Consider the following 257,642-nt stretch of genomic DNA (forward strand, 5'->3'; position numbering starts at 1 on the left):
CAATCCACTTATAAGCCCATTTAAGAAAAACAATTCTGATTCCTAGATGTCACATTTATGAGCTCAGGTATAGATATATATTGAATATACATTTATGTATATACATATACATATTCTCCAGTGGTAATAAACTGGAGAATAGGTTGGGGGGGCTGGCATCATCAGCACAGATAGAAATGCAGTCTGTTCAGGAATGGAGACCTCCCACCAGGATTCCAATGACAGTAAAACGATGGAGTTGGAATAAGGTTCAAGTCACCCCAGCTGGGGGAGAAGTCAGTGACAGAGATTCACGCACACACACACACACAACACCCTAACAAACTGTCCACAGGATGGAACTTAGGAGGAGAAGGTGAGGGCAGCCTTGGAAGAAGCCTTTATAAAGACCACCCACGGCAATTGGGGCAAGTTTCCGATTTGCACTCTCTCATGCAAAAGTTAAATACGCATTTAATGCAGCTCCACTATTAAGTATGTGGTTGCAGCTAATCTGTAATCCTTTATCAAGTGAATGTCTGCAGCCCTTGACTTTAAGTATCTGTGAACTGCAGGGAGAGATGAGAGACCTGAGCTGCACCAGTGAGAACTACCAGGACCTATCTGGAGAAGGCACTAACAGACACAGACCACAGCTGGCAAAACCTTTAGGAAGAAGAACCCTCAAGGGCAGAAACATCATCAGAATTGTGAGCCGACTATAGAAGAGATCAATTTAACCATTCCCGCTCTTTCCCCTTAAGAGGTGGGAGGTGCCTCTATGAAAGAGGACTTCCTCCTAAACCAGTAGCGATATTAGGACTACAATGGGCCATTGGTCCCTTATTCCCATTGACTAGTATTACCTTTCTTCCCTTCTAAGAGACAGAAGGAAGATGAGACATTGTGGCCAACGTACTTTTAACTGGAAAATTTCTACCAGACACATTAAATTGAAACATCTAAACCTCTACATGGAAGACTACTTCTTCCATTTTTCATGACTGGTGTTTCTAACAAAAAAACCTGTGTATATGCAGCAAACGTCAAAATCGTGAGAAGTTTCTTCCGTGATAAAACATTTTGCAATGTGTGGGATGATGTATATTACTGGAGATAATTTTAGGTGTGGCTCAGATAGGCATTAAAATTTTTAATTAAGTTAAAATTTAATTTAACTTAATTAAATTAAGTTATTCCTTTCAAAATTCTCCTCATTCCTTCTGATCACTTCCAGGGTAAACTCTCAGCTTGCTGCTGGCCTTTTAGCAGCTCTCTAAATAAGGGGCAAGCCTCGGGCTTAGAGAACAGGAAAGACAGGTTTATTTAGAATTTTTTCTAATGTTTTGTTTTCATTAGATTTAATTTTATAGTTACATTCAATTTTTAGCAAGTGATGCCTGTCTCCAATTTTATGGTAACAATATGAAGTCCCCTTTCCAAAAAAAATTTAATTTTAAGTGAGTTGATTTAAAAATCAAATCAATACACATACAGGTAGAAAGGTATAGCAAATGTGAATTTAGTCATCCTGCAGTGCAGAATGACTAAACTTTGGGAATCAATCACTGACCTACTATATTTAAAGTATTATAAGGCATAAAGAATTCCCAGAATGATGTCTCCAATTAGTTCATCTTAATTCTAAATCGTGACCGAAATATCTAAGAAGTGTAGGGAGGGGTGAAAGCTGAGCCTATTTGCTCCCTCCTGTGACTCGACTTTTTCTCTCCCTCCACATTCAACTTTCCAATATGAATGCTTCATCTTCAACTGCTCTTAATGCCAAAATTTCACCATAAGAAGACTGGAGAGTCCTGTTTTATGGGTAATGAAAATAAAGTCAATGTAACCATTTTTAATTAAAAAGTAATAGTTTCATCAAACCCAGAGATGTATTCAATTTACACTTCCGAAAACATCTTCAGGTTCAAAAGACTATAATAATAAGTTAATTAGCTCTGCAGTTACATGAAATTAAGTATAAAATCAACTATTGCATAAAGAAATAATGGGATGGTCTTCAACTCAGACCAAAGTGCAAACTAAAGAATGTCGCTCGCCATCTGGTTCTAAAAGAATGAAGCCACTAGCCACTGCGGTTGCTGACCCTTAACGCACCCTGAAAGGAGTTCAGGGCAGAGATCAGGAATGAGGCCCTCTGTGCTTTGGGAAAGACGGACAGAACAGGTCTTCAGAGAGTTAGATATTTTCAGGAGAAAATTTCATGAATCCAATTTCTTGCATCTTCTCATTCCTAGAAAGGCACTAAAATCATTAATGGAGACGTCTGCTCCTCGTGACTAGCAGCAACCTTCTACCAAGATGTATGCTTGACTGCATAGACCCACTTCACCGAAGTCATCTATACACACTGACCTCCCCCTCTCCACACCTCTTTGTGCAGCAGTTCTCAGAGCTATCTGAGAGGCTGTCCCTCGGGCTATAGTCCTCAGTAAGCCCCAAATAAAACTGAACTCACAGCTCTCGTTGTGCACTTTTTTTTCAGTTGACAAAGGTCAATGTAATTTTAAATGACCTGAGCTTTGGCAAAGATTAGATAGATAGGCAGATAGACAGACAGACAGACATGGGCGCATAACATATACATATATATATTCATTTCATTCAATAACATAAGACACCTGCTACAGATAAGGCACTGTGCTAGCAGATATGTAAGGCATGGCCCCTGGCCTCACAGACCTCAGTCGAGTCTAGGTTCCCCAAAAGACAACATATATAAACTTCCTGGCATAGAGCAAGTGCTAAATAAATGCTAGTTCTCTTACCCACTCTCCCCTTTCCACATTCTCATCCTTAATGCAAAGTGAAGGGGCCCCATGAATTCCTCTTAAGTAAAATTAAAAGAAATGCACTGCTGAGAGAGTGGCATGGACTTATATACACTACCAAACGTAAAATAGATAGCTAGTGGGAAGCAGCCGCATAGCACAGGGAGATCAGCTCGGTGCTTTGTGACCACCTAGAGGGGTGGGATAGGGAGGGTGGGAGGGAGATGCATGAGGGAGGGGATATGGGGATATATGTATATGTATAGCTGATTCACTTTGTTGTAAAGCAGAAACTAACACACCACTGTAAAGCAATTATACTCCAATAAAGATGTTAAAAAATAAAAACTGTTCTAAAAAAAAACAAACAGAAATGCACTGCTAGAGTCCCTTGGCTCTCCTAATAACGCAAATCATTTAACATGTACTAAAGATTTAACTGGAAGAGAGTCAGAATTTTCAGAGTAAATAATTTGTAGCCTCATTATCCCAGCTTTAGACTAGCTGGAGGAAAGTTTTGGGAAAGTAGGACAGAGGCCACCTCATGGGAGGCCAACAGGGCAAATTCCAGGAACTGTGTGTCCTGTCCCCACACACCAAGCCCCAACATGATGTCCCCACACACTGCCAGTGTGGGCAGCTCTGGCTGCAGCAGGGCTGATACAGATGCAGATTTAGGAAGAGCTGGCATTGGGCAATCCCAATACAATCCCCACGTGACCGATTCTTGCTAAATGACAGAGTTCTTTGCAAGTGAGCCACAGAGCATGGTCACATTCCCAGGATTCCCACTCTAGTTACAGGGAATTCCTAGTCACAAAGGTTGAGAAAACAGGAAGGGTCAGCTTTTCTTTTTTAAGGAAATGGAAAATGGGCATTTTCTAGTTGCCCAGGGCCTATCATAGTACCTGACATATCTAGCAGAAGCAAAGGTTCCGTTTATACTGTACCCTTCTTACAAAGAGACACTTGAACATATGTATGGCCATGTGTGTTTCAGTAAACACACACCCACATCCTGTGAAGGTGGCACAGTCTGAAATCCTGAACTCTCTTCAATCCAGTGAGGGTTGCAGAACTTACAAATATATAGTCTCTTTCAACTGGATTAGGAAGAAAAACCTCACAGTCCAAACTAAGTAATAGTTTGCAAACACACACCTTTACATACTAACCACACATAGAAATTCACGACCCAGACTTTGGTTTGAGATCCTACTGTGAAGAATAATCATATATTTAACTTAGAGAAGACCCCAGACTGCCTTCCTGAGTGCAGTCGTTAGCTCCAAACAGGTCAGGGCTGATACAGAGCCATATAGAAAGAAGTCCAGGTTACTACAATACATCGTGAAGCTCCCGAAAGTATAAAAAAGTAAAGAAATGCAAACACATGGTTACTTGATGTGTAGGTTTTCTTATTTATAAGTTAATAAGTTAACAAGTTAATTTTTAAACAGAACATAATATGGAGTACAAATTGTGCTATTTAAAAGGTAGTTAGGGGACTTCCCTGGTGGTCCAGTGATTAAGAAGCCGCCTTACAATGCAGGGGACTCGGGTTCGATCCATGGTCGGGGAACTAGGATCCCACATGCCGCAGGGCGACTAAGCCCACGTACCACAACTACTGAGCCCACATGCTCTGGAGCCCGAGCACCACAGCTAGAGAAAGCCCGCACGCCACACCTAGAGAAGCCCGCATGCTGCAACAAAGAAGAAAACGAAGATCCAGTAGAGCCAAAAAAAAAAAAGGTGGGCTTCCCTGGTGGCGCAGTGGTTGAGAATCTGCCTGCCAATGCAGGGGACACGGGTTCGAGCCCTGGTCTGGGAAGATCCCCATGCCACGGAGCAACTAGGCCCATGAGCCACAACTACTGAGTCTGCGCGTCTGGAGCCTGTGCTCTGCAACAAGAGAGGCCGCGATAGTGAGAGGCCCGCGCACCGCAATGAAGAGTGGTCCCCACTTGCCGCAACTGGAGAAAGCCCTCGCACAGAAACAAAGACCCAACACAGCCAAAAAATAAATTAATTAATTAATAATTTTTTTTTAATAAAAGGGCTTCCCTGGCAGCGCAGTGGTTGAGAGTCCGCCTGCCGATGCAGGGGACGTGGGTTCGTGCCCCGGTTTGTGCCCCGGTCCGCGGAGCGGCTGGGCCCGTAGCCATGGCCGCTGAGCCTGTGCGTCCGGAGCCTGAGCTCCGTGGCGGGAGAGGCCACAGCAGTGGGGAGCCCGCGTACCGCAAAAAAAAAAAAAGGTAGTTGCAATTTATAAAAACATTAATTCGAAATATACTACAGAAGATGTGACTTGGTAATGAGGCACAGTTTAAAGTTGCTAGTAAATGCAGACTTTGTGAATGGGCATAAAATCTCATTTGGAGGTAGAATTTTGAGACTCTTTTTGAGTGTCATGCCCTGAGCCAAATGGCCTTCCTAGTACGGCGTAGTAGACCCTGCTGGAATCTACGCATGGCTCTTTCTTCCTGCCTTCTATTCATTTAACATTTCAAAGAGACTATATATCATTATGTGTTCACCGGAACAAAAAATCTAAAAGCCTAAAAATAATTACAGTCAAAATTCTCTCTCCCACCTCTGCCCCCCTCATCCAGTCAGCTCCCACCTTCCCCCAATAAATACCACTCTCACTAGTCCCTTGAATAACATTCCAGAGATTGTTTTTCTATATATACAAGTGAATACCAATATATATCTCCCCTCCTTTATACCTAAATTCACAACATACTATAGACATCCCTCTATACCTTGCGTTCTTCACTTAATATGTCTTTGAGTTTCCTCCGTATCAGTACATAAAAAGCTTCCTCATTGAACAGTGGGAAAGTATTCCATTGTATACTTGTTGGAAAATATATTTGGCCAGTGCCCTATTGATGAATATTTGTCTATCCGATAATTTTCTTATTTCCTACAATGTTACGTACAAACATACAAACGTACAAACGTACAAACATGCCAATCATCATTTTACTTGTGTAAGGAAACCTTACGGAAGAATATTAGTGGCTAATAAACAAAGACCTCCATGCAAAGAAAGAATTACATTTGATAACGTATAGGAAACATACTGAAAGAACTTTGTGATCAGGGACCCATCTAGAATGGCCTTATCTTTACCTTCCTTTCTGTTCAACTCTCCCCAAGGCTGAGGGTCTACTGCCATCTGTTTCTTAAAATGTGCTCTGTGGCTTACCCATATCAGAATCCCATGGGGGTAAGGATAAGAAAATGTGGCTTGCTGGAGCCCATTCCAGGCCTGATGAATCAAAATATGCAGGAATGGGGCCTTGGAACCTGCATTCTAGACAAGTGCCTCCCACTCAAGTCATAATTCATATGCACACAAAGTGCCCACCGTTGCTAGTCCCGCCTGTATACTTGAAGCCCCTTTGAGGGCATGAGCTCCCTCCTCTGAATCCCTGAATGGTATTTATCTTCCATAGATTCACTTAGAGCACTGCTTACCTCTCACTGTTTTGCTGTGACTTAGAAGTCAAATACATATCTGAACTCTGAGCCGTATTCCATAAGTCTTAGGACATGGCATTTATTTAAGGTTTTAATTTCACATTAACTGATTTACAATTTGCCCAGTTTGCAAGTTCCAAGTTAATGTATGAGGACTAGCTCACAAATGATCATTAGATAAATAAACAACCAACTTACCTTCAAAATGTTACTGGTTTTGTTTTCCTCAATTTAGCATTGGTTTCAATTTAGGTTCTATATTCTTATCCACCTCTTGTGGTTCTGAGAGCAACATTTGTTGCTCTATGCCTTTGACTAAATAAAGTTCATAACGATTAACCCTGGTTCTTAAAAAACATCAATATCAATCAATGACAATCACCACTGATTAGGATGCATAATATTTTGCCACAAGCATTTCTATTAATATTGGTTTCTGAGGCCCTTTATACCGTTAAAAAAAGAAGAGCCAATTTTTGTTGAGTGTCTATTATTGCAAGGTGTTTATTATGAGAGGTGGTGTAACATAGTTAAGGGTATAGACCAGAGATAGACTACCTGAGTTCAATTCCTGGATCTGCCACTTTGGAGCCCTGTAAGCATAGCAAGTTATTTAAATTCTCCGAGCTTCAGTTTTCCCTTCTATAAAATGGAGGTAATAAAACCATCTTGCAGATTGTAAAGATGGCCATGAATTCTTCCCCTTCCTCCATCTATGTATGCCTTTACACAGATGTGGAACCTGTTTCTCCACCCCTCAAGTCTGGGTTGGCTATGTGACTTACTTTGGCCAATGCAACAAAGGCAAATGTGACACAACATCAAGTGACAGATGCTTGTAAAGCACTTGGAGAATCAGCGCGGCTGCCTGCAGCTGACTGCAGGTGCAATAAGCCCAGGCGAGGCCAGCAAAAGCACCGCCCCACAGAACCCAGCCCAAATGGCTGACTCTGATTCATTTACTTCCTAACCATGTCTGTTTCCTTGCTGGATTCCTTCCACTCTTCACTTGAAATACTGGTCTTCCACAGGGTTTTATTTTCTTTTACTACTATTGTTTCTCTTTAGGAAGTCCCAACTACTTTCATATCTCAACTACTACCCACGTGATTATAGCTCTGAATTTACATCTTCAGCTCCTACCTCTTTACTGAGCATCGCATATCCAACCATCTAAAGGACATCCCAAACCCAGCATGTCTAAGTACAAAGCTACTACTTTCTCCTTTCCTCCTGTATTCCTATTTCAGTTACCAGTTTCATTTGATAGCCCAGGCTGTAAAACTAGAGTCATTCAAACAGATGCCAAATACTTTATTCTGCATCCTATCAGCTCTCAAATCCACCCCTCTCCTCTTCACTTCTATGTTTTTGCCTTAGTTCAGTCTCTGCTCATCTTTCACCTGACTTTCGACCTTCTAACTGGCCTCCAACTCCAGAATAGGTGTTACAAACTGAAATGCCTACAGGTGCCAGGCACATAACTAAATGAAATAGGTCAGGTGTAGATATTTCAGTGTGGTGGCAAACTGGGGAACACACGCCTCATCTAAAGAACTTCCAGATCTTTAAGACAGACGCAGGAGCTTGGGTTGCCAGATTCAGCAAATAAAAATTCAGGACATCATGCAATATTTAGGAAATACACTACAAATTTATAGTTTATCTGAAATTCAAATTTAAACACGTGTCCTATATTTTATCCGACAATCCTATCCAGACATTTCTTCCAAGATAAGAAGGAGGAAGGTAGAGGTGACTGACGATACATAACAGACAGTGGAGTTATGAAAAGTTAGGCTGCTGACTCACGAAGGTCTCCGGTGAATCTCAGGAGGTAGAAAAGTCAAAGAAGGAAGAGAACTAGTAAAATTGTTAGAAGTTTGTGTAGTGGATACTGATTGGTTGTGGGTTGAATTGTGTCCTACCCACCTCCCCACCCCCCGCAAAAGATATGTTCAAGTCCTAAGCCTCAGAACCTGTGAGTGTGACCTTATTGGGAAATAGGGCTTTTGCAGATGTAACCAAGTTAAGATTAAGTGATACTGGATGAGGGTGAGCCCTAATCCAATGACTGTTATCCTTATAAGGAGAAGGAAATTTGAACACAGAGACACAGAGGAGAAGGCCATGTAAAGTTGTAGGCAAAGATTAGAGTGCTGCAGCTACAAGGCAAAGAACGCCAGGATTGCTGACCACCAGCAGAAGCTAGGAAAAGGTAATGAAGGATTCTTCTCTAGAACATTCAGAGGGAGCATAGCCCTGCGGACACCTTGATCTTGGATTTCTAGCCTCCAGAACTGTGAAAGAATAACTTTCTGCTTGTGATCATTTGTTACAGCAGCCCTAGGAAATTACACCATAGTAAACTAATTGGCCTAACTCTTTCCCTCCACGACCTCCATGGTTACAGAGGATGCTTTCTGGAGAGATGCTGGTATATGATTGCTCTGAGGCAGGAGTAAAACTAGCGATGGCAGCTGAGCCAATGTCCCTTCCCCCAGTTTGTTTTGGTCATTCGCAAGTAACTGGACCTCAACTATGTAAACTTGGGAACCTATCTGTCTGTCCTACTATAAGGTCTGGAGACTCAAAGCCAATCCATCTGCAGAGATATGACCAGCTCTGATAATAAATGGGTCTCTGGTTCCAATTTGTCCCTGGTTGAGGCCCAGCCCATACCTTTGCCCTTGGGTTTCTAAGATGACCATCTGCCATTACAACAGACTCCCACTTTTTACCTAAGTTCTATTACCTGCTATCAGTAGACCCCTCCCATACAGTCTATCATTGCCTCTGTGGGGAATGGGAAAGAGTCCGTCTAGGTAGGTATACTAGTTTGTTAGGGCTGCTGTAACAAAGTACCACAAACCGGGTGAGGATAGCAGTCCAAAATCAAAATGTTGGCAGGGACGGTCCTTCTGAGGGCTGTGAGGGAAGATCTGTTCCAGGTCTCTCTCCTTGGCCTGCAGACGGCCATTTGCATGTGCACTTGGTGTTCTCTCTGTATACATGTCTGTCTCCAAATCTGCAAACTTTATACAAGGACATCAGTCATATTGGATTAGAGTCCACCCTAATGACCTCACTTTGACATGATCCCCTCTGTAAAGACGCTATCTCTATATGAGGTCACATTCTGAGACACTGAGGATTAGAACTTCAACATATTTAACATGTACGTTTTTAGGGGGACACAATTCAACCTGTAAAAGTAGGAGGCCCATCTGAGACGAGAAGTCCTGTGACTTCTAAAATGTATTAAGTTACCTTATATGCAACGGTCAAACAAAGGGCAGGTTATTTTTGGCAATGGCCCCCACCTTGTTTTCAGAATACAGCTGGGACTCAGGGCCAAAGAAAACTGTGCCAACTCTAATTTCACTAAAGAGCTAAGCACAGAAACTTGGTTTAAACCTCCCTGCTTCTCTCACCACCCACTGAAACATCAGTGTTCTTCAAATACCCCCTCAGGCCTCCGAGGCTCCATTTCTAAACTCACAAAGTTTCACTTTGCTTAGGTCACCATCTTCGATTTTACAACTATTTTAGATATCAATTATTTTAAAACTATTGAATATTATCAATGAAGGAGAGGCTGCTTGTTGTTTAGGCAGGACTTTGGAAGTTACTTTAGGGCCAGGGGTAGAAGTGGGTCCTTAGTCTAGGATCTGCTTTGCAGGGGTTGAAATAACAAAACTTGCAACCTCAGATTTTTGCATATTCATTTAAAATTTTCTCTGCAGATTAACTACATTTCTAAGAAATTTCTATGGCTCAGGAAATGTCAAATTTATGGAGAGATAGTTGAACGGAGAGCTTTTCCAAGGGCTTCTAAATACCTTGGCAGGCTCTCTAAGATTCCAGTCTTGTCCTCCATTAATTTTAGGTTCAGAAATCTACCTAGACAAAACTCATGCTCACCAAGCTAATGAAAACTGATGTATAAACCAGAATGTCGAGCTCTTTACCCATGTTGGTGTACAGACCTTTCAGGACAGACTGTACTCACATTTGCTACTCAGGAGAACCCCTTTATACGAAGCAGGTGAATCCACATGCAAAGCAGCCAGGTGTGGACGATGATAGACAGAGCACGCCCCAGTCAATCTCAGGACTGAAGCACGTGTTCCCTCAGCTGTGGAGGCCAGGATGCCCAAGAGCTCACACTGTCCTCAGCTGAAAAGAGCCTCTTCATCAAAGATCACGCCCCCTTCTCAGGGGCAGCCTGCGTGTTTTGACTGATTGATACTGTGGTGAAAAGGCTTGGTCCTTTGCTCCAATTCAAGACAACTCAGAACCACTCTGCAGGGCCATTCTTCTTCCAAAGGGATTAGCTTAGGCCTTCGTTGTGGCACCCTTGTAGCCCAACTTTTTCCTCTGCCGCATCTTGCTTCATTCAGTACTCTAGAGGTGTTGACCCTGACAGACCTCCCCAGTAAATTGCTTACACACAAAACTCCATCTCAGAGCCTGCTTCCCAGGGAACTCAATCTACAAATATGCGTAGTCGGAGGTGCTTCTACTATCATTTTTGACCAAAGATAAGAGGGGTAATAAAAACCAAAATCATAACAGCTACTATTTGTTAGACTGGACTAGATCCTGGGGGATAAAAGATGAATAAGACCATTCCTCCCCTTCAAGGAGCCTAACATACTCACACAGTCACAAGGCAGGGACGTCTTATGGAAGCTCAAGGAAGGTTTCCTGGAGATGATGTCCCATCTGACTTTATAGGGATTGGTAAGAGCTCACCAAGAAAAGGAGGATAAGAAAACATTCCAGGTAAAGGAAAGCATGTTCAGGGCAGTCATAATTATTACTAAATGTACCAGAACATGGCACTGGCTAGAAGTTTTATGCCACTGAATTCAGCTCATTCAGTAAACCAGTCACAGTTACAGAAGTGGCAGGCAGGTGGGTGGTGTGGCACCCTAGCATTCTCAGCGCTTAGGTCTTAAACCTTTAAGAAGGGAGATGAGTGGAGAGGGAGGGGGTTAGTATGACCACCCACCTCTTCACCGGGTTCTTCACTTGGGGTACTGTCCACCGAGCAGGCACAGAGGTTTTCCCTCGAGCCATCTATTAGTCCACACCGCATCCTCGTGAACTGGGATCAGGGAATCCCTTCCTTCTGGATGTCTTCTCTCCTCCTCCTCCCAAAGTCTCATCAATCTTTTTGTCCCTCTGTTCTACTTCAAGGTCTCACTTTCTAGACTACGAGTGAGGCGATGAGTAAACTGGAGCCATCCAGTTTCCCTCGGGCAGAGCCAGGGGCAGTCTTGGTGTGAGGAAGGAAAGGAGCTTCAAGACCTCTGCTTAGGTGATAGGGAGGAAGGAAACATCCCCAGCCTCAGAGAGAAACGTTCACGAGCAAATCGATTGCCTGCTCGTATTGGCCTACTCAGATGCCCTGGTATGCAAATGGTCTGAATTTTTTCTCCTCTTCTTAACAACAGCTTGCTTGCTCGCTCTCTCTGTCCCTCCTCCCTCTTCTAAATCCTACAGGTAGGAGCCAGAACCCTAAAAGAAGTGTGGATGGGCACCCTACCCCAGGAAAGGACATCCTCATACATAAAATGAGGCTTGGAGATGCTCCAGCAAATAAGTGATAAGCCACTGTCTGACTCCAAAGCCTGTGGAAGTTTCTTATCACTGTCGTGAGGAACGAGGGCGGTGACTCTAACATGCATGGAGCATTTTCTAAGTGCTAAGTGTTAGGCATCTCACACGGGTCACCTCATCTAATTCTCTCAACAACTCGAAGAAGGAGATATACATTGAAGAGCGATTCTTCTCAAGCAATTCCACCAAAATGCCCTTAACGTGCAGAGGAGAGCCAGCTCTCAACACTGTGTGATAGGGGCTGTAGGCGTGAGCAGATGCTGCAAACAAGAAATATTCGTGCGGCCTCATGTTTCCTCTATGATTTCGTTAAAAATGCTTCAACTTCACAAAATGTTTAAGGTTTGTTTTCATTTTAAAAAGTGATGTTCTTTCCCCTTTAAATTCTCAAGTGAAATTGACCTTCTGATGCATCACCAAGTGGAAGTCTTAGAGTCATCAGCAATAGGTTTATAAACGTTTTTTATGGTGGTTTACGTCAGCGAACAGCAGGATATAAGTTGCATGGGAAGACAAACCCTGCCTGTCTTGTTTTTTTTTTTATTCTTTTGGCCACGTGGCGTGGCATGTGGGATCTTAGTTCCCCGACCAGAGATCAAACCCATGCCCCCTGCAGTGGAAGTGCTGAGACTTAACCATGGGACCGCCAGGGAAGTCCTGTCTTGTTTACCATAGTACCCTTAGCACAGAAAACAGTGCCTTGAACACAGTAGGAGCTCAAACAATACTTGTTGAATGATAGTAAGAGGTAATACCTGGAGTAGGCCTTTTATAAAGAGTTGGATCTGTCTCTTAATCCCCATCTCCATCTGAGAAATTGAGAAACAATGTATACAACTGCATACTATGCAAATATTATATTGTATCTATTGTTATAGAAAGATGGTCTGGGTTAGTCTAAGGCTTGCCCAAATTAGGGATATAGCCCCTCTCTTGGCAGGATTTTATTCTGATTCTTGTTTTCTTTAATAAGAAAGGTATTGAGGATACACGAGATAGTAGGTGGACCACTAGGCACCATTCTACCTTGGTTCCCTACAAAATGCTTCACTACTATACAGATGTAACCTGTACTGCTTCTATCTCTCAGCCAGGGGTGAGATTCCTCAACCATCTAAACAGTAGCCTGGTTGCCTGTTCAATTCAATTATTTTTTCCAACAAGATGGATCATGGAAGGTAGCGGTATTTTGCCCCCCCCCCCTTTTTTTTTTTGCGGTATGCGGGCCTCTCACTGTTGTGGCCTCTCCCGTTGCGGAGCACAGGCTCCGGACGCGCAGGCTCAGCAGCCATGGCTCACGGGCCCAGCCGCTCCGCGGCATGTGGGATCTTCCCAGACCGGGGCACAAACCTGTGTCCTCTGCATCGGCAGGCGGACTCTCAACCACTGCACCACCAGGGAAGCCCTTTTGCCCCCTTTTATTATCTTTTCTAGGGCAGATGTTATGGGCCTGTAACAATATTTGTTATGGTCTGAATGTTTCTACCCTCCCTCCATTATTCACATGTTGAAGGTGGGCCTTGGGAGGTAATTAAGTTTAGATGAGGTCATGAGGGTAGAGCCTCATAATATGATTAATGTCCTTATAAGTAGAATAGACCAGAGCTCACTCTCTCTCCACCATGTAGGGACACAGCTGTAAGACAGCCAGCCATCTGCAAGCCAGGAATGGCGTTCTCACCAGGAACCAAATCTGCTGGTACCCTGAACTCAGACCTCCATCCTCCAGAACTGTGAGAAACTAAGTGTCTGTTGTTTAAGTCTCCCAGTCCATGGTATTTTCTTATAGCAGCTCAATCTAAGACAATATCCAATCACAAATCTCTTTTTGCCTTATTTTGAATACAAAGGGATAAGCTTCTTTCTAGTTTTTATAAAACTGTTAAAAGAAAACAAACATGGGGCTTCCCTGGTGGTGCAGTGGTTGGGAGTCCGCCTGCCGATGCAGGGGACACGGGTTCGTGCCCCGGTCCGGGAAGATGCCACATGCCGTGGAGCAGCTGGGCCCATGAGCCATGGCCGCTGAGCCTGCGTGTCCGGAGTCTGTGCTCCACAACGGGAGAGGCCACGACAGTGAGAGGGCCGCGTAACGCAAAAAAAAAAAAAAAAAAGAAAACAAACATGATTTCTAAACCAAGGAGCTTCAAAAATGGTATCTGTAAATGTCATTTGCTTTTCCTTCGTTATAGCAGCTATCTGGCCTTTCTCTGGGAAAAAGCCACTGAAGTTTTGGTATAACTTATTTAATAACAATAGACAATTGTAATAGGGTGTTAATCTCAACTTCTTCCCATGACAAGGAAGAGTTGTTGCCTGGCTTGTCAGGAAAGAGATTTTTCCCAAGGGTTCCTATAAATAAGATCTATTGTCTTTTTGAAAAGCAGGTTATAAAATAATATGTATCGTATAATTATATTTTAATAATAAAAGTATTTATAAAAAATGTTCTGGAAGGATACCTCCAAGGGTTTTAACAGGAGCTATAACTACATATTGGAATTATGTGTAATCTTTTTAGTTTTTTCTTTTTGCTTACCTAAATATTCTAATTCTTGTGCTACAAAAATATATTGCTTTTGTGGGACTTCCCTGGTGGCACAGTGGTTAAGAATCCACCTGCCAATGCAGGGGACACAGGTTCGAGCCCTGATCCGGGAAGATCCCACATGCCAGGCAGCAACTAAGCCTGTACGCCACAACTACTGAGCCTGTGCTCTAGAGCCCATGAGCCACAACTACTGAAGCCCGCATGCCACAACTACTGAAGCCTGCGCGCCTACAGCCCATGCTCCACAACAAGAGAAGCCACCTCAATGAGAAGCCCGTGCACTGCAACAAAGAGTAGCCCCCACTCGCCACAACTACAGAAAGCCCACACACAGCAAGGAAGACCCGGTGCAGCCAAAAATAAATAAATAAATAAATTTATAAAATAATATATTGCTTTTGTAATAAGACAAAATGTTTCAACTACTAAAATAATGCAAGATTCAGAAAAGCTACATAAACAGTGTCTAAGAATACCAGAATTGCACTTGGATGCTACGCTTTCAGAATAGGGTAAGAAAATGAACACATATTATGTACTTGCTACGTTTCAGCAACCCTGCAGGTGAGTGGTATTATTCCCATTTTATAGATGAGGACACCTGAGGATCAGAGGTTGCATAAATAGTCTAAGTCATACACCAGTACAAAGCAGAGCCACGATTAAATCAGATTCATCTGATCCCAATGGCCTCACTCCTTCCACCTGACTGGACAGCTTCCAGCACTGCGTACTAGAAAGCACCAGAGATGCTTTGTGACCGCCTAGAGGGGTGGGGCAGGGAGGGTGGGAGGGGGACTCAAGATGGAGGGGATATGGGGATATACGTATATGTATAGCCGATTCACTTTGTTATACAGCAGAAACTAACACAACATTGTAAAGCAATTATACTCCAATAAAGATGTTTAAAAAAATAAAAAAAAAGAAAGCACCAGAGAAATGGTTTAACTCATCACCACTCGGGGTGCCTTGTATACAACATTCTGTCAGTAAGGGCTGCACCTAAGTTGCATCTGAGTCAAGGTCTTTTCTTACAGCTCAGGGAAGGAGTGCACGTCCGGCTCCCAGGCATGCCATTCACTCCCTTAACTCACCCTGAGTAAAGACGAATGGCTCTGAAATTCTTGTTACAACTGCAGTGCCAAGTGCACTAAATGTGGCTTACGTTCCCTCTGCCTGTGCTAAAAACCCATTATTAGGGTGACAGAGCCTTTTGATAATTCTGAGATACATATGCTCTTAAGGGAAGTATCTCTACATCATGGTTGATGGACAATTGGCCTTTTATTTTAACAACTGGCAAAGCTGCACAGCGTTGCCTCAACTGCCCTTTGTTTTCCTGTCCTATTGGATGTTTTGTTAAGTGTTAATATGACCTTGATTCCCCGTCACACCAAGGAGCTTCGGGCAATTTATTTACAGTCTCTCCTTGCTGTCACATCACAAGGAGATGAAGATCATAATTGCTAAACACTGTTTTCCCATCATTAAAATCAAGGCAGTGAGGCACTGCGTGCTGCACCTCTTGGAATAAATTTGGCCAAGTGGCAAGTGATTGGCAAGAAGCCAGCGTGGTAGGTGGAGGAGAAGCAAACTATGAACAAAACATGGACAAGTGCTGACACTTAGAGAGTGGAGGAAAATGATGTGGGACCTGTGGTGAGGGAGGGAAATTACCTGCATTACAACAGGGACTATTTATGAAGCTCTTACAATGGGCCAGACGCTGGGCTAAGCGTTTTGCATGTGTTATGATTCATTCCCGCAAGCAGGAGCTGATTCGAGTTGTCTGAGTCTCTGAAGATTATATACTTTGTGGTGGGGGTGAGGGGTGAAGTTTAGATTATAAGATTAGAAATGAAACATGCCTAAGCCCCCCTCCCCGGCCATGAGGGGCTCATACAAGTGAGGTGCCTTAACGCTTAAATTTCCTTAGCTTCTGGTTAAACCCAGAAGTTAAACTCAAGTAGGTATTATTCAGTCTACATGTAAGGAAGCTCAGTGAGGTTAGGTAACTTGCCCAGTGACAGAGCTACCAAGTGACACAGCAAAGATTCCAACCAGGCTTCCAAAATCCTTCCAGAATTGCCCAAAGTCCCCAGAGAGGCAATTCATGAGGACAAACTCCCTTGAAACAGCAGCGTGACACCTTGATGTGGTTCTGAGAGCTTCTGGGCAGGGCCCAGCCCCTGGCAGGACCTGCAGGACTTGGGGGTGTGTAATCCTGCCAAAGACCTCTACAGGAATTTGCATCTTTCAGATTCATAGACTCTGTAAAGAAAACCTCTGTGGAGGGAGACAGAAAGACAGGTTTTAATGACTGATTGTTGTGTCCACAATCTAAAAAGCAGGGGAGAAAAAAAAATTCTTTTTAAGACACACATACTTAATTTAGCCACAGTCCTGGATAAGAAGCTACCAGTGATCAAAGCTGGAAGTAGTGATGGGCTGGTAAACCAGCTCCGGCGGTAGAGGGAGCCCCAATTTCAGCGTTTTCCAATTTCTATGTTGTCAGTACTCTTCCCAAGGCTGGTTTCAAGCTACCAATGGTTGTTTGGCTTGCAAAATTCCTGAATATTTAGCAATCAGCTCGCACAAGCAGGCACACCACTGGCTGTCATGTCATGGCTTCAAGTTCTTCAGTTTTATGAAGATCTTTCTTAAAAGTTAAAGGCAAATCTTCTTGGCCCTAAAATCTTGTCTAGTTGGTACTGTGGATACATTTCCTGATAATACCTTTAAATGATACCATATCTTCCAGATTAATTTTGTAGCAACATCAGGAAAGTGATAATTTGGCTATTTGGGGCCCTGACTCATTTCCCCTGCCTCTGCGTTTTTTAGTTTTCTAGAGCTGGAAACACTCATCCCTGCACAGGGAAGCTCAGAGCTTCCCAATTCAAAGACCAACAGAAAGCAGAGCTTGAGACAGGGGCTTGCGTGGAAGTAGGTAGGGAAAGGCAATCCTGGTGTGGTATTAAGCTCTGGGCATCTGGGACTTGACCCCCACTGGAACCTCATGAGAAGTCTTGTAGAATGCCTTTCAGAATTTAGGGGGTTCCTGCAATGTGGGACTCTCGGCATAAAGACCAGGAAAGTCCCAGGAAAACCAGGATGGGTTGGTCACCCTACCAGAATCATCTACCCAAGAGCTGGAAAAAAGGAACTTTTATCCACTAACTCCTGTCCTTCACTGGTTCAGCTGCCCCACAAGATGCCAACTCCTTGCACTCTCGTGTTTGCATATGTGAAAGTCAAAACACATTTCTGCAGGTGCCCAAAGAAGTGGAGTGAGAGCAGCCCCAGGGCAGAATGAGACGCGGGCCCCTGAGGTGAGGGACCGTAGGCTCACACCTCTGGCAGCCAGAGGCAAGCTAGGCTGAGAGGATGTGAGGCGGTGCACAAGGGCAGCCAATGCAGGGTGTGAAGGGCACGCAAACAGCCTTGGCCCCTGAGCTGGGAGGAGCTCAGACCCCCTGGGAGCTGGGGTATGGCGATGACTGAAGCCACTATGAAGTTTACCAAGTGGCCCTTTCATGAATCTACCCATGACAAGATGTTGACCCTTACATGGTTTTCCTTCCTTCCTCCCTCCTTCCTTTCTTCCCTTCCTTCTTTCCTCCATAGATTTTTTTTTTTTTTAATGACATGCAGAACTTCCCCGACCAGGGAGCGAACCCATGCCCCCTGCGTTGGAAGCGCGGAGTCTTAACCACTGGACCACCAGGGAAGTCCCCTTCTTTCCTCCATAACTTCCCTTTTTCCTCCTTCAATAAATATTTAGTGAACATCTATCATATCCCAGGGACTATGCTAGGTACTTGAGATACAAAAATAATTAAACCCACTCCTTGCCCTCAAGTAGCATGTAGAGGAGGGACCAATCCTACAACAGTTATAATACAATATAACTCTGGGAGAGAAATGGGCAGGAGGGGAAAGGGAGAACTGAGGCTTTACATAGGAAGTAATACTTAAGCTGAGTCTCTAAGGATGATGATGATGATGTAATGATAATAACAACAACAGCAGATAACTGACGGTTATGGATGGAGGCTGATTATGTGCCAGGCCATGTTCTAAGGCTGATTTATAGTACAGTCCATTTAATCTTTATAACAGCCCTAAGGAGGTGCTATTATTATCCTTAATTTAGAAGCGACAAAGCTAAACTGTTGAATAATTAAGTTTTCCAAGGTTTAAGGCACATCGGCACAGACTGATATTCACCAAAACCCATTTTTTTCCTTCCTCCTGGGCACATAGCTAGACTACATTTCCCAACCTCCTTTGCAGTTAGATGTAGCCATGTGACTGAATTCTAGCTAATGGAATGGGAGCAGAAAAGACATTTCTAGGCCTGCCCCATAAAAACACTCTATGTATATCCCCCATATGCTTTTCCCCTCCTGGATGTCTGGAAAGGTGAGCTTGGAAAGCACACATTGAAAACGGTTGGGTCTCCATCAATCTGGGTACCTAAAAAGAGGAGATCTTGCCCCATTGATTATTCACCTGTCCAGCACTGTTCTTTGAGCAAGAAATAAACTTTGATTGTGTTTGAGCCACCATAGATTTTCGGGTTTTTTGTTACAGCAACATTTCCACCTTTTTTATTTATCAAGGAAGTTAGTTTACTGTAATTAGTACAGGAATATATGAGGAAGTAGCAGAAAATTAGGTTGAAAAGGTAAATAAAAGGTGTCATGTACCACATAAAAAAAGTCTTATCTTCTTTTTTTTTCTAAAAGTACAGAAGAATTCTTTTAAGATGGAGCAGAAGGAAACAAAAAGGGCAGCTATAGCTCCAGTTGGGTAGAGAGGATAGCTGAGGGAGGTCATACCCAACGTATTCTTTTTTCTGAGCAATAAGAAGCAGAATCGTCTTCCTAGGGGCATGCTGGGTGTGTGGGCATGTGGGTGGGCTGTTGGGGAGCAGGCTGGGAGCATAAGAAAAGCGGTGAAGGTTAATAATGTGAGAGACAGCAGTTAAGAGAGAAGATTTTGAAGTGTGTATCAGTCAGATTCCTATAGGGAAAACAGATATCACTCTAGGTATTTCAAGTAGAAGGGTATTTAATACAGGAAATTAGGTGCTCACAGAACTGGTAGAAAGACCTGAGAAGCAAAATTCAGGGGGACCCCCACTAGATTTCAGCTTCATTGCCTCTGAGCCAGAGATCTGCTGCCGTCCGACTCAGCAGTGTGCAGGAAACCATTGCCAACTTCAGAGGCCTCCACAGTCCAAGGCAGGTGAAACGCAGCGGCTACCGAAAAAAACTCCTGTTTGGGAAGCCCAGTCCATTTTCAAGAATGTAACTACAAATTCTTTGAAATTCTTTCCACCAAGGCATGTGATCCCTTCCCTTGAGTCTAGGTAAGCCTCTGACTACTTCAACCAAAGGAGCATGGCGAAATGAAGCTATGTGACTTCTAAGGTTAGCTCATAAGTGGCCTTGAAGATTCTGTCTTGCTTGTTGAGAACACTCATCTAGGAGCTCGGAGCTGCCATGTAAGAACTCTGTCTACTCCAGGCTACCATGCTGTATGGAAGCACAAGCCACATGGAGAGGTCTGAAGGGGAGGCAGGAGGTTCAGAGAAGGCAATGAGACAATGGAAGCAGAGGGACAGAAGGAGATGTGATGATAGAAGCAGAGGGTGGAGTGGTGCGGGCCACGAGCCAAGGAATGCTGGAAGCCTCAAGAAACTGGAAAAGGCAAGGTAACAGATTGTCCCTAGAGCCTCCAGAAAGAATGCAGCCTGGAGGTCCTTGTGACCTCCAGGACTGAATTGCTTTACCATACTGCTTTAAGGCACTAGTCTGTGGTAATATGTTGCAGCAATAGCAAACGAATACAATGCCTGCCTCTGAGTGCACCCTCAGGAAATGTTCGTTAGTAAATAGGCAGATGAACTAGGCTACAAGCATCTCTTCTTATAAGAAAATGTGGAATTGTAATCTAGTATAATTTTAAAAGATTAATTTACTCCCTGATATCTAAGTATTAGGAGTTGTGTTACGTTCAGTTCCCCTAAACTCCTAAACCCAGACTAAATGTAGACAGGAGTAAGCCAAACAGAAAAATGCTGTGTTTTAAGAAACAATGACAGGCAAAATTTATTGAACACTTACTATGTGCTTTATTTACCTTCTCTCATTGAACCCTCACAACAACCCTATGTGATAAGTGCTACTGTCATCATCCAGAGAGGGGTTAAATAATTTGTCCAAAGTCTCATAGCTCATAAGTGATAAGGCCTGGACTAGAACCCAGGCTGACTGACTCCAAAGTTCAAGCGTGTACTGCCTTGGCGTGGGAAGGGAACAGCACAAGATGATGGAAAGCCTGCTGTCACCAGGTAAGGGTCCAGATCCACGTCTGCATGGCCCTGGGAAAGTTCCCTAACTTTGGGGTCTGGTCTCTTGTTCTGAAAAATGTGGCGGTTGGGCCAGATGACCTTCAAAGTCTCTTTTTGGAACAGAGTTTCTATAACTCTTTCCAACTTAAAGAAAAATCACACATGTCAAATGGGTGAAATAAGGACAGGTAAGCATCATATCCTGCACTGAAGGAACGTGCTACCTTTGGTAAGCAACTGGTAATTTCCAGTATCCATTTGCTTATTTTATCTCTTTACCACCACTGTTTTATAAATGTAACAAGGAGGAGTGTGGTGGACTGATTACAAAAATGGTTCTAATTCTCCACTCCTCCCTTTAGTTATGCCCTTTGCAATGAGAACTTGCAGCTCTTCTCATCAAGAGATGGAGACCATTTCCCCACCCACTGAATATGGGCTATTCTTGTAACTTGCTTTGCCAAATAGAATAAGGTCAAAGTGGTGTGTGACCGTCCTGAGCCTAGGTCTTGCACTCTTCCAGGCTGTCTCAGGCCTCTACCTGTCCATGAGAAAAGCTCAGGCTAGCCTGCTGGATGATGAGAGACCACACAAAGCAGAGCTACGTAGCCAAGTAATCCAAGCCAAGGCCACGCGAGATTAGCCAGCCCCCAACCACTTGGTCAGCAAACCACAGACGCCAGCAAGCCCAGCAAGATCAACCAAGACAAACCCAGAACATCAGAACCAGCCAGCCACAGACTTGTTGCACGTCACTGTGGTTGTTTTTTATGCAGTTTTATTGTGGTGATAACTGATACAGTTCACTTTCAGGCAAAGCAGAAAGTCTGGCGTATGAATTATACCTGTATTAATCAGAACAATTAATTAAGCAATCAGGAAAATTAGGTTGCAAGCAACAGAAATCTGACTCAGATTTGCTTAAACACACAAGGGAATGTATTGGTTCATATTATTGAAAAGTCCAAGGGTAGACACAGCTAGATTTAGATGCTCCAAATTTATCATTAGGAACCTGATTCTATCTCTTCATTCTATTTTTATCTGTCTTAGCTTCATTCTAATGCAAATATTCCCTCACAGGTCAAGATAGCCACCCGTAGCCTCCAGTTTATGCCCATTAAATAGAAAGAGGGTTTCTGTTTCCCAACAGTTCAAGTAAAAGTCCTAGGGAGGGGCTTCCCTGGTGGCGCAGTGGTTGAGAGTCCGCCTGCCGATGCAGGGGACACGGGTTCGTGCCCCGGTCCGGGAAGATCCCACATGCCGCGGAGCGGCTGGGCCCGTGAGCCATGACCGCTAAGCCTGCGGCTGGGCCCGTGAGCCATGACCGCTAAGCCTGCGCGTCCGGAGCCTGTGCTCCGCAACGGGAGAGGCCACAACAGTGAGAGGCCCGCGTAGCGCAAAAAAAAAAAAGTCCTAGTGACGACATTCACTGGACTGACTAGGATCACAGACCTATCCCCAAACCAATCACTTTGTTTTTTCAGGGAGATACACTGGGCCTGGGTCTGGATCATGCATCCAACCCTGGAGGTAGGAGATGGGTTGGAATTAAAACCACATGCACTGAGAATAAATAAAGAGGGGATTCCCTAAAAGAAAATAAAAGTAGTGCTACCAAAAGAATATATGGAAACTACGCATGTCTTCTATACTCCTCCATATTACTAATGAATTAAAGAAAAAGAGAGTGAAGCAATGACTTCTCAGCATTGATTCTTCTGCAGAACAGTAGGCTGTTCACTGTTACCTGTAAAAACTTTTCAACATTCATGCCAAAGTAACTATTGTTATGCACAATTTTCTTCCACCCCACCAGATGAATGTCTAAAAGTCAAATCTTGATCGCATCTCTCTATCATGTAAGTAGATAATATCAAGTGCCCATACGCATTAAGGAAGGTCTTAGGATAGTCATTAGAATCATGAGGCATCTGAACTTGATCTCAAAGACTCTTGATGTGTGCCCATGAATCGTAAAATTGCTTGCAAGTCCTAACTGGAGAGGTAGCATAGTGCAGTGGCCAAAAGCACAGGTTCTGGATACAGTCTATGGATATCTGGGTTCCAGCTCTGACTGCTTAATGAAACTATGTGACTTTGGGTAACTCAGTCTCAGTTTTCCCATCAGTAAATGGGGATAATAACAGAATTTACCTTCTAGAAAGAGTAAATGAGTCATAATATGCAAAGCACTTAGAACAGTATCCGGTACATAGTAAGAGCTATGAAGTGTCAGCTATTAATCATCTGGGCAGACACGTGTGGCAACAAGTCTTTTGAACGTGGAGTAAGAAAGTCTGGCACCATCAATCAAAGGTGCGTGACCCCAGCGGAGTCACGTCTTGCCTCTGGGATTACTTTATCTATAATGTGACGGAAATTATATCTACCCTGCTTACCTTGCAGGGATGCCATAAAGGATCAGAGGAGTTGACGGGTGCTAAATCCTTTAGAAACCTCCAAGTCCTTTATAAATAAAAGGCCTTATTAACACTAATTACCTCCATCTAGATTATCTGACTGTGTGCAATCAATGCAGTTTTTCATCCCACACTGCTTTGCGCAAAGAATCATTAGGGAAAAAAACCTGCTGCTGACAAATAATGGATACCCCAACCAAACCCGGTGCAAATGTCCTTACGGATTGTTTTGTGACTTAATATTCACCATCACCTTTTATACGTAGCCTGAAGTAAAGTTCATTGTAATGGAAAGGGTATTAAATTTGTGGTCAGGACACCTGGATTCTAGTTCCCAATTCTGCTGTTAATTTATTGTGCTATCTCAAGTGAGTCAATTGATTTCTCTGGGTTTCCCTAGTCTGTAAAATGGGGAATGCTTATAATGTTGTGACTGCATAGCTCTTGTGACAGAGATGTTCCTGGGCATTGGGATGTGGTCATTCTTGGAGGAGGATTACTCATAACTTAGGTTAAATCCCCACTGAAATTCTGGAAAACACATCTGCCCAGACAGTATTTTATTACAAATACAGTATTTGCTTAAGAGAATACATCCAAGAGTATATGTTGAAATGACAATGTCTTTGTCTCTAGAATTTCCCATGAATATAAGCAAAAATCATCTTACAGATGACCAAGAAGAGGATCGCAATCTTCCTTTCTCTAGTCCCACAAGGCATCTGGTGATGTCCTCTTCCATGGACCTTCTTCCACTGTCCTTGCCTTGGGACCACAGCAGCTCTAAGAGCTGCTAAGAGGCTGTTTCAGCAATTTCCTAGTATGGTCTATTAAGCCCTATGTGATCTGCTCCCCAGCCCTCTGACTTCCCCTCCTACTTGCTGTGTTCCTGATACGCTGGGCTCCTGGCTATTCCTGGACCAGACTGAAGCTCAATCCTGCCTCAGGACCTTTGCACTTGCTGTTCTGCCTGGAATTATCTTCATCTCCAGAGGTCCCTCCCTCCCTTCCTTCATGTTTCCGCTTCCCTGATTACCTTATGTAACATAGCAAACCCTTCTCACTTTGCTCTGGTGCTCCCTGAATTAAGTACCAGCTAAGCTGCAATAATAAAGAAGTCCAAACCCAAAGTGGCTTATACTAGATAGACGTTTATTTCCCTCTTGTGTAACTGTCAAGAATTGAGCAGTCCAAAGCTGGGGGCTCTGTCATCTTCCACACTTGGCTTCCAAGGATGCTCCAGTCAATGCCATCTCTTAGCCAGTTGGAAGGAGAAAGGGTACAAAGCAAGTGGCTCTATCCTTCAGCTAATGACCTGACTGAAAGTTACACAATACATTTCCACTCATATCCCCTTGGACTGAACTTGGTCACAACACTATATCCAGGTGCAAAATGGAGGGAGGGGGGGAAATGTAGTCTCTAATGCATGGTCATGTTACCAGCTAAAAGTTGAGATAGGGGTTCTTTTTAAAAAAATTTTTTACACAATTTTTAAAGGTTACGCTCCATTTACAGTTATTACAAAATATTGGCTATATTCCCTGTGTTGTACAATACACCCTTGTAATCTATATCACACCCAATTGTTTGTACCTACCACTCCCCCTCCAATGTTACCTCTCCCTGCCTCTCCTCACTTGTAACCACCAGTCTGTTCTCTATATTTGTGATTCTGCTTCTTTTTTGTTATATTTGCTAGTTTGTTGCATTTTTTATTAAGTGATATGATACATTATTTGTCTTTCTGCGTCTGACTTATTTCACTTAGCATAATGCCCTCCAAGTCCAACCATATTGCTGCAGATGGCAAAATTTCATTCTTTTTTATGGCTGAGTAGTATTCCACTGTGTGTGTGTGTGTGTGTGTGTGTGGTTTATTTTTTTGATGTTGACTTGTATAAGCAGTTGAGATAGGGGTTCTTTTTCTAAAAAATGAAAAGGGGAATGAATTCTGTGGAATTAAGCTTCTGTCACTCTATCTACCTGCTGTATTTCTCTCCATAGCACTTATTGCCATCTGATGGTCTACTAGAGATTTACATATTTATTTTTTGTTTCCCACACTGGAATATGAGCCCCATGAAGGCAGGGAATTCATTTGTTTACTGTTGTCTCTTAAGCCTTTAGATCAGTGCCTGACACACAGTAGGCACTCAATAAAAATTCACTGAGTATGTAAATACATCTTTTTTTTTCCTAGCTGCTGTGCTGAGTCACTCACTTCTCTTTCTGATTCACTCTGAATCACACAGGTCCAAATTTTCTTGGTTTCTAGTGTTAATGAGATTCTGGTCCTACTTCCTCTTGGAGCTCCCAGGATTCAAGAGCAGGGTGTTGTCTTTCTAGATCCCATCTCAAGTAGCCATGATCTTCTCCAAAGAACTTTTGGGTTTACAAGGAGAAGGAGTTAGGAGGAGATGTAATTTTAAAAAATTAATAGGCTTTATTTTTGGAGCAGTTTTAAGTTTACAGAAGAATTGAACAGAAAGTATAGTGAATTCCTGTATACCCCCTTCCCCTTCCCATATAATTTCCCCCATTATTAATATCTTGCATTACTGTGGTATACTTGTTACAATGGATGGACCAATGTTGATACATTATTACTAACTAAGGTCTGTGTTTAAATTAGGGTTTACTCTTTGTGCTGTACTGTTTTCTTTCTTTCTTTTTTTTTTTTGCGGTACGTGGGCCTCTCACTGTTGCAGCCTCTCCCGTTGCGGAGCACAGGCTCCAGACGCGCAAGCCCAGCGGCCATGGCCCACGTGCCCAGCCGCCCCATGGCATGTGGGATCCTCCCGGACCGGGGCACGAACCCGTGTCCCCTGCATCGGCAGGCAGACTCTCAACCACTGCGCCACCAGAGAAGCCCCTGTTTTATAAGTACTGACAAATGCATAAAATCACATATCCACCATTACACAAACTATCACACAGAATAGTTTCACTGCCCTAAAAACCCCCTGTGCTTCACCTATTTGTCCCCTCCTCCCAGCCCCTGGCAACCACTGATCTTTTTGTTGTCTCCATAGTTTTGCCTTTTCCAAAATGTCATAAAGTTGGAGTCTACGGTATGTAGCTTTTTCAGATGGGCTTCTTTCACTTAGTGATATGCATTTAAGCTTCTTCTATGTTTTTCTGAAACTTGATAGCGCATTTCACTTTTTTTAATTTAATTTTTATTTTATATTGGGGTATAGTTGATTTACAACATTGTGTTAGTTTCAGGTGTACAGCAAAGTGGTTCAGTTATACATATACATACATCCATTCTTTTTCAGATTAATTTCATGTTATCAATGAATAATATTCTATTGTATGGATGTACCATAGTTTACCCATTCACCTACTGAAGGACATCCTGGTTGCTTCCAAGTTTTGGCAATTATGAGTAAAGCTGTTATAAACATCCATGTGCAGGTTTTTGTGTGGACATAAGTTTTCAATTCATTTAGATAAATACCTAGGAGAGTGACAGGTGGCTCATATGATAAGCCAATGTTTCGCTTTATGAGAAATAGGTAACTGTCTTCCAAAGTGGCTGTACCATTTTGCATTCCCACCAGCAATGAATGAGAGTTCCTGTTGTTCCACATCCTCTCCAGCATTTAGTGTTGTCAGTATTTTAGAGCTTAGCCGTTCTAACATGTATGTAGTGGTATCTTCATGTTTTTCAATTTGCAACTCTCTAATGACATACAATGTTGAGCATCTTTCATATGCTCATTTGCCATCTGTATATCCTCTTCGGTGAGGTGTCTGTTCAGATCTTTTGCCCTTTTTAAATTGAGTTCTTTTTATTGTTGAATTTTAAGAGTTCTTTGCACGTTTTGGATACACATCTTTTATCAGATAGGTGTTTTGCAAGTATCTTTCCCAGTCTGTGGCTTCTTTCCATTCTCTTAAGATGTATCTTTTTTTAAATAAATTTATTTATTTTGTTTTATTTTTATTTTTGGCTGCGTTGGGTCTTCATTGCTGCGTGCAGGCTTTCTCTAGTTGCGGCCAGTGGGGGCTACTCTTCGTTGCGGTGCGCGGACTTCCCATTGCGGTGGCTTCTCTTGTTGCAGAGCACGAGCCGTAGGTGCATGGATTTCAGTAGTTGTGGCACATGGGCTCAGCAGCTGTGGCTCACAGGCTCTAGAATGCAGGCTCAGTAGTTGTGGTGCACAGGCTTACCTGCTCCATGGCATGTGGGATCTTCCTGGACCAGGGCTCAAACCCGTATCCCCTTCATTGGCAGGCGGATTCTTAACCACTGCGCCACTAGGAAAGCCCCAACACAAAAATATTAAGTCAGCTGTTTAAGTATTATTTTGGATGAAAGTGAAAGAACCCAGTTAAAATTGGCTTAAGCATACAAAAGTGGAATTAGTGAACTAAGGTGACTGAAAAGTCCAAGGACTGGGTGGATGGATCTATTGGCTCACATAAGCTCATCTCAATCAATCTCTCTCCCTCCCTGTCTCTCATCTACTTTGCACAGAGTTCATTCACAGGCAGACCTCTCCATGAAGTGACACAATGGCCACCAACAGCTTCAGGCTCCTATCATCTTGCAAAACTTCAAGAAAAAGAAGCATCTCTTTCCCAATAGCTCTCACAAAACTTCCAGATAGGGCCCCTGGCCCAGCTTGGGACACATGCTTACCTCTGAACCAGTTAGTTGGCCAAAGAAATACAACTTAGGACACAGGCCCTCCTAGGTGTCTAGTCTGAACTTCAGACACTAAGAATGAGGGAAGAGTGATTCCTCAAAGGAAAATAAGGATGCTGCTTCCAGAGGAAGAAAGAACAAACACTGTCAAGAAATCAACAAATGTCTACCATAACATCCAAGCATTTATTTCTCTAAACCTGGCCCTTCTAGTTCACACTCTTAAGCTGTGGGGTGGCAAAAAGGCAAACTGAAATTAGAAGACCTGAATTCAAGTCCTTCCACCACTTAGAAGTTCTCCGATCTTCAGATCCCTTATCTTTAAAGTGAGGATAATACAACCTACCTTGCAAATGTGGATAGGAGAACAAAATAATGATAATAGCAAATACTTATAAAAGACTAAATAGTAATAATAGTAAACACATTCTATAGCACATGGGATGTGCCAGACAACGTTCTAAGTGCTTTAACATACAGGAGGTCAGTGATTCCCAAACTTGAGCCTGCAGCAGAATCACCTGGAAGGCTTGTGAAAGTACGGATTACTGGGCCCCATCCCCAGAGTTTCTGATTCAACAGGCGTGGGGTGAAGCCTGAGAATTCACATGTCTAACAAGTTCCCCTTGGGTGCTGCTGCTGCTGCTTGGGGACCACACTTTGATAACCAAAGTATTAGGTTAGTGACTCTTTGGAACAGCTCCATGCGGGGCACCAGTATTACCCCTGATTTGGTGGTGAGTAAACTGAGGTTCACATAGCAGTGACAAGGGTGTGAGCCTGGGACACCTGGTAGCAGAGTCCAAGCTCTCCTCTCCTTCAAAGAAGCAACTAAGATGTAATAGGACAAAAGCCAATTCGCATGCAAAGATATAACCAAGGGGAGGGTGGGAAAATGGAGAAGGGGAGATAAATCCAAACTGAGACCCTTATCCTTCCTACAGAAGATGTCAAGTTAAGGATAAAAATAGAGAGTAGAAATCATGAAAGTGGGTATGTAAAAATATGTAGGTGTTTAAATTGTTCAAAAAGCAGGTTAATTTAGGTTATCCTCTGACATCTCTTAAAAGAAAATAAGGAATTTAAAGTTCACGACAGAAATGCCAACGGTGAGTGAAAGTGGGGAAGGAAAACAAGCTGAACACAGAAGGCAGTAGCGTGTGTGCATGTCTGTATGTGTGTTTCAGGAGGTGGGGAAGGGTGTTCCAAATATTTTAACACCGACGGAAAGACTGCACCAGCTCCCCTGTAAAATGCTGAGTCACTCACTGTATTAAACAGTAAAAATGGCAGCAGCGTCAATGATCTGCTCTCTTGAAGAGACATATTCAAAACCGAAGACAACAGCCTTCTTCTTGAGCAGATGCTGCAAAATGAAATGCCTAAGGCGGCCAGGTGGGTACCTCAGACATAAACCAGCGAGAGGGTCAGGGCTTGGACTACAGGGAGTGATTGCTGCTCTTCCAAATGTGGGCCCAGTGTTGTGGATTTTTTAAATTTTTCAAGAGAAGCTAGAAATCTGGATTTTCACTTGAAATCTCCAGATTTTTTACAAATTAAAATATTTCAAGAACATTTTTGGTGAGCCAAATATATCTGTGTGCTACACTGGGCTGGTGAAGCCTACCACTTTGCAATTTCTGGTCTAATGTCTCTGATGCCTGAGGCATTAGACCAGGAAAGGAGAATAGAAGCTCAATGGTCTCAGTGCTAAAAAGCGATCATATGGTTGAAAAAGAAACAATAAAAGAAAGACTGTTCATATAGGCATGTATAAGTTACAAGAGACTTTGACCTGCTTTATGTCAAAGGATCTCCTTACTAACCAGCAAGTAAAAAGGCAGATTTGGTTATTACTTAAAGGTGAGGAAACTGAGGCTGAGAGATTAAGTCACTGGTCCAATTATCAGCTAATACATGGAAAATCCTAGAATTGGGATCCAAATGTTCTTCTGAATCCAAACTCCATGCGCTGCCTCCCGCTTTATATACAACAGTGAACATGGTTCTCACAAGAAGGGAACGATCTTTGGGTCAGCTTCTCTTAACTACCGTAATTAAGAGTCACTAAAATATCTTCCTTGGCTTTCTTCTTTTCCCTTCACTCCCCTCTATCGGTTTGAGATCTCACTTCCTTGGTCCCTTGTTCTGAGTCAGAACCATTTCCCGTTTGATATATTGCAACTTTTGAGCCCCACCATGCAGACCTGCCCCCTTCCTGACATCACGTACAATATCTTACTAACCTTTCAAGAGCCTTGGATTACTGTTGTCCCCACTTTACACTTAAGGAAACTGAGGCTCTCCCTACCTCTGAGTTTCACCCTGTTCTTTGTTTTACTTTTTATTAGCCCAAGGATACTAAGGGTGATACCAGTGCCCAGTGCTAACTTGAGAGGATGTGGCTTTGGATTAAGAGCTAAAAACAACCAAATTGGGCTTCCCTGGTGGCACAGTGGTTGAGAGTCCGCCTGCTGATGCAGGGGACACGGGTTCATGCCCCGGTCCGGGAAGATCCCACATGCCACGGAGCGCCTGGGCCCGTGAGCCATGGCCACTAAGCCTGCGCGTCCAGAGCCTGTGCTCCGCAACGGGAGAGGCCACAACAGTGAGAGGCCCGCATACTGCAAAAAAAAAAAAAATTTGTATTTGACTACTTTGAACCCTTGCATATACTGCTCCTTCCCTTGTTCCCTCTACCTAGATAACACCATTTGTGTCCATGCTCCTCCCTTGCCTGGTTTTCTTCTATCCATCTTCCAGATCTCAGCTTAGATGTCACCTCCAGCTAGAAGCGTTCCATGTCTAGGCTAGGCAAACTTCTCATGTGTTCTTGCAGTCCCTTGGGCTTTAAATTAGAGTGTGCACGAAGGAAACAAAGATTAAAAAGCAAAACTTCCCAATCAAGCTTAAGAAGGAAGGAAAGAAAGAATTATGTGTCTAAGTGAACTAGCTGGAATGGATGCGGCAGGCAGAACCATTGCGGTAAAAAGAAACGAGGATTGCAAGGGTATTTAAGGCCTTGGCATGGAGGGCAAAAGCTGGGGGGCAAGAAGATTCATAAGTAAAGAGTGGTGTTCTTCGTGGCTGCTTTGGATATTCCACAGAACCTCAGAAACAGCTTTGGAAGAAACCTTAACAATCCTGTGGCACAACCCTCATCCAGTGCAGGAGTTACGTTAGTCTTGAGTTTGTCAGGGTTAAACAAAGTACTGTACGCTTTGTTAATTCAACAAACATTCATTAAACTCTTAAGTTCACGGGATACGCTGGTGATACAAAGTTGAAAAAGTACATGGTTTCTGCCCTTAAGGAACTTGTCAGGTAGCCAGACAGTAGACTGCTTATCCATTCAGCAAACATTTATACCATTCTCTGTGCGCTAATACAATTCCTTGAAAAACTGGTATTATTATTACTTCTTTTAATAGATCAGGAAGTTGGGTCTCAGAAAGGTTAGGTAACTTGTCAAAGGTTGTGCAGTTATGGTACCTGGCACCTTTCATCCATTAGCTTCTTTACTCTGCACAACAACGCCCTATAAGGTAGGTGCTTTCATTAGCTCCGTTTTACAGAAAAGGATTCGAGGCTCAGAGAGGGTAAGTAACTTTCCCAAGACTACACCAGTAATAAATGGCAGAGGTAGGATTCAAACCCAGGCAATCTGGTTCTAGCATCTATGCTCTTAACCACCATGTTGTATTGACAAATTGTTCAACCAGAGCTGTCAATATTATACGGATCATATAATGAGTAACAATGCAATATATAACTTGTGTCAGTTTTTTGATTTTCATGTTTTTCTCTACTCCTTATTGTCCCATTAACTCCATTACCAAAAATAAATGACAGAGAAGCAAAAGGACACAATTATCTGGGGGTAATTTTAGCAATAGGTTGGGAACATTGCTTAGAGTAGGGGCTCTTACCCTCAGGTAACTGCAGACTTCTCTTTGAAATCATCTATACATTTTAGTGTGAATGAGCTTATTAGTATTTTTCTGAAGAGAAGGTCTACAGCTTAGACTTAGACTCCTTGAAGGCTCTGTGACCCAACAAGGTGAAGAACCACCTAAAGAAAAAAAAAAAAAAGCCAATTAGCTTACTGGAAGCCAGTCAAACATTGGGCATTTCTATATTTTATTATTAAAAAATAAAATCCATAAATGCTATGAATCCATTAAAAATATTTACAGCAACCCTGTGACAACATAAAAACATTGATGTCGTAATGCCAGTAACAATACGAAAGTGTTTTATCTACTTTACTTCTTCACCTGATTGCCTCCTCAAACCATACATATTTCGCTTCCTTTCCTCTACACCGGACCATACTTGTCAAGGTCATCAGTGACCATCACCTTGTCAGGTTCAGCAGCTACTTCTCTCTCCTCAGTTTTCACTATAGCTGGCCACTGGCTCTGCTTCCAGGACAGGACTAGTCTGTTTCTACCTCACTGGCTCTCTTTCCCAGTCACCTTTCTGGTCACTGCTAAATGGTGGAGCATTCCAACGTTCAACTTGGGTCCTCTTCTTTTCTTTGTCCTCCCTTTCATCGCTCTCTCCCTAAAACATCTCATCCAGTTCCATGGCTTTAAATAACTTCACACTTTCTGTAAAGTGTATTTAAGTCACACCTCCAGCCCTGACCTCTACACTGAGCTCTAGGCAGGAATATATTCAATTTGTCTACTGAATATCTCTTCTTGGCTATCTAAGATGTAAGCACCTCAGACTAAACATTTCCAAACAAAATTATTAATATTATCAGTCTCTTTTTCAGCTCACATAACAGAGCATGGCCCATAGCAGACTGTCAAGAAATATTTGTTTAATGAGTAAGTGAAAAAACATACACACACACACACACCTGTTTGTATAATTACGTTTAACAGGACGTAAGAATGGTAGGAAAATACCAAAACGTTAACTGGTTGTGCACGAAACCATGAGTTTTCTTTAAAAGTCCTTTCCAATTTTAAATGGAAAAATAGTGGTTAAGAATATCAGACATTGGGCTTCCCAGGTGGCGCAGTGGTTGAGAGTCCGCCTGCCGATGCAGGGGACGCGGGTTCGTGCCCCGGTCCGGGAAGATCCCACATGCCGCGGAGCGGCTGGGCCCGTGAGCCATGGCCGCTGAGCTTGCGCGTCCGGAGCCTGTGCTCCACAACGGGAGAGGCCACAAGAGTGAGAGGCCCGCGTACAGCAAAAAAAAAAAAAAAAAAAAAAGGATATCAGGCATTGCTGGGGTGGGATAGGGAGGGTGGGAGGGAGGGAGGGAGACGCAACAGGCAAGAGATATGGGAACATATGTATACGTATAACTGATTCACTTTGTTATAAAGCAGAAACTAACACACCATTGTAAAGCAATTATACTCCAATAAAGATGTTAAAAAAAAAAAAGAATATCAGACATTGGAACTCAGTGCCCTCTGCCAGACTGCCACTTACCGGCTGCACATCCTTGCTTTCTCCATATGCCAAAGGGACTTAGAAATACGTACCTCATCTGTAGTCATGCAACGTTCACAATGCGCTTTACTGTGAAATTATGAATGTAAAGAGCTTTGCCTGATGCAGTATACATAGTGAGAGGTAGTAGTTACTGGCTGTTAATGATGACAGGCATGTTTTCTTTTATGATAAAAATACACATTTTTCTTATAAACCTTTACTGAAGAGAGTTCAAAATACTCCGCCCCCACATACCCACTCAGCCAGAGCCTCCCAGTCTCCAGCCGGCTGCAGGGCGCGGGCGCGCCTGCTCCGTCCGCTTCTTCCGCCCACGTGACTCGCTCCGCCGGCTACCCGTCTCCAACATGGCGGCGCCCAGGGGCTCAAGCCGCACGTGAGAAAGTCTGAGTACGTGGGAGTGCAAGTGTGGGAGCCAGTTTCCCTTGTCTACAGTCAGTAGCATCCCTTCAACCCTTCCCGAGATCCTCGCGGGCCGCCGCCGCTCTGCAGCCATGAAGCCAAAGCCAGTTTCCCACAAGATCGAGAACACTTACCGGGTGAGTGAAGCAACTCGGCCGTGGGACTAGTTCTCAGCGGAGCTCCCGAGGCTACAGTGCTCTGGACCGAGCGAAAGTCATTTGTCCGGAGGCTCTAGCAAAAGAGCCTCTCTCTCTCCGGGTGTAGTAAATATGGGATGGGGGAGAAAGCTTCAACTGCAGATTTCGCCCATGTATTGCGGCGTCTGGCCTGGCTGAGACTTCTCTTCAGGCCAGAGTTAAATTCAGTGTCACAAACTAACTGCGTAGGAATTCTTTCCTGCTCTTTTATCCTTGAAGACCGAATGGGGGGCGGGCCGATGGGAGGAGGTGAGTGATTCCAGCTACTGGCTACTACACCACTTTCCCGGTTTGTTTCTTGAGGGTTTCTTTGTTAGTCTACAGCCGTAGGTCTGTATATGTTTAAAAACACTGTTGTTGCCACGACTTAGCCAGATCCTGTACTTGCAGCAGCGTATGAAACCTAGCAGTAGATGTGGCGAGGCCACGTTGCTAGCTTTTACCTAGGTCACTCCACCAGTCTAGCATGGAAATTTTGTTGGAAATGATATTTTGCAAATATATCCATAGAAATATTTCATTATCTTCGTACAGTAGTGCAGTGCATTTGTCTTTCAGTTTGTTTTTAAAGTTATCTTCTGTGATTTAGCAGTGATGTCTACTTCTAGTTGTAAAACTCAGTTATACATTTTATGATTGATTGAAAATACAACTCTGAAATTGAAAGCGAAGCGTAACATTATTTCTAATGATAGAACGTAAGGAGGCACATTGAACCTTTAAACTTTATACTTCCACGAGGAAATTGTCCACATATGATTGTGATAAGTATAAAATGTGGATGTGTTGTAAATATACTTCTCCCCTGCAGTTTCTTACGTTTGCTGAACGATTGGGAAATGTGAATATCGATATTATTCACCGGATTGATAGAACTGCAAGCTATGATGAGGTAAGAGAATGTTAAATGAGCTGATCTTCAAGTATTCATAGTTGGTTTTTTAGATTCTCTTTGAAGTGAATTTCTCAAGCCATTCTTTTATGAACATGAAATGCATTAGACCTGTGCTGTCTCAAACAGTAGCCACACATAACAAATTAGATTTAAAGTAAATTAAAAATTCTAATGCTCAGTAGCCATATGTGGCTAGTTGCTACCATACTGACCAAGTGCGGATATGGAACGTTTTCCATCATTGCTGAAAGTTCTATTGGGTGATGTGGTGTTAGAAAATTTACTTGGTTCTCAGGTGGCTTCTGATTCCAGCCACTCCCTTCCCATGTGCATTCCGAGCACTGCTACAGATCCATGTTCCTGAAACTACAATTTTAAAGAGGTTTTGAGCAAGTCACTTTCCTGGGGCTCAGTTTCCTCCTTTATTAATAAACATGGGGGAGCTAAACCACATAATTTTTTCCAGTTCTAACCATGCTGTAACTCAGTCACACCTCTACTCAAAAATCTTGTTTTCGCTGCATCAAGTCATTATTTCTCTGACAGCCTTTTAAGGTCCTGTATAACGTGCCTTTAAATTAGGGATTCAATGTCAGTTTTTACTGTTTTTCACTTGACTCTAGTCAGACTCTGCTCACTATCTCTTTGAATGCCTTGTCTCCAATATGTGAATTCAGTGTGCTAATTATGTTATCCAGGTAGGCACATAATGCTTTGGGAACTCACCGTGAAGTGATCCTAACCTAGATTCTGTGAGGGTATAAGGTGAGGTCAAAAAAGGTGAAGTGGACTAGGTGATACCTGAATTGAGTCTTGTTTGTATAGGTTTTAGCATGGCAAAGAGAACAGGAAAGGCTGTTTCAGGCTGAGGAAGAAGCCTTTATAAAGGAACAGAGGCTAAAGAGAGCATGTCACATTCAAGAAACTCCCAAGCATTTCAGTATGCTTATAATTGCCTGTGGGATGTTTGTTTATGTTGATGGTGACTGCAGATGGGTGAAGGGGGTAGCTGGTGAGAGATAAAGCTGAAGAGATAATCAAGGACCATGAAGGGCTTCATATGTCAAGCTAAGTTTGGATTTATCCTGAAGCTATGGGAAGTCATTCTAGGATTATAAGGCAGGGGAATGTGTGACATGATCAGTTGTAAATTTTAGATCTCTCTGGCTTTATTGTGGAGGAAAGAACAACCAGTTGCTCTGGAGTCAGGGTAACCAGTTGTGATGATTCGGTAGTCATCTAAGTAAGAACTTTTCTCTCATATAAATATGTACAAACACTTATAGAGGTCTTTTTTTTTTTTTAAAGAAAAATTGGTTCCTACCATATACTTCACTTTGAAACTTGCTTTTCTCACTTTGAAAGTATACTATCAACATCCTTCTAATTTAATAATAGATATAATTCTTTTTAATAGCAACATAATATACCTTATTATGTACAGACCATAATATATATACCAACCATTTTCCTTTTGTTGGATATTTAGGCTTTTTTATGTTTCCCCCCCACTACAATAAAGCTGAATGAATGTCTTTATACTTGTATATTTACAAATTTTCTAAGAAATATCTCCAAAAAGGGAATTGCTGGATCAAAGGACATACCTGTTTTTAATGTTAATAGAAATGCCAGATTACTTCTCTATAAGGTTGTAGCAATTCATATTTCCAAAAGCAGGATGAAAGAACTGTAAGAGTCAACATTTTTCTTGGCGTAAAATTGTGAAAAACAGAAAAAAATTTTTTTTTAGCGTGACTATTACTTAGTTTTTCTTCTGCCCATATTTTATACCTGATTGCTTTTTTAGGTGTGTTAGTTAATGCCCTGTTTAAAAAAAAACTAAGAGGAGTTTTTCAACTCTTGACTATCATCACTGTCTTAACGTATTAATATATCATTATTCTTATTTACTTTGATTATAGTTTTTCTTTGAGTTGTCTGATTAATGGACTGCTTTAATCTTGGCAGGAAGTTGAAACCTACTTTTTTGAGGGTCTACTGAAGTGGAGAGAACTGAACCTTACGGAGCACTTTGGTATTTTCTATTTTGTTTCTATTTTATTCACCCATCATTTGTACTATATATGGTCAAAACAGCTAAATATTGGTGTGATGGAAAAGGAGAACTTATTCTTTTTTTTTTTTTTTCCCTTACCCAGGGAAATTTTACAAAGAAGTTATTGACAAATGCCAGTCTTTCAATCAGCTAGTCTATCATCAAAATGAGATAGTTCAGAGTTTGAAGACTCACCTGCAAGTCAAGAACAGTTATGCCTATCAACCCCTTTTGGAGTAAGTAGCATGTTGAAAGAAAGGCAACAACATTTATCTGAATTTTAAGAAAGGTTGTTTTATAGCTACATATGCTTTAGATCTGGTGTTTGTAATTTAGAAACAAGAATTTACCTTTTTTTGTTAGATGAAAATATTAGTACATTACTGTAAAGCAGAATCTTAGGGGTATACTTTTTTGCTTTTTATACTTTTACAAGAACCTGATTTTTCTTTGACCCTATAGGAATGACTGAATATAACTTGTGATGGAAGGTACAAGCTCTAGCCTGATTTCTTTGCTCAACTCTTAAAACGTGAAAAATTTTATACCTCTCTTGAGACTTGGTTTAGTAGCTTTAATTAATCCTTTCATCATAGGCGATAGGTTATCATTTGTGAAACAGATTTGTAGTATTTGGTTTTTGATCTACATGTATCAGAATCAGTTACCTTTCCTTATTTTTTTCATCCAGTTTAGTTGTACAGTTGGCACGAGATCTGCAGACGGACTTCTATCCCCATTTTCAGGACTTTTTCCTGACTATCACTTCAATCCTGGAGACCCAGGACACGGAGTTGTTAGAATGGGCTTTCACCTCACTGTCCTATCTGTACAAGTACCTGTGGAGACTGATGGTGAAGGACATGTCCAATATATACAGGTGACCATTTCTCCCTCTCACATGGGTTTTTCTTTTCTTCTTCTTCTTTTTTTTTTTTTTTGCTTTAAAATTTTATATATGATTCAGTGCTATTTAGTAAATTTATAGTTATGCAACCATCACCACAATCCAGTTGAAGAACGTTTCCATCATCTCCAAGAGATTTCTCATGCCCTTTTGCAGTCAGTTCTGCTCCCCGTCTGCATCAGTTTTGAAAGCAAAAGCAATATACATATATCGAATAGTCAGGATTTCCTCTGGGGAAACAACTGTGTGCTTGAAGCCCCTAAGGAGAATGATCCTCTTCTACGATGATATTTTCTAGCATTTAATTTTTAAATTTTTTATTTTTCGGTCAAGGGCAGTTTTTATGGATACTGACAACAAGCAGATACTTTCTGACTCCCATCTGTATTTAATGAAAACATGTATAATACCTGTCACTTGCACCTGCTGACATGGCTACCTAACTTTAATATGTTCTTTAATTGGCCTTTTCCCTGTCTTCAGTCTGACGCCAAACTTCCTTTCCATCTCAGTCTCTAATTATTTTCTTATAAAACGTTGGTTCTCCAGCCAAAGTGGTCTGTAGTCTGCTCCATCAGTCTGCATTGACCTGACCTTCTCTTATCTCCAGCTAGTGAAATCAGACCCCCCACCATCAAAGCCTGACTTGAATCCATAGCTTCCACATACGTGCCCGGGCACCTTGTCCAGAAATCAGAGCTTTGTACTCTGAACACGTCTGGCATCCCATACCACTTATGTCACACAACTTCTGTTATAATCGTTTCTTCTAATGTAATGGTGTCTCTACAAACCTATAAACTCTTCAAGAACCCCATCTTAAATATTTGAATTTTCCTAGCTCCTAAAATACTGATTAAGACAAAAGAGACACTCAGTATTTGTAAGTAACTGTGGACAGGGAAAGAGAATGAATTCTGTACCAGCTTTTTGTTTAAAGTAAGGCAAAGATTGTTTGTAATCTATTTCAATCTGGGACTTAATGGAATTTCTACTTGGTGTCCTGATTACTTCTACATACTTCAGTTGGCACAGGAACACGTAAGATTAACCTTTTACCCCAACCCAGTATAAGTATGGATATGGGATAGGACTGTCGATTTTGTTTTTGTACCACCTCCCTTCACTCTGCCCTCCTTTGAACACGGAATGAGAAAGAAATATTTTTCTGACCTTTACTAGTTCTCTGTGAAGATTTTGGTAAAACGTATTAGAAACCGAGATTACTTCATTAAAGACCAGCAAGATCTTGGGGTATATATAGTTTATTTGGTCTCATGACTTTTGCTGTTACTTTTATATCTCCTGAGTCAGGCTCTCCAGTTATAAATTTATTCGCTTTCTGTATGACATCTTCAACAGCCTGGATATTTTCACTTGACTGTTGTTGAAATCAAAGTCTACACATTCCTGTTCAAGCCAGCTCTTCTCATTCATTTGTGTGTTCAGTAAATATGTACTCAATGCCAGGCTTTGTTTGTTTGCCCAGTTTCTCACGGTGATACCATCATTCTTCCCATCACCGAGATTTGGCCACTTAGAGGCATCTTTGATCCAGTTGTCTTCAAGGACTTTACATCTTTTTGATTCTGCTATTCACGTACTCAATCCAGTGACTACTTATTGTACACTGTGTATCAGGCTTGAGATGCACTCACAAATAAACCAGATAAAAACCCCTCTTATGAAGTTTACATTTTATCAGGGGGAGAACATCTTGGGCATGGGGCTGGCATGAGCGAGGAACAGTGTGGAAGCCTGGGTGGTGCAGCAGCGTTTATAGGGGGAGAGTAATCAGGTGATGTCAGAGATGTGGTAGTAGGGGACCTGACCATAAAGGGCCTTGTGGATACTATAAGATCTTTGGTTTCATTGCAGGGACTCTTGAAATGTCTCTTGGGTTCATCCATTGCCATTTCCTTCTGCCACTGGCCCTCTTTCATGCCCTTGTTTGCCCAAACTTTTATGACTTGACTAACTTCTTAGTTTGACTGCCAGCCTCTTCTTTCTTCCTTTATATCACCCTATACTGGTGCCCAATTTCTCTTTCTGAAACTATTCATTTCTTATTCAGCCAACACTTATTAGTACCTGCTATGACCAAGGAACAATTAGATGCTGGGGATATGGCAGAAATAGGAGAGATATATTCCATGCTCTTCTTTCATTTGGGAAACCAGTTTAAACAATGTGATTATATGAGTCATTATTTAGTTATAGCTGCATGGCTGTATGACCTTGAGTATGTTGCGTAGCCTTTCTGCCCCTATTTCGTTATCTATAGGATGGGGATAATAGTTCCTACACCACAGAGTCGTTGTGCTGATTAGATGAAGTAACATAGTAAGTGCTTACTTAAATGTAAGCTAGAGTCCCCACTCCTTTGCTTAGTGTTCAGAGCCACCTGTTGACTTGAATAGCTTTATCTGGAGCTGCCTTCCCTACCCATATCATCCTTCTTCCTTTAGACAGACAGCCTCTCTGATATCTCTCTCTCTTTTTTATTTATTTATTTATTTATTTTTGGCTGTGTTGGGTCTTCGTTGCCGTGCAATGAGCTTTCTCTAGTTGCAGCGGGCGGGGGCTACTCTTCAGTGTGGTGCCTGGGCTTTTCCTTGCCATGCTTCTCTTGTTGCAGAGCTCGGGCTCTAGGCGCGGGTCTGAGTAGTTGTGGCACGCGGGCTCAGTAGTTGAGGCTTGTGGGCTCTAGAGCGCAGGCTCAGTAGTTGTAGTGCACGGGCTTAGTTGCTTCGTGGCATGTGGGATCTTCCCGGACCAGGGCTCGAACCCGTGTCCCCTGCATTGGCAGGTGGATTCTTAACCACTGCGCCACCAGGGAAGTCCCTCTCTGTTATCCCTTGACTGTGATCACTTCTGCCCACCCTGTGTTTGCTCTTGCTTTGATCTCTGGCAATATGCACTCCATTCCCCACCTGGATTCTTCCTGTCATTCAGGGATCACTACAAGTTTCATCTTTTCATAGTCTTTCTTATATGACCAGTGCCACCAATCCTAGGGTTCTTAATGTCTATGATCTTCAGTCTTCTGTTTGACATGTGGGTGTCATGGTAATCGAATGAGATTTTAAACTGCTAATGTTATTATACCTGCTACATCTTTCTTGCATACCTTGCACAGTGTTGGGCATATAGTTAACATGTAGTACATCTTTATTAAAATGATGATTAATTAAACATGTCTTATTTTCTCATTTATAGCATGTATAGTACACTCCTGGCTCATAGAAAACTACATATAAGAAATTTTGCTGCTGAAAGCTTTACTTTTTTGATGAGAAAGGTTAGTTTGATCATTTATGTGTTTATTGCTCATTAATCCTCAAGAATCTGATGAACGGAAGCAGATATCTTTTATAGTATAGTTATTATGGACTAATATTTTTTATATAAAGAGAAACCTGTTACTGTTTTGAGTTTATCTCACCATAAGGTGGTTTTTGCTCACTAATGTGAAATAATTGGGGTTACTCTTTTATTCTTACTTAGTGTATATATATATTCTCTAATTCAAGTCAGTCTGTGCATGAACAGTGAGATTAACAGAAATTTTTATAAAAATTTCCTGGAAGGAACTGATTGTATAGTGTCATTTTGTTTGTTTTTAATAGAGTTTTTGTAATAAAACAAAAACATTGCTATTAAATTTCTTTTATACTCATAAAATATAAGCATACTATTTACTTTAAAAGATAGACTGTTGCCTTAGGTAGTTTTTCTTGGTACATACCTTCATATTATACCAATGAATTAATCATTCTTTTGTGTGACATTACAAGTGATAATATACTCTTGCAACAGTTTGAAATCATTGCAAGTGTCACTATTCCTTTTAGAATTTTTATCCTAATTACGTTTAAATATGAATCTTTAGAATAGCAAATAATAATTATTCATTAGGATATGTTTATGTTGTAAATACAGTTTTCCATTTGCATTTTGTGTTTTAGGTTTCTGATAAAAATGCACTTTTCAATTTAATGTTTCTTGATCTTGATGAACATCCGGAAAAAGTAGAAGGAGTTGGACAGTTGCTCTTTGAAATGTGCAAAGGAGTTAGAAATATGTTTCACTCCTGTACAGAGACGGTAAGTAACTGGGAGGAGTTCCTTGAATCTATGTGAAAGAGATTAAAAGAAAATAGATAAGATTTACACAGATGACATGGAGAGAGGATTGCCTAGAATAAATAGAAAACATTCAATGGGGCGCATTAGGGCTTTAAAAAACAGTGCTTACCTACTGTAGGCCCTGGGTCATTAGGTATTTTTCATTTAAAAAACAATCACTGCTGGGGCTTCCGTGGTGGTCCAGTGGTTAAGACTCTGACCTTCCACCGCAGGGGGCACGGGTTTAATCCCTGGTTGGGGAACTAAGATCTCACTTGCCATGCAGCACGGCCAAAAAATCAATCCGTCAATCAAAAAATTTAAAAAATCACTGCTCTCTTCATCCTGGGTGCTAGAAGGTGACATAAATTGATTGATGGGGGGCGGGGGATATTGTGTGATAAAATTCCCCATCCTAGTTTGGAAGTTCTTTTGGGACATGTAGTTAACCACCAGAGCTGCCATATCCTTGATTATCCTGGATCGGATTTTAAGGTAGCTTGAGCAGAGTGGGGAATAATCAGAGAGGGAAATACCAATGTAATACTTGAGAATAAGAGTGTGCATGTTCATTTTCATGATTCTTGGATTCCCACAGGCAGTGAAGCTAATTTTGCAAAAGCTAGGACCAGTTACTGAAACAGAAACTCAACTTCCATGGACTTTAGTTGGAGAAACACTCAAAAACATGGTCAAATCCACAGCGTTCTACATCTACAAGGAACATTTTGGTATATTTTTTGAATGTTTGCAAGTGAGTTCTGATTTTTAAGTATTTGTGTGTAATTAGGAGTCTAAGAGTTAATTGTTGTTCTTAATTAAGCAGATCACTCCTGGATATTGTATTTTATAATTGTTGTCATCATATTTTTATATACTTACTAGGATTTTCCTTACCTCTATCCCCTGTACTATTTTTACTTGCCTTGATATCTTGAGATGCAGTAGAGCATAGTGGTTAAGAGCACAGGCTTTGGAGCCAGAGTCCTCTGTTTGAATCCTGGCTTTGTCACTTACTGCTAGTGTGACTTGGGAAAATTTAAGCCTCTGGTCCTCAGTTTTTTCATCTGGGAAATAGGGATAATAGTATTCCCTGCCAGTGAGGATTATGAGGAAATACTCGTAAAGAACTTACAACAGTGCGTTCAGAAATGTTAGCGGTTATCATTAGTGACTCCCAGTAAATGTGTCTTTTTCTTTCACAGAAAAAGAATGTGAAAATTTGAACTGCTTCACACAATATTTTCATTATTAAATTAACAGATGAGTTTGATCTTTGGTAGTTATTCTTTCTTATAAATTCTTCATTTGCAGGAATCACTCCTGGATCTACATACAAAAGTAACCAAGAGTAACTGTGGGGAAAGTTCTGAACAGTTTAAAAGGTTGTTAGAAACATATCTGATACTTGTAAAACATGGAAATGGATCAAAGATAACCAACCCTGTTGACGTTTGTAAAGTGAGTTCCCAACTTAATTTGCTTAGAGCCTATTCATTAGAAGCTGATTGCTAAGTGTGCATTGTTTTTCCTTTTATTTTACAGGTGTTGTCTCAAACATTACAAATAGCCCATCTCTCCAGATCTTGCCGGGCGACCCTCTTGGATGTAATTTCTGCTTTGATCCTAGGTGAAAATATTTCCTTGCCAGTGACACTCATCAAAGAAACCATAGAAAAAGTAATTTACTTTTGCAAATATTAACTGAGTAGTTAATACTATGTTTAGCGTTGAGTAAGCCTTCTGGGGAATATAAATGAAGCTTGGCAAAGGCTCTGTCTTCAGGGAATTTATAATCTTGTTAAGGAGATGTGAATCGCATGCTTTAATGGAAATAAGCAAAACAAAATGTGATAAAAGCTAAATCTGTTCAGCAAATATTCACCAAACAAATATTTACTTAACCAAGTTCAGGTTATGGACTAGATATTGTAGAGTGGACACTTTTATTTTATTTATTTGTTTATTTTTGCCTGTGATTTTTTTTTAATTAATATTTTTTAAAATTTTATTTATTTATTTATTTTTATTTTTGCCTGCGTTGGGTCTTCGTTATGGCGCGCAGGCTTTCTCTAGTTATGGTGAGCGGGGACTACTCTTCGTTGCGGTGCGCGGGCTTCTCATTGCAGTGGCTTCTCTCGTTGCTGAGCACGGGCTCTAGGCACGTGGGCTTCAGTAGTTGAGGCTCACGGGCTCTAGAGCTCAGGCTCAGTAGTTGTGGCGCATGGGCTTAGTTGCTCTGCAGCACATGGGATCTTCCCAGACCAGGGTTTGAACCCATGTCCCCTGCATTGGCAGGCGGATTCTTAACCACCACACCACCAGGGAAGTCCTGCCTGTGATTTTTTATTGTTAGGGAAGTGCGGCCCTGGGAGTATGTAGTTAAAATCTGTTGAATCAATCTATTTATGTCACGTCGAAACATAAAGGTTAATTCTGTCTGGGGTTGAGGGACAGAGAAAGCTTTTCAAAGGACTAATATTTTGGATAGTCGTTGAAGGTTAAATAGCAGTCTGCCAGTCAGAGAAGGTGTTAAAAACTCTAGGAGAGAGAATGGCAAAAATGTGTTCAAAAATCTATGTTGCTGGGCACATGGACACATGAAGTGTGATGTATATCAGCAAGGCTTTGCTTGCCTTTGAAAAGTTAGGTTGGATTTTATCCTCCAAGTAGTGGAGGGCCCTGGAAAAATGTTAAGCAGGGAAATGATTTAATGAGATTGGCATTTTAGTGAGTTTAGAAGATGAATTGGAGGGAAGTGGAATTGAAAATAGATCAGTTAGGTTCTTCCTAGCTTCATGTAGTGCAACAGTATAAAGTTTAGAGGAAGGTGTAAAGTCGTGCTACTTGCCCTTTTGTAATTCTCTGTAGCTGGGAAAGAATGGAGCAGCTCTTAGGCAAAGCCCTGGGTAATCACTAGAAACAGCCCTTCGCATTTGTAAGTCCCTTTGGAGAAGGCTGAGCACTTAGAATACTGGTTGAAGTGTGCCCACCATACCTTTACTCTAGTAGCTTCTTTCCCGAGGAGGAAGGCCCAGTGCCTGTGTCTCACACCTGGTGTGTCCATCTGCACAGTGGCAAATTCAACAATCCAGTTCTTTTTGCCTCTCATGACTATTTTAACTTGTATCAAGCATCCCACACTTCCTGCCTGCAAGTTAGAGGATCTTGAAGGTTTCGGATGTTTTTATTTTCAGGAATGGGAAAGTACTCTCTTTGTATTTACATTACTATTCTTTGCCTGTGGTCCACAGATTTTTGAGAGCAGATTTGAAAGATGCTTAATTTTGGGTTTTTCGGAAGTCATGTTTGCTATGAAGCAGTTTGAGCAGGTGAGTGAGATATTAAGTCTTGGATTTGTTTTGTTTTAAATCTGTCACGATAAAATAATCAATTTAAAAATCCTGTGATTTTGTTTTTTGAAAGGAATAGAATAAGTATTTGATGTTTTAGTTCATGTATTTTTTTTAAAGCAATTATATTCCAGTTGTAGGTCGTATGTGAAACTTTATTCCACATGCTAAGCATTTTAAATGATACTAGGTAACCAATTTGTTTTTCTAATAATCTTTTAGGAAGTTATAGAACAATGTGATAAATTTGAAAAAAAATGGCTTAAGGAACTTAAACTGTGAATTTGAAGCATAGAAAATAGCTTCTGAAACAGTTTGCATAGGAAGAGGGTTATGAATTTATTTCATTGCTACAGAATGAATTGCTACCTGATAGAATGAGGTAGAAATCTTTCTCATCAAATCCTGAGTTTATTTTATCCTTGCCCCTCACCTTCATCAAACATTTGCCACTCCTTCCAACTGGTGATTCTGCAGTACACTTCATGGAAATCTCTGTATCTCTTCTCTCATTTTTCCCTTTAGTCTGTAATAATATATATTTTCATTTGTCTCAGAAAAATACTTCTTTATACATGTCCTAGCCCTGTTGCTTCCTGCCCAGTGAGGGCTCTTTATTTCTCTCAGGTTTTCTTAGCAGCTGCCTCTTTTCTGTCTCCCCTGTTCCCTATGGTCTTTTTTTAAAAAACTTATTTTTATCAGAGTACTCTATGTATGTTGTTTAAAAGGTTGCACAGGGCTAAAAGGCACTCATTTCACTCCCACTCCCATCTTCCTCACCAGGAACAAGCACATCTAATGATTTTTAGCTATTTTTTCCTAGTATTTACTTTATATTTTTAAATCATCTGAACATACTGCTTTTCCTTGACTCATTAGTTTTAGTCCTTATCTGTAGGCTTCCTCCTGGGTAGGTGGATTTCTAGTTCTTTTACGCTTCTCATCTGCTCAACAGAGTTACATTATAAATTTTGGTTGAATTCGTATTCATCAAACACTTAATCCCTATAATCAAGGAGTATTTTATAATTACATTTCCGTTTTTGTATATCCTTTCGTTTTTCCTGAAGTTACCAATTGCCTCATTCTTTAGTAACTTGAAATTGCTGGTGGGTCTGCCAGCAGCATCACAGAATGCCTTTCACGCAGCAACCGGGCAGAATTTTGGCAGCTCTTTGCTTTTCTCTTTTCTTTTTAGGAGACGTTCCTCCTAGAGCCTTTCAAGTCTGAACATGTTGCTTTCTCTGCCCACTGCACAGATGTCATACTAGGACTTGCCTCTCTCCTGTTTCCTGGGTCCCGTGTCTTTCTCTTATTGTAGTTTCCCCTCTTATTTTGATGAAACACATTCTCCAGAGGTTCCTGAGAAAGGGTGAATGGAAGTAAAATTTTGAGATTTAGTGCATCTGTAAGTGTCTTTATTCTCTCCTCAAACTACATCACCAGTACGCTGGGTACAGCATTCTAGATGCTGTCGTTTTCCCTCAGTTTTTCAGGCATTGCTCCATTGTCTTCTGGCCTCCACCGTTCCTTTGCAGAGGTCTGATGTCATTACGATTCCTGAGCCTTTATTTATGATCTCTTTTTTCTCTGTGGAAGTGTTAGAATCTTCTCTTCATTAGGTGTTCTGAAATTTATATCTGTTGTTAATAAGTATGATTTTCTTTCTTATTTTTAGCTTTTTCTACCCAGCTTTCTCTTGTATGTTGAGAATTGCTTCCTGACTGATGACGCTGCAGTCAAAGATGAAGCTCTGGCCATTTTGGCCAAACTCATTCTGAACAAAGCAGCACCTCCCACCACTGGCTCCATGGCGATTGAGAAGTACCCTCTGCTTTTCTCAGAACAGACAGTGGGGTAAGTTCTAAGTCTTTATTCTGTGTATTCTTGGTAGGATTACCCATTTAAAAATAATGCATTCAGAATACTGTAAAAACTGAAGATCTACATGTATTAACTGGAAAGATGTCCGTGATACATTGTTATGTGAAAAAAGCAAGTTGTAGGACTTCCCTGGTGGCACAGTGGTTAAGAATCCGCCTGCCAATGCAGGGGACACAGGTTCGAGCCCTGGTCCGGGAAGATCCCACATGCCGTGGAACAACTAAGTCCGTGCACCACAACTACTGAGCCTGCTCTCTAGAGCTCGCAAGCCACATCTACTGAGCCCACATGCCACAACTACTGAAGCCCGCATGCCTAGAGCCCGTGCTCTGCAACAAGAGAAGCCTGCGCACCGCAACGAAGAGTAGCCCCTGCTTGCCGCAGCTAGAGAAAGCCTGTACACGGCAACAAAGACCCAATGCAGCCAAAGATAGATAGATAAATAAATTTAAAAAAATAAATAAACCAAGTTGTAGAAGAGTACATGATCCCATTTTGCAAAGTTAAAACCAAAAGTATATATAAGCATAGGAACACGTGTGAAAGGATACAGAAACAGGTTATTTAACTTCAAGAGCGTGGTAAGTGAAAGAAAGAAGTCACTATTAATTTTCTTAACCTTTTATTTTAAAACAATTGTATATTCATGTGTGGTTATAAGAAATAGGACAGAGAGTTTCCATATATGTTTCACTTAGTTTCCCCCAGTGGCAACATCTTATTTGGCTTGGCCAAAAAGTTCGTTCGGGTTTTTCCGCATGATTACGGAAAAACCTGAATGAAATTTTTGACCAACCCAATACAAAAGCTTAGTGCAATATCACAACCAGATAATTGACATTGGTACAATCCACCAACCTTATTCAGATTTACCAGTTTTACATCACTCATCTCTGTGTTTGCATGTATATGGATATATAGTTCTGTGCAATTTTATCTCATGTCTATTCACAACTACCACCAAAGTCAAGATACAGAGCTGTACCATCACTGCAAGGATCTCTTGTGCTACTTTTTAATAGCCACACTCACCCTGCCACTCCCCACTCCATCCCTAACTCCTGGCAACCACTAATCTTATTCTCCATTTTTACAATTTCGTCATTTCAAGAATATTATATAAATTATGCAGTACAGCTTTTGAGATTGGCTTTTTCACTCAACACAGTTCCCTTGAGACCCATCTAAGTTGTTGTGTGCATCAGTTATCCATTCCTTTTTATGTTGAGCGTCTTTGTGTGCTATTCCCGAGTAGTATTCCATGGTAATGGATGTAGCAGTCTGTTTAAACATACACTTGTTGAAAGGAATAGCTAGATCATTCCTAGTTTTTGGCTATTATGAATAAAGCTGTTATAAACATTCATGTACACAGCTTTCCATTTCTCTGAGATAAATGCCCCAAAGTGGACTTATTGGGTTATAGGGTAAGGGCATGTTCAGTTTTGGGGTTTTTGTTTTTGTTTTGGAGTTTTTTGTTGTTGTTGTAGTTTTGTTTGTTGCTTCGTTTTATTTTTCATGTTCAGTTTTATAAGAAACTGCCAGATGGTTTTCCAGAGTGACTGTGCCCTTTACGTTCCCAGCAGCAGCATGAGTGATCCAGTTTCTCTGCATCCTCACCAGTGTTTGTTATTTTCAGTTTTTTGTTTTTGCCGGTCTGATAGGATATAGTGATATCTATCTCACTGTGGTTTTAATTTGCATTTTCCTAATGGCTAAGGATGTTGAACATCTTTTCATGTGCTTATTTTCCATCTGCATATCATCTTTACTGAAATATCTGTTCATTTCCTTGGCCCATTTTCTAATTTGATTGTTCTTTGCTGTTGAGTTTTGAGAGTGCTTTGTATATTCTAATACAAGTCCTTTTGTCTGCTTCGTGATGGTGCAAATATTTTCTCCCAGTCTGTAGCTTGTCTTCCTTTGCTTAACAAGATTTTTCACTGATCAGGGTTTTAAATTTTGATGAGGTCCAATGTATCAACTTTTCCTCTTATGGATAATGCTTTTGATGTCAAGTCTAAGAACTATTTGCCTAACTGTAGGTCCCAAGTATTTTCTCCTATTTTTTTTAAGTTTTATCATTTTATGTTTTACATTTAAGTCCATGATCCATTTTGAGTTAATTTTTATATAAGGTGTGAAGTTTGGGTCAAGTTTCCTTTTTTGCCTCTGAATGTCCACTGCTGTGGCAAATTTGTTGAAAAGGCTGTTCTTCCTCATTGAGCTGCTTTTGCTTTTGTGTCAAAAATCAGCTGGGCATAAATGTATGGGACTGTTTCTAGCTCTCTATTCTGTTTCATTGATCTATGTGTCTGTCCTCCTCTAATGCCACAATCTTGTTACTATCGCGTAAAATAAATCTGGAAATCTTATAAAAAATCCTTTCACTGTATTCTTCTTTTTCAAGATGGTTTCATCTATTCCTGGTCCTTTGCCCTTTTGTATAAATTTTAGAAGAAACTTGTCTATATCTACAAAAAAAACCCACCTTGCTGGGATTTGTTTTGAATTGCATTAAGTCTATAGGTCAATTTGGGGAGAATTGACAACCCCCTAAAGAGACACAAAACTGTTATCTTTGTTTATGACAAGAAGATGGTAAAGAGAAGAAAGAAGTGACTATTAGCTTTTAGATTATAAACCTTTGCATTGTTTGAATTGTTAAAAGGTCTGTGGATTACTTTCTCAATTTCATTAAAAACAGTACATACTCTCTGGAAGTCGAAACAAAGTTTATGTAAATATTTGAGAGGATTCTGCTTACTATTTTTCAAATAGTTGAGTGGGTGTGCCTCTAGAAATTATAGATCAGGAAACCAATTCCCTTATCATTCCTAATAAATGTAAGCATATTAACTTAAGATGAGTGCCACAGGTTCTGTATATCTTTGTCTAAGAAAACTTCCATCACCCTGTAGCATAATACGTGAATGGTCACCTTTTTCTGAATATTCCTGATCACACTCCATCCACTCATCTCACAGATTTATTGTGAGAATAAAAGGAGATAATAGATGTGAAAAGACTCTTGGGAAGATAAATTTATTCTGTCATTTGACAGATATTTATTGTATCAGACACTGTTCTAGGCACTGGGATATAATAAAGAAAAAGGTTTCTTCTTTGGGGGAGATGACAGTCTTGGGGGGACAGGCATGTGAGGCAGATAAACAAACAAGTTAATTTTAGATTGTGATAAAAAGAAAAATAAAACAGGGCTTTGAGACAGAGTAGATAGAGAGGCAGCACTACTCCTGTCTAGAAAGGGGACCTTTGGTCCGATTGTAATGGTGGAAGGATCCAACCTGGCAAAGAAAGGGTGGGTGAAAGGCTTTCCAGGCAGAGGGAAGCGTTCCTGCAAAGGCTCTGGGATGGGAATAAGCCCAGTGTGTTTGAGGAACAAAAGGAAAGCCTGTGTGGGTAAAGAGCATTGAGTAAGGAGGAGGGAGGAAGTGAGTGAAGGAGGAGAGGGTCGTATCACCCAAGGCCTTACAGGGTGAGGTGAGTATGGATTTTATTGGAGGAGCTCATTGGCAGGTGTGACGAAGCAGGGGAATGACATGGCAACTAATGACTCATCTTTTTAAAGCATCTCAATATTTTATTTGTAAGATTTTTTCCGATTATTGAGTCATGGTTAATACTAGAAAGACTGTATATCAAGGTACAGTGACTTTCAGAAATTACCAGTAAAATTCACTTAGTTATCTCTCATAATTTCCAAGCATTCAGTATCCTGATAAGTATGAAACGAAAGAGAATGCAACTTTTTTGGTTAACTTTAATGATTAACAGGTATAGGAATGAAAACCTGATATTCTACTTCTATTCTGTAATAAGTTAACCAAACTGGACATGGAGGATTAATTATAAAAACAGATCAATTTACTTATTGTTTCTGTGACTTTTCTTTCCACTGGATTTCTGTCTTTTAAATAGGACTGAGGTATAGTTCATTGGCAAAAATAGAGGCAAACAAGAATACCGCCAAAGTAACAGATACCTAAAACTGAATGTCATATTAGAAAATAATGTTGGGTAACCACTTATCAGATTAAAGCCTCAGAGAAAGTTACTTCTTGCTTTTTTTTTGGCCGCATGGCATGCGGGATCTTAGTTCCCCAACCAGGGATCGAACCCACGCTCCCTACAGTGGAAGAGTGGAGTCTTAACAACTGGACCCCCAGGGAAGTCCAAAAGTTACTTCTAAGTCATAATCATTTTAGTGACATTTGTCAAATTCACTGTGATTCCTTTGCAACATCATTCTACACATTTGTGAAGCAGTAAAATTCATGTCAGAAAGGAAAGGGGGGATGGAGGAAGTCAGTTCATGCCAATAATTACCTCTCCAGTTCTTAAACACATGTCCATCAGCACAAAATTCAGAAATAATACCTAAAACTGGAAGAGAGTTGCTTTAAGTTATGAAGCAAGTTAAAATAGAAAATAGAAGAAAATAGAACCAATGGGGTTGAAAAAATCTGTCACTGAAAAAATCAGTAAATGAGTCACTTTTGTTTAGTTATTTGTATTCAACTGTCACCACCAGTTCCTTCCTTCCCACTAATGCTCCATGCATGGGAAGGAACCAATTTTATTTCAAACTTCAGAGGGCTAGAGCGATTATATCCTCTCTCATTTTAAATATTTGTTTATCTTTTCTTCCTTCAGATCCAGTATAAGGCAGAAGAAGACCAGATCCAAGGGAGGAAAGGAACAGATCTCAGTATTAGATCATCTTTTATCTATAATTCAGTTACCCCCAAATAAAGAGAGTACTTACCTTTCATGCTCTTGGGCGGCCCTTGTTGTGTTACCTCATATTAGGTGAGAAAATCAACTGTGTTTAATTGTGAAAGGTGTTTTAGCAAGCTGATGAAAACATTTATTAGCCATTTTTTGCCATTTCATGAAAAAGCCATTGAATGCTAGTTTGAGCATTTCCCTTTTTCTCCCCACTTCTTGGACAGACCCCTGGAGAAAGAGAAGGTGATACCCCTAGTCACCTGCTTCATAGAGTCACTCTTCATGACTGTTGACAGAGGGAGCTTTGGAAAAGGTCAGTTACAGTCACCATTTGTTCTCTTGTCTGTCTTTTCTGGCACACCCAGAGTAACTGTAAACACATGGATACCAGAGAATAGTACTGCCGTTGTGTTGTGTTCTGGCAGAACCCCTGTATGTAAATAGGGAAAAGAGAGGCTGAGATGGAGGCGTTACCCTTGTACCTCATAATGTGGTGGCAAAGTCAGGACAGCTTGAACATTTGCTGAGTCCAAAGGTGTAGTAGTGGAAGGCTGCCATGGTCAAAGAAATCAGACTCGGCTTCAAGTCCCAGCTTGTCTTGTTCCTGTCTTCCACGCCCAGTCTAGCCCTGGTATGCACTTGTGCTCCAGGCATTTGCTTAGCTAGAGCAAGACACTTTCTTGTATGTCCCTCTGGCTACCGTTGCACATGTGTCCCTTCTGCCTGGAGTCCTTTCTAGGTCTTTCATCATTTGGTGAACTCGTACTTAGCTTTCAAAACTCAGCTCAGGGCTTCCCTGGTGGTGCAGTGGTTAAGAATCCGCCTGCCAATGCAGGGGACACGGGTTCGAGTCCTGGTCCAGGAAGACCCACACGCCGCGGAGCAACTAAGCCCGTGCGCCACAACTACTGAGCCTGTGCTCTAGAGCCCACGAGCCACAACTACTGAAGCCTGCGTGCCTAGAGCCCATGCTCTGCAATAAGAGAAGCCACCGCAATGAGAAGCCTGCGCACTGCAACAGAGAGTAGCTCTCGCTCGCTGCAACTAGAGAAAGCCCGCGCGCAGCAACAAAGACCCAGTGCAGCCAAAAATAAATAAAATTAAAAAAAAAAAAAAAACTCAGCTCAAACACAGTACCTTTAGAAAGGTCTTCATGACTCATCCAGGCAGAAGTAGACTGCCCTGCCCCAAACACCATTTCCTATTGTATACTTGTCCAACTCCCCCAACTAGCTGAGAACAGCAATTTAAAAGTAGGTATTTTGATCAAAATAAGATTAATAAAAAAATTTTGCTACAAAAATAAGCAAATAATAGTAGGTATTTTGTTTTATTCTAGCATGGTATTTTTTTTCCTAACACATGTGTATAGTAGTCATTCATTTAAATATTAATTGCTAGGTTCTGTGTTAGATACCAAGCAGACATGTTAGAGAATAAAGTAGACCTGCCCCATTTCCAGTGCTCAGTAGCCACATGTGGCGAATGGCTACCGTATTGGATTGTGAGGACATTTGGCAGAAGTAAGTACAGGGCCTTTCTACCACTGCAGAAAGGAAGTTCTGCTGGATAGCCCTTTTCTAACTAGAGCAGGTGTTGGCAAAATATTTGTGTAAAGGACAATACAGTAAATATTTTAGCTTTTGTGGGCCACATTCAGTCTTCAGTCTTTGTGGCATATTCTGTTTGTTTGTTTGTTGTTTTAAACAACCCTTTAAAAATGTGAAAAGCATTCTTAGTTTGCCGGCCATATAAAAACAGACTACCCGCAAGTTTGTGGGCCATAGTTTGCCAACCTCTGGTCTAGGAGTAAATGATTATCTAATTAATATAAATTGAGTCCGTTATACGTAGTAGCCATTGGATATGTGATTTCTTATAAATTGGAGTCATAAAATCAACATGAGTTTTACACAAAGATAATTTCGTAGCTTTTGAAAAGTCTAAGTCTATTCTCAAAAGTTCTGATTTTGATAATACCAGTTGGTAGAACCATTGAATTTTCTCCTCATCTCAGTTGAAGGGAACATACATTTTTATTCTCCATTTCTGAATATATTTTTCTCTTAAGAAAGTTAAAATATAAGACTTGGAACCTCTTTTCAGTTCCTTTCTGTTATATTCTGACATTTGACAGATAATCCTTTAGATTCACTTTAGGAACTCTGTATAAATACCAAGTGGTAGGTAAAATGAGATGTCTATAGTTATTGTGTCAAAGAAATAATGTGTTTTCTCCTGTTTTTCTGCCTTAAGGAAACTTATTTGTTCTTTGTCAAGCTGTAAATACTCTGCTAAGTTTGGAAGAATCTTCTGAACTTCTTCATCTGGTTTCTGTGGAACGTGTGAAGAATTTAGTATTGTGAGTAAACATATCTTACATTCAGCTTAATAATGAATGAAATATAAAGGCTTCTGTGTTGGCAAAATCTTGGATCTATTTTTTACCTGAGTTGTATTCCCGTAGGAAATTTATTATTGATTTAAGTCCTCCAGTTAAAATAAGACCATTTCTGGATACAGTCTTTAAATACAGATTCATCTTTGTGAAAGGGTATTTTACTGTGTATGTAAATGAGTGTTGCAGAGTGAAGTGGGTGTATAATGCTGGTCACATGACATGGCACCATGGCTCCAACATACACGTTTCTGCTTTCACAGTGTTTCTCGGCTTGACACACTTAGCCCTTCAGAAAACTTTCCTGTGGTCCTTTTACTACATACGAAAACAATCCAGTTTTGGGTTTGTTTAAGTTTATTTTGATTTGGATCATAGCACAGGGCGTTACTGAGAGCCATTCATTGCCGGCTTGGCACCCTTTCTAAAGGTCAGGCGTTTTAAAAGATTTGTAAAGTAGTTTGCTTCTGTTTCTGGAGTCTAGTCCGTTTTATTTACATGCTTTTAACAACAGGTTTGCTCATTTACTTCATTCAATAAGTATTCATTGCTTTTCTCATGTACCAGGCCCTATTCTTGGCCCTGGGAGACACAGTAAATGAAACACACAATTCCCTGCCTTCAGGGAGCTAACACACCAGCAAGAAGATATACTAAACAAAATAAACAAGTAAAATACATGGCATGTTAGACAGTAGTAAAGTCGGGACAGGGAGAGTCTGGAGGCTGGGGACAAATAGGAGTTTTAACTAGGGAAGGCCTCACCGAGGAGATATTTGAGCAGAAACCCAGAAGCAGCAAGGAAGTAAGCCCTGGGGATGGGATATCTGGGACCTGGGGCGCTCTGTCCCAAACCCAGGGAAGGTATGAGTGCCGAGGCTCTGTGTGGGTGCCTTGCTTGAGCAGCAAGGAACTATTGTAGCTGAGTAGAGCGAGGAGAGGGTAGTAGGAGAGGAGGATATGGGGGGCGTGGTGGCAGGCAGTGTTTGACCTTTGGCCGTTGTAGGGCCTTCGCTTTTACTGTGAGTGAAAGGGGAAGCCACAGGAGGTGTTTTTGGCAGGAGAGTGGCGTAGGCCAAAGTAGGATCACTTAAGCTGCTATATCGAGAAGAGACTGAAGGAGGATAAAGGAGACCAGTTAAGAGACTTAGTGCAGTAATCCAGAAGCTCTGTACATTCCCCAATCTGGGCAAGGCTACTGTCTCTCTGTTGTTAATTGAATTGCTTTAAATTTTTTTAAGGAGGAGTTTTTCTTTGTTGTCTTCCTACTTACCATATTCCATATGTGTTCCCTTTACTTATTTTTTTTTGCGGTACGTGGGCCTCTCACTGTTGTGGCCTCTCCCGTTGCGGAGCACAGGCTCCAGACGCGCAGGCTCAGTGGCCATGGCTCACGGGCCTAGCCGCTCCGCGGCATGTGGGATCCTCCTGGACCAGGGCACAAACCCATGTCCCCTGCATCGGCAGGCGGACTCTCAACCACTGCGCCACCAGGGAAGCCCCCTTTTTTTTTTTAAGTCGTTCTATTTAAACTTCTCACACTGTATGCTTTGGTGGGAACAATTTAAGGCATCTGTGGAGGTTTTAAAACAGAAAAGCACGCATGACAGAGTGGGATTTGTCTGTCCCTTGTGGAAGGCCAGCTGGCCTCCCGGGCAGGTGCTTTTAACCTAGGAGGCCCAGAAACCTCTAATAGGAGCGAATCGGCTTGGAGGGTGGCAGTGCAAGTTTTCATTCGTGAAAGTTGTAGATGCAGGCCTCAGTGCTGGGTGCTGCGCTAGCTACTGGTTACGCCAGAGGTTTCACAGCCAAGACAACCTGGATTTGAACCTTGTCTTCATCACTTACTAGCTAGATAGCCTTGAGTAAGTTAGTTAATCTCAACTTTATTCTCTCTCAAAAGGGAGTAGCAGTACTTCCCTCATGGAGATTGAATTAGACTATGCGTTAACAATACACAAATTGCATTTATTGAATTTTTATTATGTGCCGGTCACTCTTCTGAGTACTTTCCGTACATTATTATTACATTATTATTGTAATCCTCACAACAATTCCCTGAGGTATAGGTACTGTTAACATTGTAGAAGGGGGAACTCGAATTCTTAAATAAATCCAGAACCCCAGCTGCTCAGCACCCGCTGCCAGTCTGGTCTCAACCTCCATCTCTCACCTGGATGACTGCAGTAGCCTCCTAACGAGTTTCCTTGCCTCCATCCTTGCCCTGCTGCTGTCTGTTTTGTACCCAACAACAAGGATGATTCTTTTCCGTGAAAGAGAACATGTCACTCTTTTGCCAACAACCCTCGGAAATAGTGATTTTCAACCACGGGCCATTCTGGAGACGTTTTTGGTCATCACAGCTGGGGACTGCTACTGGGGTGTGGTGGGTAAGGAGCGCCCTGCTGTGCACTGGACGGCCTCACAACAAAGAGTCACCTGGCCCGCGTGAGCAGAGCCACTGCTCAGAAACCCTCCTCTCGTGGTACCCAGCCTACTCGGGATAAAACCCGCAGTCCTCATCATGTTCCTTGGGGCTCTGTGTAATCTAGGCCCTGGCTTCTGACCTCGTCCCCAGCCACTCCTCCTTGTTCACTCTGTTCCAGCTGCACTGGTCTCCTCGATTACACATAGGCACATAGGCAAGCACACCTGTCTGGGACTTGGCGTCCCTGCTCCCTCTGCCGGGAATGCTTTTCTTCCAGGTGCCTTTTGGCTCTCTTCTTGACTTCCTTCAGTCTGTGCCTTCCGTGATCACCCCCATATCAGACAGCACTCCTCTTCACTCCCTTGCCCTCTCCCCCACGCACCAGTCTCTCAGTCCAGCCTCCTTTTCCTGAGGTGACCTTCCCCTATTAGAATATAAGCTCCAGGAGGATAGGGACTTTTTCCTTGGTTTCCTGCTATAGCCAGTATCTAGAAAAGTCACTGGTACATGGTAGATACTCAGTAAGTATTTGTTGGAGCATAGCACATAGTGGTTAAGTGGCTTGTCCAGGGTTACGTGGGTGATGATGATGATGGGCTGGCTTCAAGCCTGGGCTGCCCTACCCCAGAGCTGATGTGCCGGCCCCCTGCTCTGTACTGCTTCCCTCATAGCTCAGTACCCGGCACATAGAAAACACTCAGTGAATAGTATATATCCCCCCTTATGTCACTGTCACTTATGAGTATGTGGATTGAAAAGACAGCATTTGACTTCAGTCAAAACACCATATTATCATCCTGCCTCTGCCTCTGGCTGTGTGTCTGTACTCGAGCGTGTGGCTCACTGTTGGTGGACCTCAGATTCTTCATGTCTCAAGTGATGCTACATGTCCACGTAAAACTTTCACCTGTTCCCTCTTACATTCCTTTCATCAGTGATAATTTTCTGTGGTTTCTGGTATAGCCTAAGTTCTCTGTGGTGTACGGTACAGTTTGGATCTAATAAATATCTCGTTGCAGAGCGTTTCCTTTGGAGCCGTCTGTGTTGCTGTTGGCTGATCTCTATTATCAGAGATTATCCTTATGTGGCTGCAGGGGGCCACTTTCAGAGGAAGCTCTAATGGAATTATTTCCCAAGTTACGAGCAAACATTTCAACTGGCATATCCAAGGTAGTACGGTTTTGTGGTGTGTTCTCTGCCTCTCATCTTTTGTTTTATGCATGTATTGCCAGTGGTTGTCAGAGCTCCTTAATCAGAAAATGCTGCTTTGGGGTGGTTTCTATTTAAAGCAGTGATTCCTAAACACTGACCTACAAACTGATTGCAGCAGGATTAATTGGGGCGCTTACTAAAAATATAAATTCTGGGTCCCAACACCCCCAAATTCTGATTCTGCAGGCATAGGGTGGAAGTGACATATCTGCATGATTTTTCAAAGCTCTGTAGGTGATTCTGCTGCTCATTCAGGTGTATAGAAATACCTGAACATGTTATTTAGAAATAAAAATCATTAATTTCAGTGGAATTGTAAGCTTAATCAGATTCTTTGCGCTTATTTACAGAGATGCCTATAGTGTTATAGTTCAAAGAAGCAGCACCGTTTTATGAGCAACCTTATCTTCTCAGTCTAGTCTGGTCATTAATTGTTCCAAGTACCATTTGAATAAGGTGTTGGTTGGTGTTGAATATGAAATAAGGAATAGAATAAACACGTATTACTCTGACAAGTGGTATATCTTTCATAATTCCATGAAACTTAGGTCTCACTGACTCTTAATCAGTTTCTTATGTTTAAAGAGTTGGAGTTTGAAACATGCCTTTTAATTTCTCTAGATTCGGCTTTTGACAATAAGGATCCTAAACCACTTTGAGGTTCGGCTTCCAGAATTAATGGAGGTATTTTAACTGTTCATTTTGGGTAACTTTTAAAAAATGTAACTTGACATATTGTGTTCCAAAATGATAATTTTGCAAAAAATTCAAATACCGTGTAAATATCTATCACGAAGTTTGAAAAAAACTTTTTGCCATTCTTATTCCCATCCCCTCAGCAAGGCCACCACTGAAAATCCATAATTAGTTGGTGACTATTCTTTCAGACTTTTTGTATATACACACATAACTTAAACAAATGGTGTCATGCAAGTTTTTCCATATCCGTACCTCTAGCCCTACCTCATTTCTTTTGAAGTTTGAATAGTGCCCCACAGTTTAAAATATTGTATTTAACCAGTTCCCTCTTGATGGACGCTTAGGTGGGTTGTTGGTAGTTTTGCAGCATTTCTAATAATACTGCCGTGAACATCCTTACACAGATACCTTTGTTCAGGGAAACATTTCAATAATGCAAGTGACTACTTCCAGAAGTAGAAATTACTTGTACTTAGAAGTAGAATTGTACAGTGAAAGTATATGTACATTTTCTGTATTTCAAAAAATATTGCCAGTCAACTTGAGTGATTTTGAGAATTACTTTCCTGTTTTTTACTTGTCGTGTCTCTGCTAGACACTAAACCTAAATTATCTACCAAAAAGTAAATGATGTGAGGAAGAATGAATCATTTACTCAAAAAATGTGTTGCTTATTTAATTTAAAACATTAACATATGCCAGTTTTTCTTTTTTAGACTTCTGTTCACATTTAATGTTCTTTTTGGAAAATCAAAATACTGACCTACCTCCTGGTTTCCTCTGGTTGTTCAGGATGACGAGCTCTCAGAGCGTCAGTCTGTCTTTGCTATATTACGCCAGGCAGAACTTGTGCCAGCAACTGTGAATGATTACAGAGAGAAGCTTCTTCATTTGAGAAAACTAAGACATGATGTGGTACAGACTGCAGTCCCTGATGGGCCATTACAGGAGGTAAAAACAGTGTTTGGGGTTTTTTTTTTTAACTCAGTTTATACTTTAAGATCTGTTTAGCTGGCATTTGAGAAAACAGAAGCATACTAAATAGTCACCAAAAAATTTAAAAAAAGAGAGAGAGAGAAAGAATTTTTAAAAGCAAGAATTATAAAAAAAGAATTTAAAACTAAGTAAATACCCAGTTCTGTTCAATGCTTTGAGTTAAATGGCTCCACAGCCTTTTCAACAGTAGAAATAATTTACTATCCTCCCTTCTCCTGAGTATGTGTGTAGTATGTGAGGGTAGGTAGTAGGTGGCAGCAGGAGGAACAAGGTCAAGTTGACAGCCTGATACTCTTCTCCAGATTTGTTCACTGCTGCAGGACGTCAGCCCTCTACCTTTTGTATCAGGGATTTTCCGTCCATGACCCTTGAGGATACATCACTATCCCTTTGGGAAGAAGGCCAAGTGGAGGCATTCCCCTTTCAAGCAGAGCAGTTCTGTTCTTAACCTGTTCTGTATATTAGCGTCCTGTGTTATGTTCCATTTGGAAAGGGACTCTGCTGCTAAGGTAGACACAAGCACCCCACCCCCAAATAATAATAGAACTACCACTTTACATGATGTTTCCTGAGTGCATGGGGATGCTAGTAACAGTGACTGTCATTCCAAAAGGCGACTGTGAAAACTTCAGAGCCTCTGAATTGAACTCTTTTAATGCCTAGTTTTGAGAACTCACACATCTGCTCATAAAGCCTCAGCTGCCATTCACGTAGTGCTTTGCTGGGTTCTTTGGCACCTGTGCTTTACTGATTACCATTCAAGTTTTGTCTTGTCAGGTGATGGCAGTATTTGTTAGGAATGAATTTAATCATGAGTCAAATCTGTTTATTCAAATATATCCTTTATTCGTGAGCATCTAGAGTGAGTTTGAATACTATGTTGTCTTAAGTGATTCTTCTCTGTTAAATAATGAGTGACATTTTGGGAAGAGGAGGAAAATTACTGTACCTGAATTTTGGATTGGCACCAGCAAGTTTTTTCTTAAAGCAGAAGCTTCTTTCCAAACCTCAGGTTGTCCAAGTCAGGATCCTTGCAATTTTGGTGCTGATCTAAACTAATTTCCTATGCTTGCAGGTGCCACTTCGTTATCTGTTAGGCATGTTATATGTTAACTTCAGTGCTCTCTGGGATCCTGTTATTGAACTCATAAGGTAAGCCTGGGTGAAATGGATGAAACTTGTGCTTTCACTACTGCAGAATGATGATGGAGCCAGTATTATACTCTGGGGTGTGATTTAAGTGAATGGGTGCGTATGGTATTTATAGCTACCTTAAAGCCTTTGTGGGACAAGGTGAAGAAAAAGTAAACATTACTTATTCTATCTGATGCCAAGTTTTTGACAATTCAGTTGTTTTATATATGTTTCTCTGTACTTTGAAATAACTTTGGAGAACTTTCTCTTTTTACTTTATATTATACACCTGTATTATTGAATTTTTTTTACAGTAATAAGTACTGTATAATAATTGTATGCTTTTATTTATATATATTGAGTCATTGAGCCAAACTTTAATTTAAAAATTAAAAATTTAATTTAAAACCCTTGCTGTCTAGTATCCAAAACCCTTTAGCTCTAAAAAGGACGTTCATAATCACATAAAAAATACATACGTTGTGCCTCATTTATAGAAATCTGTCCTTCTGCAGGCATTTGTCTTCAGAGGGCCTACTCTAGCTTTCTGTCAGATTGGAAATATATTATGTGTGGCCTCTCAAAACCCTAAATATTAGACCTTAGCAGAACAGGCATTTTGAAAAATAAAGTACAAAAGTTGTTTACGACCCCACATTCAGGGATAACTTAATTAGTATTTTAGTTATATCCTTTCACTTTTTTTTTGTATGAGATATCTCAAAATAGGGTCCATACCACGGGTTTTATTTTATGATCTTTACTCTTAGTTCTCATGCACGTGAAATGGAAAATAAGCAATTTTGGAAAGTCTACTATGAACATCTAGAAAAAGCAGCTACACATGCTGGTATGTAAAGGGATATGAAGGAGGGGGCTGCGGGAGGAAATGGTTGTTTAACTGTTTAATTTCTATTGCTTAATTACACATAAAATTGGAAAGCAGAAATGAGAAATGTATTATCTTTGATAACCTTTGGATACTGTTATCATTTGCTTGTATTACTAGAGAAAGGAATGCCATTACTGGCAGAAACACATAGCGTAGTTGTTAACATTTCTCTAGTGGTTATGATGACCTTTTTTCTTTCAGAGAAAGAGCTGCAAAATGACACAAGAGATGAGGAGAGGTCCATTGGAGATGCAAGTTGGGAGCAGACTCAGGAAGGAAACGTTGGAACTCTTTATCATGAGCAGTTCGCATTGAAAACCGACCTTCAGGAAAGACTGGACCATACCAATTTTCGGTTTTTGCTCTGGCGAGCTCTGGCAAAATTCCCAGAAAGGGTAGAGCCACGGTCCAGGGAGCTTTGCCCGCTTTTCTTGAGATTTATCAAGTAAGTGTTCTTGCCTAGGAATATGTCTCTGGTAGGGTGTGAGGAAGAGAAGGTGCAAAGTATTAAATTCCCAGATTGGCTGAGTTCTTTTCTTAAATCTGTCATCTTTTCAAATCATTGGCACCTCTCTAAAGCACTGGCTCCATCAGATAACAACTAAACAACTTTTGTTTACCACTTAATCTTACATAAACCAAAATTTAACCAGCCCACAAACGCTATTAATAAAAAATTGCAGATTTCAAAGTAAGAAAGGCCATACCGAGTTAGATCAGTGTACAATGGCCTTGTTATTTCTTGCCCTATTGTTGTTTTCTTGCCTGCCTGGGGCTTAAAATTACTTTCCAGTAACTCAACCTCAGCCACTCTGTTTTGAACCTCTTGACTGTTTCCCATGATGCCGAGGAATGTGCTCTCAAAGAATAACAAGAACTTTCTGGAGCACTGTTTTATTTTGACTAGGTATGCTGTGTGAGAGTCAGATTGCTTTAAAACTCTAAAGATAAGGGGTGCGGTATATAGAACAGTACTAGTCAATCAATAAAAGTTATGTTTTCTGGAAACATTTCATTACATGGGAAAATGCTGTAGGGTTAGGTTAGGCAGGCTACAGACCACAGCCAGCCAGGCTAGTTCAAGGAACAGCTAGGGAGTCTTGTGGCTACAGCAGGGTGATCCAGGAAGAAAGTAGTTGGAGGTGAGGGCAAAAATTTAACAGGAGACTGAATATGTGTAGGGCCTTTAAGTTTTTTACTGTCAGTGAAATGGAAAGCCATTGGGAGGTTTAAGCAGAAGGATGACATGACTTAAGTTTTCTTGAGGATTTTTCTGGCTGCCATGTTGAGAATGGACTGTGGGACAGCAGTGGTGAGAGCAGAGGGACTGCAGAGTAGAGTTGGGAGGAGATTGCAAAAATCTGGGCAAGAAGTGATGGTGACCAAGGTGGGAATAGTGTAGATGATGAGAGGTAGTTGAATCCTTGACAACTTTTGAAGGATTTCAATTCAAAAAGATATATTTTTGAAGAATTGCAACTAGATTAGCCTGTGGGACTTACCAACAGATCACTCGTGGGATGGGGGTTTGGGGGGTGCACGAAGGAGGAAGGGGAGGAATCAAAGATGTCTGTAAGGTTTTGGCCTGAGCAACTGGAAGAACAGAGTTACCATTTACTGAGATTGACAGAAATGCAGAAGTTTGCTGACTTGTGAGGAAGATCAAGAGTTCATTATTTAAAACATGTTAAGTTTAGGATGCTGAATAGACATCTAGGCACAGATCTCAAGTAGGCAGTTGAGTGTAGAGTTTAAAGTTCAGGGGAAAGGTTTTGTTTAAAGATAGTAAATTTCAGACTCATCAGTATATGGATGGTTTTTAAAATTATGAGACAGGGAATGAAGTCACACCTGGGGGTTTAAATGTAGAGAGGGAAAATTTCCAAGGACTAACAGCAATATTCAGAGGCTGGAAGATAAGGAATCAGCCAAGGATGCCAGGAAAGAGTGATAGAAGAACCAAGACCACTTAATATCCCTTGACGGAAGTATTTCAAGGAGGGAGTAAACAGTGGAATCAAATGTGTCTGAGACATCAGTCAGATGAAGAATAAGAATTAACCGACACAGAAAGATAGACAAGATGAAAAGGCAGAGGGCTATGTGCCAGATGAAGGAACAGATAAAACCCCAGAAAAACAACTAAATGAAGTAGAGATAGGCAACCTTCCAGAAAAAGAATTCAGAATAATGATAGTGAAGATGATCCAGGACCTCGGAAAAACAATGGAGGCAAAGATCGAGAAGATGCAAGAAATGTTTAACAAAACCTAGAAAATTAAAGAACAAACAAACAGAGATGACCAATACAATAACTGAAATGAAAACTACACTAGAAGGAATCTATAGCAGAATAACTGAGGCAGAAGAATGGGTAAGTGACCTGGAAGACAGAATGGTGGAATTCACTGCTGCGGAACAGAATAAAGAGAAAAGAATGAAAAGAAATGAAGACAGCCTAAGAGACCTCTGGGACAACATTAAACACAACAACATTCTCACTATAGGGGTCCCAGAAGGAGAAGAGAGAGAGACAGGACCAGAGAAAATATTTGAAGAGATTATAGTTGAAAACTTCCCTAACATGGGAGAGGAAATAGCCACCCAAGTCCAGGAAACACAGCAAGTCCCATACAGGAGAAACCCAAGGAGAAACACACCAAGACACATAGTAATCAAATTGACAAAAATTAAAGACAAAGAAAAATTACTGAAAGCAGCAAGGGAAAAGCAACAAATAACATACAGGGGAACTCCCATAAGGTTGACAGCTGATTTCTCAGCAGAAACTCTACAAACCAGAAGGGAGTGGCATGATATACTTAAAGTGATGAAAGGGAAGAACCTACAACCAAGATTACTTGACCCAGCAAGGATCTCATTAATATTCAATGGAGATATCAAAAGCTTTACAGACAAGCAAAAGCTAAGACAATTCAGCTCCACCAAACCACCTCTACAACAAATGCTAAAGGAACTTCTCTAAGTGGGAAACACAAGAGAAGAAAAGGACCTACAAATACAAACCCAAAACAATTAAGAAAATGGTCATAGGAACATACATATCGATAATTACCTTAAACGTGAATGGATTAAATGCTCCAACCAAAAGACACAGGCTTGCTGAATGGATACAAAAACAAGACCCATATATATGCTGTCTACAAGTCACCCACTTCAGACCTAGGGATACATGCAGACTGAAAGTGAGGGGATGGAACAAGATATTCCATGCAAATGGAAATCAAAAGAAAGCTGGAGTAGCTATACTCATATCACATAAAATAGACTTTAAAATAAAGAGTGTTACAAGAGACAAGGAAGGACACTACATAATGATCAAAGGATCAATCCAAGAAGAAGATATAACAATTATAAATATATATGCACCAAACATAGGAGCACCTCAATACATGAGGCAACTGCTAACAGCTATAAAAGAGGAAATCGACAGTAACACAATAATAGTGGGGGACTTTATCACCTCACTTACACCAATGGACAGATTAATAAGGAAACACAAGCTTTAAATGATACAATAGACCAGATAGATTTAATTGATATTTATAGGACATTCCATCCAAAAACAGCAGATTACACTTTCTTCTCAAGTGTGCATGGAACATTCTCCAGGATAGATCACATCTTGGGTCACACATCAAGCCTCAGTAACTTTAAGAAGGTTGAAATCATATCAAGCATCTTTTCTGACCACAGTGCTATGAGATTAGAAACCAATTAAAGGGGAAAAAACATAAAAAACACAAATACATGGAGGCTAAACACTACGTTACTAAATAACCAAGAGATCACTTGGTTATTTAGAAGAAATCAAAGAGGAAATCAAAAAATACCTAGAGAGAAATGTCAATGAAAACACGACAGACAATCCAAAACCTATGGGATGCAGCAAAAGCAGTTCTAACAGGGAATTTTATAGCAATACAAGCTTACCTTAAGTAACAAGAGCAATCTCAAATAAGCAATCTAACGTTACACCTAAAGAAACTAGAGAAGGGAAAACAAACAAAACCCAAAGTTAGCAGAAGGAAAGAAATAAAGATCAGTGCAGGAATAAATGAAATAGAATCAAAGAATAGGAAAGATCAATAAAACTAAAAGCTGGTTCTTTGAGAAGATACACAAAATTGATAAACCATTAGCCAGACTCATCAAGAAAAAGAGGGAGAGGACTCAATAAAATTAGAAATGAAAAAGGAGAAGTTACAACAGACACTGCAGAAATACAAAGCATCCTAAGGGACTACTACAAGCAACTCTATGCCAATAAAATGGACAACCTGGAAGAAATGGACATGTTCTTAGAAAGGTATAAACTTCCAAGACTGAACCAGGAAGAAATAGAAAATATGAACAGAACAATCACAAGTAATGAAATTGAAACTGTGATTAAAAATCTTCCAACAGGGCTTCCCTGGTAGCGCAGTGGTTGAGAGTCCGCCTGCTGATGCAGGGGACACAGCTTTGTGCCCTGGTCCGGGAAGATTCCACATGCTGTGGAGCGGCTGGGCCTGTGAGCCATGGCCACTGAGCCTGCCTGGCAGGAGCCTGTGTTTCGCAACGGGAGAGGCCACAACAGTGAGAGGCCCGTGTACCACAAAAAAAAAAAGAAAAAAATCTTCCAACAAACAAAAGTCAAGGACCAGATGGCTTCACAGGTGAATTCTATCAAACATTTAGAGAAGAGCTAACACCCATCCTTCTCAAACTCTTCCAAAAAAGTGCAGAGGAAGGAACACTCCCAAACTCATTCTATGAGGCTACCATCACCCTGATACCAAAACCAGACAAAGGTACTACAAAAAAAGAGAATTACAGACCAATATCACTGATGAATATACATTCAAAAATCCTCAACAAAATAGTAGCAAACAGAATCCAACAACACATATAAAAGGATCATACATCATGATCAAGTGGGATTTATCCCAGGGATGCAAGGATTCTTCAATATATGCAAATCAATCAATGTGATACACCATATTAACAAGTTGAAGAATAAAAACCATATGATCATCTCAATAGATGCAGAAAAAGCTTTTGACAAAATTCAACACCCATTTATGGTAAAAACTCTCCAGAAAGTGTGCATAGAGGGAACCTACCTGAACATAATAAAGGCCATATATGACAAACCCACAGTAAATGTCATTCTCAATGGTGAAAAACTGAAAGCATTTCCTATAAGATCAGGAACAAGACAAGGATGTCAACTCTCACCGCAGTTATTCAACATAGTTTTAGAAGTCCTAGCCTGGACAATCAGAGAAGAAAAAGAAATAAAAGAATACAAATTGGAAAAGAAGAAGTAAAACTGTCACTGTTTGCAGATGACATGATACTATACATAGAGAATCCTAAAGATGCCACCAGAATACTACTAGAGCTAATCAATGAATTAGGTAAAGTTGCAGGGTACAAAATTAATACACAGAAATCTCTCGCTTTCCTATGCACTAATGATGAAAAATCTGAAAGAGAAATTAATGAAACACTCCCATTTACTATTGCAACAAAAAGAATAAAATACCTAGGAATAAACCTACCTAGGGAGACAAAAGACCTGTATGCAGAAAACTATAAGACACTGATGAAAGAAATTAAAGATGATACCCACAGATGGAGAGATATACCATGTTGTTGGATTGGAAGAATCAATATTGTGAAAATGAATATACTACCCAAAGCAATCTACAGATTCAATGCAATCCCTATCAAATTACCAATGGCAGTTTTTACGGAACTAGAACAAAAACTCTTAAAATTTGTTGGGAGACACAAAAGACCCCGAATAGCCAAAGCAGACTTGAGGGAAAAAAACAGAGCTGGAGGAATCAGACTCCCTGTCTTCAGACTATACTACAAAGCTACAGTAATCAAGACAACATGGTACTGGCACAAAAACAGAAATGTAGATCAATGGAACAAGGTAGAAAGCCCCGAGGTAAACCCACACACCTATGGTCAACTAATCTATGACAAAGGAGGCAAGGATATACAATGGAGAAAAGATGGTCTCTTCAATAAGTGGTGCTGGGAAAAACTGGACAGCTACATGTAAAAGAATGAAATTAGAACACTCCCTAACACCATACACAAAAATAAACTCAAAATGGATTAGAGACCTAAATTAAGACTGGATACTATAAAACTCTTAGAGGAAAACATAGGAAGAACACTCTTTGACGTAATCACAGCAAGATCTTTTTTGGTACACCTCCTAGAGTAATGGAAATAAAAACAAAAATAAACAAATGGGACCTAATGAAACTTAAAAGCTTTTGCACAGCAAAGGAAACCATAAACAAGACGAAGAGACAACCCTCAGAATGGGAGAAAATATTTGCAAATGAATCAGCGGACAAAGGATTAATCTCCAAAATATATAAACAGCTCATGCAGCTCAATATTAAAAAACAAACAACCCAATCCAGAAATGGGCTGAAGACCTAAATAGACATTTCTCCAAAGAAGACATACAGATGGCCAAGAAGCACATGAAAAGCTGGTCAACATCACTAATTATTAGAGAAATGCAAATCAAAACTACAATGAGGTATCACCTGACACCAGTTAGAATGGGCATCATCAGAAAATCTACAAACAACAAATGCTGGAGAGGGTGTGGAGAAAAGGGAACCCTCTTGCACTGTTGGTGGGAATGTAAATTGATACAGCCACTATGGAGAACAGTATGGGGGTTCCTTAAAAAACTAAAAATTGAATTACAATATGATCCAGCAATCCCACTACTGGGCATATACCCAGAGAAAACCATAATTCAAAAAGACACATGCACCCCAATGTTCATTGCAGCACTATTTACAATAGCCAGGTCATGGAAGCAGCCTAAATGCCCATTGACAGATGAATGGATAAAGAATATGTGGTACATATATACAATGGAATATTACTCAGACATAAAAAGGAACGAAATTGGGTCATTGGTTGAGACGTGGATGGATCTAGAGACTGTCATACAGAGTAAAGTAAGTCAGAAAGAGAAAAACGAATATCATATACTAACGCATGTGTGTGGAAACTAGAAAAATGGTATAGATGAACCGGTTTGCAGGGCAGAAATTGAGACACAGATGTAGAGAACAAACGTATGGACACCAAGGGGGGAAAGCCGCAGGTGGGTGGGAGTGGTGGTGTGATGAATTGGGCCATTGGGATTGACATGTATACACTAATGACTAATAAGAAGCTGCTGTACAAAAAAAATGGTTATCATTAATTTGTGAGAAAATTTTCCACTTATTTTCCTGTATCTAATAAGTTAGTTGTATGCTTTTTTCTTCTTTATTCTCTTAATGTGAGTAACTATACTGATTGACTTTAGAAAGTTAAACCTTTCTTGTATCGTTGGAATAAACCTCACTTGTCATGATAGATTAAAAAAAAAAAAAGTATTGACCATTGGCTTTGGAAGTGACCTTAACAAGAGTTGTTTTGGTTGACCTGATAGGGATGACATTCTGATTAAAATGGCTTAAGAGAAGATGGAGAAGAAAAATGGAAACAGCAAGTGTGGGCAGTTCTTGAAAAAAGGAAGTAGACGTAGGTGGAAGGAGGTGTGGGAGCAGAAGGGGAGCCGTTGTTGTCTGGGTTGACGTTGAGCTTAAACAGCCTGTGTGTAGGCGATGCTAGCATGAATGATCCATAAGGGAGGGGAAATGGGTAATGCAAGAGAGGGGATAAAATCGCGAGAGCCCTGCCTTTGGATAGGCAGGAGGAGACAGGATTCTGTGCATAAGTGAAGAGGTTTGCCTGGATAATTCATTCTGGGAAAGGTTACAAGCAAAGATGCACACAGGTCAGTAGATATGGTGGTGGAAGAGTAATGATTTTCTTTTTTTCACATAGGTCTTTGGGCTTTATGTCTAAACAAGAGCAGTGACGTTCAGCTTCCTTGCCTTGTTTTGAAGATCATGTAGTGTTTATCAGTTGTTTTGTGAATTGCAAGGGGCTGTACCTATGCAAGCCGGTATTAAAGGTGTTAGTAGGATATGAAGTTCCTATCATGTTAATTTTTCAAGTTTGTCCCCAAAGAAATAAATTACTCCTTAGCTTAATGTAAAGACCTTCCTCTAGTAGCACAAGGTGCTGTGAGGTGTGGATGGAGGGCAGAGCCTGTAACAGGATATGAGTCTCTGAGTTTAAGAAAACTTAAAGACTGAAAAGACACAATTTTTTAAAAATGTTGAAGATTAATTGGCACTGATTACCTATAACTAATACTTTTGTAAATGATCCAAACTAATGAAAAACCCAAAGGTCACCTTTAATTCTGACTTTGAAATATATTATGGGCTTTTAATTTGGGGGGTTATAAATTTATACTTCTAAATATGTTTCATATAATTTGGTATTAGGACTAATTGTGAATCCATTGTAAACATTCTCTGAGAAGAACCAAACCAGAAGCAGAAATGAATGACTAACAATAGCAACAGTATCTCAGTGATAGGTGACATTTAATAGTACTTGCTGTGTGTTAGACGCTCTTATAAGTGCTTTGTATGAATTATGTAATAAATGAATGAGTGAACGTGCTGTGCATAGAGGTAAAGGTTAATATGTCATGTGGTTAATTGAGGGCTGAGAGTATAGTACACACGTTTTTAAATGGATAATGGTGCAGTTTTTAAAGGACAACTTTGCTCATTTCATTCATTCATTTATTTTTTATTTATTAAGGGTAAGATCCTGCTAGCTAAGAGTACAGCATTGAGTATGGTAGGGTCTCAGCCTTCTAGGTTTAGTGTTGTGTATTAACCTATAGTGTATTTCTTCCAGGTGTGCTGGTAGGATGCTATCCTCAAATATGTATTGCATCAGTGTATTTTTAAATTTATTTATTTATTTATTTATTTTTGGCTGCATTGGGTCTTAGTTGCTGCATGCGGGGGCTCTTCTTTGTTGTGGTGCACGGGCTTCTCATTGCAGTGGCTTCTCGTTGTGGAGCATGGGCTCTAGGCACGCAGGCTTCAGTAGTTGTAGCACGACGGCTCAGTAGTTGTGGCTCACGAGCTCTAGAGTGCAGGCTCAGTAGTTGTGGCACACGGGCTTAGTTGCTCCGTGGCATGTGGGATCTTCCCGGACCAGGTTTCAAACCCATGTCCCCTGCATTGGCAGGCGGATTCTTAACCACTGTGCCACCAGGAAAGTCCCTATCAGTGTATTTTTGAGTGAGGACCTTAAAGTCTATCTGATCAGTTTCCTTATATCTATAGCCCAGTGTCACGCACAAAACAGACAACAAAGTAATAATTGTTGGATGAATGAACCAAAGTGACACAAAACTAATGCACTGAATGATAGCCTTCAAGATAGCATTAGTTACCTACAGCAATGGACCAAAATTAAAAGGATGGAATTCAGTAAGAACAAATGTGAATACCAACTGCACAAGCTTAGTTTAGAGGAGCCAAAATATAAAGCCTGACTGATTTTCATTGCCTGGACATTTAGTCTGAGTCTGTGTCATGTTGTGACTTCCCTCAAAAGCAATGAATTGATAGTCCCGCCTGTCTTACCAGGTCATACCTGGAGGACTGAATACTATAATATAATCTACCCCTATCCCCTCCTCCCCAAGTTGTGGTTCCAGAGACAGGGAGGCTGATATCAGCTTAGTCCAAAGTAGACATTTCAAATATTTTCAACAGTGTAACAATGAAGTGGCTGTCTTCTGCAGTTAGTGATTGACTTGTCAAATTAGGTATTTAAGAGGGGCTGAGTTTAAATGTTGTAGAAGATGCTTGACTAAGGTGCCTCTGATGTCTCTTCTGTGTGTGAGTCTGTGAACTGGGGACATACATCTGTCATAAACATTTAGGATATTTAGCTTCATCTGTTTCATATTACTCTCTTTCCACTGTAGCAACGAGTATTACCCAGCAGATCTGCAAGTTGCACCAACCCAGGATCTGCGAAGAAAAGGCAGAGGGCTGGGGGCAGAGGAAATAGAAGAGGAACCTGTTGCCGGAGAGGATGAAGAGTTGGGGGAAGAGCTGGCGCCCCAAGATGAACCCTCACAAAAGAAAAAGACAAGAAGAGCTGCGACCAAGTAAGTTCAGCATTGCTGAAAGATTACAGATCCACGGATCCAGGAGGAGCGGGAAGAGACCTCTTGTGACCTCCTGTGAAATAGTCTGGGACAAGATGAATTACTCAGATAATTATTTACCAAAGTGCTGAATCTTCCTGAGATTTTCTTTTACAACCTGAAGAAAACTGCCAGTGTTCTGAGTTTTTTCTTTGCTTGCTTACTATTTATTTTTTCTTGTTTAGCCACAGAATGTTAAGAGTTTGGGGACTTTGGAGTCATCTGATTGTAGCGCCTTTTTATAGATGAGAGCACTGGGGCCTGGAGCAGTTAAATGCCCTTGACCTTTGTCGTTCACTTTCATAGCATTGGGACATTATGTTCGTGTGCTGGGGCAACACAGAATGGAACATCTTTTCCCTTATAAATAAGCGCATCAGCACTCTTGACTTTGCCTTTTGACTTCTTTCCTGATTACTTTTGGCTTTCTTTTTTTCCATGCTGTTACATTCTCTTTCTGACTCTCTGGTTTATTCATTTACCTGAATTGTTAGAAACGTTAGAAAAAAGAAGTGACTCTGCTTTCAGAAGGTACTCCAGCTTACTTGAATATTGTCTGAATTGGGGTGTCAGAGATCCACCAGACTGGCGCTGCTGTGTTATTTTAACACTTTACATCTCAATCTGATATGCATATTTGTTGAGTCTTTCCCATGAGCCATTTGTTAGCTCATCATTCAGCAACTGTATCAAGGTCCTTTTGCTAAGTGCTGGGCAACAGATGAATGGTACCTAGCTTCTGCAGAGCTAGAAGCTCAGTCTAATGCCTGGTGAAATATTTTAACAAAGTATTTTTAAAGGAGTTACAGGAGCACAGTAAAAAAAAATGACTTAATTCTATCACAAAGGGAAGACTTTTACAAAGGGGAGGGCACCTTTGAAGCTGCAAGACAAAAGTTTGCCAAGCACAGAAGGGCTTGCCAGCTAATGGAAATAGTATATAAAGCACAGGAGTTTATGTACTAAGATCATGGCTAAGCTTCATGGAACCATAGTTCCTTCTCTGCTCCTACCTTCTCACAACTCTGAGCATTCTATCCCCTACTACTTCCTCTAAGACAGAGATTGCTCTTTTCGTCTTTGTATCCTTCAGCATAACAGCTATCCAAAGGTTTGTCCTTGTGTTTATTTGTTGAATAAACGAATAAGCTATTCATGCATTCATACCTCTTCCATTCTCACCCCTGGACCTTTGCTATGTCCTTCTTTCTGCAGTCCCCTTGCCTCATTGCTGCCAAGTGAAATTCTAGTCGTACTTCAAGGCACAGTTCTCATTCTGCTTCTTCACTGAAGCTCTTCCTGTCTTTTAAACTAGAAGTTATCTTACCCACCGTCAAGCTTTGATAACAGCTGTTCATACCTCTAATCAGGTGCTGCTCCTTGCCTTGGGTACTAATTTTTTTATAAATCATCTATGTAAATTAAAAACTCTTTAAAAATAAGTTCCATGTCTTAATTAATTTTCCTGCCCCCTGTAGCCAAACCTAGAATGTTGCTAGCATTCCCCATCATTGAAAATGTAAGTAAATGGATAATCACATTCTTGGGGCCATCTCAGTATATTCATAGCCCAATGTCATAATCCATGGAACACGTTCCTCACTGGCAAGTGTTTAATGAGAACGTGAAAATTAGCTCCTGTTCTCTTTGTCTCCTGAAGGCTACATGGCACATAAAAAATAATAAATGTTGAGGGAAAGCGTATATGTTTCAATAGATTTTAAAAATTTATTTGTAAAACTGAAAAGGCTCAGTGATAAGTAATTACAGAGACATTGTATCAGTCAGAGCTTTCCAGAGAAACAGAACCAGTAGAATGGAGATATATATGGGTGTGTGTGTGTGTGTGGAGAGATCTGTTTTAAGGAATTGGCTCACGTGATTATAGGAGCCAGCAAGTCCAGAATTTGTTGGGCAGACAGCAGGTTGGAAACTCAGGCAGGATTTGATGCTTGTAGTCTTGAATGTGAAGTTCGAAGGGTAGGATTTCTGTGTGACAGTCTTACGGCAGAATTCCTTTTCTGAGAAACATCAGTTTTTGCTCTTATAGCTTTCAATTGATTGGATGAGGCCCATCCACATTATTGAAGGTAATCTCCTTTATTTAAAGTCCACTAGTTGTAGATGTTAACAACATGTACAAAATATTTTCATTGCAACTCCTAGATTAGTGTTTTGTTACATAACTGGGTACTGCAACTTAGGTTGACACATAAGACTAATTATCACAGGCATTTAAGCTAAATATAAATAATAGTGCTTCCCTTACCCCTATTTCTCTACAATATCTTAAAGAGGTCATAATTTCCAGCCATTTTTCTCTATATTAACTAATAGGGCTTTCACAGTTTTGCTTTCTTTTGCCTAAAACAGAGAAATGTGTTGTTTGCTAAACCCTTGGGAGCTGAAGCACCACAACTTGTGGTCTTGCATTCAGTCCTCGCAGAAAATCTGGGAGGTCTTGTCTTTGTCGAGATGAGGAACCTGAGACTCTGAGACATTCAGTGACTTTCCCCAAAGTCAACAGCTCAGAATGGCAGAACCACACATGCAGCTGGTTTCCACCTCTCTTCACTTCTCCCTGCTTAAGTATTTTTAAAGCCTTGTAGAGTCTATGAATTAGAAAGTTGAGCATGTAAATGCGGTAGAAGCGCTCTTCTCGTTCTGACTCGGTAGATGATGTGGTTTGTTCGAGGCAACCCCATCTTCAGATTTAACTTTTACCACAGAGCATTGCTCTTCCTTCCTCCTTCTTGGTAAGCAAGAGCCATGGTTACCCAAACTTGGACCTCTGTTGCCTGACATCAGTTTTTATGTTATATAAAAGTGAAGAAGTGTATATTTTTCCACTTTCCTGTCTACTGCATAGGAACTAGATAAGGAATCGTTCCAAAAATTATCTGTGTTCAATCTTGGAATGTATTACCATTTTGATTACTTTCTTTCTACATTTGGTTTAATTTATGGTTTATTCTGAGGACATCCTGAATGATTTTGTGGGGTGGGGAGCCTGAATTTCAGGGGAGGACCTGCCTGAGATTTGGAATTCCTGGAGAATGATTTCCTAAATGCAAATAATTAAAACTTGTCTGTGTAATTAACAATGAAACTATAGTCAAGGTGTTCAGAGTACCTGTCACAGACTAAAATTAGTGGGTACTATCATCTCAAGCAAATAACGTTTGTTCTCTAATTCTGTTTTTTTCTGTTTTTCTCGGGGTTTTTTTGTTTGTTTTTTAGGCAGTTAATTGCTCATTTGCAAGTTTTCTCTAAGTTTTCGAATCCACGAGCCTTATATCTGGAATCCAAATTATATGAGCTGTATCTTCAGGTAAGTAAAATAAATTCTTACCACTACAGTTACTTGTGAACTTTCCTCTCCCTTTTTCTTTGCCAAAATAACTTTTAGGTTTTCAATAATTGTTGGAATAGGGCCCATATCTATACTTTAAGTCTAATTTTTTTTTTAATTAACAAATATTTTCTGTATCTTGAGAAACAGTTTTAGACAGTACTAATTTAGCAGATTTTTAAAGAAATTTGGGGTGACTAAACATTGATCGGCTGTATTAACAGTGAGTGTAACAAAGCGTTAGTTGTCTTGTGAGAATTCGTTTTTAGAAGGGAATGAGGGTTTGTGCCAAGAGAGCTGCTACTTTTCACTGCTAGGCAAGTTAGCCTTATGGAGCGCCAGGGTTCCAGGATCTTTTCGACTGAATGAAAAAAGAGAGAATAATAGTCCGTGGAAATCACAATATATGACCTTGAGTTCCAAAAAACGTTGCAGAAAAAAATTAACGTCAGAAGCAGAGTAAGCATTGGATGTCATTCTAAACCATCTGGGGAAACGAGATTTTCTCTTTTCATTTGGATGTTTTTTAAATGAAACATATTATTTCATCAGAATTTGTCCTTGTTTTGCCCGTAATTCAGATATAACTTGTTTATAGAGCCAGAGCTCAAAACTCTCAGTTGTCCACAGGAAACAAAATTCTGAACTGACTGATCAGAGAGGCTTCAGAGCCAGGTCTTCTTTCCTGGCATCTTCCTGACTGCTCTTACCTTCACGGTATTAGAAGAGCTCTGTCTCATCACAGGACCAGCCCAGTTAGTGTAAATCTAGACTCATGTAGGGAATTGGCCTTGGCCAAAAGACAGATAGACCTGAGAATCTGGCATGTGGGAGGCAGGTGTCAGAGTTGTGTTTCTGTTTTGTTCTTTGCATATATTCTGTTCATCTTCCTTTACCTCCAGGAAAATGTAAAGCTATTATCAGGAAATCATCCTTAACCCATGTCTAGGAATTTAGATTCTAAGAATTTTAATTGAGCAAATTAGTACAAGTAAATTATGATCCCATGGTATGTGTATATCTAACTTCATTAATTTATTCTATAAAATATCATTCCTAGTTGTTGCTACACCAAGATCAAATGGTGCAAAAAATAACACTGGATTGCATAATGACATATAAACATCCACATATCCTCCCTTACAGGTAAGTTATTTGAAGCTAAAGAAATACTTGGGGGCTGATTTTTAATCTTTCTACCAGACATCTTCTTATAAAGTAATTTTATAAAGGCCTAGGAAATTCCCTCCTTTCTGAGGTGATCATAATGCTATTTTCAGGTAAGAAATGAAAACTGGAAGTATATTTGTTTGTTAAGAGTGCTTCTCCATAGATAATAAGGTAGGAGAGAGAATATTAATTGGAAAGTATGTGTTGAGGTGGCTATATCATTTCTTCTTGCTTATACAATGTCATAAAATCTTGGTGATTACTTAGGGAGTCATCATAATCAAACCCTAAGAACTGAAGAAAGCTTTCATATTATGCTTTTATAAACAGCTGAATTATTGACTAACCCCTTATAATCCCTTTTACCTTTTAAAATTTGAAAACTTGCCATTTTGGAAGGTATTTGTGTGAAGACTTTCCTTTATGGATGTCAACTACAGTATAAACTATTCTTAATACCTATTTCATTTATATATGTATAGTACTCTATTAATTATATTTTTTAAAAAAGTATTATTGATTAAGTGATGATTTCTGCTGAATTCTATTTTTAAAGGGAAAACTTACAAAGATTGCTTGAAGACAGAAGCTTTAAGGAAGAGATAGTGCATTTTAGCATTTCTGAAGATAATACAGTAGTGAAAGCAGCCCACCGAGCAGATCTGTTTCCTGTTCTGATGAGGTATTTATACACTTTCAAAACTGATTTTTTAAAAGTTGGTCACAAAAACAATTGTGAGTATCGTATTATGATTCAGCAATTGTAATGGAATATTTCATTTTGACTTTTATTTAATTATTTACTTTTAAAATTGGTTTTGGGGAAGTCAAATTGTTATAGAGACTTATTTTAAATATTTTGTCCCTAACATGAGAAAGGATCTTGCCATGGTGTTATTTTAATAATACTGTTGAAATTAAATCCAATATTTCTCTAAGGTTTGCTATTGAGAAATAGTATAAATAATTCATTCGTTTGGTATGTAACTAATTATGAGCTATAAAAACTATTGATTTGTTTTATTTAACCAACCATGTTACAAAACTTTATTACTAGTTTTCATTGGATTTTCTGGGTCAAAAAATAATAGTGAATAACAGTCATCGGTCAGATTGTTAGTCCCCTGTTTCAATACCCTTTGAGACCCCATTATACTGAGAGTAGCAAAGGGAATCCTTACTACGCCTTTAAGGGCCTGGTATGACCTAGGCCAGACCCCCCTCTAACTACACCTCTTCCATTTACCACCCCACTCAGAGCCCATTGCACAACCTTTCTTCACAATACTTAGTCATCCAGCATAGCCTCTTTTCTTATTGTGTATCTCCCTTGCTAGAAGGCAAACTCCATGGCTCTTAGTAAATAGTGGTCAAATGAATTTTGTATTCTCTTTTATGATATAAATCCCTCTTTCTCTGTTTTTTAATTTACGTATTCCTTACAGAGCCTAGAAGAATTAACTGTGGTAGTAGTGGTTGTGGTTATCCTTGTCTTGCTACTGGCTTTAACAGTAATGGTTCTAAAGCAGTCGTTCTTAAAGTGTGGTCTGCTCCTTCTTGGTGGGGGCTGTCTCAGAGATGCTCTCAGGAGGTCCACGAGGTTGAAACTTTTTTCATAATACTACTAAGACATTACCTTTTCCATTGTGCTAACATTTGTGCTCACCAGGCAAAAGCAATGATGCGTAAAACTCCGGGTGCCTTAGAATGAATCGGGACAGTGGCTCCCGACTGTGCTAGCCATTCTTCATTGCCACAGACCTGGAGTTTAAAAAAATAAAATAAAAAGCTGGTTTCATTCAATGCCCTTAGATGAATCTTGAGCCTTGAGTACTTGTCTTTTTATTATTCTATATGCAAAAATGGGAGGTATGCATAAGACACTTCTGCTGCTCACTCGTTCCCATGGAATTTTTTTCATGTTTTCCAAGTAACTGATGCATGTTACAGGATCATTCATGGGTAAAGATCTGTTCAAAGTGCAAGATAGGCAGATGGATTTTAATGTAACAGAGTTCACAGAGTTCACTGATACGGTTTCAGATCCCACCTTGCAACCAGCCTTTAAGAAACTGCTTCCTGTTGAGGTTTGGTGTAGTATCAAAGTGGAATATCCACAGTTATCTGAAAGTTTATAAAACATTTTTCTCTTCTACAACTACATATCTGTGTAAGGCTGGATTTTTTTCAACCACAATATGTTGTAACAGATTGAATGCAGAAGCAGATATGAGAATTCATTTATCTTCTAATAAGCCAGGCAATAAAGAAATTCGGAGGAAAAAAAAAGTAAAACAATGCCTCTAGTCTCACTAATTTTAGGAGGGACAGGTTTGGAATATATAGAACTAATTTTTATTAGAAATGTTACTTTTGCTAACTTGTTTTAACCTGTGCTATGATAAATATCAATAGATAAAACTCATGTATACAAAAGCTCTCCAATAATTTTTAAAATTGAAAAGGGATCCTAATATTGAAGAGTTTGAAAACCATTCTCTTTAAATTTTGAATGTTAAGTCAGTAGTTTTATCATGCTAAGAAAGTAGCTTTTATTACTATGTTATTTATATTTCTGCTAAATGGATGTTGAATTTTATTAGAATGACTATTAACCATGTATTAAAATGATCATATTAACTTTTTTCTATGAGCTATTGATCTGTATTAATCTAATAGATTTTACTAATGATTCTTTCTTGCATTCCTGGGATAATCCTTATTCAGCTTTAATATCGTTTTAATGCAGCACTGGGTACTGTTTTCAGAAATGTTGTGGGGTGTTTTTCCCCCAGTTATTTATTATTACTGAAGTATTTATAATATTGTGTTAGTTTCAGATGTACAGCAAAGAGATTCAGTTATACAGTTTCCTGTGCTATACAGTAAATCCTTGTTGCTTATCTATTTTATGTATAGTAGTTTGTATCTGTTAATCCCCAACTCCTAATTTATATTCCTCCCCCTCCCTTTCCCCTTTGGTAATCGTAAGTTTGTTTCCTATGTCTGTGAGTCTGTTTGTTTTGTATATAGATTCATTTGTATTATTTTTTAGATTCCACATATAAGTGATATCATTTAATATTTGTCTTTGTCCGACTTACTTCACTTGGTATGATAATCTCTAGGTCCATCCATGTTGCTGCCAGTGGCATTATTTCATTCTTTTTTATGGCTGAGTAATATTCATATATATATATATATATATATACACACACACACACACACTATATATATATATACACATATGTTTATATATACACACACACCACATTTTCTTAAACCAGTCATCTGTCGCTGGACACTTAGGTTGCTTCCATGCCTTGGCTACTGTAAATAGTGCTGCTATCAACATTGGGGTGCATGTGTATTTTCAGAAAAATTAGAGTTTTCTCTGGATATATGCCCAGGAATAGGATTGCTGGATCATAAGTTAGCTCTATTTTTAGTTTTTAAGGAACCTCCATATTGTTCTCCATAGTGGCTGCACCAATCTACATTCCTACCAACAGTGTAGGAGGGTTCCCTTTTCTCTACACCCTCTCCAGAATTTATTATTTGTAGACTCTTTGATGATGGCCATTCTGACAGGTGTGAGGTGATACCTCATTGTGGTTTTGATTTGCTAGAAATGTTGTGTTTTTTGTTTTTAGGCATTATTGGTATGTAGTTTATTTCTCTTCCTTAATCCATCTTGATATCACAACTATACCACCTTCATAAATGAAAAAGGACTGTTTCCTTCTTTCTCTCTGCTGTGAAACTATATCACGGGGATTGTTTTTCCTTGGAAGTTTTAAAAATTCATCTGTAAAACTATGTGAGCTCCAAGTTTACTGATTTATTCATGGTTTCTTAAGTTCCTTTTGCTTATTTACATGTGTGTTTTTGCCAGAAAATTACCCATTTAATTGAAATCTTTCCAGTTTCCTTATTTTACTTATAGTTATGCTCTTATTTTACTTCCTTTTAATCTATATATTCTTGTTTTCATTTTTCCTTGATTAGACTTACCTCTGGCTTGCCTAGTTTATTGCTTTTTTTCTCTTCCAAAGAACCACCTTCTAGCCATTGTCTTTATTTCCTTCTTCCTGCTTCCCTTAGCCTTGTGTTTGTTGTTGTTATTTTAAATTTCCACATTAAATATCTAATTTTTATTTTCATTCTTCCTTGTTTTAGAATGTATCCATTTAAATCTGTTGAGTTACTACTGTAGCCTTTCAGGAAAATGAAACAACTGTGTTTTAGGGTTAATGTGCAGATAAATAATGTTTTAGGATGAACGTGCAAACAAATAATATTCTTTGGACTTTTTAGAATTTTGTATGGCCGAATGAAGAATAAAACTGGGAGTAAAACTCAGGGGAAATCTGCTTCTGGCACCCGCATGTCCATCATTCTGAGGTTCCTCGCTGGGAGCCAGCCTGAAGAGATCCAGATATTCTTAGACCTGCTGTTTGAACCTGTGAAGCACTTCAAGAATGGTAGCTATCAACTAGCTGCTGCTCTGCATGCATGTTGTCTGCTCAGACCTCTGCTGTCTCAGGCTGTTTCCCACGCTCTTGGGCATCTTTCTAAGGGGGTCACTCTTCCTAATCTCGAAGGTGGTCTTTTTGCTGACACGCAGTTTTTTTAAAACTTTGATTGAATTAGGTGGAGCTAACAAATGATCCCGGGGATTATTGTCATCCCTGTGCTAATAAGCCCCTGATTACAAAATGTGTATTTTTTGTTGTTATTGTACATTTAGGCCATTTGAAAAATGATACTTATCCATAGACGATGAATAAGTTTCTCCTTAGAAGCTTAAAGCATGCTGCAAAATTAATCTTAATTGTCTTGGCATGTATTCATTCACTGAATCGTTCATCTGTTGCATAATGATTTGTTGAATACCTCCTGCACCCCAGACACTCTGTTGAATACAGAAAAATGAATATTTGTAATCTCTGCTCTCAACCTCACGGTCTAAACAAAGTGGATTAGTAAGTGTGTACAATGAGCTGTGATGCTCTGTGGTATGTTCTCCAGTATGCGATCTTAGTAATTAATAGTGATAATAATGGCTAACATTTACTGAGTTCCTACTTCATGCCAGACATTATGACAGGCCCTTTACGGATAACTCAGTTGACTGTTAAAACGGCCACATTAGGTTTCAGTACTTGGTTGTCCCCATTTTATACATAAGGAAACTGAGGCTTAGAGAGGTAAGTGTTTTGCCCATGGTGAACCTGGTATTTGAACACAGATCTTCCCGACCATAGTACCTCTGCTCCAGTCTTAAAATTGCTTTGTTTTGGGCAAACATAGATATTTATTTATAGGGTAATGTGTTGCTTCCCCCCACCACCACCTCGGGGGGTGGGGGAGGGGAGGGGATAATAGATATAGCTGTTAAAAGGTTTTCATTCAGTGTAATATGGCCCTGTAAAGGAAGCTGGCTGTAATGAATAGAAGAGTTTTTGTTCAGTGTTAATAGCCTCTGTTGTAAGAGGGTAGCTATTAATGATACCTTATGGATAGACTGTTTTGGTGTATGAATCAGTAAGCTCATGATCTCATACCAGTTGGTTTGAAGTAAAGCTCAAGCAATAACAATTCAAGTCTTTTAAGTAAATTATGAAATCAGTATGGTACCTGTTTATAAAGGACCATTGTTTTATTTATTTATCAGGGGCTGCAAGAGAAATAAAACACTTGATTCTCAGCCTTAAAGGAGCTTATAATGTAACAAGACATTTTCCTTGAAACTGCTGAAGATAGCATAGTCCATGAAAGCTGAGAGGGAGAAAGTGTCTGGAAAGTTGATAGATGGAATAAAACGGAATTCCTTAGGTTTTGAGGAATAGTATAAATAGGGTGAGAATTGGGCTTAGAGGCTTAGTTCTGTCACAAGTTTCTTACTTTCCTTTACTCCTCAGTTTCCTCATCTATAAAATGATAGCAGTAAAAGCTATCACATCTAGCTCATTGAATGTTGGGTAAGAATCAAAAGGAGAAAAAATACAAGTAAAGTACATTATCATCTGTAAATCATTATAACAGTAGAAAATGCTGTATTATTGAGGGAAAGTGAAAGGAAGCTATAATTATAAATAGTAACAAACTAATATTTCCCTTCACATGCTATCTCTGCTCCTCTCTGTTTCACTAGGAGAGTGCCATTCTGCTGTCATTCAAGCAGTAGAAGATTTGGATTTGTCTAAAGTTCTTCCTTTGGGTCGTCAGCACGGTATCTTAAATAGCCTTGAGATAGTATTAAAGAACATTAGTCATCTGATCAGTGCATACTTACCAAAGATTTTGCAGATACTGCTCTGCATGACCGCAACTGTATCCCACATCCTTGATCAACGAGAAAAGGTGAGAGAGATTCACTTTACACGCTTTCTTCTTGTGTAAAAGTCTATGTCTTACTTGGGAAATTGGTTGGGGCCTGAATATCTAACATCCTTCTAGGTTAATTCTTTCTTATGTAAAGTATCTCTTTATTTATTTTTTTAAGTATTTTTCTTTCTTTTTTTAAATTTAATTTAATTTCTGTATTTATTTATTTTTGGCTGTGTTGGGTCCTCGTTGCTGCGCGTGGGCTTTCTCCAATTGCGGCGAGAGGGAGCTACTCTTCATTGCAGTGCGTGGGCTTCTCACTGCAGTGGTTTCTCTTGTTGCGGAGCACAGGCTCTAGACACGCGGGCTTCAGTAGTTGCAACGCGTGGGCTCAGTAGTTGTGACTCGTGGGCTCTAGAGTGCAGGCTCAGTAGTTGTGCCTTACGAGCTCTAGAGCGCAGGCTCAGTAGTTGTGGCTCACAGGCTTAGTTGTTCTGCGGCATGTGGGATCTTCCCAGACCAGGGCTCGAGCCCGTGTCCCCTGCATTGGCAGGCGGATTCTTAACCACTGCACCACCAGGGAAGCCCAAGCATCTCTTTAAAATGGCCTTCCCTATAATGGGAATCTTCACTGTTATAAATATTTATGAATAGCTAGAAAATGCAGATTATAGCAAGCATCTATTTTAAAAGGAGGTGAAATGGTAGGGAGGGAGTTAGTTCTGTATACATCTCAGAACAAAGTCAGAGGTAGTTGAGCTGATGTGTCTTAGATCTTAATTTCAGGAACCTAAAAGTGTAGGACATCTTCTAACTCTCATTTAATTCAAAGTGGTTGGAGAATGAATAGAATACTGTTAGCACTGTCCTTGTTATTTTGAGACAGAGTTTCCCAGACCTCTTTTAAAGGTAAATGCTTGCCTATTGTAAGTGCAATGTTTTAAATAAAGGTAAGTAGCAAGATCAGGCAAGACAAGTCAGCTAGCTAACTGCCAGGAGGCTTCATGAGTTGGTGCTTAGGAAATGTTTTCTGAATTATATTCAAGACAATATATTTATGTTTTGTTGTATGTGGACATAAGTATACACATTGGAGTTTAGGGAAACTTAATGTTTTTATGGACTGACTGAAGGCTTGTTGGAGAAAATGGGACTTGAAGTGAAAACCCAGACTCAGATGTCTGCTGTCGATTCTCAGTTAATGACAAATAGGCACAGTTTTAATTGGCTACAATTCATCTCAGCTGTTTTAGGGATATGCCTGATGAACTGCCTCTCAGATACATAACTAAAAATTGACAGCCAAAGTTCTACACTGCTTTTTCAGGCTATGCATGGATATCAATCTGCTTTAGTAATGAAATGATATTCTCTGGTTAACAAGACCTACAGACTGAGAATATACCTTCCATTTTGGTAGGCACTATTTTATTTTCATCATTTATTCCTTCAACAAATGTTAAATGAGCCCCTACTGCTTGTCAGGCACTGTACTAAGCATTGGGATGAAGCAGCAAACAGAAGTTCCTGTCCATTTAATTATACAGTAAATACTTATTTCACACCTACCATCTCCCAGACATTGTTGTAGGTGGAGAACGAGATGGTAAGGACTCCGTATCTTGGGGAAAAGATTATAGATAAATACAAAAGTAATCAGAATAATGCCAGATGGTAAGTTCTAAGAGGAAAATAAACTCAGGAGGCTCCTCTGCAGATCTCTTAAAATCCTTCTCTGTGTCGCTGTCTCTTCTCCAGTACTCTGCTCTGTGACTTCTAGCCACCTTGGCCTCCCCAAGTCACACAACTGTCTCCTCATTTTAAGAAGATTGTTGGATTCTCCCTGGGCTCTTCCTTTCCACACCAAGGCCTGAAACTCTGCAGGCAGGAAGCTGGGGACTGTGTAGGACTCATCTCATCTGTTTCCCCTCTCTCAGGGATTACTGTCCTCTGTTGCCTGCTGTCCAGTGTCCAGAAATCATTGTTTCGTATATTCTATTCAGCTTTTTAGTGTCTTGAGAGGGGAGGACAAAATCTGGTCCCTGTCACTTCATCTTGACTAGAAGCAGTAAAACCACGCGAAAGGAGCAGGCAGAACAGTCCTCTGACTTAACACAGGGCTGGGAACAGCTCGTGTTCCCAACAGCCAGAGCAGAAACCTCATGAGACCTGGGGCATCAGGGAGAGTCCTTGGAAGGGGATTGCCTCAGTAGTGGAGCCAGATTAGCCCAAGCATAAAGGCTGCTATGACACCACTAACAAAGCTTAAGAAGATCAAACATTTTCCTAATAAATTAACTGCATCCCTGTTCAGAAACTTTTAGATGATTTAAATGAAACTAGAACTCACAGTGTCTGACATCTAGTCAGGTATTACCAGGCATGCAAAGAAAGGAAGATTTTGCTCATAATGAAGAGAAAAACCAATGGATAGAAGCAGACCCAGAAATGACACAGGTAGTAGAATCAGACAAGGACATTAAAACAGCTGTTAGAAATACACTCCATATATTCACAGAAGTAGAGGAAAGCATGAGCATGTTAGGGAAAGACATGAAGCTGTAAAGAATTTAAAATGAGGGAATGTGGTAGGAAGTGACCCATCTGGAGGTGGATGGGTGCTGCTCTTACTAGGGTGTTCAGGGCCACCTCTAAAGAGGTGATATTTGAGCTGATGCCTCCCCAGACAATGGAAGAACATTTCAGGCAGAGAAAATGACTAGTAGTACAGAGTCCTGAGGTGGAACATTCTTGACACATCCTGAGAAGAGACAGGAGGCTGAGGTGGCTAGAGCACAAGGAGCGAGATGTGTAAGATGAGATCAGGAGGTGGGTAGGGGCTCGTAGGCTATGACGAGGAGCTGGATTTACTCTGAAGTGTACTTGGAAACCTCTGAGAGGTTTGAAAGCAAGGGAATGATAAGGTCAGTTTGATGTTCCAAAACTTATCGCTTTGCTTTGTGGAAAGAGGCTGTGTAGGGCCAGGAGTGGAAGCTGAAAAGGGGTCTTAGAAGTTTTCTTGTCTGTGTTACATGAGAGCTTCAGGGCCATAGGGAGAATTGTGTGAGAATTTTAGTTTTTACCTTATAGTGAGGGATAGTGACTACCTATACATGGCTATGTTAAGTCATGAAACGTTACAGGTTGTATAAACCCTCTGTAAGTCCTCTGACTTTCTGGTTAACTTAGAAGACGTTACTCAGGAATGCAGTCTTTCTCCTGAGTCAACAATCAGTAACTCAAAGGATCATTTATGTAATTTCACAGTTCATTAGACAGTGAGGTGCTAGCCTTCCAGACACGTAGAGCTTTCTTTTCTGTTCTTTTCTTTTTTTTTTTTTTAATTCTTGGACAAGTCCAAGGAATTCCTTGAGGTTCTGTAATGGCTTATTGCACGGTAGTATGCTCAAGTGAGTTAAAGTTCTACATTTGTGTGTTTGAGCTAAGTTACACATTTACTTTTCTGTATCTTTCAGATCCTCCAGGGCATTGACTGACACTGAAATAGGTGTCTTGAGGGTTCTTGAGGGTCCTTATGGTTTGGGTTTGTTTTTGTTTTGTTTTGTTTTTGTACATTTAAGCAATGAGGTACTTCGTGAATGTCCATAAACTCAGTCACATGGACTGTTCCTCTAGGAATTAAAGCCTCCAGTTGCTCATTTTCAGGACTTTTCTCCAGTTTACTCAACAGTTACTGAGAAGCCTGGGCAGCTGGTTACAGAAGAGAAGAGTACATGCAGATCCTACTTGATTGGATGGGAATAGGGGAAAGGGCGGGGTCTGATTTGGTGTCATGTTTGCCAAGGTTAGTTTCTTACTACTCCGGGGGATCATGATACCATGCTTTTTCAAATATCCGTAATAGTTTCTGTTTTTCACCAAACATGATCTAGCAGATCATGAAAATATTGCCAGTAGAATTGAAGCAGAACAGAATGACTTGTAATTGTGTCACCTTCTTATGCTTGCCTGTCGTCTCCTCTCTTTGTAACTTGTATAATGAGATAATTAGCTAAAAGTGAATGTTAGAAACTTGATGGGTGTGTGAACTATCATGATTCCTCAGACTTTTGCATAGCAAAGCAATGGCATCCTTGTTCATGTTCTCTTGAATTTAAAATGTACAGTTTCAGAAAAGTAAAACAGTGTAGAATACAAAACAGCTGTTCCCACTGAGATTTTGTTTTTCCCTAAGGACACAGTGTGATTTTACTGGGCCTGATAATAGAACACATCTCACCACTTGGTTTTCTTAAGTATGCTTTCCCCTCTTGTTCAATAAGAAAAGCAATATGACTTACTCAGTTGACGTTTCCATGTGGATCAGAGCTTCATAACAGGATCCCAGCTTGATTCTTCACCACCTGAGCAGGAGTGCCGCCCTGAGGAGTCAAGAATAAAAGCGATATCTTTTTAATAGAAGATCTTTATTTTACAGATACAGCTGAGGTTTATTAACCCACTGAAAAATTTAAGACGTCTTGGAATCAAAATGGTAACTGATATCTTTTTGGATTGGGAGTCCTATCAGTTCAGAACAGAAGAAATTGATGCTGTATTTCATGGTGCAGTTTGGCCCCAGGTAAAGCTTGATTTCTCTGTTCTGCCTGGATACCTTCTGCTTTTTCCTTTAATACTGCTTCACCAGCACAGTCTGCACCCAGCCACGAATGCTAATCCGGGTCTTTTCTTTCACATCAAGCCTTTCTTTGCTTCTGCAAGTTTTAGAACACTTTTCTTTGCCTCCACTACCACCTAAAGCTCCAGAGCTAGTTTCTCCAATACCATAGCGTTTACACTTAAGGCTAATTTGAATATGACTGTTGTCTCTTAAGCAAATGTAACCTAACTTTTGTAGCACCTCACATAGTATGCCTCTGGGTTTTGACAAGCATGAGGGAAAATACACAGGGTTTTTTCTTATTTCCTTGTTTGATTTCTCTGGTTGTCCCCACTTGGTGATGATAACTGGTGTAGTTATAGCTAAGACTGTAGGAGAGACTTGATTTTAGGAAAGATTTCTCACTACTCAGTTTGTCCTTTAAATGTTTATCTCTTGGCTCTTTTATCCTCTGGTGTGATTTCTGTTCTTGTTCTGCTTTTCAATTGTTTGGTTTTTTCCTACAATCCTGTGTATGTTCTTATTTTGTGTTCTGTTTTTATTTTGTGTCCTAGATCAGCAGGCTTGGATCTGAGAGTCAGTATTCTCCTACTCCTCTGCTGAAGCTAATTAGTATCTGGTGCAGAAATGCAAGGTATAATCTTTTTTTTTTTTTGCCTTTAAAAAGGGCAGTGTTTTAGACTAACTGGTCAAGGGAACTAGTAATGTAATTTATGCTCTTTCCACACAGCGACCTACTTTCAGTGCAGTTAAAAAGAATAAGGCAGTTGAATCTCAAAATACGTAGTTTGAAGAAAAATACAAGTTGCTAAATAATAGGTGTAGTGTGTTCCAGGAAAAATGCTTTTATATGTGTATGTATGTGTGTATAAATACAAAATGAAATAGAAAATGGATCAAGGCTACATGAGAAACAATGTCACCATAGCAAGTGGAGGTTTGGTGAGCTGGAGTGGGGAAGGGAGACTTTTCATGATATATCTTTGGAGTGTTTGAATTACTTATAACAATAAAAAAAGGAAAAAATAGATAAAGCAACATTTTGCAATTTAATATAAATTAAAATTGTAGAGTGTATATTATATCAAGACTTACACATTTTTAGCTATTTTTACAATTTCATTAAAACTTGAAAATTAGGGATTTCCCTGGCGGTCCAGTGATTAGGACTCTGTGCTTCCACTACAGTGGGCCCAGTTTCCATCCCTGGTTGGGGAACTAATATCCCTCAAGCTGTGTGGCATGGCCAAAAAAAAAAGAATTGAAAATTGAAAATCAGTAGTATTGGGGGGCTTCCCTGGTGGTGCAGTGGTTAAGAATCCACCTGCCAAAGCAGGGGACATGGGTTCGATCTCTGGTCCTGGAAGGTCCCACATGCCACAGAGCAACTGGGCCCATGCTCCACAACTACTGAGCCTGTGCCCGAGAGCCCGTGAGCCACAACTACTGAGCCCACGTGCTGCAGCTACTGAAGCCCATGTGCCTAGAGCCCATGCTCCTCAACAACAGAAGTCACCACAATGAGAAGCCCGCACACCGCAATGAAGAGTAGCCCCCGCTCGCCGCAACTAGAGAAAGCCTGCACACAGCAACAAAGACCCAGCGCAGCCAAAACTAAATAAATTTTTTAAAAAAGAAGAAAATTAGTAGTATTGGGATTGATATGGCTGTTCTTCCAATGTGTAGTGATTGTATCAGCAGTTTGATTTGACCTGGCAAAGGGAAAAACAGATGTGAAACACACTAGGTAGTTATATCATCACCCAAATATTACAATTTTGCATGTTTGCTTAAAAATAAAAGCTGATTTGTAATTCGCATTCTGTCATTTTCCTGGTTCCCACTTAAAAATTTCACAAGCTTTCTGGATTTTCTAGGTCATTGTCTTCTGTTCTTTGTAAAACTCCATCTAAATATGCATACAGCGCTAATGGTCACAAATCAGTATCCTTTTGTGGACATTATGAGCCATTTACAGAACCTTCATCTACTGATGGTTCAGAGATGCTGTGTTACAGACCAAATGAATATTTGCTGAAGAATGTGGGAACTTTCAGTAAAGTGGTGATGTGAGAAACCTATTTTGTTTATCTCAGTAATGGAAACAGATTTAATTTGCCCTGGTCTATTTTGAAGAATGAAAGATAGAATAAAAGAAAATGTGTTTATTATTGATTCAGTGATGTTAAAATCTTGGCATCCGTTTTTACAAAATTGGGATCATACCTTATAGCTAGCTTTTGATTTTGTTTTTTTCATGTAAATTATGTCACGAACGTTTCCCCGTGTCATTAAATAGTCTTCAAAAACAATACCTTGCCATTGGCTTCCTCAGGAAAGCCTGTTTTATGTTTACTGTCATAAAGGCTCTTTTCATTTATTTCCCAATTTGAGAAAGCAATTTCATATCTTGTTTTTTCATTGGACATTTATAAGCAGCACTTCATAGGCATACTTGAGAAATATTTTATAGTTGTGTCATTGTTGTACAAATAAGCCATGAAGGACTTTCATCCAAGAAGACTTTACAGTAGTGACTTGGTTTGTATATTAGTTGGGTCCTTACTCAAGTATAGATCCACATCATTGGATGCCACCTCATTCTCTTCTACAAGTTCTCTCTCGTTGACAATGGAGATATAATATGTAAAGTATCTTGCTTGGTGCCTGCACGTACTATCCCCAGTATCTGTTGGACAAAGATGTATGAGTACAGCCTCTTAGAACTTTTCTTTCAGTCTGTCAGGACTAAGTATGTTAAAGTGCTTGAGCTCTTTTTCCAGTGATGATGAATTGGTAAAGCCAAACTATTTGAATTTTTTCAGTTTGGCCTTCCTACTGATTGTTAGGATTGCATCTCTGGCTGTAAAACAATTGCTAGTTTGCCCGTGGCTGAAAGCTTTTGTGTTCTCTACCTTTTTGGGTATCATTCTTGTGAGTCTTTCATTACCAGGGATGGATTCATCTCCCTCCCTTGACAAATTATCCTAATCTGAATGTTGCATATCCTAATTCAGCAAATATTTGTTTCGTCTGTGGTCTGTACTCCTAACTTTCACGTTGTAGTACATGGTTTTTATGTGAGCATATAAACATTCCTATTCTAGAAGGCTTATAATTGAAAAATAGCCTGTCTTTAATACATTTCTTTTAGAACTAGCAGTTCACAGCTCAGGTCTATGACTTATTAGCTCATTAGCTTTAGACAGTTCTCAATTTCTTCATCTGTAATGTGGAGATAAGGATACCAGCTTAACATAGAGATGTTGTGAGGATTAAATGAGAAATATAAAGTGCGTAGATAATATAATGGTTGTATGGTGCCTGGAATTATTATCCATCAAATTTTAGATTTTAAAGTAATTTCCCTTCTGAGTAATCTTATTAACATTCATATGCACACATACACATATATATTCATTAAACTCTATGAAAATTCATATGGAACGTGTTTTTAGAAATAAACATTGAAAAAGAAGATGACTATTTTAGTGTTTTTTCTTGCAGATATTTCCCTTTCCTGGCTAAACAGAAACCTGGGCACCCGGAATGCGATATCCTGACCAATGTTTTTGCGATTCTCTCAGCAAAGAACCTCTCTGAAGCCACAGCTAGTATTGTGATGGAAATAGCCGATGACCTTCTTAGCCTTCCAGATTTTGAACCCACAGAAACAGTTTTGAGCTTACCTGTGACAGGATGTGTATACACAGAAAGTGCAGATGGTATGTAAGCTGTACAGAGCAAACAATTCTTATACTTCTGAGGTATCATCTGTGCCCTCAGAATGGAAAAGTTGATAGAATCTGACTCTTTTTATAACTTACTCTATTAAAAGAGTTTCTTTTCTCTAGGAATTAATACCAGTTTATATAAGCTGAATTTTCTTTGCAGTAGGTAGAAATTCGGATTATTTACGCTCCAGAAAGCTCAACTATCCTTCAGGACATTATCAGATGATTTCCACTGTCATGTCTCTGAATTCTTACCAAATTATCTTAACAGTTCTCTTACTACTACCCAAAATGGTTTAAATCCTCAAGGGTCTCATATAAAATTTTAATTTAGCTACTGATATAGATGTTTTGACTAAGAAGAAAGTTATTTAATATTTAGAGTTGAAATATATTAAATTTTCATGGTAATTGAGTGCTTTCCTTTTCTATCATTAGGAAGATATTGTACAGTTAGCTTTTAAGAGCATGGTTAATTAAAATCAGTACATTTATCACTGTTTCAGAGTCTATCACGATAGGAGGACGATTAATTCTACCTCGTGTACCTGCAATTCTCCAGTATCTCAGCAAAACCACAATAAGTGCAGAAAAGGTGAAAAAGAAGAAGAATAGAGCACAAGTCAGTAAGGAACTGGGCATTCTTTCAAAGTAAGTGATACATTTGGTCCTTAAAAGATAACATTACCACCTGTAGTTTTAATTTTTTTAATTATGCTTGGTTTTTCATTTGTTTTAACAAGGTAATAAGCTAAAAAAGTTTTCAGTATTTTAAATGTCCTCCATTTTTAAGTTAATGTAGAATTCTCCTTCTCTGCTGGAATAAACCTTTTATGACATCTGCCTTTATTTAATTATAAAAGATAACAGACTTTTCAAAATTCTAAGGTAAACTAATAGATTTGCCTGTTTATTAGCCTTTACGTATTTTGTTCAATTAAAATTTCGAGTTATGTGAGATCACATAGTTGTGATTTTTTTTTTAAGTGTGATTGATAAAAATAATTTAAAAGAGCAGGTTGCTGTATTTGTTCTTTTAAGAGTCAAGAAGATCTTGCAAGGGTTTTTAAAGATTCTCTTTAAAGATTCTCTATATACTGCTAGACCTGGTAATATACAATTGTGATTTCTATAAAGTGCCTGGTTAGTGAATCTGAGTGCACAAAATGATTCTATCTTAAAATCTAAATTGTTACAGGACTTAGTTGTTGAAAGTTTATTTTTTCTGTTACTTTCAGCAACAAAAAAAATATGATATATTAGAATCTTCCAGGAACTTCTTTTAAATGTTTTATTTATACTAGTGTATTTCTAAGTTTTGCAGAACGGGAAACCATGGGAAATATACTTACTAAATTTTATCATAGGCTACGTGATAGTGAGAAGATGATGAGTGATTAGGCACCAGAAAGACTAGGTTTGAAAGACCTGCTCTGTGACATCAACTTCTCTGAGCCACAGTTTTCTCTGGGCAAAGTGGGGTTAATAATGCCTACATTATAGGGCTGTTTTGGGAGTTATATGGAAATGTATATAAAACCTAAAACAAGTCTTAGCACTTAAAATGTTGTTTCCTTGCGAAATAAGTAATTATCAATTACTAATTATAGGATTGGAGTTTACTATAACCCACCTACACAATCAGATATTACAAAAGCAATAGAATAGTAGCCACCAACCTGAAGTTGGAGGGAAATAAGAGTGGGCACTGCTAAATAACTGAGTTAAGCTTTTTACATATACACACATACTTAAAAGCCACCTGGGTCTTTCATCACTGAATTTTTTTTACGAAAAGTTTAACTTGGAGAAATACTCATAACTTATATATCTTCCTTACATATTCCATTTTTTTTTCCTTCTCCAGGATCAGCAAGTTTATGAAAGAAAAAGAACAAAGTTCTCTGCTCATTACACTGCTCCTGCCTTTCCTCCACCGTGGCAATATTGCTCAGGCATGAATTCACAGCACATTTATTTGTCTTTGAAGTGGCACTTTATTTTTAGGTTTATTTGTAAACAATAATTTTATTGGTTAGATTCTGTGATGTATTTATCCCAGAGTATTTGTGAAAAGACTTCATACAGAAACATAAAATTGAAAACAGAGGAGAAAACTGGGGACAGAAAGAGGAATGGGGGCAGGCGAGAAGGTGGAGACCTCATCATCTACCGTTACAGTAAAAGTCTCAAACCCTTTATTTTCCTTTGTTTAGCTTCTAATCCATTTCAGGATTTTTTCCCCTCTCTGACTTTGATCAATAGCAAATCTGCAACCTGAGACACGCATTGATCTTAAATATGGTGACAGTGGCAAACTGAATGAAAAGTCACTGTTTTAATATTCAGGCATAGTTTAGAGTTTCTGATGTGATTTTCAAACCATAGTTCAGTCTTGATGAAAAGAGTCTTCCCATTTTGCACACTCATTTATAAGGCCTTAGGAGTTGTACTGAATGACTCCTACTCTATAGTAATTCAGTTTAGAAGACCACAGATTTGTGAACGACCAGAAGTGTGTATTTTTCCTCAGCAAGTTCATTTTTCTTGGCTCTTTAGCTAGAAAATAGAAGAAATTATTTTTCAAAACCATGCATATTTCCTATTAGAATTAAAGGAAGAAACTGTTAATGGACACTATTATAGGTTTTTGGTTAAGTTAAAATGCTAAGAACTTTTAAAAGACTATGAAATAACTTTTCTAAGTACTACTACTTTTACTTCTTATTTATACTTATTTGTTTTCTGTGCTATAATATATTAAAGCCAATTTGACCAGTTTTATAAATTACTGAAATATGATTTCTCTCAATATTTTTTCTTAAGGATACAGAGGTTGATATTCTGGTGACAGTACAAAACCTGTTGAAACATTGTCTGGAGCCTACGAGCTTCCTCAAGCCTCTAGCAAAACTCTTCTCAGTTATTAAGAACAAGTTGTCAAGACAGTTGCTTTGTACAGTTTTCCAGGTCTGTAATATTCATTTTTACCCCAAAATCACCCCTTTTTCAAAAGATAACTATGATGTGGAATGCATATTAGCAGCTTGCCTGGTGCTGATACGACGTTTCCATATATATTGGAGTGTGGCAGGGAGTCAAAGGGAGGCAGGCAGACAAGTTAAGGTTTTATTCACTAATAATATACTGCTTTCATTTCTTTTAGAGTCTTTCTGATTTTGATAGTGGATTAAAATATATTACTGATGTTGTCAAGGTAAGAAAGAAAATCTTATGTCTCTTTTGCTTCCAAAGTATTATTATTCCTTATTTAAAATTTATATACCTTCATTTATATGGTTTCAATGGCATTTCTCATAGCTTAACGCCTTTGATCAAAGACATCTTGATGATATCAACTTTGATGTTCGCTTCTCAGCGTTCCAGACCATCACCTCTTATATTAAAGAGATGCAAACCATGGACGTTAACTACCTAATTCCTGTTATGCATAATTGTTTCTATAACATGGAGGTAGGTTCTTATAACAAAAATTTATGAATTTTTTTTTATTGTTTTGATAATATGACTAAATGACCTAATTTGGTTTGGAGGGGGATGGGATTTTTAATATAAAATTTCTTTTAGTTGTAGAATATGTTGTTTGGCAAAGACCATACTGTTATGCTCATGATTTGAAAGGCAGACATTTTGAATGAAATAATATATGTGGAAGCACTGTGAAAAGTCGAAAAGCTGTGTGTTAGAATAGGAAAATCCACAGAGACGGAAAGTAAATTAGTGGTTACCAGGGGCTGTGAGGGGTGGGAAGAATGGAGAGAGTGACTTCTAATGGGTTTCCTTTGGGGGTGATGAAAATGTTCTGAAATTAGATAGTGGTGACGGTTGTAAAGCCTTCTGAATATACTGAAAACCATTGAATTGTACAATAAAAGGGTGAATTTCATAGTGTGTCAGTTAAATATCAATGTTTTAAGTTATGTAACTATATTATTTAAGTTTGCCCTCTTTTATTGATATAGTAGAAATAAAAGGGGTTTGCAACTATATTAAATGCCATGTTGCTAAAATGAATTAAAACTCAAAAATGTGGAAAATGAAACCCTTGGTTAATAGTTAACTGTGTAGTGACATCAGTAATCTTTTTGTGGCATTTTATAGTTGTTCATCTGATATTAAGGATTAAGTAATATAGGAAAAAGTAATCTCCCCATTTGGGCTCATTCTTCATATATCTTATCAAATTTTAACATGAGGGATCCTGAATCACTGCCTGGTTGGCTGAGTTGGGAATACTTTCTCTACACTCACAACCTGCATTCCTTAAACCAGGAACTCTGAAGCAGCTAACCAGAATTATACCAGCCAACTGTGTCACTGTAAGTGATCACCTGATTTTGAATATTGAAAACTGGCTTTAGTGAACCTTTTGTTCTGTTTGCTTTGAGAAATAAAGCTAATTAAAAAGTACATCTCTACATCAACTATACTTCAATAAAAAATGAAAAAAAGAAAAAGAATCCGTGATGGATAAAATACCAAATTTCTAAATAAAGGCAAAATCAGTAATATAAAAATAGTACATCTCATAGTATTTTCTGAAATTACTGACACTTCTCAGTAAGCATGACTTTTCAAAGTCACTTACTGTATTCCTCACAACCCTATGTTTGGTTCTTCCTTAAGTATGAAGTACCTGTGGGACATTTCTTAGTAGAGAGTTTTATACAGAACAGTGGCTAAATATTATAAACTCTTTCATTGGGAAATAATATTCAACATTATAGTTATTATACAGAATAATTTGGGTTTTTTCCTGTGTCCAGTTAGGAGACATGTCTTTAAGTGACAATGCAAGCATGTGCTTGATGAATATCATCAAAAGGCTTGCTGCTTTGAATGTCACAGAGAAAGAATATAGAGAAATCATTCATCGTTCACTCCTGGAGAAATTGAGGAAAGGATTGAAGAGCCAGACAGAGGTATTGGGGTTTGCAATTAAGTACTACTATCTGTGGGTTTTGTTTTTGTTTTTCCCTACTTCTGCTGTAGTTGTGTAGAAAAGCAGTCAGGCTTAGTACACTTAAGTAAAATACTTGATTGTATAAATATTCAGCAAACTTTTAACAGGGGAGTAGGAACGGAGAAGAGGGCAGTCACTTCTGATTTTATATAGTTTGTTGTTTCAGTGGGAATGTTTTACTTTATAAAAAATTGTGATGACTTTTTTGGTGTTTCTTTGTATTACCTAAGAAGCAAATTCTTTTTAAAATTAAAAAAAAATTTTTTTTCTCAACTCGATGTTTGCAGAGTATTCAACAAGATTATACCACGCTGCTTTCCTGTTTAATTCAAACCTTTCCAGATCAACCAGAATTTAAAGACTTGGTACAGCTAACTGATTGCCATGATCCAGAAATGGACTTCTTTGAGAATATGAAGCACATTCAGGTAGAAGACAATTCTTCTTTCTTTTTCTTGTCTATAAACAAGTGTTTCAAACCGTTCTGTCTCATTTAAAAAGATACATTTTAGGGAATTCCCCGGCTGTCCGGTGGTTAGGACTCCGCACTTTCACTGCCAAGGGCTGGGGTTCAATCCCTGGTCGGGGATCTAAGACTCCACAAGCCACACGGTGCGGCAAAAAAAAAAAAAGGAAAAGGAAAAAAAAGAAAAAGATACATTTTAATTTTCCAAAAAGTTCTGAGCTTCTCATTCCTTGGTCTTTGTGATCATCAGATTTGCATAGGAGATGATTGTTTCCTGGGGTCTGATTTCCTCAGTGGTATCACAAACCACAATAATAGTGTCACCTTTCCCTGCCATTTCCTAAGAAGTTGCTCTAGGATCCATTGGTAAAGAAATACTATGGATTATGTCTCTGAAAGCAAATCAAGGCACAAGTGTTTGCTCATGTAACACATGGACTGTATTTCACTCTTTTAATCTTTTCATGGAAGAGGAACATGATACTGAAATGGAGCTGGTTGTAGGTGAGATTATTCAGTGACTAATTCATATTTTATCCGACTCGTAGATCCACAGAAGAGCAAGAGCCTTGAAGAAACTGGCAAAACAACTAATGGAAGGCAAAATTGTGCTGTCTTCTAAATCTCTTCAGAATTACATCATGCCTTATGCCATGGCTCCAATTTTTGATGAGAAAATGATCAAGGTAGGGCATTAGATCTAGAAACCAGTAAGCTTCTCCTTGTACCATGACACACTTTTCCAAACTGTAGATGGGGTTGGTGGCATCCATACTGATGTTGTCACCATAATTACAGTCCTAGAATAGTTCTAAAGCCCTTAAAATTGTGCCTGGCACTTGCTCTGAATATGGTGGCTATTATTAGCTCACAAAGGCCAACCACAAAATGTTTGCTTGCTTAGAAATGATCACATTACTAAGATGGCATACTATTATTTTTGTATCATAGGCCTTAATTCTCATTGTTTTCCCAAATGGCTCATAAGAAATGAAATAAAACAACAGCTGCCTTTTCTTTAGCTCTATACCAGGTACAGACACAATACTAAGTACTTTAATATGTAATCTGATTTCATCCTCACAACTCAACCCTTTGGGGTAGGGACTGTTATCATTGTTTTATAGGGGAGTAAACTGAGAATATGTGAGGTTATAGAACTTTCTCAAAAATATAGAGTCAGAACTGGTATTTGAACTCAGAACGTCTTCACTTTTATACCTCATAGTGCGTAAGAACAGTGCCTGGCACATGGTAAAGACTTGATAAATATTTAAGTCTAACTGAGATAATATCAGGATTTGTGACTTGAATTTATACTGTTGATTATATGATCTTGTTCAAGGATAGGTTTCCTCTATTATTTCTGTATATTCAAAAAATTTTTAAGAATTTCTAAAGTGGATAAAAGAATGCATCCCTAAATTCCAGTTTGAAGAGCCAGTAAGCAGCTCAGAGTTAGATGGCAGTAAAATAGGAAAGAGGTGTAGATAAAAAAAATAAATTATATTTAGCTTTAATTGGTATTGTTATGGTATACCTTTCTACAGTCTTTTATTTTTAACCTATTTGTTATTTTACTTTTAAAGTTGGTTTCTTGTAGGTAGCATATAGCTGAATCTTGCTTTTTTTAATCCAATCTGACAGTTTCTGCCTTTTAATTGGTTTTAGACCATTTGCATTTAATATGATTATTAATATGGTTGGGTTTAAATCTATGATCTTGTTATTTATTTTGCATTTGTTCTGTTTTTTTTCCCCTTTCCTCCTTTTCTTCTTCTATTGGATTAATTGGATATCCTTTAATGATTTTATTTTATCTCCATTGGTTTATTAGCTATCTTTGTACTATTTTTTTTCATAAGTTTTACCTGTATGTTAGTTTTAAACCACACAATACACTGTTGTTGTTTTGGCTTCAAACCAATTATCTTTTAAAGAGATCCTTAAAACTAAAGAAAAGATCTTTTGTATTTGCTTCCATATTAGATCAGCAATTTCCAGTGCTCTTCATTCCTTTGTGTAGATGCAAATACTCATCCTGTATCATTTTACTTTTGACAGGAAGACTTTCTTTAAATTTTTGTAGTGCAGGTGTACTGGTAATGGATTCCTTCAGCTTTTGTTTGTCCTTTCTCATCTTTGTTTTTGAAAGATAATGTTTCTAGGTATGGAATTCTAATTTCACAGGTTTTGAGGTTTTTCCCAGTACTTTAAAGATACTACTCTACTGATTTCTGGTTTATATTGTCTCTAAAGGAAGTCATTCTTTGTTCCTCTGAGTGGAATATATCTTTTTCTTTTCCTGGCTGGCTTTAAATTTTTCTCTTTATCACTGACTTTAAGCCATTAAATTATGATGTGCCTTAGTGTCTTGTGCCTGGGGTTTGTTGAGCTTCTTGGATCTATAGATTTATAGTGTTTGTCAAACTTTGAAATTTTGGGCCATTACTTCTTCAAAGATATTTTTGGTTCCTGTTCTTGACTTTGGAGATTCCATTGTATTCCATTCCAAGTTGTCCCATAACTCACTGACACTCTTTTTTTTTTTTTTTAAATAGTCTTTCTTTTTTCCCTTCTGGGTTTCATTTTGTTTCATTTTTCTATTACCATGTCTTCAACTTCACTGATCTTTTCTTCTGCTCTGTCTAATCTACTTTTAATGCCATCCAGTGTATCTTTCCTCAGAATTGTCTTTTCCATCTCTAAAAGTTCAATTTGGGCCTTTTTCTTACATGTCTCTCCTTAACATGCCCATGCTTTCCTTTCCCTTCTTGATCGAATGGAATATATCAATAATTATGTCAGTTGTTTTAATATCTAAGTCTACTATTAAGTCTGTATCATCTGTGTCATTTCTGTTTCCATTTTGATGGGTTGATTTTTCTTCTCATTAGAGTTATTTTCTGCTTCTCTGTATGCCTTGTAGCCATCTTTCAGATGCCAGATATTGTGAATGTGACTTTGCTGGATGCTGGATGTTTTTGTATTTAAGTGTTCCTGAGAATTTTTTTCAGATGCAGTTGGGCTACTTGTGAGTAGTCTGGTCCTTTTTCTTTTTTATATTTATTTATTTATTTATTTTTGGCTGTGTTGGGTCTTTGTTGCTGCATGCGGGCTTTCTCTAGTTGTGGTGAGCAGGAGCTACTCTTCGTTGCGGTGCGCTGGCTTATGATTACGGTGGCTTCTCCTGTTGCGGAGCATGGGCTCTAGGCAAGTGGGCTTCAGTAGTTGTGGCACGTGGGCTCAGTAGTTGTGGCTCACGGGCTCTCTTAGAGTGCAGGCTCAGTAGTTGTGGTGCACAGGCTTAGTTGCTCCACGGCATGTGAGATCTTCCCAGACCAGAACTCGAACCCATGTCCCCTGCATTGGCAGGCGGATTCTTAACCACTGTGCCACGAGGGAAGTCCTGTCTGGTCCTTCTGAGGCTCGCGTTTAAGCTCTGTTAGGCACAAGCAGCCTTTAATCTGGTGCTTACTTGAACCTACCACTGAGGCACTAACTTTCTGAGTACCTGAATACCTAATGCTTCATGTATCATGAGGTTTTTTTACTCTGGCTGATGGGAACATGATCTATTCTCATCCCTGTGTGGTCTTAGATGAGTGTTTCATCTTTTCCTTTTTGGTGGTTCTTTCCCTGTCTCCTCCTTACTCGTGTGTACTGATCAGTTCTCAGCTGAAGCTTAAGGAGCTCTTTCTCTGGGCAGCTTTTCTCTGTGTAGCTCTCTTCTGTCTGGTTCTCTGCCCTGAGGACTCTAGCTCCACAGCCTCAACTCTGCCCCCTTAACTCAGGGAGACAAGGGGCCCTTTTTGGGTTTCTTCTCATGTGCTGTGACCTGACAGTTATCCCCACACAATGAATTGGGGTAACTATACGGCTCATTTCATTTGTTTCCTTTCTCTCAGGAGTCACTGTCCTGCACTATTTGATGTCCAAAGTCTGAAAACTGTTTCATATATTTTTGTCTACTTTTCTGGTTTAAGGTGTGAGGGTACACCCAGCTCCTGTTCTCCATTGTGGTCTGAAAGAGCTCTCTCCGTTGCATCGTACTTACGAATGCTCAGCATTCGTAGCAATCAATCTGTAGTTGATTCTGACATTTGTCAACTTTTACACATTGAATTTACTTCATTCAGTCTGTAGGCTTGAACCAATCAGTGAGGTCTGAGCGGAATAGAAAACAAAATGTGTTAGTATCCTTTAATGGGAGGAAGATGTCATTCCTTTCATTGACAGCATCTTTTCCTAGAGCTCGGGGAAAACAATGGAGTATAATTTGGGCATTCTTTCCTTTCTATAATTGCTGATCACCTACTGTCTAAGCTTTTTAATGCACCAAGTTAGCTGTGTACTTTATTTGCAAATGCTTACTGATGCTCTTGATTTGTTTTACAGCATGAAAATATAACCATTGCTGCCACAGAGGTTATTGGAGCTATTTGCAAACATCTCTCTTGGTCGGCATATATATATTACTTGAAACATTTCATTCGTGTCTTACAGGCGGGACAGATCAATCAAAAGTTGGGTGTCAGGTATGGTCAAACTGCTTATTTTTGTTTTGTTGTTAAAATGTAAATTTTGGATTATTTTCTGAAACAACCTTTGTACAATCTCAGTTTACTTTTACCTTGTATCAGTGAGGTGATACTAAGACTTGTTAAACTGAAAAAATACCTAAGACTGGTAAAAATAATTTAATGTTTATAAGTCTTTAACTTTCCTCTCTTTTTAATAGTCAAGTGATATTATTAATCAAATGAACATTTCTGTGAAAATTTTTTTAACAGTTTGCTAGTGATAGTGTTAGAAGCATTCCACTTTGACCACAAAACTCTGGAAGAACAAATGAGAAAACTTCAGAGGGAAGAGAGTAAGTTTTTTAAACTTTCTTAAAGTAGATTTCCTTCCTATCCTTGGATACTTCATGATCATGAATTAAAGATAGCAAAATTCAATTTACTTCCTTTTTCTGCTCTTGTAGCAGTGACCAGTGAATGAGTCAGGAGGAAGTTAAAATGAATGGTTTGAGTATTTTTGTAAAAAACTTATTTAACAGTAGAGAAGTCCAGACTAAATTGTATGGGTGAAAAAAATCTGACCTGTAGATTATTCACACAGAAATTCAATTCTATCACCTTAATGTGTAGAAAGAATGTTAAGCAGTGAATGCAAAGAAAGTCTAAGAATTAAAACTTAGAGCAACAGTTAATGAAATATAAAGTAGATACAACAGAAAGGATCATCAAAAATAAAAATCAGTCTTTGAAAAGATCATAAATTGGCAAACCTCTGACAAGATTGACCAATGACAATAGAAGGCATAATAAATACTAGGAATTTTAAAAGATCACAATTAAATGAAAAAGGTAAAATAACATTGTGATCTTTGCACTTATAAATTTGAATACTTGGGTGAAATGTTCAAATTCTTAGAAAAATAAAATACAAAAACTGACTTTAGAAGAAATAGAAAATCTGAATAGATCTCTAATGATTAAAGAAATTGAATCTGTAGTTAAAAATTTTCTTCTGATGAAAACGCCAGGTCCAGACTGTTTTATAGGCAAGTTTTACAAACACTCAAGGAATAGATCATTTCAACCTTATATCAGCTATTTCAGGTGACTGAAAAAGAGGAAGCCCCCACTAACTCATGAAGTTGGTGATTGGTTAATGGAACTTAACACATTAGCAAACAAAAAAATGTGATCATCTATATAGACACGGGGGAACATTTGATTAAATTCGATATCCATTCATAATAAAAGCAATTATCAAACAAGGAATAGATAGAAATTTCCTTAACCTGTTAAAAGATGTGTTTTAAAAACCTAATGATGGGGGACTTCCCTGGTGGTCCAGTGGTAAAGAATCCACCTTCCAATGCAGGTTGCACAGGTTTGATCCCTGGTTGGGGAACTAGGATCTCACATGCCACGGGGCAACTAAGCCCACATGCCACACCTACTGAGCTTGTGTGCCTCAACAAGAGAGCCCGTGTGCCACAAACTGCAGAGCCCACGCGCTCTGGAGCCCACGTCACAACTAGAGAGAGAAAAAACCCGTGCACCACACTAGAGAGAAGTCCACACCACAACTAGAGAGAGGAAAAAACCTGCACACCACAACTAGAGAGAAGCCTGCACGCCGCAACTAAAGATCCCGCGTGCCACAACTAAGACCTGATGCAGCCCTAGATAGATAGATAGATAGATAGATAGATAGATAGATAGATAGATAGATAGATAGATAGATAACCAACCAACCAAATAAATGATAGGACTTCCCGGGTGGTCCAGTAGTTAAGACTCCACGCTTCCACTGCAGGGGGCGCTAGTTCCATCCCTGGTCAGGGAACTAAGATCTTGCATGCCGTGTGGCGTGGCCAAAAAAAAAAAACAAAAACCTAATGAAACATCATACTCAATGGTAAAACATTAAAAGCCTTTGCTTTAAAACCACAATGAGGTAAAGATACCTACTACTACTGCTTTTATTGAACACCAGACTCTACAGGATTTAGCCATCACAGGAAAATAAGGAAAAGAATAAACACTTAAGTAGGCCAAGGTATTTATTCTAATTGTTTTGGCTAAAGACATTGAAATATCTTGGCCCTTAGTTTGCATTACTGCAGTGTTCCTACTCAAAATTTTCTAATTCTTTGATTCATTATCAAATCACTCAAGAGCCACACTGATGAAGAGAAAAACTGTTTTGAATTTGTAGAAACCATTTGTGTTTTAAATAATTAATGTACTAAAGCCCCTTAGTTTATCTTCAGTCAATTGAATCTGCATTTTGAAATTTTGCATAAACAGAAACATTAAAAAATTAAAATATTAATTCACTTCACTGTTTTCTTCTTAGGTGTGAATGGAGTTTGAAACGGTTAGTGAGCGTCTACTGTGAAATGTGCTTTTATAGACATTATCTCATTTGTCCTCATAAGAACCTTACAAGAACCTTAGGTGTTAGTTACTGCATTTTTTTGATACGAGAAATTGAGATTCAAGAGTAAAGTAACTTTCCCCAAGCTACACAGCCAGTAAAAACAAATGCAGACTAATAGCTATCATTTTTTGAAAGTCAGTGAAGTGTCAGAAATATATTTTAGGCACAGTATAGGCTTTGTCACATTTAATCCTAACAGTAGCCTTGCAAGTAGGTGCCGTCTGCAGTTTACTGGTGAGAACCCAAAGCCCATGAGGGTTAAGGTAATTGACTGTAGTCACATGGCTTGTTAGCAGAGCCAAGTCTGGACTTTTCTCTACGATACTGCCCAGGTTTCTTTAATAAATTGGATCCTATAATAAGGTACGTTTCTGCATGAGATTTGTTGGCTGCCATTAGGATTTTCATGTTCATGAATGTAGGTTTTTGCTTTTGGAAACCTCCAGCCACAGTACTTTGGAAGCTTTCTTTTGGTTAAGAGCCCTCCTCCCCCCAGCCTCTCCATGCGATCCCAAAGTACCCTGGACTTGCTTACTATTCCACACTTTTTTTTTTTAATAATTATCAGTTTACTTGTCTCTATTCCTCATTAGGCTAACTGTAAGAAAATGAAGGACCGTAACACTCTCATTTACTGCTGTTTCCTCAGCCCTTATCTTGCCCTTATAGTCAGCGATATTTTTTATTAGATGTTAGTAGAAAAGACTACTTAACACAACTGTGTTGTTTCCTTATTTAATTTAAGGTGATTTTTGTTGTTTACTAAACATAGACACCATAGAAGAGATTGAGTTGCCAGAGCATGAAGCCATGGAATTAGAGCATACGGATGATGATGAGAAGGAAGATGGATTCAAGACTTTGTCAGACAAGAATGAAGAGCTAGAAAACCCTGACCCAGATGATTGTGAAGGGACAGCAGCTAAGGAATCCGAGTGTATCACAAAGTCCATCTCTTTCCTTCCTTGGAATAAGGAAGAATTGGAGAAAACAATTAAAAATATCCAAGGAACCATAACTGGGGACATCCTACCCAGGCTCCATAAATGTCTGGCATCTACGGTAATCATTCTGTTTGGGGCCCAGCAGGTCTGTGTGACCCTGTGGGGTGTCCGTGGGGCCCTGTCAGACTGAGGCTCCTAACTATGTGGATTGACATCAGCTTTTGGATTTTCTTTTATCTCTACATTTCACAGTTCACCTCCCTTCTCTTATCTCATCATCTTCAGGTTCATCTCGTACAGCTAAGGTAGTAATGTTTCTTCTTCATTATGATTCTGATACTGGTAGATATATGCTTTTCTATCTCCAAAGTAGATATTAAGATGACTCCCATTTCCAAAAAAGGTTATTAAAAATTAGAGTATGTTTCCCTTTTCTACTTCTTGGCCACTTCTCTGCTATTCAAAAATACATCTTTTTCAGTACTTCCCTGGCATTCCAGTGGTTAAGACTCCATGCTTCCAGTGCAGGGGGCGTGGGTTCGATCCCTGGTCGGGGAACTAAGATTCCCACATGCCACACAGTGTGACCAAAAAATTTTTAAAAAAAAGGAAGAAAACAAAAGTACATCTTTTTCTTGTTTAATAGGGGTAACATTTTAGGAGTGCATTCTCATGAAGCCAGAGCCTTTCCTTCTCAGTGTAAAACTTGAGCTGGCAAACTGTGGCCCATGGGCTGAATCTAGCTTGCAGCCTGTTTTTGTAAATAAAGTTTTTTTGGAACACAGTTACACCCCATTCATTTACATATTGTCTAATTCTGCTTTTGCCTTACAATAGCAAAATTGAGTAGCTTCAATAGCGGCCATAAAGTCAAAATTACTTACTATCTGACCCTTTACAGAAAGTTTTCCAACCCCTGATGTAAAATACCAATTTCATCATTTTGTATATTTGTAAATAAAGTTTATTTGAGGTGCCATATTTTTTATGTACCAACGATGTCAGTTAAACACCGGAAAGTCCCAATTAACACAAATTTTATGTGACTTTTTAAATATTACACAACAGTCTTAACCCCACATCAGTGAATACTTGGTTTTATTTATTGATTGATTGGTTGATTGCTCCTTTGGAAAGAATGTTCTTATTCATATTATTTTTATAATTTTTGGAGGGTTATCAAATTGCATAATTGAGTTTGTTTTTTAAGACATTAAACTTAGAAATGGATATAAGATATAGCAAAAGAGCTTATCTTTCAACTGCAAGGTTGTAGTGTTGGTAGGTCCCTAATCCATTTATTTTTGTTTTAGTTTAACCTAAATTTTTCTTACAGACTAAAAGAGAAGAAGAACACAAACTCATAAAATCAAAGGTTGTGAATGATGAGGAAGTAGTTCGAGTTCCTTTAGCTTTTGCCATGGTTAAACTAATGCAGTCCCTTCCACAGGAAGTTATGGAAGCCAATCTGCCTAGGTATGTTGTGTGACAAATCAGAAAAGTTCAGTGAAACTCAAAAATTGGTTCTCTCTTTTCTTTTGTCAGGAAGAGAAGCACTGGCACAATTTGCTGTAATTTAGAATCCTAATCGGCATAATTTGGGTTATGAGTGATTCAGAAACTAAAGGATATTTATATTTTTATTTGGTTCTGTTATTTTAATTAGTCAATTAATTTCTCACGTTCTAGTATTTTGCTGAAAGTGTGTGCCCTCCTCAAGAACAGAGCACAGGAAATCAGAGACATTGCTCGCAGCACTCTGGCAAAAATAATAGAGGATCTGGGTGTGCATTACCTACAATATATTTTAAAAGAATTACAGACTACCCTTGTGCGTGGCTATCAGGTAAATTGCATCATGTACTTTATATTCAAATTGGGTTGGGGTTCAAATAGTTGCACTTTAAACACTAAGTCATGATACTTTGGGTCTATCTTTTGTAAAGTTGAGCTACTGAGAGAGCAAGCAAGCATATTTAAAAATTTTTAATCAGTATTTTTAAAAATCTGTTTTTTAAGAAGCGCTTATATTTAATTTCTTAAAAGATCCTTATAGACCTGCATTTCATAACCTGTGTTTTTCTCTCAAATCACTTGATATCAAGTTTTGTATTCTCTGAGTTCTTAATAAAATTCTTACTGAATGTATATTGAACGTATAGCCACACATGTGAACAATAAAGAACATAGACATTTGTTTGAGTTGAAATGTATGACATGTCATAAAATTAATAAGAACACCAGGTGGAATACAAAGCTGTTTGAGTAGTTACCTGGCGGTCTTGCTACTCCAAGTGTGGGCCCCGGACAGGTGGCATCAGCAGCACCTGCCCTACAGAATCTGCATCTTAATAAGATCCCTGAGTGATCTAAAGTTTGAGGAACACTGCAACTTGTTTTTCTCAAGTACCCAGCCAAGACTTCTGGTAGTTAGCTTGACCTTCCAAGTCCTAATTTGTTCATAGGTAGGTTCCTATTCTATAGGTTATAAGTAACACACTAAAAATATCAGTATTCATTGTCACTGTCTCTCTTTGTATAGTGTTTTAGTGGTTGCTCCAGGTTACCATATCCATACTTAATTTTTAATAATCTATTTAGAATCAGTATTTTACCACTTCAAGTAGAATGTAAAAACCTTATTACCCTATAGATCCCTTCACCCTTCCTTTGTTTAAAAGTTGTTTATGTATTACTTTGCTGAAAACTTATATGTTGAAAACTTATCAAGCGGCGTTAGAGTTTTTGCTTTTAATCCTCAAATATGCCCAGATATTTATCATTTCTACTGCTCTTCCTTCATTTCTGAATTTCTTCCTGGTGTCATTTCCCTTTGGTCTAGGCAAGCTCATAGAGCAAGTGTGGTGGCAACGGATGCTCTTCGTTTTCCTCCCCCTGTGAATGTCTTTGTTTCACCTTCATTCCTGAAGGATGTTGTCACTGGATATATACTTTTGCATTGACAGTTATTTCTTTTCTTTCAGCACTGTAAAATTGTCATGCGACTTCCTCTGGCCTTCCTGATGAATAATTAAATTATTCTTCCCCTCTAAGTAATGCATTATTTTTCTCTGGCAGCTTTAAAGACTTTGTCTTTATTTTTCAGCAGTTAGATTATGAATGTGGATTTCTTTGGGTTTACCCTGTTTGAGGTTTGTTGAGCTTCTCAAGCACACTGGGGAGTTTTCAGCCATTATTTCCTCAAATACTTTTTCTGCACTGCACTCTTTCTCCTCTCCTGGGACTCCTGTTCGACTTTTTTGGGGGGTCCCATCCATCCCTGAGGCTCCATTTTTATTTTCTTTTTCAGTCTCCTTCCTTTCTGTTTAGATAGCATAATTTCTATTGATTCATCTTCAAGTTCACTGACCCCTTCCTCTTTAATCTCCATCCTGCTATTGGACCCATCTAGTAAATTTTCTTATTTCAATTATTGGTCTGTTTGGTTTTTTTCAGTTGTAAAGTTTCCATTTAGTCCCTAATATCTGCTGATTCTTTGCTAACACATTATTTTTCCACTTATTTCACACCTCCAGCTGGAAAGCTGGGGCTTTATTTCTCCCACTTTGCCATATACTTCCCACAGCTGTACCCACACAGAGGCTAAGTGGTAGCAAGACAGAGAAGGAGAAAAGCAGCTAGTTGGCCCATCCTCTCAGAACTGCAGTCCCAATGGGAAAGGAAGGTCTCCCAGCAGAGTTGTGGCTGCTGCAGTCCCCACGTCTATAACTGTATAGAAAACGGGGGTAAACGCACTGGGAGTTTGGTGGTACTTGCACTCTGGTGTTCTTCCCCAGTTGCAGCTCTGTGCATCCTGTCTGGAGCTTATAGCTGCACTCAGTGGGAGAGACAGGATAGAGTGTGCTTTCTCCATCTCACCTGGAACCGGAGCCCCTGTCAGTCTCCATGTTTATTCTTTCAACCAGCCTGTAATTCTTGGCTACTTTGTGTGAGGTGCTCTTGGGCACTGAGCATACCACGATGAATACAGTACAGCTGTCTTTGAGGATTCATTCACACATTTAATTGAGCACCTGAGGTATTTAAACAAGTAGCCCATTTTTCTTTAACCACCTGTTCTTCCAGTCTGTCTCATTATTCGTTAAAGTAAGTAAAATAAGGATGAGAGAACAGCAGTTTGGGTATTAGTATTAATCATGTAGACAGAACCAAAACTGTACGCTTCGAGTTTCATTCTTCACCCCCCCAAAAGGATTTTTAAAAATTATATAAAGTCCTCAGCAAATATTTTATATATGTAAAAGTATTTAAAGATCATAAGTAGATACATATGAAATTATGCCTTTAAAATCCAATCAGGTGTATTTTCTTAGTGTATGATCATTATCTGATGTTTACCTTGATAATTTACAGCACCAGAAGCAGTATACAGAATACACCCTTTCATGGACTCTGTGTACTCTGGCATCATCTCGTTTCAAATCCTGACTCCACCATTTCCTATTCATGTAACCTTGGGCAAGTTTGATTGACCTTTTTGTGCCTCAGCTTCTTCATCTGAAAATGCTGATAATGTAGCATCTATGCCATAGATAGAGTGGATGAGGATTAAATGATTCAGTACATGTGGGGTATTAATACAGTGCCTAGCCCATAGTAAGCTCTAAGGAACGTTAGCTGTGATCACTGTGAAGGGCAAAAACTTGTTTCCTTCATAACACTTTTTGTACCGGGTTTGACTGCATTCAACGTTGGCAGGCTCCGTAATTCACAGGTTGGTTTTTAAAAGTTCAAGACTTGTGCTCTTCTTTATAAATCATTGGCCTGATTTAGTCACAATAATAGAACCTAAGCATGGTGATGTGTTTCTGAGCATCTTTTCTACAAAGGGACCATCTGGTTAAAGGATTTTAGGCAGTGATATAAGTATGTGTCATTTGTCAAAGCTTCTCCCTGCAATAATTACAGATATATAATCTGAGTGCGCACCTGCCGTACTTCTAAATCTTGTTTTTTCTACTGTGGTGCTCTTAGCCATCCATATTCTTATTATCCATTTCGTTTTAGGTGCATGTGCTAACTTTCACTGTTTACATGTTGCTGCAAGGCCTCACCAACAAGCTGCAAGTTGGGAATTTGGACTCTTGTTTGGATATAATGATTGAGGTAAGATTTAGAGGAAGGAATTCTAAATTTTTTTTTAAGAGGTCAAAGAACACAAATCAGTTCACAAAATAAGAAATAATAGCCTATAAATATGAAAATAATGTACTATCTCATCTCTTAGGCTAGCAGAGGTTTAAAAAGTTGAGACTTACGTGATGTGAGATGGGCACTCTGCTGTTGCTAGTAGGTCTCGAGCCGGTAAAATCAGAGGTGTGGTCTGGAGTTTGTACAGAAGTAGATTCATTAGAGCTTTATTTAGAATAGTGAAAAATTAGTAACAATTTAAAATCAGATAATATGATAATTTGGGGGGTAGGATTAGAAAGACATTAAATGTGGCACACAATCGTTTGTTTAGTCATTAAAAATGTAGACACTACATTTTTAATTAAATGCGTTATTTTGATAATTAAGTTACAAATATGAGAATTTCTTAAAGAGAAATTAAGCTACTCTTTGATAGTATCAAAGAAGTGCCTGTTTATATATTATACAATTATATATGTAAATCTACCTGGTATTTTTCTTTTGTTTTCCATTGGTGTAAACCTTGAAGTGTTTCTGTATTTGTTTTTTAGTAATTGGTCCCTAAACTACATTGAAAAAAGTGAAATCTAATAGAAATTCCTATTGTCTAATTTTAATCCTTGACTTGGACATACCACGCATTTTCAGAGACTGCTTATGTTGGCGTAAGTTGCTGAGTGCACATAATTGCCATTTGGCTTTTTTTCTTTTAAAGATTTTTAACCATGAGTTGTTTGGTGCCATTGCTGAAGAAAAGGAAGTAAAGCAGATCCTCTCCAAGGTCATGGAGGCACGAAGAAGCAAGAGTTATGAGTCTTATGAAATCTTGGGCAAGTTTGTAGGAAAAGATCAGGTTACAAAACTTATCCTTCCACTAAAAGAGGTAAGGACTTGAATGTACTAAAGGGGATCCCCACCTTACAGTATCATGAGTTCTTGAAAAGAGCCTTGAGCATCATGATTTGCTTTGGTGCTAAGGGCACCAGTACCATGTGGCTGGCAGCTCAGTGGATTCTGGTTCCGCTGATTCTGATTCTTGGATTCTGATCCAAGAATCAGAGTCCCTGATATAAACCATGAGATGCAAAAGGAAAGGCGACAAGAATTGAACTACAGGTGAATTATTGAGCTGGGTCCCGTCAGCAGCTAAGAACATAGCCTTTGGAGTCAGACTGCTGCTCCCAGATTGCCAGGAGGAAGAGAATTGGCATTTATTGAACAGATACCCATGTTCTTAGCACTGTGCTTCATTATCTCTTCTAATCTGCACAACCGTCCCCTGAGATTGACAGTACCTCCGTCTTACAGATGAGAAAATTCAGGCTTAGAAAGATAGAAAGGAACATGGCTAAGGAGAAAAGTCAGGATTTAATTCCAGATCTTTCTGATCCAAATCTCACATTCTTTCCACCATTTTCATTCTGCCTTTCCTATTGGGCAGGGACTGTCATTTACCTACCTTCATAGTGTTCTCTGTGCTAATTCCACATGTTTGGTGCTAGATTAACTCCCTAATTGTTCCTAGAATGCATTTAGCGTATCTGAGCCTGATCTAAGAATGTTAGATATGTTTTGAGGATGAAAAAGAGTTGACAAAGCACACTTATTTTCCATGTAAATTATCAAGTCCCTCCAAGGTAATCAAAGTTACTAATCCATGTCCTGTGCAGGGGAATAGCTATGACATGCTGAGGGTTGTACTGGGGTTGATGGTGCTGGGGTCCCATTAAGTTCCTCTGATTTGGCCCAATAACTAATGTACAACCCTGAGGCCTGGCCGTCACACCACTTCCTTAGCATGGTTTCCTGTGAGCGGTGACTGCATTTTGTTGATGTTGTGTTATGTGTATGTGCTTGCCTATAAACCACCCCATTTAATGCACTTGGAAGGCTGACATCTTCCAAGCGTCACATCCTATCTCCAGCCCTGTGCCCAGACCTCATCAACAAAGAGAGTGCCACGGAGGCACAAGAAATCCAGCGGCATACACAGCTGGCAGTGGTTATCTCTGGGGCTGAGGTCATGGGTATATTTGCCTTTATATGTTATATCTATGTTTGAAATTTTATTAAGAATGTGTTTCTTTTTTAATTAGCAAAAAGCATATTTTAAAAAGTAAATATATAAAAGAAAACTACTATTATAACAAATCAAACTGCAGTTCTGTGTTACCTCAGCGTGCATTTATGTCTGCCTTTAGATCTTGCAAAATACCACGAGTTTAAAACTGGCCCGGAAAGTTCATGAAACCTTACGTCGAATCATAGCAGGATTACTTGTAAACCAGGAAATGACGGCAGAATCCATTCTGTTGCTTAGTTACGGTTTGGTCAGCGAAAATCTACCCCTGTTAACAGAGAAGGAAAAGTAAGTTTGGAAAAAAAAAAACAACTATCCTTTAGGTTCATACTTCTAATAAGCCATTCATTACTCAATTACTCTTAAGTGGGTTCATTTAATAATTTGCTTTAGTAGGGAAAAAAAGGTATGTTTATCTGAGTTGTAAGGTGGTACTACTTTGTGGTGTTTGGGCTGAGGTCCTTCCAGGTAATACATGTCAACACAAGATTGTTTCTGCTGAATGCGGTAGCTGTGAAGGCAACCAATTATTCTGACATTTACTTAATACCACTTTTGTTTTAGATATTTATTGAATCAAAGTTGGGATAGACTTAAAATATATACTGCTTGTTCTGATCAGAGATTTAGACCTCCAAAGATTTTAAATACCTTATTTGTAAACTTCCTTTGAATTTCGCTTCTGTAGTCTGAAAGAGACTCCTTGGCATTTGTTTTCAGAAATCAAAGGAAGGGAGTGTCCCCTTGCTGTTCATCTTCATTTAAATGTGTGTTCATCCCTCTGACCTCTGTTTCTGGGGTTCTAGAAACTTTGATCAACAACCTGATCATCTCTTTGGTGTCTTGTGGTTAAGGGGGAAAAAAACCCACAGCAAAGAGCACATTATTTGGTACTGGACTCACCTCACCAGAAGGGGCCATAGTAGCTTCCAGGGATGCAGCATACAGTGTGCTTTCTACTAGTTTTCATTCCACTTGATTGACAGAAATCCAGCAGCCCCTGCACCAGATCCACGTCTGCCACCCCAGAGTTGTCTTCTGCTCCCCCCAACTCCAGTTCGAGGCGGGCAGAAAGCTGTTGTAAGCAAGAAAACCAACATGCACATATTTATTGAGTCTGGACTTCGGGTAAGAATTAACCTTAAAGTGAGACTTGCTGCACACAGTGAGTCTGTGCCTTTTAATCCTCTACTGAATTTCCAGTACTGCTTATTTCCGCTGGAAATGCTGGTACTTTGATGATATAACTTTCTCAGAATTAATGATTCTGGCCTGATATTTACAGTGCTTTCACTGTTGCTTTGCCCATGAGTGTGCAACTCTGAACTACTCTAAATTTTTTGAAAACACAAATTTGATCATTTTATTGTATATATTTTTTTAATCCTTCATTGGCTCCCTTTTTTCCCAGGAGAGAGCCCTGTCCTTCATTTGGGCCACAAGAGCATAGCCTCATCCTGTACACGTGGCTTCCCTTCAGTTCTCTACACTTTTCCCACCCCAGAACCTCACCATCTACTCCTCCCTCTGCTCAGGTCCCCCCAGAACTCTCAAAGCACCCTGCATTTCTAGTGAATTGTTCCCTAGAGTCTGTCATCCTGGCTAAGATCCACGAGGGCAGTGACCCTGCTGATCTTGGTTACTGCCATGTCCTTCATGCCAAACCAGTACCTGGAATCAAAGCAGACGCTGAGGAATAACCATTTGGTAAATGAACTTCGAATCTCAGCTGCACAGTGAGCTCCCACCTTCTTCACATACTGAGAGTCTCCCAGGTTGTTCCCCTTTCTTCACACTTTTTATAATTTCAAATAGAAGCATCGTAACATTTCACATTGGTCTCTTAAAATCATTTCACCTTTACCTCACTCATTTGGTCTTAGGGGCAACTGATGTGAAGTATCTTTTTAAATCTTCTAGCTGTTGCATCTTAGTCTGAAGACTTCCAAGATCAAGTCTTCAAGTGAACATGTTCTGGAAATGTTGGATCCTTTTATGTCTCTCCTCATAGACTGCCTGGGTTCCATGGACGTGAAGGTGAGCACCTGTTCCTTCACGGGAGCTGTGTTGTGCGTATACCTAGAACTTGTTTCTAGGCTCATGCTTCACAAGATGGTTGAGTTTTTAAAGAGATTTACAACATCATGAACCACCTCTGTTCTCTGTATTAAATTGCTCCCTTAACAGCAATTTAATAATAATAGGTAGCGCTTAACAGTTGTAAAAGCCCTTCATTTGATCCTCACGACAACTTCATGAAGGGTGAGTGGTGCTATCCCCATGGCAGTAATCATCATCTCATCATCATCATCCTTGTTGCTACTGCTCGCTGCTGTGAATCCTCATAACAACCCATGAAGCATATATTATTAATGTGTCTCTTTCATAGATGAGAAATCCAGGCCTTAGGCTAAGTGACTTGCCCCATATCACAGATCTAGGATGTAAGCCTCAGTCCGTCAGACTCCGAAGCCCACACCTTTCCCACTTTCTCAGATTGCCTGTTTTACAGGAAAGGTGCCAAGAGGTTAAGTATTTAACATCTCTGTGGTCAAACAGGTAATAAGCTGCAGAGCTGGGTTTTAAGCCCTGGTCTTTTTGACTCCTGAGCTCTTTGCTTTATCTTCGTCTAATCCAGCCCAACAAGGCCATCCCAGCACCCAGGGTGTAGGGGTGTATTAGGTAGAGGTGAACCAGCTACTCTAGGTAATCTAGAAGGTTTGGCCTGGAGGTTCAGGGATTCTTTTGTAGTCACTTGGTCCCAACACATTTTTTCATACCTTTGGCACTGCACTTAACTATATTAAATTATGGGTCAGAGTTCCCATGCTTAATCTCAGCTATCTGCTCCTTAAATGCGGAAAGGCATCCTTTTTATCATCGTATTTCTAACACTCTGTAGAGTGCCTTGTGTACATAATACAAGCCTAATAAGAATGGATTAAATTGAAGTACCATTCTAGAAAATTGGAAAGGCATTTATAATGTGTTTTTCAGGAAAAAAAATGCTAAAATTAGCCAGCCCATCTAATCATTTACCCATAATAGGTTAAGAATATGAGCACCTTTTCTCACTTGCTTGGGATGTACCTTCACTTGCTATGGAGAAGCAGTAAGTTCTACAACAGGGAAGAGGCAACGTCCCTATTTCCTTACACTTTTAGCACAGTTCTCCCCGAGTGGCCTGGCAGAGCGCTTCGTTCCTTCAACTCGGTCGCTCAGTGTCTACACAGCCTTTGGTGCTGGATTGTTGAGTTCGGTCACTTCATCACTTGATTGGCTTCGTCTGTTTTTCAGGTGATCACAGGCGCTTTACAATGCCTGATCTGGGTCTTGAGGTTCCCCCTGCCTTCCACAGAAACAAAAGCGGAACAGCTAATGAAGCACCTTTTCCTTCTGCTGAAGGACTATGCAAAACTCGGGGCTGCCAGGGGCCAGAATTTCCACCTGGTGGTAAATTGTTTCAAGGTGAGGTGTTTTCACTTGCACTTAGAAAAGCCAGGACCGGGATTAACATCAAAGTTACTTTTCCTCATCATCTTTTGTGGTCGTGGTCAAAATTTCTTCCAGATTAATTTGCTAAGGCCAGAGTGTTGGTATCCTGTGTGAAAAAACATTGCTGTTGTATTGAGTCCTTATCATTCCACCGTATGCTGATTTGTGGGGTGTCCTGGCTGTTAACCTCAGTGTTATAACTTGCAGTGTGTGACCATACTTGTGAAGAAAGTGAAGTCTTACCAGATAACTGAAAAGCAGCTTCAAGTTCTGCTAGCATATGCTGAGGAGGACATTTATGATATTACAAGACAAGCCACCGCATTTGGTCTTCTGAAGGTATGGTGTCACCAGAATGTTGGATTGTGCAGTGAACGAGCCTCATGTCACATATTTAGAATAACATGGAACATAGTGTTCTGACTAGCTGTAGATAGTTCTGAAATTAATTTATAAAGATTATTATGATTTGGTTGATTAATTATAAGCTAACACATCTGCTTATTAAAATGTTTAAACATGAGCTCTCTATTAAACTTCCAGGGAATTCTGTACAAATGCATGTAGTCTCCTTGTATGTATCATAAAATTGACCATTTTAACCATTTTAAGTTTATGTTCTTTTTCTTGTGGAGGTACTTTCATTATGTTTGAAAACTGCCTGTGACTGCTTTTAACATCAGGTCAGCTTAGTAAACAACAGGCCATCTGCAGTAAAACATGAAATAAGTATGTCTTTTCCTTTTGTATCTCAGGCCATTTTATCAAGAAAGTTGTTGGTTCCAGAAATCAATGATGTCATGCGCAAAGTGTCCAAGCTGGCGATTTCTGCACAAAACGAACCTGTCAGAGTCCAGTGCAGACAGGTTTGTAGAGAGAGCGTATTCCCATGGCAAGGGCTGGGCCCTGCCTTCTCTGTTCGGTTTTTAGGTAGAGAGATGTCAACACTGAATTCTGAAGACTTTGTGTCATACTGTTGCTTTATTCTAAGACTCAGGAGCCCATTCACATACCAAGTGTAAGGCCATTTTTCAGTATAAAGAGCATTTTGAGTATAGCCCACATGTGGCATGTTTCAGATGGATGAAGAAACACATTTTCCTTCTGCAGCATGATAACCTGCAGCAAAGATTTCCAGCCAGTGGTCCAGTCATTGACCACTTCATGTATATCACTGTGTACCTGGTATTGCTGGAAGAGTGGTTAACAAAATTTTTATAGTCCCTGTCTGTCCTATAGCAGAGATGCGCAAAGCAGAAATCCCACAAGTAGTTATTAAATTACAGACATCCTGAGTGCCACGAGGAAGAAAGTAGTGTTGTATTTCATCACTTACAAGACACACCGTTACTTACATACCTCAAAGGAAGGGGAAAAAACTATGACAGTGATAAGATGGCATCAATTGTAAGACATCCCAATTTCAGATATGTTAAAATGTGGAAAACTGTGCTTCTTAAAATTGACAGAGTATGGAAGAGCATATGATAAGAGCATATGACATGGTGGAGGACCACCCTAATGTGATAGTGGGGGAAAGCTTTCCTGGGGATTGGCATATAAGCAAAGTTTGGAGGAAGAATAAGGCTTAGCCTTGCAGGCTAAGGAAGATAAGGCTTGAAGTGGGTAAGAGCTTAGCTTGTTGAAGGTGAATGACAGGGGAGGGGGCCAGATCAGGCAAGGCCTTGTGGTCTTGTTAAAGATTTAGGGCTTTGTTCTAAGAATAACAAAGAGCCAGTGAAATCAGTAGACAGAGGAGTGACACTAGCAGATTTGTGTTCATACATTTGTCCTGATCTTATGAGTGCATATCAACCCGGGAAATGGAAGGGTCTGAATTGGAAATATGAACTCGGAGTTAAAGGAGGGCTTGGGCTGCGGAGGCCATCTTTAGAAAAAGTTAACTCATGGGGCTTCCCTGGTGGCGCAGTGGTTGAGCGTCCGCCTGCCAATGCAGGGGACACAGGTTCGTGCCCCGGTCCGGGAAGATCCCACATGCCGCGGAGCGGCTCGGCCCGTGAGCCATGGCCGCTGAGCCTGCGCGTCCGGAGCCTGTGCTCCACGACGGAAGAGGCCACAACAGTGAGAGACCAGCGTACCGCAAAAAAAAAAAAAAAGTTAACTCGTTTAGGAAGAAGGAGGGTCAGCTGCTATTTATTAAGTACTAGCTGCACGCCCAGCACTCTACATACATGACTTCTGTTTGTAACTATCCTTCAAAAGAAATAGTACCACCGTTTTATGGTTGGGGAAAAACAGGCCTTGGCAAGTTAAATGATGTGCTTAGTTCTCACAGTTTATTAATAAAGGAAGCTGAATAATACAGCAGTTTGCAAGCAGAGCCTGTGGATGCAGATAGGCTAGGCATGGGATTCTGGCAGTGTCACCGAGCAAGTTGCTTACCTTCTGTGCCAACTCCATTCTCTTCATCTGCAAAATGGGATCATATTACTTACTTCCTAAGGAAGTAATGAAAACCAACCAAGAAACACTTAACCCAGTGCTTAACACAAAGAAGGTAGTTAGTAAATGCAAAAGTTAGTAGTATTGGGCTTCCCTGGTGGCGCAGTGGTTGAGAGTCTGCCTGCCGATTCAGGGGACACGGGTTCGTGCCCCGGTCCGGGAAGATCCCACGTGCCGCGGAGCAGCTGCGCCCGTGAGCCATGGCCGCTGAACCTGCGCGTCCCGAGCCTGTTGCTCCGCAACGGGAGAGGCCACAACAGTGAGAGGCCCGCGTACCGCAAAAAAAAAAAAAAAAAAAAAAAAAAAGTTAGTAGTATTATCACTATTATTGTTATTCTTATTTCAGGGGAAATACAGGGTTGAACCACAGTCCATACTCAGTTCACCACAGCCTCCTATCAGAGAGATGAGCTGCCAGTGTGTGAGCTGAGATTTGGAGCCCTGAACAACCATGCTAATGATGGGCCAGGACTTGACGCTTAATCAGGCAAGACCTGAGGAAGTGAAGTGGGAGGAGAGAGGAGGGGCACAGTTATTGACTCAAGAGGTGGACTTCACGTAACTGATCACCCTTCTGAAAGGTCTTTGTAGCCTACCAGTGTGTCCCAGAAAGCAGCTTAGGAAAGAGGAATCCTGGAGGGACAGGATCCAAGTAATCTCTTGTGTGACTTCTGTTCCTAGGTTTTTCTGAAATATATTCTTGACTATCCCCTGGGGGACAAATTGCGACCAAACTTGGAATTCATGCTCGCTCAACTGAAGTAAGTTGAAGCCATAAACTACACAAGGCAGTGGGGTAGGTTCTTCCCTCCTTTCAGTGTGTGGACTGTCTTGAAAAGAACAAAGCCGAAATGTAATGGCACATTCTTTGAGGATGCTATCCTATGAATCACTGACTTGACTGTCAAGCATTGTGCATGGCTTCATACAGCAGTTCTGCAAGCTGCTTTTCAGTTCACTCTGACCATCGATTGTCATTAGAGTCCACTTAGGAGAACAGTAAAAATCTAACAAAATTACATTTACAACTGCATAGTAGCATGGTAAGTACATGTATTAAAATTGGGAAAATGGAGGTTTTTTCCACTTATTAAGAAATAGACTGGCACCTTGAGACAACATTTTAAATTCTTAAAAATAATTATTGGTAAATTTTAAAGTTACTAACAAGTCCTTCTAATGTTCTTACCCTAGTTATGAACATGAGACCGGGAGAGAGTCCGCCTTGGAAATGATCGCTTATCTCTTTGACACATTCCCTCAGGTACCGTGAATCACAAAGACAAACCCTGTGTTTGTTAACAAGCTGTGGCTCCCAGGAGCCCAGGGTCCTCTGTTTGTGAGACATCTGTGAGAATTCCAGTCTGAGTGTGCTCCTAAGTGTCTGTTTTCTTTCAGGGACTGCTCCACGAGAACTGTGGAATGTTCTTTATTCCTCTTTGTCTAATGATGGTGAACGATGACTCTGCCATGTGTAAAAAGATGGCATCCATGGCAATCAAATCCTTACTCAGTAAAATCAGCCTTGAGAAAAAAGATTGGCTCTTCGATATGGTTACCACCTGGTTTGGGGCAAAGAAGGTTAGTGTTGCTTTTAGTCATATGGCAAAGAAAAGTCTGAGCTTTTGGTGTTCATACTTTAAATAAGAATACATATTATACATTGTTGAATTAATTTTTCCCAAATAGCTTTATTGTTTTTACTGGGTTATGTTAATAATATATTCTTACAGTAAAATTTCAGAAAATATAAGAAGTTACAGAGAGTAACAGAAATCACCTGTATTCCCACTACAAGGTCAATGTCACCCAGTTACTCTACATGAATGTATTATAATTTACTTAACCAATCCCCATTGATGAATATCTTTGTTTCCAATTTTGCTTATACAATTTATAGGATGTAACTTTTGCCAATAATTATAACCACTTGCTGACTCTACCCTCATCATCACTGGCCCATCTTTGTGGAATATAAACAACACATGTCATAACTTAATATTGGCTTTAAGTATTAAAATCAGAATGGGGTCAGGGGGCTGAAACTTCTTCCTTTTTTTTTTTTAATTTAAAAATGAGAAAAAATGTATTATTTAGTGGATACCACTTTTTTTAATGTTGTTCTGGATGGTGAAGATTTCTCTATATTTTTCATGTTAGCAACCAAAAATCCACATTGTGTTGATTTCTGGTATGATAAAGAACTACTGAGGATAGAGTCATGCCCACCTTCATTTTACAGTTTTGGAAACAGCTCCCCAAGTTGTGCTGATATTGTCTTGTGATGGTTTTATTTTCGATAGAGCTTAAATAGACAGCTAGCTGCCCTCATCTGTGGCTTGTTTGTGGAAAGTGAAGGAGTCACTTTTGAGAGAAGACTTGGAACTGTTCTCCGTGTGATTGAAAAGGAAATTGATCCTGAAAACTTTACAAATGTAAGTTATTTGCTAGGGAGTAAAACTCTTGCTTATTTTAATAGTTTTACTTGAGGTGGTATAGCTAATAGATTAAATATTTGAGTTCAAAAATTTTTTTATTAATAAAAGCAAGAACTCAGTGTAGTTCTATCTTCTTTTTAAAGTGAAGATTAAAGTAAGTTATCTTCCATAGTATATGTCGATCAAAGTTTCTTAAGCCCCCCAGGAGACAGCAATGTCTGGAGGCATTTTTGGTTGTCACAACTGGAGGGTAGAGGGATGCTACTGTCATCTAGTGTGTAGAGGCCAGGAATGTTGCTAAACATCCTCTAGTGCACAGGGTAGCCTGCCAAAGCAAAGAATTATTTGACCCAAAATGTCAGCAGTGTTTAGGTTGAGAAACTCTGGTATAGATGTACATCCTAGAGTAAAAATGTCCATCAAATACTTTGAAATTATTGTCTTAATTGATTTAACATCCCTCCTAATTTTAGATCATGGAAGAGACTGAAGAAAAAGCTGCAGATCGCCTTCTGTTTAGTTTTCTTACACTGATAAGTAAACTCATCAAGGGATGTAATATTATTCAGCTTATCAAGCCCTCTGAGACTCTGAGTAAAATCTGGAGTAAGTATTTCCTTTTTATTTAAATCTAAAATTAAACACTTTAGAAATATATAATGTCAGGTGAAAAGTCCATGATAAAAAGATTTAAAAGGCCCTTGCAGATTGATTACAGTGAAAATATTTTTTTCTGGGGGAAAAAACAAACAAATAATATATGCATGTATATATGTATCCTCATAAATAATATATTTCATTTATAAATAAGAAAGAATATTAATTATGGACGAGTAAAAGAAAGGAAAAAATTTCCCAAAGTCCTCCTTGCTACTTGATGATTATTTGTTATACATTTCCATCCAGTCTTCCTTTTGTCAAATAACCATAGGGGTTTTTTTTTGAGGTTGCATAATTCCATATAAACTTTTATATCCTGTTTATACCTAAGTAGGCATATTATAGTACTGTAACATACTTAGTAGATATCCTTTTAAATGGCTAAATAATCCATAGTATAAATGTGCCATAATTTACTAAACCGTTTCACTTCTGTGGGAATATTTAAGTTATATATTATTTAAATGAAATAAAATAAAATAAAATTCATTTCTTTAAATGAAAAATAAGATCCTGGAATTTTTAATTTAACGTTTTAGTTTTGATTAATCAGTAGGAAATAGACATTGCAATGAATGTTTTAAATACCCACTTGTTTTAAGAGAACTCATATGATTTTATGAGAAATAATCCAGTCACTAAGTTACTATATGGCCTACTCTGGTATGGCTCCACTGAGATAATTACAAAGGTTCATATAGAAAACAAAGTAAAACCATCTTCCTGAAATAAAGCAGCAGAGACTAAAACGCAGATATGAGGTGGCTCATTTAGAATTTCAGTCTGTTACCACAAGTCTTTTCTACTGTACTTTCCAAGTGTGGTATGTGAAGAATGGCCCTGTATCATAAGAGTATGATCTTTTTTTTTTTTTTTTTTTTTGTGGTACGCGGGCCTCTCGCTGTTGTGGCCTCTCCCGTTGCGGAGCACAGGCTCCAGACGCGCAGGCTCAGCGGCCATGGCTCACGGGCCTAGCCGCTCTGTGGCATGTGGGATCTTCCCGGACCGGGCCACGAACCCATGTCCCCTGCATCGGCAGGCAGACTCCCAACCACTGCGCCACCAGGGAAGCCCCAAGGGTATGATCTTTAACGGCTCATCCTTAAGATAGTTTAAGGGGTCATGTTTAAGGATATGAGCTCTGGGGCCAGATTAAGCTGGGGCCCAGGCTTGGTTCTGCCTGTTACAGCTTGGCACGTTACTTAGCTCCCTCTGGAACTATAAAATGGGAATGACAGTTCCAACCTCACAGAACTGTTGTGAGGTCTAAATCAGGTAATATGTGTAACACGTTTAGCCTATGCCTGGCACATAGAACACCTCAATAAATGATACCTTTCCAGTCAGCTACTTGGAGCCACTGATTTCAATAGTTATGAGAAAAGAATATGTACCCATGTATATATTTACGTTAATTTTAGTTTAGAAATTGTAGTTGTTAATGCTACCTTATCTCCTTGAGTCTTCAGCTAGTTCTTATGAAACTGGTCTGTTTTCAGGCTGACTCAAAGCTCTCTCGTATCATTTACCATGGTAGAATTGGTTCTCTAGTTGCTTCTAGTCTCTCCACGTCACTTCCGGGAAGCAGGGGCTATTTTGTTCATCTTTGATTCCTAAATCCAAGCACATAATAGATACTCAAGAAACACCTGAATTAGTCACGCTCACCACCACAGAGTCAGGAAAACCTTGACGTCTGAGGATGCGCTTTGGCTCCCTTAGGTCACGTGCACTCTCATCTGAGACATCCGCACAACTGGGTGTGGCTCACCTCAGCCCAGATTTTTGGATTGCTCTTTGCCTCTTGCCAACCGGAGGAACTTATCAGAAAACGGAATGTCAAAAAAACTAAAAAGAAACTCTCAGAACCTGTAGCAATCAGCTTCCTAACAAGTGACCTTGACCAAAAGGTAAGTTTTCTCTGAGACTCTTTCCTTCCCTCATCTACATGAGATGTTCATTCTGGTTCCTGTAACTGTCTTGGGCTTGGCCTTGGGATAAACTCTTACAGTCAACAACTTGATGCACATGTGGATCCATAGGAGTGTTAGTAACTAGAGAGGGGTCACCCTCAAGTCCAAGATTTTTCAAAGATAATTTTTAGACCATTGGTCTAGTCAGACTTTTGATTTGCTTATTTAGCATATTTATCTTCCATTATATATTTAATTTCTTTATCAATACTGGCAAATAAGATACTGTCTGTCCTGCCTCCATAACCTTGTTGATGACTTAATGAGATCATGTTCCTGAAAATGTTAGGTAGGGACCGTGTGTTATCTGTCTCCGATTTCGTAGTGCCTAGCACAATGCCTGGCTTATAGTGGGATCTCCATAAACATTGAATGAGCAGAGAGTGGAAGGGAAGAAAACAGGGGGGGAAAGTATTTGAATGTAAAGTTGTCTGCCAGTAATCTAAAGGATTATGATCTATATCTCCCCATGTCCTGGAGCTAAAATTCTTATGGCAAATAGAAGGGAACATTTACACAATTTCTGGTCATGAACCTTCCCTCTCCAGATCTACACAGGTGGTCATTCAGAGCAAAATCTCCTACCTTAGTTGTATCATTACAGTTACTTGGAGTTTTTAAAAACAGTCAGAAATACCCTGCATTGTGTCTGCCAATGTCCATTTTCTTTTCACAGATGAAAAGTATCTCCCTAGCCTCTTGCCATCAGTTGCACTCCAAATTCTTGGATCAGTCTCTAGGAGAGCAGGTAAGTATTGTGATCCTCCCAGTTAAATAGAAGGGACCTATTCTACCAACAGTATAGGAATAAGCTTAGGTTTGGTTTTTGGTTTGGTTTGGTTTGGTTTTCCCTAGTTAAACCTTGGGGAATTAAATGAAATATAAACAAACACTTAAATACCTGTTCAGTTAGGCACATGTATCTAATTGACTCTGGTGTCCATACTGGGATTACTCCTGGCTCCGTTTAAAATTCCCAATAAAGATGATACAGTGGGAAGCTGGCTGTTTATCTTTTTCATCATCGGTTTTAACATATCTACTCCACGTTGCAACTGAAGCTTGGAAGGACAATGATTGATTTTTGTGGTTCTTTTAATTAATTTATTTATTTTTATTTATTTATTTTATTTTTGCCTGCGTTGGGTCTTCTTGCTGTGCACGGGCTTTCTCTAGCTGAGGCGAGCGGGGGCTACTCTTCATTGTGGTGCGCGGGCTTCTCATTGTGGTGTCTTGTCTTTGTTGCAGAGCACAGGCTCTAGGCACACGGGCTCAGTAGTTGTGGCGCGCGGGCTCTAGAGCACAGGCTCAGTAGTTGTGGGCTTAGTTGCTCCGCAGCATGTGGGATCTTCCCAGACCAGGGCTCGAACCTGTGTCCCCTGCATTGGCAGGGGGGTCTTAACCACTGCGCCGCCAGGGAAGTCCCTGATTGATTGTTTTTATATTAAACTGTAATATTGAATTTCCTTCCCTTATCCCTGGAAGCGAAAGAGAAACCAATAATGTTCATGCTACAGTGTGGTCTGAGAATTGTCTGTCCTTAACAGAAAGCAGATGAATGATTCCATCACTAAAAAGCTTTATGTAGTTTCATATAAAATTTAATTCTAAGTAAAATATGGAGAAGAAAGCATTTGTAAATATGCAGTAAATGTGAATTGCTTTTGAATAGTTGGTCTACTGCTCCATTTTATTTTTTCCTCTTGATAGAGCAGTTGGGCTGGTAGATGATGAAGTGACATGGACGTGGTATCTAGATATAAGCAAAGCACTTGACCATGTCTCTTGTGAGCCATTATGAACAAAGGAGCAATGCAGATTAAGGGACGGGGCAGTAGAAACTAGGTGAATGTTGTATCTGAAGAGTGATCTCAGGTGGCATGCCATGAACACTGATACTTCTCTCACTTTTTTAAATGGCAGGGTTGGGGAGGGAATGGATAGCTATTCAATGGACAGCAAAGTGAGGCCAAAGAAATCATGCCAGGGTGGACAGTGGGTGGGGCCTTACACAATATGAGTTTTAATAGAGGATGACAAACCATACAAACTCGGGACAGGTAGGAAGAGATTTACTAGTACCAGACCAGGTTGAAAGAAATGATGGATTTTACTTCACCTTAATCTTAGAGTGAGTTAACAGTGTGAAGTGGTGCCGCAAGGAGAAAAGGCCTCCACATCTGGTTCTGTCCTCGTGCAGGCCCGGCTTCCAGAAGGAAATGATAATCTTGGCATTAACTCTTGATGGCCAGGCTAGCCTTGGACAGTGTGGTGTTCTGAGTACCACATTTGGGGGAACTCTGGGTACACAGCTCCTCTAGCAGAGTTGCCCGGATGGTGAAGGAAATCAAATTCAACTTGGTTTCCTCCTTCACATAACGGGTGTGAAATACCCACGTCAGAGATTTCATGCATGTTGTAGAGTTAGGACTCAATAAATGGGTCCATTATTATAAGACTAAAAAATCACCCCTGGGCAATTGGACCAGATGGTATATGCGGGAAAGAGGAGCTCAGTGTTTAAGAACTTGGGCTGGAATTCTAAAGACCTTTGAATCCTGACTGACCACTCACTTGGTCTTTGGCTGAGATTTACCAACTCTGAGCCTTGGTTTTCTCTCCTGATAATAGTACCTAATAGGGATATTTTAAAGTTGAATTGGAATGCTGTATACAAGGTAACTAGTCAGTGCTCAGTAAATGGATCAGTAAAGGGAAACTGCTATTTTGGTGAAGAATGGATGGATGAAGGAATTTAATGAAATGGGGATCAAAGCTCTCTTGAAAAATGTAAATGGGTGATCCAGAATGAAATTATTTACTCAGTGGAACCTTAAAGAATAGAAGTAGGCCAAATGGATAAAAGTTACATGGAAATAGGTTTGGACACACTGTAAGAGGTAAACTGAAGAATAATCCAAAAAAAGGCTTGATCGTCAGTTTAACAGTGCAATACCCAGTTTTCTGTTTTCTAATTGTAGGATACCTATTTTAGCTTCTGCACAATCAGAATCCAATTCTTACCCTTCCCCTCTGCCCCTTTTTTTAAGGTTGTTAAGAATTTGTTGTTCGTAGCCAAAGTCTTATATTTACTGGAACCTGATTCTGGGGATAAGCAAGGTAACATAAAAGAAGACATGGAAGAACAGGAAGTTTTAGGTGATGGCCTGGCCAGAGAGGATGTGGAAGAACACACGGTGTGTGCAGACAAGAATGAAGAGCGGAGCGAGCCAGCCACGCTGCTGTGGTTGATACGGAAGTTGTCCCGGATCGCAAAACTGGAAGCTGCTTATTCACCTAGAAACCCGTTAAAGGTGCGATGCATGTGCAAAATGACTGAAAGTAGTCTTTTTTTTTTTTTAAGTATTTTAATGGTTTTAGTTATCCTCCTAAGTCCCTAGGAACTTTTGAACCCAGAACTGCAGCAATAACATCTGCCCTGAAATAGACCTTGTTTTCTAAATTAACTCTGTGTAGCTGCAAGTATAAAAGAAAAATGATCTGTACTTTCAGAGAACATGCATCTTTAAGTTTCTCGGAGCTGTAGCAATGGATCTTGGAATAGACAAGGTGAAGCCTTACCTCCCAGTGATCATAGCTCCTTTGTTCCGAGAACTGAACAGCACCTATTCGGACCAGGGTAATTCTGCGGCCTCTCTTCTGAATACTTGCATGTTAGGATTCCTGTCTTCTCTCCTGAATGCTTCCTTCTTCCTTTCTGTCCTCCCTCTCTGCCAGAGTTTAAGAAAGAAAACTTGCTAGGTATCAAGACAATTAACAGCAAGCAAATAAGGCATATTTGTGTTATTTTTAACTGTCTTCTCTCCTATTTGCTTTCTTGTGTCTAAGAGTGAACGTTTCTCTCCTAAAAGATGATGTTTTACTCCTAAGCATAGATTAAATATTCAAAGAAAAATAACTTGGGGTGGTTCTAAACCTCATAGTGCTGTGAAAAATAATGAACAAATGTTATTATATTCTCAAAAATTACAAGGCAAAAATATGAAATAGTTTTTAGTTCAAATATTTTAAATTTTCCAATTTTTTTTTCTTGCCTGGTACATTTGGTACATTTGGTACCTTTGGTACATGATATTAGGAAAAGTGGGAATTAGGGGTTGGAAAGAGAGGGGTTGGAAAAGTGGGAATTAGGGGTTGGAAAGAAAGTGGATGTTAAGAATTTTAAAAACAAAAATGAAGTGAATGTCAAAATAGAAGCTGTTTTAGTCCTACAGCCTGGAGAGAGAGTTTCCTTCTTAGAGGTCAGGTTGACTGTGGTTCCCAGCCAACATTTATTGAGCATCTAAATAAGGGTTCAGCGGTGGAAAAGGCCCAATCCTCATCTTCAAGAAACTTGCAATCTACAGTAGGTGTCATGAGCTTTCCTGAAATTGAATGCAGAAATCCTCGACTCTTTGCATTTGGGAGAGAGGAGGCAGGGAAGGGTGGGAGAATATGGCTTTTTGTCAGCTTCTCAAAGGAGTCTTTGATCCAAAAAGAGGTTACAGCCAGCGCCAAGCCTCTATGACCCGGGAATTAGAGAAACACAATTACCTTTCTTTGCCCCCATCTGCAGAGAGCTGAGCAGGTTAATAAAGGTAACCGAAAACATTTGTCAAGTTCTCAAATTACTTTGATGTCTTCTGAGCCCAGATTCCCTTGGGAAGTTGCTTCATGGTCTCTGATCTCTTGCTGCATCCTGGATGAGGTGTGGCTCAGAGTGCTGTGTCCAGCACTTCTGCTTGTTCTCCCATCTCAGCAACAAAGAGGCTAGTTTCAGATCAGTGTTTAATGTTGAAATGATAAAAGTGATAAAGCCTCAGGAGTTTAAATTTTGTGTGTTGTTAATTTTCTACATATTCAAATGTGTCCTTCCCTACGTGTTTCTGATTATTATTGTGTGCGTGATTAGATCCTTCGCTGAAGAATCTATCCCAGGAAATCATAGAATTACTGAAAAAGCTGGTTGGGCTCGAGAGCTTCTCCTTAGTGTTTGCCTCTGTACAGAAACAGGCTACTGAGAAAAGGGCACTCCGGAAAAAGAGGAAGGCTTTGGAGGTAGGCCTGCTCTTTGAAGAAATGGCATGTTCATTAGGCTTAACTATTTTTAACCAGGGGTGTGTGCATGCATGTGTGTCAGACTTACCCAGGGAGGAGAGAGGAGTTGGATGTATTTGAGAAGTGGGACTTTATAACTGGGGCTCCAGATTTTCTTCAATGGGCATGTATTGCATTTGTGATGTTTAAGGTGAACAAAATGGTCCATTTCTGCATTTGATTTTTATTGGTTTAACAGTCACTTTAAAAGTAGTGTAACATTTCTATTCTTTTTTCAAGTTTGTAACTAATCCTGATATCGCTGCCAAGAAAAAGCTGAAGAAACACAAAAATAAAAAGGAAGCAAAGAAGAGAAAGATCGAGTTCCTGCGTCCCGGCTATAAGGCCAAGAGACAAAAGAGCCACAGCCTGAAAGATTTAGCAATGGTGGAATAAAGTGCTCCCTGTGTTAATACAGTGTCCCAACTTACCCCGAAACATGAACTTTCTAGTGTATCTGCTGGTCCAAAATCATAGGTTTTATTATTTAATTTAAACTTTGGCACAGGTTGTATATTATACAGTTTAATATAATTCATGCTTATTTTTAATTAAAATATTTCATACCACTACTGTATCTTCACTGTCTAAAAAGCATTTGACACTAGTGATAAAGAGCTTAAAATGTATTTTTCTTTTTAAAAATACACATTAAAATAGCAAGACAACATGTAGAAGTTAGGAATAAATCAAACAAATGATTTGCAATACCTGTATGGAGGAAATTATAAAACTTCATCAAAAGGCATTAAGAAAGATCTGCACAAACAGAGAAGTATAACCATGTTCATGAGTAGGAAGATTCAGTATCATAAGTTGCTAGTTCATCCCCAGCTGGATCCCACTGGGTAAATGCGTAACTGAGCAAAATCCCAAAGGAGTTCTTCATATTATCCCAACAAGCTGATTCTAAAATTTATATGGAAGATAGTAAATCAAGAATAGCCATGATGCTTTTAAAAAAGGAGAGTAGGGTGAGGGGCCTGCCCTCTCAGATATGAAAAATAAGATCAAAAGTGCTGTCTGTGGAGGGACGATGTGATAAATTCTACTTCATTAAAATTAAGACCGTCTACTTACAAAAAGATACAACTGGGACATAGTATGTACCATATACTGATAAAGGATTAGTAGCACCCAGGCTGTATGATGAATACCTATGAATCAACAAAGATAATACAGTAGGAAAAGTGGCAAAAGAGAGAAATAGGCATTGCAGAGGAAATATAAATGGCCCTTAAACCTCAACATTTAACAAATATGGCTATACCAATATTAAAGTACTTATGTACTGGTTAGTAAGTAGTCACTATCTTGAGACCCCAAGTGCCACCCTGGCTATATGAGTCCCTAGACTCCATGTCTCCCCATACCAGAAATTAAAGGACTAATACCTGGACTAGTAGGGGTCCTCCTGCATCAGCTATGTCTAGTTGTTAAATATTTTTTTGAGTCACTCCTCCTGTATTTAGCCTCATTAATAATTAGGAAAATGCAGATTAACATCAGAATGAAATTCCATTTTGAACCCTTCAGATTTATAAAGCTGACAATACCAAATGTTGGCAAGCATGGTGGAGGAAAGGGCACTCTTATAAACCACTTTGGAAAACGATTTGGCATTATCTTGTTCAACCGTATCTTTTGCCTCTCTATACACTTGATGTAGAAGCAATATTCTTTACTGCCCAATATATTTGGAAGGGAGGGGGGAGAAAGAATCTATCCTACGCTTTACATTTTATTTAATTCTCATAGTCTTCCTGAGAGCTTCCTAAAACTCATTATTTTACAGATGAGGAATCTCATCTCGGATTAAATAATCTACCTAAGGGTGACACAGGTTCTAGGTGGCAAGAGTTAAGATTCAAACCCAGGATTGAAAGCCCATGCGCTTTGTAATTTGTAATTATGGGATTAGAAATATTATAGCATAAGGCATAGGAATCAAATGTTCAAACATTCATGAACTTCAGAATTTGTGTTTTGATGTAGTTTATATATCAAACGAGTTCTCACACTTCTAAGGTGTTTGTAATGCGCCAAAAGGATAAACATAGGGCATCTTGGAAGGCAGACTCAATTCTAAGTGATTTAAAGTGCATGTACTGCTTTTATAAAAATTTTTAAATCAGAAAACAAAATACTAAAGCAAAAATCAGGAAGAATAAGTATCTCAAGTATATTGAGCACAGCTTTGTTTTAATCAGTAAATATTTATTGAGTGCCTAGTATGTGCCAAGTGCACCATACTAGATGCAAGGGATTCTAACAGTAGATGATGTATGGTCCCTGCCCTCAAGGAGCTTACATTTCCACAATTTAAAGTGCATCTCAGGTATTCTGGTAATAGAATTCCACCTCAATTTCTCATTTTTGAAAATTTAATCACATGACACAGCACAACTACCAACCAGAATTATAAAATAGAACGTTAGAGCTAAAAGAAAACTTTGACGTTATTTGTTCAAAAAGAAAAACCAAACAAACAAAAACTGATGGAGTGTGGCCCTTTGTGCCTAGAACTCATGTGTTCTGATTTCAAGTTTGGTGTTTTCTTCATTTTCAGGCTTCTCACAAAACAATACTCAGTAGATTCTTATAAATGAGAACTTTCAAACTCCTGTAACATACCTGTACAGTTGTTTCCTGCTAGATAAGGACCTTTTAATTCATACCATATTAAAATAAGTGTATGCTCTATTTACCCCATCCTATTCTTTGTGACAAACCAGAGGGCTCAGGATCATCCAAGTGCTGGCCTTGGCTACCAGGACTACACGTCAGGCAGCACTCGCCTGCCAGGGCCGCCCCTCCACTGACTTCTACTTTCACAGTGTTCCTGAACCACTGGGGAGTATTTAGCCACTTGGGTACAAGCCCAGCAGTGGATATGTGCCACTGACCAGACCCAAGTATGAACTGCAGATGTACTATTTCCCAGCTGACAAATATAAAAGCATTACTATTTGAACCATGAACATATTCTGAGGTGCCATAATGTGCCAAGCACCATACTGGATGCTAGGGATACAGACATGAAAAAGACAGTCTGCCCATCAGGAGTGCCTCGGAAACTATGAAACAATGTTAGTTATATGCTCAGTTAGTAATATTAGGTGCACTGGGAACACCTGTCCTGGGAAGAACGTCTCCAAAAGCTTTCCAAGAAATCAAATTAGGAATGGGTGCTAGAGAACAAGAAAAGTCCCACAGATTAGAAAAGAAAGTCAGATTCATGTGAGCTGAATGACCACTAGCTTTCCTGAGACCTGAGGGGCACAATGGTATTAAGTTCTCTTTACTGGCATCTAATTTTTTAAATGCTGCTTGTCCAACTGAAAAAATTGCTCCCAATTTTAGTAACTACTAAGGACTCTTATTTACTTCTGTCATACTGTAGACTGGGTTGTTTGAAAAGTTCCTTTAAGAAGTCCCTTAGAATATAATTGTTTTTGACAGCCTAGCAGCTGTAAGCCTAATTTTTAAACGAATACTTAATTCTCCCTGTAGAATCAATAAGATTTTGACTTTTCACCAATCAAATTTACATGTTCAATTACAGGTAGATAAAAGGAATCAAAGGCAGCAAAAACATCTTTTACAATGCTTCTTAAAATAGATCTTTTTAAAAAATTTCCTTTCATGTGAAATTTTCTTTAATGTGTTGTGAACTCCAACAAATATAACCATTTGGGATTGTTTTTACTACCTCTACTAGTAAGGACAAATAAATTTATAGACATTATTTTGATTGTAATGTGTCTACTTCAATTAGCTTAATTTTATATAAGGAGTTAAGCTGTGTTGTCAATGTTGGCATTTTCAGGAATTTATGGTATAGTTTATGGGACAAGCTTCTGACCCTGTGAAGTCTCACTTTAAGCCCTCTTCCCACCTCCCTAGCAGGTGACACTGGTCAAGCCAGTCTATCAGAATTTTGGGTCCATGTCCATAAAAATGAAGATGTAAAAATGATGTCCTAGCTACCTCACAGGGTTCCTGTACAAACTAACTAGGAGGGCCCAAATCTGTAAAAATTTCCCAACAACCATAAATACTATAAAATGATAATTACAGATAAGTCAGTGAAGATAGCCACCAAAATAATTACTTCAACTTCACACCTATAACCAAAAGCTTTTAAATGAAACAGCTTAAAGTGGTCATTAAGCAAATGAAGACTATAATTAACCCACGCTAGGTTCCTAGCCTACTCTACTGAGCCTAATCTTTGGAAAAACTTAATTCATTTTAGGGGGAAAAAAATCTGAGTTAAGGTATTTTTTAGTGTTAATACAAACAAGCTGCAACCACTAATTTAAAATTGGAGGGCTTTTTCCTCAATAAGAGTACATTCTTTAATAGGACTGTATCTGAATAAGAATTCCATACAAACAATATATACCTTAACACAAGATAACAAGGAAGGAATATTTTACATTATACAGAACACACATTCAGTTGATTCAATCACAATGAGTTACCCTTCCAACCAAATACTTATTTTTAATACTTATTACAAATGTTGCAGTCAGTTTGGTATATGCTGGCAATCATACAGTTTTAACATTTAGTAGTGTGAAGCACACTTTAACTATTTCCAAAGGGATACGTGATGTGGTCTTCGTTTCAGAGGAGCAGAAGTGACTGAATTACTGTCTGCTCTTTAGTGTTTCAACTAACCTGTGAAGAGAAAATGAACAGTTTCATAAGATTAACTTCAAACTTTCAGGTATAGATCATTTATTATATAAATTTTATACTGGAGGTGGATTCCAAAGCACTTTAAATGATGAAGGCTAAGACAGTTATATTAAAAGAATGAGGTTATGGACTCAATTGCCATGAGGGTCTTTTAGCTTTCACTTTCTCTGCTTTGAATGAATAATCAAAAAAGACCAGGGATTTCCCTGGTGGGGCAGTGGTTAAGAATGTGCCTGTCAGTGCAGGGGACACAGGTTCAATCCCTGGTCCAGGAAGATCCCACATGCCACAGAGCAACTAAGCCCGTGAGCCACAACTACTGAGCCTGTGCTCTAGAGCCCACGCGCCGCAACGACTGAACCCATGCACCGCAACTACTGAGCCTGCGTGCTGCAACTACTGAAGCCCATGCGCCTAGAGCCTGTGCTCCACGGGAAGCCACTGCAAATGAGAAGCCCATGCACTACAACGAACAGTAGCCCCCGCTCACCACAACTAGAGAAAGCCCGCATGCAGCAACGAAGATACAATGCAGCCAAAAATAAATAAATAAATATTTTTTAAAATAATAAATAAACAAATAAGCAAAAAACACCAGATATCCACTTTCCAGGCTGCTACTACTACAGCCAGGCCAGATGTGGATAATTCAGAGATGAAAACTAGTCTCAGTCTTCAAGGAGATGACAATTTAATGAGCAGATGCACAAACCAACTACAAGACAGTGTAACAAGTACTACTATATCACTGACCTGTGACAAGGACCTCTATGTGTGTGGTAAGGCAGTGGGCATGAAGTTATGTCAGGGAAGGCTCTTGAGAAACACAGAGCCTTAACCTAAGTCCTGAAGGATAAGGAACTGGAGGGTGCGGTGAGGTAGGGGAAAAAGCTAGAAATACAGCAGAGAGCTGGTGGCTTATCTAACTATAATTAGGTGTGGTTGAAATAAAAGCAGATGTACATGAAGACCAGTGGAAGAAAAGGGTGGAGGAACAATATGGAAAACTGATAAATAATCTGAATTTCATCCTTAAGACCAAAGGGAAATGACACATGTATGTACACAGTGCATGTACACACAGATGGCTTCTGGAAACATACTTACCATTCCATTGCCTCATCAAGGCCAGTGCCTTTGGTTGCTGAAGTTTTGAATATTTGCCATTTTCGGTCCTTCAAGGCAGGTAACCCAAGTGAATTTGCCATCTCCGAGGGAGTCATGGCCTGTTCCATGTCCTGCTTATTTGCAAACACCACTAAAATGGCTTTCCTCAGCTCTTCTTCCTAAATAACATAGAAAAGTTTGATTTCTTCTAATCAATTTGCTCCCTTGAGTTTGGGAAGAAATGCCAAAAAAAATCCATTATTTTAAAAGCGTATTTCCTAATTATTAATATACAATGTTCATTATAAATTATTTGAAATTATAGAGAAGTATGAAGAAAAGAAACTTCACCCATAATCCTATCTCCTAAACATGATCACTGTTTAACATTTTGGGTATTTTCTACTGCTTTGTAATTCAGATACTTATAGTTTATTTAGTATATATATACATTTAAGATCACATTTAAATACAGTTCCATACCCTGCTTTAAAAAATAAACTAAACATTAAATTGTGGATGTTTTTCCAAACTATCAAAAAAAAATTTTTTTAATTAATTTATTTTATTTATTTATTTTTGGCTGCATTGTGGCTTCATTGCTGTGCGCGGCCTTTCTCTAGTTGTAGCGAGCAGGGGCTACTCTTCATTGTGGTGCCCGGGCTTCTCAATGCAGTGGCTTCTCTTGTTGTGGAGCATGGGCCCTAGGCACACAGGCTTCAGTAGTTGTGGCACACGGGCTCAGTAGTTGTGGCTCACAGGCTGTAGAGCACAGGCTCGGTATTTGTGGTGCACGGGCTTAGTTGCTCTGCGGCATGTGGGATCTACCTGGACCAGGGCTTGAACCCATGTCCCCTACATTAGCAGGCAGATTCTTAACCACTGCGCCACCACGGAAGTCCCTCAAAAAAAATTTTAAAACATTAATGGTACAGCCACTATGGCGAACAGTATGGAGGGTCCTTAAAAAACTACAAATAGAGCTACCATATGACCCAGCAATCCCACTACTGGGCATATACCCTGAGAAAACCATAATTCAAAAAGAGTCATGTACCAAAATGTTCATTGCAGCTCTATTTACAATAGCCCGGAGATGGAAACAACCTAAGTGTCCATCATTGGATGAATGGATAAAGAAGATGTGGCATATATATACAATGGAATATTAGCCATAAAAAGAAACGAAATTGAGCTATTTGTAATGAGGTGGATAGGCCTAGAGTCTGTTATACAGAGTGAAGTAAGTCAGAAAGAGAAAGACAAATACCATATGCTAACACATATATATGGAATTTAAGAAAAAAAAAATGTCATGAAGAACCTAGGGGTAAGACAGGAATAAAGCCACAGACCTACTAGAGAATGGACTTGAGGATATGGGGAGGGGGAAGGGTAAGCTGTGACAAAGCGGGAGAGAGGCATGGACATATATACACTACCAAACGTAAGGTAGATAGCTAGTGGGAAGCAGCCGCATAACACAGGGAGATCAGCTCAGTGCTTTGTGACCGCCTGGAGGGGTGGGATAGGGAGGGTGGGAGGGAGGGAGACGCAAGAGGGAAGAGATATGGGAACATATGTATATGTATAGCTGATTCACTTTGTTATAAAGCAGAAACTAACACACCATTGTAAAGCAATTATACACCAATAAAGATGTAAAAAAAAAAATTTAATGGTTATACTCTACACTAAGAATTCATGCACCATAAACTATATAACTGTTTTCCAGTATTAGATTCTTCCTAGATTCTTTTCACTCGACTATTAGAGAAACCAAAGTGACAGAATCATAATACAGAAATCTTTGTGTGAATCTCTATTTCTTTAACACAATTCTCTAAAAATGGAATCAAAGTATGAAATTTTTTTCAGGTTCTTGTTACATGTATTAATAAACTGCTGTCCAGAGAGCCTGTAACAATTTCAACTCCACGAACAGTGTATGACAGTGCCCATCTCCAATGCAGCTTTGGTAGAACTGAAACTATATATTTTTCCAAACATAGCATTTCATTATATGCTTATTTATTATTAGGGTATTAAAAATACAAATGTTATTAGCAATAAATTCTTCTCCTATAAATTGTAGGTTCATGCCTTTTGCTCCCTTTTCTATTGATTTGCAAAAGGTATTGATACGATTAAGATCACTAATCCTTAGTCACTGGCTGTAAAACTGTGTCTTCGTTCCCCATTTTACCCTAGCTTGTATTGTTTGGCATCTGAGCTTTGTGGATTTTTTTGTTTGTTTGTATAATATCAATATAATTAAATCTATCTTTTCTTTTGTAATTCCTTCCAATTCTTGGATTTAGAAGGACCTTCTTAATCCAGAAATTTTAAACATATTCCCTTATAATGACTTCCATTTTACATAATTCTTTACTCCATTTAGAATTTTTGTGTACAAAAGTAAAACAAATTGATTTTGTGTCTGTAAGTTTTAATATAATAGTTCTGACTCATATTCCACATGTACTTTATATCACTAATACATAAATATTAATTGATTGCATCAATTAAAAGTTACTTCTGGGGCTTCCCTGGTGGCGCAGTGGTTGGAAGTCCGCCTGCCGATGCAGGGGACGCGGGTTCGTGCCCCGGTCCGGGTGGATCCCACATGCCGCGGAGCGGCTGGGCCCGTGAGCCATGGCCGCTGGGCCTGCGCGTCCGGAGCCTGTGCTTCGCAACGGGAGAGGCCACAGCAGTGAAAGGCCTGCGTACTGCAAAAAAAAAAAAAAACAAACAAACAGCAAGCAAATACAAATGATTTACCCACATTTTAATAAAGTTTTCTTACCTCCAACATGGCAACTAACTCTGATTTGGAAATGCCAATTCGGTCTCGGTCACAACTGTCTACTACATAAATGACTGCATCTGTGTTTGAATAATAACATCTCCAGTATGGCCTGAAGAAAATTCAGAAAGGGAGAATACATTATTATTTGAAAGAAGAAGAAACTGGTATGTTAATTCATATGCTAGGACTTGGCAGTGATGGGGTGGGGGGTATTACTTGCCAATCCTTCCCCATCCATGCCAGAATCAATGCCATAATGATTCATTGTTTCTGATGGACATATATCATATCCCTCAGATGGGATGGGGTGGAAAGAATATTGATAAACATAAATCACAGGACCAAGGAGCTTCAGAATGAGTTCAGACTTTAGGCTGAGAGAATATATTTATAATCTATAAAATCACTAAATGTACCGATAAAAAAAGTTCCACACAGACCTGATTGTTACATCTTAACTAGAAACTCCTTAAGAGGAATGAGTTCTTTAAAAAAAATTTTTAATATGATTTTATGTAACAGACATTAAACTGATCACTGAAGACACGAAGTAGAAATGGCTAAAATAAGAAACTGACTCAAAAGTGGTTCAAGAAATAAAATGAGTTACCGGGCAGCAGGATGTCTGGGGAATGCACTACTGATCTTTTAAGATGGTAAGTACCCTAGTGAGTGAGCAGTGACAGTCACTAAACATTCGCAGTTGCCATGTCAAGCACAGGATGCTGGGCAGGAGAGTTGAATTCCAGAGGGCATTTATGTTCACATTAGTCCTAAATGGTGGGCCCAAAAGGTATTTTTATGAAATCCAAAACAGTCTGTCTCACAGAGGAAGGGACTGACAAGAACTAACTAGAGGACCCTTTTTATTTAAAAACTACTGAAGTAATTAGGTCTTGAGATTTTCATGAAAAGATTTTTCATTGAAGTGATATTTGAAAAACTGGCTTCCTTAGATTTTAATTCTTTAGTTAAAATTTTTAATTCTCAGATTTTAATTGAGAGAATAAGGCCGTTTTATCTCATTTTAAACTAGGTGTCTCCCATTAAATTACAAAAGAAGACATATTTTGGTTTACTCCTGTTAACCCTAAAGGAGCCAATAAAGAAAGATTCAATACTACAAAATGATCTGCCCTTTGCACCATACCTGATACTTGTCTGTCCTCCTAAATCCCAGACTTGGAATTTTAGGTTCTTGTATGTTACCGTCTCAACATTAAATCCAATGGCTGGAAAAGAAATCAAATTAGCAGTATATGTAGACTAATACATTCCGTCTTCAAAGTATCCAATCTGACTTTCAGCAATTAATGGTAACTGCTGAATCACACTGTTAGTTCAAATATCATCCCACTTAAGATAAGACAGTATGCTGTGCTACACATGCACACATATGCACACCAATCAGCAAGATCAACACCACTTTCAGGGTATATAAGAACCCCCAGCTACCTCTGCAATTATATAATTCTTAGCTCAATGGAAACCCTATTATGTTAAACTCCCTTCAAAATACAGTACTGGCATACAAAAGTGTTCAGAAAGTTATATTTAGAAAGGACAGTTGCAGATGTATTACAAAAAACGGAATTTTGGTAGGTTGCAAATAAACAGGGAACAAAACCAAGAAAGCCTAGATAGACTGTAAACTTCAGTAGGTAAGGGCACAGCAATGGCTGTATACCTCTTTATGGAAGCTGAGTTCTCTAAGGCTGGCAATCTCACAGACCCTCTGAAGACTTCCTCAAGAGCTCATTTGTAATAAGGTCATAGCGAGATGGTCAAAGGGGAGGAGTCCCATCCCTTTTCCCAGCCATCCTTCTTAGCTGGAGCTCTCGCATCACATGCCTAAGGCAAGATATTACTATATTCCATTGAAAGGAATCTGAAGGAGGTGGAGAGGTTACTGAAAAAAACTTAGGAGCTACATATACAAATATTACTAAGATTTCACAAACTTAAAAAAAAATCAAAGTAAAAAATGACTTAACAGCTATAACTGGACAATTTTTTAGATTTAAGTTTATACTGGCAAATGACGATTATGAGTATATGGCAAGTATAAAAAAATTACTATAGCAAACCTGAGTGAAAAACTAAAAAGCAAGTTCATGATGTCTCCCTTAGAATTAAGCAGCAGGGTAATCACTGTCTCCAGCCTCAGTTAGGAATGTTGTTTATTTGCAAAGGACAAGGGCGTGGTATGAACCACATTTGCTGAAATGCAATCCACTGGGCTATGTGTATTGCAGGGGCCACGGTGACTCAACTGTAGCAGATTGAGTTGGGTGATTTTGAGAAGGAAAAACCAAGGAAACTGAAATTTACTGAAGGTGGCATAAAGAAGTAACAGATGACACAGGGTTTGAAAAGTTCTTCTTTCATAAAAGCTACACTTTCTTTTTAATCTGGAAATTTAAATAGTACTAAATATAGAAATACCTTGAGTGACAGAGTAACTTTAAAGGCATAATTTAAATATTCTTGAGCGAACTCTACAAATTATTAGTTTAAATGTACTAATCTTACTAATCTAAGTAAATTCAGGGCATCAAATGAAAATAGGATAAGTAAAAGAACAGTCTTCTTATGTAGTAAATTAAGACTGTTGGAGAATATTCTTCTAAGATATCAATTGATTTAAAGTCAAGGTGTTTCTTTTCTTGATATTTTTAAGTACCAGATTCAACACTCAGTCTCTTCAACTCAGATCTTTAAAAATAATCAATAGAATTACTAAAGAGAAACTAATCTTAATCAAATAGTAACAAATACAGAAAAAAAACCACTTCACATGTAATAATATCACTTCATATCTATATAATTCTTTACACAGGCTAACAAAGTATTTTATATACTAGATTTATTTTCCCCTCAAAACCAATGTATATTTATTATCTTCATTTTATCAAAAAAGATACTGGCTCTCAATGAGATTAGGTGGCTTAACTCTACCCAACTTTTAAAACAGCCCTAAACAGCAGAACCCAGCCATGCACAGGGGTTCATAAATTACACCAAACTGTCTGTAAATTTATGAAAAAAAGTGTTATAAATATTATGCTCATAGTAGAAGTTTACGAACCTTATCAATTACATTATATATTTATTCAGAAATAAAGTTATGTTTGATGGAAAGAGAAAGCCCCTATAATTAGTTTATCATACCAACACTTACTAGGAATAGTAGTAACGACTTCTCCAACCTGTAATCTGTACAAAATTGTAGTTTTTCCTGCTCCATCTAATCCCAAAATTAAAATCCTCATTTCCCGGGTTCCAAACAGACTGGAAAAAATGCTTGAGAAAAAGCCACCTTAAAAAATAACAAAGATGTATTTCAAAATCATTTCATGAACTAGGCCCACAAAACATTTAATCTTACCCTTTGAAAGCTACAGCAAATTAAATAATACTGTAATCTTTTCCTCGATTCATAGGTGCCTATTTTTGCTTCCAATGAAATACATTATTCAACATCAAACTAGTAATTACTGATTGTTACCATGTCCTGGATACTGTGTCAGGCAGGCACAGAAGATACACTCAAAAATAAGAGAAACAGGACCACTGCCCTCATGGATCTCACTTTCTAATCGAGAGAATATGGATATCTTAGCATGATCTCCTCACTACCCCCAGAAACCAAAGGGCAAACCAGAATGACAGTGGGACAATGAGGTCCTTGAACATGAAAAGCAATTACTGTTGTACAGTAAGTACCTTCAATCACTGATGCCACACACAATACCTGGTTATTTTACCAAGAAATGGCAAAATTAAGAGCTGCAAGTCTGGAAAAATGAATCCACTATGGGTTAGAGAACCTTGAACATCTGTAACACAAGGGGTGTGACGTGACAAAATCCTTTCTACCTTTTACAGGTTAAAAAGAAGCAGAAGAATAAAACTGAAGGGATTATGCAAAAAGACAAGAAAGCGCTTCTGACGTTCCAGACCAAGAAGTAAACTCCCCAGAAAGTCGCTGAGCTATTTAAATAAGGCAAAGAATTTGCATCATTTGGAGGGTTGTAAACAAGTTAAGAAATCTGCACCTTCATTTGGGCTCCAGCGGGGAGGGAAGCTCTACCTGATGCTTGCGATGACGATGTAGTTCCCTCAATCAGCACTCCAAAAATTGAGATTAAAATGTCATCGCTGACTAGTAATACACTCCCTGCCCATTTCCTTCTCCACCTTCTCTACAGGAAAAGATACAGGTAAGCAGACAAACGCCAAGTTGGCCGTAAAACATGACGAGCACCACCCTCTTTCGGGGTTTAAACTGACGCAGTCCCAGCGACCAGGGAGAGAGAATCCAGAAGCTCATCCTTCACCCAAGAAACCTGAGCGAACCTGCGACTGACACGCTGCCAAGCTTCGCAAGACCAGCTCCATCCAGCAAGTGGCGCTGGGTCCGAGGGGATGACGGAAAAGTTCACCGACCCGCGCTGCCCTCACCTCTGACCCCGCCGGGAGAAAGGAGAACGGGATAAGACGGGGGCGAAGGTTCGAGGCAGGGTCCACGCACACAGGTGAAAATCTAAGGTGAGTTACGTCCTCAGCAGTCAGCGCCCTAAGACGCTGGCTACTCTGGGCTTTCCAGGCCGGCCCCTCTCCTCCTCCTCCAGACCCCAGCCCTCGGCCTCGGCCTCTCAGCGCGCCCAGGCTCCCTTCTCAGATCCCTCACCCATGATGAACTGCCTGTCCTCCCTCGTCGACCGGCGGAGACTGGGCCCGGCCTCGGCAGCGACTCCTAATCGAGCCTCGGCGCCGCCACCTCCCCTCGCCTGGGCCTGCGCTGCGGCTCCGGCTCCGGCTCGGCCTCGGGCTCTGGTTCCCAGTGGGTTTCCTTGGAAGCCTGGTCAGCCAGCAACTTCCACGTCGGACCTCCCGGCGGGGGCGGGAGCGAGGCCGCCGCGACTGCGCGCCGGGAACGGCGGCTGAGCGTCCGCGCCGTCACTTTCGACGCAAGTCCCCGGCGCGCAGGGTGTAGATACTGCGGAAGCCGCAAGGAAAAAAAAAAAAATTCAAGGACTCCAAGTCTCCCCTGCTTCTGTTTTCTTGGACAGGAAAGGCTTCCGAAATAGGGAAGTTCGAATTTTCATTTTAAATTCTGACACCAAGAAGTGGTGAATCCGCCAACCGGGAATGCGCGTCGGGCCTCGATGCGGCAGCCTGACTGGAAGCGGGCGCAGCTTGCGGCGTCGCAGAAATGGCTTGTCCTGAAGCGCCCTGCGGGCGTTGACCCGATTTTCCACTGGCTCCTTCCTCCGACTAGGAAAGAGGGCTACCTTATAATAATAGGAAGAGCCCCGCGCCACCAATGCGGAGCCGCCTGAACTGAGGCCGCCAAAGAGATTTTTGGCGTCGCAGTGGCCTGCAGGGTCAGCGTTAGCGTCCCTCCCTCCTTTCTTCTACCTGTACCTTCTCCGATGCTAGCTAAAGGCAGTCATTACTCTATAGAAAAGGTATGTATTTTGAAGGCAACATCGTTTTTCAAAATGCGGTCATTCCTGTTACTGTTGACCTGTTTTTACAGTTCCTGCTTACCAAAAAGAAACGTTTGAGGAAACAAGGATAGTAGCGTGCTAGAATTAAAGGTAAACATTTAGTTTATAAGTCTGTGGAATTTTATTCTTCAGGCAAACATTTGGAATTGACCTCACCTCTTTAAAGTCTTTGCTCAAATGTTATTAATATTTAAAATTGCAACCTACTCTGCATCCCCCTTATCCTGATTTTTTAGTAGAAGGTACCACTACACATAATTTACTTATTATGCTTATTTATTGTCTACTGCCTCTCACTAGAATGTCACATCTATGAATGCAAGTATTTTTGTTTATTTTGTTCACTGTTTTGTTCTTGTACTTGGGCACTAAACAAATATTTGAGAGAATGTGTTGAATTATACGTTTTTAAGGCCAATAACATAAACATTAGTTAACTTAAACATATATTATGCAATATTATTAAACTTGTTTCCTAAACTAGGCATATCTGAACCACCTGTCCTATTTGATAGGAGAGGCCAAGCTCTCTTCTTCAAGAAAGTTGTTATATTTGAAGAGGAACCACCAGATGGTGGTATTGCTTCAGGCTAATTCTCAGCAGAATGAGATCAGTTGGTCTAATTGATTAAAAGTGGAGTAGACAATCCTTTTCGAATCTTACGGTCCAGTAATAATTTATTAAATTTTAAAACGTGAATGTTTAAATGCAGTCCAAGCAAGTAAAACAATTTCAAAATTCTTTTGACTATAAAGCCACAATACGATCAAATAAGTTTAAAATTTTAAAGCTGGAAGGAACCTCAATTCCAAACATCTCAATTGCACATGAAGAAATAGAAAGAAGCTAAGTGATAGAGCCAGGACAGCAACTCTGATCATTTGACTTCCAGGCCTGAAGTAACTGCATTATGATGCCTTCTGTAACTGAGCCGTGATCTATACATTTGGTAAATGGATTTGCAAACACATGACCATACTGTAGTTTCCTAAGTTAGAAACTTAAACATTTCTGTGCGTTACATTACCTAGTGGAAGTTACTTTCTTTTGCTCAGATTTTATTCCATGAAGCAGAAACCTATGAAATATAATAAGTATAAATATATAAGTATAATAAATATAAGCTTCAGAAGGACTTAATGCTGTGTATTTATAATTGTCTTTTAAACTAAGGAATGTTTTGAAATCATAACTAGGTGTGTGATTTTTTTTTATACATCTTTATTGGAGTATAATTGCTTTACAATGTTGTTTTAGTTTCTGCAGTACAACAAAGTGAATCAGCCATATGCATACATATATCCCCATAGCCCCTCCCTCTGGTATGTCCCTCCCACCCTCCCTATCCCACCCCTCCAGGTGGTCACAGAGCACAGAGCTCATCTCCATGTGCTATGCGGCTGCTTCCCACTAGCTATCTATTTTACATTTGGTAGTGTATATATGTCAATGCCACTCTCTCACTACGAGGTGTGTGATTTTCACAAATTATGTATTGTATTTCAAATGTTTCCTTTCAATAACATGTACTTTGTCAAAGAATTTCTCTTTAGACTAAGGGGTCTTCTTTTAATTGAGAAATAATTCACATACAATAATATCATTTTTAAGTGTCCAATTCAGTGGTTTTTAGTATATCCGCAAGGTTTGCAACAGTCACCACTGTCTAATTCCAGAATGTTTTCATCACCCCAAACAGAAACTCTATACCCACTAAGCAATAACTCCCTATTGCTCCCCTCCTAGCTGCTGATAACCTTTCTGTAGCTACGAATCTGCCTATTTTAGATATTTCATATAAGTGAAATCATACACTTATTTGTCCTTTTGCGTCTGGCTTATTTCACTTACCATAATGTTTTCAAGGTTAATCCATGTTGTGGCATGTATGAAATACTTCATTCCTTTTTACTGCTAAGTAATATTCTGTTGTATGGATATACCATGTTTTGTTTATCCATTCATCAGTTGATGGGTATTTGAGTTCCCATTTTTTGGCTCTTTGAATAATGATGCTACAAACATTTGTGTACATGTTTTTGTGGAAATACACGTCTTCAGTTCTCTTAGTTATATGCCTAGGAGTGGAATCGCTGGGTCATATGGTATCTCCACAACTAGAGAAAGCCCGCATGCAGCAACGGAGACTCAATGCAGCCAAAATTAAAATAAATAAATTTATTTTTAAAAAAATTGTCTTGGCTATCCTGGATCCCTTGCATTTCCATATTGAATTTTAGGATCAGCTTGTTTGTTTATGCAAAGAAAGGCAGTTGGAATTTTGATAAGGATTGTACTGACTTCATAGATTAATTTGAGGAGTATTGCCATTGTAATAGTGAGTCTTCCCCATTCATGAATGTGGGATGTTTTTCCATTTATTACGGTCATCTTTACTTGTTTTCAACAACATTTTATAGTTTTCAGTGTACAGGTCTTGTACCTTCGGTTAAACTAATTCCTGAATATTTTGAGTTTTTTGAGACTAAGGGTTCTTAACCCTTAGTCGGCACTTCATCGTATTCTCATTTGAGATACAATGTCAAAATTTCATAATATTCTTTTGAGAGAATAGTTAACAATGAGCACCCATGTACCTAACACCCATCTGTAATAATCATCAGTTTATGGCCATACTTCATAGCCACTCTTGTTCCAAAATCATCCCTACCATTTGCACCCACTCACTAAATTCTTTGTAATCAGGTGTCCACACTTGTACCAGTCAGCTGTGGCTAGGGGAACAGTGTCCACTGGAGGATCATATTTGCTTTCATATGCACCATATGCATGAATAAGGGTGCAGGAAGGGGGAAGTTACAGTAGCTGGACACACTAGGTATTCACAGTTATTTTCTAATACCAGTATTTGTCCCCTTGGAGTGGATGTGGCTGGCATTAAGTACAGTATTAATGGCTCTTCCTAAACTATGTCTTGCTGTGATTGTCTTCTGCCCTGGAGAGCTGAGGAAGCAGGACCTCATTCACTAGGGAGGACATAACACACGCCACAGTAGCCCAATGCCTATGGTCTCAGATCTTTCATAAACCACCCTCTTGACCAACCCAGCCCCTTCCTCCCACCTTCCTCTTTTTCCTGAGGGCAAGACTGCCTTGTCTCTCTATCGAAGTTATTATACCAGAAGTGAGAGTTTCTCTCTCATTGCTTTATTTCCTCTCAAATCTCATTATAGAAAGGTGGGGGCATTTCTTATTTTGAAATTCTTGCCAGCTGGAGAAACCTGGGATAAGGAACCGTTTTATTTTCTAACCCAGGAAGCCTGGGCTCTCTGTATCTCCTCCAAATTATTCTTACAAACTGAACAGTTCTCTAGTGTCTTTCTCTCTTCCCATTGCTTATACTCAGCTCTGAGAAGCCAAATGACACGCTCAATATTCTGCCTGGAAATATCTCAGCCAGCTAGGCAAGTTCATTCACTGTGTTATCTGTATTTCAAGTTACTACAGGGAACATTTTTATCCACTGTTGCACAGCTGTTTACCCTAAAAGATTTTTGTCAGGCCTTCAGCTCTCACTAACAGCCTCTTCATTTTCCCAGCCTCCACCCACAGTATGGTTCCAAAGTCAATGCCATGTATTTTAAATTTCTATGTACCCCATCTCTAGTACCAATTTCTATATGTCAGTTGTTTATTGCCATGTAACAAACTGCTTCAAAATGTAGGAACTTAAACCAGCAGTAATTATTATTTATCACAATCATATGGATTGGCCAGGCAGTTCTTCTGATCTTGCTGGAGGTTATTCACACAGCTATATTCAGCTGGTACATTGGCTGACTTGGTTGGCCTCTCTCTCCATGTGGTCTTTCATCCTCCCAAAAGCTAGACTGATCTTGACATGGCTATGGCAGTGCCATACTCCTAGGTATAGACGTAACAGAAATGCATGCACATGTGTACCAAGAGACATGTATAAAAATGTTTACATAGCATTATTCATAAAAATAAAAAACTGTAAACAACCCAAATATCTGTCCATAGTAGAATGGATTCATAAATTGCAATGTATTTACATGATGGACATCTATATAACAAGGCAAATGAAAGAACTACAGTTGTATACTGGAGAAATATAAACACATAATTGAACAGAAGAAGCAGACACCAAAGAAAGCATACTCTGTATGATTCCGTGCATATAAGTTCAAAACCAGGCAAAACTGAACTATAATGTAAATTTTTGGAAAGGAGAAAGTGGGTAGGTGGAAGCATGAGGAAAGTTTCTGGAATGTTCTGATATTCTATTTTTTGACCTGACTTCTTTGCTTCTTTGATAATTCATTGAATAGTACATTTATATTTTGTGTGTTTTTCTGTGTGTTATATTTTTTAAAACATTTGAAGAAACCACATTAGGATGACATTTCCACCTATCTAACTGGTAAATTTTTAAAGAAGTGGCACGTGGGAAAATTGTCGCTCTCATCCACTGTGCGATCTTTTGGATGACCATTAGGCAGCATCTACATACAAAATTTTAAATGCACATATACCCCTGACAAAAATTTCGCTTACGGGAATTGACATAGATGTGCTTGCACATTTACACAGCCACATTTGTATTATGCTATGCATATGCGTGAAATTCTGAACGTTTGTACAAGAAACCCTTAGGAATGGTTACTCTGCAGAGTAGACTGCAGATCTGAAGTGCAGGGAGACACTTTTTCTTGTATACCCTTTGTGCTGTTTGAATTTTATACCATGGATTACTCTTTTAATAAAAGTAAACTAGTTGGCTTTTTTTGCTTATTTGTTTCTACTTACCCAAGGTCATCGGGTTAAAACGGACAGAGCCTGGATTTGAGCCCTAGTCTAACACCAAAGCCCATACCATCAACCATAACTCTGAATTTTCCTTGTGGAGTCTCTGTTTTCTCTCCTAGAAAGTGAATGTATTTGTCTAGATTGCAAGGGTCTCTTTGGAGACCGACATGGAAGCCCTGTTATATAAACTGAGCCAACACCGCAGATATGTAGGAGAGATCTACCACTGAGAAATGGCATTAGTGCCCAGGTATCACCCCTGGACACTCCATCCACCAAGTCTACCACAGCAGGATTCATCCAGTCCCTACCAGATGAGAGATAATGCCACACGTGGATATGCCAGAGAGAGGAGCTTACAGAAGCTGGTAGTTTGAATAGTCAATAAATCTTGCCAGGAGCTGGGGTAGAGCAAGAGCATAATAGGTAAATATAGCACAAAGTCTACATGTTAAAATTAGATTACACAATTAACTTTTGAGGAATTTAAACCACTCAGCTATGCATTGACTATAATGACCATTTATACAGTTTTCAAATCTTGTATGATACAAGATAGCTGTGGCTTTTGAAGTGAACCAATACATTTATTTATTTATTTATGTCTGCGTTGGGTCTTTGTTGTTGTGCACAGGCTTTCTCTAGCTGCGGCAAGCGGGGGCTACTCTTTGTTGTGATGCGTGGGCTTCTCATTGCAGTGGCTTCTGTTGTTGCGGAGCACAGGCCCTAGGCGTGCAGGCTTCAGTAGTTGTGGCTCGTGGGCTCTAGAGCTCAGGCTCAGTAGTTGTGGTGCACGGGCTTAGTTGCTCCGCGGCATGTGGGACCTTCCTGGACCAGGGCTCGAACGCGTGTCCCCTGCATTGGCAGGTGGATTCTTAACCACTGTGCCACCAGAGAGGTCCCAGCCAATATATTTAAAAAATGAACACACAGATAAAATGTACTAGAGTAGGACTTTGAAAATGGAATTTAAAAAAAAAAAAAAACTTTGTTATTGTCATTTTTTGCTGTTACTGTTGCACTAACAGGAAAAGGAAATAAAGTCATATTAGTGAACATAATAGTCATGATTGAGATCACTAAAATTGCTTGTGTTGTTCTCAGCTAAGAAAGCAAAGGTTTGGAGCTTTATTTAAAAATAAACAAAATGTAATTAACCATCAATGGACAACTTCAAGCTGCACAATCAATTCTATTTACTTTCCAGTGATTCAAATGCGTTGTTAGGAGGAAAAAGCATCTGATCGATCATTGCCTCAGCTCTGCTTTTCTCTTAAGCTACAGTCCTGAACCTCCTCCTCCTTACTAGAGGGTTCTCTGTGAACATGCATTCAAGATCCACATATCTAAAATTGAACATATCTCTCCCCCAACTAAAAAGTAAAACAAACAGAACTCCCCAAATATGGTTCACTCTCTCAACTTGCCTATTTCTCTGCTCAGTGATCCAAATTCTACTTTACCTTACCACTTATGGGTTAATGCAGACTTGCTTCTTTCTCTGGCCTTCTGTTGAATTCACAATGACCAACCCCTATTTATTCTTCCTTTACTTCCTACTCTTAGATGGTAGCCACTTAACTGATCCATCTCTGCTTCTCCCCAACCCCAGATACCCTTGAACACCACCATTTTGCATGTACTAAATATTCAATAAATGTTAACAGAATAAATCATGTTTATTTCTCAATTATAACGCTTTAAAACTCATTTGCACAAAGATATTTATAATTGTTGGTTACTTACTTTTCCATTAGACTGTGAGCTCCTTAAGGGCAGGGCTTAAGGAGGGCTTATTTTTCTCTGTATCCCCAGTGCTACCACAATGGAGTTCAATAAATATTTATTGAATTCATGAGTGGATGAGGCCTGAGCTACTTAACTCAGCAGTCAAATACTTCCACAATCATATCTACCTAACTACCTCTCTCCAGATTAGGCAAACATTGTGGAATTGGGGGGGGAAACTGACTGTTTCCAGGAATGTCTAGATTTTGGTTCTAGAGTGAAGTTTGCATTTTCATCAGGGAAGACATCCAATCTTCAAAGCACCCAAAGACCTTGAGTATGTGGAATTAGTTTCTGGTTCTGCATATCTACAAGTTCCCAGGGGATGCTAATGCTACTTGTCCACAGACCCCTTCAGTAATTAGAGTTCTATGCTCTGTGCCCTATTTCTTCAATATTATCTTCAGGACATGCCTTCTGCCTGACTAATACTCTAACGTTTTATATATGGCTTCTCCTCCCTGGGATGTTTTCTCCATTTATTTCCCCCTATTCGAATCCAACCCATCTTTTCAGGCTCTTTCTCCCGCGCAAAGCCTTCCCTAGCTATTCTAGTGCTCCTACTCCAGAATGTTTTTTTTTTTTTATACTATTAAAGTATCCACTGTTGGTGCTTAGAGTTTGACCCATCTACAATTATTGGTTGTCATTGTGTATATGCAAGTACCCAGTTATATACTTCTTTTTCTTTCCTGTGAGGCTTAGCACAATAGTAAATACTCAATAAATTGTTGTTGAATAAATAAATAAATGAATGACTCACTTCAGCATTATTATTCTAAAGAGAAATCAAATGCTTTACTGTTCTGTACTGTCGTTTCCCAGAACATGGAGGGAAGAGGCAATATGGAATTTCCCCAGTCTACTCAAATGAGGCAGTCCAATCTAAACAACAATCTATTCAAAAATTAATGACATTAAAATACCTAAAATGAGTTTATATTAAAATTCAAAATTTTCTCTTCAGTATCTGAAACAATGAAATTTGCTACTGCTGTTTCTGCCCCAGCTTCCAAAACCAAAAACAAATAATATAGTTTGCATGAGAACTTTGGCATTATAGAGAATAAAAGGTTGGTCCTATAGCATATGAACTGGTATTATAGTGCGATTTCAATAGCCTGGTTAAACAACACGCCTTATACCAAATACCATGTTGCATATCAAATATTGAAGTGACCTCCCTGCCTGGTGAAAAACAAAGAATCTTTATTATTGATATACAGAAGTTGTTTTAAAGTTAAAATAAGGAAGTTCTTTGAATATTGCCTAACTCACTATTGTGGGAAAAAAGTTAGAAGCATTCCAGAACATACCACCCTATTTTGCATTTCTATTGAACAGTTTTTTATTTTTTTACCAATTTGCAATATTTGCTTTATAAAATAAACTCTAACTCAAATATCAATTTATCATTTTAACAAGAGAAAAGAGCTGTATTGTATATTATCAAATTCCTGACCAGATAGACGTTTTGGTTGTAAATTATTAAACTACAAAATCTCTTGGTAAACTATGAAACACCAGCTCCACAAATGGAAAGCACTTTAATCGTTATTACACATAAGGTATAACATCTCTGCAAAATGCTGGAAAGTATGTGCTAAATGAGTACACCTGTTAACAGTACCGTATCAATTGAATGGGAGACATAAAGCAAAATGAATCTTATTCTTAGTAAATTTTAGTAATTTAAATCTGTTTCTTTCATTTACACTCCGAAGGATTTTCATTCTTAATTTTGTTTACTTCTGTTCACAAAATGAATAACAAAGTGAAATTCTCAGAATACAGACATTAATACTGAATTTTAATTATCTTTTATTTTATTTAGCTCTCTAGCTTCTGATAAAATATTTATGGAGGAGGTTATTTTTAGTTCAGGCTTTGCAAAGCTCTCTTGTCACCTCGCAGCCTGAGTTCATCAGAATGGAGCAACACAGGATATAGACTCAGTAGAGACCAGAAGGGCTAAGCAGGCGTGGCATTTTTGTAGAATTGTTAGATCTGGAAAAACCTTGGTGATCATCTGGGCCAGTCTCCCTGTTTTGCAAGTAGGGGCAATATGGCCCTGAGGTCACCCAGCTCATTAGTTATAGAATCAGGCTTAAATTATTCTCTTTCTCTTCAGTCTATGGTTCCTTCCACCTTGTTAAGTGACACATGGGGAAACTAAGAACAGTAAGAGCATCCAGAAAGACAAGTAGATAACATAGGTAACACAGTCTCTTCTAAACTGACTGGGAAACTCTGCCATTTTATCCACACCCCATTCAACACTCAAAGGTCTGCCATCACTGAGAGACCTAAACTTCAACCAGTGATTGGAAATTACTAGATTGTTAATTACACAAATGGAACGTCTCTAAATGTGTTTTATTATCCATATTTGTCACTGGCTGTCCACATTTTTCAAAAAGGGAAACAAATATTGGCTTCCCACGAATCCTCACTGTTGTGTGCCCTTTATTTTCACCATAATGCATTTTCTAATATTTATCAAGTGCTTACCGTGGGTCAGCCAGTATGGTAATCGCTTCAACTGCACTACTTAATTCACTCTTCATAAATAACCCTAAAAAGTAGATACTATTATTCTCCCACATTTTAAAGGCAATGAAATTGAAGCTTAGACAGGTTAAGTTACCCAAGACATATAGCTAGTAAGTGGCAGAGCTAAGATCGGATCCCAAGCTGTTTGACATCAGAACCAGACCTCTTAAGCACTATTGCTGTGTTCTGCTTCTGGGAAAGAAAGCAGCCTACCCAAAATAAGGAACTTCCTTATTAATATATATATATATTTCATATATGTATGAAAATATTTCTCATATATATGAAAACAAAATATTTACATAGTTTCTAAATGGTATGTCCTTCTTTTCCTTTTATTTGGGATAGATAGTAATAGTCAATATGAGAAAGTTCAGACTAACTTAGTCAATTTAAATTTTATTTTTTGCAATGCATAGTTTTTAAAAAGTTACATATATGTGATATGTAATAACATATATATGTAGATATGTCCAAAAAAAGAAATTCAAATAATGCAAAAAGAGTAAATAATGAAGTCTCTCTTGCCCCAGATTTCCACACCATCACCTTCTCAGAATTAATCACTATAAATGGTCTTGTGTATCCTTCCAATGTCTTCCATGCATATACCTGTATAATTCCTTTATTATCAATGGAAGCATAATATTTACATTGTTCTGTATCTTTTTACAATTAACAATAATATATCTATATATTGATATTGATATAGATATCTATATATTGATATTGATATAGATATCTATATATTGATATTGATATATTGATATTGATATAGAATATTGATATTCTATATCAATACACATAGATTTACCTCATTCTTTTTAACGTTGGCAAAATGTTCTGCTGGGGAGACATGGGGGAAGAAAGTGAAATGAAAAGGTGGAAATTTATTAACACTAATAAAGAGCGTTTCTTAGGTTCTGTCTTCTAGATGTGACTAGAAGATCCTTAGCCCCCCTACAAAGCCCACAGATATGTCATCTCAGCCTCCAAGTAATGGGGACAGATACAGGTGGACATTTTGGTGCCATCACACAGGGAGGCTCACACTGTGCTAGTTTTGGCAGGAAGAGGTGCAGGAGGCCCTTTTGTCTTGTCACTAACCTTAAACCAGGCACCCTATGCTCTACTCATCTCCAGCCCTAACACACCTTTCAGATCTTTCATCCACACAGTACCTTGCTTAATCTGTTGATTCTTTCTGTAGATCAAAGAAGTAGAAATGAAGAACAAGTGATTAACAGATGACCAGATCTCTTCCCTAGCTCCCCCTTCAGTAACCTCATAAACAAACTGTGTGAACAAGATAGCATCTGAAGAAAAATCACAGGCTGACGAGCCCGCACACAAGCCTGCACACAGTGGGGGATGGCGACGACTCTGACCCCCTATCTCAAAGCTTAACTGAGATTACTTCCCTTTTTCCCTTTAACAACTTTCATGGCTGAGCAGAATCTTTGGAAATGGTTTTTGGGGAACACTGAGTCCACCATCTCTCCAGATTGCCAGCATTCTGCTTAAAAGCAACTTTCATTTCTACCTACATTTGTCTCTCTCTCTCTGTATTGAGTTTTGAGCAGCGAGCAGCCGGACCTGATTCGGTAACACTATCACTGCACTACAGAGAACAACAGGACATTCCTTCCCCTACCATGTCCTACTAAAACTTTTGTGTCAAAACAGCTTGTCCAGTTCTTGGTTTTGACACGATGCACAAGTTCTTCAAATCTGAGTGATAGACAACACACAACACTCGAAATTGGCTCTCTCCTCCAGTAACTAATTCCCTTGGAATAAGAGCCTTTTTAGGAAGCTCCAGAGTCTTTCATGCAAACTGGTAGACCCTCTGCAGCTAAAGTCCAAATATTCCCAGTTGGGTCTCAATCCATTTAATAACACTCTATTCATTGGCTCAAGATGGGTCATCCCACCCCCTCCGTACCTCCCATCCCGTAAGCACACACGATGAGGCACTGCTATAGAGTCCCCTTAACCTCATGTGAACCCTATTGGTATGCATCGAAAAAAGGGGGTTTTATTAATGGACATCAAAATTGATGTTATTGTTCTCCTTTACAGCTGAGGAAAGTGAGGTTAAGTACCACAGATGGAAAGAAGCGGGTCTGGGGTGTTCAAACAGGGGACTGATATTAATTGATATTAAAGTCTTCCGTCCCTCCAACTCAAAATATACTTCTCAAATGAAAACGAATTCACTTTGCTTTGCCAAGTACTAAAATGTGTCTTAAGGCTGTTACCTGGCCAATTACTATTATTGAAAATAATACACTAAATAGTTTCCATTATTACATTATTTTTTAATTTATTTTTTTCTTTTAGTGACATATACTTGGTGTACAATATTATATAAATTACAGGTGTACAATATAGTGATTCACAATTTTTAAAGGTTATACTCCATTTATAGTTATAAAATATTGGCTATATTTCCCGTGTTGTATAATATATCCTTGTAGCTTATTTTATACCTAATAGTTTGTATCTCTTAAGCCCCTAGCCCTATGTTGCCCCTCCCCTCTTCCCTCTCCCCACTGGAAACCACTACTTTGTTCTCTATATCTGCAAGTCTGCTTCTTTTTTGTTATATTCACTAGTTTATTGTATTTTTTAGATTCCACATATAAGTGATATAAGTGATACAGTATTTGTCTTTCTCTGTCTGACTTATTTCACTTAGCATAATGCCCTCCAATCCATCCATGTTGCTGCAAGTGACAAAATTCCATCTTTTTTATGGCTGAGTAGTATTCCATTGTATTTATGTATACCACAGCTTTTTTATCCATTTATCTGTTGATGGATACTTAGGTTTTCTTTATTTTTATAAATGTTCTAATATGTATTATAAGTGATGATCTCTATTTGATATTGACTGAGGCAGCATAATATATTTCTTCAACAAATCTTTCTGCCAGATACTTCGATGGACTCTGGTGATAAAGTAGTGAAGCAAAGTTTATTTGAAATGAATACTGGATTGAGTTTGGGTTGGGGTCCTCAATCACCTCTCCCACCAGGGCGACTTTCATGTGTTTTATATATTGACATTCCTCGTGAGAGTCTTAACATAGAAACTAGTTCCACTGATTAAAAAAGAAAAAGCTGTGAAAATCACTGGGTCCCCAAAGTCCCCTCAGAATCCTAGATACGTGTATTATCATGGAGGAATGTGGGGTTTTTTTTCTTTTTTCCTTGAAGAGTTACTTACAAGCTATATGTGGACATAATGTTTGAGACAACTCAACAATAATATGAAGTAAAGTAAATTACTTTGCTTGAATGAATGAAAACGACATATTTACTTTTAACAAAATATAGCATTTTCCCTCAAGGATACAGAACACTAAGATTCCTTGCCTTCTCAAAAAAAAAAAAAAAAAACCCTCATATTTTATTGTATCTGATATCTTAAATTTGCCTTGTCCTATCAGCATTTTTAAAGAACCGTCTAAATGCATTTTAATTGACTTCTCTCCTTTCAAAATGTCTGACAATCTTTTCAGCAATAAAGGAAGGAAATACCAAACTGGCAAGATGTGGGATGTGAAAATGGTTCTATGGGCATGAGAAAACTGCTCCTATTATGTTAGCAAGTTTCGAGTCCTTTACAAAAAGAAGAACTGGCCTTTTAATACCAGCTTTGCTTAGTCATGTAATTTTTCTTAAAGTTATTTTGCAGTTATGTATTGGCTTTTTCGCTGGCATCAACGTGGGAATCAAAGTCACATGAATTGAAGCTTGTGCTAATTTTTTTGTCGTTTGACACCTATCTAGGGTATACAAGTGTTATGAAACTCATAGCAAAGACCTCCAGTCATTACAGGGGGGAAAAATCATACCCCTTATTTTTCTGACTTAAAAGTACTTTGTTTCTTTCTTTAGATTATATAAGACTACTATTTCACATTATTATGGTGCTTGGTACAAGGTAGTGAACTTCCTTGGTAATAAACATGCCAGGTACTCATTGTTGGCCCTTGGCAACATTGTGAGGTAGAGTTGTTATCCCTGGATCCTTCACTGTGGGTGGTCTCTTCAGCCTGGCAGCCAGGGCCTTCCTAGAGCACAAGACCTCTGCACAGAGACTCATATCTGTGTTTTCTGGCCAAGTCCCTCAAGCTCCAGATCTTTCTGAGTTCTTTCCCTTCCTTATCCCTCAGTGACTTCCAGCTACCATAAGACATTCACACTGAAGCATCAGAAAAAAAGAACAGTGTTGTTCCCAAGTAAAAACTTTCATTGTTGTTCCAGGATTTTCTGAAGTTACAAATAATATGGGAATTCAGGTAGCTAGAGGGGGAAATATTTCCCCCACCCTCAGATTTCTTCAGGGGCTTTTCAAATTCTACCCCCGGAGAGGGTCATCTTTGCTAAATGGATGTAAGCCTCCTGCCTTTGTCACTCAATGAAACTTGCTTACTCATAGCTCACAAAGTTCCCCTGAAGATGATTAGTAAGCATTATTCCAAAGTTTCAGCAAAAACATTGAGGGAGGCTGCCTAACACTACTGGATTTAAATTAGCAGTAAGAAAAGAAGTCACATTGCCTCATGTGCTAGCCAATGTTTCTGCTAAATTAGTTTTTTTTTTTTCAATTAAAAAATGCTCACACAAGGAAAAAAGAGGAATCCACACAAAAATATAGACTATGCGAGCTGGAAGGGACCTTCAGGACCAGCTAGGCCAATGTACCCATTTTACAGGGAAACTACTAGGCTATTAAGCCTAGTGTTCCAAGATCCCATTGCTAGTGGTAGATCTGTTTCTCACTTTCAGCCTCTCATGGCACTGTGGTCCTCTCCCTTCTTCATAGCCTAAGACTGGTTACACTTATGCATTTGCCTATGCCATTGTTTGATTAAGGCCTGTCTCCCTGACTAGACTATCACCCTCATGATTACAGGAACTCTGCCTGGTTTTCCTGCCACTTGCCAGGACAATCAGGCATGCAGTTAGTGCTCAAGAAATATTTGTTGAATAAGTATCAGTAAAAACACAGAGTTAACTGTCATTAAGGATAGAATCAACAGTATATTTTAGTCTTTTGCATAATTATCAAATCGTTGTTTACACATTATGTGGACATGCTACTCAAATTAATCAAGGAAATGTTAGATTCTACTATAGTAAAATATAATATCCATGGCTTAAGACAAAAAGGTTTACTTCTTATTTATTTAAATTCAGTTTTCCACCTATGTGTTTCTTCCCTGTGAGTCTCCTTTACTATTCACACAGAACACTTAGGACACTTCTGGTCACCAAGAGATTTTTTCCCCACACCAGTTTAAATAGGCAACCTATCTCCACCTTGTAGCTACTCCATCTGGAACATGCAGCCTTCAAGGTCACTGTGGCAGGGGAAGCGTACCAGCTTGTAAGGTCCTCAGCCCAGAAGTGGCACATGGCACTTCACCTACAGTCCTGTGGCCAGAATTGATCACATAGCCCCTTCCCAATGGCAAAAGAAGTCAAGAAGTTTTTAGGGAGAACCAGCTGTCTCTGCTTGCCATTGTATGGGTTAATTATAATAATAACAATCACTAACTTTTTTGAGCACTTATTTTGTGCCCAGCCAAGAGCTAAGTGCTTTATTACATTTACTGCTTCCTTGAATCCTCATTACAGATGAACAAACTGCAGACACTCTCATTATGATCAGTTTCCAAATGAGGAAACTAAGGGGTCAATTTGTTCAAGGTCACAATTGCTAAGTGGAATCAGGGATTTGCACCACTGTGTCAGGTACTGAAGCTTGTGCTCTCTCAGGTACTGAAGCCTGTGCTCTCAGCCATTCTGACTAAATCCCACCTATGGGATTCATCAGAGTAAGATTTTGAAGAACAGATTGGTTTTTAATAATACAAATGGAGGATAAGAAAGAATTACAAAATCCATGTATATGATTATGTGTCCTCAATTTACCTACTCAGTTCAAGAAGCATGTATTGTTAATACTGCCAATAGTGGAGAAAACTGAGGTCATTTGCATCCTGATAGGACACACTGAGAACACAATATGTGTAGCATTTCTGCCCAAAGTGCATGATCTGAATCTAATTGTGAGGAAACCAAATGAAGGGACAGTCTATGAAACAATTGGCCTTCAAAATGTCAATGCCATGAAGGACAAAGAAAAGCTGAGGAATTTCTGCAGATTTAAATGCTATGAAAGGGGACTTCCCTGGTGGCACAGTGGTTAAGAATCAGCCTGCCACTGCAGGGAACACGGGTTCGAGCCCTGGTCCGGGAATATCCCACATGCCACAGAGCAACTAAGCCCGTGCGCCACAACTACTGAGCCTGTGCTCTAGAGCCCGCAAGCCACAACTTCTGAGCCCACGTACCACAACTACACGCCTAGAGCCCGTGCTCTGCAACGAGAGAAGCCACCGCAATGAGAAACGTGTGCACTGCAACGAAGAGTAGCCCCCGCTCGCCACAGCTAGAGAAAGCCCGCACACAGCAACGAAGACCCAATGCAGCCAAATAAATAAATAAAATAAATTTAAATAAATTACTTAATAAAAGCTATGAAAACTAAGAAGAAATTTCACTAAAATGGAGTCAGGCGACCAGAAGGGGGATGTCTCTTGCATGTACCACTCCACATCAATACAGATTCCAACAGGAAGAGACACAACTTACATCTCTGTCAGGAAGTGACTACTTTACTACCACCAGCAGAAGGAAGAAAGATTTTGTCGTTGTCTGGCAAGAGCTCAGCCAATGAGAGACTATCATAAGTCAGCCAATGAAAAGCCACTATACTTCTAACTCCCAGTTTCTTCCAGTGAACATTTTGTTTATAAAAGTCCCTCCCAACTTCCCCTTCTCCTCTACAAAATAGTCTCCCCTTCTTTGCTTTACCGAACTTGTATGTGGGTTCACCACAGATGCATTTCCAGAATTGCAATTCCTTGTTGCTCCTGAATAAACTCATTTTGCTGGTAAAATAACTGGCCGTTTTATTGTTTTAAGTTAACAGGGGAGTAAAGAGAACAGCCACAAAGTGCAATGTGTGATCTTGAATTGGATCCTGGAAGAGGGTCAAAATTGCTATAAAGGATATTCTGGGGGCAATTGATGAAATTCAAATATAAACAATATGTTAGGTGAGTATTATAACTAAAATACATTTCCCAAACCTTATAATTACACCATGGTTATTAAAAAGGAAAAAACTCAGTTTTCCATCTGTGTGTTTCTTCCCTGTGAGTCTCCTTTACTACTCATACAAAACACTTCACTTCTGATGCTTCTGGTCACCAAGAGATTTTTTTCCCCACAACAAGCAATTCTCTGTGACACCAGCCGGGTGTCCTGTAATTTAACTCAATTCTGAGACTGTTTATCTGAAGATAACATCAGATTCCACAGGTTAAGGGCTCAGTTCCACAAGACTGCCCCCCACGCCCTCACCTGACATACTGACTTCGGACACCAGTTGCAAGCCCAGCTTATCACCTGTGCTTCTGACCAACTGGCTGTAGATGGGAGGTTCCAATGACCCCCTCCTTGGGTTCAATTAATTTGCAAGAGTGGCTCATAGAACTCAAGGAAACACTTGTGTTTATTAGTTTATTAAAGGATATAATAATGGATACAGATGAACAGCCAAATGAAGAACATAGAACAAGGTCCGGGAGGATCCTGAGTGCGGGAGCTACTGGCCCCATGGAGGTGGGGTGCGTCACCCTCCTAGTGTGGATGAGTTCACCTACGTGGATGCTCTCCAAATCCCACACTATCGGGATTTTTTTTTTAACTTAAAAAAATATATATTTATTATTTATTTATTTTTGTCTGTGTTGGGTCTTAGCTGCAGCACACGGAATCTTTCATTGTGGTGTGCAGGCTTCTCTCTAGCTGTGGCACGGCTCAGTAGTTGCAGCACATGGACTTAGTTGCCCTGCGGCATGTGGGATCTTAGGTCCTCCAGGGATCGAACTTGCATACCCTGCCTTGGAAGGCGGATTCTGGACCACCAGGGAAGTCCCGCTATTGGGATTTTATGGAGGCTTCCTCCCGTAGGCATGATCAATTATTAACTTCGTTTCTAATCCCTCTCCTCTTTCTGCAGGATAGAGAGTGCGGCTGAAAATTCCAAGCTTCTAATCGTGGCTTGGTCTTTCTCTTGACCAGCCTGCCTCTAGGAGCCATCCAGGAGCCCACCCAGAGTCACCTCAATAGAACAAAAGATGTGCCTAGTGCTCTGTCTTATCACTTAGGAATTTACAAAGGTTTCAGTAGCTCTGTATCAGGAACTGGGGGCAGAGACCAATTTATGTCTTCTGTTATTTCACAGCTATATCAGAGAATGTCCTTGTTTAAAGGACATAGATACTGAACTATTTAGACATAAAGGAGCATGATGTTTGTTGATTCATTAAAAATTTATGTATGGATAAAAAATAGTGAGATAAGCAAATGTAGCAAATCATTAACAATTGCTGAAGCTGTACTGTTCTTGAAGCTCTTTAAAGTTTAAAATTATTTTAAAATACAAAGGTTTCAAAAAGAAGCATTTATTGGTTGGTGCCAGGCACTGCTCTGGACACAGGACAGTACATTTTCGGCAAGGATGTGTACAGAATGCTATAAATATAATTTACTGTTGATGAGATTGACTGGAAGAATCCAAGCTGTGATTGCCTTCCCTTACCATAAAGGTTTTTGATTCACTGGGCTTGATTTTCAAAGGAAAGTTATGGTTTCTCCCTCCTTAGAAGGAAAATAATGAAGTTTCTGAGTGGGGTGGTTGGCAGGGGACATGAATTTTTATGACTGTTTGTCCTATGGCAACATAAAAATTGAGGAGAAATGGAAATCCCATTTGAAAGTAAGGGCATTCTGGCAACAGAAATCCAAGGATCTGGTGGATGGGTGAGAATAAGGAAAAAATGCCCCTTCCATTCAAATCCACTCGCCCTCAAAGCATTAGTGCTCTAAGTCAGTCTTTCAACAAAGACCACAGATGCTGGTGGTTTCTCATTCTCCCCTAAAGCATGGAGGGCATATAAACTGCCTGATAAAAACTTTAAGAACAAGCAAGCAATCAACAACATTTCCAAAGCTCCTTTACACCAAGATCATGAGTTTCTAAATCACCAAGAACACTTCCATAGAAGACCTTTGACTGGGAGAATGAAGTTGTGTTTAAAAGGGACACAAATAGGTTATAAATCAGAATATTGCAAAAGCAGAGATTAGTTCTGAGAAAACAAAATCACTTATATACTAGGAGAAATACTCATTGAAGCATCAATATATGTTCCATTCCCCATGGACTTATTTTATCCAACTAGCCATCACCAATTTTGAAAGAAGATGAAAAGCTAACTTTCAAATTTCTCTTCTTCTGCAGGCATGTATATGACTAATACAAGAAATAAGGATTAAATGATTTAATATAGGCAAGGCGTTCAGAACAATGCCAGGTGCATAGTACATTCTCAACTAATGATAATTATTTTTTAAAAGAGATAAAAATATTAGCTAAGCAGTGTTGAGATTGAGTCCCATTTAAACCATAGTTGCCTGGGAACAAGTAAGAACCCATTGCAAACTGTTCTAAGGACCTAGAACTTCATCCAATGCAGGAGGAATTTTGCCCTAGAGAGTCATGGATTTGGGAGTCTAGAGATGCAGGGATCAAACTAAAAGACATTTTTAATGCTTTGGTTCTCAGGTCTGACCCTTCCCATTTTCCTGGGGGATCCAAGATCCTCAGCAGCTGGCTATTTTGATGTTTGCCCAGGATAGAACAATAGTGAAAAGGTCAACCCTAGCAGGACAATGTCTGGGTTTGGTCCCAACACTTCCCAGAAGCATGACCTTGAGAATTTGTGTGCCTTGATTTCCTTCATTGCATAATGGAGCTAATGATAGTATTCAAATGGGGGTGAGGTTATTGGGAGAATTAGATGAGCAAACATGTGGAAAATTCCTAGAACAGTGTGCATCTAACGCATTACAGGTAATCAACAGATGTTAGCAAGCATTGTTATAGTTTACTTCTGCAGCAGCGACTAACTCTTCCAGTTTGCCCAGGGTTGCTTTGACTCTTCAGTTTCAAAACTGAAAGTCCCACATCCTGGGAGATGCTTCAGTCCCAGGCAAACAGGGACAGCTGGTCACCCTATGTACCCCAGACTAGCTTTGCCAATCCACTTTGGAAGGGCTACTACAAAAATTGTGTTAGCAGACGTTGGCAGAGTCCATTGGTTCAAGATGATTCTGAAGAGTGTGTTTTAAGGCTCCCTTTCCAATATTCCTCCTCTTTGTGGCTTTTCCTGATTCACTCCAGTCCCTCACCCCACATCCATGCTTAAAACTAAGCTCCCCGAACTTTTTTCCCATGTCATTTCTCATGCGTAACTAGTTGGACTGTTTCCTCATTCACCTCCTCTTGAGACTATCAAGGTCCAAAGGGCAGAAGTCTTGTCCTGTTTCTACACATGCAATCAACACTGGTGGGTTGAATGTAGTTTTGCTTTCCCGGATTTGAATGGGAGGGTCTGGATTAATTTGCCTCTGCAAAGTATTTCCATAGAGGTGAGGCTTTTTCCAGGTAGATAGTGCTATGTGACCTTGGCCAAGTCACTTAACCCCTCTGGGCCATATAATAAATAATGTCAGTGATGTTGTCATTGTTATTCATATTAGGCATAGGAAAAATTGACTTTGGAAAGTGGCAGAGCGAGGATTTCAACCCAAGGAGTCTGTCCCCAACCTTAAGAGTCTGAGCTCTGGACTTCCCTGGTGGCTCAGTGGATGAGAATCTGCCTGCCAATGCAGGGGACACGGGTTCAAGCCCTGGTCTGCAAAGATCCCACAGGCCACGGAGCAACTAAGCCCATGTGCCATAACTACTGAGCCTGTGCTGTAGAGCCCGCGAGCCACAACTACTGAAGCCCGTGCGCCTAGAGCCCGTGCTCTGCAACAAGAGAAGCCACCGCAATGAGAAGCACGTGCACCTCAACGAAGAGTAGCTCCTGCTCACCACAACTAGAGAAAGCCCACGTGGAGCAACAAAGACCCAATGCAGCCAAAACTAAATAAAATTAAAAAAAAAAAAAAGAGTCTGAGCTCTTAACGATTTTTCTTGATTTCTTAAGTTGAGAAAAAGGAAAGAGCAAAAATAGAAGAGAATACTTACAGGAGGAAATATAGTATGTTAATGAGTTTGAATGAGTGCAGATACACAGAAGCAAGGTCAATAATTCACAGATTCAATTTTAGCTTTATCTTTTTTTAAGTGTAAGAAAAATAGGGGGGGTATAATTTCTTTAATAGTTTTCTGTTTAAAGGAACCAAAAATTCAGTCCAGAGACCTGTCTTTCTCTCTTTCCCACTACCAGATGTTCATAAAGACATATTAAGTAAGATTTGATTTTCTACCAAAGCCAAACTGGGAATTGCAAAGACAGGATGAAAGAAAAAAAATTCTTTGAGACTGTTCTTTCTATCATAATTTTTTACTATCTTGGGTATATACTTATTTTCATACTGAGTTATATATGTCCTTTATATATTTAATCATTTGTTTTTCTTTTGTGCTTTTATAATTAATTTTTGGGGGCTTTTATAATTAATTTGAACAATACATGTCTCCAGGTTTCTGGTAAACAAATATAGAAATATAGCTGAATTTTTTCTGAAAACGATATAGTATTCGTTGATAAAGTTCCTAAGAAAAGGAGGGATAGGGAGTTCCCTAGTGGTCTAGTGGTTAGGATACCGCACTTTCACTGCCATGGCCTGGGTTCAATCCCTGGTCAGGGAACTGAGATCCCACAAGCTGTGCGGTGTGGCCAAAAAAACAAAAAACGGAAAAAAATGGAGGGATAAATATGGTTTCAACATATTAGCTCAAAACAAAACAAACAAAACAGCAACAACAAAAAAAAGTCCTAATTGTACCCTCTTCACACTTCTGACATGTATGATGCTGGTTTGTTTGCCAGCATTAACTTCTTTTTCACAAAGGTACTTAGTTTAGAAAAACCCTCCTATTGATGTCACCTCAGTAAGTTGTGTTTTTCAAAGAATTTGCCCATTTCATATAAATTTTAAATTATGGACATAAAGTTCATTATATCTTCTGATTATTATTGGTTCAAATGTATACAGTTATGTAACCATCACCACAATCACAATATAGAACATTTCCATAACCCCTCTCCCCTCAAATTTTCCTTGTACTCCTTTGCAGCCAGTCCCTTCTCCCAGTCTCCCCAACCCTAGACAGTTGTTGATCTGGACTCTGACACTATCGTTTTGCCTGTTCTGGAATTTCATATAAATTGAATCTTACAGTTTGTAGTCTTTTGTGCCTGGATTCTTTCACTTAGCATAAAGCTTTTGAGATTTATCCATGTTAAACCTGTGTGTATCAATAATTTGTTCCTTTTTCTCCTGAGTAAAATTCCATTTCATGGCTCTACAGCAATTTGTTTATTCATTCATGAGTGACAGAAATTTGGGTTATTTCCGATTTGGGGCTATTATGAATAAAGCTGCAATGATCATTTTCATACAAGTGTTTGTGTGAACATGTTTTCATTTCTCTCAGGCAAATATCTAGGAGTCGAATGGTTGGGTCATAACAGGAGGTGCATGTTCAACTTTATAAGAAACTAACAAATTACTTTCCAAATGGCTATACCATTTTACATTCCCACCAGCAATATATGAGAGTTCCGATTGCTGCATATCATTGCTGACATTTGGTAACTTTCAATCCTTTTAATTATAGCCATTCTAGTATACATGTAGATGTAGCTCATTGTGGTTTTAATTTGCAATTCTCCAACGACAAGGATGCTGGTGAGCATCATTTCATGTTTATCGTTCATATATTTTCTTTAGTGAAATGTGTGTTCAAAAATTTTGTCCCCTTATTTTATTTTATTTTGTCCCCTTTTTAACTTGGATTTTAGTCTTATTATTGAGTTTTAGAATTTTTTAATGTTCTAGCTATAAGACTTTTATCAGAAATAAGTTTTGCATATGTATTCTCCCAGTTTGTGGCTTGGCTTTTAATTTTATTCATGCGTATTGAAGAGCCAAGGTTTAAATTTTGATGAAATTCAACTTATCAATTCTTATTCTTTTAGGTTTTGTGTGTTTTGTGCCCTATTTTAGAAATTTGGGGGCTTCCCTGGTGGTTCAGTGGTTAAGACTTCGTGCTTCCACTGCAGGGGGTGTGGGTTTGATCCCTGGTTAGGGAAGATCCCGCATGCCACACGGCACAGCCAAAAAAAAATTTTTGTTTGTTTTGCCTAACACAAGGGCATTAAATTTTTCTCTTATGCTTTCTTATTGAAGTTTTATAGTTTTACCTCTTCAAATCTTTGAATCAACTAATCAACTAATTTCTGTATATGTTATGACGCAAAGATCAGGGTTCACTTTTTTCCCATCTGGCTATCAAATTATTCCAGCTTCATTTTTACTTTTTTTTTTTTAAGGCTCCGGACGCGCAGGCTCAGCGGCCATGGCTCACGGGCCCAGCGGCTCTGCGACATGTGGGATCTTCCCGGATCAGGACACGAACCCGTGTCCCTGCATCGGCAGGCAGACTCTCAACCAGTGTGCCACCAGGGAAGCCCCCAGCTTCATTTTTAAAGAAATAATCAACCATACAAGTGTAAGTTTGTTTTTGGACTCTCTATTCTGTTCCATTGATCTGTGCCTATTATGCCAATATCACACTATGATATTGATTACTGTAGTTTTATGATGCCTCTAACAAAAGTTCTTCTGTTGAAAAATTGTTTTCTTTTAGATTTTTTGGACTTCCATATAAATTTTATAATCAGCTTGTCAATTTCTACAAGTCATGTGCTGAAATTTTGATTAGCATTGTCTAGACTCTATCATTAAATTTGAGAGATTTGATACCTTAACAATATTGTCTTCTAATCGATGAACGTTGTATAACTCTCCACTTATTTAGGTCCTCTTTAATTTCTCTCAAGAATGTCTTCAGTATTCAGGTCTTACACATATTTACCCTTAAGTATTTTATGTTTTTAAAATGCTATTATAAATGATATTTTTTTATTATAAATCTATTTATTTATTTACTTTGGCTGCGTTGGGTCTTTGATGCCATGCACGATCTTTCTCTAGTTGAGGCGAGTGGGGACTACTCTTTGTTCTGGTGTGCGGGCTTCTCATTGCAGTAGCTTCTCTTGTTGTGGAGCAAGGCTCTAGAGCACAGGCTCAGTAGTTGTGGTGCACGGGCTTAGTTGCTCCATGGCATGTGGGATCTTTGTGGACCAGGGCTCGAACCTGTGTCCCCTGCACTGGCAGGTGGATTCTTAACCGCTGCACCACCAGGGAAGTCCCTATAAATGATATTTAAAAAATTTTAATGTCCAATAGTTTCTTGTCAATATATAGAAATACAATTGATTTTTGTATATTAATCTCATATTCTGCAACCTTGCTAAATTCATTTCCTAGAACCAGCAGTTTTTTAGTGGATTTCTTAGAATTGTATAAATAGCTGATCATATCATCTTCATTTTTTTTTTTGGCCGAGATGCACAACTTGCAGGATCTTAGTTCCCTGATCAGGGATTGAACCCAGGCCCTAGGCAGTAAAAGCTAACCTAGTAGTCCTAACCACTGGACTGCCAGGGAATTCCCTGATCATATCATCTTCAAATAAAGACAATTTTACTTCTTCCTTTTCAGTCTATACATTTTTTATTCCTCTTTCTTGCCTTATTACAATTGTTAGGACCTCTAGTACAATATTAAATAGAGCTATATATTGAAATGGGTAAATTTTATTGACCGTAAATTATATCTGTTAAAGTAGCTAAACAAAAAGACTATTTTATGCTGAGGTGGCTCTAATGCCTTGGTAGCCTCCATAAGCAAACCAAAACTTAAGCCAGAATCAGTTGGAAATGCTCTCATATCCAAGAAGACAAGATTTAAGAACAGCCAATCGCAAACAGGCAACTAGCCTCCCCCAAAACAAGCAAATGCTTAAGCTACAGCCAATCAAATAACTTTCTTGCTTTGCTTCCTTGTCTGCTCCACAAGAACCTTTCTCTTAGCTCCTGTTGGTAGGGTGCTCCTAACAATTTTCTAACCACTTTCATGTTGGAAATTGATGTTTGCGCAAATAAACTCTTGTAAATTTTAATGTGCCTCAGTTTATCTTTTAGTGTACCTCAATAACGCTGATTTTTTTAAAAAACTGAACTGAATATAACACAGAAGTGAACAGTTAAAGAGGCCTTTTATGGTAGGATGGGCATTGAATCACAGATGCAAAAGAATTACAGATCTTGATCTGAAAAAAAATAATAAAAGAAATGGAAACAGTGATGACTGAAATTAAGAAAGAAGTTATTGGGATGTGTGAAAATGATTGAAAAAGTGAAATAAAAATATTGAAGATTTTCAAAAGTATTATAATGGTGGAACAGGAAGACTAATATTAAAAATGTCAACATAATATTTAACTTGTGATAAACTTTAGGAAATGTTTGAAGATGCTGTCTATAACAGGGATAGAACAATAAATAAGGAGAAATTATTAAGAATGGTTAAAAAACTTTTTTTATCAGTATAGGCAATTTTTATCTTTTTAGAAAATTGTCAATATCGTGTGTGTGTGTGTGTGTTTGTGTGTTTTAATGTTTTCACAATTTAATTTCTGAGTGTATACCTCCCCAATATTCAGCTTAATGTAGAGATTAAATTCTGACTTTTGGTTTCTAAACCACTTTGGCACACAATTTTCTTTTTTCTTTCTGGTAATATATTTTTAGTCTATAGCATGTAGGAGCAAAAATAAATAAAGCTGGCTACCTTGAACTATGAACTAAGAACAATAGCAATCCTAGTTGCTATATTAAAAGTTCAAGTTCTAGGGGCTTCCCTGGTGGCACAGTGGTTGAGAATCCGCCTGCCGATGCAGGGGACACGTGTTCGTGCCCTGGTCCGGGAAGATCCCACATGCCGCGGAGCGGCTGGGCCCGTGAGCCATGGCCGCTGAGCCTGCGCGTCCAGAGCCTGTGCTCTGCAACGGGAGAGGCCACAATGATGAGAGGCCAGCGTACCGCAAAAAGAAAAAAAAATAGTGTTGTATGATAAAATGCCAGCCTATAATTTTTAAAAGGTTTTATACTTTTTTAACTAGGTAATACAAATTGTAAAAAAGAAATTCAGAATACCAAAAAGTATATAGTGAAAAGTAAGTCTCCCATCTTTGGTACCCAAACCCTAGTTTTCCCCAGAGATGCTCATTTTTAACAATTTCCTATGTATCCTTCTAGGATATTCCATGCATATGTAAGTACGTATAATATTTAATATAGCCTTTAAAATATAAATTGAATTATCATATATACACTAGCATCTTGCATTTCTTATTTTATAATGTAGCTTAGAGTTCCATATTGATATTTTAAAAATGAGTCATTGTAATGGGTACATAACATTCCATTAAAAAATATACCACAGAAGGGAATTCCCTGGTGATCCCGTGGTTAGGCCCGGGGTTAGATCCTTGGTCAGGGAACTAAGATTCCCACAAGCCGCTCAGTGTGGCCAAAAAAAAAAAAAAAAAAAGGGTATGCCACAGAAACTATACATTGTTTTGCAAAGCCTACAATATTTACTACCTGGCCTTTTACAGAGAAAGTTTGTCGGGTTCTGTTTTTGTTACTAATTTTTAACTCAATAGTGAATGATTAGAGAACATGGTCTCAGGGTTAAAAATTAATAACAAAAAACATATTAAAAGGACTTCCCTGGTAGCACAGTGTTTAACAATCCACCTGCCGATGCAGGGAACGTGGGTTTGACCCCCAGTCTGGGAAGATCCCACATGCCGTGGAGCAACTAAGTCTGCGTGCTGCAACTACTGAGCCCATGTGCCACAACTACTGAAGCCCATGTGCCTAAAGTCCATGCTCTGCAACAAGAAAAGCCACCACAATGAGAAGCCAGCAGACCACAACAAGAGTAGCCCCCGTTCACTGCAACTAGAGAAAGGCCATGTGCAGCAATGAAGACCCAACACAGCCAAAAATAAATAAATTTATTTTTTAAAAAAATTAAAAGCCCTTGAGATATTGTATTTAGAAATCAAAAACATTAACTCCAGGGTAAAAAAGAAATAATAATGAAAAGTTAATAAATAATTGGAACAGAATGATAGTAAAAGCCCTCTGCATCAAAACTTATAGAATAGAAAAAAAATGAAACAAAAACAAAAAAAAAGAAAAAATAATACTTGTGGGATAGAGCAAAAATGCTACTTTTAGCCTTATATGCTCACATTAGTTAAAAAAACAAACACAAACAAACAAACATTAAAGACATGTATCTCAAATAAGAGATTAGAAAAGGAACATGGAATAAATCCAAAGAGAATGAAAGGAAGGAGATAATAAAGGTGAGGATGAATAGAAGAAAAGCAGCAAACAATAGAATCAACAAGGTCAAACTTTTTTGAAAAGGTCAACAAAATTATTTTGGTTTGTTGTATTTTATAGAATATAGAAGACATGAATGGATGTACTGAGTTCTTATTTTAGGTTATTGCATTTTTCAGTTCTAGAATTTCTATTTGGTTTTTCTTCACATCTGTCATGCCCCTAACGTCTGCTATTAACAAAAATAATAATTTCCAGTTCTCTGCTGAGATTTTCAATCTTGTGTTTTATCTCCTTAAACACTATCAAACATAATTATTTTAAAGCCTGTGGCTGACAACCCCAATATCAGAAGCCCCAGGGTGTGGCTACCTCTATTTTCTGTTGTTACTACTTATTTCCCTTCAAATTGCCTAATCTCCTTAGGGGCTTAATGATTTTTTAATACCTGTGGGCATGATATTTGAAACACTGTAGAAGTAACCGTGTAGAAGCCATTGTGTTATCTTCCATCTAAAAGTGCCACAGGGCATTTGCAATTTAGATTCCCTAAATCCAATTTCGGGGATTAAAATGATAGCTACAAACTGGGCTAAAATTCCAAGCAGTGTAATTTCACTTCCAATTTTGACTTAATTGCAGTGTAGAAGTTTACGAGCTCTCAATCCAAAGCTAGAGGGAAAACTTATGCCTCCGCCACCACAGCAAGCCACTCTGAATGTTTAATGGCATCAGAAGAGAGAGAAACAAGTGGGCAGCCTGAGTAGGCATATCAATTTTGTGCACACTCAAATCGATATGCCTGAAATAGTAATGTGACATTTAGGAGTGAGTTCTGAGTGCAAGAAAGGTGGAATAAAGATGACTTTCTTCAGTGTCCCCAAGCAACCAATATAATCCCAGTAATGAAGTGTGACTCTCCCTCCTTCAAGAAGCCCTTGGTCCTAACCTGTCTTTCAGCCCTTGACCTGCTGTCTCACTGGCTGCTGAGCGGTTCACTTCCTCACCTCCTTCCAGTCTTGACACAAATGCTACCATCGTAATATGGCATGGCTGATGAGCCTATTTAAAAGGGGAACCTCTCCCCTTCCTGCTTCTCCTTACTCTACTCAGCTTTCCTTTTTTCATAAACTACTTATTGTCTACTATGCTATGTAATTTACTTAGTCATCATGCCCATGTTTATTATCTGTCTCCCCCTGCAGAAATGCTACAAAGACAGGAATTTTTTCTTTGTCCACTGATATATCCTGGCATCTAGAACAGCATCTATTTGAAGGAATAAATCAAGGCAGCTCTGAGACCTCCATGGATACAAGAGGGTGTGTCTCAGAGGTCTCACTTCTCACCTCTAGCCCACAGTTTATTAAACCTTTTTTCCCAACTACTTACAATCCTGTCCTCAAGAAGACCAGCAGCTTCTGGGAAGAACAACTGTCAGAAGTAAACACGATCTGAAACACACTAGGTAGTTACTAGCAAGTGTGCAAAGAAAAAGTGTCTAGGGAGTTCTCTGGTGGTCCAGTGGTTAGGACTCTGTGCTTTCACTGCTGGGGGCCTGGGTTCAATCTCTGGTTGAGGAACTGAGATCCTGCAAGCTGCGCAGCGAGGCCAAAAACAAAAAAACAAAAAACATGTCTACATTTGAGTAAAATTTCGACACAGATAATATTCAGTGATTGGAATACAGTAAAGGGCAGACATTTCAAACACACCTGAAGTCTTTTTACTCATTAAGTTTCTTGTTAAAAAATCACTGAGGTGCATGATTTCTATTCATACTGAGTGCTCTACGTTTACAAAGGTACCTGGCTACCTGTGTTCATGTGACGTAGTTGGGGAACAGGAGGTAAATAAAAGATTTTGCTGAAAACCAGAAAAACAAATAAAACCAAAAACATTTCCCTTACCTCTGTATATTTGTGGCCTTATTTTAGATTTAGATATTGTAGGTTGTCGTTCTGCCTGGCCCACCCTTGATCTGGCTCTGCACTCACGATAAAGATGGTCTTAGAGATTCCTGCAGTGTTCTAATACTCATGTGCTTCCACGCCCTGCATCTATCACCACAGTATCGATTCTTTTGCCCAGAAGCGGATTACTTCTCCTTCTGGATACGTCTTGGATTGTTCTAGAATAGGCTTTTCCTTCAGTAGCAGCCCTCCCGTCTGAATGACTCATTCTCCTTTTGGATATTCCTCCTTGCCCTTCTCTTTCAGGAGACTTTGAGGTTGGTTTTATTCTTCTTGCTGTTTCACCTAATGGGCGCAAGATTTTCCCTTTTCCAAGTTCCTGGAGACTCTCACTTGGACCTCAACTGATAACGATCCTCTCAAATTCATGAACATTCTGGCACAGTAGCATCTAGTACTGCAGATCTGACAACTAGAATCTGAATCTTAACTTCCTCTTTTCCACAGAAACCTTGGGAATTCACACCATGAACGCAAAAGAAAAATAACCGAGCTCTTTGGTTTCTCATTAAACAAAATAAGATGCCTTACTAAATGTATTTAAAACCAGGTGGGTCTGCTTTTATATTTTTCCAAAGTAGCATGCCAAGAAACATGAATCTGGGGTTCATATGTGAGGTATTGTGTTATCTGATGGCAAAATTATTCCCATTTGAGTTTAGGGCTTCAAGTAAGAAATAACGCTAGGAATTGATTGGAGGCTGAGGTGAAAAGGACAGAACTGGTTTTCTAAATTTTATACATCTTTATTACTGCCATACGTCTTTATTTCTGTCATAAATTTATAGATTATATTTAAATCATGCAGGAGTTTTAATAGAATTAAAAATGTAATTTGGGGAAATTCCCTGGTGGTCCAGTGGTTAAGACTCCACGCTTCCAAAGCAGGGGGCACAGATTCGATCCCTGGTTAGGGAACTAAGCTCTCAGAAGCCACGCAGCACAGCCAAAAAACTTTAAAAATTAAAAAACATTTTTTAATTAAAAAAATAAAAATGTAGTTTTATAACACTGACTGATGAGTGTTTTCATTGCCCGAAGCAAAATTGTTTCCTTAGAATTTTCTTTTTTGGAATTTCATTTGCTTTGTTAGATAACCTTTCTGTAATCCCTTGTTCTCTTTGTCTATTGTTTACTATTTTAGTATGTTATTTGAAACACATAAAAGCATATGTATGCTTTTACTTTAATGAACCATCCCCTGGTCCAAAAACTAAAACATTTTAAATAAATGGTGTGTTACTCCCTAGACCATCTCCCTGCTTGCCCCGTCCCGGGAGTATTCACTGTCTTTAAGTTTGTGTTTATTATTCCCGGGAGTATTCACTGTCTTTAAGTTTGTGTTTATTATTCACTTGGTTTACACACACACCATATAAAGATAGATAGATAGAAAGATACATAGATACATAGGTGATAAATAGAAACAAAGAAAAGAAAAGCTGATTAAAAATATATCGTTTAGTTGTTTATTTTTGAAACTTGTAAAAATCCTGTCATATTCTAAGTGCTTTTCTGGGTTTTATTTTTTCACTGAACTTTATGTGTTCAAGATTCTTCTGTGTTATTGCATTTTCACTTTTGTATATTATTCCATTATGTGAACACACCTCAATTTATTCATTCTCTTGTCAGTGTGTATATATGTATATATCTATGTATTATTTATCTATCCTGTGTGTGTGTGTGTATATATATAGAGAGAGAGAGAAAGAGAAAGAGAGAGAGATGAGTTGTTTGCAGAGCTTTTCCATTATTAACACGGCTGCTAACATCTTTCTACATATATCCTGGCATTCATGTACAAAAGTATCTCTTGTGTATACTCCTAATAACTAGTTATTTTCCTAAATGATTGTCCCAATTTAGACTCCTACCAGTAATGTGAAGAATTCCCACTGATTCACATCTTCTTCATTTAGTTAGTATTGTCAGACTTCTTAATTTTTGTTAATCTCAACCACAGCATTAAAAACAGAACAAAACCTTCTGTCAAAGTTGATGGATTTGTGGGGCTTCCCTGGTGGTGCAATGGTTAAGAATCCGCCCGCCAGTGCAGGGGACACGGGTTCGAGCCCTGGTCTGGGAAGATTCCACATGCCACGGAGCGACTAAGCCTGCGAGCCACAACTACTGAAGCCCGCACGCCTAGAGCTCGTGCTCCGCAACAAGAGAAGCCACCACAGGGCTTCCCTGGTGGCGCAGTGGTTGAGAGTCCGCCTGCCGATGCAGGGGACACGGGTTCGTGCCCCGGTCCGGGAAGATCCCACATGCCGCGGAGCGGCTGGGCCCGTGAGCCATGGCCGCTGACCCTGCGCGTCCGGAGCCTGTGCTCCGCAACGGGAGAGGCCACAACAGTGAGAGGCCCGCGTACCGGAAAAAAAAAAAAAAAAAAAAAATTAGTTGGTATCTGCCAATGTTCCCCAGAGACGATATCTGAAAAGCTGAATTGAGAACAAGGAAATCCCAATTCTAAACCTAACACTCACTCACTGAGTGACCTCTGATCTCCCTGGGCATCAGTTTCCTCACCGGCAAAATGGGAATAACACCTGCCCTGCCAGCGTTATGGGCGGTTGTGAGAGTTCAGTGATACAATGTACTCATTCACCCATCCAACCTCCACTGAAGCCCTATGTTGTGTTATAGTGTTTTACCACCTGCTTTGGGAAAACAAAAGACATGTAAGATTTGCTCCCTCCACCTGTCCCCCAAAGTTGGCAAGGTACTATAGCAGAGATAATGCTGGAAATGACAGAATCTTATGAAAGTGTAAGGTTATATTATCGTGGTTGTTATAATGAAGATTATAGGAAAGTTGTAAAAAACTGGAGCAAAACAGTACTGAGAACCCCTTGAAGAAAGTCTTTGAAAGGTTTCTCTCTTTTCTAACCATACCAAAGGCACTCTACAGATTTCTCTTTTAGTGAGTCTTTTCATTGCTAATTGTAGTTATCTGATAAAAGTTAAATACAGAGAAGCTGTAAATATCATGACGATTAGTAACTGGAACCAGAAACGTCTAGGCTGTTATAGGCACACAGCTGTAACTTGGGATCCCATTAATGTGTCAGTTTCCCAAACTATTCTGAGCTCAGAGAATCCCCTCCCCACCCCGTCCCTATCAGTTCCCTACCCAGTTAACTTCTGTGGGAATGGGAGGCCGCTTCTCCATAATGAAAGATATCTGCCCAGCTGACCGATTTTGTTAAAACATAGGTAATTGCCACTCACAAATTGCTAGGAAAAAAAAAAATCCTAGCCAAAAGGGCCTGGAGATGAAGCAGAATCACTTGCAAGCCTGTCTTCTTAGTGAACTAGAAAGTGAAAATATGCATGATGACCCCAGTAAGAGGGAGGAGACATTCCTCTTCCCTTTCCCAGGCCAGTGAATGGTTTAGGTTCAGAAGCTTCTGAGGCTGGAAGGGCTGAAGTGGAGAGGCATTCTTGCTCTTGGGGTTCCAGATAAAGATGTATACAAATTTCACAATGGGTTAGCTCACCGCTGCCTGCCTAGAATGCAGCAGGTACACCAGTAGGTTGTCAGAACTTAGCTGTTTTAGGACTAGAGACAGCCCTTGCACAGGCTCTGTCATGGCTCTGAACACAGGACTAACAAACCAGCACTCCTTCAGCGCCTCCACAGAAAGCAGGAGAGTAAATCTGCTGGCTCCCCGCCTCTCTGTGGAGCTGGGTGGCTTTTTTTTACCAGTCCTGTGTCAGAGGAGTTTCCTCCATTGGTGTGAGCAGTGGTGGGAGCTATTACAGTAATTACAGTAAATACTAGAGCCTATGGAGAATTCGTTTTCTTGCCTTTGCCTATTTTTTTTTAATTTTTAAAGAAGTTTTATTGAAAAAAAATTTTATTGGAGTATAGTTGATTTACCATGTTGTTATGGAGAATTTTTACACAACCTGGTTGTTGGGAAGAGGCACCAGACATGGCAGGAAAGACCTGGGTTTGAGTCCTGGCTCTGCCACTTGCCAGGTGGCTGCAGGTCTCAGGTGTGGTGAAGGTCCCAGGTGTGGTGAGGGTCCCAGGTGTGGTAAATAGGAGCAGTTTTGTGATTAATAGCTACCATCGGGTGTGTTTACTACTCTGTTCCTATGCTATCTCAGTAAAACCTCTCAAGAGCCCTTTTACATAAGGCCATTAGCGAATTCTTGTTCTCATGCTTGTTCTCAGTCTTACTCCATAGATAAGGAAGCAAATTCTGGTTGAATGGTTAAAAGGCTTTGGTTGGAGTCAGATAGAACTGGTTTGAAAGCCTTCATTTCTATCACTCACTGTGTGATCTTAAGTCATTTAACTTCCCTTGAGGCTTTGTTACTTCATCTGCAATACTTATAAAGCAGGACCTAACGTTCGTTCAACATTTATTAAATGCTTGGACTGTCCAAAGTACATGACATAAATTCACTCAGATTTTCACAATAACTCTATGTGGTAAGTAAAATCATTATCTACACTTTATAGAGGAAACTGGGAGGTTAAATAACTTGTCCAAGTTTACACAGATAGGTGCAATGGAGCCACAGTTGGAACCCAGGGCATTATTGTGAGGGTTAAATAATCTATTATGCTGGCCTATGTAGAAGTAAATATGTGACAGGAGTAGCACAAAGGATAGGAGGGGATGTAAATGGAATTATACTGTGGTAAGTTTCTTACCTTATGAAGTGGTATAACAGTTTCTTATACATGACGTGGTATAATAGTGGTAGACTTGATAAATGAAGAATGCATATTGTAACCGCTAAAGATAAATTACAGAAGTATGTCATACCGTTATTTTACCATGACATTATAAAGAGCTAATGAAGGAAATATAATGAAATAATAAAATACTTATTTAATCCAAAAGAAAGCAGGGAAGGAAGAACAAAGGAACAAAAAATAAACAGAACAAATAGAAAACAAATAGCAAGATGGTAGATTTAATCCTAACTATATCAGTAATTACTAAATTGGACTGAACACTAAAAAGGCAGAGATCATCAAACTAGGTAAAAAGCAGCACCCAACTCTATGCTGCTTTAAAGAGACATACTTTAAATATAAAGACAGATAAAGAGAACATGTTGAAAGTGAAAAGGATAAGAAAGCTAGTGTGGTTACTATCAAAGCAGACTTCAAGGACTACCAGAAAGGATTGCAAAAAAGAAAGAGAGAAATTTTATAATGATAAAAGGCTCAATTCATCAGGAACACATAACAGTTCTAAATGAGTCTGCATTTAATAATAGAGCTTCAAAATACATGAAATCAAAAATTGACAGAATTAAAGGGAGAAATAGACAAATCCACAACTATAGTTTGACATTCCTCTTTGTAATCTCTGTAATCGATAGAAAATGCAGAGAAGGGCTTCCCTGGTGGCGCAGTGGTTTAGAGTCCGCCTGCCGATGCAGGGGACACGTGTTCGTGCCCGGATCCGGGAAGATTCCACATGCCGCGGAGCGGCTAAGCCCGTGAGCCGTGGCCGCTGAGCCTGCGCGTCCGGAGCCTGTGCTCCACAACAGTGAGAGGCCCGTGTACCAAAAAAAAAAAAAAAAAGAAAAGAAAATGCAGAGAAAAAAATCGGTAAGGATATGGATGATTTGAATAACGTTATCAACCAACTTGATCGAATTGACATTTATCCAGCACTACATATAATAACTATAAAACACATATTCTTTCAAGTGCAAATGGAACAAGATAGGCCCTATATTGGGCCACAAAACAAGTCTCAATAAATTTCAAAGAGTAATCTAGTAGAAGTTATTATTAAAATGAGGGTGAAGATTAGCTATTTGTCTCATAACCTACGGTTCTATGAATTCTACTGAGACATAACAAATTTTCTAGCACCTTCTTCCCGGTCTTGCAAAATTATTTGTTTATTAGGTTTTCAGAGGTCTTACTAAGATTAAGACCCACTTCTTAAGTCCCCTAAGGAATCGAATTTTTTTTTTTTTTTTTTTTTTTTTTTTTTGCGGTACGCGGGCCTCTCACTGCTGTGCCCTCTCCCGTTGCGGAGCACAGGCTCCGGACACGCAGTCTCAGCGGCCATGGCTCACGGGCGCAGCCGCTCCGCGGCATGTGGGATCTTCCCGGACCGGGGCACGAACCCGTGTCCCCTGCATCGGCAGGCAGACTCCCAACCACTGCGCCACCAGGGAAGCCCGGAATCGAATTATTTAAATGGAAACTGCAAAGAAAGATAAGAGCTTGAATTTAGTCTCCTTTTCTTGGGTTCTGAAGTTCTCTATCCTCAGAAAAAGCAATTTTCCACCTGAAGCTTGGCACCATAGGATTTAGACTCCACCACATCTGTTGCTTACAATTTTCTAAAATAATATCAGTTGCCACTGAGGACAATGAACTTCTGCAAAAAAGAATCTGTTGATCAGGGATCCTCTCTGTAGGGCTCTTGTTACTCAGCTCATTTCTAGAGTGAACAGAAACACTAATGACCACCCCTAAAAAGATGCTTTGTGTGTGTATTGGGTACAAGTGTCTCAAGAAGCAGTCCTTAGATAAGAAGGCTTTGAAAATATTTACAATACAGTAGGAGTTCCTAAAGTGGGCTCTATTGGCCTGACTGAGAGAGTTTGCCTGAAAATGTGCTGATGGCATTTTCCTGGAGAAAGAGCTCATCGTAGCTTTCATCAGGTTCTCAAGGAATAGGAGCCTTACTCTCTAGAATGCTAAAAGGACAGTGTATCATTTCTTTTTTAAGTTGCTGAAAGCATTTTCATACTTTATCTTTACAAAGGACTCAAAACTGCATTTTTATTTTTCATCTGTATTATAGAATTGTGCCCCCAAAACATCATGTGCTCATTGGTTTTGCTCAACTCTTTTTCAGGGTCCATTTATTTATATCTTGCAGAATAAAACTTTGGAGACACCTGTTGGGGAAAATGTTGGCTTAGAAAATTGACTTTTTTCCATTGATTTCAAATACATAACAAGCCTGTACTACTATGAGAATCTGCCGGGTGCTATGAAGTCTGCCATCGGGACTAAGAACCCTAGTCCAGTGGAACCTAATCTGCGGACATAGGGCTCCAACGTGGTTGAGAGCGTGTGCATGAAGTCATTTGGGCCTAAATCTAGACCCAGCCCAGCCCATTTCTCACTAGCAATTGGACCTTAGAAAAAAAATCATGAAATGTCTCTGATCCTCGGTTTAGATTCTTCATCTGTGAAATGGAGCTAAGGAGGTAACTACTATCATATGTGATGTTTAGATTCTCTTGAAGAAGTTTTATATTATTTTTTGGCTTGATGTGTGGATTGATCTGGATCCTTCCTCCTTCCTCGCTAACTTTGCCTCTTGGACCCCACACTCATTTTGCTCCAGCTGCACTGGCTTTCTTGTTTGTGCCTTGAATAAACCAAACTCATTTCCACCTAAGGCTCTTGGCGTCTGTTGTTTCTTCTGACTAGAGGTGCTTCGCTGCATTTCTGCTTTCCTTTTGCTCACTCTTTCTTATCCTTGGATTTCAGCTCACACACACTCCCTTAGAATTTTCGTGACCATTCACCATGACAGTATACACTTACTATGACCGTTCTCTTACTGTTTTCTCAGTACTTATTGTTAATAACACTTCTCTAGTTTGCTTTAAAAAAAAAATCATTTTTCCTCACCAGAACTTGTTCAGGGCTGTGGTCCCTGGACTCAGGACAGTGTCTGGCAAAGAGCTCATTTATATATATTTGTTGACTAAATGAACCAAACAAAATAAAGTGGCACGAAAAGGGCGTAGACTGGCGATGGTACAGATTAAAAACTCATCAACATTAGCGATTTGGTTTTATACACTTTTTACTTAAACATCTACATTTCAGAAGAGGGGATGTGTGTTTACATTTGCATAATAAAACTCGGTCAAAAAAGTAATTGGTGTAGAACAATAGTCCCATATCAAAGGTGAGCTCAGATTCCAACTATGCAAAACAGAAAATCTCTCTCCCCACCCATAACATTTACAAAAAATTCTTAGGTGGTTTTCCCCCTGGCTAAATGTGACATCTATTAAAATGACAGAAGGTTACAGTTACTTAAGGGTGTTGCCTACCTGCGCTTCAGAGAGGAAAGTTATTTCCACCTGGACTATACCTAAATGTTAGATTGGCCTCTGATGGACAGGTAAGATAAAATAGGTAAATGGGCAGATGGATGGGCTGGGAAGGAAGCATTATAGGTGGAGGAAGTCCCCAATAATTTCCATCAGGGCCAGCAAAAACCATCCCAACCTTCAAGCTAAATAAGAGAACTGGACCTGGTCTATAAGTGCAGCAGCTTCAAGCATGTCCAATCAGATCACTACCCAGAAGCTTCTCCTGTTTTGGAGTTGTTACTGGATCCAGGTAAGAAGGGAAGACCATAGCATGGATTCATTTCCTCCTCTTAAATGCATGGTGGTAAGTAAGATTAAGGCTGGAATGAGGAGCCTCGAATGCCAGGGCAAGGGTCTGCGCCTTTAAGATCTCTAAGTAGGGCGATCAGTGAACGACATTAGAAGTAAAGTGGTTTGAGAGGAAAGAGACCAGAGTGAAGGCTGTTAATAGTTCAGGCAAGAAAAGCAACGTAGGCTCCAGAATCAGGGGAGAAATAATAGGAGTAATAGAAAAAGAAAGGTGGACAAGGGTTGTACAGGTCAGAGGTGCCCAGTGGGGCTGTGTAGGCCGGAGGAGCCATAAATTATGCTCGGTGGCAGGCGGGTTTCATGGGATTTGTTCTAATGCTTTTGGCCCATAGGATACAAATATTCTGTGCCTCTTCAAAATAATAGCCTCTGGTGTCCACTGGCCATATCATGAAATAGAAATAATGAAGGCACTGTATCTTTTAAAAAAAATCCCCTTTTGTAGCACTTCCTTAAAAACAGCTACTTAATGAAACTCTGCCAGTGAGCTCTTGACAGTTCTGTCTTATTTCTGATATTAATGAAACAACTTGGTAAAGGGCTGAAGTGTCTTCCTGGTAAGTGTTTAGTTTATGCTTTTCAAAACTCTTTGTAATAAGTGTTAATTTTCTTCTCTGGCCTAATGAGTATTTCTCATTGACTGCCTGTTCCAATACTAGAAATATTAAGCAATTGAAGTGATCAATAATGTTTTCAAGCTTTTTTCTTCCCTTTGGGTTTGCTACTTTTAAGAGTCATGATAGTTTTGTGGGGTATTTTAGTCAAAGGGAGTAGTCTCATTTAAGTATTTAATTCAAAGTACAACACTCACCTGAGTATGTATTTGCTTCGGTGCTTATGAGCTGAGGCATAATGAATTGAAAGTTACTGACATGGCCTTTTAAAAACATATGTACTGATAATATTCATTAGGGACTATAGCCCAAAATGTGATTTATGGATTTTCTTCTTTTTTTTAAAGTTTTTGCTAAATTCTTCAACATCTCCCACATTGAGAAGCTGTATTTTTTTCAGCTTTCTTGAGATATAATTGACATATTGTGCGTGTAAGTTTAAGGTGTACAACATGATGATTTGACATACATATACACTGAGAAAGGATTACCACAGTAAAATTAGTTAACACATTCATCACCTCCCATAGTTACCTTTTTTTATGGTTTTTCTTCTCATATTCTCTTTTAAATGACATAGTGATTTCAAAGAGCAGAATAGAATTTCGATGTTTGACATATTGTATTGCTACATTATGGATATGTATAATAATAGCATTAGATTATATCATCTAATCATATTATGCAGTGTTAAATATTAAAGAGTAAGCTCATTGTGTTTGCAGGATAAATGCTAAAAACTTGTATAAACAGAGTTGCTTCATGTGCTAAATGAAATGGTAAGCAATGTGGACCCACCACCCGCTCTTTCTTGTTACGTGGATTTGTTTGTTTTGTGTAGTTCTATAGAACATAAAGTTTGAAAACATTTAATGTGGGTCAGTATGATAATTGTTTATTTAAAACAAAATCTACATTACTTACAGAGATAAGAATGTAAATAATGTAAAATTATAGACCAGAGTTCTTAATCTAGGATTTTAGAAAGTCCACCGACAGTTTTCATAGAGTACGTTTTATTTGTAATGTAAATTCACATTTCATGAGAGAAAAAGCATGTCTTTCACCAGATTCTCAGAAGTCCATATGACACCAGAAACTTACAAAAAAAAAAAAATCACTGTTATAAATGGAGAGCCATGCTAAGGTAAAAAAGATTTTGATTTCCAGAACTTTTTAATACTTTAATATTTAAAAGAATTTAAAAATATTTAAACATACTCGAATTATTTCTATATTTTCATATCAATATAAATAGTTTGTGTAATTAACTCTAGCTATTTTATTTATTTTTTAATCTCTTTTTATTGAAGTATAGTTAATTTACAATGTTGCGTTAGTTTCAAATGTATAGCAAAATGATTCAGTTATACATATGTAGCTATTTAACATTTAAGAAGTTTTGTAGGACATCCCTGGTGGCACAGTGGTTAAGAATCCGCCTGCCAATGCAGGGGACACGAGTCCGAGCCCTGGTCCAGGAAGATCCCACATGCCACGGAGCAACTAAGTACATGGTGCCACAACTACTGAGCCTGCGCTCTAGAGCCCACAAGCCACAACTACCGAAGCCTGTGCTCCTAGAGCCCGTGCTCTGCAACTAGAGAAAGCCCACGCACAGCAGCGAAGACCCAATGCAGCCAAAATAAATAAATTAATTAATTAAAAAAAAAAAGTTTTGTGATGACAGAAAAGCAAAAATAAATTTTTGTAGGAAATTTCTGTAGAAAGAAAATTTGTACTCATCAAAGAGAATTCAGACGGTACTTTTGGTTTATATAAGGTATATTCAGAAAATATTTTAAGTAAAGTCTTTTAATTCAGAGGCAAATTAAATAGAAACACTATTTAATTTTGTTTTTTAAATATTAATCTTTTTCAGAATTGTCAGTTTATTAATGAAGCATGGTAAGTTGGCATTTAAAAATCTTTACGCTTCCTCCATTTTGAAAATAAGATATATGGGCTAGATTAATAAGGGTATGAAATGGTTTGCAAAACAGTTCAATTTTAGGTCTTGGAGGCATGCTTTTGAAATTAAGAGCATTTCATTTTTAAATAATGATTCAGATTCTGTTTGATTAAAGATATTTCCCTGATCCCTTTTTCCAAATCAGTCTCCTGCTATATAACTCCTTGCTAAAAATTTATAAAATGTTGAATACTATACTATAGAATGAGGTTGCTCTCTAAATACTATGTTACAGAGCAATGGATCTCAGCCAGGGTTGATGTTGTTCCCCAGGGTATATTTGGCTATGTCTGAGACATTTTTTGTTTGTCACAACTGTGGGATTGCTACTGGCATCTAGTGGGTAGAGACCAGCGATGCCGTTTAGCACCCTGCAATGCACAGGGCAACCCCTTTGCAACAGTCTTCATCAATCTAAAATGTCAATAGTGCTGTGGTTGAGAAACAAACCCTCCTTTATATCAGGAAAATTAAGTTCTACTGGTAATTTCCTAACTCCAGAGTTCTGCAATTGTTCTAACAGGCTTGTGTTGAACAAGACAAGCTGGGTCAAGCATTTGAAGATGCTTTTGAAGTACTGAGGCAACATTCAACTGGTGATCTTCAGTACTCCTCAGGTAAAGATGTCAGTCCCCTTCTGCTGGTAGTTTGTATTTGTTTATCCCACACTGCTAAATTGTCCCTCTCTGCTTTCCTCTCCCCTTTTGTAGCCCCAAGTTTGTTTTTGTTTTGTTTAAATTTATTTATTTATTTTTTTTGGCTGCCTTGGGTCTTTGTTGCTGTGCATGGGCTTTCTCTAATTGCATCGAGCAGGGGCTACTCTTGGTTGTGGTGCACAGGCTTCTCATTGCGGTGGCTTCTCTTCTTGTGGAGCACGGGCTCTAGGCACGCGGGCTTCAGTAGTTGCAGCACACAGGCTCATTAGTTGTGGCTCGCGGGCTCTAGAGCACAGGCTCAGTAATTGTGGCACACAGGCTTAGTTGCTCTGAGGCATGTGGGATCTTCCCAGACCAGGGCTCGAACCCGTTGGCAGGCAGACTCTTTTTTTGTTTGTTTGTTTGTTTGTGGTACGCGGGCCTCTCACCGCTGTGGCCTCTCCCATTGCGGAGCACAGGCTCTGGACGCGCAGGCTCAGCGACCATGGCTCACGGGCCCAGCCGCTCCGTGGCATGTGGGATCTTCCCGGACTGGGGCACGAACCCGTGTCCCCTGCATCGGCAGGCGGACTCTCAACCACTGCGCCACCAGGGCAGCGCCCCCAAGTTTGTTATCTATATCTGAGAGTCTGTTTCTGTTTGTATTATTTTTTAGATTCCACATATAAGTGATATCATACAGCACTTGTCTTTGTCTGACTTATTTCGCTAAGCATAACATTCTCTCAGTACATCCATGTTGCCACAAATTGCAGAATTTCATTTTTTTTATATAGCCGAGTAATATTCCATTGTGTATATATATACCACATCCTCTTTATCCATTTGTCTGTTGATTGGGCACTTGGGTTGCTTCCATGTCTTGGCTACTGTAAATAGTGCTACTATGAACATTGGGATGCATGTATCTTTTTGAATTAGTTTTCATTTTCTTCAGGTATATTGAATATATCCAGGAGTGGAATTGCTGAATCATATGGTATTTGTGTTTTTGAGGGCCCTTCATACTGTTTTCCATAGTGGCTGCACCGATTTACATTCCCACTAATAGCATACAAGGGTTCCCTTTTCTCCACATCCTCTCCAGAATTTATTATTTGTAGACTTTTTGATGATAGCCATTTTGACTTGTGTGAGGATATTTCTCATTGTTGTTTTGATTTGCATTTCTCTAATAATTAGTAATGTTGAGAATCTTTTCATGTGCTTATTAGCCATCTGTATGTCTTCTTTGGAGAAATGTCTATTCAGGTCTTCTGCCCATTTTTTGATTGGGTTGTTTATTTTTTTGATATTGAGTTATATGAGCTCTTTATATATTTTGGATATTAACCCCCTTGTGAGTCACATCATTTGCAAATATTTTCTCCCATTGTATAGGTTGTCTTTGTTTTGTCAATGGTTTCCTTTGCTGTGCAAAAGCTTTTATGTTTAATTAGGTCCCATTTGTTTAATTTGCTTTTATTTCTTTTGCATTAGGAGACAGATCTGCCTATGTTCTTTATCCTAAATAAATTTAACATCTCAATATAAAAATGCCAAGAGCAATCACGTATATAAGCATATAAACATGTATAAGCATCACACACACACACAAATATAAACTTTGACTTTGTCAGTTTCTTTCCCTGTTTTTAAATAGATTACAGAAATTACCTGGCTTTCATCAACCACTGTTCTCATGTCAGAGGAAATTCCAACAGCTATGGTGTGCTGCCCACAGAGGAACCTGTCTACAATTGGAGAACAGTAATAGTGAGTACTTTTACCAGGGGACCAGCATCCCTCAGTAACAGGCAAATTTCCTATTTGTCCCAGCCTTCCCCTTGGTGAATTTGATGGTCAGTGTGGGGGACCATCAATGCTGTCAAGAAGGAAACTGCGCTTTATCATTGTCCTTCATCTGACTTCAGATGGGTTTGAATGATTTCTATAGAGGAGGTATTTTAGGGTTCTCACATCAATGCTTCTCCTCAGTCCATCCGAAAAGCTGCAGGAAAGTTATGGATCCCCTAAAACGTTCCCTGCACTGGCTTTACCCACAATCTTGTATTAACCTGCTCTATTTCCCCTCCCAAGCTCAGAGCTAGCTATGTGTATTGGACCAATTCATTTCTATTTTAGTAGCCTTCTGCAAACGGGAGTGTCCCCACCATCTACCTCTCCTTCCATGTGTTCTTTTACATTGTTTATGTTCTTTCTTTCTTCTTCTTCTTATTTATCTGTTTATTTATTTTGGCCATGTTGCGGCATGTGGGATCTTAGTTCCCTGACCAGGGATGGAACCCATGCCCCCTGCAGTGGATGTGCCGAGTTCTAACCACTTGACTGCCAGGAAATTACCTGCATTGTTTCCTTGATGTGTCCCTTTTATCAAGCAGTCTTAATGTGGTAGAGTATAAATATTAAAGTTTTTTTTTCAGTTATTACCTTCAACCATAGTATGTCAAATGTCCTTTTTCTGTCCCTGTAAATTATACTATCAGGGCCTCTCCAACAAGACATTTCTTTAAAGAGGGAGTTTGGGTTTTACTTTAACCTCTCTCACCTCCCCTTAGGGTTGCCAGGTAACCTGGCAACCTATAAAATATAGGATGCCTAATATTTTTATTTGCTAGATCTGGCTACCCTATTTCCACTTCAGCTTCCATCCCCAGCATACACTGCACAGCCTCTTGTGGTGGGGACTCCTTACCTGCTGGGCAGCCCTCCTGTATAAGGAGGGCTCAAGTCCACCCCCTTCCACCACCATGTCTAGTTAACCCATGGAGGCCCACATTTCCTTGCCATATGTAATGGTAGGAACTCAGGCTGCTTCTTCCTGCCTCTCTTGCCTCTGTCCTCCCTCAGCTGCCATCTTTCTCCTCTTATCTTCTCTTGCCAGATGGGCATCCAGCTCAGGAATGGAAGCCCATCTTCCCTTTTTGCTGGCGCCTCAGTTTCTACTAATGATTCTTTTGGATCTTTCTTGCTGGGCATTTTTAGGGGAAAGGAGGAAGCAACCCACTCTCCTTTCTCATAGGGAGGAGAAGATACAGAACTCCTCACAAAGCCTCAGATTACCCTCTGTCCCTTGGCCCTCTCCATATATGGGTTTGATGCTAGCTCTGCCCTGGGAGACAGCAGTTGAAGGTAGGGATTTTCAGAATTCGAGAGATGCTGAACACTCTTTTTGCCCTCAGCTTTTGACTTTGGCCACCAATTGGGGGCCACACGGGAAGTCCCACTTAACATCCTGATACATTATTTATATAGAACAGTGCTGCGGACCTCTATTTTGAAGGAAATATTCATCAGTCTCTGCAGAACATCCCTGAAAACCAGCTGGTGCAACCTACTCTTCTCCAGCAAAAGGGAGGAAAAGGTATGTGGATCCATTACTCCTCGCATAGGTAAAAGAGTCAAATCTTCATCAAAGCAGCTTTAAGGGAATTTCATATCTGAGTTTGGAATTGATTTGCAAAATATTCTCTTCTCACAGTTGAGAGTAATTTAACTCTGACAGACAAACTACTCCAAGCTGTTTATCTTGGGTGAGCTTTCCTATAGCTTCATAGAGATGTTGTAAAGGTGCAAAGTGTCACTTCAGTCAAGTAAATCTGTATTCAAGAATAAGGTGTAAGATATGGAGAACAAACGAGTGATTACCATTGCGGGGAGGGGCAGTATAGGAGTAGGGGATTAAGAGGTATTATGTATAAAATAAGCTACAAGGCTATATTCTACAACACAGAGAATATAGCCATTATTTTAGAATAGCTTTAAATGGCATATAACCTTTAAAAATTGTGAATCATTATATTGTAAACCTGTAACTTATATAATATTGTACATCAACTATACTTCAATAAAAAAGGAATAAGGTATATACATTTTAGGTATAGAAGGGGGAACTTTTCCGTAAATTATTTTAGCAGTCTTATTTCAACTGTGAAGCCCTCAGGATAGAAATCATCTCTATTAAGTTCTCCACAAACTTAATCATCTCTATTAAGTTTTCCAAGTTCCATCATAACTTTATTTCATAAATTTGAAATCTTGATTTCATAAATGAAGATGATCTCATCTAACAGGTAGGCAAAGTGTTAAAGTAGGATAATGGCCTCTGTTGGCTAAGATGTGGGCCACACACATTCACGTGCATTATTAAAGAGAGTATAAATTTTTACAAAGTTTTGTAAGGCAATTTAGCAATACCTACCAAAATTTTAAATGTTCATATCTTTTGACTCTTAGTGACTATATAACTCACTTAGTGGTTGAGTGTGAACTCTGGGTTGATTATGTGACCCTGCCCAAATCACTTACTTAACCTTCTGTACCACAGTCTCCTTATTCAAAAAAAAGCAAACAAATAATAATAATTGTACAGACATTGTAAGGTTGCTATAAAAATTAAGTGAGAAGATCCATGTAAAGCATTAGGCTCATAGTCTGGCACTATGGATATTTCCCCAAATACCTTAGATGCATGTGTGTGCATATATATGTATTAGGATGTTCCTTGCAATGTTGTTTGTGATAGTAAATTACCTCCGATATACAAAGCCATATAAGATGCATCCCAATTTTATAGTGTAATTTAAAAAATGATCCCTTATCATAGCTACTTAAAATTATTTTTTTTTAATTTTTATTTTATTTTTTAATTGAGGTATAGTTGATTTATATTATTAGTTCCAGGTTTATAACATAGTGATTCAAAATTTTTATAGCTTGTACTGCATTTTTGTTATAAAATATTGACTATATTTCCTGTGCTGCATAGTATATCCTTGTAACTTATTTCTTTTATACGTAGTAGTTTGTACCGCAATCTTGCTCCTCCCTCCTTCCCTCTCCCCACTGGTAACCACTACTTTGTTCTCTATATCTGTGGGTCTGTTTCTATTCTGTTACATTCATTTGTTAATTTTTAAAAATTTTTTTGTTTATTTTTTAGATTCCACACATAAGAGATAACATACAGTATTTGTCTTTCTCTGACTTACTTCACTTAGCATAATACCTTCTAGGCCCATCCACTTTGTTGTAAGTGGCAAGATTTTATTCTTTTTTTAATGGATAATATTCCATTGTATGTATATATACATCTTCTTTATCCATTCATCTGTTTATGGACACTTAGGTTGCATCCATATCTTGGCTATTATAAATAATGCTGCTATGAACATTGGAAAGCATGTAACTTTTCAAATTAGTGTTTTCATTTTCTTTGGATATATACCCAAGAGTGGAATTGCTGGGTCATAGGGTAGTTCTTTTTTGTTTTTTTTGGCCGTGCCATGCGGCACGTGGGATCTTAGCTCCCCAACAAGGGATTGAACCCAAGCCCCCTGCATTGGAAACGCGGAGTCTTAACCACTGGACCGCCAGGGAGGTCCCTGGTAGCTCTATTTTTAGTTTTTGAGGAATCTCCCCACTGTTTTCCACAGTGGCTCTATCAATTTATATTCCTATCAACAGTGTACAAGGGCTCCTTTTTCTCCACATCCTTGCCAACATTTGTTATTTGTGATTTTTTAAAAAATTATAGCCATTCTGACAGGTGTGAGGTGATATCTCATTGTGGTTTCAATTTGCATTTCTGAATCTTTAGCGATGTTGAGCATAAACATCGCACAGATTTGCATGTGCCTGTTGGTCATCTGTATGTCTTTGGGAAAATGTCTATTCAGGTCTTCTGCCAATTTTTTAATTGGGTTGTTTGTTTTTTGATATTGAGTTGCACGAGCTATTTACATATTTTTGATATTAACCATTTTTTGGTCATATCATTTGCAAATATTTTCTCCCATTCAGTAGGTTGCCCTTTTGTCTTGATGGTTTCCTTTGCTGTGCAAAAGCTTTTAAGTTTAATTAGGTCCCATTTGTTTATTTTTGCTCTTGTTTCCTTTGCCTTAGGAGACAGATCAAAAAAAATATTGCTACAATTTTTGTCAAAGAGGTTCTGCCTAGTGCTTTGTTTCCTTCTAGGAGTTTTATGGTTTTTGGTCTTACATTTAGGTCTTTAGTCCATTTTGAGTTTATTTTTGTAAATGTGTGGAAAAATCTTCTAATTTCATTCTTTTACATGTAGCTGTCCATACTTAAAATTATTTTAAATGAATATTTTTTGAGATAACTAGTTTTGTTCTTATAAAACAGTATACTGTATCCTAGAATTGTAAAAGTCTAACTATGCAGTAATATTCTAATCCAGCAAGGAATAATGTATAAAATCACATAAGTAAAGTGAATCTACTGAATATTACTATTGAATATTAAATAATGGTAGTAATTTAATATGAGGCCAATAACACTTCTACCTCTGTCACCTATTTTTTTTTTAAACAAACAAACCAACCAGTTACTAAATCCAGGGTGTGGCGCCTGTATCTTTTCACTGATGTTTTCGGCTGTGGATCTCGCCATTAGGGAATGTATCATTTACCACTTACCACCTGAAATAGTGATACATTTAAAACAATGAAATTTCAAAATAATTCGAGAATTCATTATTGAGAGAAAAATAGTACATGCATAAAAATAGAACATATATAGTTATTAAAGAGCAAAAGGCATACTTTAAGTATTGAAACAGAAAGAGCTCTAAATACATTTTGGTTTTTGTTTTAATCCTTTTTAATCCCATAATTCAAAAGTAATAATGCTCATTATTAAGAATTCAACTGATTCAGAAGTATGTAAAGAACAAGTGAAAAAATGTTCTTTCTTCCCATGCTATGCCCCACAAGTAACCTTTGTCAACAGTTTAGTATTTCCTCTATCTATAGCTAATCTCTATATTGTTCTATGATTTTATTTAAGATATATTATTCACTGGAAAAAGTACAAAATACTGTGATACCATTTTTAATTTTTTTTTTTGGTTTTTTTTTTTTTTGCAATATGCGGGCCTCTCACTGTTGTGGCCTCTCCCGTTGCGGAGCACAGGCTCCGGACGCGCAGGCTCAGCGGCCATGGCTCACGGGCCCAGCCACCATGGCTCACGGGCCCAGCCACTCCGCGGCATGTGGGATCTTCCCGGACCGGGGCACGAACCCGTGTCCCCTGCATCGGCAGGCGGACTCTCAACCACTGCGCCACCAGGGAAGCCCCCATTTTTAATTTTTAAAGGATACACATATGTTTATATAGGCAAAACAAATTATTTTCTAGAAATATGTAGGATAGATTGGAGTTTTTACTTTCCGTTTGTGCTTCTGTTTGAATTTTTTATCATATAATACTTTTAGTTTCAAAAAGTAAAAACTTAAACATTTTTTTCAAAATTGAAAAACAAACTTTTAAAGATGAGAATCCATTATAATTGATTTGACCACTGGGTGAGAGCCACAGAACTTCTTTAAGGCTGTGACTTTAATTCATGATGTATTTTTTGGTAAGTCCCTTTCATTTCTCAATTCATAAACTCAAGATAATATAACGCAAAAGATAATCTTTGTAAAAACCTTTGAGGTTTTTGGATGAATGATGACAGATGCATGAGTATTACACCCCAGAGACTGTTTAAAGCAGTTTGAGAATCCACTATTCTACTTTCTCAAGGGGAAAATGGAATTTGGCTGTGGAGCTTTTAGCTACTGACAGATCTGGTGGGACATGGTGTTTACAGGCCAATTCAGAAGTCACAAAACCGGTTGTCACCTTTGTTCTCCAATCCACCAAACAAGCAAAAACCATAGCAACAAATCTTCCCAAAGTTTCCTTTCTAGTTATTCTGAAATATAAAGGGCTGTGCTCCTAAAAGAGATTAAAAACTCTGGCAGTACCATCTTATTTCACTGCAATGAAAAAATACCACAATGCTCACTGTCATTGCTCACTAATAATGTCAAAATGTCATGAAGATATTTTGGCATTTCGACTCTGGTTTTTTTCTCTTCTTTATTTTTTCAAGTAGTTATGCAGAACCGGAGTTAGCATTTTTACATGTCTGTTACTGATTTCATTTGTATTTGCACACTGTTTTACATTTTGCAAAATACATTCACCTTCCTTACCTCATTTGACTTAACTTATTTGAATAAAGCCCCTTCAAATGAGTTGTCTTTTGGAAATGGCTTTTGAGACTTCTCTTTAAAACCACTAAACTTTGCAGTCCATTTTGCTCAGTCTTGTTGTTCTGTAGACAGTTTAACATACAACATAAAATTAGAAGTCAAGATTTAACTGTGACAAAAGACCACGTGACAAATGGGAGACTCGAGTAGAGAGATGCCATGCTTCCCTTCTCCAGTGAAGGACGGTACAAAATTTTGGACAACTTCCCTAACAAAGAAAGGTTCAGTTGAAACTGCAGTAGGCCAAATAGACCCTTGATTTTCAAGTCCCATAAAATGATACCATAAATGCATTCTAAGGGGTGAGTAGGAAGAAAACCAGTCCCAATGCAACTTTGAATTGTGTAGTCAGTCAACAAACCCTTCCCGAGGATGTTCCTTGTGTAGAGCCATGGTGAAGTATGACATTGTTTTCCTCTATTTTAGGCAGGAAGAAGCTCCGACTGTTTGAATACCTTCATGAATCCCTGTGTAATCCCGAGATGGCATCTTGTATTCAATGGATAGATCAAACCAAAGGCATCTTTCAGTTTGTATCAAAAAACAAAGAAAAACTTGCCCAACTTTGGGGGAAAAGAAAAGGCAATCGGAAGACCATGACTTACCAGAAAATGGCCAGAGCACTGAGGAATTATGGAAGGACTGGGGAAGTCATCAAAATCCGGAGAAAGTTAACTTACCAATTCAGTGAGGCCATTCTCCAAAGACTGTCTCCATCTTATTTCTTGGAAGAAGAGATCTTCTACTCACAGTGTGTTCAACCTGATCAAGGATATCTCAGTTTAAATAACTGGAATGCAAATTATAATTATACATATGCCACTTACCATGATCTAAGTCACCCTGATTGCTAAATATACTCTTATATATCAAAATTTTCTGGCATCAGAAATCCCTACAAGTTTTAGGATTTTTCTCTGAAGACAGATACTGAAAAACAAAACAAAAAACCCAAACTTCATTATTGCTATCTTTTATGAAGTAGCATATAATCTATACTAACTTGGTGAAAAATTTTGCCAGTGAACAACTTTAAATGATCAAGTCCCATTTGAAAATATAGACTAAATGTCCTTCCTTTTACTATTGTCTATGTAATACTTCCTTCTAGATTAATAATGCTAGTGGAGATGCTTTGATTTACATATTGATTTAAACATTATTTTCCTGTCATACACTCAGACAAAAAAAAAAATCATTCTAACATGTATCCAACAGCTTTAGCAACAAAACAAAAAATGATTGCCTGTGATAGTGTTCCTGCTAAATTACATTCATGGCTTTAAAAATTTCAGTGACTAAAACTAGAACTACCATATGATCCAGCAATTCCACTCCTGGGTAGATATCCAGAGAAAATGAAAACACTAATTTGAAAAGATATATGCACCCCAGTGTTCACAGCTGCATTTTTTTTGGCCACACTGCACAGCTTGCGGGATCTCATTTCCCCGACCAGGGATTGAACCCAGGCCTCTGCAGTGAAAGCACAGAATCCTAACCACTAGACTACCAGGGAACTCCCATAGCAGCATTGTTTATAATAGCCAAGATATGGAAGGCAACCTAAGTGTCCACCACAGATGAATGGATAAAGAAGACGTGGTATATATACACAATTGAGTACTACACAGCCATAAAAAAAGAGTGAAATTTTGTCATTTGCAACAACATGGATGGACCTGGAGGGTATTATGCTTAGTGAAATAAGTCAGGGAGAGAAAGACAAATACTGTATGTTATCATTTATATGTGGAATCTAAAAATTGAAACGAATATAACAAAATAGAAACAGACTTAAAGATATAGAGAACAAATTAGTTATCAGTGGCCGGAAGGAAGGAGGGAGGGGGCAAGATAGGGGTGGAGTTTTAAAAGGTACAGACTACTATGTATAAAATAAATAAGATAACAAGGATGTAATATACAGCACAGGGAATATAGCCAATATTTTATAATAGCTTTGAATAGAGCATAATCTAGAAAAATATTGAATCACTATGTAGTACACCTAAAACTAATATAATATTGTACATCGGAAACTGGTATTGTAAATCAACTGTATTTCTATAAAATAAATACATAAAAATCAAAAAGTAAATACTTTAGTGGCTATTCTGAACCTATCTTTTTTCTGCACTTCAGACCTCATGGTCTGTAACCCTGCGGTGCTAAAGACACGATGGTCTAGGGAAAATGCCACTTATAAACTCCAAAGTTACACTTCCCACAAATCATTTGCTTGCATTTCTCTCTTGCTTTGGGTAGATCCAGGAGCTAAAGTTTCTTGCTCTCCTGCCACTCAGCCACAGGGAGGTGCTCCTGCACTGTTACTTCTCTGGCCCAAACTTGGGCCATGATCTCTTCTTTCCTTGAACTAGCCCAGCTAAACCAGATTGGAACAGCTGGAGGCAAAAAAAAAAAAAAAGAAAGACTTTGATAAAAGATGGAGGCTAGCAAATAATAAACCCTAGAGAGGAGCCAGGATTTAGGCAGTCTTTCCTGGGAGCTATGGTTTATCCTCAACATTCCATAAGAAACCCTGGGAAAGAACCCTTTGTCTCTTACTTGCTGCTTGGCAGGTTTATGCATATGCCATCTGTATTACCATGAAACAAGAGAGCTTCATGGACTATATGGGCCATCTTCAGTCCAGACCAAGTGAGCCTGGCCAGTAGGTCAAGAGCTCCTTGGAGCTTGCCCTATTAGATTTTCAGCACTGGGACTTCGCTGAGTGGTGTAGTGGTTAAGAATCCACCTGCCAATGCAGGGGACACAGGTTCAAGACCTGGTCCAGGAAGATCCCACATGCCGCGGAGCAACTAAGCCCCTGTGCTGCAACTACTGAGCTTGCGAGCCAAAACTACTGAAGCCTGTGCGCCTAGAGCCCATGCGCCGCAACCACAGAAGCCACCGCAAGGAGGAGCCCATGCACCTCAACGAAGTATAGCCCCTGTTCGCCACAACTAGGGGAAGCCCGAGCGCAACAACGAAGACCCAACACAGCCAAAAATAAAATTAATTAATTAATTAATTAAAAAAAGATTTGCAGCACTGCCATGGTCGTATAGTGGTTAGTACTCTGCATTGTGTCCAGCATTCCCAGTCTCCCCTTTTCTTTTGTCCCCTCCTGGTGCCCTTCCTTCCCCAGGGACTCTTAAGAAAGAGCATGGTAGACCCAGAGTGACTAAATGGAGGCTAACTCAATATTGGCCATATCCACACGTAGTCTGAGTTTGTTATAGGCAATCTTTGTGTCCTCCCAAAATTCATGTTGAAACCTAGTCCCCAGTGTGATGTTATTTGGTGGTGGGGTTTTGGAGAGGTGATTAGGTCATGAAGGTAGATCCCTAATGAATGGGTTTAGTGTCCTCATAAAAGAGATCACAGAGAGCTCCCTTTCCCCTTCCACCATGTAAGGGTACGAGAAGATGGTTGTATGAACCAGGAAGTGGGCCCTCAGCAGACACTGAATCTGCCAGCACCTTGATCTTGGACTTCCCAGCTTCCGGAACCGTGAGAAATACATTTCTGTTGTTTATAAGCCACTTGGTCCATGGTATTCTGTTAGACCAGCCCGGACAGACAAAGAAAGTTTCAATTAGTGCTAAATTCAAAGTAAGACTCAGCTTTTATACTCATTCTCCCACAAAGAAAATAGGCTTGATAAAATATTAATCAAGCACATAAATTTTACCAAAGATTTGAAAGAGGAAATGGTGAAGAGGGTTTACAACAGAAATCATTCAGCCAACAAATTAATAAAATTCTATCAACATTTTTCCTCATGCCATAGTCCCTCCTATACCCAATGCAAGCCTGAGGGGTTCATCTTGTCAATTTTCCCCAAAGCCCCCAGTCAGCATCAACTCTCTTTTCTACAGAGTTGCTTCCTCTTGGGCAAAAATCTGGGCTCTGCCTTTTACCTAAAATACATTGATCAAAGCCCATTTTCACAAGCAAGTTCTTATAAAGATGCTCATACTAGCTGCTCAAAGACTAACCCTCTCCATGTATTATGGGAAATGTTACTCCCTGTCACCACCCAAGGACAAGGAAGAGAGACTTCTTAGCCTTTATTCATGGCCCCTCATTTTCTGGTATATGAAATCCCATCCTCCGTCTTGTCACTTTCATCCGGTTGAACAGATCAGTTAAACTCTTCTCTAGAGAGCAGGAGTTCCAAGAAGCAAACTCTATCCAGTTACAGTGCATCCCATGGGCAGCTTCCCATTATTTGGTCTTTTGGCCCAGGTATTAAGCATGAAATCTTTCCTTCCTTTAAATCACAGGATCCTCCTCTGGGCTCTGGTCCTGGAGCTTATGGTTCTGGTTAGTTTATCCTCTTTTCTCTCTTCAGTTATTCCTATTCATAAGGCATAAGTAAGGGCTGAGAATATTTTCTTTTTCCTTATCCCAGCCATTCTGTGGACACATTCTATGGGGCAGCCTTGCTCAAAGCCATCTCCTTTACTAAATTAAGGAAAAAACCAATACACAAAGTGGATGGCAGCATTAATTACAATACATAAACTGAAAAATAGCTAAAATAAAGTCCTTTCTCTCTCTCTCTGTTCCCTCCTTTCCATCACCCTGTGCCTGGTAGAATATGTTGTGCTCTGGGTATCCAGTGCTAAGTGAAACAGATATTGTTCCTCTGTTATGAAGCTTCAGTTCTATCAATATTTAATCAAAGATTTATAAATTCTATTATTATATAACCAACATGTACTTAATGGCTGACTGATGAGCAATTTCTTGATTAATTGGGTACACATATGTAGTAAAGTATGTAAAGTGTATTAATATGACAGCATTAATTATATCTAAACTTAACTGTACAGATTAATGCATATACCTATATCACCATCATCCAGATTAAGGTACAGAAACATTTCTAGCACCGCATAAGTTTATCTCACTTCTCTTCCCAATCTATGCTTACCTTCTGAACATCATATAAATCGAATTATACAACATATACTCTTTTGCATCTGGTTTTATTTTCCTCAATATAATATTTACAGAGTTTATCAATGTTGCTGGATATATCAGAAGTTTATTCTTTTTCATTGCTTTTCAACTGCTGACTTTTAAAGGACAGTACCAATTTTTTTTTTTTACAGCCCTGAAACTTCTTTTAATTTCCAGACTTTATAAATATAAAATAGACCCTGATTATTCCCATACTCACATGGATAGTGTCGCTTTACTATCAAACATCATCCATACCTGTCCTTCAAAGATCTGGAATGACTTTTATACACTCATATAGCCACCACTTTAGTTTATATTTAGATATTTTGGTTCATATATTTTTTCCAACTCATATAATCTAAGTGGAATTTGATTTTGTATTTTGATGGTGTGGATTCTGATAGCAAAGATTTTAATGTAAAATAGGCTTTAAAAATTTACTCCTTTTTCATACGTTGATGAATGTTAATGAAAACATTTTTTTTTTTTTTTTTTTTGCGGTACGCGGGCCGCTCACTGTTGTGGCCTCTCCCGTTGCAGAGCACAGGCTCCGGACGCACAGGCTTAGCGGCCATGGCTCACGGGCCCAGCCGCATGTGGGATCTTCCCGGACCAGGGCATGAACCCGTGTCCCCTGCATCGGCAGGCGGATTCTCAACCACTGCGCCACTAGGGAAGCCCTGAAGATTCTCTTTGATAAGCAAACCCATCCAGGATTTGTAGTGGTGGATTAACCAACAAAAGGCCAGTGAGTTCATAAACAGCTTAAGTTAACAGACTGAATAAACATTTTTATGATCTGTGTGAACAAATAAAATTTTACCTAACAAGTATGTTTTACATAAGCAATTAAATTATAACAAGTTCATGTGATGAAATATCGCATTTACAAATTTTAGTCAGACTGATATCTTTTGGAACACTTTGTTTCTTCTCATTAACTCTTAGTAAAATCAGGGAGATCAGTTGGGATGCTCTGGGTTTCAAATAACAAAAAACCCTGACTCAAACCGGTTTAAACATTTGCTACTGACAACACCCTACTTGCTGGTACTGAATTTTGAAGCAGTAAACTTTCTTGGTTGTAGCTAACTGAAATCAGCTTTGACTCACTGAAGTATTCACTGGGATTTATTGAAAGGTATTAGACTGCTTACAGAATTTCTGAGAAGGCTGGAGAACAAGCAGCCAGACATAAAGCCCCAAACCACATCAAAGATCTGGCCAAGTGAAGACATCACTATCATTGTTACCAGTCACTAAGTGCCGCAACTTTACATCATCTTGCATGTCACTGAACAGAGCTAGCATAGCATCACTGCTGCCCCAGAAACTATCTAGCTGCAACTGCCATGGCATTCAGAGATGGTTTTTTACCCTCCTTGCTTCTGTACATCACTAGATCCTCATTCAAATTCTGGGAAGGGAATTTCTTTTTTTAAAAAAAATAAATTTATTTATTTTTGGCTACATTGGGTCTCTGTTGCTGCACGTGGGCTTTCTCTAGTTGCAGTGAGCAGTTGCCACTCTTCGTTGTGGTGCGTGGGCTTCTCATTGTCATGGCTTCTCTTGTTGTGGAGCACAGGCTCTAGGGGCACGGGCTACAGTAGTTGTGGCTCGCGGGCTCTAGAGCAGAGGCTCAGTAGTTGTGGCTTGCGGGCTCTAGAGCACAGGCTCAGTAGCTGTGGTGCACAGGCTTAGTTGCTCCATGGCATGTGGGATCTTCCCAGACCAGGGCTTGAACCCGTGGCCCCTGCATTGGCAGGCGGATTCTCAACCACTGTGCCACCAGGGAAGCCCTGGCAATTTCTTATTGGCTGAGGCTTGGTCATGTGCTTATGCTTGGCTGCAAAGAAGGCTAGAAAAGTGACTATCTAGAACTTTCAATTCTTATACTGGGAGACTGTTTCTGCATCCTATCAAGACTCATAAGTTCAAGAATTCCCCAAACATAGAAAGGGGTTCAGATGCTGGGCAGCCAAAAGAATGACAAAAGTTCATTAGAATTTTAAACTACAATAACAAGGATCAGAGCATGTATAGTTTAATTTTAAAGACCTTTGCCCTACCTGGCTAATCTCCAAAAATACTCTTTGTTCTTAGTACTTCTGTGGTCACAGGAATTTAAACAGTTTCTAAACAAATTTTCCTTATCTTTCTGAGAAGGCAATTTCAGCATAGTATTTAAGTTCTCTAGATATCAAGTAAACTTGTAACATATTTCTAGAACTGAAGCTAATCGAAGAAATTAAATCCCATAATTGGTAATTTTCACACTATGGAGTCTTTACTCATATCTATTTTCCTTTGTTCAGGGAATTCTTATAATGTTCCAGTTTCATGATTTAGTTTCACTGAGATTGTTCGAAAAGCTAAAACTAATATAATCCAGTTACAAGTATGAAAGTTAACTGATATTCTTTTCCCAAGAGCATTTTTCTGATTGCCAGAGCTGGCCTTGAGGATGTGAGGAGTACACTGAAAGTGCTAAGAGTTCAGTGGTGTCTCGGGACCAGCTCTCAACCAATGAAGGTTGGGGGTTGGTAGATACTTACCTCTGTTTCTTCACCTCTTAGTTAGAATAATGCTGAGACGTGTTCTTACACTTTCCTATTCCCCTAATGCTGTTTCCTGGAACCACCTCTCAAACCACTAACATTCATCTTCTTGTCTCAGTTTTGGCCTCTGGAGGAAGGGGAGGACCCAACCCAATCCATTAAGTGAATCAAATTACTTAGGACACTCAGTTTTATCAATTATGGATGAGAACAGTGGGCCAGCAGTTAGAACTTACTGGAATACTAGTATGTTTGCTGTCTCCTCTCTCTCTCTTCCAGGCAGGCTATGCCATGAGTCACACTGCGTGTTAACGGCCCCATTTGATAGATTGGAAAACTGATGCTGGAAGAATTTAAGTATCTTTTCTAAAGCCACCCTGCTAATGAGTGTCCCACTGTGAATTTGAACTCAGGTCCATCTAATTCTTTCTACTATGCCGTACCATCTGCTGATGTCAAGACCATCTTAAGTATGCATGAATATAAGTTCTCTCCTGTGCCAGTGCTAGATCTTCATAACACTATCATTTTGCAGAAAAGCCTTTGCTAAATTTATTAAATGCCATTAACAAAAATCATATATAAAATCACCACCTGCCCTCCATCACTGTTGATGGGGGTGTATATTAGTACAATCTTTGGAGGACAATGTGACGATATTAATCAGAGTTTTAAAACACATAGCTAAAAATTACAGTATTTTTAATTTATATCAGGGTTCTGATGTACAGAATTTAAACTTCAAATAGTTCTGAAAGGCTTATAATGGGAAACAACAGAACCCTCCTCCAACCCTTTCCTCTTCTTTTAGCTGTTTCTTCTGTATTTATGACACATGTCTAAATAAATGTCATTTCTGCTTTTTTTTTTTTGGTTTCCCAACTTTATATATTATCAATTGACATTATCAACCTGCCCCCACTCATAGGATATCAGGCTTCCTCTCATTTTGCTAAGGCACATCTTCAAAGAGCTTCTTTTTTTTTTCTTAAGTTTATTTATTTAATTTATTTATTTTTGGCTGCCTTGGATCTTCGTTGCTGCGCGTGGGCTTTCTCTGCTTGCGGCGAGCGGGGGCTACTCTTCGTTGGGGTGTGCGGGCTTCTCATCGCGGTGACTTCTCTTGTTGCGGAGCATGGGCTCTAGGTGTGCGGGCTTCAGTAGTTGTGGCACGCAGGCTTCAGTAGTTGTGGCTCGCAGGCTCCAGAGTGCAGGCTCAGTAGTTGTGGTGCAAGGGCTTAGTTGCTCCGCGGCATGTGGGATCTTCCCAGACCAGGGCTCGAACCCATGTCCCCTACATTGGCAGGCGGATTCTTAACCGCTGTGCCACCGGGGAAGTCCCAAAGAGCTTCTTAATATAACTTCATAGCAGGTTAATGTTTTTAGCACCTGTAGGTGTAAAAATACCTTCATTTTATTCTCATATTGATTTTTAGTTTGACTGGGTAGCAGGTGTCCCGAATTTGGGAGGCATTTTTTTCCATCACCTTCTCATATTCACTGTTTTTTGAGACATCAGATGCCCTTCAGATCGTGGTTCCTTTTCTTTCCTTCTCTGAAAGCTTTTGGATCTCCTTTTTAACCTGGGTGCTCTAAAATTTCTTGATTTTGCCCTGGCATGGGGTGGTGTTTTTTTTGGTTTTTTATTTTTTGCGGTTCGCGGGCCTCTCACTGTTGTGGCCTCTCCCGTTGCGGAGCACAGGCTCCGGACGCGCGGGCTCAGCGGCCATGGCTCACGGGCCCAGCCGCTCCGCGGCACGTGGGATCTTCCCGGACCGGGGCACGAACCCGTGTCCCCTACATCGGCAGGCGGACTCTCAACCACTGCGCTACCAGGGAAGCCCGCTTTGTTTGTTTTTTAGTACATCCTTTTCTATTACCCACCACCCTTTCTCAATGTTTCCTTAGCTTAATTAAATTAAATCCTAAAAAATGCTGCTGACTTGTAGCTTCCAAGTCTGCATAACCTTGTAGCTCCTGAATCCACAAATAGCTGGTATCTTCTGCCTTTATCTCTAAATTCAAATCCCCAAACATATAATTGACTTGAGCAACCTGTCTTTGGTACTAGTTTTCAGATGTCATTAATTATTGGCTCATCTGTAAAAGGGCTCCTTCTTCAGCTGGGTGCTCACCCTAGTTCCATGTAACTGTGACTGGTGAAGACGGGCAAACATTATTTGAGAAAGGGTATGCTTAGGGTGGGCACCCCCAACACATTTCTACTGCAGCTACTGTGGTTAAGAGAATACATCACCTTAGAATGGTGATATAGGTAGTATAGTAACTGCCAGAGATGGCCATGTCCTAATCTCCAGAACCTGTGAATAACTTCTGTTACATGGCAAAGGAGTACTTAGGGTGCAGATGCAATTAATGTTGTTGATTAGCTGACCTTAAAATAGGGAGATTAGCCTGATTACCCAGGTGGGTCCAATGGAATCATTCACAAGCATCCTTAAAGGTAGAAGAGGGAGACAGAAGAGTCAATGTTAGAGTGATGAGATGTGAGAAAGACTCAACCAGCGGTTGCTCGCTTTGAAGATGGAAGGGGCCCGAGAGCAAATGAATGTAGGCAGCCTCTAGAAGCTGGAAAATGCAAGAAAAAATATTCTCCTCTAGATCCTCCAGAAGGGAATGCAATCCTGCCAGCACCTTGATTTCAGCCCACTGAGACCCACTTTTTGGACATCGGTCCTATAGATTGTAAGAATATAAGTTTTCCTTTCTTGTTTTAATTGAAGTAGAGTTGATTTACAATATTGAAAGAGTTCCCTTTCAGGTGTATGGCGTAGTGATTCAGTTTTTTTTTTTTTTTTTTGCAGATTATATTCCATTATAGGTTGCTATAAGATATTGGATATAATTGCCTGTGCTGTACAGTAAACCCTTGTTGCTTATCTATTTTATGTATAGTAGTTTGTATTTGTTAATCCCATCCTCCTAATTAGTCCCTCCCCCTGCTCTGGTAACCATAATTTTTTTTTCTATGTCTGTGAGTCTGTTTTATATATAGATTCATTTGAATTATTTTTTAGATTCCACATATAAGTGATATCATACAGTATTTGTCTCTCTTTTTCTGACTTATTTCACTAAATATTCTCTAGATCCATCCATGTTGCTGCAAATGGCAATATTTCATTCCTTTTTATGGCTGAATAATATTCCAGTGTCTTAAGCCAATTGTCTGTTGATGAGCACTTGGATTGTTTCCATGTATTTACTATTGTAAATATGCTGCTGTGTACATCAGGGTGCATGTATCTTTTCAAATTAGAGTTTTCTTTTTTCCTGTATATATACCCAGGAATAGGATTGCTGGATCATATGGTAGCTTTATTTGTAGTTTTTTGTTAAGGAACCTCCATACTATTTTCCACAGTGGCTACACCAATTTACATTCCCACCAACAGTGTACAAGGGTTCCCTTTTCTCCACACCCTCTCCAGTATTTATTTGTAGACTTTTTGATGACATCCATTCTGACCGGTGTGAGGCAATACCTCATTGTGGTTTTGATTTGCATTTCTCTAATAATTAGCTATACTGAGCATCTTTTCATGTGTCTGTTGGCCATCTGTATATCTTCTTTGGAAAAATGTCTATTTAGTTTTTCTGCCCACTTTTTAATTGAACTGTTTTTTGATACTGAGTTTTATGAGCTGTTTATATATTTTGGATATTAACCTCTTGTCAGTTACATCATTTACAAATATTTTCTCCCATTCTGTAAGTTGTCTTTTCATTTTGTTGATGGTTTTCTTTGCTGTCCAAAAGCTTTTAAGTTTGATTAGGTCCCATTTGTTTCTCTTCTATTTTTCTTTTTTTTTCTCTCTCTCTCTCTCTCTCTCTCTTCTATTTTTCATTTCTTTTCAAGTTTCTGGGAAACTTCCTTAACTTCATATTCCAACTTCTCAACTAAATTTCATTTTAGATATTATTATTTTTTTTTTTTAATTTTTTTTGTGGTACGCGGGCCTCTCACCGTTGTGGCCTCTCCCGTTGCGGAGCACAGGGTCTGGACGTGCAGGCTCAGCGGCCATGGCTCACAGGCCCAGCTGCTCCGCAGCATGTGGGATCTTCCCAGATCGGGGCACGAACCCGTGTCCCCTGTATCGGCAGGTGGACTCTCAACCACTGCGCCACCAGGGAAGCCCTAGATATTATATTTTAAATATCAAAAGTTTTATCTTGTTTTCAGACTTTTCATTTTCATTACGTCTTGTTTTTATTCTATGGGCACATTATCCTCTCTCTCTCAAGTTATTAAATATATGTATGTAGCTTTAAGTTTTTCTCCATTTCCAGTATAATCTCCTTTCTTTCCAAGCACCCCCCCACGCTTTATTTTTCCTATTTGCTTTTTGTTCTTTGCTTCCCTTTGCTTTTTATGTTTGTGACTTTCTGCAAATGTATGGTTGATTCTTATCTCTCCACTAATGTGTAAGGCACTAAAAAGCATTTTTGGACGGAACTTGCTGGCTGTGGGCTTCACTTCAAGATGTTATGGTTGGGAGCTGGCTATTTCTTTGGGGGTCCCAAATATCACCACCAGCAAATGATTCTTTGTGAGACGAATATTACTAGGGAGACTGAAAAGGCATAAAACCAGTTCCTGGGGTTCTCAGAGCAGGTTGAATAAGGGTCTAGAGATCCCACCATTCAGTAAGCTGATGTTCATTTAATATTAGTGTTTTCAGCTTCATACTTAACTCTACTTTCCAACCTAAGTTGGAGCCACTCTGATACAATTTCTCTACATAATAAATCTGTTACCTCCTATTAGATAGAAGAATTATTTTCTGGAGAAAGGACCTGGGGATGCAACTTCCCCATTTAAAAACTTTCAACTAATCACTCTATTTTCAACTCAGTGTTGCTCACTGCTTTCCATGATACCTGGTGCTTCCAAGTTTTGAACTTCTCAGGCAGAGGCAAACCAACTTGGTTCTTAAGTTTCTTCTTCTGTGTACATGTGGATTGAAGCTTTCTCTTCTTGGCCAAGGCAGTTAATAACCCTCCACTGGATCATTTGTGAGTCTGTATCTACCGTCTGTTTTTGCTGTTGGTTCCATTTCTCGGTATGTCTGGTAATTTTAAGTTGAATGCCAGACACTGAATATGAAAAATTATAAACTCTACATGATATTATTTCCCACCAGAAAGGATTTATCTTAGCTTTGATTAGAAGATAGATTAGGAGCAGATCACCTTAATTCAGTCAGGGACTGAACTAATACAAGACTGGGTTTCAGTCTTTATAAGGTATAACATTTTTTATACAATCTCCTAAATTATAGCCTTGCATATATGTTATACCTAAATCTTAAAATTTCACTTTAAGGGCCCTGAACCAAGATGGCGGAGTAGAATGATGTGCTCTCACTCCCTCTTGCAAGAACACCAGAATCACAACTAGTTGCTGGACAATCATTGACAGGAAGACACTGGATCTCACTAAAAAAGATATCCCACATCCAAAGACAAAGGAGAAGCCAAAGTGAGATGGTAGGAGGGGCACAATCACAGTAAATCAAATCCCATAACTGCTGGGAGGGTGACTCACAGACTGGAAAACACTTACACCACAGAAGTCCACCCACTGGAGTGAAGTTTCTGAGCCTCACATCAGGCTTCCCCACCTGGGAATCCAGCAACAGGAGGAAGAATTCCTAGAAAATCAGACTTTGAAGTCTAGTGGGATTTGATTGCAGGACTTTGACAGGACTGGGGGAAACAGAGACTCCACTCTTGGAGGGCACACACAAAGTAGTGTGCACATCGGGACCCAGGGCAAAGAGCAGTGACCCCAGGGGAGAGAGAAGCAGACCTACCTGCTAGTGTTGGAGGGTCTCCTGCAGAGGCGGGGGGTGGCTATGGCTTACCGTGGGGACAAAGACACTGGCAGCAGAAGTTCTGGGAAGTATTCCTTGGAATGAGCCCTCCAAGAGTCTGTCATTAGCCCCATCAAAGAGCCCAGGTAGTCTCCAGTGTTGGGTTGCCTCAGGCCAAACAACCAACAGTGAGAGAACCCAGCCCCACCCAACAGCAGTCAAGCAGATTACAGTTTTACTGAGCTCTGCCCACAAGAGCAACAGCCAGCTCTACCCACCACCAGTCCCTCTCAACAGGAAGCTTGCACAAGCCTCTTAGATAGCCTCATCCACCAGAGGGCAGACAGCAGAAGCAAAAAGAACTACAATCCTGCAGCCTGTGGAACAAAAACCACATTCACAGAAAGATACACAAGATGAAAAGGCAGAGGGCTATGTACCAGATGAAGGAACAAGATAAAACCCCAGAAAAACAACTAAATGAAGTGGAGATAGGCAACCTTCCAGAAAAAGAATTCAGAATAATGATAGTGAAGATGATCCAGGACCTCGGAAAAACAATGGAGGCAAAGATCGAGAAGTTGCAAGAAATGTTTAGCAAAGACCTAGAAGAATTAAAGAGCAAACAAACAGAGATGAACAATACAATAACTGAAGTGAAAACTACACTAGAATGAATCAATAGCAGAATAACTGAGGCAGAAGAACCAATAGGTGACCTGGAAGACAAAATGGTGGAATTCACTGCTGCGGAACAAAATAAAGAAAAAAGAATAAAAAGAAATGAAGACAGCCTAAGAGACCTATGGGACAACATTAAACGCAAGAACATTCACATTACAGGGGTCCCAGAAGGAGAAGACAGAGAGACACGACCCGAGAAAATATTTGAGGAGATTGTAGTCTAAAAATTCCCTAAAATGAGAAAGGAAATAGCCACCCAAGTCCAGGAAGCACAGCAAGTCCCATACAGGATAAACCCAAGGAGAAATATGCCAAGACACATAGTAATCAAATTGACAATAATTGAAGACAAAGAAAAATTATTGAAAGCAGCAAGGGAAAAAAGACAAATAACATACAAGGGAACTCCCATAAGGTTAACAGCTGATTTCTCAGCAGAAACTCTACAAGCCAGAAGGGAGTGGAATGATATACTTAAAGTAATGAAAGGGAAGGACCTACAACCAAGATTACTCTACACGGCAAGGATCTCATTCAGATTCAATGGAGAAATCAAAAGCTTTACAGACAAGCAAAAGCTAAGACAATTCAGCACCACCAAACCACCTCTACAACAAATGCTAAAGGAACTTCTCTAAGTGGGAAACACAAGAGAAGAAAAGGACCTACAAAAACATACCCATAACAATTAAGAAAATGGTCATAGGAACATACATATCAATAATTACCTTAAGCGTGAATGGATTAAATGCTCCAACCAAAAGACGCAGGCTTGCAGAATGGATACAAAAACAAGACCCATTTATATGCTGTCTACAAGAGACCCACTTCAGACCTAGGGACACATACAAACTGAAACTGAGGGGATGGAAAAAAGATATTCCATGCAAATGGAAATAAAAAGAAAGCTGGAGTAGCAATACTCATATCAGATAAAATAGACTTTAAAATAAAGAATGTTACAAGAGACAAGGAAGGAAAGTACATAATGATCAAGGGATCAATTCAAGTAGAAGATATAACAATTATAAATGCACCCAACATAGGAGCACCTCAATACATAAGGCAACTGCTAACAGCTATAAAAGAGGAAATCGACAGTAACACAATAATAGTGGGGAACTTTAACACCTCACTTACACCAATGGACAGATCATCCAAAATGAAAATAAAGAAAGAAACAGAAGCTTTAAATGACACAATAGACCAGATATTTTAACTGATATTTATAGGGCATTCCATCCAAAAACAGCAGGTTACACTTTCTTCTCAAGTGTGCACGGAACATTCTCCAGGCTAGATCACATCTGGGGTCACAAATCAAGCCTCAGTAAATTTAAGAAAATTGAAATCATATCAAGCATCTTTTCTGACCACAATGCTATGAGATTAGAAATGAATTACAGGGAAAAAAATGTAAAAAACACAAACATATGGAGGCTAAACAATACATTACTAAATAACCAAGAGATCACTGAAGAAATCAAAGAGGAAATCAAAAAATACCTAGAGACAAATGACAATGAAAACATGTCGATCCAAAACCTATGGGATGCATCAAAAGCAGTTCTAAGAGGGAAGTTTATAGCTATACAAGCCTACCTCAAGAAACAAGAAAACTCTCAAATAAACAATCTAACCTTACACCTAAAGGAACTAGAGAAAGAAGAACAAACAAAACCCAAAATTAGCAGAAGGAAAGAAGTCATAAAGATCAGAGCAGAAATAAATGAAATAGAAATGAAGGAAACAATAGCAAAGATCAATAAAACTAAAAGCTGTTTCTTTGAGAAGATAAACAAAATTGGTAAAACATTATCCAGACTCATCAAGAAAAAGAGGGAGAGGACTCAAATGAATAAAATTAGAAATGAAAAAGGAGAAGTTACAACAGACACCGCAGAAATACAAAGCATCCTAAGAGACTACTACAAGGAACTCTATGCCAATTAAGTGGACAACCTGGAAGAAATGGACAAATTTTTAGAAAGATATAACATTCCAAGACTGAACCAGGAAGAAATAGAAAATATGAACAGACCAATCACAAGTAATGGAATTGAAACTGTGATTAAAAATCTTCCAACAAACAAAAGTCCAGGACCAGAAGTCTTCACAGGTGAATTCTATCAAACATTTAGAGAAGAGCTAACACACATCCTTCTCAAACTCTTCCAAAAAATTGCAGAAGAAGGAACACTCCCAAACTCATTCTATGAGGCAACCATCACCCTGACACCAAAACCAGACAAAGATACTACAAAAAAAGAAAATTACAGATCAATATCACTGATGAATATTGATGCAAAAATCCTCAACAAAATACTAGCAAACAGAATCCAACAACACATTAAAAGGATCATATACCAAGAACAAGTGGGATTCATCCCAGGAATGCAAGGATTCTTCAATATACACAAATCAATCAATGTGATACACCATATAAACAAATTGAAGAATAAAAACCATATGATCATCTTGACAAAATTCAACACCAATTTATGATAAAAACTCTCCAGAAAGTGGGCATAGAGGGAACCTACCTAAACATAATAAAGGCCATACACGACAAACCCACAGCTAACATTATTCTCAATGGTGAAAAACTGAATACATTTTGTCTAAGGTCAGGAACAAGACAAGATGTCCACTCTCACCACTATTATTCAACACAGTTTTGGAAGTCCTAGCCACAGCAATCAGAGAAGAAAAAGAAATAAAAGGAATACAAATTGGAAAAGAATAAGTAAAATTGTCACTGTTTGCAGATGACATGGTACTATACATAGAGAATCCTAAAGATGCCACCAGAAAACTACTAGAGCTAATCAATGAATTTGGTAAAGTTGCAGGTTACAAAATTAATGCACAGAAATCTCTTGCATTCCTATACAGTAATGAGGAGAAATCTGAAAGAGAAATTAAGGAAACACTCCATTTGCCACTGCAAGAGAAAGAATAAAATATCTAGGAATAAACCTACCTGGGGAGAGAAAAGACCTGTATGCAGAAACCTATGACACTGATGAAAGAAATTAAAGATGATACCAACAGATGGAGAGATATACCATGTTCTTGGACTGGAAGAATCAATATTGTGAAAATGATTATACTACCCAAAGCAATCTACAGATTCAATGCAATCCCTATCCAATTACCAATGGCATTTTTTACAGAACTAGAACAAAAAATCTTAAAATTTGTATGGAGACACAAAAGACCCCAAATAACTAAAGCAGTCTTGAGGGGAAAAAACGGAGCTGGAGGAATCAGACTCCCTGACTTCAGACTATACTACAAAGCTATAGTAATCTAGACAATATAGTACTGACACAAAAACAGAAACATAGATCAATGGAACAAGATAGAAAGCCCAGAGATAAACCCACTCACCTATGGTCAACTAATCTATCACAAAGGAGGCAGGGATATACAATGGAGAGAACACAGTCTCTTCAATAAGTGGTGCTAGGAAAACTGGACAGCTACATGTAAAAGAATGAAATTAGAACACTCCCTAACACCATACACAAAAATAAACTCAAAATGGATTAGAGACCTAAATGGAAGACCAGACAGTATAAAACTCTTAGACAAAAACATAGGAAGAACACTCTTTGACATAAGTCACAGCAAGATCTTTTTTGATACACCTCCTAGAGTAATGAAAATAGAAACAAAAATAAACAAATGTGACCTAATGAAACTTCAAAGCTTTTGCACAGCAAAGGAAACCATAAACAAGACAAAAAGGCAACCCTCAGAATGGGAGAAAATATTTGCAAATGAATCAACGGAAAAAGGATTAATCTCCAAAATATATAAACAGCTCATGCAGCTCAATATTAAAGAAACCAATAACCCAATGAAAAAATGGGCAGAAGACCTAAATAGACATTTCTCCGAAGAAGACATACAGATGGCCAAGAAGCACATGAAAAGCTGCTCAACATCACTAATTATTAGAGAAATGCAAATCAAAACTACAATGAGTTATCACCTGACACCAGTTAGAATGGGCATCATCAGAAAATCTACAAACAACAAATGCTGGAGTGGGTGTGAAGAAAAGGGAACCCAGTATGGAGGTTCCTTAAAAAATTAAAAATAGAATTACCATATGACTCAGCAATCCCACTACTGGGCATATACACAGAGAAAACCATAATTCAAAAAGACACATGCACCCCAGTGTACATTGCAGCACTATTTACAATAGCCAGGTTTAAGCAACCTAAATGCCCATCGACAGATGAATGGATAAAGAAGAGGTGGTACATATATACAATGGAATATTACTCAGCCATAAAAAAAGGAACAAAATTGAGTCATTTGTTGAGACGTGGATAGATCTAGAGACTGTCATACAGAGTGAAGTGAGTCAGAAAGAGAAAAACAAATATCGTATAGTAACACCTATATGTGGAACTTAGGAAAATGGTACAGATGAACTGGTTTGCAGGGCAGAAATTGAGACACCGATGTACAGAACAAACGTATGGACACCAAGGGGGGAAAGTGGCGGGGGGTGGTAGTGGTGGTGTGATGGATTGGGCAATTGGGATTGACATGTATACACTGATGTGTATAAAATTGATGACCAATAAGAACCTGCTGTATAAAAAAGTAAATAAAATAAAATTCAAACATTAAAAAAAAATTTCACGTTAAAAAGTCTGTTGTGTGGGGCTTCCCTGTGGTTAGTGGTTAAGAATCCGCCTGCCAATGCAGGGGACACGGGTTCAAGAGCTGGTCCAGGAAGATCCCACATGCTGTGGAGCAACTGAGCCCGTGGGCCACAACTATAGAGCCTGCACTCTAGAGCCCACGAGCCACAACTACTGAGCTCCCATGCCACAACTACCGAAGCCTGCACACCTAGAGCCCATGCTCCACAACAAGAGAAGCTACCTCAATGAGAAGCCACCTCAATGATCAGCCCACACACCGCAACGAAGAGTAGCTCCCGCTCACTGCAACTACAGAAAGCTCGCGTCAGCAATGAAGACCCAACGTAGCCAAAAATAATAAAATAAAAAAAAAAAAGTAAAGTCTGTTGTGTGATTTTAAAAAATAAGATGAGAGTTTTGTAAACATATACTTTTCAAACCTATATATTTACTTTCTAGGAATAATAGGAAATGTAACATGTTGGAAATTGGTGTTAAGGTATAGGATTAACATGCTACTTAATTGTGGAGAATAAATTTTACTCACAGATAGAAATAATAAAAGTCATTATTTTTTCATTAAAACATTTCATTGTATTAATGGTAGAATACAGTATTTCCATGAATTCTTATGCTAAATCATAAAATGATTTTTCACTTCTGGTGGATTGTTTTAGTTTATGTATCCCAGGAGTCATTCTCCTTGAAATTTAGGGGGGGATGTTTGAGAAGCACTGATTATATCTCATCTTCTTCTTCCTCCTTCTTTATTGCTCTAATGGCTAGGAAATTCAGAACATCATATCCCAGACATTCAGTAATATGCAATCCCATTAATTTTGTTATCCATTTATTTAAACACTCATTCATGATTTCTGATTTAATTATCACTCTCATTTGTATTTGCTTTCTGTTTTTTTTCCTTATCTTTATTTATCAGATACATCTTTATGTGTATTCATTATCTGCTGCTTTATAGACTTTTTGGGAAGTAGATGGAGGCATAAACTATATGTATTTTTATCTACCTATCCCATTATGTTAGTCATTGTCTTTTTTGGGTAAGTTTATTTTGAGTTTTTCTTCAAAGACAGTGACATGACTTACTAATTTTGTATCGCACTTTTATTAAAATCACTAGGAAATTAACCTAATCTAATACAAGGAGGTTAGGTAATCAACATAAGAGACATTAGTATTCCTTAGGCTATCTAAAAGGAATAATTATATTGCTGTACTTTAAAATACGTAAGGCACTTTAAAATACAAGAAAAACCATCAGTTCTATGCATTTGAGCACAAGAAATTTGTATTTCTCCTAGGTTTTCCTATGCAATTTTTTTCAGAGGCAAAAACAACCCAACATTTTAAATGGGTAGTTTTAGAAGCATTTATATGTAGGGGCCACATGATATCATGATGATGTAAAAACATTTTTGTAGAGCAGGAATATCCTATCATGTCCCCTGAGTGGCAGAAGGAATATGTCATTCCAACCCATAAAAATATTTTTGCTATCTTATTACCTCCATGCTGAATAACTTAATCAGATCATTTGACTTTGTGGAGTACAAAGCGACTCATTTTGGTTGCAGTAAATGAGAGAACTTTTAAAATTATTTCTTAGATTGGCATGTGACTTTTGATAGGGGAATTGTGACTACCTGGGGGGGAAGTTGTAGGAGAAAGGAAATGACAAATAAATTAAATAGGTGAAAGAGCATTACAATGAGGCTTATGGCATAGAAAATATCATTCACATAACGAGGTATAGGAGTGTTATGCTTTTTAAAAATAAGTGTGAGTGTATACCAGACTTAGAGTAGAAATGATTGTGTTTGAATCTTCAGGTTTGGACAGTGACTTAAAATTTTTGACACAATTTATTCATTGTCATAATGTAGATATTACTCTCTCTCAAGGCTGTCCTGAGGGCTAAATGACATACTGATAATCACTCCACTTAAGAGGGGCCCCAGGCTTCCCTGGTGGCGCAGTGGTTGAGAGTCTGCCTGCCGATGCAGGGGACACGGGTTCGTGCCCTGATCCGGGAGGATCCCACATGCCGCGGAGCGGCTGGTCCCGTGAGCCATGGCCGCTGGGCCTGCGCGTCCGGAGCCTGTGCTCCGCAATGGGAGAGGCCACAACAGTGAGAGGCCCGCGTACCACAAAAAATAAATAAATAAATAAAAGTGGCCCCAATATAACTTAATCTCTCATTTTCTCAATGCAATGTTCAAAAAATGTTTTAAGTCACTTGAAAACATAAACTTCTAGAGTGTACATTAGTTAAATGACTATGTTAAGTATAGTAATTTTGTTATGACTTCTGGCTTGACTGACCTTGGGCAAACTATTTACCTATGACCTTTGGTGACATCCCCCATAACGGAGGAAAATATGCTGACCCAACTCAAATGTCTATTGGTAGAATTCAACATACACATATCCTTAGGATATATTGCACTTTGTATTAGTTTGCTAAAGCTGCTGTAACAAAGTATAACAAATTGGGTGGCTTAAGCAACAGAAAATCATTGTCCTACCGTTCTGGAGACTAAAAGTTTGAAATCAAGATGTTGTCAGGGTTCACAGATGTAGAGAACAAACATATGGACACCAAGGGGGGGAAAGTGGCAGGGGTGGTGGTGGTGGTGTGATGAATTGGGAGATTGGGATTGACATATATACACTAATATGTATAAAATGGATAACTAATAAGAACCTGCTGTATAAAAAAATAAATAAAATAAAATTTTTAAAAAAGCTCATCTGCACAACATTGTAAATCAACTATACTCCAATAAAAATTAAAAAAATAATAATAATTAAAAAAAGAAAAGATGTTGTCAGGTTTGGTTCCTCTGAGGGCTGTGAGGGAAGGATGTGTTCTTGGCTTCTCTTTTTTGGCTTGTAGATGGCCATCTTCTCCCCATATCTCTTCATATTATCTTCTCTGTATGCATCTCTCTGTGTCCAAATTTCCCCTTTTTATAAGGACACTAGTCATATTGGATTAAAGGCCACCCTACTCCAGTATGACCTCATCCTAATGAATTACATCTGCATAGATTCTATTTCCAAAAGGTCACATTCTGAGATAGTGGGGGTTAAAACTTCAACATACGAATTTTGGAGAGACATGATTCAACCCATAGCATGCCCACATAGAACTCTGTGCTACATATCACAATTGTGAATGTTGAATATGTTCTTATACCTTCCAAAGTATTCATGAAAAAGACAACCTCTTTCAGATTAAATATTTGCTCAAAATGTTATGCAGTTTAAATGAATCAACGTTTGGGCAGAATATCCAGTCGAGGAAAAAGTTGAGGGGAAAAAACCCTCTCTCTAAATTGAAGAGGTAAGAAAACTGAATATGGAGGTTGAATTTGACACTGACACATGGTGCACTAAGCTTTCTGTTTCCCCTCCGCCATGTGTCCTCCATGTTAACTCTCATGGTCAAGGTGCCTGAAGCTCTTTCATCTCCTACCTTGCAGGTTTCATCTTCTCCTCTCCCAGTGTTCTATGCCTTTCCTAGACTCCTATGTAAACAACTGTCCTTGCCCCAAAGATTTCAATGTTAATTAGTTCCTATGAACTGACTATAAACGTGTGGCTATGATGCCGATTAGTTAGTATTTCTTCTTTTTCCTCCATTGATTTTTCAGATGTTCTTCGAACCCAAATCTACACATCTACTCAACACAATATATAAGCAAGTGGGGGATAATTTTAGAAATAGAACTTTCTTTCATGAGAATATTAGAAATAATGTTTGAGCTAAGGACCCTTACCGTACAGGATTTCCCTTAACCACTTGGTCAGGGACCAATTTGATCACCGTCTTTTCCCTTCAAAATGGAAATTGCTTCATTTTTTTTTTCTGGTTTTACACACACAATCCATACTTCTTGTAATAAGTTCAAAAGATAACAATATAAAGGCACAGTAACAACCTTTTATTATTTTTATATCTCCTTCCAAACTTTTTCTATACATTTATAGCCATGCACATATTTTACAAAATGGTGCTATATGTGTACACTCTGCTTGTAATAATCTCTCTGCACAGAAAAATGCTGCATGAACATGTTTCTTTGTGGCCAAAGGGAGCTTCATATTATCATTTTAATAGCTACATGATATTCCTTATGTAGCTATGTCATGATGCATTTAATAGACTGACCCTTCAATCTTGAGCTATGACATTTTGTTAGAAAAGTTTCCAGATTTCACACCAATTTTTACCTCTTTGTTAGGGGCCAGCCTTTTAAGGTTCAAACTACCGTTAGGGGCTGGCCCTTTTAGAGTCAAACTACAAGTTTTCACAATAAAAATAGAAACCCAGGGCACTGACACCTGAGCCAAAACTCCTGTCAAGTCACATCCTGTGCAGAGCGCTACCGTTTTTCCACTGTGAAATATTACTTGAGCAGAGTCTCAAAATAGCCCTCCCTCTGTTTAGCATGCCAGGGTCTTACTTGTGTTATCTGGCCCTCCCAAAGCGGCCAGCAAGAATTCTCAACTCCTCAGCCTTGGAGTCTCCAAGTCCTTGTGACAGACCAGACTTAGCAATCAGGGCATAATGTCAGGGGAACTGTGGGCAGTTGGAACTTCGGGAGAGCAAGTGGGAATGCAGACGTGTGGAGCCAGCCAGTCCCCTGTCTCCACCCGTGGCAAGAGATCCCAGCGTTATGCATAGAAATATTCTGAGCTGGGGATAAAGGTCAAGGGGTACAGGCTTATGGTGTGCCCAAAACCCAGCCTAAGCAGCTCACACTTTGTACATGCTGTTACCTATAAATGACAGACCAGGTTTAGGGGGATTATAGATTTTTCAAGTCTTTAATTCTTTAATTTCCACTAGTAAAACTTGGTCAAAGAACATGGGCTTCAAAATCAGACAGTCTTAAGTTCAAGGCTAGATTTGCCACTTATTGTTCATGAGAACCAATACTTCAGGCACTCAACAAATACTTATTAAATAAACGTGTTGAATGTATGTCTGTGAATAAGTTTCCCCAGCTGTAAAATGTGGTTGCTAATCGTACGAATTCATGGGGCCGTTGTGAGGACAATTTGATGAATGCACAGTTGGCATATAAAAGATGCTCCATAAATTACAGCTGGTACTTTATTATTCTCAGAAGAAAAATTAGAACTTTTCTTCCCAGAATCCTTTTTTTTTTTTTTTTTGCAGTACCCGGGCCTCTCACTGCTGTGGCCTCTCCCGTTGCGGAGCACAGACTCCGGACGCGCAGGATCAGCGACCATGGCTCACGGGCCCAGCCGCTCCACGGCATGTAGGATCTTCCCAGACCGGGGCGCGAACTGGTGTCCCTTGAATCGGCAGGCGGACTCTCAACCACTGCGCCACCAGGGAAGCCCCCCAGAATCCTTTTTATTGTCCTCTCACCAGAATTATTTGTTCAACAAGTAGTTATCAAATAGGCACCATGATAAGTATGGGGAAAACATGTTGAATAACACACTGTCCAGGACTGCAACCTAGAAATATCCATTCATTCATTCATTCATTCATTCATTGAACACTTATTTATTCACCACTTGTTAGTCAGGTACAGAGCACACAATCTACCTCCAAAATATTTTTTTTGTATCTATCTACTTGCTTCCATCACCATCGTCATCATCCTATGGACCAGAGCCACAGGTTCCTTAGTCTTCTCCCTGCTTCCATTCTTGACTTTTTAAAACCACTTCACATCCAAGGTGATCTTTTAAGACTATAAACCAGAATGTGCCTTCCCTTTGTTAAAGCACATCCATTTAGAATAAGATACAAATGTGTTACCTTGGCCCACATGGCCCTACATGACCTGGTCCCTTCCTACATCTCCAGCCTCAGCTTAGCTCACTCACATCACTCTCTCCCTGCCCCTATGTTTCACAGCCTCAGTTCCTAGAACCAGTCAAGCTTTTTTCACCCTCAAGGCCTTTGCCCATGCTGTTCTTTCTGTCTGAAATGCCATCTTCTCGGCTCTTTGACTGACAGGCGTCATGTTTCAGTCAAAGGTCACCTTTTCAGAGAAGATCGTCCCTAATGACCATTATTTATTCCTTCACACAGCATCTTGTATATTTCCTTCTTACTGCTTTTTGCAATCTTCATTTATTGTTTTTATTTATTTGCTTACCTTTTTATTGTCTTTCTCTCCCACTAGACCATAAGCCCCATGAGGGCAGGAGCTTTGCCTAGGACTGTGCCTGCCACAGAGTATGGGGTATGAAAGAATGAATGAGTGAATTTCCATTGCTCGATAACCTCCAGGAATAGGAATTCTTTTATTTTAATTTTTAATATTAAAAAAACAATACTTTTTTGGCCACGCCATGCGGCTTGCACGATCTTAGTTCCCCAACCAGGGATTGAACCTATGCCCTCGGCAGTGGAAGCACAGAGTCCTAACCACTGGACTGCCAGGGAATTCTCAGGAATAGAAATTCTGAACTTCAGGTCGGTACATTCTAGGATTCATATCTTCTGATGTGAAAAGTTATTTTTATGTTGGACTAAGTTTAAAAAATGGATAGAATGTGACCTGGAGAGGAGAAGGGAAAGTCAGTCTCCTCTAGGAGAACAGAAGAGTGGAACACACTGCAGCAGCAAAGAATTTTAAAACTCATTTGTATTTAGGGACACAATGACTTCCTTCTCCACTGTCCTCTAAGTAAGGTTAAGGCTTCATGGTGAAGAGGATGGGCTTTAGTGCCAAGAGTCTGGATTCACATCTCTGCCCTATCATTTATTAGCTGTGTGACCGCGGGCAAGTTAGATAATGGCTCTGAGTCCATTCGAGTGAGAAATGGACCCCTGAGTCCTCTACGGAGTAAGCACTCAGTTCATGTTAATTAAAGATCCTTTTTATTCCACCCAAAAGATTTTTTTAGGCTTACCGTTGCAAGTTTAAAAGACACCAATAGCCAAGACCTAGCACAGTGCTGGGTGTGTCATAGATGCTTAAAAAGTGGGAGTTCACTGGTGGGGATGTAAGTTGGTGCAGTCACTGTGGAAAACAGTATGGAGGTTTCTCAAAAAACTACAAATAGAACTACCATTTGACCCAGCAATTCCACTCCTTGGTATATATCCCCCAAAAATGAAAACACAATTTGAAAAGATACATGCACCCCAATGTTCATAGCATTATTTACAATTGCCAAGATATGGAAGCAACCTAAGTGTCCATAAACAGATGAATGGATAAAGAAGTTGTGGTATGTACACACACACACACACACACATACAATGGAATACTACTCAGCAATAAAAAAGAAGAAAATTTTTGCCATTTGCAGCAACATGAATGGACTTGGAGGGTATTATGCTAAGTGAAATAAGTCAGACAGAGAAAGAAAAATACTATAAGATATCACTTATATGTGGAATCTAAAAAATACAACAAACTAGTGAGTATAACAAAAAAGACGCAGACTCACAGATATAGAGAACAAACTAGTGGTTACCAGTGGGGAGAAGAAAGGGGGGAGGGGCAGTATAGGTGTAGCGGATTAGGAGGTACACATTATTATGTATAAAATAAGCTACAGAATATATTGTATGCCATAAGGAATATAGCCAATATTTTATAATAACTATAAATGGAGTATAACCTTTCAAAATTGTGTATTGTGTATTGTGTGTGGGAAGCCCAACCTCTAGAAGTTTTTATGAGGTTTAAATGAGGCCTTTCACCTTGTTATTGTTCAATACACATTGACTGTTATTTGAAAATAAAAGCCAATTCAAATGAATTTATACCAGTGCTATCCAGTAGAACTTTCTGGGATTATGGACGTGTCCTCGGTGCTGTCCAATTAGGCAGCCATTAGCTGCACGTGGCTACAGAGCACTGGAAATGGGGCTAGCACAGCTGAAGAGCTGAATGTTTAATGTCAAGTTCAATTAATTGAATTTAAGTAGCCACACGTGACTAGAGAAGCACAAATGTCCAGTTAGCATTCCTCCCCGAGACCCGGGCAGAGCCATCGTGGCGGCAGCTCTTTGGAAAGCTGATAAGGCAGGGTGGCGTGAAGACCTGGGTGTGCGCGGATCTGCCACTTTCTGACAGCTGACCTTAAGCAGGCAGCTCAACTTCCCAGTAACTCAATCCCATCTGTAAAATGGGAACAGTAACACCTGTCCTGATTCCTCAGGAATTCTCTGCCTGTTTTAGAGGGGTCATTAATGTAAAACCATAAATGCAGTACAACTGCAAGGATTTCCTTAAAGATTTATATCACTTCTTCAGATTTTCTTCCCTAGGACCTGTTTTAAGGGTTATGATTCTTCAGCCTTTTGTGTCCATAGTGTCCAACACACAGTAGGTCCTGAGTTAAAATGCAGCCTCCACACAGAACGTCTTCTCAGTTGGCCTGCGTATATCAGGGCTCTAGGACATGTAGTAAAAAAGGAGGAAATATCTATGTTATTTTAAATACACCAATATTCCTTTTAAAATTTTACTGAGGGAATTCCCTGGCAGTCCAGTGGTTAAAACTCCACGTCTTGGGGCTTCCCTGGTGGCGCAGTGGTTGAGAGTCCGCCTGCCGATGCAGGGGACGCGGTTCGTGCCCCCGGTCCGGGAGGATCCCACATGCCGCGGAGCGGCTGGGCCCGTGAGCCATGGCCGCTGAGCCTGTGCGTCCGGAGCCTGTGGTCCGCAACGGGAGAGGCCACAACAGTGAGAGGCCCGCGTACTGCAAAAAACCAAACCAAACCAAAACAAAAAAACTCCACGTCTTCACTGCCGAGAGTGTGGGTTCGATCCCTGATCCTGATCTAAGAGCCTGCAAGACACACAACATAGCCAAAAAGAAAAGTTACTGAGAAGACTCTGAGGCTGATGCCCACCACTGGCAGGTGAAGCCAGGTCCTGGGGTTAGTTTAGTGCCGGTCTATGAGCAGGCAGAGCTGGTTCCTGGAGTCTGGCTTCAGGGCCCAGCGATCCCAGAGCTCGTTTCAGATCGTTGAGGGAGGGTTGGTTCCTGACACAGTTGGGTATGTGTTCTTGAGTGTCCTGAAGGTTGCGCTGTTCTGCTAGTGGGCAGGGCCAGGGCTCAGATGGTCCCAGGATAGGATCTGGCCTGTGTTCCGGGAATCGTAGTTTCTTGCTTCTGATGTCTGTCCCCTGGTGGATGCGGCTGGTCTAGACGCTTATGCAGGATTCCTGGTGGGAGGGGCCCGTGCCTTGGCCCTTCGGTGGGCTGGGTGAGCCCAGAGGAGGCGTGGGCCCTTTAATCTTTAGAAAGCCTGTCTGCTGATGGGTGGGGCTGTGTCCCAGCCCAGTTAGTTGTTTGGCCTGAGGCGTCCCTGCAGGCTGCTGGGAGGGCCCGGGTCTTAGAGCTAATGAGCCAAGATGTCAGCCGCCTGTATCAACCGTGTTCGTGCGGCTGAATGTTCCCCGGTGTGTCTGACACCAGTGTCAGTGTTCCCAGGGTGAACCACTGCCACCCCGGCATCTCCAGGAGACTTTCCAAGACCAGCAGGTAGGTCTGGCTCAGGCTTCTATCAAATTACTGCTTTTGCCCTGGGTCCTGGTGCACGTGAGATTTTATGCACGCCCTTTAGGAGTGAAGTCTCTATTTCCCCCAGTACCTAGGGGCTCCTGCCAATAAGCCCTGCTGGCCTTCAAAGCCAAATGCCCTGGGGGCTTGTCTTCCTGGTTCCAGAGCCCTGGGGAGCCTGTGGGAGAACCTCTGCAATGTAATTATTCTCCAGTATGTCGGTCACCTCCAGGTGTATGGGATTTAGTTACGTTGTGAGTCTGCGCCTCCTACACGCCTTGTGGTTCCTTCTTTATGTTTTTAGCTGTAGAAGATCTTTCCTGGTAGTTTCCAGTCTTTTCATCGATGGTGGTGATGCTGAAAGCTCGGCCTCTCTGCACCCAATGCCGAACTGAATCTCAGAGACAGAGTTTTGGGTGAAGTAAAAAAGAATAGCTTTATTGCTTTGCCAGGCAAAAGGGGGACACAGTGGGCTCTTGCCCTTGAAAACTATGTGTCCCAACCCAGGAGGATTTGATGAAGAGTTTTATAGTGATAGTTCAAGTGTCGGCTTGGTGACAAGATTAGGGTGTGTGCAGGATCTCAGATGGTCAGTCTCCCAATCTTGATGAGCTTCTCTGGTGCCCCCCCCCACCCTCTTTTTTTTTTTTTAATTTTTGGCTGTGCTGCATGGCATGTGGAATCTTAGTTGCCCAACCAGGGATCGAACCACCACCCCCTTCACTGGAAACGCGGAGTCTTAACCACTGGACCAGCGTCTGGTCCCTTTAATCTCGCCTCAGGTGGTTTCTTGCCTGCTCCTCCCTTGATTAGCAACTGTTGGAATCTGCGCTTTGGAACTCACGGAAGGTCATGGAGGCTGGAGCCTTGCCTACAAGAAATGGGGGACAAAAAAAGGCTTCCAGGGCTTCCCTGGTGGCGCACTGGTTGGGAGTCCGCCTGCCGATGCAGGGGACACGGGTTCGTGCCCCGGTCTGGGAAGATCCCACGTGCCGCGGAGCGGCTGGGCCCGTGAGCCATGGCCGCTGAGCCTGCGCGTCCGGAGCCTGTGCTCCACAACGGGAGAGGCCACAAGAGTGAGAGGCCCGCGTACCGCAAAAAAAAAAAAACGGCTTCCATGCCCAAGAGCCCCACAGGGTCCTTCTCGATTTCAGTTGTTCTGCAGACCGTTGTGATTTTGGTGTGCTCGTGAGAGGAGGTGAGCTCAGGGTCCTTCTACTCTGCCATCTTGGCCGCTCTCCCCATTCTGAAATGTTTTGCCTAGCGTTGGCACTGAAGGGGGAAGCACGTTTTAGGAACCAAGGGAGAAGATGGACCAGCGCAGGCTTCAGGGCCCACGGAGAGGACTGGCTGGAAGAGGGCAGGCGAAACACTGACTCTGCCCACCTGCGAGCCAGCACTAGCCCCGGGGGCCCCCTAGGATTCCACAAGCAGCCACCTGGTGACCGGGCCCTGCTAAGCAGCATCGGCTCAAGGCAGGGCCTGGCGATCAACCAGACTCGGGGCCTCCATGCGCACCCACGTAGTTAGCCCATGAGGGACCCGTGCAGCCCTCTTAGGGGGAGCCCCTAGAGCATAAAAAAGTTATTATCCAAAAATAATGTTTATTTTGTCACAATTATGAACAACACATACTTATTTTAAAAATTGGAAAATGCAGGGTATTATATAAAAAATATTTAATTCTCCCACAACCCCTCCACCTGAGATAACCCTCATTAACCTTTTTTTTTTTTTTTTAACTTTGGCCATGCCGCACAGCATGCGGGATCTTAGTTCTCTGACCAGGGATTGAACCCATGCCCCGTGCAGTGGAAGTGCAGAGTCTTAACCAGTGGACTGCCAGGGAATTCCCACCCTCATTAACATTTTGAGGCACTTCTTTCCAATTATGAGTATGGGTGTGTATTCATTCATTCATTTAATAAGTACTTTATGAATGCCTGCTATGGGCCAGGCGCTTTTCTAGGTGATGGTAATACAGCAGTGAACAAAATAGACCAAAAAAAAAAAGTTGCCGTCATGGAGCTTACATTCTAGTGGATGATATTTGAAAACTCAGTAAAATATATATACAAATTTAAAAACATAATTAGGCTAATATTGTTTACACCATTATATATGCTGCTTATTGTGTTTTCCCCTTTGCATTATGTTGGGAGAATTTTCTAATATTTTTTTTTTTTTTTTTTTTTTTGCGGTATGCGGGCCTCTCACCGTTGTGGCCTCTCCCATTGCGGAGCACAGGCTCCGGACGCGCAGGATCAGCGGCCATGGCTCACGGGCCCAGCCGCTCCACGTCATGTGGGATCTTCCTGGACTGGGGCACGAACCCGTGTCCCCTGCATCGGCAGGCGGACTCTCAACCACTGCGCCACCAGGGAAGCCCTAATTTTTGTTTTTTTAAGCAGGTCTGTCCTTATACCCATTGCCTGCTGAGCCAGTACACGGGGCTTGCTGGGGCAAAAGGAAAAATAAATACTTAAGTTATGTGTTTAGGATCTTGATAGCCTGGGGTGTGATGCTCTTAGGGGATCAACTGGACTGTCCAGTACTGTGTCCCTTGGAATATCCTGTGCAAAACCAGAGAATCCGAAGTCCAGGAGTCAAGGTTCACGTCTCGGATTTTACTGAGTCTTCAGGCATCACCATTTCATCTGTGACTCTGACACATTTCTTTAGGTTTTAAAAAAAGTTTTCTGGCGTCCTCAGGACCCATATTGTTTGTGGTCCACCCTCTTCTATTCCTGCACGACTAACGTGGCGAATTATTCTACTCCTTTGTAGGTTCAGGTGAAAACAACTAAAACTTAAATCCTGAAAGAGGCTTCTGAATCAGAGTAGTGAGGAGCATGGGTGGGGAGAGCAAAGCTCATGCTATGGTAAGGGGAGGGTAGTAGCCAGTGGACAGAGAGAGCAAGAAGAGTTTGTCCTCTTCTGTGCCCTGGGCCTTGACAACCATGGTCCCCTCCTTTTCACACGGAGACTCTTTCTTCTTATTTCTTCCCTTCCTCCTCTCTCCCATGCCCCACAGACGTTGCCCCTTAGGGTCTGCAAAAGGAACCCGAAGGAACCCATATTTCCTCAAAACATCAAGGGCAGGGATCTTGTCTGACTTGAGAATAAAAGAACAAATCCATGAGTGAATGAAATTCACTAGGGTAGCCTTTGATGGGCAGCAAGTGTGTTCTGCTGATGGGCCCCAAGGTAACTCATCAAGAGTGGTGTTTTTTTCTATTGTCTAGAAGGCAATGAGGAAGATGTCCGTTGGTGGCTGGTGTCTGCCCATCAAAGGTTTCGGCCAAGACAGAGAAATGAAGACATTCTACACAGTGAATAGCATCACAGAGCCATATGTGCTGAAGACAATAGCCAACATGTCCTGCTGCTTTGGGATTTCACTGCTGATAATTTCAGATGACATCTCTGCTTCTCTTCTTTTGTTCCTTTCCACATTCTTCACTGCATCATTCAGGCTGACAGGTCATTTACATTGCTAATAGTCATAAAAATGCAACCATTAGCAGTGAAAGGCTTTGCTACCAGAGGAAGAGACCGTATAACGTAGTATAAGAGTGTGGAGCAGAGCTGTCCAATAGAAATAGAATAAAAGCCATGGATATATTTGAAAATTTTCTCATAGCCACATGAAAAAAGAAAAAAATAGATGAAACTAATTTTGATCATGTCTTACTGAACGCTGCGTATCCAAAATAACATTTTAATGTGTAATCATGAGAAAAATTGTTAAAGAGACATTTTGTATACGCGCCTTCAAAATCTATCGTGTATTTTACTCTTACAGTGCATTTCAGTTCCCACTGGCGACGTTTCATGTGCTCAACAGCCATGTGGGCTAGTGGACACCGTATTGGACAGTGCAAGTGTGGGCTCTGCACCCTATACTAGGATTATACTAGGGGTATAATCCTAGGAAAGTAACGTAATCTCTGTGTTCAGTTTCCTCATCTGTAAACTGGAGGAAGTGTTAGTCCCTACCTCATTTAGAATTAGATTTTATGAGGATTAAATGAACACTTAGAACATTGCCTGACACAAAGTTGGTGATTAGTAAATGTTAGCTCTTATGATCTTCAGATGTATAATGTTCGCCACCATCCTTATGATGATCAAAGCTGTCTTTCAGTATGGTCTTACTCTGGGCTTTCTAAATTGGGACTGTATGTCTGATATCTTGCAATGATGAAATTATGTGCCACTTCAGAATTCCTGTCTCACTTCAAAGATTTTCAGGGAGAGTTGGGTCCTGAGCTGTGCTTTCACAAAGCTGGATAGCCTGTAATTTAACAAACTTCTTTAATACTATTAACGTCTGCAATTAGAGTCCTTTTGACTTTTCCAAATAAGCAGTATCATATTTTTATTAGGAGGTAAAATTAGGTTGACAGCTATAAAGTTACCCAGCTTGCTTTTTAATGATCTTTTTTTTTAAAAATTTTTTTCATCCATTGTGCTTAGCACTCTGATGGGCCGTTTTAATTTTTTTAAAGGTTTATTTATTATTTACTTATTTAGTTAATTTATTTTTGGCTGCGTCAGGTCTTAGTTGTGGCATGCGAGATCTTTGTTGAGGCATGCAGGATCTTCACTGTGGCGCGCTGGCTTCTCTTCTCTAGTTGTGGCGTGCAGGATTCCAGGGCACGTGGGCTCTGTAGTTTGCGGCACGTGGGCTCTAGTTGAGGCGCTCGAGCTCAGTAGTTGTGGTACGCAGGCTTAGTTGCCCTGCGGCATGTGGGATCTTAGTTCCGTGACCAGGGATTGAACCCACGTCTCTTTCATTGCAAGGCGGATTCTTTACCACTGGACCACTAGGGAAGTCCCTTGATGATCTCTTAAGAGACTGAAACCATGTTTCACTACAGTAAGAAGACGGTACTTGCCTTCTTGAAACTATGGCTTACAGCCACAAATCCTTATTAATATCTCAGGATGTATTTCAGGGCCTAAGTACCATGATATAGAAATTGTTACCTGAGGCGCTTTTATGACAGCTTTTGAATAAACAATGGAGAAATTTTACAGAAGTTGTTTTGGACCACTTTCAAAATCAGATCTTCCTCGACTTACGATGGGGTTACGTCCCCATACACCCGGCGTTAAGTTGAAAATATTTAAGTCAGAAATGCATTTAATACACCTGACTTGGGGAATATCATCACTTAGCCTAGCCTACCTTAGTGTAAGTGCTCAAGAACACTTACATTGACCTACAGTTGGGCAAAATTATCTAACATAAAGCCTATGTTATAATAAGGTATTGAATATCTCAAGTAATTCATTGAATACCATACTGGCAGTGAAAAACAGAACGGTTGTCTGGGTACAGGATGGCTGTAAATGTATCAGTAACTACGTGATCGCCAGGCCGACTGGCCGCTGCACCGGCTCCCACTGCCCAGCATCATGAAAGAGTATGTGAGAGAGTATCCTACTGCATAAGCTAACCAGGGAAAAGATCAAAATTTAAAATTCAAAGTACAGTTTCTACTGAATATCTATTGCTTTTGCACCATCATAAAGTAGAAAAATCCTAAATCTAGCCATCGTAAGTTGAGGGCCATCTCTATATCTTAGAAGTTTCCAGATCTCTAATTCTTTCATTTATTTATATATTCACTCATTCATTCATTCGTTCAACTATTTGTTTATTCAACAAATATGCATTGAAGGCTTACTATGGGCCAGAAGCTTTGCTAGTTACTGAGGAGTCGACAGTAAGCAGAACATATAGTCCCTGCCCCCGCAAAATTCCAATCCGGGGGCGAGAAAGATGTTAATCAGATAATCATGCACATATAATTGCCAACTGGCATGATTGCTATTAAGAAGAGGAAAAGTTGCTTTGAGAGCCTATTAGGAAGGAATTTGATTTGGCCAGAGAAGTCTTCCCCAAGGAGGTGCTGATGGGGCTGAGAGCTGGAGGAGTAGGGGGAGTTAACCAGGTGGAGGTGGGAGGGAACTGCATTCCAGGTGGAGGGAACAGCATGAACAGCAGTCCTGAGGTGGCAGGGACGTGGTGAGGGGAGAGACGGAAAGAGGACCGTGAGCCTGAAACAGAGTGAGGGTAGCCTGGCTGAGACTGAGCTGGAGAAGTAGGTAGAACCAAACATTGCAGGTTCCTATGGCCACATTAAGGATTTTATATTTTTAATTTTATTGAAGTATAGTTGATTTACAATGTTGTGTTAATTTCTGCTGTACAGCAAAGTGATTCATTTATACATATATACATATATATATACACGTTCTTTTTCATATTCTTTTCCATTATGGTTTGTCACAGGATATTGAACATACTTCCCTGTGCTATACAGTAGGACCTTGTTGTTTATCCATCCTGTATATAATGGTTTGCAGCTGCTAATCCCAAACTCCCAATCCATCCCTCCCCCCCCGCCCCCCCTTCCTTGGCAACCACAAGTCTGTTCTCTATGTCTATGAGTCTGTTTCTGTTTCAGAGATAGGTTCATTTGTGTTGTATTTCAGATTCCACCTGTAAGTGGTATCATATGGTATTTGTCTTTCTCTGAGTTACTTCACTTAGTATGATAATCTCTAGTTCGATCCATATTGCTGCAAATGACATTGTTTTGTTCTTTTTTATGGCTGAGTAATATTCAGTTGTGTGTGTGTGTGTGTGTGTGTGTGTGTGTGTATACACACACGTACATACCACATCTTTAAGGATTTTATTTATGTGAAGAGCATTGGGAAGTTGTCATTGGGACCCCAAAACTCGGGGATGCTTTTCTTTGCTGGGTCAAATCTCACTCTGATTCTTTGGAATTATGATGAAATTAAAATCTCAGGACACCAAGACGTAGAGACCAGGCAAAGGGCTACACATGACCCTTATTCCTTACCAAGTGCAGCCCAAAACAACAGCCACATTAACTCCTGCCTCTGGTCCTCCTTTAAGCTGCTTTTCTTCAGTTTGCCAACCAATTCTGGGCCTCGATCTTTGTGTTTCTCTCTTGGTGTTTGGAAGAACAGACAATAGAGGAGTTTTTTGTTTTTTGTTTTTTGCGGTACGCGGGCCTCTCACTGTTGCGGCCTCTCCCATTGCGGAGCACAGGCTCCGGACGCGCAGGCTCAGCGGCCATGGCTCACGGGCCCAGCCACTCCGCGGCATGTGGGATCTTCCCAGACAGGGGCACGAACCCTTGGCCCCTGCATTGGCAGGCAGACTCCCAACCACTGCGCCACCAGGGAAGCCCCAATAGAGGAGTTTTGACCATAACTTAGATGTGAACCCATGAAGAGACCAACTTTCCCAGAAAAGGAAGTAAAGCTCTTACATATTTTAAATCAGACTGTTGAGTCTCAATTCTGGATAGGAGACAAAGAGGAAAAACATGATCATATTTGCCTTTTGAAAAGATAACTAGATACAGTGTGGAAAAAAAAAGAGGAGGTTAAGAGAGGCTACAGAGAGACAAGAAAAACTATTGCTGTCGTGGTGATGTTAAGGCAGAGGTGTTAGGAGCTGATGTTAAGAGGTGATGCTGAATGTGAATGCAAGTAGACGTATTTACAAGATAGAAGGCAAAACCAACTGGACTTGGAGATGGATCAGATATAAAAAGTATAGGAGAGGAAGATGTCAAGATGTCCTAGAATCTTAAGCTGTGTAACTAGATGAATAGTCATAGCCTTCAAGATATGGAGCACAGAGAGAAGATTTAAGGGGAAAAAAACGAGTTCAATTTTCAACTGGTGGAATTTGAGATGCTTCAAAGATTTCCAAGAGATGGGATTTAAGCAGTGGATGTTAAGCTCTGGCATTCAAGGCATACATTCTCCAAGATGCTTGATGGATGTTTTCAGTCCAGAAGCTCAAGCCCTTCAGTCTGTAAAATGCTCTTGAATTATTTCTTTGAGGCTTCCCTTCCCTTCATTTTTCTCTGTTCCTTCTTCTACAACTCTTGTTATTCAGGTGTTATCTTTTCTCTATTTTAAAAAAACTATGTATTATTTATTTATTTATTTATTGGCTGCGTCGGGTCTTAGTTGTTGCACATGGGCTCTTCGTTGCAGTGCGCTGGCTTCTCTCTAGTTGTGGCGCGTGGGCCTAGTTGCCCTGTGGCATGTGGGATCTTAGATCCCTGACCAGGGATCGAACCGGCGTCCTCTGCATTGCAAGAAAGATTCTTAACCACTGGACAACCATGAGTCCCTCTTTTCTCTATTTTTTATCTCTCTTTTTTCTGACATATTTTCTGGAAGATTTCCTCAAATTTGTCACCCAACACTTCTACTGAGTGTCAGAGAAAAAGAAGTAAATGTAGGCCTGGCCTCACAAGGAGATACCTAAAAATGATCACACAGAGCTTCCCTGGTGGTGCAGTGGTTGGGAGTCCGCCTGCCAAAGCAGGGGACACAGGTTCAAGCCCTGGTCCGGGAAGATCCCACATGCTGGGGAGCAACGAACCCGGGCGCCACAACTGCTGAGCCTGCGCTCTAGATCCTGCGAGCCACAACTACTGAAGCCTGCATGACTGGAGCCCATGCTCCACAACACGAGAAGCCACTGAGATGAGAAGCCCGCGCACCGCAGCGACGAGTAACCCCCACTGGCCACAACTAGAGAAAGCCCGCATAGCAGCAAAGAACCAACGCAGCCAAAAATAAATAAATAAAATTAATTAATTAATTAAAAAAATAAAATAAAAATGATCACACAAACCTGAGTGGTGATTGGTGCTGCTATAGGCTAAATGTTTGTGTCCCCACCAAGGTTCATAGGCTAAAACCTAATCCCCAGTGGTATTAGGGGGTGGGGCCTTTGGGAGGTGATTAGGTCATGGGGAGGGGGCTCCTGAACAGTATTAGTGTCCTTATAAAAGAGATCCTGGAGAGCTCCCTTGTCCCTTCCACCATATGAGGATACAGTGAGAAGGCAGTCGTCTATGAACCAAAAGGCCATCTCTCATCAGACACTGAATCTGTGGATGCCTTAATCTTGGACTTCTCAGCATCCAGAATTGTGAGAAATAAAAGTTTGTTGCTGTTGTTTGTTTGTTTGTTTTGAATATTTATTTATTTGTTTGGCTGCTCCAGGTCTTAGTTGCAGCATGCGAGATCTTCATTGTGGTGTGCAGTATCTTTAGTTGTGGTACGTGAGATCGTTTAGTTGCAGTATGCGGGATCTTAGTTGCAGCACGTGGGATCTTAGTTCCCTGACCAGGGATCAAACCCAGGCCCCCTGCATTGGGAGCACAGAGTCTTAACCACTGGACCACCAGGGAAGTCCCAAATGTTTGTTGTTTAAGGCAACCCAGTCTATGGTATTTTTGTTATAGCAGCCTGAACTAAGACAGATACTTTTCTAAAATCTGTCAATTGTTGCCTCTCTTGCTATGATGAGTCCTCCTCCCTTCTTCTGCTCATTCATATTATATTAAGGTTGAGTTCTGCCATGAACCTATGCGGTGTCCATGGGTATTACTGGAAAATCTTATACTCAAGAGAGGAAGAATCTAACAGAGGTTCAGAAAATGAAAAGAAGAGATAAAAGGGAGAATAGTTTGAGATGGGAATTTGGATAGCCTCTATCGCTGCATATCTTTGATTAATTAATTTTTCTCTTAATTATTCTGTCATCATAATTTGGAGGGGGAAAAAAGATGCTAGTTCCATCTAAAAGGTCATGATTTCAAAGCAGTCCAGGCTAACCAAACTCAGAAAATGACTTTGAAGAAAGTGTCTTCATGGCTTAAAAGTAAAAGTTGCAGCTATTGCTTCAATGGGAGATTCCATGAGGGACAATGTTTTTGGGTTTTTTTTTTGGCTGCATTTGGTCTTCATTGCTGCGTGCGGGCTTTCTTATTTGCAGCAAGCGGGGGCTACTCTTCATTGTGGTGCGTGGGCTTCTCATTGCGGTGGCTTCTTTTGTTGCAGAGCACAGGCTCTAGGTGCACGGGCTTCAGTAGCTGTGGCACATGGGCTCAGTAGTTGTGGCGCATGGGCTTAGTTGCTCCACGGCATGTGGGATCTTCCCGGACCAGAGATCGAACCCGTGTCCCCTGCATTGGCAGATAGATTCTTAACCACTGTGCCACCAGGGAAGTCCCATGAGGGACAATGTTAGATGGTGCATTCGTCCATATTTTTTGAAAAGGAGGCTTGAATTGACATTTAACATATACTTAGGTTGACCTGCACCCTAACCTGATGCCCCTGATAGAGAAGAGAATCTCTATCAGGGGCATCAATAATGCCAAGTGAAAAGTCAAGTTAACTTCCTGGAATATGATTTCCCAAAGTGGCCCTAGGCTTCAAGCTGACTTTTTTCAAAATATACATGCCCCTCCCCCACTTAAAAAAACAACACCACCACCATATTGATTTCTTCCTTTTATTTAAATCCCCATCCTCTAAGCGCCAGCATTTTGAGTTCACTAAAAAATATTTTTCAAGTCACCTTTGCAAACTCCTAAAACAGAGTCCTGAAAATGTTACTAGGATAAGAAAGGCAGTCCTGTCTCCAGATGGAGTGACCCTAAATAACTCTGTCTTAGTTTCCTCATCTCTCAAAGGAGAGTAACAATAGTACCTACTTCAGAGGGTTGTTGCAGGGAGAAAATCAGTCTATACACGGAGAGTGTCTATATGCTTAGAATAGTTTCACTCAAAAAGTGTTAGTGATACTTCGTTATTATTATCAATGTTATAATTATATGAGAACTGAGTGGCTGGTAGGAGACATTCCTGGCCCAGCATTCTCTTGGGATGATATCAGAAAGAGAATGAAGTGGTACTTGACGGGTCTTGAACTGTCCAGGATGGATGAATGTGTTACAGGGTCTTTCTTTACCCACCTGAGACTCATGTGGACCTTAAACTTTGCCCTTGAGATTTTCTAGGGTATCTAGAGCTGCCAGGCAGGCAGAAGGTTCCTTGAGATTCTAACCACTTGTTATTTAAACCTATAGATCCAGAAGATAATACCCTTCACCCTTATGAGGAGCCCAAAGGAGACAGGATTTTTGATCCACCCCAGAACCGTAACACAAACTAAAGCAAAGGTGCCGTGACTGTGATAATGGTTGGTGTGGCAAAGTACTGTCTTCACGAAACAGGCCCTGCTCAGCTTTTTATTTAAAGAGTGTTGGGCCATTCTATTCCTAGGGCTGATCTATTTGCACAGCAACCCCTGCCCCTTACCCCTCACACAGGGTGTGATTTACGCCTGGCTGAAAGCACACCAGCTAATTCTCTTTGAGCCTGACTCTTTCCCCAGCTTGCCATTTGAAGATGGTTTACGGGCACAGAGCTCTTGTCTGGAATGCTGAAAGAGCTAAAGGTTTGCCCAGTGGGCTCTGCACCAAAGGCGGCCCCAGCTTTATAGCCATGATGGTGGATTCAAGGCAGGAGTTTGCAAATCTATCTTGCAGCCCCCTTAACCAGAGAGATAGACTTCTCGCCTTAAGGAAGGCATGTAAATTCACAATTCCCTTGACCTAAACTGAATCAATTCTCCACTCCTGTCCCAGCTTCCTGATTCCAAGGGCAAATCTTTCATATTACTTCTGTAAATTAACTATACTAGAGAAAGGTCAAAGAGCTTCAGATAAAATTCAGTTTAATTTTGAAGTGCGAGATTATCGCAGCTGAATTTGAGGAGGCCCATTCTTTTCAGCAGCTGGTGTTATATTTTCATATGTTGTATAAAAGTATTCTGTACAAATGTCAATCCGACAGTTCTGGGGGGCAGGACGTAAGGTAGATTTAACCAATCGGGAGATATTTTTCATGCCATCTCAAAGTAACTCACAGATGCCTGACAGCTGCAGCTGTCCAGGCCCCTCTCGATGGCATTGCTCTATGACTCAGAGGGATGTTTATGCCAGAGAATGCTGCCCCTGCAACACTACCCCAGAGATGCCCCAGGACAAAATAATTTGGAGCAATGAGTGAGAGAGGAAGGTCCCTAAGCAGATTTAGTCAAACCCAGCCTCATATCTGAGTGCAAACAGTGGTCTATGGAGAGGCGGTAAGTGCATGACCTTTGGGGTCAGACAGACCCAGCCACCATTCTTAGCTCTGGGCACTTTATATTCAGTCAGTCAGTCATTCAACTGACAGTTATTGAGGCTCTACTATGTGCCAGAAACTGTGCTATATGCTGGGATATAATGATAAGTAGGACTGACTACATAATTTGTGGGGCCTGTGCAAATAAAAAAAAAATGCAGGGCCCCTTGTTCAAAGATTATTAAGATTCAGCACGGCAACATCAGAGTGTTAAAGCAAGGATGGGGCCCTTCTGTGCATGGGGCCCTGTGCAACTGTTATACATGAAGCTGGTTCTCATGAAAAAAGCCTTAGGAAACAAGAGACTTTGTGCTCATGGAGCTGAATTTCTGGGGAGAAATTCTTTAATCACACCAGTTAATCTAAAATTATGGCTCTGTAAGGACTGTTGAAGAACAAGAGCATGGTTCTATGAATGCCTGTCAGAGCAAGTATCTTAGTTCAGACTGCTACAGTAAAACACCGTAGAAGGAGTGGCTTCAACAACAGATTTATTTCCTCACAGTTTGGAGGTTAGAAGGCCAAAATCAGGGTGTCAGCATGGTCGGGTTCTGGCGAGAGCTCTCTTCCTGGTTTGCAGATGGCCTCCTTCTTCATGTCCTCACATGGCAGACAGAGAGAGCTCTGGTGTCTCTTCCTCTTCTTATAAGGGCACTAATCCCATCATGGGGGCCCCACTCTCATGACCTCACCTAAACCTAATTGTCTCCCAAAGGTCCCATCTCCAAATACCATCGCATTGGAGGGGAGGGCTTCAAGATATGAATTCTGGGGGGATGCAAACATTTGTACCTATCGAGGGGGTTTGATTAGTCAAGGAGACCAGGAAAGACTTCCCCAAGGAAGTGATGCTTAAGATAAGATTTGAAGGATGACTAAGCATTAACTAGCAAAAATGAGACCTGATCTTTGAGGGACTCCATCATTCCAAAGCCTGGTGGACAGTTATGAGCCTGCAAAGGAGAAAGAGGAGACCATGTAAACGTAGGAGGAAAATGGAAGAGGCTTGAGTCATGGGAGCCAAAGGAGGGAAGTGTTTCAGGAAGCACAGAAAATCTATGTGGGTGACCCTGGCAAGTGACGGTCTTGTATCAACACAGGGAAACACTCCCCAAGGTTTAATGGGATTCCTGAAATACACATCATTTTTATTCCTTCCTGGTAATTAATTGTCTCTACCCAAAAGTTGGTGCACCTTTACCCAAACAGGTGACTCAGTTCTGAATCTTGCATAGTTCAGAGAGGCAAGTTGAGGCATAGAGAAGCCAAGTGGAAGAGACTCTTCTTCTAGGAGTGAGAAAATGACCTTCTAGGGACAGACCTGTTAATACATGAGGTGTGAAGCCACCAGGCACCACTTCTAGTTCCACCCCCATCACCCCACTCTCACTGTGCTTTCAGTACTGGGATGTAGCACAGTCTCTCCCGCGCCACGACCTTTGCAGTGCTGTTGGTCTGCCTGGAACACTTCTCCGTTGCCACGCTCAGGCATGGCTCAGACTCTTACTTGTTCTTCTGACCTCAGGTTACTAATACTTGCTTAAAGAGCCTCCTGCCCCCAAAACAAAGTAGGTGTTCCCTGTTTTCCCCTTTTATGTTATCACAAATATAATATGTAAATAAATAACAAGTACAAAATATAATTCTTCTCATAGCCCCTGTTCTTTTCTTGATACCATTTTTCTACTTATGTGTTTACTTTCTAGTGAAGGTGCATTGTTTCACCATCACCTCCTGGCAGGCAGATTCTGTGTCTGTGTTCCCCACTGTATGTACACCAGTCACCTGGCACATTGAAGCCACTCAGTGAATGAGCATAGAAACGTGTTTGCCACAAGCCAAGGGAGCCCAGCAATGCTCTTGTCCAAGACTGACTTCGAGAGGAAAATGTTCTCGAATATTATTTAAGCGTCATTTACAGTCATTTCTATAAGTGCCTCTCGATTCCATGGCTCTCTCATCACCATAGCAACCCACATATCCAAAGGGAAGTTTTCTGAAGCTTGCACTCTGTCTCTCCATTGAGGTAGTGTGTGTGTGTGTGTGTGTGTGTGTTTAGAGGAGAGGTCTTACAATCCATCAAACAGGATGTGACGTCAAGATCAACGTTGCACTCTGAGATCTCCTGTGACTCAGAATTATACATCAGTAGGGTTGGGTTCCTAACTGGGAGAAGGGAATGGGGTAGGGCTGGGGTAGGGAATGTAAACACTTGGGATTGGTTATGGAAATGTCCGTTTAGACACATTCATGCCAGACTCCTAACAAAGAAAAGGAAAAGGAGCAGCTTCCAAGTGTTTTGTTCCTCTGAGTTCATTCCAACACCGTCTGAATATTAGACCTCCTTATAGATGATGTTGAGTTCTGCAGCATTTGTTTTCTGCAGGCTGCACTTGCTGACACTCGTCAACCAATACAGAAGCAAAATGGAAAACCATATGACTAAGCTCACGTGGGGAGGGACTCTAGGCATCTTGTTCACCAGAGTATATCCAGCAGTTCACAGCATACCTGGCTTAAAGTAGATCTTCCTAAAGGAAGCACTAATAAAGAGGTAAAGGCCAGAACTAAGTATCTGTTGGGCCTGTGCTTGAGTTCTGGCTCTGTTGCTCGCTGGGTGTATGACTTCAAGCATGTCACTTAACATCCTTGAGCTTTAGTTCCTTCATCTCGAAATGGGGGTAACAATAGTACCTAATTCAGGTTTGCCTTGGAGATTAGATGAGATATGCATGACATATGATTACTAATACTACTTAATGACTTCTAAAGTGAATGAGTGAATAAACAGATGAATGAAGAACTCTATATGAGACACTGCTAAGTGAGAAAGTAGAACGGGACATGTGTGCTTTATGTTATGTAAAAATTATTTACACAGTGATTAAAATCAAAACATCAAAAAATCTGTAAATGTTAGTAGTTGGTTGTTTTTTTTTGCGGTACGCGGGCCTCTCACTGCTGTGGCCTCTCCCGTCGTGGAGCACAGGCTCCGGACGCGCAGGCTCAGCGGCCATGGCTCACGGGCCCAGCCGCTCCGCGGCATGTGGGATCCTCCCGTACTGGGACACGAACCCGTGTCCCCTGCCTCGGCAGGCGGACTCTCAACCACTGCGCCACCAGGGAAGCCCAGTAGTTGGTATTTTAACGTGGAATTATCTGCCTCTTTAATTGTATTGACCTCTAACTTGAAAGTTGGTTAATTATGCAGTAGCTTAAATACATATATGATACTGAAAGCAAATCTGAGACACAAAATTACTTAGCAGGCTATTGTTGGACAATAAGAATAATGCGCTTGGGACCAATGTTTGTTACGTCTCTCCCCACACTACTTCACACACACACATTCCAGGGTATCCCCAGAGTCCCTGGGCTGCTCATCGAACTTGTGGCTGGCGTTGCTGTCTTACCAAACTATGGAGTCTTCTAGGATGTCTTACCAGAAAGACCAAGGTCCAGGCTGGCAGAGACATTTGGAGCAGACTCACTCAGACGGAGATTGGAGAGCAAGGAACACACAGATTTTGTGTACTTAGTCAGGAAAACTATATAAGCCTGGTTTAAAATAATAGAAGAAGAGGGACTTTCCTAACTGTCCAGGGGTTAAGAATCTGCCCTTCTTCTGCAGGGGGCGCGGGTTTGATCCCTGGTAGGGGAACTAAGATCCCGCACGCCGTGTAGTGACACCAAAAAAAAAAAAAAAAATTAAAATTAAATAGAAGAAGCAGCCCAAGTTCCTTAGCAGGGCAGATAAGGCCCCTCTGAATCTGGCTTAGCCTCCTTGTTAGTCTCCACTCCTGGCACTGGGCAGGGCCCTTGCTCCAGTACCACCAGCCCTCTGGCCAGTCCCTGAGCGTGGCACGACGTGCATGCCTCCATGCCCTCGTCCGAGCTATTTCTTCTGTTGGGAATGTCCTTCACACCGTCCAGGTTCCCTCTGTAAAAATTTCCTGATCATCCTCTTCACCTTTTCTGCAAAAGATGGAATCACTACCCACTGTTCCCAGCAGTGGATACATTTCTCCACCAGAGCACCTACCATCCTGTACTGTTAACTCTTTGGTTCTATCATGTGACACCCTCAACTAGAGTAGCATCCCTACCCATTTTTTGTTCCTTTTTCACCCTGCACTGGTAAATAACAGGCATCCAAGCCTGTTGGCTGACAAAATACATGGGGAATGAAAACACAGGAAGAAGATTGCTTATTCACTGATATCCAAGGACAATTTAATTCAGCACCTTACTATTACACAACCAACTCTAACACAGAATTAAGTATAAACCTGGGTCACGTTCAGATGTCACCCAGAGGGTCCTAGTTACAGGAAGCGCAAAAAGAACTATGAAAATAATTTCACCTAATTTTATCTCTGCCTTCCGTGAAATCAAACGTAGTAATATACACCACTAGATGTTAATTTCCTTTTTTCTTTCTCTCTTTTCCTTTTTTCCTTCTATCCATTTCATTCATACAACAAATTTTGACCAAGCACCTAGTGTTTGCTTAGCATCATGATACGGGTGTACAAGCATTAATAAGATGTAATTCCTGCAGTTTTTAGACTTAGAATCTTGGTACTGTCACTTAAGAGTAGAATAAACTTTGGGGAAAACAATCTCTCTGACCCACAGTTTCCTCCTCTTTGAATTGACCTAGCTTTTCTTCCACAAAGCAAGAATTCTCTCGCTTTGGGAAGAGGGAGAATTCTCTTTGGCAGGGGAGGGAGGAAAGGAAAGTTGTGGATACTCTTACATGTGGTTTTTTTTTTTTTTTGGTCTCATCCCTAGGAGGTTTGGCAACCTGCAGGAAAGAATGTGTCGGAGTCAAATGTCAGAGGAGAGTGGAAAGGCACATGACAGGAGTAACAACAGGTGGGTTTGCCAGGATGGACAGATGGAGTGACCCAACCATCTGATTGTAACTTAAAATATCTTTTGACTCTATTGATATTGGATGTTAATAATGTGGTAGAATTTGGACTGTTGGTGAATGGATTCTATCCATGGATATAAGGTAATGTGATGTCTTTGGAGAAAATGTTATTCCTTAAATTTTACGTGCCATGTGTGAAAGAGAATTATTGAAGGATCAAATCAAGAACAAACACATCATTGGATTTTGCTCAAAACATATGAACAAGCTTATTTTTAAGTGGGGAAGATAAAATGAGAGACTGAGGGTGTCATTTAGCTTGTGTTTTCAGAATATGGGCTGGGAGCCTGAAAATCTAGAGTCGGATCTCATCTCCACCACTTCCTAGCTGTGTAACCTTGGGCAAAATACCGAAACTTTTATTCGTGAGTGTCTTCATCTATAAAATGAGGATAATAATACTACCTACCACATACAATTGTTGTATGTGATGAATAGTAACCAGTAATATTACACTAGCCCGCTTGAGATGGAGAGTTGTGAATGGTTTTCTTCATCTTTTTTTTAAATATAAATTTATTGATTGATTGATTTTAGTTTTGGCTGCATTGGGTCTTCATTGCTGCACTCAGGCTTTCTTTAGTTGCGGTGAGTGGGGGCTACTCTTTGTTGTGGTGCACGGGCTTCTCGTCGCGGTGGCTTCTCTTGTTGTGGAGCGGAGCACGGGCTCTAGGCGCGTGGGCTTCAGTAGTTGTGGCGTGCAGGCTCTAGAGCACAGCCTCAGTAGTTGTGGTGCACAGGCTTAGTTGCTCCTTGGCATGTGGGAATCTTCCTTGACCAGGGCACAAACCTATGTCTCCTGAATTTATAGGTGGATTCTCAACCACTGTGCCACCAGGGAAGTCCAGTTTTCTTCTTATATCAAACCTTTTGATGAACTAGAACTTGAGCATTATAATTAAATCTAAATGGGATAAGGAAAGAAAGCAAAGAGGCTAGGAGAAACTTTCTCTTGGCTGAGTAGTTATTAGCTTGGATAATACAGTTGTAATATATCACAAGCAAATAGAGTACTGCAGAGTTTTGGCCAGGTGTTCACGGAAACCATTAACACTTTGTATATCAGAAGTTAAAACCTAACCCCATGAGTGAGGCAGTTTGAGCCTATATTTATGACTGTCCTAGAAGTCTGTTGCTGAGATGAAAGATCCTGACTCATTTGGGATCTTTGTCAAGTTCAGGCTAATGGAAGCAAGGGGTGAACGACTTCAGTTAGCTGGTGCTAATCTAACGCAGGGCTTGGGATCGATGCCTTCACTTGTCACAGAGCTGTTTTCCAGAGCAGATACTGAGTGAAGCTGAACTTGGAGGGAAGTTAGTATTATCCAACTAACCATAGTGTGACTTGTTTATTCTTTTTAAAGTGTTTTTGTCTGTATTATTATTTAAAACTTACTCTCCTGTATCTGTCATGGGAGAGGCTTAAAGGCTTGAATATTCCTGAACTGCTTATCTGCAAGGGAAACTGACTTTGAACATACATTCTTGGTTTTGCTAGTCTTCCTTTTCTAATTCAACTTCCACCAGCACCCAGTGCAGTGCTATGAGGACAAAGTTGGCTAAAACCAAGTGTAACTAGAGTTACTAAGATTTTTTTTACTGTACCTGTCACTAGCTATATCAGATGCCCACTCTGTGTTTCATCAGTCCTATCAAATGTTCCTTTAAGCAGACTGTTATAAATGCTATGGGGAAAACAGGGCTAAACATAGGTGTGGGAATGCTATGGCTTTTTAGGAGAAAGGCAGACCAAGAGAATGGAAACGACTCCCATTCACTAGCCTTTTGATTGGGGTTTCACAGTTGCTTCAGATTCTGGGCACTTAAAACACTTTGCTCCCATCTGCAACAGGATAAGGCAAGGAGAAGTTCTTTGTTCAGGGTTCAAGTACTCTTGCGACCATCTCAAAATAACTTGAGTGTAATACAGCAGGGCCTCACGTAGCTAAACCCTCAAGCCTTTGACCTGTCATGCTTGTTACCCCAATCGTTCTTTGCTCCTTTCTTAGGCAAGCCAGGCACTTGAATAAAATTTTCCGTCAACACTCAGAGTTGCATAAACCCCCTCTTTTTGCTTTTCCAAATCCACTAGGAGTCTCCCTGTCAGTTAAAGAGAAGAGTACATAAGCTGGACTTATCAAGCACTTCTCTTCTAATAAGTTTTCCTAGTGGCTTATACCGGTCTTCGCTCAGATTTGAATCAGGTTAAGTCCATCTTCCCAGTTGCTTTCGTTTTACCAAAGATCTTACTTTCTGAATTTGTCAGATTTCGCAAGGATTGTGACCTTTTCAACCAGCCCTTTATGCATGGGGCCGTGTTTGTCACTGTTCAGCATGTATTTATTCCATCAGGCAAGTTGCTGTGCTGAGTTGGACATTAAAGAAATGTGATCATTTATTTCTTTGCTCTCTATTTTGGAAGATGCTGGAGTTTTAGCCTTGGTGACAGCATGAAAACAATACTTAAGTAGATTGACAGAGAGAAGGGGTTGAGATGGGAGGGTCAAGCTACAAATATTTTGTTTTAAATTACCTCAAGTTGCAGCTGGGAAATGAAAAAAAAGAGCGTCTTTAAAACGAGGAGTTTCTAGAGTTTTTGTCATGTGACGGCAGAAAAGCCGTGCATAAAATATACATGTGAACAGCACAGTGTGAAATTGACACCAAAAGGAAGGAAATATACCAGTTAACATCAGGTACTTGGAAAATGGAATCGCAGGTGATTTATTTTTTTCTTTTGTATATAGTATGGGATCTTTCCCCTCTTCATTTCTATAGCTTTTCTATATCTTCTCTATATCTACATGAGTTTACACAATCTTTGATATTTTGTGCAGGTGTTTTTTGTAGAATAAATTCCTAAGAAAGGAAGTGTATATATAAACCAAAGTGGTTTTTTTTGTTGTTTTTTGGGTTTTTTTGCGGTACGCGGGCCTCTCACTGCTGTGGCCTCTCCCGTTGCGGAGCACACGCTCCGGACGCGCAAGCTCAGCGGCCACGGCTCACGGGCCCAGCCGCTCCGCGGCATGTGGGATCTTCCCGGACCGGGGCACGAACCCGTGTCCCCTGCATCGGCAGGCGGACTCTCAACCACTGCACCACCAGGGAAGCCCAAACCAAAGTTTTTAAAATAGGGTATAAACCATTTTTATTTTATAAATGTATAAAATCTAAATAATAAAACATTACATAAGCTAAAACCCTACAAATTTTTCATTTTCCTTTAAAAATCATTTGTGTTGGTTTCCTTTTATCCTGGTTGCAAATGGCATGTGTTACTACATTACTATAACAGTTAACAGTAACAGTAATTGAAAACTGTTACTATTTTAGTGAACAATCCTCCATATTATTATTATTTATAAAACAGGATCATATTATAATACTGTTCTGCAACTTGCTTATTTCTCCTGACATATCTCTAACATATCAGTCCATGTCAATATATATATAACTCCTTTCTTTTTGATAGCTGTAAGCTCCTTTGTATGTACCTTTTCATTGTGTAGCAGATATATATATATATATATATATATATTCATAATATATTTAGTCAGACTCCAATTACTGGGCACTTGGCTCATTTTCTTAGTAATTGCAAACAATGCCACAGTAAACATCCTTTTACCTCATCTTTACCATCCTTGTACACAAAGTTTTGTAGACTAAATTTATAGAAATGGAAGTGTCTAAATCAGGCTGGGGAATGGGTTAGACAGTCAGCTTATCATGACCACGGGATGATGACTTGTGTATCCTGCACACTGCATTGTCCGAAAAGACACTCAGTTTTGTTGGAAAAATGGAAAAGTTTTCAGTTTCTTCACCAGTAGATGGCACCTAGTCTTCTTTTATCTTGACTAAAATCCCCCCTAAATTTAGTGCATTCCCAGCGTGTCAGTACACCTGCACTAACAAAGCGATGATCGCATCACATACAAATGCCCCAGTCTCATTCCACTTATCCCATGTTTGTATTGTTCTGGTTCCAGGACGCTGAGACTTTAAGCCAGAGGCTCTGACTTGAGCAGGAAGTGTTTATTTTGGGATGAAGAATCTTCCCCCATAGGAGGGCCTCTCAACCAGCGTCTGTTTCTTCGTCTTTAGAAACTGGGAAATGCTGGAGGAGAAAACATTTTCTAAATCTGCAGCATTGCGTCTTTCTCTCAGAAAATATCAGACTCATGTGTTGGTCTGATTTTCTCAGTCTATAGAGGGGAACACAGAGTTGCAGAGAGGTTGAGGGGTCATGCTGAGAGCGATTTCAGTCCATTACGCTTAGGAAAATGACCCTATAAATCTCCTTAAGTACATAGAGTTGATGGTTCAAATATACACAAAGTATCCATTTCATCAAACCTATAAATATACATGTTTAAAATGGCCAGGGAGGAAGGAAGAACAAACTGTAATTTTTAAAAATGTGATGACACATCATTTTGTTTTGTGTAGGTGTCAGTTTTCTTTAAAATAAATATATCTGAAAAGCTCAGGCTAAAAGTTTAAAATTTTACTTCTTAAACGTTTTCATCAGAGTGACTGTAAATGTTCTCCCACCCAGAATACTTTAGTATGACCTTGAATAAACCTTCAAGAGAAATACAGGAGAGAAATGGAAATTCATGATTTGCCTTTTCTATAAATATGGAAATGTCTCGACACAGGTCCTGTCTCTCCTAAAATAATGATTCAAACACTTGGGTTTTTCTCAGAATAGATAAGAAGGATGAGCTTTGGGTCTGGTAGGAGAAGACAAAGAGCAGTTATGATACATTTGGCTAATTGTGCCATGAGCGCTGTGAAAATTCCACTTCGGGCCCTCTGGGGACCATTTTACACTGTCATACACAGAATTTGCTTATCGTCACCATAACTTGCAAAAGTATAGTCCTTAAAAAATACCGAGATCTTCTTCCTCCCTTCCTCCCTTCCTCCCTTTTCCCTTTCAAATCCAGATAGAGAATGTAAGGCTAGTGTCTTTTCTAACAGAATATTTCATAAATGATTAGGCGATATGGCCCTGTAAAATACAAAAACATGTTTTGTTCTAAGTTAGCTGAACACATTATTAGGTTGATACCCCTCCCCCCAGAATATCATGATATCGACATTGAGGAAAAAAATAAGTGGGGAATTTTCAACTTAAAAAGTTATAAAATGTAAAATTATTGGCTCCCATATTTATGCAACATTCTTTTTTGGCTATAACATTGTGTTTTTAAATATTCTTGTCCAGCTTAAGTCTGATACATAAAAATCCCATCTTAGCCTAACTTGAGATTTTATTTTTTTTAATTTTTTTTTATTTTTAATTTTTTTTTATTTTTTTTTAAATTTTTAATTAATTAACTAATTAATTTATGGCTGCATTGGATCTTCAGTGCTGCGCATGGGCTTTCTCTAGTTGCGGCAAGCAAGACCACTCTTCGTTGTGGTGCACGGGCTGCTCACTGAGGTGGCTTCTCGTTGCAGAGCACGGGCTATAGGCACGGGGGCTTCAGTAGTTGTGGCACTTTGGCTTAGTTGCTCCATGGCATGTGGGATCTTCCCGAACCAGAGCTCGAACCCGTGTCCCCTGCGTTGGCAGGCAGATTCTTTTTCTTTTTTTTTTTTTTTTTTTTTGCGGTACATGGGCCTCTCACTGTTGTGGCCTCTCCTGCTGCGGAGCACAGGCTCCGGACGCGCAGGCTCAGCGGCCATGGCTCACGGGCCCAGCCGCTCCGCGGCATGTGGGATCTTCCCAGACCGGGGCATGAACCCGTGTCCCCTGCATCGGCAGGCGGACTCTCAACCACTGCGCCACCAGGGAAGCCCGGCAGGCGGATTCTTAACCACTGCACCACCAGGGAAGCCCCTAACTTGAGATTTTTAAAGGAAAGGTAAGTGATAACTTTGGTAGGAAACGGGGAAGAAAACTTTTTTTTTTAATGTGACTTATGAACAGAATATAACCTTTTATACTCAGCTCAGTATTAAGCTTTCTAAAAATAATCACAAAACTGTTCACTACAAGATTCCTTTTATATCCTCTTTCTTGGTGGATTTAGTGACAGTTACTAGGTCATTAGCTACATGACAAAGAAGCTGAAGTGTCAATGAACAACCACAAATGAAAAAATAGGCCTTTTGAAATTATGAAGTTAGTCAGTAAGGGGTGCTCTAATACAGTGACCTTTCGAAAATACTTCCATTGTATAAAGTCAGCTATGCCTGTAGGAATCCTTCCTCTGGACAAATCAGCTACACCATTTGGTCCTTAAAACTGTTGAGACCTGTGGTTACAAACCTGGCTGCACATTTTAATCACCTGGGTGGGGGGGGGACATTCATAAAAAAAAATACTTATGCTGAGCCCTGTCCTACCCACCCCAATTAAATCTGAATGTGGGTCTGGATAAGGCAGTGAAAGCCCTAGTATGGGTACTCTTTCAAAGTCCCCCAGGAGAATTTGACCTGTATAAGGGTTGCACACTATCGATCTAAACCTAAAAGAAATTCTCCATTTCAAATTCCCTGAGCAACTTACAAGCATCTGGTTAGAATTTGAAGTTTCTTCTTCTCTTCCTTAGAAGGGGGCAACTAGACTGTGCTAATGATATAGCCAAGACAGTTGAGGAGAGAACAGAATGTGAATTATGGAAAGGTCCAAAGATACCCACAGAAATTGTTTAACGAAAGTAAGCTTTTCTTGCTCAGGGTGCCTCATGGCTACTATTTATGATATCGTGCTTGCCAAGATCTTTTTCTCCTTTCGGAGACAGTTTCCTAAGAAAGGATGAAGCTGGACAGTTTAGTTGGCTTCCTCCAGTATCTTGTCCTAGCTCCCATTTAGTAAGCCCTAAAGATGACTTGAGCCTGTGAAACTTTCAAGTGGAGAACGTTTCTGGTCAAATGGAGTCCTCCTAGTTTAGGTAATGGGAAAGCGTCTTATCATTTCTTCCTAGCTTTTTGTGTGCATGAGAAGCAGTGCACCATGGGAGTTAAGGTGGGCATTGGAGACAGACCACCCAGGTTCAAATTCTGACTTTTTTTAAAAAAATAAATTTATTTATTTTATTTATTTATTATTTTTGGCTGCGTTGGGTCTTCGTTGCTGTGTGCGGGCTTTCTCTAGTTGCGGCAAGCGGGGGCTACTCTTCGTCGCGGTGTGCAGGCTTCTCATTGCAGTGGCTTCTCTTGTTGCAGAGCACAGGCTCTAGGCGCTCGGGCTTCAGTAGTTGTGGCACGTGGGCTCAGTAGTTGTGGCTCGCGGGCTCTAGAGTGCAGGTTCAGGGTGCACGGGCTTAGTTGCTCCGTGGCATGTGGGATCTTCCCAGACCAGGGCTCAAATCCGTGTCCCCTGCATCGGCAGACGGATTCTTAACCACTGCGCCACCAGGGAAGCCCTCAAATTCTGACTCTTGTACTTGCTAAATATTTATATATTTGGACAAATTACTCAATTTCTCTGAAGTTTGTTTTCCTCATCTGTGAGATGGTGATACTAATTTTCAGGGGTATCATAAGAATTAAATGGAATAATGAATGCAGAATATAAGAATTAAATGAAATCATGGATGCAAAATATTCAACATAGCGTTTGACTCAGAGTTAGTAGTCAAGAAATAATAGATATTATTATCTCAATTGTCTTTATCCACCTCCACTTAGCTGACTGGCAGAATTAACCAGCTCTCTTTACTCCCTCTAAAAAAACACACTGACTGATGCCTCTAGCACCCCGGAATACTCTTAAGCACATAGGCTTACTTCTCCTACCAGCTGAATTATAGCCTTATCAAGAGTACTATTTGTTCCCAAACTTGTTAATGCCAGTTATTCTTGTTGTTGGAATTTAATTAAATATTAAGTAAACTGATGAAATACAAATGTGGAGAGTTGTTTCTATGAAAACTAGGTTGAATGCATAAATAAATGCAAATTGCCAAAAAAAAAGGAGTGGTAAAATAACTAAATGTAACAGACTTAGAAAATGGTAAAAATCTAGAAGAGTTTAAGGCATAGTTTGATTTTTAAACGACCTTAACTTTTGTCTCTGTTTTTGAAAAACAAATATTGGCAGTCATATGAATGTTTTATGTAATAATGATAAGAATCTCTAATCAGCGTATCTAATAAGGAAAACAACTTGGTCTTACATCAAAAGGTTGATGATTGAATGCACACTTACAGAATTTACATTAAAATATTGGTACCTATCATTTTTAAAATTATCAGATCTTTTTTGATTAACCCACCATCTTGTCATATCAGATAAAGGGGCTTTTACGGAATAATTTTCCAAAGATTTCACCATAGGAGAAAGGTGGGAAAGGTGATTTTGTTCCTTCAGGGCAGCCTCTTGCCAGTTAAAATTAGCATGAGATAGATGATAAGCTTTTTTTCTCCTGTTTTTGTGTTTTTACTACCCAAGTTTTTAAACATAAGAGTATTATAATGTACCCCCATTCTATAGGTATAATGATCCAATAGCAACTAGATTGTGTAGGCAGCATCTAGACTGAAAAGCAGAATATTACGACTTTTAACTGCATAGATTATTAGCTTTACCTATTTTGTTCTTCATAAGATGGAAGTGTATAGTGTGTTATCTTCTGTGTCCAGTAGCTTTTGTTTAGCATTAGTTTGTGAGATTCATCCATATCATTTATTCTCATTCCTATCTAATATTCCTTTGTGTGAATAGATCACAATTTATCCATTATAGTCTTGGTGAACAATTGGACTATTTCCAGTTTTTTGATATTATGAATATTGCTGTTATCTTGTGTGCATAAGAATATATTCCTATTGGGTGGCTAGCAGTGGAATTACCAGGTCATGTTCAGCTTTTGTAAATGGTGCCAAGCATTTTTTCCAAGTTGGTTGTCCTAGTTTCAGTTTTTAAATATTTGCTTCGTGGTGTTAGCCTGGGGGATTCAGACAGCACATGAGGATCAGAAGAAATTTTGTGGTGACGTTCTTAATCTAAGAGGCTCTTGGATAGCATAATCGAACCTCCTCCTTCTTTAAGACCTTTCTGGAGAAAATTTTAAATTTCCTAATTGGGATTATAGAATAGATCCAAACTTCATGGGAGATGGCCAGTGTACTCTGTGGAGGGCCCAGGATGACATGCAAACCGTAGGATTTTAAAAGTGCTACTGGATAGAGTCTGTCATACAGAGTGAAGTAAGTCAGAAAGAGAAAAACAAATACCGTATGCTAACACATATATATGGAATCTAAGGAAAAAAAAAAAGGTCATGAAGAACCTAGGGGTAAGACGGGAATAAAGATGCAGACCTACTAGAGAATGGACTTGAGGATATGGGTAGGGGGAAGGGTAAGCTGGGATGAAGTGAGAGAGTGGCATGGACATATATACACTACCAAATGTAAAATAGATAGCCAGTGGGAAGCAGCCGCATAGCACAGGGAGATCAGCTTGGTGCTTTGTGACCACCTAGAGGGGTGGGACAGGGAGGGTGGGAGGGAGGGAGACGCAAGAGGGAAGAGATATGGAAACATATGTATATGTATAACTGATTTACTTTGTTATACAGCAGAAACTATTGTAAAGCAGTTATACTCCAATAAAGATGTTAAAAAAAAAAAGTGCTACGGGAGCACTTTTTATTTTATTTATTTTTGTAAAATAAGTTTGAGATGTGACTCTGTTGATCTTCTACTTGGGAGTATGTCCCAGGAGGCAAGTTATACAGAAGCAAAGACACTTGAATGTAACAGGTGACTTAATCTATGTGTGCAATTATGGTAATCTCTCTTTGTCCCTGAGAAGGGAAATGACCACGGTGTTACGGTGGAAATAGACTTAGTAGATCTTGGAGAATGGTGGGGTCAATGAGGAGTTAAATTTTCTGGCTCAGATGATTGGGTTAATGGTGGAGTTATTAACCCTGATAAAGAATATAGGAGAATATATATGCTGTGTGTCTAATGCAACTCTGACTCCAAGCAGTCTTTATGTTGGGAACGTATTCTTTAACCAGTGAAAGAAGTCATATCTGGCTTCTTAAATAGTTTCTTGGTTTTACCAGCAAACCATACTTAACCAACAATGGCAAGATGGCATCAGCAACAGTGAGCTGTAGTCCACTGGGTGGTATTGAAAAGATGTTCAACCCATGCACTACTTTGAGTGTGATAATGTGGTGACCTGCAAGGTGTCTGTCTCCCCAGCAAACTATAGGCTCTTTGAGGGCAGACGCTAGGTCCTTTCATTGTTGAATACCCAGTGCTAACACTGTGCTAGGCCCAGAGGACATGCTCCATAAATGGGCATTGAGCTAAATTGAATTCAGGTCTCTTTTAAGGATTGGGCATAGGAGTCTTGTTTATTTCAAGACTGTAGTTGAATTAAATGACAGGTAAAGGATGCTTCCTGTGCATGGAAGGTTTAGGGTGGAGCTGGAAGCTTTTGTATGCAGAAAAGATCATTCAGAGTTGACTTTGGAATAAAAGATCAGCATGAAATTGATTATAATCACACATTCATAAACCTAGGGTTTTTTTTTTGAGCTTTTAAATTGAGCTTACAAATCTAGTGATTATATTTTTACCTCTGGCAAAATTTAGCCATCACTTTTAAGGAGATAGCATAATCAGATTGTTCCACTTACACATCTGGTTCGCTAAATTATCTCTAAACAGCACATTACTCTAATAGGCTAGATTTTATAAATTTACTATAATTGGTTTTATTTTTAAATATTTTACTTTTGTGAATTTAATAAAACTTTAAATACTTAAGTAACCCTGGGTATGTGTAAAATAAAATTCTCTGAGATCTGCTAATGAACTCAGTGAGATTTCAACTTAAAACCACAAATCTAAATCATTTATTCAATTACATATTTAAATTGGAATTACAAGACTGTCTCCTAAATAGCACAGTACAAATGCCAAGTGCTAAATAAAGATATTATAACCATGGTTTTTAAAACTTTTTTATTGGATAAATTTGATATATAACATTATATAAATTTAAGGTGTACATCATGTTACTTTGGTACATTATATTTTTAATATGGTTGCCATTGTTATGATATTTATCATACTACATACTTACAGTGTAGTATTATTGTCTATGTTCAGTAAACTGTACATTAAATCCCTATCACTGTTTTAGTACTTGTTACAAGTTTGTACCCTTAAACACTATTAGTCTTATCCCGCCACCCCCTATCCCCTGGTAACCATCATTTTGCTCTCTGTTGTTGTTATATGTTTTATTTTTTTAGATTCCACATATAAGTGATGTCATACAGTACTTGTCTTTGTCTGGCTTATCTCACTTGACATAAAGTGCTCAAGATCCTTACATGTTGTTGAAAATGGCAGGATATCCTCCTTTCTCATGGCTGAATAGTATTTTATTGTGTATATAGTCTTTTCTACATCTTTTTTATTCGTTCATCCACTGATGGGCATTCTTGGCTATTGTGAATAGTGCTGCAATAAGTGTATTTACAATAATGAGTATATATGTTTCATCGAATTCCTGTTTGTGGGCTTCCCTGGTGGCGCAGTGGTTGAGAGTCCGCCTGCCGATGCAGGGGACACGGGTTCGTGCCCCGGTCCGGGAAGATCCCACATGCAGCGGAGCGGCTGGGCCCGTGAGCCATGGCCGCTGAGCCTGCACGTCCGGAGCCTGTGCTCTGCAACGGGAGAGGCCACAACAGTGAGAGGCCCGCGTACCGCAAAAAAAAAAAAAAAAAAAATACTGTTTACTTGCCTTTGGGTATATTCCCAGAAGCAGAATTGCTGGATGGTATGGTAGGTCTATTTTTAATTTTTTGAGGAACCTCCATATTTTCCATAGTGCTTGGACTAATTTATGTCCCACCAATAGTGTATAAGGATTCCCTTTTCACCAGTAAGTGCCGGCACTTGTTGTTTCTTGATGGCCATCCTAACAGAATACCATGGTTTTGATTCTCTCAACCTTTGCTACACTTAGTTCTAAATCTTCCTGCAGTTTTTAAAAAAATTCATTATTCTCACTTAATGAAGATGATTACTGTGCTCGTTAACTGAGGTTGCCCTTTCACAGTAAAGATAGATACCTTCCAGTTAGTGGTGGTCTTTTAGGACTGGAGATTTGGTCCAGACTTGAGACTTGGAACCCCAGAGATAGTTAGCGATTCTTCTCCTGACTCCACTGTCAACCTGAGCTTCTTCTTACAGTCACTGTGTTTTGGGTCTTGAAACTTGAAAGGCGGTTGCCCTCTAACCTGCATTACCCAATTTTCTGTCTGTTGTCAAGTATCTGAAACTCTGGACCAACTCCACACCCAGCTGATCACTTCCTTTCATTTTGTGTTTCTTCCGCTTTTAAGATATGCTCCTGGGTTTCTCAGTTATACCTAAAGATTTTTGGGCTTAACAGGATTTGAAGATACATAAATGTTTTTTCCCTTTAACTTAAAAGACTTCGAACTTGACTAAATACTAAGATATGAAAATGTTTCTCTATTTTTCTTGATGGAAACTAAGGCCAATCTAACTTTCAGGAATATTTTATATGATGCTTATGACTTTGTCTGACTTGTGGTCCTAAGTCATGAAATCATTCTATTGATACATCCCTCAAAATGAAGACACTGAAACTCTTATTTCTGGAACTTTCCCCTTCATAATCAATAGATAGACATACTGAAGGTCCTTTGCAGACTTTGCTAGTTGATCACTGCATTTTCCTCATTTTCCCAGAGCCCTTAAAAAGTAGCATTGCAGGTGGCACTACGGAGATCTATGAACTGAGCCTAGACAGGACACATCTTTGCCACCTTCCTTGTCATGCTAAGGGATCAATGAACATCTTAGGATTGGGAGACATGTGTTTTCAAAGGGAAGACATTCACCTAAATTTTTTTTTTTTTTTTTTTTTTTGCCGTACGCGGGCCTCTCACTGCTGTGGTCTCTCCTGTTGCGGAGCACAGGCTCCGGACGCCCAGGCTCAGCGGCCATGGCTCACGGGCCCAGCCGCTCCGCGGCATGTGGGATCTTCCCAGACCAGGGCACGAACCCGTGTCCCCTGCATCGGCAGGTGGACTCTCAACCACTGCGCCACCAGGGAAGCCCAACCTAAATTTATTTGAGGAAATATAGGTTAATGGTTAAGACCTTGGATTGTGATAAACATACCTTCTTTCAAATACTGGCTCCACCGCTTCCTAACTGTGAGCTATGGAAAATTATCTAACCTCCTTCTACCTCAATTTCCTCATCTTAAAATGAAGATAGAAATGCAGCATTTTATCAATATGAAAGGAGATAATGCATGTAAAATGCTTAGCAGTATGCCTGGGACACTGGAAACGTTTACTAAATGATGATGATCACTTCCCTGAGTTTTCTGGGAGTGAGATGAGGGAAGAAGCACACCTTCAAGCAGGGAGGAAAATGAGGGCACTGTGTGACAGCAGCAATGGTCCGGGCAGCTGAGCAGGACCAGAGTCTTTTCAAACAAAGGCACCGGGCAGAAAATAAATCTGAGCTGCAGAATCCCATCTCAGAGGCCCCAGCGCTGCAAATAGCAGCTGCAGCTGCAGACCGAGGGCTGGTATTTACATGTCCACAGTGTGAAAAGACTCATGGTGACAAACTGATCTTTTCCATCACACCCACACAAAGCCAGCAATCGCACATAGGAGTAAACTGAATATTTAGCGGCCACTTTTTAGTAGAGTATAGCAGACTAACTGATAATACAGATTACGTATATGGGAAATAGGGATCGGTGAATTTTGCATACCGATTAGATGTTCTTATACGTTCTATAGAGGATTCTGGACTGTTTAGCTGCCAGTAGTAACTCCTTCCATCTGTAGGACATTTACCAGGTTCAGACACTGTGCCAAGGACTTCACACGTGTCAGCTCATTTAACCCTCCTGCATCTCTACGGGGCAGATGTGACTGTTGTCCCCGTCTAAATCTTGAAATGGGACCAGCAACAGATGAGGAAACTAATGCTCGGAAAGTTAAATACTTTACCATACATTGCAGGATTGTAAGTACAGAGCCGAGATATAAACCCAACTCTGTCTGACTCCACTGTCTCATCTGTTAAAACTTTGCTGTGCTGCCTTGAAATGACAATGATATCTTGCTCACAAATTATTTCATGTGCTTATTTCTTGTTGCCTCAAACGGTACCCCCATGGGGCAGGGCAAGGTGCCACACTTGCTTGTTTTGTATCTCCAAGCTTTCAATGCCTAGTAGAAGGTGAACAAATACTTATTGATAGATAAGATGTTATGATGAAATAGGGGAATGGGAGAAATTGGTCGGATCCCATTGACATTACCTCAAAGTTACTAAAAAATAAAAATAAAAAAAGAAGAAAGACTTACCTGTCTATCCATAGGCATTTTTTTTTTCAGCTACAAATTACTACATGCCTGTTGCAAGCTATAAAGACAATTAAGACAAGATGCTGCCTCAAGAATACCAAAGTTTTGACTAAGTATTGCAAATTCAAATGCCCACTTGGGCTCCATACTTAACATGAATGAGTGAAGTGGCCCAAGAAGCAAACTGGGGTGACCCCTCCTCAGCTCTAGCCTATTGTTTCTGCCTGGACCCAGTATTTCCAAGAGAAGCCAGAAATTCATGATTTAAATGATTTTTACATTTTTTACATGAAACAAGTGTGCCGGCCAGGCAAAATTCACTTGCAGGCTGGGTTTAGCTCACAGGCTACCAGGTCAAGCTCTCTGGTTTAAACAATAAGACACATAAGTAAGAACAATAGGAGTTAGACTGTAATTACCATACAAGGAATATATGTATTCAGTGAAGTCAGAGATAACTTCTAGCTGGGGCATTAGAGAAGACTGTGTGGAGGAAGGAAGTCACCTTAGAGTTTATCCTTCCAAAATGCATCAGCTTTGGAACCACTATGGTGGGAAGGACTGCTGTTTCAGCTGCAGGAGATAGTAGGAGGCAACACCTGCAGATGGGAAATCATAGGTCAGGGTCGGGGACCTCTGAGTTCCACTGTACTTTGGTTTTTTCAATTTGTTTCATTTTGGTTTGTTTTTTCGTTTCTTACGAAAAATAACTTTATTGCACATGTAACCTATAGTCATCAGACTTAGGAAAATGTGTTTTTCCTATAAACACTGTAAGCATGGAGAAGACATGGAGGCTGAAAATTGTTAGGGTCCATAAATTAAATGAAATTTTAAGGCAATGGAACTCTCAGTGATTGTAAACTACTGCATGGTGTATGACAGGGACATGAAGCTTAAAAGAATATCCGAATCTTGGAAGGGATCCAGCAAAGGCACCAGGACTAATTTGGGAGATGAAGGGTATGTCTTATGAGGAGAGGCTTAAAGGGCTTAACATGCTTCAGCTTTAAAATAAGGCGGGTGAGCAGAGTTCTATTGATAGCCTGCAAAGCTTCCAGTATGAACTTGTACTTGGTGTGAGATAAAATTCAAAGTCACACTAAGGAATGTCAAGAAGGCGGGTTTCTTTCTTTTTCATTTTAAGAATGGTGAGTCCAGGAACATTTTGTGCAAGAAAGTTTTTAAAAATGGAATGGATTTCCATAAGTATTTGGGAGAACAGCTTCAATTTTATCACCACCCATTCACTGAAGGGCTAAATTTAAATGTCAGTTATTCATGATATCAATTTATAATGTTGTGAGTAGAAACGTCACTGTCCTGGTAGCTGCAAGTGCACATAGAATAAACTTGAGACACACACAGAGATAGAGGCAGAGATAGAGAAATGAGAGACAAAGAGAGAGGGAGAGGGAATTTACTTAGCAATCACTTAGTAAAGCTCTGCTAAAATTTTACAAATTCACAAAACCTGCACCACCCTCGCCGCTTGTTCCTTCTTGTTTCACATATAATGGGGCAGTTTATGGCAGGGAGAACTGGTAGACCTAAGAATGTCAGTAACAATTCTGTGGGATCAGGCTTCAAATTTTAAATCACTTGGTAACCTGCTTCCTTTTGTATTTTGACTAATTTCATTGTGGATCCTGGACTTCTGCTCTTCACGACTTAGTTTAAGCTCAGAAATCTTCACAAAATATGCATAGGAAAAAACTGGGAGAAAATACTACAATTTTAACAATTCTTTATCTCTGTTTAAATTTTTAATATTTACTATACATTGTAGGTTCAGAAGTAGAGCTCAGAATCAAGGTCAGAGGTGGATTCTGAAAGTTGTTCACACAGTAATAGCTGAGAGTGTGAGAGGGGACTAGCTCACCCAGGGAGAGAATGTACACAGAGAGGGAGAGGTCCAGGAGCAGAATCTTGGGCAAAGTTCCCCCACCTCCACCTCTGGCCAAGGGCCCAGGCAAAGGAAAAGAGGGAAAGCAGGGGGAGAGGCAGGGTCTATCTACTGCCATTTAGATCCGTAAGCCCCTTCCTCCTGATCACTTATTGGTCATCTAAACAGAGCCTGTTAGCTATTCACATATCTTTTGCTATGGACTGAATTGTGACCCCTTCCCCCCAATACATGTGTTGAGCCCTACCCCACAATGTGATAGTATTTGGAGATGAGGCCTTTTGGATGTAATTAGGTTTGATGAGGTCATGAGGGTGGGACGCTCACAATGAGATTGGTGCCCTTATAAGAGTCACCAGAGAGTTTTCTCTCTGTCTCTCTCTGTCATGTGAGGACATAATGAGAAAGCAGCCATCTACAAACCAGGAAAGGAGCTCTCACTAGAACCTGACCATGCTGGCACTTTGATCTGATACTTCCAGCCTCAGAACTGTGAGAAATAAATTACTGTTAAGACACCCAGTCTATGGCATTTTGTTATGGCAGGCTGAGCTGACTAATGCACCTTCAAAAAATTTTTTTGAATAATCTTTACACATTTTCAACTTGAAATTTTAAATTTTCTATCATAAGTTTAAATCATTTCAAAGAATGTAATTTCCAGCCTTCTGTAAAAGATGACATTAAAAATAAAACTGTAACCTCATTATTTTAAATATCTCCCATAGAATAAAAATGTCATAGTAATAGGGTACCCACCATAATACATTAAAGACATATAAATAAGATTATATCAGACAGAATAGATTTTAATTCAAAAATTGTCACAAAAGACAAAGTCCATTATATATTGATAAAAGGGTCAATTCATTAAGAAGAGACAACAAGTATAAACATACGCACACCAAACAACAGAGGCCCAAAACATCTGAAGCAAACATTGACAGATTGAAGGGAGAAATAGTTCTACAACAATAGTTGGGGACTTCAATATCTCATTTTTAATAATGGATAGAACATCTGGACAGATGATCAGTAAAGAAATAGAGGACTTTAACAACACTATAAACCAACGAGACCTAATAAACATCTATAGAACACTCCACTAAACAATAGCAGAATGCACGTTCTTTTTTTTTTTCGTTGCGGAGCACAGGCTCCGGACGCGCAGGCTCAGCGGCCATGGCTCACGGGCCGAGCCGCTCCGCGGCATGTGGGATCCTCCTGGACCGGGGCACGAACCCGTGTTCCCTGCATCGGCAGGCGGACTCTCAACCACTGCGCCACCAGGGAAGCCCCTATGATCTAAATTTTAAAAAAATTATTGAGACTTATTTTCTGACCTAACGTTTGGTGTACCCTGGAGAGTGCTCCATGTATACTTAAAAAGAACGTGGGGCTTCCCTGGTGGCGCAGTGGTTGAGAGTCCGCCTGCCGATGCAGGGAACACGGGTTCGTGCCCCAGTCCAGGAGGATCCCACATGCCGCGGAGCGGCTCGGCCCGTGAGCCATGGCCGCTGAGCCTGCGAGTCCGGAGCCTGTGCTCCGCAACGGGAGAGGCCACAACAGTGAGAGGCCCACGTACCACAAAAACAAACAAACAAACAAATAATAAAAACTTCTCAACAAAGAAAAGCCTGGAACCAGAACCTGATGGCTTCTCTGGTAAATTCTACAAAATATCCAATGAAAAATGAACACTAATCCTTCTCAAACTCTTCCAAAAAATAGAATAGGAAACACTTCTTAACTAGTTTTTTGAGGCCAGTATTATCCTGAAACCAAAGCCAAAGATACCACAAGAAAACTACATAACAATATCCCTCATGAATATAGGTGCAAAATCCCCACAGAATAGTTGCAAACTGAATCCAACAGCATATTAAAAGGACTGTACACCATGACAAGTGGGACTTGTCCCAGCAATGCAAGGGTGGCTCAACATAAGAAAATTAATCAATGTTATACCACATTAATAGAATGAAGGGAAAAAATTCACAAGATCATCTTAATTGATGTAGATAATGCATTTGGCAAAATCCAACACCCTTTCATGATAAAAACTCTCAGAAAACTAAGAATAGAAGGGAACTTCCTCAGCATGATAAAGGGCATTTATGAAAAACCCACAGCTACATCATACTCAATGGAAAAGCTTTTCCCTTAAAATCAGGAATGACAAGAATACCCACTCAGTACTGCTATTCAACATTATACTGTGAGTTCTAGCCAGAGCAATTAGGCAAGAAAAGCTAATAAAAGGCATCCAAGTTGGAAAGTAGGAAGTAAAAACATCTCTTGGGAATTCCCTGGCAGTCCAGTGGTTAAGACTCTGTGCTTTCACTGCTGAGGGCCTGGATTCGACCCCTGGTCAGGGAACTAAGATCCCACAAGCAGTGTGGCAAAACAAAACAAAACAAACCCCCAAAATGAGGCTTTCCTTGTGGCGCAGTGGTTGGGAGTCCGCCTGCCAACACAGGGGACATGGGTTCAAGCCCTGGTCCGGGAAGATCCCACCTGCTGCAGAGCACATGAGCCCGTGTGCCACAACTACTGAGCCTGCTCTCTAGAGCCCGCAAGCCATATTTACTGAAGCCCGTGGGCCTAGAGCCTGTGCTCCGCAGCAAGAGAAGCCACCGCAATGGGAAGCCCATGCACTGCAACGAAGAGTAACCCCTGCTCACTGCAACTAGAGAAAGCCCGCATGCAGCAACGAAGACCCAACACAGCAAAAAATCAATCAATAAATTACTTAATTTAAAAACAAAAATCCATCTCTATTTGCAGATGACATAATCATGTATATAGAAAATTCCAAAGAAAACACACACACACACACACACACACACACACACACACTATAGCTAATAAATGAATCTAGACAAGTAGTGGGGTACAAGATTAACACACAAAAATCAGTTGCAATTCTGTATACTAGCAAGGAGCAAATCAAAAAGGAAATTAAGAAAACAATTCTGCTTACAGTAGCATCCAAAAAAATAAAATACCTAGGAATGTATTTAACCAAGGAGATGAAAGACTTGGACACTGACACTATAAAACATTGTTGAAAGAAATTAATGAAGACCTAGATAAATGGAAAGACATCTCATGTTCATGAATTGTAAGACTTAATATTGTTAAGATGGCAGTATTACCCAAAGCCTTCTATAATTTCAATGCAATCCTTATCAAAATTCCAATGACCCTTCTGAAGAAATGGAAAAGCTGATTCTTTTTAAAAATTATTTATTTTTTAATTGAAGTATAGTTGATTTACAACATTGTGTTAATTTCTGCTGTACAGCAAAGTGACTCAGTTATACATATATATACACATTCTTTTCTATATTTTTTAAACCTCTAATTTTTTACATTCTTCTTTTTATACATTCTTTTCTATATATATATATATATTTTTTTTTTTTTTTTAAATCTCTAATTTTTTTTTTTATTGGCTGTGCTGTGCAGCTTGTGGGATCTTAGTTCCCTGACCAGGGATTGAACCCTGGCCCTCAGCAGTGAAAGTGCTGAGTCCTAACCACTGGACTGCTGAGGAATTCCCTTTTATATTCTTTTCCATTATGGTTTATCACAGGATATTGAATATAGTTCCTTGTGCTATACAGCAGGACCTTGTTGTTTATCCATTCTATATATAATAGTTTGCATCTGCTAAACCCAAACTCCCACTCCATCCATCCCCCAACCCCCTCCACCTTGGCAACCACAAATTTGTTCTCTATGTCTGTGAGTCTGTTTCTGTTTCAAAGATAGGTTCATTTGTGTCATATTTTAGATTCCACATATAAGTGATATCATATGGTATTTGTCTTTGTCTGACTTACTTCACTTAGTATGATAATCTCTAGTTCTATCCATGTTGCTGCAAATGGCATTATTTCATTCTTTTTTATGGCTGAGTAGTATTCCATTGCATATATGTACCACATCTTCTTTATCCATTTATCTGTTGATGGACATTTAAGTTGTTTCCATGTCTTGGCTATTGTGAATAGTGCTGCTATGAACATAGGGGTGCAGGTATCTTTTCTAATTACAGTTTTGTCTGGATATATGCCCAGGAGTGGGATTGCTGGATCATATGGTAATTCTATTTTTAATTTTTTGAGGAAACTCCATACCATTTTCCATAGTGGCTGCACCAACTTACATTCCCACCAACAGTGTAAGAGGATTCCCTTTTCTCCATACCCTCTCCAGCATTTGTTATTTGTAGACTTTTAAATGATGGCCATTATGACTGGTATGAGGTAGTACCTTATTGTAATTTTGATTTGCATTTCTCTAATAATTAGCGATGTTTTCTTTTCATGCACCTCTTGGCCATCTGTATGTCTTCTTTGGAGAAATGTCTATTTAGGTCTTCTGCCCATTTTTCGATTGGGTTGTTTGGTTTTTTTGTTGCTGAGTTGTATAAGCTGTTTGTATATTTTGGAAATTAAGTACTTGTCAGTCGCATCGTTTGCAAATATTTTCTCCCAGTCCATAGGTTGTCTTTGCTGTAGTTTCCTTTGCTGTGCAAAAGCTTGTAAGCTTGATTAGGTCCTGAAAAGCTGATTCAAATGAAATTTCAAGGGACCCTGAATAGCCAAAACAATACTGCAAGATAAGAACAAAGTTGAAGGACCCAACACTTCCCAATTCCAAAACTTACTATAAAGCTATAGTAATAAAAATAGGGTGGTACTAGCATAAGGATAGACATATAGACCAACAGAATAGAATTGAGAGCCTAGAAATAAACCCTCACATCTATGGCCAAATGATTTTCAACTAGAGTGCCTCCATTCAATGAGAAAAGAATAGTCTGTTCAACAAACAGTGCTGGGACAATAGGATATCCCCATGCAAAAGAATGAATTTAGACCCCTACCTCACACCTATAAAAAGTTAACTGAAAATACATTAAAAAAAGGAAGGAAAGGAAGGAGGGAGGGAGGGAGGGAGGGAGAAAAGCATTAACAGCCTAAATATAGAGTTAAAGCCATAAATTTTTTAGAAGAAAATAGCGTGAAATCTTCATGACCTTGGAGTCAGCAATAGATTCTAAGATATGACACCAACAGCATAAGCATGAAAAGAAAAATCAGACTTCATCAAAATTAAAAACTTCTGTGCATCAAAGGAAAGGACGTAATAAAGAAAGTGAAAGCACATCCTACAGAATAGAAAATATTTGCAAATCAACTATTTGATTATTGTTCAGTATTCAAAATGCATAGGACTCTTATTACTCAACAACAAAAAGCCCAATTAAAAAACGGGCAAAGGACTTGAATAGACATTCCTCTAGAGAAAATATACAAATAGCCAACAAGCACGTAAAAAAATGCTGGACACCATTGGTCATCAGAGAAATGCAAATCAAAACAACAGTGAGATATAACTCCACACCTTCCAGGACAGCTATAATTTTTAAAAAGGAAAATAATAAGCGTTAACAAGGATATGGAGAAATTGTGACCTTCATACATTGCCAGTGGGAATGTACGTAGTGCAGCTACTAAGGAAAACAGTTTGGTGGTTCCTCAAAAAGTTAAATACGGAATCACCACATGATCCAACAATTAATCCTAAGTATATATCCAGAAGAATTGAAATCAAGTATTCAAAGAAGTACATGTACACACATGTTCTAGGCAGCATTATTCACAAAAGGTGGAAATAACCTAAATATCCATTAAAGATGAATGGATAAGTAAATTGTGGTATATCTATATGATAGTATATTATTCAGCCATAAAAGGAGTGAAGTACTCCTTTTTACATACCACAATGTGAATGAACCTTAAAAACATTATGTTATGTGAAAAAAGCCAGACCCGAAAGGTCATATATTGTATGATTCCATTTATATAAAATATCTAGAATAAATAAATCCATAGAGACAGAAAACATATCATTGGTTGCCAGAGAATAAGCAAAG

At 39.7% G+C, this 257,642-nt stretch overlaps 3 protein-coding genes and 1 long non-coding RNA gene across 4 annotated transcripts; 3 read left to right on the forward strand and 1 right to left on the reverse strand.

The window, feature by feature from the left end:
• Positions 1–33,710: 33,710 nt before the first annotated feature.
• Positions 33,711–129,972, forward strand: UTP20 (UTP20 small subunit processome component). Its single transcript, XM_082665362.1, has 62 exons — positions 33,711–33,903; positions 34,775–34,855; positions 36,830–36,896; positions 37,021–37,153; positions 37,609–37,797; positions 41,044–41,125; positions 41,793–41,930; positions 42,550–42,705; positions 43,266–43,412; positions 43,497–43,631; positions 45,206–45,283; positions 46,983–47,161; positions 51,866–52,021; positions 52,165–52,253; positions 54,197–54,302; positions 57,786–57,936; positions 58,600–58,662; positions 59,470–59,628; positions 60,749–60,825; positions 61,578–61,657; positions 61,901–62,144; positions 71,610–71,795; positions 75,075–75,165; positions 76,247–76,332; positions 76,913–77,038; positions 80,674–80,840; positions 82,514–82,722; positions 87,125–87,268; positions 87,862–87,941; positions 90,815–91,032; positions 91,548–91,692; positions 92,909–92,996; positions 93,868–94,011; positions 94,208–94,258; positions 94,363–94,515; positions 95,829–95,984; positions 96,313–96,453; positions 97,040–97,177; positions 100,890–101,029; positions 101,285–101,367; positions 104,224–104,513; positions 105,732–105,871; positions 106,085–106,241; positions 109,424–109,522; positions 110,265–110,432; positions 111,751–111,917; positions 112,616–112,757; positions 113,550–113,666; positions 114,927–115,097; positions 115,332–115,463; positions 115,880–115,990; positions 118,269–118,348; positions 118,782–118,851; positions 118,986–119,168; positions 119,891–120,022; positions 120,499–120,631; positions 122,408–122,595; positions 123,335–123,406; positions 125,709–125,972; positions 126,172–126,298; positions 127,571–127,716; positions 127,996–129,972. The coding sequence occupies exons 1-62, from the start codon at positions 33,859–33,861 to the stop codon at positions 128,149–128,151; spliced, it is 8,346 nt and encodes a 2,781-aa protein (XP_082521488.1). The 5' UTR covers positions 33,711–33,858; the 3' UTR covers positions 128,152–129,972.
• A 25-nt stretch (positions 129,973–129,997) lies between these two features.
• On the reverse strand, positions 129,998–141,290 carry ARL1 (ARF like GTPase 1). The gene is made up of 6 exons (XM_082665361.1): positions 141,072–141,290; positions 139,560–139,697; positions 137,529–137,610; positions 136,376–136,487; positions 133,570–133,748; positions 129,998–132,441 (listed from the first exon to the last, which is right to left on the reverse strand). Exons 1-6 carry the CDS (start codon positions 141,073–141,075, stop codon positions 132,411–132,413), a joined length of 546 nt encoding a protein of 181 aa, XP_082521487.1. The 5' UTR covers positions 141,076–141,290; the 3' UTR covers positions 129,998–132,410.
• Positions 141,291–141,569: 279 nt separating this feature from the next.
• Positions 141,570–170,986, forward strand: LOC309830464. Its single transcript, XR_014297484.1, has 3 exons — positions 141,570–141,852; positions 164,527–164,705; positions 170,883–170,986. It is a non-coding gene; the product is annotated as an uncharacterized lncRNA (long non-coding RNA).
• Positions 170,987–178,740: 7,754 nt separating this feature from the next.
• SPIC (Spi-C transcription factor) lies at positions 178,741–191,114 on the forward strand (the record flags this gene model as incomplete). Its single annotated transcript, XM_082666183.1, has 5 exons — positions 178,741–178,800; positions 181,969–182,062; positions 183,744–183,856; positions 185,357–185,465; positions 190,594–191,114. The coding sequence occupies 5 exons, from the start codon at positions 178,741–178,743 to the stop codon at positions 191,019–191,021; spliced, it is 804 nt and encodes a 267-aa protein (XP_082522309.1). The 3' UTR covers positions 191,022–191,114.
• Positions 191,115–257,642: the final 66,528 nt, after the last annotated feature.

This window comes from Grampus griseus (assembly GCF_964374135.1).
Source record: "Grampus griseus genome assembly, chromosome: 11".
Taxonomy (NCBI): Eukaryota; Metazoa; Chordata; class Mammalia; order Artiodactyla; family Delphinidae; genus Grampus; species Grampus griseus.

Bases quoted from the DNA above. Each gene is read 5' to 3' on its own strand.
- UTP20 (XM_082665362.1), top strand. From the start codon at position 33,859: ATGAAGCCAAAGCCAGTTTCCCACAAGATCGAGAACACTTACCGG. The intron at 37,798-41,043 runs GTGACCATTTCT...TCTCATTTATAG, and splicing joins GACATGTCCAATATATACAG to CATGTATAGTACACTCCTGG. The intron at 60,826-61,577 runs GTAAGCCTGGGT...CTTTACTCTTAG, and splicing joins CCTGTTATTGAACTCATAAG to TTCTCATGCACGTGAAATGG.
- ARL1 (XM_082665361.1), bottom strand. The intron at 137,611-139,559 runs GTAAGTGTTGGT...TTTCTTTTCCAG, and splicing joins AGTCGTTACTACTATTCCTA to CCATTGGATTTAATGTTGAG. The intron at 136,488-137,528 runs GTATGGTGCAAA...AATTTTCTTCAG, and splicing joins GGAGGACAGACAAGTATCAG to GCCATACTGGAGATGTTATT.